The sequence below is a fragment of the Lygodium microphyllum genome, chromosome 7 (assembly GCF_053477565.2).
Source record: "Lygodium microphyllum isolate KBCC chromosome 7, Lygodium_microphyllum_v1.1.10, whole genome shotgun sequence".
Lineage (NCBI taxonomy): Eukaryota > Viridiplantae > Streptophyta > Polypodiopsida > Schizaeales > Lygodiaceae > Lygodium > Lygodium microphyllum.
In genome coordinates this window covers 110,298,100-110,527,050 of record NC_141141.1, presented here as the reverse complement: position 1 = coordinate 110,527,050, position 228,951 = coordinate 110,298,100, and the positions used below count along the sequence as shown (strand labels likewise).

The window sequence follows — 228,951 nt, the reverse complement described above, 5'->3', positions numbered from 1 at the left end:
GACCTCATGAATTGCATAGCAATGAGATGGCACAAAACTTAGGAGCTACAAATTAACAAGCAAGCGAGGCAAAATGTGAGCCTACTACCTAAAAGGTGTAAACCTCTTAAGAGACACCTTGAAAAGGCTAGGAGCTTGTGGGGATTGCTCATAAGGATAAAGATTATTTTTGGTCAAATGATTGCTTTCACACAAGCCAAAGAGATATGTGGACTAGGTGTGGTAATACGAGAATAGACAAAAAGACAATGGTTGGCAAGAGATCCATGTGTTAGCTGATTTAAGTGCCAGCCAAAAACAACAATTACTAAAGTAGTTGTTATCAAAAATAAAAATTCTTGAAGGTCAAAAGGTTAAAGAAGCTACCCAAGACACTAAGTTATTGAAAAGCACCATTTTCAAAAGCAACCAAAAATAGTGGCTATCACATAGTAATTACTAAAAATAATAACCGAAGATTGGCACTTAGAAATAGCAAGAAGGGAACAAAGCAGAAGTGATAAGAATAATATATTAATATGTGAATATGTTAAGGCCTCGTGTCCCTTTAAATTACATCTCTTTTCAAATTTTGTACTCATTGATTGGTCCATAGCATTTTTTAGTTAGTTTATAAACTACTCATAGCACATAAATAATGTTTATTGTAAAATCCAAGCATTAGGCTCACTTCTATGTTGCGGGTCAAACCACATTTATGGCAAGTTTGAGTGCATTGGACAATCCCACATGAAGGTACAATGCAAAGACATACTCGAAAGACCACCCATTGTAAGTAGACAAGAGAGGGAACATACCCACCCCAAATGAGTACCTACAACATAGATAATGTGTACAATTGAATAGAGATCTCATTCTTGTGTTTGCAAACTTGTGAGCATGCTTCTATCTTCTTCTCTTCTTACTTTTGCCATAGCTAAAGCTTAAGAGAGTGCAAGAGCTTTGTGTGTGTGTGTGTGTGTGTGTGTGTGTGTGTGTGTGTGTGTGTGTGTGTGTGTGTGTGTGTGTGTGTGTGAGCGAGCTTGGAAGAGGCTTCCCTTCTCCATTGTGATTGCCTTGAGATACCTTGTTGAGATTGAGATTGAGAGAGAGAGAGAGAGAGAGAGAGAGAGAGAGAGAGAGAGAGAGAGAGAGAGAGAGAGAGAGAGAGAGAGAGAGAATCAAGCACAATTATAGTAGAAAGATAACACTTTTATATTCAAAAAGAGAGTGAGACTTATACTTTGACAAAGCATGATATCTTAGTTAGAATAATTAATGGACATTGAAGTTAATATCCCTAACTTAGATAAAATAAGTAATGGACATTGATGTTAAAATAGCTCAATTTAATGCACCATTCCAAGCCCAAATCCCAATAATCCAAGGTTACGATTCAACCTAACGAAGATGAAGTGCATGGAGCAAATGAGATGCAGATGTCCTATGTCAAATTTTTTATTAACTACTCCACCCATCATCTCCACTTAGGGTGAACATCACCTTGACCACATTGCATCACTTCCACTCAAGGTGAACCACTCAAGTTGAACAACATCACCCTCTTGGTCATGCTTTTCATTAGCTTGAGTAGCTTATCTCTAGATTCTCATCACTATTCTCATCACTATGCACTCTAAAGTTTTGATCTTCTCATACTAGGCTTGTCACTATTCTTAGCACTATGCACTCAAAAGTTTCAATCTTCTCATACCTTAGGCTTGTCAAGGGCATGGATGTGAATCAAGTTTAAGAGACCTCTCTTTCTTCACATTCAATGAGTAGAGCCAACTATGACTTGGCAAGTCACTGCACAACTAGGGAACCATGTCGAGGTCGGTTTGCACAACCAGGGAACCAAGCTCGTATGCCAAGGTCGATTTGCACAACAAAACCTAACTTCATGACTTGCTAGACTGAAGCACTTGGGAATTTTCCAAGAGATTGGAAGTACTCTCAATTTTACAAGATAGTTGTTAATCATTGATCAAGCTTTGACAATCAAGGAACGAACAATTCATCCATGTACCATCAAGGTATTGGAAGAACCTCATCAACTCATTAAAGAGGCATTACAAGTCAAGATAAGAGTCTTACCTTGTCAAGGTGTTGAGTTGCCCAATGGTTTGAGAATTTGTCTTGACTTAAAGCTTTGAAGTAATTGTGAGGGTATTGATGATTAGTTTCCTTTCGATCCAATGTTGAGCAACTTTGTGATGGAGAGGTATTGCTTGTGTCTCATTAATCAAGGTATTAGTCAACTACACATTTTGGATTGATCATCAAGGAAAGGCACTAGTTTAATAGTCAACTACTTGTCAATGTTGAGATTATTGACTTTTGAGATAAAGAAACTTGCAAGAAAAAGGAGAACTTGAGAGATTGGCTAAAAATTCTAGCTTCTTGTCAATGCTAAGATGGTTGGCTTAATAGTTCATGTGTCCATGATTAATGTCAAATTATTAATGCCAATGTTGAGATGATTGACTTTTGAGGAAAAGCAACTCATCAAGAAAAAGGAGAACTTGAGAGATTGGCTAAAAATTCCAACTTCTTGTCAATGCTAAGATGGTTGACTTAATAGTTCATGTGTCCAAGATTAATGTCAAGTTATTGATAATTTTCCATAGTATTCAACAACTTAGCTAGATATTTCATGAGGTTGTGTTTGATTCACCAAGATATTGAGTGTCACACAAGGATTACCAATGAGAGTCAATGTATTTATTGTCGAGATGGTTAGCTTAAAGTTGAGTTTCATGTTGCCTAAACCCTATGTAATAAATATAAAAAGTGCCATTACCATGATTATATGAATTAAAAAATAGATGTTCAAATAAGAATTTTAGTAAAATATTTATATACTTTTAAAAGTGATTTTTTTATTTTTCATAATAAAAGTTTTGTTACAGAAGTTTTGCTCCTATTGGTCTAGAGCACACTCTCTCTACACACACACACACACACACACACACACACACACACACAATAGTACATCATATCCTCACTACAATACTCAATAATCACTCACAATAACCCTTCTTTGGTCATGAATACCCTCCCAAGAGGTATATCTAATATGAAAGGTCACCAGAGCCACTACAATGACTCTTCATAGCTCATCACTATCACTTCACTCCAATCTTCACTTAAGTCTTCAACAGCTACTTCTTCCACTTATTTGAGATCTTTTGAACTTGCATTCATCTCTTTCCAAGGCTAGAAAACTTTCCCATACTACATGCTCATCCAATAAATCACATATAGAGCCATATAGAGGATTTACAAAAGCTCTACAAAGGGTTATAAAAGGTCAGCAGAAAGCATCCATCTCAACTAAAACCAAACAAAACCATTCAATGAGCTTTCAAACAACCTCAAACTTTGTCAATTATCACTCCAACCTTCCATAAAAAAGAAAAACAGAACATAACAGAAGCTATCAGAACCAATTAGACACTAACAAGACATCAACCAAACATAACAAAACATCACAAAACCTTATATCTCTACTAAAAAACATCATAAGCTTATCAAAACCATTCCACCTATCCAAAACGCTCTCAAACCACTTTCAAACCAATCAATCATCATGTAAAATCAACCATTCAACCTACAAAAACAACAAAAATTAACCAAAAAATAGATAATTTCAACATTCAACATATCCCCACACTTAATTAAGGAGCGTCCTCTTGACCTAGGAAAAAGAGAATATAAGTTCATCAAAATGCTCAACTTGAACTTCAACAATAATCTTTAGAAAACACCATTCAATCTGGACCCCAACTTATAACCTGCATCTAATAAAGAATACAATGAAAGGAAAACCCTTTATCCATTAACACATCTTATGAACAACATAATGTCACGACAAACTCGTAAAGGATATAAGAGGTTCTGTATCTTTGCGTCTTGAGCTATCCATCCAGCATCACCATCATTGCAAATCTCCAAAAATATAGCTCTCAAACAAATCAAATATCCAACCACCACGACCCCATCACATATAATTAACACAACACAAATAGTAAATACAAAACAACCATCTGAATGGCACCTCCAAAAGAGAGATATATCATTATGAATCATGAAACATACATCCAGAGGTATCAATGAAGATGATCCCTCTTAAAAGCTTGGTGATTGTGAAAACAGTCCATGGATAAGGATTCATCCACAAAAGTCTTTGGAGGATTTTGGAAAAACTGAAGGCGACACATCCTCTCTAGCAAGACAAGATATCTGCTAGGCAAACAAAGGGTATGAAAGTACAATACATCCAGTTGTTAGAAATCAGTGTTCACATTCACATTCATGCACAACTTTGGAATGGATTTTTGATCATTATGTGAATTTTTGTGCATATACGCTAGGTACCAAGCAAAGTGAGCAATAAATCTCACTAAAGGATTTGTAGATTGAGAATGTTGTTGAACAAAATGTACATAATTCTAATATGCTTGACTAGTAGTCGTCCACTCCCCTATATAATCAATGGCCAATTAATCTGAGGTCCAGTAAGAGAATCAAGTGAACTCCACACTTGTCTTCTAGGAATCTTCAGATCAAAGCATGCATATCCACTAACCAATTGAGGGAGATGAGAAATAGAAGTGGTAGGAGATGGAAGAGAAACTAGTAAAACAGGATGAAGAAATGGGTAGGCAAAATCATTAAATGAAGAATGAGCTAAGGAGGGATTAGCTAAAAATCTAGGAGAATCTGTTAAGAAAGGTGTTAATAGATAGGTAGGAAAAGTGGAGAGAAACACGTAGATGGGGAAGGACAAGAAGGAGCAGGAAAAAATACACGATCTTCAATAAAAGAACAATGAGTAAAGATAGCAATTTGAGGAGCACCTTGGGGTTAAAAGAGAAGGGGTTAGATTGATAAAGGGAAAGATAAGTGTCATACCTATGGGCCATTTGTTGATAATGAGATAGATAAGGTACTAATGGACCTAAGGCGGATCTATGATGATAAGCTTCAAAGAAGGAGGAATCAAATGGGGGTTGTTTGGAAAGATGGGCTAAAAGATACACCCTTAGTTGGTTAATGTTTTGTGCACGAGCTAAAGCTTTGATTTGGCATTGATTCAAAATGAAAAAGTCAATCATTGTATGCCACAAAATCTCAGGACAATCAGCTACTTTGGAGGAGTAACACTAAAACATCTCATCTATTCACAACTCAAAATGTGTGATATACAAAGCAACTTGTAGTATCATATCCCCGACATACCAAGCCAAATCTTCATCGTTTGGAATCAACAAATCACCTCGCAAATACATATAAGATATAAGCATAGTATTTGAAGTCACAAAGTCCTCAAAAACCATTCTGACTACTTCAATCAACAAGTCAGAAAACCAAGCCCCACTCCAACCATCCTCTAGGAGAAGTAAATCAATCGTGGAAAGCTTAATGTAAAAGGATAATTTCTGTTGCTGATAATGCCCAAAAAAGGAGTCATTTGGAGGAATATATTCCTGGAACTGCTCAAATGAAGACTACAACAAATCCATTCGAGACTCAAGTCTTTTCACCTTAGCCTGGAAAAAAGGGCATAATGTGGCTTGTCTTTGAAGAACTACTAAGTCTGCAGGGGACAAAGAAGGAACTAGCTACACAGGACTCAGTCAAGAAGAGCGAGACTAAGCCAGCTGATCCTTAAGTTGCTGAATCTGAGCATTGCTCTGGTCTAGGATAGATGTAGTGGATGTAAGCTTCTCTATTTGGGCAGCTATCATAGCCTTCATCTCTTAAATCTCTTGCTGTAACTTATCCCTCTCCTATATTACAATAACAACTTGGGATTGAGTTTCTACCAACTGAGCTATCAAAATAGAGATTTCATCTTTCTGTGTATCCATGACCTTAGTTTGTTGCTCCATTTGTATACAGAGGTCAAAAAATTTCTCTTCAGCAGAAGCTAACTCATTATTCACTTTATTTATCTCCTCCTTAGATTGCTAAACTTCTTCATAAAAAGAAGAAGAAAGTTATTGTTATTGGATACATGCAATAACTAAAAGTTCAATTGAACTTTGGATATCCTTGCACAAAAAAGGAATGGCATCTCCTATTACTAGGCACATTGCACAAAGGAAAGGAAATATCCAACATACCATCTCTATGAGCTCTGAAAAGATTTGGCATTTGAAGAAATGCAAGTAGTGTGTTGCAAGATTGAGCAGGAATTGTAACTGGAATTGGAGGAGTAGGAAATGGCATTGATTCATCGGCTCGTTTCAGGTGCTTTCTCTCAATAACTAGAGGTGGGGGAGAATCATCATCCTCAATGATCACATCATCATCTTCATTAGGAGGAGGAGGAACCTCTAGAGGATCAATTGGAGGTAAAGGGACTTCCTTTGTTGGGGCAGCATGCATAAGGAATACATAAAGATAAGAACCAAATGTGATATTAGTCACATTTCCTCTAGTAGCTCTAATGAAATGCTGATCCATCTTTGCCAGGAGATAAGTACTCCAATCAATGGTAATACATTTCAAGACCATATGAGAAGCTGTGAACAACTCCTTGGAGAGGTAATGAGATGGGGTTTTGGCAGGCATAAACCTGTCTTGAAGAAATTTTCACAACTACTTCCATAAGGAATTGGAAATCATAGAGACACTAACCCTTGGCGTGGTAATAACCTTCTTTGGATCCAAAACATTTGGAGTTTGCTTCTATAATAGCTTCAAATTATCCTCGTTGGAGAATAGCTAACAGGAAGTAGGGAAGGACTCCCTATGATATGGCAAAGAAAGAGCTTTCCCCAAACTCTTAGGCATCATAATAATAGTTGTACCACAAACAAGACCAGACCTCTTACTGTAAGAGGTTGAAAATTGATCATAGATGTTAGGATCATCTGGAACTAGTGGTAAGGAAAGGCCCACAAACTTGGATAATCCCGCTTTAACAATGATGTTTGAATCTAGCAACAAGGAATAATCATGTGATACCAAAGGCACATACTGGATTGGGGGAGGGTTTCGAGGTACCATTTAGATGGTTTATACACACACACCACACACAGACAGTCACAATGAATGCCTGCAAAACAACAGGATAGGAACATATAAGATATCGATCATAATAAACTCACACAACTTGACCGATTAACGAACCACCCCAAGTAGTCCACATCCTAGGAAAAATCTAGCATGACCTCTACACACGTGCAATCTGAAAGCTTTATGTGATGCAAATAAACAGGCACCCTAAATTGTCGTATTAGGTAGAAAAGAAAAAGAAAAATACATACCATATCTTAACTTGTAAACATGAGTAAAACAAAAATATAGAATCACATAAGAACTGAGCATACTAACATGACACTCAAACTATTGACTGTCATTGACAAGAGGGATTAGACAAGATTCCACTGTTCCCATCCCCATGAAGCGCGTTTATTAAAAAGGAAAATGTGCAGAGTGTGGGAAAGAAATGTAATGAAGGATTCATTTTAATAAAATTATTATTAATGGGTGAACTTTTATTAGGTAATAAACCTTAAAAAGAAAATGACAGTTCCTTGCTATCATTTATTTAAAAATTATTAAGTTTGACATGATACTTTTAGCTTAACCCGAACTTCGAATCTCTAAATGCAAATTTATTTATTAAAAATTAATTGTGTGTTGGACACTTTTTTTTACCAGCATGTGCTTTTTTGTAACGATTAGTTCATTTTAATTAAAATTAAATGTGTCGTTAGCGCACAAAGTACGTGCTAAGTGAATAGCAGGTTGATTTTATTTTAAAAAATGTGTATGTGGTGCAGATGCACATGAAAAATGTGGTGATCATGATTTCTTTTAATAATTAGTTGTGGAATTTGGGATAGAAAAATAAAAAATGAAAGAAAAGGAATAGCTAGGAGGGGTGTATATGCAACTAAAAACTGAATGCGCACTCGTCCATTAACGTGATACAATCACTAAGGAAGCCAACAGGAAATCCAGTTGGCTGAAAATTTAGGACATAAGCGAAAAAGAACAACACACCATAGAAAAATTTTCGAGATGCTTTTAATGTGGTGTTGAAATTTTTGTATGCTTATCCATTTATGTTGTATGGAATGTATTGACTTAGATTTGATTTTTAAAAAAATAAAAAATAAAAGGAACATGTGTAAGGAGTATAAATGAGGTATACAATGTGAATAGGTATATAGTTTGTTGTTGTTTTTGTATTATATGTTTTTTTCTATTTTATAAAGGGGTTTTGAAGGTTTAGTATTATTGTTTTGAAGTTGATGTGGTGGAGTGGTGTTGTTTGTCGTGTTTTATGTATTTATGTTAAAGTTTGATTTTTGGTTCATTTTAATAAGCAAAACTGTGGCTAAAAATTGAGCAAGGAATCCACTTATGTTCCACAATTTTGAAGAATCGACCAACTATTTTTTTCGGGTTTATAAAAGATTTTTCAAAAAACAGGACTTGTTTAAGAGGTTTTCCTATGGAAATACTAAATTTTTAATGTGTGTGTAAAGTTGGAGTCTTGGGTGTTTTCTAGGATTTTGTTTATGTTTTTTATGATTTTTAAAGGATTTTAAGAAATTTTCATGAAATGTTAATTTCAAGAAATTTTATATGGGTGCTTTCAATTGAGAAAATTTCTATATTTTAAAAAAAAATTATCAAATTATTTTAGGAAAGTTTTTATATTTATTTGGTATTTTTAATGGAAATTGTATGGTTTTTTAATGGGTTTTTATAAGTTCTCATGTGTTATTTAAAGCGTTTTTCAATTTTGAAAGATTTAAAATTTCAAAAAAAGTACTCGAGAATGGGTTGTGTGTCAGCAAACATGCGTATTGAGGTGTAAAACCCCCACACACGAACAAGGCCTATGAAGAGGGACACATGCGCATGAGACGGGGGAAGGGGTGGGCACACATGAAAGACGAATTAAGAGAAAAAGGGAGGGGTGTGAAAAAATGTGTTTGTGTTGGTGGGTTGTTGATGGGTGGTGGGTTTGTTTATTGTTTTTTTTTTAAGAAAGAAAGAAAAAGGGGGTGGGGTGGGGTTGGGGGAGTTTAGCGGGTGGTTTTGTATTTTAGGTTTGTTTTTTTAAAAATAAAATAAAATGTGTGTAGTGTATTGGGTTATGGTAAAATGAAAGCGAAAATTTAAAGTGGTTGCGTTTTTATGTTTTTATAAAAATCAAAGGGGAGGAAAAAGGGGGGAAGGGGGTACCATAGGCAGGGCAACGGATAGAATGGGCCAGGGCGGTAGGAAGCTTGGCAGGAGGGCAGTAGGGAGCTTGGCAGGGCAATCGGACTGGGGTGGGGCAATGTGAAGGAGGGAGCCGATGGTGGTGACATCTACAACGCGTGATGCGACGGCGACGACGGCAGGTGCTAGGACTCATGGCCTATTTAAGGCGACGATGTCAAGCAATTTGAGGTAGCAACGACGGGCGATTCAAGGTAGTGACGGTGAGCAATTCAACGCAACGATGGTGGAAATGTCAGGGAGGCATCGGCATTAGTGGTCGAGGGTGTTAGCAGGAGAGCGAGGCAGTGTAGTCGAGGCACGGGGAGGGTGGAGAGAGGGAGGGGGCATGCAAGGAGGAGGGGATAGGGGAGGGCGATAACAGTTAGGGGGAAGGTAGGAGGGAGGGACGGCATGGGGGTGGGGGGGCATGGGAGGGGGGAGGTAGTAGGGAGGGATGGGCATTGTAGGGGGGTGGGCATCGTAGGGGGGCCACTTAAGAGGGGTGGGGGGGGGGGGGAGGTGGGCATGGTATGTGGGTGGTATGGGGTGTTTTGTTTTGATATTTTATGATTTTAGTTTGAGTTGTTTTGTTGGCTTTTTCTTTTATTTGTTATTTTTTGGTTGTTGGTGTTTTTTTGGGGGTTTTTTTTTTTGGTTTGGGTTGCTTTTGTTTTTGTTTTTTTTTGTTTTCCATTGTCCCCCTCGTCTCACACATGTGCATAGGGCGAGGTTTAAAAAATTGTATTCTCTGGATGGAGAGGGTATGTGGGCACATGCGTGGGTGGAGGATAGCATGACGGACGCGTCGACGCACTTGAGAAGCCATAATCAAGGATATTTATGTGCAAACACGTGGAATATCGGAACAAAAATTCATAGAAAAAATAATTTTGAAGAATTCGGTTGCCGAAATGAAACACAAAAAGAAGAAAAAGTGTGTAGAATAATGTGACGGACAAGTTTGTCAAATGACAACGTAGTTTCGACAGGGATAGGATGCAATCACATGGGAAAAATAGAAAAAGGGTACTCGAAACTGAAAATAAAAATTAATATAGAGAGATCCATCGTGCAAAACCTAGTGAGATGAAAATGAAAAATGTCTACAAGAAGATGTCAGATAGGATAGATGGGGTCAAATGTGGTTCCAGGGACAATAGAGCACGTTCACATGGAAAAAATGGTAAAAATACCAATGAAAACAAAGTCGGAATTAATACAGAAAAATACGTGCATTGAAACGGAGGGAAAGACAAACAAAAAATGACAGGGGAAGCTTGTGGGATAGGTTTGTTAGGTAAAAATGTAGTTCCGATGGTGTTAAGGGATGCTCACATGGGAAAAGAAGAAAAAGGAGCACGAAAACACACGAAAAAATTAATAAAATAAAATCGATAAAACGCATCAAGATGAGGGAAAAAGAAAAATCATGCAAGGGACCAATTCAAATATGGCTATTCAATCAAAATTAAAGTTCAAGGTGGTCAAGGTAGGTTCACATGGAAAAATGGTCAAAAACACACACGAGAATTTCCAAATTTACGAAAAATTTAATAATGGACAAACTGTACATTGGAATGATGGGAAGTAAAAAGAAAAAATATCCAAGGAAGGTGTAGGTTGGGGTTGTTACATCATATCACTATTCCAAAGTGAAAAAGGTGCATTCACATGGAAACACGTTAAATGGACAGAAAATTCTTCAAAAATTAATAACGCATGATCAATGGCTCGGAACATGGGGTTGTAAAAAGGAAAACTAGCTAGTTCAAAGGGACAAATAGGGCTGCAAGGTCATGTTGTAATTTTGGTGAATGTAGGGTGCATTCACATGGAAAAGTAACAAAACAAAGAAGAAAGGCAAACAGACAAGGAACAACCCCAAGACGGGTTGGAAAGAAAATGGGTGGGTGGGGAAGGGACCCCATTAGGGAAGACTAGGACATGGTATGCTTAAATCATCTGATAAGGATATATCCATGGGGGTATGTACAATAGGCATGCAGGGACACGTCCCCACACTTAAGACCTTAATCAATCAGATTGATGACGTGACTGGGTCCTAACATAGGATCATAACCCATACACGTACGTCCCCACACTTAAAACATGACTGACTTGTGAAATCAAAAGGGGTAGGGTTAGAAAAACTTAGCCCAATTTGTAGATGATCGAGGGAAACCATCGTTGTTACATGAAGGATTGTAGTCGTCAGCAGGAGGTACTAAGGCTTGCCACATCACACCCGTCTAGCATGGCATGGACCACATAGTGGCACCTAGGGAGGGAGCTTTGTTGATGAAGCGTTGGTTAGGTTGTCAATGGCGAGATATACAGTACTCAATCTCTACAGTCACTCATGTGGAAATGATAAATCAGTTGCTCACACCATGGCACACGTTGCTCGAAGAATAATGAGTGAAACCCATAGCTCACATCCGCTTTAGAAAGCGACAAAGGGAATGGTTCAAAGGGAGTATATCAATGTGCATAGTTGATGGTGCATCAGTGCGTCCCAACCCATTTGGCATAGGTGCAAGAAGGAAGGCCCGAGAGCCTTATCCTGCAGTGCACCAAAGAGAACGAGATGTAAAGTAATAGCGGAGGAGCCCTGTCTCGTGTGTGCATAGGGAAACAAGAACGTACCTGTCTCCAAGTGTTGAAATGTCCCTCAAGTTTCACCTCTTAGTTGATGAAAGGGAAATCAATCACACTCAACTCCCACCCCCCCCCTCCCCGGGTGTCTCACACTCTATTGATGAATAGGAGGGCAACTGAGTTCCTCACATCCCGTTCATTAAAGCCTGCCATGTGTGCAAAGGTTGTATGCCCGGTGTGCAATTGATGGTGCAATAGTGCATTCTACCCTGTGTCAGTATACAGTGTGAGAAGGAAGGCCAAGGAGGCCCATCTCGTGCGTGCGTGCAACTCTTCATTCACACATCTCACCTCCCTATTGGATATAAAGGGCAAGGACTGGTCACTCACCCCACCCTTTGTCTCATGCTCTGTTGATGATTATAGAGAGCAACCCATACTCACATCCCCATCTAGTTAGGACGAAAGCTCACATCACTCTAGGTTTGTTGATGAAGATCATCTTCGTTTGGTTGATGATGTCAACATGGATTGGTTCATGAAGAGGCGTACCCAGGGAGATAGCCAGCAAGTTTGGTACTTGGATTGCATATGAGAAATATCATTTTTTGGAGGAGTCAGAAGCACTGATGGGGTTACAGGATCCAGTGCACCAAGGGAGGTGGCTCGAAAACTTATTCTGAAAGAGTTCTGCTAGTATTTCGGCTGTCGTGGATTGTGGGGTGTTACCACATTTTCCACATCTAGCTTCTCGTCCAAGGGTGTGTGCCATCTTTTCTTGGAACGAGACCTATTATGACAGGGAATTTATTCCTTTTCTCCCATAACAATTTTGTTGTTATTTTTAATTTTTTTTCTTTTCTTTTCTTTTGCCCTACTCCTGAGGGTGTTTCCACCTTTTCTCAAAGAATAGGTTAGCATGACAGGGGCTGAAGTCCTTTCCTTCCATGATCGATATATATTCATTTTTATTTTTATTTTTCATTTCTGTTGAAAGAGGAGAATGGTAGGAACACTATGTATCAGAACTATCCTCACTGCCATTGCTACATCAGACAGAAAGGAAGCCAAGGAGGGGGGGAAGGTGGCTGTGAGAGGCTACCACAACATAGGCACATCATCAAGATTAGCAAGAGGGTTATTAGGAGCATTAGGTAAAGCCGTATCAATTGTCATGCAAGGAACGAGGGAGCTATCAATGGTGATTGTTGTCAGGATCCCTAGGGAGGCTAATACATCTTGAGGCAATAGCCATTAATCAAGAAGGGATCATCCGAAGCATCAACTGTCTGAGAGCCATTAGGGTTGATGGCAAGTACCTTATAGAGGCCCATCCATCGCTTTTGAAGCTTGCCTAGAAACTTGCTGAATCGGGGATCATAGGCTAGGACTAAGTCACCTTCTTTTTGAACTCCTTCTACTTGATGAAGTTGTCATGATAGGCCTTTCTACGAGCTTGCGTGGCTTCCATGTATTGTAAGGCCTTCTTGCGAGTCTCATCTAGACATTCCAAGTGCAAGAGATAGCATTGCAAGGACTCATCATCTCCCAAGTGTTGTTTGATAGCCAGTGTAGGGAGGGTAGCTCGACTTCAACAGGGAAGATGGCTTCTATACCATACACTAGTTGAAAAGGGGTTTGTCATGTAGCAGCTTTATGTAGTAACTTTGACTTGGACATTGGCTGTAGAGTAATAGGGTGTGGACTTACGATGGCGGATCTTGTATAGCTTTGTTAATTCTTGCATAATATTGTTGAGAATGTGAGTACATTTGTCACTTACCATTATCCCACTTTAGAGCTTTGGCTTTACACCACTTGGTCACATAGTCTGTATAGACCAAGATGTATTTGTTCTATTTCCTTCTAGTTGGCGGATCAATAGGGCCCACGAAGTTGATTCCTCACTTCTCGAATGACTTTAGGGGAAGGATGGGTTGTAGTGGCATGGCGCTGGATTTGGTAGGCTTTCCCACTCACTGACAAGCATCACAATGTTTGCAATAGTCATAGGCATCTTTATGGAGAGTTGGCCACCAAAATCCTGCAAGCAAGGTCTTTTTGTTTGTCGCTTCTCTTGCAAAGTGTCCACCATAGAGCTCGTCATGGCATGCTTTTAGCACGATTCCAATCTCTTCTCCTGCAACATATCTTTGCAATACTTTGTCCTTGCATTTCTTGTACAGAGCACCACCTAATAGGTGTAGGGGGTTGATTCCAACATAAGCTTCTTCTTCTTAGGGGCTTGAGATACCAAGGGAATACTGTTGGGTTTCCAATAGGTTGGCTATATCTGCATACCATGGATAATAATTTCAACTAGAAATAGGGAAGCATTAGGAAGGTCTGGATCATCCTGCTCTTTGTCATCGCTCTAAGGGATTCGTGACAGATGATCATGCAAGACATGAGAGTGACTAGGTTTGGTGGCCACTTCAAAGTCAAACTCCTGAAACAAAAGGAGCCATCTCATCATTCTTCCCTTCAGATCTACCTTATTCATCAGGAAGGACAGGGCTTCATGGTCCACGTAGAATTTGAAGTGCGTCGATAGCAAGTAGTGTCGGAATTTCTCCAAGGCAAACGAGGACACCTGGTTAGAATTCTCCTAGATCACTCCTTCTTCTTCCTTATTTGGAGTGATATTTGCTACCCAAAAACTGCGATCACACATTGTGTGAATTCGAAAACTCCTCTTTTTGCATGAGATCTCCCAAAACTGGTTGAAAATCCACTTGCTTTTTGCATGTCACTATATTCTAGAAGTTTTCTATACCTTTTGAGGATATTTATAAGAAATAATATCCAAAATATAAAAAATAGACTAAATTTTTATCCAAAAATCTCATATTTTGGAACTAACTGTACTATGGCACTAGCACTAATGACTAAGATGACATTGACTCTCTAGATTCATAACAAACCCAGATGATGATGCACTCTAGGGTTTTCACACTATGTCTGTGTAGCGGCATGACATCCACCACCCCTTTTGAACCTGCACATCCTCCGGTATGTGCCACCGATGCACCACCCGAGTCAAACACCCATAACATCAACTTGTTGCTCATCATGTACATAAGAAGGCATCCCTCTGGATCATAGACCAAAATACTCAATATTTGTACAACTCTTGAACCACACCTAAAACCCCTCTAAGGTCATAAGGCCATGGGTGTGCATCATACACTAGAGGCTATGGAATCTCCATATATAAGCTATCAATGCACCCATCAACAAAAACATAGCAACATGCATGCTCTTTCAGAGTCTAGCGCATTGAACTTTGCTTATACTGACAATTATGTACCACATCAAATATAAACTGATCCACACTTGCATCCAACACATGCTGACCATTACCAAAAATAGTGAAGTAGTCCATATCTTGAAGTATCTTTGAATTGCCTATCAAGGCCTTTGACAAAGAATCCAAAATAGTTTCCAATAAACACCATTGATAGGCACTCAAGCTTCGTCACTGTGTAGTTTCGTTCTCTGTTGGTTATTTTTCGACTTGTATAATAGATAGGTTGATATAACTTCGAGGGGCCCTTTTGGCATAAAACTGCACCTAGACCTTCGATTGATGCATCAATGTGCATATGGAACTCCTTCATCCAATCAAGAGGTTGTAGGATGGGTGCCTCAATCAGACACTGCTTTAGGGTGATAAATGCCTTGTCATAATCAATGGTCCAAGTTAACTTTGTATCTTTTCTCAAGAGCTTATGCAAAGGGGTTGCCTTTGCCGCAAAGTGCGCAATAAACCTTCTGTAATAGCCCACATGGCCAAGGAATCCTCTCAATTATTTAAGGTTGCTTGGCACTGTTAAGGTGGCAATCTTCTCAATCTTGGTAGGATATGTTGCTATCCCTTGTCCAGAGACAATGTGGCCCAAAAGAACTCCCAACGAGACTCCAAAGATGCATTTTTCAGGGTTGAGAGAAATCCCACACTCTTGACATATGTCAAAGCACTGCTCTAGGCGTCCCCAATGCTCACAGATTAGGCTATAGACATAGAAGTCATCTAGGTACACCTCAATGAAATCATGTAGATGGTTTTGGAATGCAGCCATCATCACTCGTTGGAAGGTAGTAGGAGTGTTACAGAGCCCAAACGACATCACTCTGTAAGCGTAGGTTCCCCATTCTGTTGTGAAGGTTGTTTTGGATTGATATTCTTATACGATGTGGACTTGGTTATATCCACTGAATCCATCCAAGAGGGAATAGAGCTCATGGCATGCCATTGTGTCCAACAGTTGGTTTGCGAAAGGGATAGGGAAATGCTCCTTCTTTGTCTTGGAATTTAGCTTTCAAAAGTCCACACATATTCATAACTTTCCATTCTTCTTGGGTACTACCACCATGGGTGAAACCCATTCACTATTGGCCACTGGATAGATAAACTTAGCTTCAAGGAGCTTCAGTAATTTGGCCTTCACTAAGGTAAAGTAATTCGGATTCATGTGCCTTTGTCTTTGCTCTATCTCTCTCCAAAAGTCACAGTAAAGAAGCAACATAAATTGTTGTATGCCAAGGAACCAAGTCTTCCTTGGATAGAAGATCAATGTGCTAGATGAGATTTTACTATCAGTGTAGAAGACTTTTTAGCTTAGCAATGTGTCTATGCACCCTAGATGTGGAATCAAAAGGAAAATCATTCTAAGCTATCCAATTATGCCCATAACCCCATAAACAAAGAAAGTGAAACATAATCTTCATATATGGTTGTGCTGGACTCAGTATCTTGGTTGACCAATAAAGGGGCATAGAGAGGTGCCATAACCACAGTCCTCCAAATGTCAGACAAGAGGGTCCAAATTTTTAGTACCAAGAGGTATGAAAGGAAATGGTGGTGAGAAGATTCCACATTAGTGAGACAAAAATTACATTTGCCAGTGGAATTCCATCATTTTGCAACCAACATTTTGTAGGTGCCATGACAAGAGAAAGTTTCCCAATTATGATACACCAAGGGAAGACTTTGCATTTGTATGGACTTTTCTTGACCCAACCCTCCACGATAATCATTTTCTACCAATCCCAAGAACATTAAGCTCAGTATTGGCACTTATAAGCTCACAAGTACTCCTGATACAAAGAAGATCAGCACTTCTAGCAGCATGTTTGTTCTAGATCACACAATGGGTCTTGTGATCAGTAGTGACACATACAAGGTTAGTACTACTAACATAAAGCAGTTCAGTACTCCTACATGCATGTCTCATGCAAAATCTTAGTACACTAAGTTTAATAGTGACAGTCATACTATCAGTGCTGACACAGCTCATTGCTGATGAGACTCCTCATGCATATTGGATCACTTGGCCAGATCCGGTAAGTGGAATCGATGACAACTATATTGATTCATTGAAGCGTTTTCTAAGTGGAATGGACTTGCAAGGTCCCAATCTTGCCATGGATGATCAAAATCTAGGGTAGGGAAGGGTTTCGGGCCATAGTGCGGTCCCACAAGTCCCTATATCCTTGAGCGATTTGATTAAACCTTGTGGCGATGGGGAAAGCCATCAACCCCCTTTGATTGACTAGAGTCGCATCACATATAGAAGATATGCTGTGTCATGCCACACATGATGGTCTATGCCACTTTAAGGTGGACATGGAGCAGCGAGACCAATGATTTCCTATAAAGAAATTTGGCTGCCAATCTCTGGGAAAACCATTGCAACAATTGCTTAGGTTGAACATCAATGCCTAGGCGATACCCTAGATGCCTTGCAACATTTCCACAAGAAATCACCATTCCTTGCCTTTGTAAAGACTACAAATCTTTTTTAGTACAACTAATGAGAGAGGATTTGGCTGCATTGATATGAAGACCATGCTTGCGCAAAAAGATTCCATATGTCCAATGGCTCGTAGAGGTTACCATGGTCTACTTTGAGAATCATGAAGGTATCATATGCTAATGATTGGCCTAGAAAGTGTTTGCTAAAGGTAAAAGAAAGACCATGAAGTTGTACCATGTCCATCAAATGAGATAGCATGGAGAGGATTGGATGGATTGCCAAGGCAAAGAATAAGGGCCTCAAAGGGTAGCCTTGTTTGACTGAATGAGTGAGGGTGAAGGGTGTAAGAGAGGGGGAAATAAAATAATGGGGATAAAATACCAGCTACATTGACCGGTATAAAAGGTGTAATGGACTTGATTTTTGGACCATCATTATTATAATACAAGTCTCCTTCATCTTCTCTCTTTCTTAACTTTCACGGTTGCCTTCTCTCTCTTTCTGTCTTTCTCTCTCCTTGTCACTCTCTTTCTCTCTCTTCTGCACCTCATCTTCTCTCTCTTCTATTGTCTTTCTCTTCTCTTTCTCCCTCTCCAATCCACTCCTTGATAAGTGCTATAAGAGCTTCTCAGGTTCTTGATCCAGTTAGTCATATTTCCATTAATTCCCCCTTTTTAGTCACACAAATCCAAGAACTTCAGGTACATAGGTACATGCATGGCAGGGAGCATTGGAGTGACTAGTGGACATTTCCAACAAGAAGACAAGCAGCATTGAAAATTTTTTAGAAGTTGGGGACATTTCCAAGAAGAAGACAGGCAGCATTGAAGACTGAAGAGTAGATAAACCATGGACCTTTGTACTCAAGGTTGGGAATACTAGGTGCAACATACAACAAGCCAATATGATTAGCAACTCTTGCTTGGGAATCATGTGCGGACTTGCTTGTGTTGTTGAACATAGACTTATTATTGCTATTCAAATGGCCTCTCTCTAGCACCTGACCTTGAGGCATCTTTCGGATTCTTGCTCCAATTGGGGTGTGCAAGCCAAGAGGCACTCTACCAAGTGCTAAAACATGGAGAAATTCTCCATCAATTCTTTAGCCTGCATGTCTTTGATCGCCTTGACCTTTGGAATTTTCTCCTCTCTCATACTGTGATCCTTGTACTCATGCTTGGATCCATACCCATCACGGCAATAATACAGACTATCACTATACTCATACATGGACTCGGGATAGCTAGATCTCATCTCTGGCTTGGGCTTGTGGCTACAAGCAATCCTAACAAGTAGACTAAGCACTCATCTAGTTGACTGAACTAAATCTTCCTCCTTGATTGGTGGTCATTGGGGGCTTAGACACTCTTCAAGATTGGTGACTCCATTATGTGGACTGTATACAATGAGCATGCAAAATATGTAGCTTATGTTCAGAATGCCACCATGGGCTTCTTCCTCTTGCCCAACTCTAACCTATTTTATTCCTTTGAGGGGAGACTTTGTGATTTCATAAGTCAACTATGATATGAATTTTGGCTTTTATTGGCATCAGGCTTGTACGAAGCTCAAGTCAGTAGAAGAATGCGATCACCCATGTTGGAGCTTCTGATGTGCTATCTGAGTGGGTTTGTAAACATTGGCCCAAAATGGGTGCTCCCAATTGTTTCTCCATGAGTGCCAAACAATATCTTGTATCCTTACCAACTGTCTAAAACAACAAGCTCACAAGCTCCAGCACATTGGTGGATTTTGCCAGTTTGAAGTATCTTAGCTATGAAACATACTGCACAAGTTACATGGCTAACAGAGGATCCATGTCATCAATTTTTGAGGCATAATCAGACTTAAAATCAACGGTATCTTCTTCGAGTTCAAAATGAGGATCAAACTACTCTACAATTCTATCCTCCCTCTTTAGGCTTTGCACTTGCGTGTTGAATTTTGGGACTCGTTTTTGAAGCACTTGAGCCCATTTTCGGAGGAGAAAAGTGGCTGGGAGGTGTCAAAGACCAAATTTTCATGCAAAAATTGAATGGTTGCGAATTGATGAGCTAGAGTTTTCCTAGATGGAGTTCGATGCCAAGAACCCAACGCAAGTCTCGGTTCGTCGATCGGAGTTCGTTTGACCCCCATTTAATCCCCACAAGGTTTCGAGTTATGAAGCAACTACATGATCCAGGAGCTGGAAAGTGGGTCATGGGGCCCAAGTTTATAGATTTTGACGTCACAAACCATCCGGCTAGATGGATCTCGAATTCGAGCTTGTTTGCCCCTCCAAAAGTGAAAAATCCACTTTGGTTGCAGTATGAACACAAAGAGATGAACTAGATATTTTAAACATTAAAACCTTAACCTTAATTAATGATAGAAAATCCAAAAATTGATTGTGAGGAGGGAGGGGCACCCCATTGTTCTTGAGATTTGTGCCTCTCTGATGCTGGGATTGATCAAGAATTGACTACACATTCTTGATCTACTCTCTGAGGGCTTTGTTTTGGTCATGAGCACTCTGATTTTCATGGAGGGAATCAAAATTCTGATTTTTAGTATTTCTCTCTCCTCTCTCCTCTCTCCTCTTGCTTCTTGTTCACATGCGTGAATCTATGAGAGAAGGGGATGGGTTTTGATGGACGTTTTTGATGGAATAATGGTATCAGATGGGGGAGATCGTAGATCAGGTTGTGAGGGTTCCTTGGATTCTCTAAATAAGGATCTTAATCCCAAGTCATATACAACTCTTGATTGCTCTCTTTGACGGGGAATACGAAACAAAGAACGTAATCCCAAATCTGTATGGTTCGGAGAGAACTCTATCCACAAGGGTTGTTTTGGTGCTTTAAATAAGTAATTTAACCCAAAAGTAGATTCTAAATCGCAACTAAATGTAGATTCGTTACTCCCTATCGTGGCATTAGATTCACTCTCTATGCTCTCACTTTGCGTACTCTTTACCTCAGTAAGACTATCAGTGCTTGAAACCACTCGGTCCCACTGGTACGAATCTACTTCGCTTTCCTTTGGTGATGTTCTATCGAATGATATGAGGGGCCTAAAAGGTTCTACGTTTGAGTTAGACACAATGTCTACCCCCAAGTTCAATAATGTGTTGACCCTCTCAAGCCTTTCTAATAACCAAGCCTCTTGTCACGCCGCTCGTTCTCGAGCTCACTGATCTCTAGCTTCATTTTGTTGTCTCCGTCTCTCCTCCGAATTCATCCACAAAAATAGATATTACCATCATACTCCAAAATTTCGCACATTTTTTATTTGAAGCTAAATAGTTAGGGTTTTGCTTGTATGCGCGCTTAAAAGGTTAAGAATGGTTGGCAACTCCAGATCTATTTCCCCATAAGGCAACTTTTCTTCTTGCTCAGGGATTAGGCCTAAAATTTCAGCGATCTCTCTAACGTTTTTTGTGTCGAAAGTAACTTTTACACCTTTGGATACACGTATCCAGGGCAACACATCATCCCATACTACTCTTCTAAAGGTTCGATAAGAGTTGCGATAATACCAATCAAAGTGGTACAATACACTAATTGTATTTATTTCTACTGCATTTATTAGCCCAAAGTGCATTGCTAATAAAACTATGCTTTGCGCACAATCCTTATAACCCCAGCTCTGTAAAATCAGATGTTGAAGGTTCTAGACTCTATTCTTGTGGATATATTTCAGTAGTTGTCTCATGCTCAAAAGGGCCAGAACACAGCACTCCATCTTCCTCTTGTACAAGAACTTCCTTGTACCGACATCTCCTGGCTAGACATGAAAGGACACGGTCTCCAAAAACAACAACAATGAACGCCACATCTGGATTGAATTAATGTAAAAAGTTGGTAATAATGTGCCAATTGTGTACAATTTTGCTAAAAAAATTTGCAATGTAGGCATTGTTTCTAGGTGTTTTCACTAGTGGCATAATGCGCTCTCACATCTTAGGATAGGAAACACCTTGAAGAAGAGGTCAATAGCTTGAAGCAACAACGAGAATAGCTATCCAAAGAACTACAAGGGGCAAAGGCACAAAGTGAACAAGAAGCAATGAGAAAGATGGCTAATCTTCATAATTAGCTTCATGTAGCACTCCATGAATAGGCCATCCTAAAGGAACATGTAGATAACTAGAATCGAGAAAAAAAAACAAATGAATACATTATGGCGTGAGCAAGAGTAAGTAATCACTACCCTCACACAATATCAAAACCAAGGATTGGAGCATGAAAGGGAAGGTAGAAGAATGGGCAGCTAAATATGATGATATGATTAAAGATCTAGCTTACCGCCTAGCACATTTAGAGAGCCAATGCATTATGGCAAAAAGAAAAGCTGAAGCCGTGGAGATAGAGATGATTGAGCAGCAAAAAGCCTTTTTGAACACGGTAGTGAATGTAATCCAAACAAGAGAGGAAGAGACAATTGATGAACTCAAAAGGAAATCAGAGTTGGCAAGGGAGAGTACTTAAACATGGACTTCATACTAAGGTGCCCAAACCAAGCACTAGCTTGGTTGTGGAGGAACAAAGAACTCATTTAATTATGGTTGGATTATCGATGCACAAACTTGAATTGCTAGGGTTTGGGGAGCAAGAGTAGCAAGCACAGCCTCCCCTTGAGGAGTTAAGAGATCCAATACACAAAGAGGGGCCAAACTTTGAGCAAAACCACAATGAGGAAGAGCAACCATAGGAACCAAGTCCCCCATTGCAAACACAAGCACAAACAGAAGGGCAAGGTGAGGAAACTGTACCCCCCCAAGAGAATGGTGGAAATGAGGCACAAGCAGAGAGAATATCTAGAGCTTGCATGAAAAAAACTCAAAGCCAAGCTGCAACAAGCTCATAATGTGGTCATTTCTCAAGGAGAGGAGTGTGATCTTGTGAACTGCAAACCAGGAACTTGCAGTATGGGAGCCTTCTTCTCTTCTCTTTTCTCATGCATGTGGCTATGGAGCTTGCTTGAAAGCGCATCTTGGATCGTGGAACTACCGATAGCGGATTCATGGGAGGAGGCAACTTGATCGGATTCAAAGTTAAGCTCACTACACTTGTGTGTGAGAGAGTGTGCATGGCTATGTGAGAGGTAGCCATAACTCTTTGCTTGAAATGCTTGAAGCAATAAGTGGTCCATGGGTCTTGGCTGTGTGCTCATGAGAGAATTGACACACCCCTAGAATCATAGCTTGCGTCTCCATAACCACTTGCATAATGATCAAACTGTGTCCTTTCATGACCTCTAGACATAGCATTTTGCTTATGATAGTATTTATTCTCAAAATGGCTAAACTATCCATAGTAAATGACAAGCAACATCTCTATGAGAACTAGATTGTCCTCTATCTCGAGAAAAAGATCCCCCTTTCTCTTGGCATAAAGTCTCTATGCCCAAAAGATCTAAGACTATGAGCAAAGCTATCTTCATGACCATATGAAGATTCTCTAGCTCCGGATGAGCTACCACGACCTCTTTGATGGTAGAATACACTATCCTCCTAGCTAGCATTTTTCAAATGTTAGATGCATTTAGGCTTAACTTTATTTATTCATCAGTAGAGGCTCAATGCAACCAACTCCTCAAAGTCAAGCATAGAGCTACCTTCACAGAAATAGAAGCTTCAAGGGACTTTTATGTAGGTGCAAGTCTATTCAAAGTAACATAAATCAAATCATCATCATCCATAGGTGCATTAATTGAGACAAGGTCCTTTGCAGTCTACTTTATCACTATAACATGACCACTAATACTTCAATTCCCATGCCATACACCATATCATTGAAAATTATTTTATATGTATCTTCTTATACACCCATATATCATCCCCCTATGTCATACATCAGCTATCCAGCAAAGGAACACAAAAAACGAGGCTCAGACGGTGCTCATATGGCCCGAAAAGTATCAAAATATAAGTCTAAAATCAACAAACTTCCTTGATATTTATTTGCATTTTTTGTGATAAGAATGAAGTCTAGGACAAGATAAAATCACAATAATTTTTTGGAATTAAAAAAATCCATTAATTGACACCCAAAATTTGCATAGAATCGAGCCTTTTGACCTTGAAATGACTAGTTCAATCTCACAATAGCATGGATACACAAAATGTGAACTAGTTTAATAAGTAACTAGTTCAAGGAGCTCCAATGCGAAAACAACTTTAAAAAATGTCTAGTTCAACTCTTCTAGTGTAGCTGTGAAAGTGGTTAAGTTGGGGGGGGGGTAAAACCTTTGTAAAAAGAATGTTTATAATAAAGGGAGCCTATTGTAGTAGTTGCCATGGCCTATTTTGGTGCCACCTATTTTTGTCAGCTCTCCTCCATGCATTCATAGCAATTGTTTTGCTCTAAAACACACTCATCTACTCCAAAACCAAGCTTAAGAGATAAAGCTCTCTCCAAAAAGCGATAACTATTCTCCTTCTCTTTTTTATCTTAGACATAACCCGCATGCTTATCGAATAAGTAGGCATGTGCTTTGAATCACAAGCTACCCCTATTCTTCTAGGCACAAGTAGCCCACTAGTTTAAGCAAGCCCTCAGCTTAAGTAGCAAACCATAACTATTCTCCTTCTCTTCTCTATCTCATACATAACTCACTTGCTTATCAACTAAGTAGGCCTATGCTTTGAATCATAGGCTACCCTATGCTTCTAGGCACAAGTAGTCCCTACCTTAAGCAAGCCCTAAGCTTAAGTAGCCCCTGAGCTTCCAACATTCGATACATGAGCTGATTTAAAACCAAAAGCAACCAAATCATTGATCTAATCCATTGTTTGCAGCCTTCAATGACTTTTCGAATGCATTTAAAGCAAGCATTAATGCCCCAAATCTGAGCTACAATGGCTCTTCGAATCCATGTATATGTTTTGGGTTGATTAGATGATAATTTTTTCGTGATGTAATGGTGGACAACAAGCTTTAGACATATACCTCAATTTTTTGTGCTTCTAAATTTAATTCTTGAATCCTCCACTTTGGCTCTGATACGAACTGAAAAGATTCAAGCTAGATGCACAGTGGAAGGGAGATGGCATAAGATATGGATGCTCAATCCATCTTCCTTTTTAAAATCTTCATTGTTTTCTTCTCTTACTGCACACAATTGAGTATCTCCCAAAGTGGATAGATACTTTGACTTTTGGACACTTTACACATAGTCTCTTTTTCACTTTAAAACAACCGTAGGATATGACTGACCTATGTTCTATTTCTCAATGGTTCTTATTTCTCCTTTGATCATGATAGTTATGCACTTAATATTGCTCTCTATGGATAGGAAGTTAGATGCTTCATTTATGTATGCCATACTAGACTCGATTGTTAGTATGCAATTTCCATTAGTGGTCATGGTTATCTCTTGGTTGTAAGTGTACATTGAGTTAAAGAAGACATTGGGCACTATCTTCAGGTCCAATTATTTTGTTCATTTTTCCCTTGGTCCTTACTTTTGGGGCCCTCCATCTTTTATTTATCTTGAAACATTTGGTTATTGTTTTAGACTATGCTTGCCTATTTTAGGCTCACCTTTTGGTTGATCACTTCCATCATTGACTTCTTCTATATGTTGCCTTCTCTATCTCCCAATACCCTCACTATAGCTATAGATTATAGCAAGTGCAAGGGATGAGACTTGTATCACCTTTCTCTCATAATTCAATTAAGTTTCTCTTCTTCTCAACCAAAATTTCCTCTAAGGTTTCATATTTTTTGGCATTTTCAGCTCATTAAAACAATCCCAAAAGTGCAATTTAGCCCTTTTGCATGACATTCTAGACACTCATAAATAATTGTAAACAAGCCTTCTAGCTCTAACATGTCCTATAAAAGAGACTCAAAGTGAGTACCACTCTTTATCCTTTGTGCCCACAATTATGACATCATCTTCTGCCCTCATCCACACCGTTTAGACATGCATTCCTTATTACTAGCATACCTACATTAGCACATGGCTATTGTTGGCCTATTTGAGGATACTCTCCATGCTATTGCAACCTAGCATGTGGCATCCATTTGTAGTGTTTTACTTTTGCAATTCTACATTATTGTTGTAGAACCAAAATCATTAAGGGATCAACTTACCATGGAATTCTCTCGTAGACCAAAAACAAGATGCAACTAATCCCAAAAGACTTACTATCTATTGAATAATACATCTCTTTGTATTCACCAACCTAAAATATTTCCTTTTGGAATGCAAATGCATTTTGCATATAGCCCATAAACTCCATGGGAATAAATTTTTAGTTGACTTGAGAAGTTGTTTCTTTTGACTTGTCCACTAGTCTATTCTCTATTTTATGATTGTTTGCTAGTCTAAAATTACTTTGAGACTTAGAAGCACTACTCTTGTACTCCCACTAGGCATGTTATTGCTACCATAGGTGTTTCCAACTTGGCTGTGATTTAAAACATTCTTTGGCTATCCATAAGTGGGCTAAAATATAGGCTCTCTTCTATACTTTCTTCCATACCTTTTCACAAGCTTTGTAGCATTGAAAAAGGGTAGTAAGGTTTTGAGCCACAACTTCCACCAACAAAGTACGCTCTAAGGCATACATATACTTATGGAACTTATACTAATGCTCTCCACATATATGGTGAGTTTAAGGATGTGATTGGTACTCGCATACCATGAGACCCCATTGCTCCAATTCATACCACCATCTAGCAAGCTTCTCTTTCTCTATTAGGGAGACAAAAACTTAACCCATTAGTATCATAAATGATTCCAATGAATTCACTAATTTATACTTGCATTTAATGTAATGCCACCATGTATGGAAAAAATTTTCCAAGTGTAAGGTGGAAAAATGAATTTTAGCGTTCCTAGGAAAGATATCAAAATAGGATTCCAACCTTGAAACCCACTCCTTAAGATTAGATGGAGATTATGGGTGCATATTGTACTTTGCCAAAACGATTTTGTCTCTTAGCTCTCTTTCATGAAAAGTTGTTGTCCATTTATACATTGATCATAATAATTTTCCATTTGACCTTCAATATTTGAAGAAACCTTTCAATAAGGTAGCTAAGAGCTTTGCTAAAACCTACCCGCAGGGCAGAGGACCTCTTGGTACTTTAGAATTCTGCCCATGTACTTAAGGGTTAATCCCGTTGGTATTAGTAATGTAATATTTATTCAACTTCAAATTGACTATTTGGAATGTCTCTTCATCCAACAATACCTTGGGAGCTCAAGTTGATGGGTTGAAATGGAGCTTTCATATCATTGCTTGGTTGATCCTTCTCTTTATTCTCCTTTTTTCCCATTTGAAACTACATCCATTGAGTAAATTGAGACATAATTTGAGAGTTGAACTCAACAAGGTTATCAATAGAAGCTTTGGTTTGATGATTTAATAGCTACTAGGAGTCATAATGAGCACATTGCACATGCTACATGGATGTTGAGCATGGAGTTTGAGATGACCGATCTTGGTCTACACTTTTTCCTTGGGTGAGGGTAGATGCTCACATGCATTCTCATCTAGAACAAAGATATATGGTTGAATTGTTGACAATTTGCATAACTACTTATAAGCTTACACAAAGGGTCCAAGTTGTCCCACAACACTTCACATGTAGTAACATGCATTACAATGGACTCTTTCTTATGTTATTTCTTGTATATAAGCTCATTCATTTTTCTCATTAAATTTTTAGCAATTTTTTACCATCAGCATCTTGAGTTCGTGTAGAGACCTCTTTAGCCTACTTGGGAAGTCACTTTGTGGGTTTTTTGTACTTTGAAGGCACCTTGACACATGCAACTTTGTATGGAGACAAGGTCTCTTTATTAAATTGGATAGATTCACGTTGGGAAAGTGACATAGATTTTCATAGATCCCCTGCATGTTAGTATTTTATCTTTAAAGTCACATGTCATTTCTTGGAGTAGTAAGCAATAACCCACTATTTCTCTACCATAAAAGCATAATATAGAGCTAGTTGCACATCTATCATGGATACTACTTCATTGATGTGGATGTTGGCTAAGATTGGATTTCCTCAACCATAGTATATTGTTGTTTGTGGTGGTATCAAATTTTGTTTGGCTATAACTACAAGTCCAATGTTTCATGCTCACACAAAGCACCTTGAGATCTAGTACCGCTATGTTTAGTATTGCATCCAAAATGGGGAGTTAGAGTTGTTTTATTATCCCACAATGGATAATGTGGCAAACATCTTTATGAAGGACATTCTATTACCTTTTTCTTCTTCATCATATGTGTCCCTTGGGAGCATGTGTTTTCAAAAAGTGAGACTTTCATTATGCCATTTTCAAAGACATGGTTGTAACAATACAACTACAACAAATTGTGAGTGCAACAATACCATCAATGAGGAGGTAATGTCAATATATTGAATCTAAGGGTGATGAAACAAAGCAAGAAAAGGCCAATAGATGCAATGACCCTAACATAGAAATCTAAGGACAACAAGCCAGTAAGCCTAATGTTCAAATGCAAAATGTCTAAGATTAAAGCAAAAAAATGGAACCATGCAGTTCCTAGTAATGGCCTATGGATATGTTGGAGTAATATCAATGAATCCCATGTAGAAGATGTAGAATTGGCAAAACATAGATTTATTGCTCATGATATCAAAAAACATAGCAAGTTTAGTAAAAAAACATATGTCAAAAGATGGTTTCCTAACTAGGAGCCGGGTCCCCAAGGGAGAAGACATGTCACCCACAAAATATAGAGGAGAGATGACATTGTAGACGTAGTTGTGAATATAGTTCCAACAAGCTGGAGAGACTTCAGACTATAGCAAATCATAGATGATAAACATGTTCAAGATGTTCCCATGTTGCATGCTATGTGGCATGTTGTCGACAAATGTGTTCCATGAAGAAATCCATTTTGTTAAGATGTTTGGGTTCAATGTCAAAATTTGGGATAGTCCCTCAAGTCTAACCGTCAATGTTATTCTGGGAAAATCAGGACAAGGCTCCTCATTTGGGAGGTGGAGTAGGAAGTGGATGCACGATATATCAAGAGAAGAGAAAAAGAAAATAGCTCTAGCTAAGTCTTTAAATGTAGCATTTATGGAGGAAAAGGTAGTGTGGCCTAATGCCATAATCTCCTTTTTGATTGAACGCTTGTATGAGGTGCAAATCAAGTATGAACCATCATTCTGTTACCCAGATTTTCAAAAGAGGGAGAGAGAGAACAAGCCATACCTTGTTTGCAAAGCATTTCTATTATGTCAGTCTAAAAGTGTTAGGTTAGATAAAAATCAACATTTGTTGATTCATCAACCCATGCTATCTCTAAGAGATATCCACCTTGTGCTTAGTTGATCTAGATGCATAAAACCCATAGCCATTGTGGATTAGAGTCCTCTATCATTGGATAGTGACATGTTTTGTGTTAGTAAATCTTTTGTGGAATCAAGTTGGAAACCTTTTTTGTAACTCGTGGGACAATTTGAATCGGTATTATGCCATCTTTGTAGGTTATAGACTATTTGTATTATGCAATTATTACTTGAATTAGTGCTTCTTGATGTTAATGGAGGATAATTTTAAAATCGATTATACAGTCTTTAAATATCCTTTGTTTGAATGTTCCTTTTAATCATATACACATAATTGCATTATGAAAAAATGATTTATTTATTTTTGGATGTCCACTATATTGTGATTAGGTCACATCCGTCTTAACAATTATATTTTATTCCTTCACTTTTTGAAGATATCTATGTTTTATTCCTTTACTTTTTGAAGAATCAATCTTATATCCATTAGTTTATCCCTTTACTTTTTGGATCACCTTAGTTGTCCATTATAAAATGTTGAATGTATAGGTAAATATTTTTCTTGTTACAAGCAAACCAACCTCTCTAAATGCAATGCTCTTTATATATTTGTACTAATACATTACTCTCTTTGAACACATAACTTGGACTCCTAGAGAAGTAGGCTTACTATCTTTCAATAACACTATCACGTACCACTATTGCCACCCATACCCATTACCTTTTCAAAGTGACTTTCTTTCAAAGTTGTTGAATACCATGTCTATCTTGTGTAAGAACTAGCTCTAACAATTGTACTATTCTAATTTGTGTGTAGTTGCCCTAGGCAAGATGGCACTTGCAACCCTCTAGGAGCTCTTTATGAAAAAAAAAACACTCAAAATGGCAATGGTGGCAATTTGCATCTCGTGCTAGACAAAGGTCAGTTATGTACAACATGCTTGTTGATGCGAGGCATGGGATAGCATAAGCAAGGTGGAAGCATTGTTCAGAACTTTTATGGAAAGCATAAATAGTTCTAATATGGCTCAACTAGATACATTGGAGATAACCATGCCCATTGCACTTGGGTATATACATACCTTCAGTGTGATAACCACATCTAATGAGAACGTGGTTAACGAGGTGACGGAGTCAACAATAATCCGTTGACCTACTTGGATGATAGTAGCCATTTGGGATACTAGTGAGATCGAGAAGATAAAGTATAGAATGAACACCTCCTCTATGGGTGATTGATTATTATACTAACATGCCTCTTTTTGTTAAAAAAACTTACTTTCACTTGTAGCATTTTTATATGATAAGGAATATATGTAAACTTTTTGGGTGGTGCTAACAATTTGAAGTGCAGTATAGAATAATCACGCCTTGTTTGGGTGGTTTTTTGTTATAATAATGAGGACTTATGTGTTAAATAGGTTGGCTACAACTCACTACAATTTTATATGATAAGAAAAATCTACATTGTTGGATCTTAAGAGCAATGAAAACCTTGGTGAGATTTCATTGTCATGCCAGCAAGTTTTATTGTTTTAACATACTAGTATATTTTGTGTACCCATTGTTTCACATACCCATCTCTAATAATTAATGTGATTTGAATGTATATCATTGCCCCTATAGTATAACAAGCAATGCTTGGTATAGTTTTGTCCAATAAATAGTGAAATCTAACAAGCTCCACATTACTATCAAACTTTTTAATTTGTCATGGAAAACCCAAAGATAGTCTCAAAAAATCCAAATGAAAGGCTTTCTTTTTAAAAACCCCAATACATCTCCAATTCTTCTTTCATCAACAATCCTTATATACTTTATTCCACATGTATTCTTCTTCCTTATAATGAAAGCCCAATACTATATCCTCATGCTCATTTAGGCTTTTGTTCACTCTATTCTTCTTCCTTATAATGAAAGCCTAATACTATATCCTCATACTAATTTAGGCTTTTGTTCCTTTCTCCATGTGTACATTAGACACTTCAACCCCTAGCTATACATGGTAAATTGTGTGACTAGGTTGCATAGTAACAAAATTTCCCTTAGCTACACCATTTTTTGGTTTGAACTCCTTCCTTGTGTAACAATATCATACAAAGGATTGTTTTGCAAAGCATACGATAAGAGCGATAATCATGCATCAAATCTCTAGAAATGTGGTTATCCATCCTCTCCAAACGTGTATAATATTTTTTGAATATCCAAGTGTGATATCACAATCAAGTGTCCATAATCTCCATGGGAAGCTTCATAAGCATTATGTCCATAACCATGAGCGAGTATTTGAGTAAAAGAAAGTAGAAGAGTGCAACTTGGTTCAACTATTTTGGATTCTAATTCACACATGATTTACATGCCTTTTTTGGAATCTTCTTGTTCATGAATAACATATGTTATCTTGATGGATACAATCCCAACTATGCTCTCCATGGATAATATACATTTTTGCAACTCACCTTGAGTAACATATGTTAGTTCTGCACGTTCCTCTTATACTTTTGTTGACTCCTGACTCCAACTTTAAGCCTTTTGGGATATTTGATGTCACACTTAAATAACGTGTCCTAGTTTTTGAAAGAGATCCTAATATAAATGTCACAATAATGTAGTTTGTGAAGACATGCATATATCATAGAATCTAGTTTTGTATTTTCTTTAGATAGTGTGCCTACTTGTGTTATATATAGTAGGCAACAAAAATCATGTTACAAGAGTGTTGTATATAAAATTTATTGACTTATGAGGCCTTGTCTCCACATTGTTATATAGAAATTATTGGATGATTATCTTACACACCTCCATACATAGTGCAGAATCCCATTCTTTGTATGTATCATCGAACTGCGATGACCCTACTTGAGGAGTTTGAGAGAGTGTCTTTTTAGCTGATTCCATGTTATTGGAATCAGTTTGCGGATTCACTGGCAAATCTTGCTTATGAAGAAGACATTTTCTTCAACCGTGGTCCTAGTTTAGATATTGCTATCAATAATGAGATAGGACCAGATGCTCTCTTGCTGGAGCTAGGAAGGTTTGTGAGAGAGGGGGGGAGCCCCAAAAGTTACAAAATAGGAGAAGAATAAAAGGTGTAAGGGATATGTATATAAGAGGATTCTATGCAACCAGCTATATGTCACAACAATTGTTAGTTTTGGAAAGAAGTGATGGCCAAGCTCATCATATTAGTAAGACAACCTTTCAACATGGGGATCCTATAGAGTAGTTCAACGATTCCTATAACTCTAACTCAAGGTTTTTGTGAAAATAGACAAGAGGGAAGAGAGGTGAAGTACCCAAGAGCACACACACACACACACACACACAAGCAATGAAAACTTGAGAATAGAGAGATAGGATTGAAATGTTCTTCTTCTTTCTTGTTCCTTACACAAACAAAGAAAAAAGTCTACAACATAATAAAAGATTGTGAACTCGCTAGGAAAGAAGAGCTGCCATAATAAATATACCATAACCAAGGATGGACTACATTAGTGTAGTCCAATTGTAGAATCACTTTTGTATCCTCATGTAGTTCACCTAACACGCCAATTAATAATATCGTGCCACATCACCAAAACACGTAGTGGATGCAAGCTCATGTAGAGCTCGACATCTCAACACTCCCCTCAAGCTTAGCATGAGCTTGTGAACTCCAAGAATAGTCCTAGAGCATTGAAGCTTCCTAGCTCCAAAAGCCTTGGTAAAAATATTAGCAGCCTGATCCTTTGTGTTGACATAAACCAAATCAATATCACCTGCTAGAATCCACTCTCGAATGAAATGGTAATGGACCTCTATGTGTTTAGTATGCACATGATACACTGGGTTCCTAGTAAGTTGCATGCTACTAAGATTATCACAATAGATGATAACTTTCTTATCCACATGTATCCTCAAATCACCAAGCCATATAGCTTGTATAACTAAGCTACCTCACATGCTGCAATTGTAGCACCTATGTACTCCACCTCTGTACTAGATAAAGGTAATTGTTAGTTGTTTCTTGCTGCTCCAAGTAACAACACTACTGCCAAACGAAAATATAAAACCACTAGTAGATCTCTTGTCTAAAATACTAGCAGCCTAATCTATATTTGTGTAACCATGCAAGTCCAACGATACACCTATAACATAGAATAAGGCATAGTCTAATGAGGGCTTGGCATAGCGTAATGTGTGCCACACTGCATCCAAATGTGGCTTCCATGAAAGTTACATAAACTAATTCTCCAAACCAACTATACAGTTTAGGTCTAGCCTAGTAATTGTCAAATAGATAAGGCTGTCCACAATCTTCTAATACACAGTGGCATCCTTAATCAAGTCACCCTCATGTGCACTAAGCTTAGCATTAACACCCAAAGGTATAGAAATAGGCTTGCAATCAACCTTACCATAATTCTTCAATATATCCAATGCATACTATCTCTATGACAACCATATACCCTTTGGAGTCTTGATTATCTTTATGCTGAGAAAATAGTGCAGCTCTTCTAAATCCTTCATCTCAAATTCAACCTTGAGAAAACTCTTTACATTGTCAATCTCTATCTATGTATTATTCACAATGATCAAATCATCCACATATATAGTAATGACCACAATACCTGCATCACTCTCACATACATAGAGTGAGTGATCACAGCTTGCGCTCTGCAAAATCCAATGCTAACAATGTATTTTGCAATCTTGTCATGCCATGCCCTAGGTGCTTGCTTCAACCCATACAAGGCTTTACGAAGCCTGCATACATAATCTAGATGGTTCTCATTCACATAACTAGGTGGCTGATGCACATTAAAAACTACCCATGCAAGAAAGCATTCTTAACTTCCATTTGATGCATGATCCAACCTTTTGATGCAACCATTGCTATGACATGCCTTGTAGTGGTGATTTTAGCCATTAGAGCAAAGATCTCCTCATAATCAATACCATGAGTATGCACATACCCTTTGGCAACCAATTGTGCCTTACAACACTCAATAGATCCATCTAATTTAGACCTTGTAAACCCATTTGCAACCAATAGCTTTCTTGCATTCACGTAAGGGCACTAACTCCCATGTGTCATTATCCATAAGTGCAACCATTTTTCATCCATAGCATGATCCCAATACTTGTTATCCACTGCATCCTCAAAACAAGTGGGTCGTTCCACATCCTACACAACCTTAGCCATGCATGCATAGTGATGAGCTACATAGCTGTCATATGTCAATCATTGTATTGGCTCTCTCACTCTACTTGACGTTGTATTGGCTCTCTCACTCTACTTGACCTCAGTGGACCTTGATCACTATTAGGTGCTTTAGCATCCTCTTATGCCTTCCACGCACCAAGTATTTTAATAGATGGAATCCCAAACTCCTCATCCAAGCTCTGCTCAGAGTCATCAGCATTAGCATCAACATGAGGGAAACCTGATGATACATCTGCCACAATAGGTGAGTGTCTAAGTTTCTATTTATCTGTTCTTGATATCTATGATGTACTTGGTTGAGTAACCTGTGACCTCAATCTACCACTCCAAGGTCTATTAAGAGAACCATGACTAGGAGACTATTGTGGTGTTTATGACTGGTGACCTATTTTCTGCATAGCCACACTCTCATGCTCATTAACCCCAACTGCATTCTGCACATTACAGTACTAGCTACTCATTTCATAAAAAACAACATCTCTGCTAACTCTCAACTCACGTATAACAGAGTTATAACATCTATATTCCTTTTTCTCAAGAGAATATCCAAAAAATACATATTATTTTTCTTTGGGATCCAATTTACTATGTAACTCATTAGGAAAATGTATATAAGAAATACATCCAAATACTTTCAAATGAGATAGATTTGACTTTCTTTTTTTAAACATTTCTTCAGGTGTCATACCATGTACAACAGCAGTGGGTGTCCTATTCATAATGTGCACAGTATTAGTAACTAGTTCAACCCAATATTAACGAGGCAAGTTTCTTTTTGACATCAATGCATGAGCCACCTCTTCTGCAATATGCCTATTTTTCACTCATTAATTCCATTTTGTTACATAACATTTTTACATGTATACTTCCTTTGTATACCATTTTTCTACCAAAAATTAGAAAACTCATTAGAGAGATATTCTCCCTCTCCATCTAATCTTAGACATTTAATATGCAACCCTATCTCCTTCTCAACTAAAGCCTTAAAGCTTTTAAAGTGAGTAAACATCTCACTTTTCTCACACATATAAAGTAAATCCATACTTTGCGAGTATGATCATCAATGAAGGAAACATAATACCCGCAACCACTTAAAGTTGTAGTCTTCATAGGATTCCACAGATCAAAATGTATCAATTCAAGTGGCTTCTTACATACATGCTTTTTATATGGAAACATATGCCTTGCTTGCTTTCCAAGTTCACATGCTTCACATACTTTATGTATTCCATCAACTCTAAACTTAGACAAGCCATCCACATTCTATTTTGATTATATGTCTTTCAACCGTTGCACATTCATATGACTAATTCTCTTACATCAAAATTCAATATCAGCCACAACACCTAAACCTTGTGCAAATATGGCAACATCCATTTCAAACCTACTTACATCAAAAGTAAACAATCTGCTAGTACATGTTCCTTTTGCAATCAACCTATAATCATTTTTTAGATTTTCAACAACAACCATCAGATGTGAACCAAACCTGTAATCCCTATTCTACAATCTTATAAACAAAAACTAAGTTTTTTGTAATATTTGGTACATACAGTACATCAACCAAGTACTTAGTTTTGCCATCCTACATACTCAATGGAACATTTCCAACATGAGTAATGGAGTGAATTGTATCATCCTCTATCTCCAGTTAGCCTGGAAACTATGGACTGTACATCTCTCTAAACCACTCTCCATGAGAAGTCATGTGGTTAGAGGTACTTGAATCTACATACCATACATCATTCTTTGATGCACCATCAACAGTTCATAGTATTCATAAAGTGGTGCATAAGAAATAACTGTTCACTTTTTTCATCATTGTTTCCGTTATTGGGTGCATAATTACCTTGGTTCCTTTTTCCATTTCTAGTTTCATCTTTCTTTTTTATATAATTTTTAGAAATGTGGCCTTTCTAGCCACAATGCCAATACTCTTTGCTATCACTATAATTTTGTTGCCTATTAGAATCTACAACTTATCCTCTTTGGCTCCCCCTTCCTTTGGACTATCCTCCTCTATTTTGATGTGCATCATAACCTTGGCCACAACCATCCCCTTGGCCTCTACCACAACCTCTACCTCTGCTAATAGAGTAAAACACCTGTCCAAACTTGGTTTTGCTTTGAAAGGAAAAGGAATCCAAGCCAAGGTTCTTCTCCTCAATGATCAACATAGAAATCAAGTTTGCAAAATTAGTGATATCATTCATAGATGACTTGAAGCTCTTGTATTCATCTCCAAGTCCATCTAAGCATGCACATACAACAACATCATCATCAACTACCACACTCATAGATCTAAGATCTTCCATAGTACTCTTGATCTTTAAGGAATAATCATTAATGGACATATTCTCTCTTTTCACTTGGTTCAACTTTGACTTGAGTTGCAACTTTCTAGCCTTTGTATTTACTTCGAATGGCCTTGCTATATTCTTCCATGCAATAGCGGGGGTTACAGATTCCTACAAATAGCCCATCATGCTCTCTATGACACTCAAAGACAACAAATACATGACTTTGCTCTATATATACTCCCAAATTTTCTTAGCCTTTAACTATTCTATAGTAGCATTTCGTGCATGAACTTTAGGTGCTACTACCATGTCTCCTTCAATATAATTCCAAACACCTTTGCCCTTTAAGAAATTTATCATCTTGAACTTCCACGCAGGATCAATGTTCTTATCAAGCTTCTCACTAATAATTTGGTTGAAGTTATCAATCATTTTGAAAAAATAGAAGACTATTGCAAAAACTTGAAATTTGCAAGCAATAGGTGCATCACAACTAAGCACGTAGCCTTTTTCACTGACTGCACAATAGTAATTGTAATCCACAATCTGTAAACAAATTCATTTTGTGTCTGTAAGTGAGCAAACAACTAAAATCTTAAAGACTCAAAATATATAACATATGCACCTATAAACGACAAACACAGGTGAAACTAAAATATATCCAAAAACTGTTGTCGAGACTACTTGTAGGTCAAGAACAGAGGTCTAAAGGACCTTAGATGCCAAAAATCACAACGAAAAAGCTCTAAAGGGTTTATCTATAGTACATATGTCATCTTTCAACTCACCAAGTTTCACTCTAATTGGAGATTGCAGCCAGCCAGCCTCAAGAGCCTCTTGTGGCTATAACCTAAGGCAAATCAAGCAAGATGTAAGAGCTTTTTACTCTTTGCTTGCTTTCATGCTCCAATGCCTTCACCTCATCCTTCAACCCAGCTTCACATAGCCATGGGATGACTTTGATAGCATGAAAACAAATAACAGAGAATAGAGGTGAAGCACCCAATAGCACACATGTGTACACAAAAGTAATGGAGACTTGAGAACATAGAGAGATAGGGCTAAAATCTTAAGTATGATAAAAGACTAATATGAAAGTACCACAATGTATGTACACGCAATCACTCAGTGTGAACTCGCTAGGAAAGGAGATGTGGCACAATAAATGTGCCATATGAACTACGTGGGCGTAGTCCAGCTATAGAATCATTGGTGTATCCTCACGTTAGTTGCCTAACATAACCTGTGAATAATTATGTTCCAAAGAACATAGTGGATCCCAAGTCATGTAGAGCTCGACATCTCAACATTTTGTACTAGTTAAACTTCAAGCAATTAATCTGATATGGAATTTTACTAATTTGAAATAGATCTTAAAAGTGAAAGGCTTCCTATCATTAAAGTGCATTGGATTATACAAATTTTCTTATTTTTGAGATAGTTTAGTGTTTGAATAGATGTGTGCATGTGTGTGCGCGCGCTAAGCTTGGCTTTTGTGCAAAATTTACTTAATTGAAGAGCCCATAATTATCAAGGACAAAGATGGGCCATTAATACTTATAGCCTATGATGCAAACCATTGCCTTGGTATGATACACTGTATTTTTTAAATAATAAAATTGGGGTTAAGTTTGGTGCTCGGAATTGGGAAGATTTCTTACCTTAACATGCAAATTATGAGAGGATATTTATAAACCTGTAGCTCATACTATGCTTTATTTGTAGCCTCTAGCCATTAAATCCAGTTACCAAGCCTATATATGAAGTTTTAAAGCTTGATGATTAGTTAAATTTGTTGTGATCTTCCTCCTCTCTTGCTCTCTTTCACTATACTATAATGTTTTCTCCCCAAGAAAAATACTATTCTAATCTACAATTGTTGGGGAGAAAAATATTCTTCTAATGTATACTTGTAACCATAAATTTTAGAAACTAGGACCTCTCTATTGTTCAACGAAAACATTTTCAAACTTGGAGCAAATTTATGTACATATCATAGCCCTTGGGATATGCCCATTGCTCATGCTTTTTTTGTGCAAAGACATCGGCCAACATCACCTTTACTTTGAACTTTCTAAGGGGTCAGGGAAAATGTTTGTTGAAGCTTGAGCAATGTGATATTAAAGTGTCTTGGATTAGAATAACATTAGATGCTATCTAATAATATAGCTTTTATCATGTACTATTATTTGTTGAAAAAATTCTAAACTACCTTTTAGAAAAGATGAGAATGGAAATTGAAAGCTTGAGGCTCTCTCCCTCTCTCTCTATCTCTCTCACATTCATCCAATTTTGTGGCAAATTGAGTAGTATTATTCTAATATGGCAAATTGAGATCCTATTATGTGGATTGTAGATTAGTTAACATGTCTAGAATCATTGTGAGACTCCTACTACTTATTTGACATGTGATCTAGCTTGCTTCAAGAGTTATCTAATTCATTTTGTTTTTGTGAAATATATGAATGATTCATTGTGAATATTGGCTTCCTAACAAGCTTTATATTCTTGTACTCTTATCACACACTTGTGCTTTAGGTATTGAAAGTAAGTTTTCTTGAAATAAACAAATGATGCTATTTCTATTGTTTCTTCTCGAAGAGAATGTTATGTGGATGTCAGCAGACATTAAGAAAAAAGCGTAATAATTTTCCTTTAAAAGGCATGCAATCTCTTAACCAAAATATTCTTCTATATACAATTTACATTTTCAACATTGTAAGGCACTACTAGCAAAAAACAAACCAAAAGGGCAATGCTCTTGGGTGCGATAATGCACCCTTGTTTACCATGAAAGCTAATCTACACCTTTTGTTCACATTTGAGAAAGAGAATGCCTAATCCATGGAGCATCATATACTAACTGTTTATTCATCAAATCATGAGAAGAAAGCTCATCTACACCTTTTGTTCACATTTCAAAAAGAGAATGTCTAACCTATGGAGCATCTATTCGACAAAATTTGAATCAACCCAAATTTGATGTCCTTGAAGATCCAACCTTGAGGAACTAGTTCCAATGTGATAGGTTTTCCATGATCAATTTAAGTTTTTTAATTAAAAATTATTTAAACTCAAACGTGATAATCTTAATCCACACTAGGCCCTCCACTTCATACATAACCACCTTGGGGGTCCTTGAACAACACATGCCACTAATAGCATAGTGCACATAGATTAATGCACAATAGGACTCATGCACTTGCACATACTAGGATATTCGGTGCACAAGGAATTGCACTATGACAATTTCAAGGTCTTCTATCTTATGCTTTGGGAACTGAGCCTGCCATAAATGTCCAAATAGATGTATTACAGCAAGCTGCTGGAACAACCATTGATTGATCATGGTATGCACCCCAAAGTGGAACATGCAGTTGAGCAAGAAAGGGCTGCTATAAATGCAAGCAAAATTATTTCTAGATGGCTGTTACAAGCTCTCTAGGAGAGTAAAATTGATGCTTCCTTACCTTAGTGCACTAGAAGGGTTGCTAGATAAGCATCACATGATGCACATGAGCAACATTTGGTTGATAATATGGAAGTAGAGGCTCCTTTTGATGAGCGTGTGTTTATGAATGAGCTCACTATTGGATGATGATTAGCCTACTTCTTTTGATGAAGCACATTGGTTTTACAAGCCATGCGAGAAGAGCTGGAATCTATTTCTAACCATACTTGGGTTCTTGTTGAGTTGCCTCATGGCAAGAAAGTTATTGGTGCCAAAGGGGTTTTTTAATTCAAGGGAAAATTTCATGTCACCATTGACAGGTATAAGGCACGTTTGATCGCAAAAGTCTATGCTTAGAAGAAAGGCACAGATTATGAGGAGACATTTGCTTCTACATCTTGCATGAGTATAGTGAGGTGTGGTATTCCTATGGCTACACATTATGGTTGGAAAGTGCATCAATTGGACATAAAGACAACATTCTTGAATGATGATCTTCTTCCAAGGTTTGTCGTGAAAGGAAAAGAGCACTCAATTTGCAAGTTGTATAACACTATTTATGGTTTAAATAGGCTCCTCATATATGATACTCAAAAATTGATGCTTATTTGGCTAGCATTGGGTTCAAAAATAGTCCACTTTCTCCCACTCTCTACATTAATAATGAAGGGGGGACTTTCAGGTTATCATTCTCTACGTAGATGATATACTGCTCACTAGACCTAGAGAGGATAAAATTATACATTTTATGGTTGATTTGAAACATGCTTTTGTTGTGTTAGATATGGGTTTCTTACACTATTATTTGGGGTTTCAATTCATCCAAAATGAACATGGTGTCATTATGTCACAGTCACTGTACATGGACAAGCTCTTGCAGAGGTTCAACATGTAAGACTGTAAGCCTATGAGTACTCTGATGAACCCAAGACTAAACTGTCCATGCATGTTGGTACTGAGATGTTTTATGTTGCAATTTGCAACTAGGTTATTGGTTTTCTTATTTATATTTGCAACACTTACCTTGACATACAAATGAGCCTCCATCTTCATCAATCTCCCTCTCTTGAGCTCAACTTTCAAGCCCCTATCCTTCTCCCCTTTCCTCTCTATCACTCTCCCTCTTTCTCACTTTCAAGTTTCATTTATACATATTACACCCTCGATCTATCTTTAAGTTGCACATTTTATATGTGTAGGTTGATTTTATATATAATTATATAATATGTAATTTTTAATGAATGTATGAAACAATACATTTTATTCTTAAAATTTTTATGTGCACTCCATACCATACATATTTACGTCTTGAACGTATCGTACTAAATGCACCAAACCACCCTATAGCACATGATTAGCACACTGAAGGCCCTCAAACCAAAATTTATGTGGCAGCCCCTTAGATTTTAGCATGCATCTACTCATCTCCATGAGTGTCTAATTTTTCCTTTGAGCCACGTCACTTTATTGAGGGATCATCCTCACAATGGCATGATGTGTGATACTATTGTCAAGCAAAAATGTCTTAGATGTGCAAGACATGTATTCCCCCCCTCTATCCATGCAAAGTGTTTGCATTTTTAAACCTATTTGAGCTTCTATCTTTGCAATCAAGCATTTAAAGTGTACAAATACATCAAATTTCACTGGAAGAACATACACCCATGTATATCAAGAGCAGTCATCTATGAAGGTGACAAAATATAGATGATCCCTAAGATTTCATGTTCGAATGAGACCACTTACATTAGAGTGTATAAGTTGCAACCTACCGACAAGATGCACTATATCATCCTTTTTTAAGGCAAAATGATGTATCTTTCTCAAAATACATCATGATCCCTCACATACATGGGGAGGTGGGGTCTCAACAAGAGGTAAGGCATCTACCATCTGAGAACACTCGAGTGTCATCAAACTACCAAAAATCATGTGACCACAGCGGGCATGCCATAACTTTGCATTTTGCATAGTGGGTGTGAGTGTGCTAACTGCCAAAGCATCATGAGGTCTCCTCTCATATGTATCCAACAAGAAAAGGCTTTTATACAAAGTGTTTGACAAGCAAAGAGCATAATCAAACTCTCTATCTCTCTCAATGCACTTGTCATCCTCACAAATAACCTGGAAACCTTGCTTCAAATATCCCTCTCCAGAAATGAGATGTGAAAAGGGAGTCTCGATCAATGATGTTCCTTTTGGGTAGACTATGGAGTCTGAATATATCCTTAATGAACAGTTTGTGAAGCCTTATAATTTGTCTTTATTGGGATGAGATGCACAACCTTGGTGAGCATATCTACTACAACCATAATTGAGTTGTACCCACCTAGAACTGGAGGTAACCCAACAACAAAGTCCATGCTGATAAATTCCCACTTCATCTGAGGGATGTCGAGGGGTTGTAGCTTTCCAGGCATCTTGATATGCTTTGCCTTGATGTGTTGGCAAGACAAACATTCCGTGACATATTTGAGTACATCTCTCTTAAGTCTTTCCCAATGATAGCTCTTCCTAACCATGTTGAGGGTCTTGGCATATCTTGAATGAGCAGAGAAAGGGGAATCATATGCTTCCCAAAGTATCCGTTGTTTAAGTCTTTGGCACAAAGGAATACACAATCTTGTCCTAAAGTAGGCTAGGCCTTCATCGATAGAGTACTCTTGGTATTTAACTCTAAGTTTGGGACTTTGGTCCTTTTCTAGGATCTCGTTTATCATTTTTTGATATTGTGGGTCATGTTTAAAGTTTTCCTTAGCCAATTCGAGGATATGATTTCTTGGCATTGACACCATGGTGGCTAGTGATCTGGTCATCGAAGGTTCCTCCATAATGAGAGAGTTGAGGAACGCTTTACGACTTAAGGCATCAGTGACCACATTTTCCTTGCCAGGTCTATATCTGATTTCAAACTCATACTCTTGTAGCACCTCAATCTAGTGGCATTGCCTCATGTTGAGGTCAGCCTAGATGAAGATCCATTTGCGGCTCTTGTGATCCGTGACCAAGGAGAATTTATTGCTGAGCAAGTAGTGCCTCCAGAGTTTGAGGGCATGAATGATAGCCAACAGTTCCAAGTCACGAGTAGCATAATTTTTCTCATGGGTTTTTAACTTCCTTGAGGAATATGCCACGAGATGACCTTCTTGCATTAGTACACAGCATAATGCAAGTGAGCTGGCATCTATAACAACTTCGAACTCCTTGTTCAAGTCTGGGAGCTTCAAAATTGGCGCTGTCACTAAGCTATGTTTGAGTTGGTCGAAGCTTGCTTAATCAGTGTTTATCCACACTATGGCAACCTGCTTCTTTAGTAGATCTATGAGAGGTGCCACAACTAAGACGTAGTCTTTGATGAAGATTCTATACCATCCTGTTAGACCAAGAAAGTTATGCATCTTGTGGTTGGCGCGGACCATTCTTGTACATCTTTAACCTTTGCAAGATCCACAAAGATTCCCTCTTCTGATACAATGAAACCTAAACACTCAATTTGTTGTTTGAGGAAGGCACACTTCTTCTTTTTGGCATAAAGCTTGTGCGTCCTCATGATTTCAAGGACAATGTGAAGTTGAGGCTCATGGTCTTCTTCTTCCTTGGAGTAGACCAAGTTGTCATCAAAGTAAACAAGTAAAAACTCGTCAAGGTATGGTCTAAAGATATACTACATTAGCCTATTGAATGTAGTAGGAGCATTGGTTAATCTAAAGGACATTATTGTGAACTCAAAATGACCATATCTGGTGTTGAAAACTGTCTTTGGAATATTCTCATCCTTGATGCGGATTTGGTAATACCCTGACCTTTAGTCAAATTTTGAGAAGATTTTTACCCCTTGTAGGTGATCGAGTAGCTCATCATCCTTGGGATAGGATATTTATTCTTGATGGTTACTTGATTCAGCCCTCTGTAGTTGATGCATAGCTGGAGCGTTCCATCCTTCTTCTTTTGAAACAACACAAGAGCTCCCCATGGCAAACTATTAGGCCGAATGAACCCCTGATCTAAAAGTTATTTGAGCTGCTCCTTTAATTTGATGGCTTTGGGAATAGACATTTTGTAGGGTCTTTTTGCAACTGGAGCAGTGCTTGGTGTGAGTTTTTGATCTTCAAGTCTTCGAGGAACACATCTGCGTACTCCTTTAGCCATGAAGGTTCTTCTTTAGACTCCTTGCTTTGCCCTAGCTTATTCAACTTGATCAAGTAGATGGGTAAACCCTTTTTGCATTCCCTTAACTATCCATGATGCCTTTGCTAATTGGATTTGGGGTTTACCAGCCTCCCCTTGAGTTGTGACTAGTTCCCCTTCAGAACTTTGGAAGGAAATTTGGCCCCTTCCATAGTGAATGTGGGCATCATTGGGTATTAACCAATCCATGCCAAGTAAGCATTCATGAGCCCCTAAGTTCATTACTCTGAATTTTACAATTGTTGGCTTTCCACTGAGTAGGAATCTCACTTTGGCAATTTGTCTAGTACAATTGATTACATGCCCATTTGCTAATTCCACAAGTAAAGTGGGTGCAACTATTGTGGTTATTCCTATCTTTTTTGCACAAGTAGGAGAAATAAAAGAATGCGTACTTCCATAATCAATCAAGGTTTTGACATTCTTACCTTGGTAGTGTAAAGGGGTTTGGATCATCGAGAATCAGTGATTCGGTCCCTTTTTATGGACAGCGGCATGGACTTTCGCCTTTTCAATCTCTGCTTTCGTAGTTGGTTCTTCCTCTTCATTTACTTCCTTGATGGTGATATTGGAAGTCCTTGCCCTCCCCATTGCTGCTTGACCTTGACCATGCATAGCTCTGGTTTTGCCCACTGAATCATCCTTGGCAGTGGTCCTCACCAAGTTTGGGACACTCTCTTTTGCAGTGCCCGAGTTCCTTGCGGTAGAAGCATTGCAGGTTTTGGTCATTTCTTTGTGTAGGAACAAAATCACTGACCATATTCGCCTTTAGTCTTTGTAAGACCAAGATCCATTATTCCTGGATTTGGGCTGAACTTCTTGGGCAATGGGACTTGCTCTTATCAATGTGTCTTGTAAATTTGTAGGACGCATAGATTCCAGTTGGGTATTCATTGGTGGATCTAACCCATCGCAAAATTTGGAAACCTGTTGGGATATGATCATAGTCGGGGCATACTTTAGCAAGAGACAAATTTTGAGTAGTATGCCTCCAGAGATAGACCAAACTACTTTAACTTAAAGAACTCATTCATCTTCTGAGTCCTATATGCCGGTGGCATATATCGCCCTTGCATTGCCTCTTTGAGTTTATCCCAAGTTATTGTTCTTTCAGCTACTGCTTGGACCTTGCACCACTACTTCCACTAGAGTCTAGCTTCGCCGATCAGCTTGAGCTTGGCAATCATGGCCTGGTTTGCAGGTGTTGTTTCTACTGCGCTGAAGTAATCCTCCATGGATTCAATCCATACTTCAGCATAAGCTTCAACAGTCTTCCCTTTCCCATCAAATTCTGGTGGTTTGATTTGTTTGAGAAGAAACTTCTTCTCTTGTGCCTCTGTGTTAGGTTTAGTGCTGAAACATGATCTTGATTCTGCGTTTGGGGTTGTGTCTGATTTGATTAAAATTTCAGTGTTAAGATTACATTTACACATCCCTGAGATGAATGCGATGAACAAAATTTTCCTAGTATCCTCATTATCTCAAAACATGCTCAATTAAGTTGTGATAATTAATGTAAACATTCTTTTCTCCCAATTTCTTTTCCCTAATACAATGGGGTGCACCTGATTCATAAGAGATGTGTTTCCCATAGTTGCAGTCCCTTGGTTCATGGTCCCGTTGGTTGTGGTGGGAGTTTTAGCGTTTGGAGAGATCTTTCGCTTGGGGGCCATTGTTCGCAAGTGGATTCGAGAGATAAAGAAGTAATGAATTTGAGATGGAAGAGCATAAGAGAAGATGGCTTACTTGAAGACCAAGATAGGGGGAATTGAGCTAAATCTCTCCCTTGCAGCCTCTCGGGGGAACTCCTCTCTCTCTCTCTCTCTCAAGCTCCTTCTCGCAATTTCTTGGAGGGGTGTCCTTCTACCTCCCTCTCTCTACCTCTCTCTCGTAGCCTCTCGGGGTCTCCTTGTGCTTCTCTAAATTGTTCCCCATGCCTCTTATTTATAGTGAATTAGAGAAGAAGGGTTGTGGCTAAGAAGAAGAGCTCTTTGTGGAGGGGATATTGGAAAAATCAGTTATTTAATGCTCAAATCATAAGCATGATGGTTCCATTGGCTCCGAAAGGGGAGTAAAACCCTTAGACACTTTGTTAGAAATCTTCTAGATCACTCCTTCTCCCTGTTCGAAGTGTTGTTTACTACTTGTAAAATGCGATCACGACATGCACAATTTTGCTAATCCTTCTTTTTTGTATTAAATCTCCAAAACAAGCTTGAAAAAACCACTTGGTTTTTTAACATGACATCGTGTTCTAGAAATCTCCATGGCTTTTTAGGATATTTACAATAAGTAATATCTAAAATGTGCTAGTTTTTGCCAAAAAATCTAATATTTTTGGACCATCCATACTATACACATTAACACTAGTGATTAGTATGGCTCATAACTCTGATTCATGTTGTAACTTCTGTGAAGGGTGGCTACGGTCCTTGTCAATATGAAAAAAATGTCGGATTATGACTATCGTTTTTTTAAAATTTTTAATTAAATAAAAATTGTTAGTTTTTACTTTAGTTAGTAACCTTACTAACTTATTAATTGACTAACTAACTTTCGAACTAACCAACTAAATTTTAATTGCATGGAAGTATTACAGTGTAGCTAATTTGAAGATGCACGTACCACAAGGACAGACTTTGTGTACCTGATTTGAAGATACTTTGAAGGTTAAGGATGCACACACACACACACACACACACACACACACACTCTCTCTCTCTCTCTCTCTCTCTCTCTCTCTCTCTCTCTCTCGTACTACGGTGCACTCCCTTGTTGTGAGCTCTCTCTCGCACTTACTCGCTCGCTTGCTCATGCACACAGCTTGCTCTCTCTCTCTTCCTCATTCACACTCAACTCTTGATTCTCTCACTTCCTTACTCATTCACAAAGCTCGCTCTCTCTTTTATTCACTCACTCACACATGGTCCCATGACTCTCTCACTCACTTACTCATTCACTCTTCGTGCATGATTCTCCTACCCTATAATTACCCTGAGCTTCTCACATTCTTGTCAACATGAAAAATTAAAGAAACATCTATATTTACATATGCAAAAAATGAAAATTAAATAGACCTAGATATGTACATATACATCTACACTAGCATTCTTTCACTCACATTGCCTAGGGTTAAGGACTCAATACTCCAACTCAATAACTATTATAATGTTGCTTTTTTAGTCTAATTTGACATGACTGCTTTTTTAAACACTATTGCATCAACTAGATAAAAGATATTTTTAATTGAATATTAACACTTGACATTTATTTTTAGGGGCATATAATGTGGTGTACATCATGAAAGACTGAATGTGAAAATGTGCCTTTTAAGTCATGTTTGTGCCATAGATTTAGGAGATGCTCCCACTCACCCAACCCTCAATAGTAATGGATAGCTCAAAAATGCAAGTGCCCTAATAGTTGCAATAGGACATTTGGAGCTAGTTGTTGTAGGGGTCCCAAACGTTGAGTAGCTCAACTTTGAACATCTTAAATGGCTACTCAATTAGCGACCTCATAAAGAGAATGAGGTTAATGCTATGGATGTATAGAATTTGAGGAGGTGATACAATTTGGAACACCTACTATAGATATGTAGCGTAGTTTATCAATAACGTTGTCTTATATAATAAGATACTCTTAATGGGTTGCTTTTTTGTTTTTCCAATTTTGAAAAGTTTACTAAATTTTTTGGATAGATTGGTAAATAAGTTATTTTATCAGTTAAAGATAGGATGGTTTGTTCAAACATCTATAATAGGTTAGTTTATTAGTTTCTTTGTGCATGCCTTTGAATAGTGAATATTTTGATTAAGTCAGTGAAGAGTCAATTGCATGCTTCCTACTAGTTAATATTAGGAGGATTTTTATTAAGTTTCATATAAATAAGTTATTGTATTAGTTTTAAATAGGTTAGTTTTATGGTTAGCTTTCACCTTTTCAACTTTGTTTGGAACAAAGTGCTTTGACATAAGCACTCAATGATGTCAGCTGATAAATGACATAGTAAACTCTCATTATGGCATACAAAATTGGTAGATTTCACTTCTTGGCCAAATCCTTCCACTGATCTCTTAAGAATTATAGCCTATCTAAATTGGTCATGTACCCAAATCTCTTTGGACTATGGTGTTGTGAAAGAAGTTAAGGTTTGTGCTAGGTAGAACGAGTTTACACTACCATCACTAGTCCAAAATCGATGTTATATCACTTGCATGTATAGTCCTCCTTAAAGTGAGACTAGAAGCAATCCAAGACCTCAGCTTTTATAGAAAAAATAATGATTTGTTTAGAGATTATAGGAGAAGGAAAAATGAGGTATGCCACCTTGAAAGAGTCCACCTACATGCCTTGAAATCAAATAGCATGGCCAAAGAAGATTATCCTCTTTCAAGCAAGATGGCGATTATGGATCACAAATAACAGTCTCTCTAAAAGCTTTTCCTCTTAAACACAAAAAATGTGCTATTAACCATCATTCATTGTGTCATTCTCCATAACTTTCGATAGGCTTTTTCTTGAATGCATTAATTATCAAATCGAGGCATTTTGATAATATAGCTACCAACATGGATCAAGCCATCAATTATAATGTTTGGTTTCCATTGAATTCTTTCCTCATTTCCAAAGCTTATCAAGCCTTCCATGGGAATAGAGGGATAACTATTTAAAATAACAAATATAATAAGCATTGTCAAGGCCTCTTCATCATTGCACCAATGTTACCAATATGACCAGGAGGCGTTGAGTCTCTTGATTTCTCTTGGTGATAGACTTTTGGATCTTAATAGATAATGGTACCTTCTTTATGCGATTCTAGATTTGATTTCTTTCGAATCCTTGGGCTCAAATTCTAGAAAAAACATTTGATGTGCTCCCATCTTTGCAGACATTTTCTAGTGCATCTCCAATTCTTCTTTCAACAATCCTTATATACTTCTATACCACTTGCATTCTTCTTCCTTATAATGAAAGCCCAATGCTAGATCTTCATGTGTATTTAGGCTTTTGTTCCTTTCTCCATGTGTACATTCGACACATCTACCACCCTTAGCTCTACATGGTACATCGTGTCACTAGGTTGCATAGTAATAGAAGTACCCTTAGCTACACCACTTTTTGGTTTGAACTCCTTCCTTGTGTTATTTCAAAGCTAGACCAAAGAAGCGACCTTTCTTTTTTCCTCCAACTTCAATTTCATCATCATCTTTGTTTACCTCATCAACTATCAAGTGGAGTTGGTGGTTACATGTTGTTGGGTCAAAAATCATGAAAACAAAAATCCATCTCTTGTATTTTCCACCATTGGAAGATGATTTGTACATTTGGAATTATTGCAACATCACAACTTTATTTGTAAATTTTTGCATAGTTGAACCCTTTTTGTGACATATATGTTGGTGAGCTTCTGCCTAAATATTCTCGTTTGTTTTGAATGCAAAATTCATGCACCTCATTTTTTAGATATTAGAATGATCCAAATCCATTGTAAATATCATACAATCAATTGTTTTGCAAAGCAAGCAATAAAAGCAATAATCATGCATCAAATCTCCAAAAATATGCTTGTCCATCCTCTCCAAATGCGTATAACATTTTGTTGAACATCCAATTGTGATATTGCAATCAAGTGTCCATGATCTCCATGGGAAGCTTCATAAGCATTATGTCCATAACCATGAGCAAGCATTCGAGTGAAAGAAAGTAGAAGAGTACGCAACTTAATCAGCTATTTTGGAATCCAATTCACATGTGATATACACATATTTTTTGGATTCTTCTTGTTCATGAATAACATATGTTATCTTGATGGATACAATCCCAATTATGTTCTCCATGGATAATATATATTTTTGCAACTCATCTTGAGTAACATATCTTAGTTATGCATGTTCCTCTTAAACTTTTATTGACTCCTCACTCTAACTTTAAGCCTTTTGAATATTTGATATCACACTTAAAATATGTGTTATATTTTTTGAAATGGATATTAATATAACTCTACATTGCTATATAGAAAGTCTTGGATGTTTATCTTACACACCTCCATATGGATGTGGACTTTCCAAATTTTTGTAGCATTTTCATGATTGACACCCCTTGATCCTTACTTTAAGTTTCTTCTAAACTTATGAAAAGTGGTTTTGTAATTCCATGTATGGTGTACTAAGTTGTGTTGCAAGTTGCCTTCCATTGAAGACCTATTTGAAATTATGAAATTATGACTAGTATTAAATGCTTTGTTTTTGTCACATATGCTAACTTGTGTTTATCCAACAAATCATGAGAAGAAAGCTCATCTACACCTTTTGTTCACATTTAAGAAAGAGAATGTATGATCTATGGAGCATCATATACTAACCATTTACTCATCAAGTCATGAGAAGAAAGTTCATCTTCAACTTTTGTTCACATTTAAGAAAGAGAACGTCTGATCTATGGAGCATTTGCTCGACAAATTTGAATTAGCCCAAATTTGATGTCATTGAAGCTCCAACCTTGAGGAACTAATTCCAACTTATGTGATAGGTTTTCCATGATCAATTTAAGATTTTTTATAAGAAATATTTAAACTCAAACGTGATAATATTAATCCACACTATGCCCTCCACTTCGTACATAACCACCTTAAGGGTCCTTGAACAACACATGACACTAATAGCATAGTGCACATAGATTAATGCACAATAGGACTCATCCACATGCACATAGTAGGGCACTCAATGCACAAGGAATTGCACTACCACAACTTCATAACATAGCACCCACTACTCTTGCACATAATGACCACAAGAGCAATTGAGCACACAATTTAAGTCATTAGTGGACACTTTCTCATACACATCTCTCATGCACATAACATAGAGGATACATTGGGTCAATAGCACACATGGCATCTATCCCCACATATAAAAACCCTTTCCTAGGGAAGTCACTATTAGAAACACCTAGCCCTAGTTCAAAAGCACACAATCACTTATAATACCACCCCATCTCTCACACACTTACAAAGAGTGAGTTCATCTCGATAGGTCATAGGAGACACACACTATTATGTCTCTTTCATCATGAGAATGATTAGTGATTCTCACCTCCTTGACTTACCCTTTTATCCCTAATTTACTAGGACTCCAGCAAGCCTTTGATAGTCTATTACAATAAGTCAACGTAATACTTTAAGTTTGATTAATCTTGAGTTACTTAGTATGCTTGTGCATGTAAGCTACATTTTGTTATTAATGTATTAACTAAATTCCTAGAAAAAAGAAACAATATAGTTGTTTTATTGCAATACTTTTGGCTCCCTCTTACTGGCTATTATGTCTCTTTTGTCACGAGAATGTTTAATGATTATCCCAACCCGAACTTGGTTGATCCATTGATCCCTAATTTTTTGGAACTTTGGTAAGACTTATTTGCTTCTTAATACATTGTTACACTAAGCTAAGGTAATACTTTAAGTTTGATTAATACTAAGTTCCTTAATATGCTTGTCTATATAAGTTACTTATAGCTCTAACCTAATTTTTGCGTTTCTTCATTTAGAAAAGTAATATTAAGTATTTAATGCCCTCTTAGTCATAACTACTTATAACATGCCTGTAATGAACATTCTTGTAGTTTGTTGTACTATGCTTATCTCTTTTAAATGATTATTTATCTATGCATTTTTGTATTTTGTGCTTAATTAATTATTGGAAAATTTTTATCCATTGTATTGTTACATAAATAATTTTTATTTATTAATAGCCTAGTCTAGCTCACTTACTTGGGCTAACACTAACTCACTTGTCTCAAACACACACTCTAATGGTCATAAGTTATTTTAATTAATTCCTTAGTCTCTTTCTAATATGGATTTAACTCCTTAGCCCTTGGCATTGGATTCATTATGCTTTACATTGCTTGGTGTAAAAGAGCCTTAATAGGTTAGGGTTTTGGAGAACCCTGCCTATGTAACTTTACTTATTACATTATGTCCCTCTCTCTTTTTTTCTCTGGCATCTTCCTTTGGATGATTTCTTTCATTGATTCTAATGGTAATTCTCTATATCTGATCTTGTCTACAATTGCATGCTTAGATTTTGATTGCTTCCTTCTTTCCATGTGTTATCCGATAGCCTTCAAACTACATTGCAACTAACAGACTGGCTGGCTATGGAAGAAAAGCCACGCATTTGTCTTTATATGCCTAGGTACAATTTGTGCTACATGCTTATTACCCTCCCCCCCCTTTTGTTCTCTCTCACGGTTTCCCTAGAACGATGGCTTTAGATGCCTTTGAACCACATTTTTCTTATGTAATTGATGGTAATTATTTGAAAAAAGAAATTCTAGTTGCATTCTTGGAATTTCATTACTTTGTTACTTCCTTGTGCTGTCATAAAACATTTGGTAGACTAGCTATGGAAGATATTTAAGCATTTGTCTTTATGGGCATGGGTATGATTTTTGTTGTGCGCTTCTTACTTGGCCTTTATTAGCTCTACATCTCTACTCTAGTACATAGATTCAATCTTTTTCTGCAAGTTTCTTCAACCATTAATGGCTTGTGAATTCAAAGGTGCTATTTGTAGAGCTGTTGGTTGGCTTTGTATGATGATGATTCCACATGTTGGGTAGATGATGCCCTATTTGTAATGACATTTTATGTAGACATGACTGTTGATGGTTCATATGGTGGTAAATAATTTTTTGGTTTAGCAAAACCTTATTTCCTCCTAAATATTGCATTGCTACTGTGGGTTTTTATGTTGAACTATGTGGAAGTTACCTATTTACTTGGTAAATTAATAATATATAGTCCTTTATGGTACTTTCCCTTCCTTTCCATTTAATAGTTATGAGATGCTAATTTAGTTTTGTATCCCATTAGAAAATTTTTATTATGGTTTGAATAATTTGTATTGTCTTTAATGGTTTCAATAATAAAGCATTGTTATCTTAGCTTAACCCTTAGTGGTAATCTCAAAGCCCTCCTTTTCTAGTGCAAATGGATTTTCCTAATTTGATTTTTGTTTTGATCCATTATCTTTCAGTCTCAATCTCATTTCAATTATGTCTTTGTTTTAGCAACTAATGCTTATAGGCAATGACGGTAGATTTCTTGCCTTTATGGCATTCTACCTAACCTATAATTGTCTTAAATAAAAGCAATTTTACTTTTAATACATATGATGTGGTAGCATCCATTATGCCATTTAAATTTGCAAACGTTTTTGCTTTACTATGACTAATATTAATATTTCTATTTTAGCTATTTCAAATAAATTCATTCTTAATAATCCTTTCTCTTTAAGCAACCTACCATTGCTTATGTGTATTGGCAATGTTGATAGATAGACTTGCTTATATGTCTCCCTATTGATAAAGGATTTTGTTTTTTATGATCTTATATAATATATATCTTATGTTCTCTGATCTAGCATTGGAACTTTATGGTGTTTTACTCCAACCCCCTTTCTTTCTAGATCCTAAACTATATGTTGTGTATCTTCTTTCTCTAAGTAATCTCTAGTTGAGAAGTAATCCTATTGTGGTAATTCCTCCTTTACCTAAATGCATTACCTACCCTTCATTAATACCTATTTAATGGCATGGTTTAACCCTTTAAGTTGAATTCTTTAATACTAATCTTTATTCTAAGTTTCACATCATCAAGCATTTATATTGACTTTTTCTCCTAGGCAAATCCCTTGATAAGATATGGGGTAATCAAGTCCATGTATCCACCCTTACATTTAAAAAAGGGGTGGTAGTATATGTATTACTTTGCAACTATAGCACATGCATTTAAAGGAAAAAAGTGAATGAAGAAGCTTATTCTTGCGTGTGGCCAAAACTAGCTCTCCTCTTCTCTTCTTCTTCTTGTTCTTGCTTGCTTGAGCTTGTGCTTGAGAGAGGGAGTGAGAGGGAGTGAGTATGTGAGGGTGAGGGACCGTGGTGGAGATGTTTGCCTATTGCATTGTCTTGCCATATGATCTTATTTCTAAGATCCCAACTGTTCGGTACATAGAACGTGTGCTAGTAGTACAAAAGCTCACCTTCAATCTGGTAATGTTTGTACTTGACCTTTTACTTTGGAATTTCCCTTTTTACATGTACCATGCACTTGACACTCGCACTTGCATGTGCGCAAGCTCTTGTAGTTGCACATAGCTCATGTTGCATCAAGAGTAGGAACACATAATTAGAACACTTCCAATGCATATATTGCACTTTTTGCACTATGCATGTACTCACACCCAGAGTGCACAGTACCATTCACCCATCATATGCCACAAGCATCACAAATAACTCTCATTTACCTTCCATTCTAGGTCATGTACACACACATTAAAAGAGAGGCACCATCCTTTTCTTATCATTGCCATCCTTTGGGAATGCACCCATGCAATCCCTTAGGGCAATATCTTAGTGTGCAGGTGTGCAACACAAGTATGCAACATCTAAGGCACATGCGCACTAGAGTAGCACAATAGTCCACTACATATGCCTTGTGCATTAACACACCAACCTCTCCTCTTGCATACGTCATATATAGACACACAATCTCGCACATGTAGGCAACTCTTTAGTGCACTATAATCACACATGGGAGTATAACCTAGCTTACACACTCTGACATTGGTAGTTGCACACACACATGCTAACCCATGCATCCATCCTAGGATCCACGTACCTAGACATTTATATGGCATCTCACATCCACACACATATAGGTATAGGGAACATAGGCTATATCGCACCATTCCATGTATAGACTTTGTTGTGTAGGTAAACTTTAAGGCGTGGAAACTAAACTGAAAGTGGGAATACAAGGATCTGAAAAGGAAAAGCTAAAATACAAGGAACTACAGAGATTGGAAGCTCAGAAGCTAAGAAAGTAAAAGGTACTTCAATTATTGGCATCATTGTTAACTTATGAATAGCTTATTTAAAGTGTGGCAAGTTGTTTTAAGCATTCACAAGTGTTTGCAAGGAAGGAAAGCTTGCTTGCACACTATGCATTAGCACGTAATTGAAATCACAAAAAGGGTGCAATTGTTGCTTATGATAGTCAATGTATGATCAAAACATAGGACTTCTAGCTCTCTTCTTCTATTCTGCTCCCCATCAAGAACAAAAACCCAAGTACTAGCAAAAAGTATTTGATGATTTCCTAGTGATCATGAATTCTTCTCAACATACTATGAAATCAAACCTCTCCACAATGACCTCAAAACTATGAAATCAAACCTCTCCACAATGACCCCAAAACTAGGAAATCAAACCTCTCCACAATGACCCCAAAACTTGTAAAGTAGAATAGCCACAATACAAGTTGGCTAGTCAATATTGTAGGAAGTGAGAGGATCAAGTGTGCTAATATTCCCATAGTTGAATCCACCAACACTCTTGACATAAGAACAAAGAACCCTTAATTCTTCAAATGACCAAAACTTGGAAAGGGAACACATGTTTAGAAATGCCAAACTTATTCTCCAACCCCACAAAAAGAAAACCAAGGACACAATACAAATAGAAGTTGCTATGTAATCATTTCATGACTTGGAAAGGGGGCACGTGTTTAGAAATGCCAAACTTATTCTCCAACACCACAAAAAGAAAACCAAGGACACAATACAAATAGAAGTTGCTATGGAATCATTTCACGACTTACCCCACAAATCACCCATCCCATCACTTTATAAGCCTAAATCTTGACAAAATTGCTATCAAATAGGTCATGAATGTCATTATTGCCCTAGTCTATGACCCACTACAAATGACCTTCTATGCATTGAATGTAGATCCACTCGTATGTGTCATAGTTTTGCTAAACACAAGCATAGAATAGAAATTCTCACATACATGCTAGGTTTTCCATCTCTACCTACATGATTGCTATCATAATTGACATGGAAGATGATTAGCTAATTCCACTTGCCTACCATAGGGTCAAATTAGTTGCAAGGTGAGAGCACATCATTGAAGCTCTCATTGATGAAGGACCCAATTACAATATCATCACCTATGATGCTTAAACTTACATAGGACAATCTCAACTTGTGCCTACTAATGCTACAACCAATCCTTATGGAGGATCACCATACTCTCTCTTAGGAAAATGCAAATTTATAACGACCCTCAAAAGTGAGAGTTTCCCAAATGTCTATGTGCTTCCCAACAGAGAGGACATAGGAAATGAAATTCTACTTGAAAGACTTTTCTAGTGTGCAACTGATGAAATGTGGACTATGAAGTATATCGAATACACTTGATTCTACTTGGTGTTAAGATAATCATGACTTCTAGCAGAAGTAACCTTATCTATGTACATATGAAGACTAAGCAACCTATTGCAGAGCTAGCACGAAACTCAAGCGGGCAAAGTCATGAAGTTCGTAGAGAACCACTAAAGGCATAAGACTGAAGGCAAGTACCCATTAGTGTGGAGTTCCCTACTCCTAGTGAGAGAATTCAAACATCTAACAACTCCAATACATTTCCTAATACTACCAAGACTAGACCTCCATGCAAAAAGAGGTGAAGATCTTGGGGATTCCACTACAAACGCAAACAAAGAGTTGGCACAACACTGTGATGGGTATACAAAGCATTGATATATGCTCAAGGATATTACTTAGAAAATTGATGGATTTGGTTACCCAAACCCCTTGCATCACCACCTCTATCAGCCAATGCCAAGATCTCAACCAATGCAAGGAAAAATTGGAGAAGGCCTAAACAAAGGTCTAGATCTAAACCATAAGAAAATTTGAGCCAACTAAGATAGAAACCAAGAAGCCAAAATTTACCTATCAAAAAAAGGAAACCCAGCTCAACATAACTGCAATACAATAGCTCAATGCCATTGCCCAATCTGAGGAGAGATTGATGATAGCTAGCAAGCCATCAGCTTCAAAAGAGGGAGCAAGGTGCCATTCACATTGTGCCACTCCAATTGAGAAGGAATGCTCAAAGAAGGAAAAACTAGAACCATCTAGGACAGGCAAGCAGCTACTAGAGGTCGTGACTAGCCCACTTAGGAGTCCAAAATCTCCAAAATCATCTTCAACCAAGTGAAAATAAGAAGCCTAGTACAACCTCATGGAATTGCTCAACCTAATCAAATAAACCCACAAAAGTTAACCAAGGACACTGCCACTCCCTACAAGACTAAAGATTTGACCAAGCAATCAACCTTGATTAATAAAAGTACCTAGCCTATTGACTCAACTGCTACTACTTCCAAATGGGCATCTCAACTGTCATAGCCTCTGGCCATGCATTGGTGGCCACATCCATAGAGAAACATGCCCTTGTCAAGCCACTCTCATGAATTATGTTTTAAAAAATAGTTTACATCACATCCATAACCTCCAAAGCACTTAAAGCCTACACACAAGAAGAAATCACTTAAGGAGATATTGAAGAGATAGCACAATAAAATAATGAGATAGAAATGAAATGTTTAGTCTTGCTAGATAATAATCTAACATCACTCACTTGTGCATATATTTACACCGACATTGGGAAACCAATGGAAGAGTATATACAACTCCTAGAAAAGCCATTCACATGGGATGAGCAACAATACATCTGCTCCATTATGCAACCATTGTTGAACAAGTCATGAAAGATATATCAAAAGCCATAGCTAGAGAGTTGTGTTTAATTCCATCTTTCTACACTATCCTTCATGACACGAATAAACAAAAACTAGAGGAAATAGAGCAGAAAGAGAAAGGACAAGGTACCTTTGAGCACAAATGGTATTCTAACTAGAATTTGGCAATGGCCGAGCAATGACAATGGCTGAGAAAAGGAAAGGTCTTTGGATCTCCGTGCATGCCCGCACATATATTGCCCCTATATCCCTACAAGTGCTATCAACTATCCATGGTGTCAAGTTTTCAGCCACTGTCCAACAACATCCCTTGTATGATAAACTCATGGTAGAAGAAGAGCTACATGTGGCTAGCAAGCTAGGAGTAGGAAGCATGGTACTTGATGTCAGTGCATATGTATTTTGGCTACTGACAATTCTATATGGCTATACCTCACTTCAATACAACCATAACTTCTTCAAGTGGTCTAATCCAGGGCTCTATGACATGAAACCTAAACTATCTTCTAATTTTGCCCTAGTGCAACATAGTCATTTATCTAAGGATGCTTGAAGATAGAGTGAAGTGCGCATGATCTTCCCTCATAATCTTAGAGAAGAAAAGAGCAATAAGCTTGAAAATCTAGGTCAAGAGTCCATGTCTCCTGAAAAAGCTCTTAAACTTCAAACTCTTCATTAACAATAGGTTCTTCACAACATCAAATCAAGGCTTAAGGATCGAACTCCTCTTACTTAATGTGTAATCCTTCTCAGTTTTCCAAATCTTCACCATCCCTCTGATTTCTCTTGTAAGGCTAAAAGTTTCATTGTACGACATTGTTGTATTATCTTTAAAAAAAATGAAAAAATCAAAATGAAAAATACATGCACGATCATTACACCACACTTACGGGTTCTCAAATTAGGTACATCTAGTGACCTTGGTCACGGTCAGCTCCATCCCTAATCCCTAGCCCTTTTTTTCATTTTCCCCACACTTATACAAGGTGGCACATTAAGAGTAGGACATACCTAGGGAGCATGCCTTACCTATGGTTAGACATGTCACCCTAAGTCACACATTTCCTTCTTTGTATCACATCGATGCCACCAACAAAGCAAGGTGCAAAAGCACTAGAAAATGAGACCATTCTCTTCAAACTCACCGAAAGCATCTACAACTAATGAAGCCCCTTATTCTCAGGCCATTCAACTACGATACATTTTATCTAAGGACAACACATGGCAGTTCCTAGCATCCACGTCTTTGGTGCAAACTAAAGCATGCCACTTACAATGTTAAAGAGTGGCATAAGTCTGGCACCTATCTAAGAGGGAGATAATGTTAACCACAAAAAGTAAGTAGCATGCAACGTGTAAGCAAGTGCAAAGGAGCCTAATTTTCAAATTTTTAGCTACAACATAATGTGCATGAAGCACTTGCATATTTGAATTGCCAAAAGCTTGCAACAATTGTATTAATTAATCATGCAAATTTGCAAGTAGGCTTGATCCTATATAATTTGTAATATTAGAGTAGGCTCTCAAGGAAAAATTTGCAAAGGTTCTATTTCATTCTCACCATAAAAAAGCATGTAATAAGAGATGATTGGTCTTTACACCCAAAAAGTGGAATGGATGCCTAAGAGGGATGGGAAAATCCTAACCTTAAAAAAGTATATAAAAAGGATGAGAATGAATAGAATAGGCCGTTAATGTGTGTGCAAAATTCTAGTACTTTCTTTTTTTATTTTCTCCTTGTGAAAGAGAGAGGGAGAGTATGAGATTGAGGGAAAGAGAGTGAGTGTGAGGTAAGGGACCAAGAGACTGAATCCTCTCTCATCCTCTCAAGTAGCCTATCATGCCTTATCCATGCTTACTCCTTGCATGACAAAGGTTGTGGAGGGTTGAGGAATGAAGTGGCACTCGCCTGAGTCATGGAGCTTATATGTGCAACCTTCGTGGTTGGAGGTATGCTTTACACAATGCTCGATACAATGAGTCTCAATCTACGTGCAAGTGGCTAGCTGGGAGCTAGTCCAAGGATTTTGTGCGTCAAAGCTCTTGAAATAATAGGATTGTGTCCTACAGTTGACATGGATACTTGTGAGAGCAATGATAATGATGGTTATGTAAAGGAAATGGAAACAAACAATACTCATGGAAAGTAGCACATTCAAGGTGTACTTGATCTGCATAATAATGCAAAAGGCAGTGGAAGTGTTAGCTCATGGAGTGGTAGGTTGAGGACCACACAAAAGAGGGATGAAATTACAAAAGAGAAAAGGCCACTTGGTGAAAGTTTAGAAGATGAGTCTATAGATAATGAGTTTGGGATGCCTCATGTTAAGACCCCATGCATAAAAAGTGTAGGGAAGTAGAACAAGTTTACCTTGTTCATGTCCATGGAACTATTCCAAGAGGGTTGAAGTAAGTTTGAGAAATGTAGAATTGCCACAACAACACCAACTGTAGAACAATATAGAAGTGCAATGGTATAAAGCCACGAGTAAGCTCGGTCACAACAAAAGAATGGCTTATGCCAAGAGTAGGCAAACAAGCAAAAAGGATCTATGCATTTATAAGCCACCAGCTAAGCTCTCATCAAAGTAGAGAAGCTTCAAGGGATTTGGTTACCATATATGATGGTGACTATCCCAATGGGGTATACATCGATTCCAAAGTAAACCAACATGTTGGTTACTGGAATAGTAAGGTAATCAGCACACAGTTATCAAAAAGGTATTAAAAGAAGCTATCCTTGGCTAGGAATGAAAATTGGATGAGCTAAGATATGTAACTCAATCCTTGAATTTTCCAGTAAGTCAAGGTTGAGAGAATCAAGTTGCCATGAGAGCTACAACCATTTGACATACCATAAATGAAGTGGGAATATATCAACATGGATTTTGTGGCTAGACTTCCAGCATTGCAAGGAGGATATGGCTCAATCTTAGTAGTGGTGGATATGTTAAGAAAGGTTGCACATGTCATTCTTGTAAAAACTATTTCAAAGTATCAGACATTGCTAGATTGTTTGTCAAATAAATCTTTCGATTGCATGGGTTACCAAAGAGGATTGGCATGATAGAGATTCATTATTCACCTCCAAATTGTGGGCATGCCTCTTTCAAGATATTGGTACACAACTATGTTGCAGTACAATCTATCATCCTCAAACTGATGGGAAGATTGAACATGTCATTCAACTCTTTGAAAATATTCTAAGAGCATATTGTAGTAGGAAGACCAAGAAATTGATTCAATACATGTCATTGGTGGAATTTGCCTATATTGCTTCATACCCAAAGTATTGGTACAACTCCTTTTTGGCATTGTATGAACAAGAGTGTCCGTCCCCTCTTAATTTTTTTGCTCCAACCCTAAGGGTCAAAGCATCCAAGAAAATGTTGGAAGAGATGGAGCAATAAACCAAAGCAATCTCCCATAACATCAAAGCAACACAAGACCATTAGAAGGCCAAAGGGATTTCCAAGACTTTCAAGAAAGAAGACATGGTTTCCTAAGAGTCTGCTGACCAAAGAAAAGTTCTTTATCTCTTGGAAAGTTCAAGAAGCTCAACCCATGATAATGTGGACCCTATAAGATTGACAAGTGTTTTGGTAAATATGCATGTAGGCTACAAATACCATCTCATCTCCAAAGGGAAGAGAATGTGATATACCAGTTCTTGATATTTGTATAGGCTTTCTCAAAAACCTTGCCATATGAAAATATTTGTTTTTCACATACACTCTAACTTTTAAAAAGCCATAAATATATGTATCAATCGCAAACCATGCTGTCAATGATTTTTATAAAACCAGAATCTATTATGAATTTGATCTTAACTATGTGTAAACTTGGAAAAATAACTCGAAGAAGAAGAAAACTCCATGTGTGTGGACTAGGTTTGAGAAAGGGAAAACTTTTAATGTTGAATAAAACCTTAGGAAAAGAAGATTGGAAAGAAGGACATGAAAAATAAGAAGGAAAAGAGGAGGGGGTGACCAAATAACTCATGCCCCCTCCCCCCATATATAATGGCTTTTAGAAACACTTTTCTCCCCCCCTCCCCCCCTTTTCTCACATAAAAAAATGCATGTTTCTCCCTCTCCTATTTCCCTAATTAAAATATCCATTTCCCCCTCCACTTTTCAAATCAACTTCTCCCCTTTCCTTTTCTTTTAAAAAAAGAGAAGATGACCTTTCTTTCTCTCTCCCTCCCCCCTCCCCCACCCCCTCCTTGCCCCCCAAATTTTCTAAATCGGACATATTTCCCTTCTCTTTGACAAAACATGGCATATTCTTTCCCCCCCCTCCATTTTCAAATTCCTTCCCCATCCATCACATCTCTCCCCCTATGTTTTCAAACAATATAACACAAAAAAATATTTCCTCCCCTCCATTTTTAAATTCCATACAAAAGCTAAATTACTTTGACATTGGCATCTCATTGCTTCCCCCTCCCAAAAAAAAATCTAGATAATTAGCAAACAAATGGACCCCTTGGGAAATTAGGAAGAATGAAAAAGGATCCATCCATCCCCGAGAACTATAAATAGAGGAAAATGCATGATGATTGGAAGCAAAAAAGGAGGGGTGAAGCCATGTGGCAAGAAATAAGACAATAGAGGAAAGACATTAAGAAAGAGAGAGGGTGAGAGCAATAGAGACGGATGGCAAACACGAAGGACCAAAGCTGTCACAACCACCTTAGGTGAATCTTTCTATAAAACTCTAATCCTTTTCTCTTTTCCCATTCTACAATGCCCTTGCATAAAATAACCAATGTAGTGAGCCCGACCAATGAAGCAAAGCCTTCCAATGTAGCAGGCCCATCATCAATGACTATCAATGCAAACATAGACGTGGCTAACAACATCAATGTTTCAAACATTTAGAACCAAGTACTTTCCTTTTTGTTTAGGGAAATAGAAATATGACTATCAAAAGTCTCACTATGGTGTGTAAGACCAACATGTTGCAAATATGTGCAAGAGCCACAAGCAAGGTTTTCAAGCAATCACAAGCTAATAAGTGCCAAGATTTATGGCAATAAATATCTATGGTTAACTCTTCAAAATCCAAGCCTATGTCAATATGATACTTAGATAGTTGTTAGGTTTTAAGCTTGACAAGTAGTCCATCAAGAATGGGATGACCCCTCAAATGGATTTACGATGTCAAGCATTGAATATTGGGGATCATTAAGTGGTAGAAAGGAATATCAAAATCATTAGAGATTATAGGATGAAGTAATTTATTACCTTGAGGTCTTGAAAGAAGTAAGTAAATGACCAAACTAGACAAGCATGTCATAAAAGTATTGTATGCCATGAATGCAAGTACTAAAAGATGAATTCACATTGATACCAAATGATGCTCCTTGATGTGAAATTTTTATGTCAAAGGTCGTTTTAGATTGTTATTGGTGCTTTTTGGATGCTCAAGATGTTGAGATATCGAGCTCCACTCGTGATATGCCAGGGTGACCGTTGTGCATTTATGTCACAGACTTGTCAGTTGCAGATGCGGTTGGTACACCGCCCATGAATAATAGCTAGATGACAGCTATCCTTATCTATTCTAGTTCGTGGTTCAGTTAGTATGCCATCTTAGTTAGTTGAGTTTGGTTTGAGACCCATATATAGGGTTCTTCTATTTCTATGTACTTGAGTTCTTTTTGGCTTACATAACTAAGAAGAGGAAAACTGTTTTCAGCCTCCATCTTTGTGTGTATTCCCCCATTGTGCAAGCAAGAAAGCTACAAGTGAGACTCCTTCCTTCTCTCCCACAATCTTGACATGGTATCAGAGCCTTGTTCGTGGTAAGGAGCTCAAGAAAGCAAGCCAAGTTCACGGTGTTCTGGTAAGAGGACCAGTGTTGCTTTCATTTTTCTGTTTTGGGAGCAAGTCTCTGCACAGCCGGAAAGTGCAAGAGTGCATTGTCTCAGATTGAGACGCCCTTCGCGATGTAGCAAGAGGGCAGTATATGCTGCGGGACATGGCTTTAGCCCTAGGTTGCTCTGTTTTTTTTATTTGAGGCCATTTCGGGGCCTGTTTTGGAGGCGTAGAAATTGCATCGTATGCTTGTGCGCAGAGACATTGGGAGTTACAGAATCATCCTTGTTGCTTGTTGATGCAAAATCGTCACTAGGAAGTGTCTATGTGGTCAAATACCACTTTCGTCAGTTTTGCATATTTGCCCTTGTGAGGTTGAAGCTGTGTTCTTTGCAGTGACAGAATTTTTTGCAGTGTTCTGTAATGGCGTCTGATTCTCTTTCACAGATTGTCACTGAAAAGCTTGACAAGAACAACTTCCAAGCATGGAAGTTCAGAATGACGAATTTCCTTATGGGAAAATGATATTGGGAATTCGTTGCAGGAAATGAAGAAGAACCAGTTCTTCCTGATGTTCCCAATCAACAGCAAATGCAGGCATTTAAAAAATGGCATGAGAGAGCCAGGAAAGTTATGTACTGGCTGTCTATCAGCATTTCAGACTCTATGATTGTGCATATTCAAGATGCAAGTACGCCAAAGGAGGCATGGGATACTTTGTCAAAAATGTATAGTACAAATACGCAAGCCAGGAAAATGCAGCTCAAGCAAGAGTTGCACAATGTGCAAAGAGAAAGTATGAGCATCAATGACTACCACATGAAGGTGAAGAAGATTGCAGATGCGCTTGCTTCCATTGGGTCGCCAGTCGAAGATGATGATTTAGTTTCTGTGACCTTGAATGGTCTAGGAAAGGATTATACACAGTTCCGAACATCCATTTCCGTCCGTGAAAGATTTCCTGATTTTGAGGAGTTGATTGCTCTTCTAATTTCTGAGGAGCAGAGAAATGGTGGTGCATCTTCTTCAGGAGGAACTTCAAAAGAAGCTGTCTTCTACTCAAATGCTGGAAGAGGTAGAGGTATAGGTAGAGGAGGCCGATCTGGAGGCCGTGGTAGAAATCAGAATATACAGCAAACTCAAGAAAACCAGTCCTATGGAGGAGGACGTGGTAACTCTAGAGGCAGGGGAAGCCAAAGAGGTCGTGGTGGATGGCAAAGAGGCCAAAATGCAAACAGCAATGTTGAATGCTACTACTGTGGCAAAATGGGTCATATGGCTAAAGACTGCTATAAAAAGCAGAATGACATCATGAATGGAAAATTGCAACAAGGGAATTATGCATCTTCTAGTAGATAGGGTGATGACAGAAATGAGCATTTGTTTATGGTGCAGCACATGACCAATTCTGTGACAAGTGCAGAAGAAAGAAATGATGTGTGGTATGTTGACTCAGGTGCATCAAACCACATGACAGGTCATGTAGAATGGATGCAGGATGAAAGGAAAATGGAAAAACCAGGATTTGTGGAGACTGGTGATGATACTGCACATCCTATTGTGCAGATTGGAAAAATTCATTTGTCTATGCAGGATGCGAAAAAGAAATACTTGTCGGATGTATTTCATGTCTCGAATATGACCAAGAACCTAGTTTCTGTTGGTCAAATGGTTGAGCAGGGCTTGCAGGCCAGATTTAATTCTCATGGATGCTTTGTTGAGGATATGAAAAATAAAGGTCGCTTGATAGCAAAAGGAAAGAAGAAGGACAGAATGTTTACATTGGATGCAGACATGCCTGAATTGAGTGCAGCAATGTTTGCACATGGGACCGGTGTAGTTGCAGATATTGATGTCTGGCATAAATGCATTGGTCATGTTAATGTACAACGACTTAAATCAAGGCAGGCCCAAAATATTGTTGCAGGATTGCCTAAATTCAAGGTTGCAGAAATGCATAAGGTATGTGAACCCTATCAGTTTGGAAAACAGGCAAGGAAACCATTTCCTAGACATGTTCAAGAGAGTAAGAAGCCATTGGAATTAATCCACTCTGATGTGTGGACTACTAAAGCTGCATCTCTTGGAGGCTGTCATTATTTTGTCACTTTTATGGATGACTATAGCAGAAAAGTTTGGGTGTATTTTATGAAAAAGAAAAGTGAAGTTTTTGGGCATTTCAAAACTCCTAAAGCTATGGTTGAAAAAGAAACATGCCTGCAAATAAAATGCCTAAGGTCAGATGGAGGGGGAGAGTACCTCTCAAATGAGTTTGCAAGGTTCCTGCAGGAGCATGGCATAAAGCAGCAATATTCATGCAGTCATGCCCCACAACAAAATGGAATTGCAGAAAGGAAAAACAGGCATATTGGAGAGGTATCTCGTGCCATGCTCAACGAAAAAGACTTGCCAGATTTTTACTCGGCTGAAGCAGTTGCTACAGTAGTCTACATAATGAATAGAACTCCCACTGCAGCAATACATGGGATGACTCCAAAGGAGAGGTATACTGGTAGGAAACCAGATATTTCTCATTTGAAAATTTTTGGTTGCATTGCCTATGTTCATGTGCCAGATGAGTTGAGATCCAAGTTGGATCCAAAAGCTGAGAAGTGCATCTTTATTGGCTACTCTCTACAGCAGAAAGGGTATAGATGCTATAACCCTTCTACTCGTAAGTTTACAGTGAGCAGAGATGTTGTTTTTGATGAGATGAGTAGCTGGTATAAACCAGTAAATGTGATTGATGATGTAGATGCACAAAATAGTAATGCTGCACAGATTTCACAGCAGCAGTCACAAAATATTAGTGGACCTCGAGTGTCCTCTAGCAGTGGTTCACATTCTTCGCCATGGACAGGGAGATTGAGATCAGGAGAATCTCCTCAAAACAATGCAGATAGTGGTATGCAGGTTTCACGAAAAGGAAAAGAGAAGGTAGATCAGCCCATGTTTGATGTGAATGCAGGTCACTCTTATGTGGATGGTGAATCCAGTGGCTCAGAACAGAGCATTGATGATGAGTCGGGTATTCCTTCTATTGTTACACCTGGAGTAAGGAAGACCAGGGATGTTTTGAGAGCACCTGGAAGTGAGCCTACTTTGCGTAGGTCTACTAGAGCTAGGTATCCTGTGTATAGGCTGAAATATGATGGATTTACAGCCATTCACTATGCCTATATGGTCAAAGTGATACAGAAACCAGAACCCACTTCTTTTGAGCAAGCCATGGGAAAAGAAAAATGGAAGAAAGCCATGGATGAAGAAATGGATGCCTTGGAAGCAAATGCTACATGGGAATTGGTACCTTTGCCTAAAAGTAAGAATGCAATTGGTTGTAAGTGGGTTTATAAGGTGAAGCACAATGCAGATGGTTCTGTGAACAGATACAAGGCAAGATTAGTAGTCAAGGGGTATGCACAAACATATAGCATTGATTATGAAGAAACATTTAGTCCGGTTGCAAGGATGGCAACCGTAAGAGCAGTCATTGCTATGGCTGCATCAAAGGGATGGTCTTTACATCAGATAGATGTAAAGAATGCCTTCTTGCATGGTGATTTGCAAGAAGAGGTCTATATGGAGCAGCCACCAGGTTATGTGCATGCTGTTCATCCTGAGTTTGTTTGCAGGTTGAAGAAAGCCTTGTATGGCTTGAAGCAAGCACCTAGAGCATGGTCTGACAAGATAGGACAGTATCTTGTCACTATTGGCTTTCAGATTTCCAAGGCAGATTTCTCACTTTATATGAGAAAAACAGAGAAAGATATTATGCTACTTGTCATTTATGTTGATGATTTGATTATGACAGGTGACAGTGATGAAGATATCCTTCATGTGAAAATGCTATTGAAGCAGAAGTTTGAGATGAAGGATTTGGGAGAGCTGCGTTATTTCTTGGGCATTGAGGTGATTAGATCACCAAGTGGGATACGGCTCTTGCAGAGGCAGTATGGATTGGACATGCTATCCAAATATGGGATGACAGGCTATAAGCCTATTTCAGTTCCTTTGGAGCAGAATGTGAAGCTGAGCGCAGATGCAGGTGAGTTTCTGGAAGACCCTACTATGTACAGATGCATGGTAAGTCAGTTTATGCAGGCTCCAAGGAAACCGCATTTGGATGCGGCTAGACGCATACTCAGGTATGTGAAGTCCACATTGCAGTATGGACTACTTTATGAGACTGGGGTTCAGATACAGTTGCATGGATACACTGATGCTGATTGGGCTGGTCGTATTTCTGATAGACGATCTACTAGTGGATATGTGTTCTCTTTTGGGAGTGCTGCAGTCACTTGGAGCAGCAAGAAACAGCCTACAGTTGCCTTGTCGAGCACAGAGGCTGAGTACAGGGGCGCAGCAATGGCTGCATGTGAGGTAGCTTGGTTGCATAAGCTACTTTATGATATGCATCAGCCTACAAATGGGCCAGTTGTCATTTATTGTGACAACATGAGCAGTATACACTTGGCAAATAACCCAGTCTATCATGCTAGAACAAAGCACATTGAGGTGCATTATCACTATGTGCAGGAGAGGGTTTTACTAGGTCTTATTGATCTAGTTTATGTCAGCATAGAGGATCAGGTAGCTGACATATTTATGAAGGCATTGGGCGCAGAGAAGCAGCGCAGGTTCAGAGACCTGCTTGGTGTGCAGGAATTGGGATTGAGCTCGAGGGGGAGTGTTGAGATATCGAGCTCCACTCGTGATATGCCTAGGTGACCGTTGTGCATTTATGTCACCGACTTGTCAGTTGTAGATGCGGTTGGTACACCGCCCATGAATAATAGCTAGATGATAGCTATCCTTATCTACTCTAGTTCGTGGTTCAGTTAGTATGCCACCTTAGTTAGTTGAGTTTGGTTTGAGACCCATATATAGGGTTCTTCTATTTCTATGTACTTGAGTTCTTTTTGGCTTACACAACTAAGAAGAGGAAAACTTTTTTCAGCCTCCACTTTTGTGTGTATTTCCCCATTGTGCAAGCAAGAAAGCTACAAGTGAGACTCCTTCCTTCTCTCCCACAATCTTGACACAGGATTCCCACTACTCATTTATGCATGCTATGCAATGTCTATACTTTACTATGCAATGTCCACACAAGCTTGGATGCAAGACATAATTCCCAAGAGTACCAATAAAGATCCCTTTCAGGTAACAAATCGAGTTCTTACCTAGAGGGCCCAATACAAGTGATTTTAGCCAAGAGGATCTTCCCAAATAAAGATTATGACAATAACAACTGCTAACAACAACTACATGCACTCATTTTAACCATGATAATTATTCAATTAAGCTCAAAATCCAAATTTATTTATTCACCTTCAAGGTAGGTTAAGAAGCATGCAAAAAGACATTCTAAACACGATAGAAAAGAAGTTTTGAATGTGATGCAAGCTACAATGAAGATAGATGTACACAGATATTGTGGATACATAAGGTTAGACGGTTTTTTGAAGTAATTTGTTGATACTTTTAAAGGAAAATGGAATATTGATCTAGTCTTAGTTTTTAAATGTCTTATTTGCTTACTCTTTTTCTCTCTTTTCTCATTCTAATCATATTGCAATTGTTATGGTCATAGACTAGTTATGCCTTTTGGCAAAGAGAGTGGCAAATGATTAGATCCCTCTCAAGGAATGATTGAATGTTATTCCACTAAGACTATGGGAATGCCAATACCAAGAGTACTTATCAGTCTTGGTCTCCACAATGAAACCAAAATGTCAGGCTTACACCTCAATCCGAAGACTATGTCACGATGCTTATTTCTTCAAGCATCATGCTCCATAATGGCTCAATCTAGCTCTCGCCTAGATAGCTTGACACTGATCTTCGAACCATATAGTGCTCTCTATATCCTCTATTGTGAAAGGAAGAAAGTGCAAGAGGCTCAAGAAGCATTTTTGTAGTGGACTTACAACTATACACCACACTCCTTATAGTGTAGCCTTCAAAAATAGCTTTGATAGTCCCGATATCATTGTACATGCTCATTTGGATCTCCAAGTCATTTCCTTCTCTCTTCAATTGCAATTGTGACTCTTGATGGAAGAAAGGCAGAAGACGAGGCATAAGGGGGAGAAGAGAGACAAGAGAGGGAAAGCCTCTCCCATGCTCTCACACACTCCCATTATCACTCTCACTCTCACTTTCTTCCTATCACTCTCTCACACAAAAAATGGTAGAAGCAAGATGAGAATAGAAAGGTCGAGTCTCAAAAGTATGCACACACAATAATGAGCTTTCTAGTGAATTTCCCACGTTCTATACATAGGATTTCTTTTCGATGGGCACTCTCAACTCTTTAATTTCTCTCTTGTCCATTAGAGTCTATGATGATCTTTGGCCTAGGCTTTCATCGCTTCTATATGAGATCCTAAGATGCAAACAATAAATGTCATAGCTTACTAAATTAAAAAGTGCACACACGACTTACAATATATTTTTACTAGTAGGTTTTTACCATGTACATGAAAGTGAGCATGACACTCAAATTTTTCAATAAACATGGTCTATGTATGGAGAGTTTTATAAAGGTAGCACCATATTTCATTAAATCATTTGATTAACAAATAGCCTTCTACCATGAAATCCATGTATACTCATAGGAGGGGTGTAAGCATTTTCCATACTCATATTACTTTTGCTTGGTTAAAATGTGCATATATTATGGTGGTGAGCTGTGAACACATTAAGAACTATTTTTTTTTTGTGCTCCTTATTAAGAGGTGTTTTCCCTCTAGTATGTACATTCTCTTTTCCCCCTTATGTACATTTCTACATTTGACAGTATACACCCCGCTTTTTGCTCATTTAGGGTTGTACACTTTTTTTTTTCTCATCCTTTCTCAACTGCAAAATCTGGAGCTTTATCTTGCCCCTCCATTTCTTGTGCTCCTATTTTGCTATCTTGTCATTTTCAAACAATGGGTATCATAGTGAATATTCCACCTCGCTCTATAGCTTTTTGTTATAAAAGTGCAAATGGCATCATATTGTTCCATGCTTGGAGGTGGAATTGACTCCCCTAATGTGTAGATGATGTTTTTGCAATATATTTTAGCAAAAATGCATTTTTGAGTTGATTTAAGGTGCGGCAAAGAAAATCTTTGATGGTTTTGAAAATCCCTGAAATAACTTGTATTTGCTACTTTTGAAAAGTTTTACCACATTTGATTAACCAACTCTTATACTACATTCAACAAACTCTTGTGTAATTTTCAACCTTTCATCATTTTTTACTAGAAGTACAAACAATATAATAACCATTCCCAAGTTACAAGTAAACATATTATTAGTATGACTTCGCGACATTTCCAAGCTAGAAGTATGGGCATTTTCTCTATGATTTATTGACCTTTTGCAATCTTATTTTGTGGAATTCATGGTGCATATAGCTAGCCAATTTTCAAGGAACATGGGGTGTTCAATATACTATCAACTTAGGATACGATCCATGGGAGCAACTATCTACCACTATCTGTGATCCATTTTTATTTACTATCCAAATGCGCCTTCACAGTTTTCATATCTAGTATTGTCACTAGCTAGTTGATATTTACATTATTATTCTTGCAAAATAATGTATATTGTCATATAGTATCAATGTTATCATGTGTTTCATTTGTGGCATGCTAACCCATTCAAAATTAGCTAAATAAAGTAACTCTTTGATGTATACTAATAAAAGGCATCGATGCATCCAACTTTATTAGATAAGGGTAGGGTACAAACATTTGAAATTAGTGACAATTGTACAAGTCACACTTTGTAAAAGCTTTTACCTTTTTTATGTAAAGGGCTACGATTGAGCAAAAAGAAAATCAATTGAATAAATCATATCAAATAGGAGATCCCACCTTTACAAGGGCGAAGCATTGATTCCATTTGAGCTATTCTATATTTGTCAAGGAACAAGAAAATAGAGAAAAATAGAGAGAGAAAGAAAAAAAGAAAGGTGCATTAATGTCCTTTTAGATGCCTCAAAGCCATATAGGACAAAGACACACACATTAAGGTCTAAATTACAACCTACTTTAAGGTTTCATCTCCAAAAAAGAATTGCTCCTCCCCCCCCACCCCCGCCCCCCCCCCCCCCCCCCACCACCACCACCCACACACACACAGAGAAAAAGGTGTCATTGGCACAAAAAGAAAATTAACTGCTAAAGCTATACAAATTATGCATCATGATCCATAAGCAACTTAATGTTTAGGCTTTCTAAACCCCTCTACTATAGGTTAGCAGCTCAATGAACTGCCCATTTGCAATGGTTTCTAATGTCCTTCATCTTGGTGATTCACCTAGTCTTACTAAGTCGTGCCACTATAAGCTCATTTGTGATTCATACTTTGGTTCATATTAAACATTTTGATTGATTTAATACTTTGACTTTATCTTGCATACTTCTAAACTCCAAAGTTACTTGGTTCTTTCCTCGATTATTTTTCATGTTATCATCCACTTGAACTTTTTTTCTTCTAGAACTAGTGTTAATTTGGCCTCTAGTCTTTGTGTCTCTAAACATGCTTGGTGGTCCTCATTACCGAGTTACTCTTCTATTTCTTCATGTCATCCAACAACAAGGCCTCCTATACTACATGGATTGTGATCTATTTTTGCAATGCAACTTCCTTGACTACTAAAAAGATAGTCTTTGTCATAGCTTGCTTATCTACCTCCTCCCTTGTTTCAAATTACCTTTAGTACATTTTATTGTACTTCAACCATTATTTCCTTCACTTCAACTTCAATCTTCTTGTCACTTGTACCCACATGTGACGCCAACTTTCCTTCTAGATCTACCAAGCATGTAAGCACTCACACAATAGTCTTTCAAAATCACACTTTTCTTTCAAGTTGCAAACTCATTGATGCAACTACTCCTACCATCTTAGCTCTTGATTTGAATTATACATTAACTTCACGACTACTAAGAAAGTATTTCAATACATCTTAATATCAACACAAGAGCTCAAGCCTAACCCTCAATTGCCCTTGCACCATGGGGTGTTGATTGGGGAGAAATGAAAGCTAAGGAAAGAAAATGTGAAAATGCACAAAACATAGCAAAAAAGATAGGAATATAACACTATTGACAACATGTGACTAGCAAGTAAAGTGTATTGCAAATTGGCTTGTGAACATGGGAGAGCAGTGGTGACAAAACTTTCTACAACAAACCTTCAACACATACACAAAATGTGTGTGCACACACCCGTGTGTAGAATTTGATATCTACTTGAACTCTACTTAATCGATCTTCATGATAATGTAAAGAAGCCGCACTCAATACATGAAAACACTTCTAAGGTCCATGAAGCCAACATTGCTAAATGGAAACTTATCAACAAGCCAAGTCAAAGATCTCCCATTTTGTTCATAAGCATGAAGGAGTCGAACAATAATCTAAGCTCCATCCTTATAACATACTACCCATATCCCCACTAGATCTCCTTTTCAAGGTACACATAAATGGTTACACTCAAAATTTTATTAAAAACCCCGGAGTGTTAATAAAGTCCTTAAGAATTATGGCACATTCCTCACATTTGAAAAATTTTGATTCCATGGAAGAGAGAGATTGAAGGATGAGATTGTAACATTGCTCTATGAATGAAAGAGGAGATTTGAACAATGGGATTGTGACATTTCTAGCATTTAGGAAATATTTAAATTGCATAAATGAGAACTAATTCAATCCCTTGCAAGAGGAAGGCATCACAAGCTCCAATGTTTAACAAAAGTTAAGGTTGTGTAAAGCAAATTCTTGATTTGAAAACAAATCATTAACATTTCTTAAGAGAAGGTTTATTACTTGAGAATCTAGGTCAATTTTGTTGTTATATAATTAAAAACCTGCATGCGTATGAAAATATGTTTAAAATCCCAATATCAAACGTTTGTGTTTGCTTCAAAAAATGCTTTCCACATACTTGCAAGGTGCATGGATAATTTTGTATAACATCCTTCACCTTGGTCAACATCAAAAGCAATCTCTTTAGAAAGAGATTCAATGAATTACTGGCTCACTTCGAATTTTCGAAATAGGAAATAACCTCTTCTCTTCTCCCATGCTAATAGCTCTATTAGATAGATTGCTTGGTTGGCTTCTATAAAGGCATTTAGTCTAACCATTCAAAACCTCACAACTATGTCTACTATTCATTTTGATCTTACGAGTTTGCACAAAGACTTTTGACTTGCCATATTAGTAGGCCTAGCCTATTGCTACCTTTCCTCACCTAAATCCAATGGTCTTCACCTTCCTATCTCCCTACCTCATGTCCAACACTTCCCAAAGAGGTCATGTCTAGCTTATATTCCACCTCTCTCACATGTTCACACACCAAATCATGAAAAACAAACCATGCCTTGCTCACTTGTGTTCTCTATGATTGATCTACATGCTACAATACGGCTTTTTCGAGTGTAATGGTCTAAGAACTTTCAAAGGGTTATGTTTGGGACCTTTGCAGATTAGGGGATATATTACTCTATAATTGTGCATCTAATTCTTCATATGCTTGAAAAACTCGATAAAACATATTCGAGGCCACGAATTCCTAGAGCATGGCAAGTTCATTCTACATTTTTCAATATATCTTATTTTTGGAAGACTACCAAAACAAATCTATAGTTTGCGGAAATTCCCAGATACCTTGAAAATTTCAAAACTTACCAAAATACCCCAACCCCATCTTTTAGCGCCTTAAGCAATCATTACTAGTGAATAAGCTCAAGAATAGTGTGTTTTCTCTCATTTATAATACCATCAAAACATCATTCTCTATCATCCCATATTTTATAAAACATGACAAGCTATCATCCCAAAATTATAAAACATGACATGCTTTGCTGCAGAGGAATTGGATATAGACATCTCTTTGGAACAAGATCTTCCAACCATAAATATCCTCATGTATACAAGTTGTCACTTTTCCCGTGAGTAGGCACAAGGGAGTCGGTCTCCCTCGCTCCCTCCCTCCAGAAGGCAAATGGGTGATTTTTCTTTCCCACGAAATTCCACCATTTCAAACCTCTGTTCTTTTACAAGCCTCACTCAGGCGACACACTCCCTGTGTTTTGCCATACTGAAAAGCTTGACCTTTGCACAACAAAATTCGGATATTTACAAATGACCCTGCTATGTTAAGTCTCTATTACTGGTTCAATGGGTAACTGCTGGAATATTTCTACCTTCAGTTGTATACTGTGGCACAACTCCACATGACCTCACACTTCTGGAACTGCAAATAGCAGTTGATTTTCATGACACGGTTGCCCTGCAATGCACATCTGCATAAATGCCCCCATGAAAGAACTTCAGAACATATTTCAAAAGTGAATCATACCTGCAGTAATCGGACAAAAGGAACATGTCAAGTGCGGTATTGAACAATGGAGAAGTTAGCATTCAACACTTTCATGCAAGATCCATGATCATCTGTATTTGTAGCCTGACCTTGACCAAAGGGTGCTGAATGCAAGCCATGAAAAAATCACTGATTGTGACCAAAGAGGACCGGTTTTTCACAAATCAGTTGCCATATTTTCTTAGGAAGGTCAATGCCTCCAAGAAAGATCACTAGCTCTGAAATTCATAATCTTGCCCCATGAAGTATAAATTAAGGTTCAGGTAGAGCTTGTCAGCCTCGACACTTGAGCAACCATGTGTGCAATCTTTACCGGTACTAATGCCCAAACTAGTATAATGAGTTGCTCAGGAAACTGAGAGTGCATTTCAGATTTTGGAACATGGAATCTAGTTTATGCCAAGTGGCAGATTCTGTTTTCAGTAAAATCCTTGCTTTATCCTGCAAAACAGGCTGGCGCAAAATCGTTTCTCCATGTATCTGTAGACAGGACACACAGATCACTAATGCAGTTAGAACTTGGAAATATTATATGTCTATCAACATGAAAAGAATGTGCACCATGGAGGTCAACCTAAAAAAGACCAAGGGTCTAACTTTGGCTTCCGAAAAATGAAATGTTTCATAAAGAACATACCAAAAACATTTAAATAAAGAAAAACGATCCACTAAAGTGGCAGATTCAATCCTTTTAGGCACAAATATTAGGAAAGAACAGACCATGACTGACATCTACTGTAAAACTCCACTGCTCTAGCTCCTGTTGTTCAATCTGAGAAATTCACCAGTCAATATATGCTGTCTATCAAACTCATAGCAAGACGTCATTAAGAAAAATGTCTAATGGCAAGCATAAGACACCTCGATCAAAAAAATAATAAGAGAAAAGGAAACAGAAAGAGGAAAAGACAGGGAGTAATGCCAGTAAGCTACACATACATGGACAAATTACAGCAAAACCTGAAAAAAGCAGACCCACCCCAGAAAGATGACTCAGCAAACCCTTTGCCAAGCCTCTAAGATTTGGACACAAGAAGGGGGAGGGCGGGACAAGAAACCAGGAGAACAGCAATCAAACAGAGGGCCATTCTATGACATGGATGACAGGTTGGGAATGCAAAGAACACACCTAAAAAACTATCCAAATTTTTGGCATTACCTTGAGAAAAAGCCGCATCAAGGCTTGTAAAAATTCAAAATCTCTATTGGACCCAATCTCCTTGACAAAGAAATCCAAAATCATTCCTATTTCTTTCAGCTGCTTGTTTAAAACTTGATCAAACACTTCATCATCAGCAAGCACTTTTAGCATTCTAAACTCCAAGTCTATCTCTGATGGTGATAAGCGCTTCATAAAATCAACAAGACCTCCAACTGCATTACGTGGTAGAAAAAGAGAGAATTAGAAAGGAGTTCCTGTTTAAGTGTCAAACAAATTTTAATCAGAACACTGAAAGGGTTTACGCACAATCGGAAGTCTCTGTACAGGAATAGAGGATGGTTAAAAACAAAGATTTGTGACTTTTTGCATCTCCAATCCTTTGCCTCTGTTTCACCTCTGGTGCATCTGTATTTGAGCCATCTTTAAGGTTTTTAAATGCAAGGTCCCCAGACAGAGTTGGTAAAGTGGGTAGAAAAAAGGGTGCTTTTTCTGGTCTCTTGGGTGGTTCTACTGGTTTATTTCGCATCTGCACAAATGGAGACATTCACTAGAGTGAACAACATTCATTCAATGGATTACTAGAATACCACACAAGTGATAAAAACCGGTAAACCAACTTCAACAAGGAGCAAGTAACATGTGAGCAAGAAAAATTTTGGATGAACATAAGCTAGTTCTATAGGTGATCCTGCAACATACAGTTGCAAGATAGCAAACAATCCCTGGAGTGCACAATTCCCATTTCAAGCAACTAGTAGCCTCACTGTGCAGTAGAGAACATATTTGAACTTGCATGCCATGTGTTTGCATAGAGAATATAATCCTCTCTTTTTCTTGGGTTGTTTCCTAGCTGGCTTTAGTTGATTGGCCAGAAAGCCCTTCGTACATTTCAATGACTTTTATTTCATCTCTCTCTCTCTCTCTCTCTCTCTCTCTCTCTCTCTCTCTATCTATCTATGTATCGAACTCCGAAAAGGTTACCGTATACATACATACATACGTGTGTGTGTGTGTGGAGAGAGAGAGAGAGAGAGAGAGAGAGAGAGAGAGAGAGAGAGAGAGAGAGAGAGAGAGAGAGAGAGAGAGAGAGACCTTGATAGTGTCCAGATTGACAAGGCTTTGCCACTGAGCTCTTGGAAGTAGAGAGAGAGTCACTAAGTGGGGTAGTATCTGAGATTTCCCATTAGACACATTATCCTTGTCATCTGCCTTTCCATCCACTGTCTTCAAACCTGGTAATTCGCAGCCATTGCTGCTTTCAAACTGTGTTTTCTCAAATGAGATGTTAGGTAATGATACTTTTTCAATATTTTGCCCGCTCCCATATACTTCAACGTTAAAAACCCCCGAGTAAATCAGCCGATTCGCCCTGCATCCAGTCATTAAAACTCAATGAACCTAGAACGAGCTACAGCAGAGTTCTATTGAGTTCTCTGCTTACTCCACAACCCATGTGTTAAGTACAATAAACAAAATTGTATGTTGGAACACTCTGCAGGGTGCAAACTCTATGCTGATCTGGAAAATAACCATGCTATGCTACAGCAAATTTCTGGACTTTGAAAGAGTCTGCAAGCTCTACACTGATACAGTGAATACCCATGGTAAAGCTTTCTTCAGATTTACAAACTTGTTAACATATCTATGTCTAGTTTGGAAGTGTACATACCACATGTAAATGCCATTATGGCCAACATGTGCTGTTGCCAGCATATCCATGCTCGGTGACAAGGATAGAGAAGTTACAGAATCATCCACATGCACTGCATCAAGCTGCTTGGCAGAAACAACATCCCAGATTCGGACTGTCCTGTCCATTGATGATGATATAATCCACTTTCCATCTTCACTGAAGCATAGATCTGTTATTCGATCACTATGCCCTTCAAATTTGCGGACAAGTCTTCCAGCAAATATGTCATACACACGCAACACCGTATCATCTGAAGCTATGACAACCAGGCCTGAGATAAAAAAGAGAGAAAATCCGCAATTATAATCTGCTGTTTTTGTTTAGAATGAACCAGGGCTGCTGTAAGCCTGAATGCACTTTGTAATTGGACAAAAGGAATTGATACATAATAGACAAAGTCTGGACATGACACAAGAATACCAGTTAGCTGAATTGCTTTCAATAACCAGACACTCTTGTTTTGTCACAATGCTCCATTTATAGATGTGTGCAATAACGAACAGAGGTTTCATTTTCTTAAATACTCTACATGGCTGTCTTTTCTAATTTCCTTCTCTCTTGCTCAAACCATGACATCTAGTGGAAATTGAACTGCTACTAGAGGGGACACAAAGGCAACATAAACCAATGAAAGCGGCAGGAGATGTTTAAAAATGTTACGTGAAGCCACATATCTACTAAAAGGACTGCAACAATGGATCTTACTATAATGTCCCCTAAAAACTAGAATGTTTGAACTAAATGACCCACACCCCTCCCGATGACTTATTTGAATACAGCATAATAAAAAAGACAAAGAAGCTGAAAGCACTTTCAAATATTCCAAACCTTCCTAGCCTCAAATCAATGAAACCCCTATCCCCCCAACCTTTCCCCCCTTTTCTCCCAAAATAAAACAGAAACCCCTAAAAAGCATGGTGTCTTTAGCCCTGCAGGCTCCCTATGCTCCTCTACCTCTCCTGTTACAATGTCGCTCCCCTGAGTTTGTTCATGACTGCTTACCATGTGAAATTCTGCAGTTGCTAAGGGAAAGTAAGTCAAAGACACAATGAAACATACCACTTCCACGATGAAACTCCATCTTGACTAGAGGTGAACCAACTGACCAAACTGATTTGACATTACCTTCTTTAAAATTCCAAACCTACATAAAAGACATAACCACACACATTAGTATCTCAAAGACTAGGTTTAAGACTGACCAAACAATACAGTGCATTGACTGCTGCCCTGTAGGCAACCCTTTCACTCTGGTTGGCCAGTAATAATCATGAACCCTTGAGTCTGGTTGAAACCAACAAAAAATGTAAACATCAACAGTGCAAGCAGTTCACCAAAATAAGTTTGATCATCAGCCTTATTTTGGTAAGTCCGATGATCAGACACACTCTGGATGTATCCTCATTAATTACAGCACAGAAATTTAGGCATTCACATATACCCCAAAAAAAAAGCCACTTGTTCTCTTTTTCAGGGGAAAGAGGCTTACAGTCTGTTTGATAATTTAGGAAAAACGACCAGCCTTTTTTCCCTCTCATTAAAAATAGGCAAGCACAGTTACAGCTTTGCAAAATAATCAGACATAAGTTTGACATAATGTACCTTTACATTGCAATCATATCCCCCACTTATAAGTAGAGTATTTGTTGCATCACAAGCGAGGCCAACAACAGCTCCGACATGAGCTCGGAAATGTTGTAGCTCATTATCATGATAGATTAGGCGACTCAGGCCTGACTGAATATTAAATCGTTCCATGCATCCTGATTCAGTCCCAAGCAATGCAAAGTTTCCACAGGAACTCAATGTGCAAGCCTGAACAAAGCTCACTCTTCAGTAGTATTCTCCAGATGTTACTACCAACTCAGCAATGGTTGCAGAAAACCGTGGAACTCTAAACTTACTGTAACTGGACCAGCATCTTTCACTGTGGGCTTCAAGACTTGTTCACCAATCACAAAATTTTGCAGGCGCCATGAATAAGCAGCAGTCTCATCCCTGTGGCATGTCACCACATTGCACCAATCCCGTTCACGAATCTCAGCTGAACAATTGAAAACAAAAGGCTTTAAGCCACTTGAGACAGTAATTCTTTTTGTAACTACAGGTTACCCTTAGACAAATATGTGCAAATCCCTTTAAGAGCTGTTGTTAAAAGCATTTTAACTAATGAAAGTTTTTAGAGGTCAAAGCAAAAGATGACAGGAGAAAATTTAGATGTGTCCATGTACTTGTATTGTAATAAGTAACGGTGCTGCTCTTTTGTCTACCCAATAAATCCCAGGACAAACTTTTCCTTTGTTGTCTTTTCTGCACCTGGTTCTTCTCTGCCTGACCATGGCTGTTATTTTCTGCCTCCATGCATTGATATTTACTCATCATCCTTCACAATCTGTATTTATTTGCCTTCTGTGCCTGTTCATGACTGTTTTGCGACCTGAATGCACCCTGTTTTTTCCTGTTTCTTCCACAGCTGATTCTCTTTCCTCATCAATCTTTAAATTAATAGAATCCCTCCACGGCAAACACTCCACATCCAGGCAGGTCATCTTCCTAAGGAGTAACCTTGGAGTGAGCCACAGCCCTATCCCAAGACGACGACCCCACCACCCCCCCCACCAACAGATTCAAGCCATTATCGCCCACAATAGGAGATGCCCATCAAGAAACTTCACCTTTTGTGGTGGAGAGATGATGGAGAGTTCTTAGTTACCTCAGACTTGCTGCTTATAGAGAGGCAAGTCCCTATCTCAACATGTGGCCTACATGAGCCGGAGGCTCCCATTTAGCCACTAACTGCAGTATAGACAACTATACCCACACCTTCATTTCCACCACTACCAGTGATCCGGACAGTTGCACCCACATCTCCATCTTCTCTCAACCACTTGTAGCCAAAAGAGAGGCACCTTTACCTCTATCTTCCACTTAGCTATCAATGACCAAGTTCGAAACCATGACTTCTATAGGCACATGTCTTTTAGCTAGCTCCACATACTCCTCGCACTCAATAGTGTGCGCCACCCCGCTACCCAGTACGGAGTGGGGATGCTCACCTTGCTAGGGAGAGAGGAGGAGCTAGCGGTTAATACTTTAAATGATTCCATTGACACTATTTTTTTCCCTACTCTTCATGAAGTTCTAGAGCTTATAGAGAGGATGTAGGATAGATTCCATATAAGGAAGTAGAGAGATAGGCATGGGCTTCAAACCTTCCCAAAACGATCCTAGACTCCCACACAATCTGCTACAATGGATATATCTAGTAAATCCATGGCATGAGTTTTATTATTGGTCCAAACTATCAGCTCTAATCTCTGACAAAGCCCCTCAATCCAACTCCAACTCCAAAAAAATTGGCATTGCTACCCTCCTCTAGAGCTGACCAACGATAAGATAGGAGCGACTTCCTTGAACATCCTCATAACCACAACATGGAACAATGTGCATGATCCAAGAAAGAATCTGAGTGCAGCAAATGTGAAAACATATGACTGGACTAAAAGAAAGAAGTGAACACGGAGAGAGAGAGAGAGAGAGAGAGAGAGAGAGAGAGAGAATATAGAATAGAATACTAAAGATTGCATAGTATGAATGCTAAATACTAAAGGCAAATATGCAACCACGAGGACATGAAATTTTGATGCTTTGTTTAGCATTTGATTAAAAGTTATTCAACTGTACAAATGTGACTTGCACATGTGAGGTGTAGGGTTGTTATTTCAAAATGTGGAACCTAGGACTTCAAGATATTAGTTGGTGCCAAAGACAAAAGTTGTAATAAGTTATGCTTGACAAGTACTAGGTGATACCCAGTGTCAAATTTTGGCTTGGACCAATTTATTGGCCATCTAATATCAATGGTGACATTAAAAACTAGACATTAATCAATTAATTAATTAATTAATGCTGGTCTAGGGACTAATAACTTTTCAAGGATACTTGGGAAACAAATTGGCCTAGTCAATTTAGTTATTGACTAATGGAATTAATTTTATGTATACCGAAATAATTATTAAATTGATTTTCAAAACTAATATTCTAAAAATTAATTTAATAAGCTTAATAATGCTAGAAAATGGGATTAGAAGGCTGCCACTTGGCAAACCTTCCCATGCAAGTGAGGAGGCTAGTTGAAGGCTACAAGAGAGGGGAGAAAGAGTCATTCAAAGGTGAGTCAACTCAAGGATAGGTTGGGAAAATAGGCCCCCCCCTCTTTAGAGGCATTTGCAACCACCAAAGACACGCAACAGCACATAGGAGGGGACAACAACATTTTGAAAGGTCCTACGCTGCATGTGACAGCTTCCATGACTATTTGGAATAGGGCAGCATCAGATTTCGGCCTGTTTTCAAGATCAAACTCTCAAATCTCTCTCACTCTACACATTCTCCCTTATCCGCTAACCATGTCACAAGTTTTCTCAACAAAATTTAGCCACTTGAGCCATCAAAGGTAAAGATCTTGATTAATCTCTATTGTAAACCCTAATTTACAACAAAAATTATGGTTTGACAACCGCCTCGGAAAGCATGCTTAGAATTGAGGACCTAGTACTTGAATTCCAACAACCGAAATTAAAGAATTTCATGGAGATCCAAGAGGCTAGCCAACCAATATCGAATTTGAGACTAAATCTATCTCTCAAGGAGCAAGGTGAAGGCCAATCCCCTGGCAAACCAAGGGGCAAATTGGTTTCAAGGCTTGCTGGTCATTTATGACAACAAGAGGCACTTGGATTAGCAAAGGATATTAAAGAATCACAAGCATACTCCATTCATTTGCAATTGAAGCTAAAGGAATACCATGAGGGACACCAATTCTAGGGCCAACATGTTGTCCATTATCCATGATTAAAGTGGTAAAGTGTGCATTTCAATTTATGTGATTTTTTCACTTGATGTAATTATTGATTAATCAGATTATTACCACCCTATTCGAGGAGCAAGACTGGCTTCATATATACAATGGGCTATGTGAGTATAACTGGCCAGAGTTCTCTCTCAATGTACAAAAATCTAAAGTGACTTAGACCTCAAGCAAGCTACCATAAATAGACAACAATAAATGCATCAAACTAATCAAGTCGACCAATTAAAAAACTGATCAATTACAAAATAAAATACAACAAAAAATGGCCTACCACATGATACGGCCTGTCATGAGGACATGTATTTTTGAAACCTCACTTAACATGTGGATTAATTTTTAATATCATGGTTAAGTAAATATTGCACATGTGGAACATAATTGGGATTAGAGAAGATTTATGAGCCCGAGATCCAAGAAAATCACAGGATGTCAAAGACAAAAGTTACTATAAGTTATGTTGTTGGCCTACGCATTCATTTGGCCATAAATGTCAGTTATGACACTAGAGAAGTGACGTTTAATTGTATCTAAAGTCAATCTGATGGTCAAAGATGGCACAGAGACATTCGGGAATGGAAGTTGCCTAACCAATTTAATTATTGATCGCTCAGATTTTTCTAGGCACCGAAATAACTATTAGATTAAATTTCAATATTTAAAGACTAAAAATCAATATTTAATTATGGATAATAATAGAAAAACCATTTGGAAAGATTGTCACTTGTCAAAAATGCCCATGCAAGTCTGAAAAACGTCTTTAGAGGCTGAAGAGAGGCATTTTAGTGGATTCAGCCTATGAGAGGGAGGGACGAGATGCTATTGGTCTGATTTGCAACCATGCAGCCACGAGCAAGAGAAGACCAATAAACAGCAACAAGTGACAGCCTCTATAGGCTATTGAGACAGGGCAATAGCAATAAACAACTAATTTTCTTCACGTCTTTGTATCTACAAGCTGTTGAGACAAGGGAGCAACAGTAAATGACAGATTCTTTCAGTTCTTCGCAAAGTCTGGATTTTCTCTCTCCTTAGCATTCTCTCTCATCTCCCAACCTTTCTACAACCTTGCTCCGAAGATTACAACATTGAGATCACCAAACGTTGAGAAATTTCAGATTTCTCTCTCCTCAGTATTCTCTCTCATCTCCCAACCTTGCTCCGAAGATTACAACATTGAGATCACCAGAGGCTAAGAAATTTCAAATTTCTCTACTGTAAACCCTAATCTACAGTAGAAATTAGGGTTTAGTAACAGCCTAAAAAAATATGCAAAATTTTGGAAGCTCCAAGACTTGGATTCAACCGGGCTGAAGCTGTGGTTTTCAATCAAATTCAAGTGTAGGGACCAGCAAATCAATGAACTTGGGGCATTTTTCATCTCCATCAAAGTGGGTGAAGGCCAATTGATTATCCAAATCAAGAGGCAAATTAGGTTGAAGACTTGCTGGTCATTTTGAACAGCAAGGGGAGTTGGAATACCGAAAGGGATTCGGAGAATCCATTGTACATCAACTTCTTCTTCAATTAAGTTAAAGAAATACTAAAAGGGGCGCCAGTTTTGGGGCCAACAAGGTGTCCATTGTCCAAGATTGTAAATTAATTTGCATTTCTCAATTTTGTAGTAAATGGTACTATTGTAACTAAGTTGTAATCAAGAAATTACCACCCACCCATGGAACAAAGGCTAGTTTCACAAACTGTTTGCCCAGTCACCTGCCTGATCTACCTAAAAGCATGTCCAAACTATTGGCAATTGCTGAGATACTATTAGACTTGCTCCTATACATTGTGAATTTGCCTAAAACTACCTAATCTATCATATCCATGCTTATGTCTGTCTTCGGGATGGCCAAATATCTAACACCCCCTCTTAGATCCTGGATGCGAGTCGCGACATGAAGCTAAGGGATCTAGAATACTGATGAAGAATGGCCTGAGGAAGTGCCTTGATAAACAAATCTGCCACATTATCTTGTACCTTGCAAATTGCAATGCTCCACATCACTAGTCTCATCCAAGAATTTCTCATAAATGTAGTGATACTCGATCTCTATGTGCTTCACCCTAGCATGAAACAAGGAATTCTATGCTAAGGTCATACGACTCTCATTGCCGCATAGAAGTGCTATAGCTCCTCTTTGTGAATAACCAAGCTCCTCCAACAACCTCCAAAGCCAAATGGTCTCACAAGTGGTTGAACAAGCCGCTAAGTACTCTACCACTGTAGATGAAAAGACAAGTGTAGGCTGCTTCTTGTTGCTCCAAGAAATCACATCTATACCTAGAAAAAGCAATAGCATGTCATTGATCGTCTATAATCAACATCACTAGTCTAATTTGGATATGTCTAGCCTCGTAACACCAAAGCCAAGCCACTAACACCTATTGGATAAAAGAAGCCTATACGAGGGTTCCCCTCAAAAACCACAATATCTATAAGGCAACCTACCAACGAGACCTCTTAAGGTTCGAGCACACCAAGTGGAAAGCACAAATCAATCCAAGTATTTAGAAGCCAAATCAACGCTCCAATCAATTGTCTATAGCGAGAAGCATCCATAAACAATGAATCTATATGAGCCATAGCCTTCCGATTTGGATCCATGGAGGTAGAAATGGTTTGACACTTCTATATTTGAAAGGTTGTCAAGAGCTCCTACACATCACTATCGGGGGAGAGAGATCCCCCTCTCAATCTACCATATCTCATGACCTAGGAAGAAATGAAGAAGCCCCATATCCATCATCTCAAACTTCTCATGGACCATCTTGACATGGTCACCTGAGTTGGTCTAAAGCAATAGAGGGCCTTCTTTAACCTGTATACCTTACCATCTAAGGTAGGAAAGCCCCATATCCATCATCTCAAACTTCTCATGGACCATCTTGACATGGTCACCTGAGTTGGTCTAAAGCAATAGAGGGCCTTCTTTAACCTGTATACCTTACCATCTAAGGTAGGAAAGCCATGAGGTTGCTCTACATAGATCTCCTACTTGAAGCCGTCGTTCAAGAACACGGACTTGATACCGAATTGGTAAACTGGCCATCTCATATTGCTAGCAAGAGCAAGGACTATCAGAATGGTGGTCATACGGGTTGTGGGGACCAAGTATGCCACCGCTAAGATACTTGGTCTTAAAGACCCACTTGACTCCAATTACCTTGCAACAATGAGCGAGCCAAGGCACAAGGTACTAAGTGTCATTCTACTTAATAGACTTGCTCTTGCTCCATGACCTTTTGCCAATGATCAAACTATATTGCCTCCTTCAACGATATCAACTCCCTATCATACATGGCACAGGTCATCAAACCATAGTTAGTGCAAATAAGCTCAATGGAATGCGCCTAGTTTCTTTGAGATCACCATGAGCCATCATGTGGCTGCTGCTCCTCGGGAAGCCCCTCAATCCCTACATCCTAGAATATCCCATGAGCCCAACAAAGAGAAGGCCTACACTTTCCTCACCACTCTGCCTCTACTGAAGTCTCTCAAGCATCCACCAGCAAGGAATCCAATGGAGAAGCAATCTCCTCATCTATAGGTGGAGCCTCAAGAGGCATAGGCTCCAGAGGCACCGATTCAAGTACCCAACTATCACCTGGATCTCTAAGAATAGGGTGCCCCCCCCTCCCCCGTAGCCCTCCCCTCCTCTGCAACTAGAAACTCAACCACACCCAATTACTCTGAAGTAGAAAACATCCGGTTTTAGTCCAAAATACACCTCAAAATGAGTCATAGCAACAGTAAATGTCAATGAATGATTTAGGATGTCAACTGCACTAATCACTACTTCGGCCCACAGACACTAGAGTGTTTACTAATGCTCCATAGTCCAAGCTATCTTGATCACACTCTTGGTCTTTCACTCCATATGTCATTATCTTGAGAATTGTCGGTGTTGATGAATCCTTAGATCAACGTAGAACCGAGCTACTTTCCTGGAGACAAACTTTGCACCCTTGTTAGATCTCACAATCTTAAGCTTTTGTCATGAACCACTAATTTATTGGAGAAAGCTTCCAATGTCAAAGCCAAAAAATATATCCATGTCATCCTGTTGTGATCATCCACAATCAACATAAAATAAAGACACCCCTTTAGAAACTCCATCCGCATCAGTCCACACAAATCTATAGAAACAAGCTCCAAGGGCTCCTTTGCCCATCTAGAAGCCTTGTTGGGAATCACATCTCTATGTTGTTTACCACTGATGTAATATACATATGGTAAATGCTCACTCCATCAGCTGGCAATCCACACACAAGTGGATCACGAGCTACCTTCCAAAGGTACTCATAGTTGAGGTGGCCAAACTAAGCATGACATAGTTTGATCTAAGACGGGGAAGTGAAAAGAAAAGATGTAAGGGTTGAAGAACTCCGCATCTTGTAGATACCGTTCTCCTCATGCCCCTAGCAAAGCGCTTGTCTAATCTTTCCATCAAGAACCCAAAAAAAAATCATGTTACACTCAACCATGAGGCCAAGACCACAAATCTTGCTCATCAAAAGAAGATGATGACCCAAGCCTAGAACATAGAGAACCTCCGACGTGTGAGCATCGATACACCCATCCTGAATCGATTGCATATCACCCTTGCCCTAAATCGAAATGGAAGAATTGTCACCAATCAAAATATACCCATGTATTAAACGCATATGAGCAATGTTATCTAGAGAAGGGGACACGTGACATGAAGCGCAACTATCCACAATCACTCCTGAGATTGTTGGTCCATCAACATTGCATCAAACAAATCCGGTGAAGAAGGCTCAATAACCTCTCAATGTAAAATGATGAGGAAGAAGCGACCAATTCACCCAAGTGCTTTGTAGTCTTCTCCTCCTTAGCATCCTTCTTATCCTTGTTAGGGCAACCTCTCTTCTAGCGACCTATCTTACCACAGATGATGTGAGTGGACTCCTTATCCTTTTTGTTTATCTTCCTTCTTCTATTTTTGATTCCCCGCCTTTAGGGAAGCTTGACTCCTAAGAGCCTCAGATTTTTGCAAATTTATACCATGCGATTGTTTCCCTTGGTCCAAGACCATAGGAACCAACTCCTGCCACTTAAGGGTCTATGTTCTCAGAGGTAGTCCCCTTGCTCACATTCTAAACATCCATCTATAACTATCAAAACTTGTTCGTGTGCTCACGCATGGAAGTAGACTTGCTTGGGCTCAAAGCTCATATATGCACCTCCAAAGAAACCCACTTCATTACAATCATCCTATTATAGAGTTGATCTAATTCTAGTCATATCTCCCAAGCATTAGACAAATACTCAATGTGACCAAGGAGCAAATGTGGGCATTTAGCTTGTCCTAGTGGACCTATATCTTCACCGACACTGCTTTCTCCGAAAAGGAAAGTTTGGAAAGATATTGGGCCAATGGACGATCAATGGCCTCAGTCACAAACTCTACCAAATCATAAAACTCCAAGATGGCAAGCATCATAACCTGCCAAATGTGAAAGTTCTCCCCATCCATCTTTTGATCCTATGGAAGAGTCAACACCACCAAGACCTTACTGTCCATAATAGCGTGGAACTCCACGTCGATTTCTAAAGACATAGTTACCTAAAGCACCTACACAAAACAATGGGTTGCCCCCTTTGACTCCAAAAAGCAGCCTGCTAGGGCTTTCTTCACTCCTCCCAAACATGCCTTTTCCATCGGAAGCAATTTAAAATAAAAATCTATTGTAAAAAGCTGAATATGCAATCTTTTCTCCTTCTTTGATAGCAAATCCTGCACAAAAACATTAAACTCACTTTCTTTCTTATGTGTCTCCACACGCTTCAGCCTTGTGTCAATTCACAGCCCTCATGCTCACCCTCAAACATTAAAAATGCAACCTTGGTGTGTGCTGAAATCTGCGCGCGAGAGAGAGAGAGAGAGAGAGAGAGAGAGAGTAGAATGCTCAAGCCTGTAGAGTATGAATGCTGAATACTGAAGGCAAATATGTTTACTGGGCTGTGTGAGTATAATCAGCCAGAGATATCTCTCAACCTGCAACAACTTGAAGGGACCACAATCTCACGAATCAACTTTTCTCCTTCATTTGACTGCTATGAGGTTTCTTGTTTCATGATTTTGTGAGGCTTGCTCAGCTTGTTCAATCCCCCTGGTGGGGGGGGGGGGGGGGGGGAAGGATCAAGGAGGAAAGGGCAAATGCCAAAGAAAGCACTTGAAAGAGGACTGCCCGGTGAGAGGATATGAGAAAAGGAGGAAGGCAGGAGGTTAAAAGTTGGAATCTGCCGGTGAGATACTAATGGCGGGATGGGGGGCAGCAAGCAAGAGGAATAGCCCAGGGATGCAACAAGGATAAGGAGAGGGGATGCTCATTGCAGGAGGGGCAGCATACATGCTGTGGGGAAGTCTGCAGGGCAGCCGGCAGATAGTATGGGTGCTGGTTACTTGAGGTGGCAGCGTGAAGACTGAGGGGCAGCATGAAGGAAGAGCTTGCCTGCAAGGCAATGAGGAGAGGTTGCATAGCAGGGTGGAAGGCTGGGCAGGAGGAAAAGGGGACAGTTAGAGAGCAGGAACTCAGCAGCCTCAAGGCAGGTCAGCTTAAGCTTCATGGTACAACAGACCAGATTTGTGTAAAATTGGTAACACCACATAGCAACTTCTAATCTATATATCAATAAATCAAGCACACATGCCATATGATGTTATATCCAAATCTTCAAACACCTAATCACAATTCTCTATTATAAAAAAGGAGCATCAAATCATTTCATTTAAGGAATTCTGCCAGGGAGGATGCTACCAGTAAACTTAAAAGGAAAGAGAGAAGGAAACCTGCAGCAAATGATATAGCTTAGGATGCTACAATAATCTTAAAGGAAAGAGAGAAAGAAACCTGCAGCAAATGATATAACTGGAGGTAGCTTTATTTCTTCTTCCTGTGTAAAACAATATCAAGTAAAGACCTGAAGAAGTAAGTGAATAAACATCAACAAGTCCATCAATAGGCATGAAAATCATTTCCACCCAAACTTGCTTTTTTCTGAAGTTTTTTTGCTCGCTTAGCCACATGCCCTTGAGATAGCTCTTTGCTTTGTTGATCCTGCACGAGTATAGATACAGCCATTTGCACAAATGACATCTGAAATATGCAGTGAACATACCCCACCCCCACCCCACCCCCCCGGGGCAAAAAAAAGGGGGGAAAAAAACCACCAAAACAAAAACCTCAAAAATATTCCTGCTGAAGGGGAGCCTCCACACACTTATCTTCCCCAAAAGGGGTAAAAGCCCACCAAAAAGTACAAAAGTAAATAGCTCTGCTTCATTCAGCCACCCGAGTTGCTTCTTGATATAGAACTTGATCTAATAAAAAACTGCTAAAAAAGTGAAACTTTTCCGAGATGAGAAGCTTCTGACATAATGACACCTTTAAGTTAGTGATAACTTGGAGCTCAAACACCTTACTTGCTGTTTTCGCCCTAATTACTGGCTGTGTATCAGAGCTTCCCTTCATTGTCAAGATTGTTTCCAGCCTGTGCAGTGCAGCTTGCATTTGGTCCCAGACCAGCAAGGCGACAGTTCCTACATACTCCAGCTACTTGCGTTTCGGGTCCCTTCCGTGAAGGAAACTACTAGGGTTTGCATTGAGGACACACACAGTGAACGACCACGACAAAAACACAAAGAGACAAACACAGAGGGTAAAACTCAAACCCTAAACGCAAAACTCAAAAACTCAAACCCTCAACACAAAACTCAAAACTCAAACACAAAAACTCAAACACAAACAGAAGAAAGGAGAGAGAGAACACAACTCTGAAGTGAATGAATGTTGTAAATGAATGTAAGAGTGTACAATGTGCTCAAGGGCAGAGCAATGTTAGAGTGTGACGTCCACCGAAGGCGGATCCCAAGTCTATGACCACCAGTCGGAGTGTAGGAGTGTTGAATAGTGAATGGCAGCAGGCTGGTCACCAAAACGCAATAGTCTGGAGGCTGAAAACCGGTAAACGTAGCAATGCACCACCGATCGGAGGCTGGAAACTGTGCATGATCTGCTGTAAACAGCAGGCTGAAACAGTGTCTAAGAGTGTCAAGGCCTGCAATGCTGAAAACGCAGGCTCGCTGACCCTGGAGATGATGGACAGCAAGCTGAACAGCACTTTGGGACAATCTGGAGCAGTCGCCAGCAGCTGAGATCTGTCGCCTACAGCAATGGACAGGCTGAAGATAATGTGGCTGCAGTCGATGATGGCTCGACAGCAGATGGAGACGGGCTGCAAGCTAGAAACTGGGTGCCAACAGCAGCAAAGGGTGTGTGGGCTAGTGTAACCTGCAAACAAGAATGTGGAAGGGCGCCCCAAAAATTAGGGTTTCCACTGAACTCTCTCTAACCACTCCCCGTTTTAGGGTTTCCACTGAACTCTCTCGAACCGCTCCCTGTTTTAGGGTTTTACTCTAAAAGAGCATTTTTAGTGTGTTTTGGGGCTGTTCAAGCAGCTAATCAACAAGTAATGCATATTTTAGCTCAACACTCCTCTCACGCCTAAAACTGAGCTGAAAGGTTAGCATAGTACAGGGTAGTTTCGGAAACGGGGGAAACAGAAACGGAAAAAAGTTCGACCAAATTTTGAAAACGGGGAAACGGCGTTTCGGATTGTACACTAAAAAAAATACAGTAATATATGGATATATAAATACATCAATGTCTACAACAACATGTATTCAAATTTCATAGTACATACAAAACTTTGAGTCTTCATGTCATATGATTAAAATCATGATTCATTACACATTTTACGAGCCACGAGTCAGGACTCACGAGTGAAGATTAAGGAGTCAAGACTAAGAACTCAATGGTTAAAACTTAAGACAGCTTAATACAATTAAGACTCAATTTTCAAAATATAAGATAACAAAATGAATTAGAATTTATGACTCATGAATAATCTGTGATCTAAACTTTAAAGAGCAGTGAAGACTGGCATTAAGAACAATGGAACAAGAATCAAGATGCATAATAAGTAAAATCAAGATACAATGATAGTAACTATGTCATGTGAATAATCTATTATCTGTCAAAACTCCAAAGTCCAGTGAGGCTATAAGTATCAACATCAATGAACAACCGACAACTCTAGTCTGGGCTCTGCACTGCTAAACTGACTCCTATATATCACGAGTCATCTAGACTCTGAGGATTTGTGCACCATCTCCTCGTCCAACTCCGAGGTCCCTGATCGAGAAGTTGATGAAGCAGCCTTAGCCTCATCCTCAAACTCTGGCTCTGACTCTGCCTATGATGCACGACTACGTGTGGCCCTTACTCTAATCCTCCTCTGTGCACGAGTCTCATGCACCAGTGTCGATAGCTCCTCATAGAGCATGGAGTAGAAATCCCGCTCCTCCTGTGGTATCTGCGGAATATCACACACCTTCTCTATATCAATCTTATCAACATTCACCTATAAAGGTGAACGAGACAAAGATATATCATATGAGAGGAGATTCAATATGTTCAATGTTCAAGCTTCATACATATCACAATTTACAATCGAACTTCCAAGCAAATTAGCAATGTCAAGTATCAAGAACTCAAGGTTAAAAAGCTAATTATATATAATACTAATCGTTACCAATTTACCTGTGAAGGCTCAGGGGACAGAGCGGTCCTCTCAAGAAGCTAGAGATTACAATGGCAAAACACTAAACGCTCTAACTGGGCAGTTGTGAGCTTGTTTCTCTTTTTGGTATGGAAGAGGGCCCATGTGCTCCAATTCCTCTCAGCAAGCCCTGAACTACAATCTTGCGAGAGAACCCGAATGGCAATGGGTTTCTATTCAAATTTAAAAGATTGAGGTTAAGTAATTGGCAATTGCTAACATGCATGCCGCAAAATCAACATTTGAGTGGGAAATAGATTACAGAACTTGTTACCTAGGTTGCATAATGCATTAGATAATCAAGATTCAAAATATAAAAGTCACGAGTCACATATCAAAGTAGGAGCACAATTATCGTATTTCTCCCACCAAGAAACAAGCTGAAGCTATGTCTCTTGAAGCCTAGCTGTGGGTCGGCCAAAATGAAGAGAATGATTACGGAATGCCAACAAATCATCTTCTACTCTTCTCATCATATCTATATCATCCCCTGTGAGGCGCCTCATGTACTCCATGAAGCTCTCCTCTAACTCCTTGCTAGTGTACTACTTCTCGCTACGCCAAAGGGGATGCAAGATATGTGCGACAGCATGGATTGGTTTATGGAACCAATCCCATCGTGCATTCCACTGCGCGAATCTCATCAACCCTATAGATAAAATATGTTAAAAACTTAGATATTAGAATAATGATCAATCATTTAGAAGTCGTTAATACCAAATAATTACCCGTGTAAAAGTTAAACAAAAACTTACTTATCTTGGAACAAAAAGCTATTGCGAAGCAAGGCCTTGCCAATTTTATCCATATACTCATATAGAAGCCCCAAAGTACTCCCTTCCATATCAGTGATGCGCAATACAATGTAAATAGGAGTGAGACTTTTCACCAATGCCTCTGCCTCAATCCACCAACTCTCATTTAAAATATTGCGTCTAAAAGCAAGAGCCTTTAAAGACTCTCTCTCACTCCATGTGAGTCATTTCTGGCATGCAATGGTCCGTATCAAATTTGGACGGACCCGTATCAACCTCTCCAATATAGTAAACATATAAGCAAACCGAGTGGTGGAGGGCTTGAATAGCTCAAGTGTGCTATTGGCTCGAAACATGCTTTTGACGGACGGCCTCTTCTTCACAAATCTTACCATGCTTATTGCCGTCTTGAAAATGTCATCCACCCAAGATATTTGCCCAACATCTTCAATAAGCAAGTCAAGGCAATGGGATGCACATGGAGTCCATACTATGCTAGGAAACTCCTCCTCAAGCATACATCCCATAGACACACAATTGCTTCCATTATCTGTCACCACCTGCACCACATTTTGGACTCCTATGTCCATGATGATTTATCGCATGTGCTCCCAAATAAAAGCTCCTGTGATGGTAAGACCTGAGGCAGAGGCATCGATGGCCTTAATGAACATGGTGCCTTTACATGAATACACCAAAACATTGTAAACATTCCTTCGACGCATATCTGACCATCCATCGCATAATATTGTGCATCCATATTTCACCCATGTCTCCTTTAAGGGCTCCAATTGAGCCTCTATGGGTGCTTTCTCGTTTCGAAGCTCCCGTGTGCGTAATACATCTGCGGATGGACCTTTCCACTCACACCCTATGCGGCTTACTGCCCTGATTGTTTTCTTTCATTGATGTGTAGTGGCCACATTGAAAGGGATAGCACACCGAATAAATAAGCGTGTGAGTTTCCTAGTTGCCTCTACAATTGCCTGCCTCTGAAGTCCTGCATGGACACTTGCACCATGCAAGGAGCCCTTTTGCCCATCAACACTAAAATATGGAAATGGGGTCCTTTTTGCACTTGGACCCGATATGGATATGGATGCACTTCTTTTTCATGGGCCACTGGCACCTCCAATTTAGCTAGCGCCACTAGGCCTACTAGCCTCTCTTTGCCCCACTTGTGCTTCATTAGCCCCATGTGGTGTTGATTCATCCTCTTCTAACTCAATACCCATACGCTTTTGACGCCAAAGATGGAGACTTACTGTTACTTCTGCCAGGACATTTACGCAAGGCCCGATGTCTTTGTTGGGAACGCAAGCCAAGTGGTCTTTCACGCGCGTTACACTCCCCAATTTCTCCAATCCACAATAGTTGCACCGCCACTTCTTTGATCCGCCAGAGCCCTCGTATCCCTTGATCGGAGTGACGTGCCTCCAATATGGGTCCAACGCCATGATATGATTAGCCTTTAGGAGTCAGGACCTAGGTAATGGATTAAAGGAGTGGGAGACGAAGAAATAAGAAGAAGAAGAGAAAAAAGAAGAAGAAGGAGAAGGAGAAGGAGAAGGAGAAGTCTGAAGAAGAAGGAGAAGAAGAAGAGCTTAGAGGAAGAGGAAGAGGAAGAGGAGGCGGAAGGTGGTTGTAGCAGGTCCGAGGTGGAAAAGGAGAATCATTGCTACAGGTCCGAGGTGGAGAAAAAGAACAGATGCGCGAGCGAGAGTCGAGACAAAGTGGGAAAGGAGAATCACGGCGCTGGACAACCACGCGAAACGAGGCCGGCGGGCCGCAGGATCACGAAACGGTGTGCTCTCGTTTTCGTCCCGGTCCGGACTCTCCGAAACGCCGTTTACGGGTACATAGAAGGTTAGGCCAGCCATTTTAATATTTATGTACCTTAAGGCGTTCCATCCCAAAGCAGCCAAGGCATCGGACAAAGAGTGCACGTCGGCTACCCAGTGGCCTACCAAGACTACAGAGGTGATGGTTATCTTACCAAGGGAATCCAAGTAGTCACCCTAGAGAGGACAGGGCATCGGACAAAGGGTGCATGTCGGCTGCCTAGTGGCCTATCAAGCCGTACAAAGGCGAATGAAACTACATGGATTTTTTTTTTCCTTTTTTTCAAAAAAGTGAAGTAAATTTGATGGGATGCGGCCGATTGAGTAAAAGTAACCTAGAATATGAGAGTAGGGAGGGTATACCCAACACATCACAAAACAGTACAAGCTAACCTATCCACTTAGGGTGTCGATGACGAGAAAAAATAGGTGATGAGGTATCCATGTGATGAAGAAGAAGGGTGATGTGGGAACAACAGCTGCCGATGGAAACAGCTTAGGATCCGCACAAGTGGTCCTTTGCACAATGAGATACAAAGTATGCTACATGCTGAATAATGCTCATGCAGCAGGTGCCACTTGGATAGTGTCCCTCGTGGGAAAATTGTTCACTTGTCTAAGCGCCCTAGTACAAGAATGACGTAATCATGCAATGCAAAGAGTAAGGTACAACAGGGGGAAGAAGCGGATGTTAAAGAGTAATCTGCAAACACAGAGGTTAGTAGTGAGATGCTCCAAAGAAAAACAGAATAGAAAGAAAATCTAATGCAAAATAAATGTGATGAATATATATGTGTGTGAGAAAATACAGTGAAAGATTAAAAAATGAAAAGAACTAGGGATAATGAATCCTATGGGCCCGACTCTAAGAGTGTGAAACATGAATGCTAGACTAACCTACGGTATCCGAAAGAACCTAGAGGCATGCGAGTCGAAGAAGGTGGCTACCATCGCATATGTCCAATAGCACAGCTCTGCCAACGGAACGCTTGACGAGGTGGAGAGAAAGGTGAGATGGATGCATGAAGTGCAACAAGATCGAAACCTGCAGACCACTTAGCCAATCCCTCAGGGGTAGTGAAAGAGATGGGCCGCTGAGGCTATACTCAAGCCACATGTCCAACAGCAACAACAACGGATGCTGAAGGAGCAGATGAAGCAGGAGCGGAGGACATAGCCCCACTGGACTGTGCAGTCGCAAGCGGTCTATTGAGGCTTTTTAGGTGGAAGACCTTGGGCCTTGGAGCAACACTCCTCGTCCACATGGCCTGCTCTCTGGCAATGTGTGCAAAACCAGTTTTTCTTAGGGAGTTGCTACCAGATAGATCTAGATTCTTTGTTTCCATCTATGGAAGAGGAGTTACCCTTTGATTGGCTTGCCTTCGCATCTAGCGAGTTCTTGCCACTAGTGATTGTCCCTCCCGAAGAAAAGACAACCAACCCCCTCTGCTCTGAATAAGGTAGTCATGAGGATTTTTTGTGGACTTAATCATACAGCCTCGTGTAACGCAAGAACTGGCACTCAAACTCGTAGAAGGTTGGCAATCTAGGTTGGGAGATGATGTGTTGAATGAAATTGAACTACTTGTCGGACAACTTATTCAAGAAGAATGTAACCTAATCATCATCTAACTTTGGAGAGCCAGTAGTAGCGAACTCGGCAAGTAACCGCCTATATTCATCCAGCTTGACTTTCAAATCATCCCCTTTCTTAATAGAGAACTCTTGAAGCTCAAAGTCGACATTGATACACCGAGTACAATCACGAGTCGCATAGCGGTCGAGAAGGTGACTCCAACGCTCTGACGCAAGGGGAAAGTACTGCAACTGAGAGTGAAACTCAAACAGTAATCCCTGCATCAGCTCAACATTGGCGGTGGCATTGCGGGCTCTCCATTGACGGATGTAATCAAGGTGAGCTAGTCGAGGGTCCGACATAGACTCTAGACCAATGACGAGGTCCCAAAGACCCTGAGACTCAAGCACTTGTTGCATGAAATTAGACTAAGTGGTGAAATTTGACCCGTTAAAACATGTCTTATCCATAAAGGCATTCTTAGCCATTGTAATAGGAGTGGTAGTGCTCAGAGATGGATAGTGTGAAGAAGTGTAGTGTGTGTAGGATGGGGGAGTGGAGTACACTTGGGAATGGGCCCCATAGTGACCACCAGGCATGCGTGTAGTGTGCAAGATGGATCCATAGGTAGAGATGGGTTGATTAGGCATAGGCATGGTAGCCACATAAGGAACCCAAGGAGGTGGAACGAGAACACAGTGAGCAGAAGATGGGAATCCCTACGTAGGTGTAACCCAAGGAGAGTGTGAAGACGCACCATAAGCTGAGGATGGAAACCCCTGCGTATGAGTGGTCATGGGAGATGTGAAGCTGGGGATAGTGAGGGGGATGCCCATCACAGTCGTCCCAGGAGTTATGGGTATGCTCATGTGCTGAAAGGTAAGAGGCACTGTGTTAAAGGGTGGCATTTTCCCTAACGAAGTTCCATGGTGCAAAGAAGTAGAGAATGGGATGGACAAGGAAAATGTGCTAAGAGCGGAGATGGAAGATCCAACCCCTAGGGTGTATGATGCAGATGTGGAGTGTAATTCAAGGTTTTGAAAAGATAATGAGGTGTGATATAGAAGAGGATGGGATGGGAGGGAAGTGAGAAGTATGTGATATGCTCAAATGAAACAAAAGCTGTGGATGTACCTGAATTTTGTCTGCTTCGTGAGCCCCCTCTATTGACGTTCACATATGCAAAGCCATCCAGCTCCTGTACCTCACAAGAAAAAACAGACAAGGGTTTTAATTCATGCAATACAAAAGAATTGTACAAACTTGATATTGGACCTAGCAGAGATTATGAAGATGGATCGCCAGACATTCCGAATGCCATATGTCCTCCATGATGGGAGAGGTGGCCAGCCTCACCAACCGGTCCGGATGTGGTAGCAAAACCAATACGAGAGGTGTAAACATCACCATACTTGTTGCGATACTACTCCTCAAAGTCCTCCTCTGTCATGTTAGTGAAATCTGGTGAAGGTGGAGTGTCGTCCTCCTCACCGAGTCCATAATGTCGTCTCAGGGCCTCCAATGATGAAGAAGCTTGATAAGACATCATAGGAACTGGAGAAGAAGGTGTCTGGGACATTGTGATTCGGTTACGAGTCGTATTATGTGCCTCGCACAAAGACTAGCTCTCCACAATATCTGCAGGATACTCTTTACAAGAGCACCGGCTCTGATATCATGTGAAGGAAACTGCTAAGGTTTGCACTGAGGACACACAAAGTATACGACCACGACAGAAACACAAAGAGACAGACACAGAGGGTAAAACTCAAACTCTAAACGCAAAACTCAAAAACTCAAACCCTAAATGCAAAACTCAAAACTCAAACACAAACAGAAGAAGGGAGAGAGAGAACACAACTCTGAAGTGAATGAATGCTGTAAATGAATGTAAGAGTATACAGTGTGCTCAAGGGCAGAGCAATGTCGGAGTGTAATGTGCACCGAAGATGGATCCCAAGTCTCTGACCACCAATTGGAGTGTAGGAGTGCTGAATAGTGAATGGCAACAGGCTGGTCACCAAAACGCAGTAGTCTAGAAGCTGGAAACCGGTAAACCCAGCAGTGTACCACCGATCGGAGGCTGGAAACTGTGCAAAGTCTGCTCTAAACAGCAGGCTGAAACAATGTCTGAGAGTGTCAAGGCCTGCAATGCTGAAAATGCAGGCTGGCTGACCCTGGAGATGATGGACAACAAGCTGAACAGCAATCTGGGAAAGTTTGGAGCAGTCGCCAGCAGCTGAGAGTTGTCGCCTACAGCAATGGAAAGGCTGAAGATAATGTGGCTGCAGTCGATGAAGGCTGGACAGCAGATGGAGGCGGGCTGCAGGCTGAAAACTGGGCGCCAATAATAGCAGAGGGTGTGTGGGCTGGTGTAACCTGCAAACAAAGATGATGGCTGAATGGGGGCAGCCTGTCTATTTATAGATGTGGAAGGGGGCCCCAAAAATTAGGGTTTCCACTAAACTTTCTCGAACCGCTCCCCGTTTTAGGGTTTCCACTGAACTCTCTCGAACTACTCCCCGTTTTAGGGTTTCTCTAAAAGAGCATTTTTAGTGTGTTTTGGGGCTGTTTAAGAGGCTAATCACCAAGTAATGCATATTTTAGCTCGACACCTTCCTCCAGGTGACAGGTGCAGGTGCTCCACCTCATCTAGGCGACATTCACAACTTACGTTTACACTCATGTGGGGACCACCTTCCATCTCCACAGCTTCTCTTGCTTGCGCTTGGTGCTAAAAGCCCTTCCGGTATCATCGTTTTTCAATTTTCTCTTCTCCCACACTCCAACTGGTGGTCACAAACTTGGAATCCGTCTCTGGTGGATGTCACTCTTTGACACTGCATTGCTCTACCCTTGGGCATTCTATACACTCTTACCTTCATTTACAGCATTCATTCACTTCAGAGTTTCTTCTTTCTATGTTTGTCTCTATGTTTGAGTTTTACTTGTCTCTGTCTCTGTCTTTGTGTTTAAGTCTTGGTCGTGCATGCTGTGTTTCCTCAATGCAAACCCGCTTCACATGATATTAGAGCCGATGCTCTTCTAAAGAGTATCTTGTAGTGATTGTGAAGAGTCTTTGTGCGAGACTCACACGTGACTCCATTCTGACTCATAATGTCTCATGCACCTTCTTCTTCAGTTCCTATGATGCCCTATCAAGCTTCTCCATCCTTGGAGGCTCTAAAAAGGCATTATGTTCTCAAGGAGGAAGTATACACACCTTCACCTTTACCATCTTCTTCTTCTTGTTTTGGTCATCTCACAGATGAAGAGTTTAAAGAGCACTTGCACATCACATATAGTTTGATTTACACTTCTCCAACGAGTGCTACTACTCCGTCTAGACCGATTGGTAAGACTAGTCAGATCTTGGAGGGACCACGACATTAGGCGCGTCTCGCGATCCATCTCCTTTATCTCAGCCAAGCATTATGTTAGGTTCATATAACCCTTTTGAGTCGTATGAGCCAAAACCTTCTCTTGTTTCTCCTTTTGATGTGCAAAAGTCATATGGTTTTTAGTATGTTAACTTTAATAGAGAAGGCTCTCGAAGCAAATATCCTTCATCATGTATGTCTCTACCATCTATTTCATTTGAGCAAGTAAACCACACTCCTCAACTCCTCTCATCCCGCCGCTATCTTCTTCACAATCTGACCTACTCGCATCTTCATTCCAAAATCTTCGATTACGTTCCACTTCTGCTCAAAGCACACTAGGGATTGGATCTTCCATCTCCGCTCCTAACACCTTCTCATTCTCCCTCCCACCACCAACCTACCCTCTATTCACTCCACCTCTTGGAGCATCATTAGGGGGAATGCCACCCTTTAACATTGTACCTTCCATCTACCCCCACTTTACCACATCCTTCTACTCTGGGAGACGACTGTGATGGGCATCCGCCTCACTACCCTCGAACACTCACAAACCCCCCACACGACCTTTCAAACGCAAGGATATCCATCCTCTGCTTATGGACTCTAGTCACGCATCCGTTGGGTCACTCCTACACTGGGATTTCTATCCATTGCTCCTTGTGTCCCTATCTCTCCACCTTGGGCTCCACAAGCAATTACCATGCCCATACCCAATCTGCCGTTGCTCACATTTGCATCTGCTATGCACACTTCTCGTATGCATGGTGGGCACTCTGGGATTACTTCCCAAGTGTATTCCACTTCATCTTCATATCCTCCCTATCCACCCTACCCCCATTACACACCTTGTCCATCTCCTAGCACTATCACTCGTGTTGCAATGGCCAAAAATGCCTTCATGGATAAGACTCATTTTAACAGGTTGAATTTCACTACTTAGTAGAACTTCATGCAACAAGTGCTCCAATCTTAGGCACTTTGGGACCTCATGATTAGTACCGAGTAGACCCTTGATTAGCTCACCTTGAACACATCTGTCAATGGAGAGCCCACAATGCTAGAGCCAATGCTGAGTTAATGCAAGGGCTGCTTCTTGAGTTCCACTCTCAATTACAGCATTTTCCCCTCGCACCTAAGTGTTGGAGTCATCTCATTGACCGCTATGCAGCTTGAGATTGCACTCAGCGTATTAATCTCAATTTTCAACTTCAAGAGTTTTGCATTAAGGAAGGGAATGATTTGAAAGTCAAGTTGGCCAAATATCGGTAATTACTTGCCGAGTTTGCTACTACTTGATCCCCAAAGTTGAACGACGATCAAGATATATTCTTCTTGAATAAGTTGTTCAAAAAATATTTCAACTTCATTCAGCACATCATCTCATAGCCTAGATTACCAACCTTCTATAAGTTTGAGTGCCAATTCTTGCATTACGCAAGTCTCCACGATCGAGTCCACAAGAAATCCTCATCACAGCCTTATTCAAAGCAGAGAGGGTTGCTTGCCTCTTCTTCGGAAAGAAAAACCAACAATGGCAAGCAAGAACTTGTGAGATATGAAGGGAAGCCAAAACAAGGGTGACACCACTTCCTCCGACGGAAACAAAGAAACATGACTCCTTTGGCAGCAAATTTCTAAGAAAAATAGGTTTTGCACACATTGCCAAAGGTCGGGCCATGTGGACAACAAGTGTCATACCAAGGCCCAAGATCTCCCTCCTAGAAAACTGCAACAAAGATTGCTGCAATTGCCTCCACTCCGTCTCGCCACTCCAGTGGAGCTACACCTCCCGCTGCTGCACTATCTACTCCTGGCTGCTAGATATATAGCACATGGATAGCCTTAATAGTCTATCTTCTTCACTACTCCTGAAGGATTAGCTGATTGGTCTACTAGTGGCTCACCTATTAAACATTACGCATCCATTCTTAGAGCCCCCACTGCACCTTTTAGGACCACTTTCCCGCCTCGCCGTATGCGATGGTGGCCACACACTTAGCCTTTCCCTTTTTTAGACTTTCATTGCATACTTATATACTCATTGCATTGCACTTAGCTTTGCTTTCCTTTATTTTCAGTTGTGTTTTTTTGGAGCATCTCAATACTCACCTCTGTGCTTGCAAATTTTGATCTCTTTTACAAGGTTTTGTATTTCATTGTAGGGCTATTGAACATTACACATCCATTCTTAGAGCCTCCACTGCACCTTCTAGGACCACTTTCCCACCTCGTCGTATACAATGGTGGCCACACACTTAGACTTTCCCTTTTTTAGACTTTCATTGCATACTTATATACTCATTGCACTGCACTTAGCTTTGCTTTCCTTTATTTTTAGTTTTGTTTTCTTTTTAGCATCTCAAAACTCACCTTTGTGCTTGCAGATTTTGATCTCTTTTACAGGGTTTTGTATTTCATTGTAGGGTTAACATGCAAGCTTGCACCAATCTTTTCTAAGCTAGAGACAGGAGATGCACGCCGTTCCTTTCATGATTCCATCTACTTGGAGTTTTACTCTTCTACCAGCACGGAGGCTTCCTCTCTCACAACAGATCATGCAACATCTCTCTTAATGCTATTAGGGTGGTGACTTCTATCCTTGCTCTTCCAACAAAGATGCTTCATCATTTTCATCCACATGGTTCTCGGCCCCACATGAAGACCGACATCCTTAGGCTCCTCTTCCTCCTTCAGCATTAACATCCATGTTGAGAGGGCGTTCCTACCCTTCTTGGTACTCTACAGATTGTACCTTCCCTGTTGTACCTTCCCCTATGCACTGCATGATTTCATCATCTTTGTACTAGGGCGCTTCGTCAAGTGAAAAATTTCTCATGAGGGACACACTGTCCAAGTGGCACCTACTACATGAGCATTCTTCAACATGTAGCATACTACATGTCCCATTGTGCAGAGCACCACTAGACGGATCATAAGTTGCTTCCATTGGCGGATTATACCACCATCCTTCTTCACACGATACTTCTTCACCTTTCCCATGTCATCGACATCTGCAAGGGGTTGGGTAAGCTTGTACTATTTTGTGATGTGTTGGGTATACCATCTCTACTCACGTCTTCTAGGTCACTGTTCCTTAATCAACCGCCATCCCTAAAATTAATCACCACAAAAAAAAAAGTTCAATGTGGTTCCATCCGCCTTTGTAGGGCTTGGTACACCACTTGGCAATCGACAAGCATTCTTTGTCCAATGCCCCATCCTCTCTGGGGTGACTACTTGGACTCCCTTAGTAAGATAGCCATCACCACTATAGTCTTGGTAGGCCACTGGGCAGCCGACGTGTACCCTTTGTTCGCTGCCCTAACTACTTTGGGGTGGGACGCCTTGGGTTAAACATTGCCAACCTTCCCTTTTAGGCTTAGTTTTGGACCTAAGAGAGGGTGTTGAGCTAAAACACACTTTACAATTGATTACCATTTTTAAATAGATCCAAAACATGCTTAATTAATGAAAAACACAAATTTAGTGCATGGTTCAAGATAGTTTCAATGGTCCCCCAAAACCCAAATTTTTTAGGGCACCCTTCAACATCTATAAATAGATCAGTTGCCCACCATTCAGCCTCATCCCTTTTTGCAAGTTTCTCACCCTTGTATGCAGATTTCAGCCATTAGTCTACCTCCACATGGCTATCTAGCCTTCGTGACTGCTGCCATTCCATCTCCTACTACTCCAATACCTAGTCTCTTCTTCCACAACTACCAACCCCACTAAGAGACACCCTTCCAAGCTGCCTTTCACATCCTCCAATCGTTGCCAACATCTTCATCGCCTTCTGCAACTTGTGTTTGGTCCCAGACCGGCGAACAAGCCTCTTCCTCCAAGCGTTTGGGATCTTTTCCTCCAAGCGATAGGTGCTGGTGCTCCACCTCATCTAGGCCACATCCATAGCTTGCATTTATACTCATCTCGGGACCGCCTTCCATCTCCACAGCTTCTCCTACTTGCATTTGGTGCACCAACCCCTTTTGGCATCATCATTCTGCAATTTCCTCTTTTTTCACACTCCGACTATTGGTCACAGACTTGAGATCCATCTCCAGTGGAACATCACCATAGTAACATGGAACGGGGAATGGAAACAGAGATGGGGAGGGGGTCGAGGACGGGGGACGGCTAAAAGCAAGGAATGGGGACAGGGGTGGGATGCGGGAGGGAACAACATACATAAATAGCATTTGAAAATGTATGCATGTGATGTGGTGGATGGATGTGTGGGCATAGTAATAGGGGATGCCCATTTTGTAGGTTCCTGCCGTCCCAGTCTCATCCCCATGTAAGAGCCCCCTCTCATGGCAACAGGGGATGTCAATTCATTATTCATGTCCCCGTCCCTATCCCCAAAACCGATCCCATGTTACTATGTGTGTGGGTGTATGTATACTACCAAAGAACATAAAAAAACCACCCCCTAAAAGGCATCCACTCCATCCAAAAAAAATCCTCTTTAAAACATCCCCTAACAGGGGACGGGGTACAGGACGGCCCGGACGGGGGGACGACTGTTGGAGATAGGACAGGGGACGTCCCCGTCCCATTTTGGCGTCCCCATTCGAGACGACATTCCCACATTCCGAGGCCTTGAGACAGCCATTCCCTATTACTATGGACATCACTCTCCAACAATGCATTACTCTACCCTTGGGCATTCTGTACACTACATTCATTTACAACATTCGTTCACTTCAAAGTTTCTTCCCTCTATATTTGTCTCTATGTTTGAGTTTTGAGTTTTTATATTTAGCGTTTTGCATTTGAGTTTTGCTTATCTCTATCTGAGTCTTTGTGTTTTAGTCTTGGTCGTGTATATTGTGTTTCCTCAGTGCAAACCCTAGCATATCTTCACACAGCCCTGTGCTTCTTGCACTATGCAGGCTGCCCTAATGCCTACTACCAATTTCAGCCAGTGTAGACTCTATTGTCTACATTTGAAACAATTGATCACTTATAGAGGTTGCCTGCTGCATTTTGGGATTCATTCAAAGTACAACACACTCTCCAAGATGTCAGAGATTCCTCTTCTAGCCCATCTCTACCCTACTGTATGTGGATTCTTATACATACCTAGGAGTCTTATTCACAGGGCCCACCTTTTTTATGCGTGAGGCAGCAGACACTAGACTGACTTGCGGATACACAGCACTAGGTGGTTTGGAGAGGATGTGCTCACAGGTGCAATTCCAAGAACCTTGCACCAAGCTATGGCTCTTCGATACATTGGTCACATCCACACTACTTTATGAAGTATAGATATGGGAGCCCAGTCTTGACCACCATAGCAGATCAGGGCGTACTTATGACATAGGGAGGTCGATGGAGAAACCCCTAGTGTCCATGATATCCAAGATAATCAGATGTAAGGCCTCAGTGCCCCATGAGATTATCAGAATCGAGCTAGCGGCTACACCGATTGTGGTAGAGGCCCTCACCCGATCGATCGCATACATACATAGCCTATGGGACTTACCCAGACACAGATATGCACGGTTGGCCCTAGAGTCCTCCATGCATCTTGTCAGAGAGGGTGATACTTCATGTTGGTATGCACAAATGTCGGCCTGGTTTGAGTTGCATGGCTTTAGCATGGACAAGTTACCCCCTTCCAGTACTTCCTTGATGCACCATCTCTTGATCTAAGCCGGTTAGAGATCTGCAAGATCATCAGGATGGATCTTACCCACTTGGATATCAGGCGGACATGGTTGATGCCAGGGCAAGAGCTAGGGACAAAGATGGCTTTCTACCAGGAGCATTTCCTTCATACTAAAGATGATGGATTTATTGTTCGCCCGAGATACATGGACACCCACCTTTCCCATGGGATCAAATGTACTATTGGCCAGTTGCGCACCTCCTCACATCAACTAGAGATTGAGACTAGCAGATATAGATCCATCCCACCAGAGGAGCGCATATGCCAAATATGCCAATTAGAGCCATAGACAGAGGAGCATTATATCTGCTGCTGCCCACCGTATTATGAGGTCCGTGGTCGTTTCCACTATCTCTTTAGAGACGGATTTGAACCACTATCCAAAGTCATGGATTTTACCAATCAGCGATGCCTTGACCTCTTTCTTCTTGAGATACGTCAGCTTCGTGACATGTGCCTCAAGAGTACAACTGCTCCAGGACATTGAGGCCCTTCACAGAGGCAGCTCACAAACTTATTTGCAAAGGAGACTCAAAAGACTTCAATACAGTTACAGCCACAGTCCACACGAGAGCCTCTCTCACCGCCACAGTCCACACACAGGAGTACTGATTGATCGAGCAGTTCAGCTTAGTCAATCCAAACATCCTAGGCCTCGACACAAACACCGGCAACACCTTCATAGGCAAATACAGGGGATTATTGCTCAAGCTAGAGCTAGGTCCTCCATACCCACATGAGATAGTACCATTTGGAGCTCATAGGTCATTTTGGCCTTTTGTAGACATTAATATTTCATTTCATTTCATTTCTCTCTCTCTTTTTTTTTTTTCGTAAAAGGTAATTATATTAATTACGAAAAAAATACAAGATTACTTGATTACAAGATACATGACGACAATCTAAGTCATCATGTGAAGAGATTCTAAATGCTACAAGTTACAATGTCATGGCAAAGATGCAGAGGAAATTGCCCTATGCCAGGGACGTAAGTCCTCCCTAGAGAGCAAATCAGAATGCCGGAGAAGATCCAACTGCCAATACAAGAGGCCCTTAAGCCTGGCAATATGCCGCTGAATATTATAGGCGGAGTCAAAAAGAAAAGCATTCCGGACGGTCCAGTTATGCCAGCAGCCCCAATATCGAAGAAAATGAAACACAAGCTTCATATGTGGCTGTGCAGGAGCGGGGTATTTGGGCTGCCCAAAAACCCAATCAAAGGGGCGCAGGGTGGGACCAACCACTCCTTGCCAAACAGCCGACATAAATAACCAGACTTTCTTTGCGAGGGGGCAAGAAATAAATCGGTGGCGGGCGGATTCCACAGCAGTGGTGCAAAAGAAACAGTGGCCATTGGAGATTCGTCGCTTGGAGAGAGCCGAAGCAAGCGGAAGACCACCAACCATCATTCTCCAAAGAAAGACTTTACATTTGAAAGGTGTCTTGTTCAACCAGCCCGCCATCACAGTTTCCCTCCACCATGACCGGGATTTACGTAATCCCCATAAAGCATTCACTTTGGTGACGAGCCATTGATGATCTTTAATCAGAATATGATACACTTGGTTAGCAGAAGCTTTGCTTACGGTCAGCCGGCCTTGTAGGTCCCAATCCTGCCAGGGATGATCCGAAGCAAGGGCAGGAAAGGGTTGTCTGCTCTGGAGCACCCTCAAAAGCTGTTCCCATAAAGGCCTGTAACCACGAGGGATCCGGAAAAGCCGCCTGGCTGTATGAAAAGATATAAGCACATTGCGACTGGCAAGGGTGGCATCCGCAACTGAAGACAAACCCAAACGGGCCATCCGGTTGAATTGTGGTCTGAGGTCCTGTTTACCGTCCCATGCAAGTAAACGGGAAACTGCCAGCAACTCCAATTGAAAAGAGTTAGCAGCTAGGCGATCCTCCGCTGGATGCCACTGGGCCTTCTGAAGGACGTGTTTCCAGGAACACACCAAATGAGTGAGCAGCAACGAAGAAGAGCTGGAGAACCGCGAATCAGCATTAAGAACATGCCACCAAGAACTCCGGATCTGGGTATTGCCATGTTGAAGCCCCTGGCCCTCAAGAAAATAACGGGCTATATCAACCCATGGATGATGATCCGAGCACATGGCGCGGAAAAGCGACCAACGGAGTGCCTGCATGTGAGTTTGGGCATCTAAAATAGCTCCGCCACCCATGCGTTTAGGAGTGCACGCATGCGACCAAGAGATCCAGGAAATACCTGCGTGCAATGAGTCTTTCTTCCATAGCATGAAACGAATGGACTGAGTAAGAGCATTGAGAGTCGTAGTAGTCCAGGGCAACAATGGTAAGAAATATGTGAGCATTGGCAACATAATAGCCTGGGCCACTTTGAGACGAACATGGAAAGGCCAGGCTTGAGATTTCCAATACATAAACTTAGCCACCATTTTCTGAGAAATCCACTGCAGCAGCTGCTTTGGGGGAACATCAACACCCAAAGGGTACCCAAGGTGCCTGACAATGGAGCCACGAGGAACAACCAGACCCTGCCAGTCCAAGGACTGCAAATCCGACTCCGTGCAGCTGAGAATGGCTGATTTGAGGGCGTTAATGCGAAGGCCGGATGCCTGACCAAAGAGGCCCCAAACATCCAATGCTCTTCGAAGGTTATCCCTGTCTGCACGCAAAATCATAAAAGTATCATCCGCCAGGGATTGGCCAATGAAGTGCTGTCCTGTAGGAAGCGACAGTCCTGCCAACTGAGAAGAGGCTGCCATATGAGATAACATCGAAAGAACTGGATGTGTGGCAAGGGCAAAAAATAGAGGGCTCAAAGGGCATCCTTGTCTGACAGAGCGGGCAAGGACAAATGGCTCAGTAACACCTCCGTTCAGCATGACCCGCGAAGACGCTGCAGCACTAATAGTGTATATGAGACTAGACATCCGTGGACCAAAGCCCATAGCAGACATAAGTTCAGCAACGAAAGACCAGTCTAGATAGTCAAAAGCCTTTTCCAGGTCCAGTTGAATCAGTACGACCTCCTGATTGGAATGCCTGGCATAATCAATTGCCAGTTGAGCATTCAATACATTGTGTAGGATATTTCTGCCCTGAATAAAACCATACTGTAAAGGGTGCACAATGGCCGGGAGATGCTTATGGAGCCGATTCGCCATTACCTTGGAAAAGATTTTGTACATTGAACCCATCAAAGAAATTGGGCGCCACTGTGTCAACTTAGATGGCGAAGGAGCTTTTGGAAGCAGTTTAATGAGACCTTCTTTCCATGAGGAAGGCATGATCCCCGTTTCCCACACCTGCTGGAACAAAGCCTGCAAAGGTTTCACCAGTTGGGTAGCAAAAGCTTCAAAGAACTCATTAGTGAGACCATCCCAACCCGGGCTTTTATCCTTAGGTAAGTGTAGCAATACGTCCATAACCTCGGTCTCAGAAATATCAGACTCCATAGTAGTTTGCATGTCCTGCGGAAGCTGATTGCGGACCAGGTCATAAAAAGCCGAACGGGCCTGAGTAATTTGGGCCGAAGGGGGAGAGGTGGAACCGAGAAGGTCATGGAAATAATTCCTACACATATGCACAATAGTCTGCGGATCCAGGATAAGGTGGCCTTCTGCATCCTCGAGTCTGGTCATATTTTCTCGAGCAGGAGAGGCATGGAGCGCTCGAAAGAACTTATGGGTCTGACATGCACTATCTTGCAAAGTTTCTGTCAGATGTTGCAGTTTTGCCTGCTGATATGATTTTAACTAGAATGCTTTAGTAAGATTGGCCAGCCGCATGTCTAGTGCAAGCAGAAATGCATCATCCGGAGTGTCGACCAGCAGAGAACGAACCAAAGCCAGCAGATCCTCTGCTGCCTTGCGACGCTGCCGACAAAGAGAGGCATGATAAATCCCATACTGCCAAGCAACCCGTTGCACATTAGAGAGCAATCTTTCAAAAGACGCAGTGCCCTGAGAAGAGAAGTCCAAGACAAATCTGTCAATCAATTGCTGCATATAGCCCTGAAAGAGTGCATGCTTCAGGTAAGATGAGTTGAAGCGCAAAGGGAGGCGGTCCAGAAATCGCTTGAAAGGTGCAATGGGTTGTGCAAGCAGCTCAAGCTGTAGAGGGAAATGGTCTGACAAAGCATATTGCTGCAACACCTTAATGTCGAGCATCTCGGGAAGAAAGTCATCATTCTGCATAATATACATACGATCCAGTCGCGACCATGTTGTTGCATACTGAGCCGAATGGAAAGTAAACCCTGTAGAAGACGGGTGTAGCCAGGACCAAAGATCTTGCTTAAGAACAGAAAGAGCCAACTTATGCCACATACGACTTTCAGGCGCGTCCATCACCGAATGCTCCGATGTGGACTGGGAAGAATCCACACACATATTAAAATCCCCCATGAAGAAGCCTCGTCTGCCAAGTGACAAGGAGGCCTGCAAAGTCTGCCAAAGCTCCCGACGAGATAACGAATCATTCGGAGCATAGAGGCCAAGTAGCCATAAGATTTCCCCTTCGAATAAAATTTCAATCACCAAAAAGCGGCCATGAACATCATTTTTAATAAGCACAGGCTGATATTTGTCATGTATAATCATGAGCACTCCCGAATAATGCATGGCCTGTGTCCCTGCATAGAATAGTCGAAAGCCATTGCGATCCACTACTTTTCCGGCTTCACCGTGACTCTTGTGCTCAACAGCGCACAGGACATTCCACTGATTTTCATGCAATACCGTCCACATGGCATGTTGCTTGTGGCGAGAGCAAATTCCTCGCACATTCCACGTGGCTATTTTCATGTGTAGTTAAAACCAAATCAGGTACGAGGCACAGCTTGCCTTGATTTGACCTTGTCAGCAAGAATGTCCAGGACTCCCTCGTCCAAGAAATCCGCCAACACAGCAAAAGAGTTCTGAGGACCAGATTTGGAAGTAGACGGCATATCTGCTGACTTGGGGTGGAAACGGGGGTAACGACGGTCCCATGGGGTAATGACATTACCTCTGGTATCAAATGCCAGCTTAGCAGGGGGACCCTTTGGACGATCTGAATACATTTTCCTGGCAGGTTGATGACGGGGGGCAGAGGAAACCATAGCAGGAGCAGCGTGCTCAGAAGACAACATTTCCTTCCTGCGCATATATGTACGCATGGAATCTTGTGAGGGAGTAGACACAGTATTTTCCATGCCAGCAACAACCCTGTTGCCTTTTTTTGCACGTACCTCCACCCAATCAGTGGCTCGAGAATCCAGACCCGAAACCGGTTGTTTACCTTTGGCCAGAACTTGGGGCTGGTGGATAGCATCCAGCGACGGGGCATCACACGCCATATCTTCCGTGGGCGGCACAGCATGGCCAACATCGGAGGTATGTTGCTGTTCCGGGCATTCAGCCATGAAATGCCCCAACTGGCCACAGGAAAAGCAGTGCCCTGCAAAATTGCCCCATTTCAATCTAAAGTGTAACGGATGCATGCCCGAGCAATTAAGGCGCAACCAAGCAGGCCTTTTTCTTGCAGTGTCCCATAGCATACACAAGCGGTTGCGATTCACTGTCCGAAGACTGGGAGGGACGAGAACAGTGCCCACCGCGGCCATAGCATCCTTCAACAGTGGCCAATAAACAGCCGGGCAATTTTCCACTTCCACCCATACAGGGCATTCACGTTGCAGCAGACGCTGAAAATCTGCCATTGGGCGCCATGGAACTACATGAACCAAGCGGCGTTCAAAAAATAAAGGCAGTTTAGACAGGAGAGCAGCACGATGCGTCTCTGATTTTAACAGAACCTCAAAAAACCCCCGGGAGCCAACAAAAATCTCTTCAACACATTCCCCTTGTAACAGACTGTGCAGCCACTGGCGAATACGGGAGAGCAGCGGGATTCGACCAGTGAAGAAGAGTATCACAGCGCGATCATAAAATACTGAAAAGGAGCGCAGGACAGTTTTTGGGTCAACGGTGGCGTCCAGAACATCGTCAGGCGCTGAGTCGGAAAAGGCTTCCTGATTATGTTGAACGTAGTCGCCAAGCAACGTGTTGGCAAATTCCAGTAAATGCTCCCAGTCAACATCCTGGGAGTCCGCAGGATCCGAAGCAACCTGAGCATAGGAACGATCCTGAGGAACACCTATCTCTTCCGGAGTATGCTTGGGACGTTTACCCGCAGGCTGAATGTCGGGACCAGGAAGCATCTCTTCGTTGCACGGAACCATATCCTCAGGTTCCTCGGCATCAGAATCCGGGCCAAGTGCCGCCACTGTTTGGTCTATGAAATCCAGATCCAAACCAGCCATCGTATGACAATTTGATCGTGAAAGAGGACCCTGTCTTTCTCCCGCTCTCTCTCTCGCCCGCTGGTCTGTACAGATGCGCTGTCCAGGGGTGTACTCTGCAAAGACAGCTAATAAAAGCTGAGCTGTACGAGGAAGAAGGCTAGCAGGCAACGGCAGGGCTGAACCGTCAGCCACAGACTTGCTGCGAAGCAGGGGCGACAAGAGATCGGGCACGCAGCCGAGGGCGACGGAGCCGGCAGACGGGGCCTGCAGACTAGGACGACGGGGCTCAGGCGGCGGGGCCTGCTGACGAGGGCGGAGGGCCTGCAGACGAGGGCGGGGCCTGCAGACGCAGGCGGAGGGCCTGCTGACGAGGGCGGGGCCTGCAGACGCAGGCGGCGGGCCTGCAGACGATAGCGGACGGGCGCAGAGCCTGCAGACGATAGCGGGACGGGCATGAACCAGGGTAGACAGGCACGAACTAGGGCGCACGGGCGCGAACGGGCGTGAACCAGGGCGGACGGCCGCAGAGCCCGCAGACGACAGTGGGAGGAGTCAGGCGACGGAGGCGATGGGCCAGACGGGCCAGACGTGCTAGACGACGGAGGACCTCTCATTTTTCTCTCTCTCTCTCTCTCTCTCTCTCTCTCTCTCTCTCTCTCTCTCTCTCTCTCTCCATTTCCAACATTTGGTATCAGAGCTAGATATGTGGGTTTTGTCTCTTCACCGCTCAATCAATGCCACCCACACAATCAGCTCAGTCGACAAAGGAAGAAAAGCTACTGTTTTGAAAGGAGGAGCTGTTTTTGCAAGAGGTGCTATTGTTGTTTTCAGCCTACACACAGTCTTGCACACAACCCTACACACACAGCCTCTCTCAACTCTGGTCGTGATATTCTCAGCGCTGCCTGTCATTTTCTCAATCTTCCTCGTCATTTTATCAACCTTGCTAGCTGTTTTCTACAGATCTAAAGAAAAGACACAGAAGCCCTAATTTTTTGAATTTGGAGGGGTTTTGAAAATTTCTGCAATTTATCATCCATCTATGGGGATTTTTTATACTCAACAGAGAACATACTATACTTCAGCATTGAAGTATTTGGCTGCTGATTTTTGTGCATCATTGATAGCATGGCACATCAAAGGCAAAAAGATCAAAGAAGCATCATTGTTATCCTCACTCAGGAGGACAAGCTTGATGGCACTAACTACCCATCGCAGAGTTTCATGGTGTGCAACCTTCTTGTGGCGAAGGACTTGTGAGACTATGTCACTAGTGATCTGCAACGACCAGGAGGTCTTGAACCTCAGGCACCTCAATGTAATGCTAGAAGACAAGTGGTTGGTGTTGTTGACATTGCTACCCCTCCTCCTCTTATCCACAATCAATAGAGGTGGGACTTGAAGAATGCACAAGCACTATCTTTGATTGCCTCGTCAATGAAAGGACTATTATTTTACACATTTGATCTTACAAGACCTCAAAAGCAGCTTGGGATGTACTTGAGTGCATGTTTCCAACACGTAATGAGGCCAAGATATCTTATCTCCGCAGAGGCCTAGCTAATGTGAACATGGATGAGAGTGATAATATGACGGATTACATTACACACATATAGGATTTGCATGAGCAGCTGCTTAATGTTGATGAGGTTATTCAAGATGCATGAATGGTAAACATCATATTGAACTCTCTTCCTAAGTCATATCATGCTTTCCACGCCTCTTTGATGTTGTCTTTGAGGGGGGGAGACATGACTATGCTCTAAAACTACAATGGTAAAGGGAAAGTCACCCAGAATGTGAAAAATCAGCAAAAGGCTGATGGTAGACAGCCATCAAATAAGGTTGCCCATGACACAGAAAAGTCCAACAAAAAGGGGAAATGTCATTATTGTAAGAAGCCCTTTTAACCAGAGCATTTGTTCTACTGCCAGTCAGACCAGTCACTCCTTGACAATGCCTTGTATGCAATAGAAGACATTTACCAAAAACAAAAAGATCATGACGAGATTGGGCTGCTCATAATGAAGATTTTGGGACACAAAGAGCCACAAATGGTCAACTGTAGCCTTCGTGCTTGCTGTATGAGGAGTTTTTAGGGTCTTGGGAGCAGATAGAGGAACAGTTAGCGATGTCACACCTTCATCATGTCACTGCCATGAGTTTGTACAGAGCAGCACCTTCAAGTCTCCTAGTTTCCCTTAAGAGGGTTTCTGATTCGGAGGTACTTGTGTCTCTCACATTTTTATGAAAAACATTAAGGGTGCCTCTTCCCATATTTAGACCTCCAATATCAAATGTTATCAATTGGTTTTTTAAATCCTAAACTTAAATGCGAATAAACGGACAGTGAAACACACTAGATACATCATTAAGGTAGCAAAGACTTGATCAAGACAAACTGTAGAGATATGAGCAAGATGATTGAGAAGCAGCCTATAGTTCTTTATTCATATGGTGTCCCTTATATGGACTTTGTACAAGGCTAAACGATTACAGAGCTTGCAAAAACTCTTTCTAAATCTGGAAAGAGGTTTTCCACACACTCCATGGGAGATGCGAGAGATTTCAGGTTGACTCTGAGCCTACAAGGAGGAGGAGAGAGGCTTTTATTTACACATGGGAGTCTAGCACGTGTTACACTTTAAGTCACATATGGTCTAGCATTACAGCCCACTGGATTGGTGATCTTACCACTATTGTATTTATGGTGCACTAAGCAATCCTTCACAAGGCTTGTTTGCACTCTCTATTTTACCTAGAGGGGTTTCCCGAGGCATTACCAATAGAAAATACTTTTCTGTGAAAGTTTAAAACAGGTATATATACACCTTGGTGAAGTCAAACAAACTAGAAAAAGTCATTAAGACATGCTCAAGGTAATAAAGACTTGTATCGAGATGAAATGTAGAGATGTCACATAAGATGATTGAGAAGCAACAAGTGAAATTTCTTTATTCATATGGCATCCCTTACATAGGCTTTGTGTAAGCCTGCCAAACAAGATTACACAACTAGAATATCTCAACCTCTCCTAGTTTCTCTCTACCTCTTTTGACCCTACTCGCCTGAAAATTCTCTCCCAACGAGTAGCAACAACCTGCATGTGGCATTTGAAGGTGTCTACCTGTGGAGAGTGCAATCATAACATCAAGGTCCCTAAATGGCATTCTATGAGCCATATGCCTAGAAATTCATGAAGAAAGCATCTTTGAGAAACGAATTTTCCTTGTGTCATCAGCATACTAGTCATTTTCTCAATGTTTGCTGATAGGTTCTCTCATTGTTGAAATGATGTGTCTTGTTTCAGATATGAACAGCTGTAAAATGAACATGTCCAAAGTCGGGTCTAGAGAGTTTAAAGCTAGGCCATGATGAAACAAAAACATGTCCAGCATTATTGGCATCCCAATGTAGAACCGAGGTAGTGATAGGAAAAAACAACCAACATATGACCTCCTATCATTCACAAGTGTTGACGCACTCAAGTTGTGGACAGCATGTGATTACATTAGACACTCCTCACATACGCATTCCATTCAAGATAATCAATCCATGAACAGCATCCAACCCTACAGGTAAGTGTAACATATCAAGCATCCTGGAATTGTCCATGCATTCCCCAGCTTCCCTATCACTATATCCTAATAATTTCAATGGCCCAGCTCTTTGCCTTCTCTGCAGGCATAAAACTACCACATCAGTAAAATACCTTCATGCTGGGTGATCGACGATATCTCTCAACACACTCAATTCAAGTTAAAAGTTGAAAAGTTAAAACATATGCAGGTAAAGCTCTCAAAAACAAAAATAAATAGATTATCGTCAACTAAAGAAGAAACTTTTGAGAATTGAAAGTTTGTTTCTTCAGCATCTCCTTTTAAAACATAGCACAAAAGATGCCAATGGGTTTGTAGCCCAAGATGTTTGTGTATGTGAGTGTGCACATGCATGCTTGAGTTCAAGCCTTGGATACCCTTGCGGCACATTCAAAGTTCACAACTCCTATTTAAAAAAACCTTAGCACAAGAGATTACCTGGATGGTTGAGAACACTCTAAAAGCCCTATCTTGACCAGCAGAAAGAAGATGTCGTCCAGACCCATAGTACCTTAAGATTCCCCCAAGAACAAGAAATTCATCAGTGGACATGCACAAGAAAGCATGGTGGCATATAAAAACTTCTGCAACGATATATGAACTGTTTTTCTTTATACAACTGGTGAGCCATGGCCCATGCAATATAATCACATTTTTAACTTCAAAAAGTATCAAACCATCCAGTGATCCATGTCTCAAGTATCATGGAAAAACTGAACAGAAACTAAGTAACTCTAGCTCCTCATGGCACAACCGGCATATCTTGCCATCCCTGACCACTCATGCTGCTCTAGAGGCCATGGACAATGAAACCGGTCTATGACTCACATAAAGCAGTAGTTCCTTCAATTAACACCTGGTCTTTTCACACACACACACACACGAACAGAGACCTCACTCCCTCGCTCAACACCAGATTGGCCCCGAAGACCGACGCCCCTCTCGGTATTCCTTTATCAATTAAAAGATAGAAAGTTACAAAAATGAAATGTTCCAAAATACATAACCTGTGAACAGTTGGTTTTCATCTTTTCTGAGTAAATCCCAACTGCATAAGGACAGTACAACATGACCAGATCAACATCCCTTTTAGCAAAAGCATTTTCTATAACCATAACTCAATGATTCATGTGCAGAATTGCAATCTGCACATCTCTGAATTCACTGTTCTTATTGTCCAGCATGTCCAAAACAACATCCCTTTTAGGAAAGCATTTTCTGTGACCAAAACTCAATGTTTCATGTGCAAAATTGCAGTCTCCAGATCTTTGAATTCACTGTTCTTACTGTCCAGTCCAGCATGTCCAGAACAACATCCCTTTTAGGAAAGCATTTTCTGTATTGGAGAAGCCAACAGCTGCTCCTGAACCTGGGCAATGAGGCTCTTGCCTCAACAGAAGTGCAAAGAAAACACAAAATTGTACATTCGATGGAATCAGCCCATCATGCGGAGCATTTCCTCTGAGAATAGAGAGAGAGTTGACCAGAGAGAACGAGCTCTACCTCTGTACATGAGTCAGAGTCGAAGAAGTACTCTCCATAGCTTATGAATTTGCAGCAATCTGCCCTCAGCTCCTCCAAACTTCATTCTCAGATCTGCCCCTTATGCCTATTACGTTTTTTTTTAAATGCTCTCTCTCTCTCTCTGGCATTCTATTCTTCAGTGCCCATTCAATATGGAACCGGTCCTAAGGCTCAGACAAACCATTGGTCCAATTTGTCCCAATGGCTGCCTCTTCTGGCCATGCAAAGATCCCGACTTAATCCAAGAGAACTCTAGGGGTAAAAAGCAACAACTAAAGAAAAGAAAAATAAAATATTTATATAAGTAAATAAGAAAAGCAACTGCAAAAAGTATCACCACCTCGTGACAAACAACAATACTATAATCTAGCCAATAGCAACCCTCATAGCATGGGACATATAAACATCCATACAGCATGTTCATTTCAAAAACCCATCATCTGTGAGTCTAAGGAAATGAGTTTTATAGCACTACATCTTAGTGGGAATGGGGCCCACCCGCCCATGGCTCTCAAGTATGCATTTATATTGGATCCTATCTCAAACATTGTTTCTCTCCTTTTAAAAGAACATGAAATAAGGGGAGCTCTTATCAAATTGGAAGGGTGGTGATCTGTCTATTGTCTAATCCATGCTCCAAAAAGCAATGCAGTATTGCAGTATACCATGAGAAGTGGTGCTCTTGTGTTGAAATACTTTGTCATGCCTCTTATGGCTCGATGTGGCAACATGTTTGGGCTCATGGATCTGATACATGTGATGTAAGTAATAGTCTGAAATAAAGCCTTCACTGGCAGGGTGCTGTAAGCTCTACCCTAATGATCTCATGAGGCACTAAGGGCTTACTATGAATCACCCTAGAGAATGCATGGTGATCAGCTAGACCTAAGTTCAATTCCTATATCCTTGTGTCCATCTAATCATACGGACAAACAATTATAAGATTTGGGCCCGCCGGTTCCACAGGTTAATAACCCAATGGTTTACACAGAAGCATACCATAAAGATCACAGGTAAAAGAAAAAGGAGAGAATTCTTCTACCCCAATAGAACTCCATTTTGAGCATTCCAAAAGAGAAGCAAATACAAGAGGGCAGCACCTAGAGAGAGAGAAACACATACAACCAAAAACAAAGCACAAAGCTGTATTAACATCGTTCAATAGCAAAGGCCTATGAAACTGAAAAGTACATCTCGTACCATAAGATACAATGGTTACATTGGGACCCCATGGAGCAGGTATGGACTCTGAAGAGATCCCTTTTTGGACAAGCCTTGTGATGGTTACATTGGGACCCCATGGAGCAGGTATGGACTCTGAAGAGATCCCCATGGAGCAGGTATGGACTCTGAAGAGATCCCTTTTTGGACAAGCCTTGTGATGTTTCATTTGTTGATATAGTACAAGGTTGGGGAGAACACTTCAGATGAGAAAGGCCAAAGAAGTGCCACCTGCTAGCCAGCATTAGCACAAACAAGGTATTTCATCAGCTGATTTTTTAAGTATGACACCTTCAAACTGAGGAACATTTCACTCTTCTTTTACTTAGGAGCACACAAAAGCCTGGCACTAGGCACATGACTTGCCTACAGTAGTTTCTCAATAGCATGTGTGAACTGTGAGTCCATGGAGAAAGACGGCTATTGTTTGTGGGACTGCCATAGATTCAAGGAAGTGTGGAGGAGAGACCTTAGGATAGTCGTTCATGGTATAGCTAAGACCATGACAGTGACTTGGGGAATTGTAGCCAAGGTTACGGTCAAAGGACCTGCATGCAGATCCCAGAATTTTCAGGGAATCTGATCCTTTCACATTTTTTGTCAGCATTTGAGCAAGATCCCCATATCAAACTTTCATAGACAGAGTGGACTCTGGACCATTCCTACGAATGGGAGTTCATTGCTAGCATTATTACTTGGTGTAGTCATGCCACAGACAAGATATAACTACTTTAGAGAGCCACTCCAGGCAAAGATTGTCCACACATTCCATGGAAGCAACAGGGACTACAGGGTGACAGTGAGCACATGCAGAGGAGGAGGATTTTCTTTAATCAGACTTTGGCACATTCTTCCAGAAGAGCCAAATATGGTTTGGTGCTACAGACCACTAGATCGGCTATTTACTTAGCCCTTGCATTACACTTCTTTCTACTTGATGTGTAGACAAGTCCTACACTGGCCTTACTTTGTCACTTCATCTCATAAAGGTTTTTTGAGGTGTTAAGTAATAAATTTATTTTCTTTTTGGAAAAGATGAATTGATCAGAATGCATTCTATTTATGAGGGAGTGCCCAACAATTGGAAGGCATACCTTGTATACTTTTGATGTTCTTGAAAGGAGATGTTGTCGACATGATATAACCATTAACAATCAAGACTCCTTTTCCTTCTCACGTGGAGAGGATGCCGGACTCACCAGGGAGAAGGTTGATTTGACAAACCATGCAAGATACACTCACCAAAGGTAAGGATGATAGCTCTCTGTGATAGAAAGCAGTGTATATTAACTGGATCTAGCCACTTGTGCAAAGGAGGGTTAGAGATTCTTCAATATGAAAGAAGACCCTTATTGATGCTTGATTGGAATCCAAAAGAGGATTTGGAGAGATATTGTCCTGTAGAGGTCTCAAATACTGCTCCACAATTCAGAAAATCTGAAAAATAAACTAAATCTAATCAAATGCACCCCATGCCTAGAGCATAAGAGGTTAAAAATGAGAGCTCTCAAACTAGTCTTTTGAGGCAATGATAAAGAGATGATGGTGGAGCACTTGCATAGGCTACAAACTGAGGTCTCACTTGTCACTAAGGATTTTCATGTGAGCATATTCTACCACATCATAGTCAACACATGAGCCTCATATATACTCCTAACTTCACTCAGACAAAATGGACTGAAAAACATTGCTGCAGTTGGGAGCCTATTTCTTGGATTGTTGCATGGTACGTCCAGACAGCAAGATACAAGAGGCTATAGAGTAGTAACATGCCCTGACCTCTAATTAACTCGCTCAGTCACAGGATTCTTTACGTGATTTGGCATTGAAAACCACCAAACCGATAATTCCAATAACCCTTGTACTAACATTATCCTGGAGAGCAGTCAACCTGGGGATGTTATTTTCGTATTCCATTTTTTTTATTTTTTAACTGTGTCACCCTTTCAAAAATAAAAAAGAAACTTCTTTTGTACTCAGCTGTCTGCTTGTCCATTTTAGATCTACTAGAATGTTTTCCCACCTCAAGGTGAACTTGGTGGAAAAGAGGAAATCCATCAAATGAGACATTGTCAAAATTTCCAAAGACAGTTGTGGGCATAGTAATACACATTGCAACTAACATTCAAGACCAAGGTTGCTTTTGCTGCACAAATTCTGACCAACAATGAAGCTTTCACAGGCATAATATGATCATGCATGTCCAAATATCAAGCCCACCATAAATTTTCAGAGAGCATATTTATCAACAGCCAAATAGTCTTAGACCTTTCTTGCACGTTTTCATTTTCAGGAAGACCTCAATCGCCATGGACATGAATGCAGCAATATCCACTTTTCTCTAAATAATAGGTGGCAAGAAGTATTAAAGATAAGCCATGATGATGGACTGATCTGTTTGAAGATAAACATGTGAAGGCCAAGCTGATAGTCAATTTAAAACGCAATCTTCCTAAAACCCATTCAGTCATCTCCTTTAGATGTATATTCCAAACCAAAGGATATCCCAAATGACATGGTCAAAAAGAGGATTTTCACCAGGCCAAGCCAACCGTAACATTCATGTTCAAATATTGTAAGCAGGCTAGATTTATGAAATTTACCTTTTAGAGCAGCAAGTAGATGTCACACAATAAATAATCAATGCAAATCAGCTCTAGCTGTCAGACGATCCAAAAATTCAAGAAATAGATGGATGGCTACTGCATACAATAAAGCACTCAAAGGACAGTCCTACCAAATTTCCCAAACACCACAGTTCCAATAAATATTGTCCTAGAATAGGACAGACATTCACGTCTACATACTTGCAAAAGCCAACATTATGCAGTCTAGAGCCAGAACCCAATTTACCCATAGTAAGTGCAGCATAGTCCCAACTAGCATAATTAAAAACTTTCTCAATATTGACATGCATAATCAATCATACAAGCGGGAAACGAGCTTGTACAGGACCCAAAATGCCAAAATGCGTCAAGGAGGACCCGAAACACGTTTCCTTGCCCAAAACATTTCCCCTTTGGGGAAACAGCTGCCACCTGGTGTTTTCCCTTGGGGAACCGTTTCAGTTCACCCCGTTTCCCAACAAGCCCAATACGTTTTTAGCAACAAAACTCATCACATTAAATATTCATTTAATATTTAATGTTTAAATGTTAAATGTTTCATGAATTAAACTTAAATCATTGAATATTTAACGTTTATTTATTTAAAATGATTAAGCTTAGAGTTGTTTCCGTCTGTTTCAACTTTCTTTGTTAATGAGGAGGATGATAATGAAGAGGATTTGCCTGCAGCAACTGACTATGTCATGGATGAGGAAGAGGAACTAGGAGATGACAATTAGTTATCACTCACTCTCTTGTATGTTTTTGCACTTATTTACAATTGTTCCTACTTTGCAATCAGCATATTAATTATCTGCCAAAAATGAAACCTCCTTTAAGCTTACGCCTTTTGTATAACTCTTTTAAAACTTGGAAATTGGAAAGCTTTGATTTTGAGTATGAAACTTGTATTCTAAGTTTTAGCTTCTAAGCACCTAGACTCTAAGCCAGCCCTGTCCCCCCTCCCCCGAAGGATGACGTGGCATTTCTATTTCCCCTCCTTGAAATTTGATGTTTCCGTTTCCGTTACCCCAGTTCCCTCAACTATGTAATCAAGATACCTTGATTTATATAAGTCGCAATTTCAATGCCACTACACACATTGATAATAGTGTTATTAATCTCTCTCTTTTCCCCAAAAGAAAGAAATTTCTATCAATAACAACTTGGAGAGATTTCCCTAACAGTAAGATAAAAGTACAAAGCACCCTACAAAAAGTCACTAACTACATAATTACAACGATTGTGTGAACAACCACTCTAGCAAGCAATCATGTCAAACCATCTGAGGGGCAATGAGAAAGGTGCCAGAGTCCCAAATCCACAAAAAGGCATCTCTCCTCCGCCTCATCCTCTCAAAGCCACATATAATCTCTCCCATCTCCTGCAAAGAGTATGATCAATCTCCGGAAAAATCCTCAAAAGAGTCTCTATAGTGGAGACATCCTAAAGATCTAAAGCATTGGTGCACCTTGCAATCCAAATATACTCAGCAATAATGCACTAGCAATAGGCTCCCATCAACTGACAATGTCCATAGGCCATTGTGCCTGCAAGTAAACTAGACTAGGGATCATGCTCAAATGTTAACCAATGATGAGAAAGGTGTTAGAGTGCAGCATATGTGGAACCATATCACCAGACTGAAAGAAAATGAACTCAGAGAGAAGAGGGAGAGAGAAAGAGAGAATAGAACACAGAAATCTGCAGTGAATGAACAGTGAAATGTGTGGGAGAAAATGCACTAGCTATGGAGGAGAGAGAAACAAGACAATGATAGTGAGTGAGCTAAAGCAAGAGAGTAGAATGTACTTGCTGAACTGAAAAGATAGAGTGAAGATACAACCTAAGTTAGGTCAAGGGTTGACCTAACTAGTCCTCCACCAACGGACTAGAGTTAATTTAACTAACTCTAGTCCCTAGTGTCACTACTTTAATATCAAGACACTAGGTACACACACAGACACTAAAGTGACACTTACTAAAGTGTCCACACCACACGAATTACATAGGCATTGCCCAGAACTGACAAGTTCTATCACCCCCCTGCAATGCCAATGTGATGAAGTACAAGGATAATCAATCACTAAAGGGTAGTAAGTTGGACTTTCGAAAAGCCTCAAACTTCTCACATGGTATTGCCTTGGTGAAAATGTGTACAACATTTTTCTATGTGGGCACATACATCAAGCTGATCTCTACTGCATAGCATCTCTCTAACATAATGGTAATGCACCTCAATGTGTTTTGTGCGAGCATGAAACACTAGATTTCGTACTACTGCAATAACACTCTTGTTGTCAGAAAAAATGCGTGTAGGACTCTCCAATGGTAAATGTAGATCAGCCAACAACATGCAAAGCCATACACATTCCATTGTTCCCATGAAGGCTACCCTATACTCAGCCTCACAAGACGAGGTAGCCACTATAGGCTATTTCTTGCTTAGCCATGAAATGCATGAACCGCTAAGCAAGAAACACTCTCCACTAGTAGAAGCCTAGTGTCTGCATCACCAGCCCAATTTGAATCACTATAAGCCTATAAGTACAAGTCTCCCCCCAATAAATAATAATGCATGTGACAGAGTACCTTGCAAATGTATGGTCCATGGGCTGTGCATACACCTACTCACCGAGATACTGCATACTGAATGTCACATCATGTGTTGCAAACGTAGGCTGTAAATTGCAATATCAAAAATCTCCGCATCATCATACATAGATAGCCTTGAGCTTGGCTCCATAGGAGTGCACATAGGTTTGCAACCTTGCATGTTAAACCTATGTAACAACTTATCCACATACTATGACCGTGACATGATGATGCTATGCTGATTTTGGGTAAACCGAATCCCCAAATAGTAGTGTAGGTAGCCCACATCTGACATAGCAAATGCATGTTTTAATTCAGCCTTGAAATCTGCAATTTTTCCCTCTATAGGTCCAGTGAGCAATATGTTATCCACATAAATAATGATAATCAGCAAGTCCCACCTTCCCCCCCTTCATTCTTAATGTATAAAGTGGGAGCAGTTTAACTATTTTTGAACCATTTGCTGGCCAAATAAGCATCAATTTTAGAGTACCGTGCATCAAAAGCCTGTTTGAGACCATCGGGCTTTATGCAACTTGCATACCATGTGCTCTTTCCCCTTGACCATAAACCTTAAAGATTGTGACACAAACATTCTCATGCAAATTCCATAGTTACTTGGAACAGCACGGGGATGGAAATAGGACCCCCTAGAAGGGACGAAATGTCCAAGGTTAAGGGATACGAACGGGAGGAATGGCACATGTCGTAAGTGCCCCAAATATGCCCTGCATGACCCAAATTGCCCCAATAGCTCCCCAACACTACAAATTGCCCAAATTGCCTTAAATGCCCCAAAATCACCTCAAATTGCTCTTAACACCCCAAAAATGCCACAAATTCCCAAATGCCCTGAATGTCCCTCTAATTGTCCCAAATACCCCTCAATGCTTCAAATTGACATGAATGCCTCCAAATTGACTCGATTACCCCCATAGCTCACAAATGCCCTAAATTGCCCCAAATGCCCCAATTATCCCAATTTCCCTTGAAATTAGACAACATAAATGGGTGATTGCCTTGGAATTGAAGATAGGGCTGAAATTTGATTGTAATTTGCAAGAGTTGAAAATGCATTAAATTTAAAGTTTACACGAACTCATGATTGGCTTGTGGCTTGTCTTGACACTTTGAATCTTCAATAAGAGAGAGAGAGAGAGAGAGAGAGAGAGAGAGATTAGTGCGTGCACATCAGGCAATGGAGATGGGTGAACATGTGGTAGAATAAGTATGACACAAGCAAGAAAAAAAATAGAAAAAACGTCAATTTTTTATTAGCGAGCTTGAAACGGCCATTCCAAACAAGGAACAGCAAGGGGAATGGCCTTAAGAACGGCAGGAAACATTCCGTGGCCATTTCAGCTCCTAGAAGGGGTTACAACGCGTTAGGCCATTCCCTATTTCTATGGCAAATCCCCATTCAAAAATGTTGTCTTAATATCCAATTGATATACTTTCTAGCCATAATTTGCAACCATAGCATCTCACCGTACTCATACAGGATGTAGAAGCAAAAGTTTCCTCATAGTCTATGGCCTTCTTCTACACATAGCCTTTTGCTACTAACCATCCTTTGTACCTATCAATAATGCCATCTAAAACCAATCTTCCTTCTGTCGTTGGGTGGCAATTCCCTGATTACAACTTAGTTACAGTGGTAACATTTATTACAAAATTGAGAAATGCAAAATAATTTACAATCTTGGACAATGGACACCCTATTGGCCCCAAAACTGGGGCCCCTTTCAGTATTTCTTTAACTTAATTGAAGAAGAAGTTAATGTGCAATGGGATTCTCCGAATCCCTTTTAGTATTCCAACTCCCCTTGCTATCCAAAATGGCCAACAAGTCTTCAATCTGATTTGCCCCTTGATTCGGACAACAAATTCGCCTTCACTCCCTTTAACGTAGATAGAAAATGCCCCAAATTCATTGATTTGCTAGTCCCTCTATCTAAATTTAGCTGAAAACTGTTGAATCCAAGTCTTGGAGCTTCCAATTTCTAGCATGCTTCGCGAGGCTACTACAAAACCCTAATTTTTGCTGCAGATTAGGGTTTACAACAAAGAAATCTAAAATTTCTCAACCTTCGGGGATCTCAATGATGTAAACTTCAGAGCAAGACTATAGACTGGGATGTGAGAGAGAATGCTAAGGAGAGAGAAAATTCAGACTTCTTCGCGAAGAACTAAAGAAAATCAGTCATTTAGTGTTGTTGCCTTGTCTCAACAACTTGTAGGTACAAAGAACTAAAGAAAATCAGTTATTTACAATTGTTCCCCTATCTCAACAGCATGTAGATATTGTCACTTACTATTGATTGGTCTTCTTCTATCCCTGGTTGCCTCAGAAGGTCCTCCAATGGCTGCAAATCAGACCAGCAACATCTACTTCCTCTCTCCTGGAGGTTGAATGCACTAAAATGCCTCTCTCTAGCATCTAAAGACGTTTTTCAGTCTTACATGGGCATTTTTAACAAGTGGCAACCTTCCCAAATGGTTTTTCCACCATTATTCATAATTGAATATTTATTTTGAATCTTTAAATACTGAAAATTAATCTAATAATTATTTTGGTAACCAAAAATAATAATCTAACTGACTAATAATTAAATTCGCTAAGCAACTTTTATTCCCGAGTGCCTCCATACCATCTTTGACCATCAAATTGACATTAGGTACCATTAAACGCCACTTCTCTAGAGTCACTAACTAACACTTATGGCCAAATGAATGACCTAAGGCAACAACTAGCACTAGATACCACCAAGTACCTATATGACATAACTTATAGCAACTTTTGCCTTTGACATCCCGTGATTTTCTGGAGTCTCAAACTCGTAAATTTACTCTAACCCCAGTTACACCTCACATGTGCAATAATTACTTTAACCATGTGATTAAAAATTAATCCACATGTTAAGTGAGGTTTCAAATATACATGACCTCATGACAGCCCTTCCCCTTAAAATCCTTGCAATTGTCCTCGAGTACATAGCCAATGCATCAAAAGCAAAATAGTAGACTAGAATTTTCATAGGCCATCATAGTTAACACAACATTACACACTACTGCTCAACCACTCCAAATGCCCAACACATGCTGAAAATTACCAGCCAATCATAACATAACATAGGACTCACAAAGAATCTCCAAAACATTGCCAAATTATCATCTGATATGTCTATTTCTCAAAAGCTTAACTCATTTGGCAAAACCAAACCATAGGATAGCATAACCAAGCATAAAACATGGCTAAAACATCAATGGCATCATAACATATGCTATTATCCATGAAACCAAATGTAAACTATTGAAAACTGAGCATAATCTAATCATAAACTAATCACTTGCTGATCTAAGAACTGATCACAAACTGATTGCCAAAACTGACCAGTAATCAATGCAATTGATGTCAAACTGATCCCAAAAGTGACCATAAATGGTTCTGAAGGTGATCAAAAAACTAACCTAAAACTGATTCTAAAATTGAGGCAAAATCCATGCCAAATTGATCATAACCTGATGCGAAAGTATAGTTCCAGTGAGTGAGTGAAACTCATACTCATCTGCATACATCTCACAATGACTAGTACACTAAGAAGCAACTCCATGGCAAACATATTGTCAACACAATACCTTGGATGCATGTTGAATACATCCGAGATCCACAACATACGAGAGTCATCCATAACTGAAGGAGTAGAAGTGCTACCTCGCCCTTAAGCATCAGGCAATACTCTGAAACCCTGCTGTACTAACTTCGACAGAGCCCGAACTAGGGCTCTGACTGAAAGACATCTAGGTAAAGTTGCAACAACTGAGGATAGTCAGTCAAGTCATCCTCTTTCACCCATTTGGCATCCATTGATAAATAATTCCAAAATTTCACCAAGTATCTCCTAGAAACTTTACCTTTGACATTTCTTTCTATATATGTCAAAATCTACTCGGATACCAAAATCTCATCCAGCTCCTTAACGTCAAGCTGAATTTCAACAAACATATCGACCGGCACATCATCATGAAAAGGCCTCAACAAGCTGACATGAAAGGCATTGTATATCTACCAATGTGGAGGTAATTTCAGCCGATATGCCACATCACTGATCTTCTCCAACACTTGAAAGGGCCTGTAGTATCTCATTTTAACTTCGGATACAATCTTTCTCTTCCTTTCATCTTTTTCAGCCTTGCCTTTTCAAAGTGCAACAATACATAATCACTCTCTGCAAATCAAAAGCACGTCTATGGCGATCAACTGCCCTCTTTTGATGTTCTTTTATCATCTCTGAAGTGCATATTTTATCTTTACATTGGCTATATCCAAGTTTTCCACATAACGATCAACCTCAAAGATCTTATCCTTAGTTTGTAGAATAGGTGGTACCTTCTTACCCCTCAACCACCTCAAATGCAACTTTTCCTGTGGAACTATACATTGTGTTGTTGTAAGCAAACTCAACCAAGGGCAAATACTTGCTCCCACTGTATCTTGTGGTTTGAAACATAGCACCTCAAAAGATCTAACACTGTGGCATTTGCTTCCTCAAATTGACCATTTGTCTACGGATGAAAGGATTATAAAAATTTCAGCACCCATATTCTCAAATAACCCCTTTCAAAATAAACTAGTCATCCGAGCATCTCGATCACTAATGATCCACTCTGACATACCATGATACTTAAAGATCTTCTGCAAAAACAATTATGCCATATGATCACCCTTCATTTTCTTCCTCACCGGAATAAAATGGGCTTGTTTGCTAAACCTGCAAATGATAGTCCACATCTTATCATTCCCGTAGGCATCTTAGGAAGCTCAAAAATAAAGTCCATTACAATGCTCTGCCAAGGCCTATCGGGAATAGGCAAGGGCTGCAACAAACCCAGCATCTTTTGCAAGTCATGCTTTAACTTTTGACATACAATGCATGTCTTAACAAACTGTTCTACATCATGAGCTCGCCAATTTTAAAAAAATGCTCCACTATCTTAATCATGGCATCAATACCTCTGTCTTGCATATGGAGGAGCATGACTTTCAACTGCTTTGTGACACACAGTCGTCCACACATCATCAAAAATTCATCTCTTAGCACAGAGTGTTCATGTCTTTGGCCATTACAAAGCTGATCATAAACATTAGCAAAGTCCGAATCAGCAACAGATTGTTCTTTCATGGCATCCAACTCAGTGTGATAAACCATATTGACAACTGAAATTTGTACCTTATGTGATAGTTCATCAACCACAACATTCTTTTTACCATCAATATGCACAATCTAAAGTGAAACATAGAGAGAAAATTTGCCCATCTCATATGCTTCTTTGACAACATTGTCTGCCTTAGAAAGTACCTCAAAGTTTGACGCGGTATGTCTGCACTGTAAAATCAGCCCCCAACAAATAATGTTTCCACATAGACAATACATGAATTAGAGCCAAGAGCTCTTTCTCAAAGACTTGCAACTTATTTTCTACACCATGGAGAATTCGGCTCTCATAAGCCACAACTTCACCGTCCTGGATGAGAATAGCCTCCACGTAGACAATACATGAATTAAAGCCAAGAGCTCTTTCTCATAGACTTGCAAATTATTTTCTACAACGTGGAGAATTCGGCTCTCGTAAGCCACAACTCGACCATCCTGGATGAGAACAGTCCCAATGTTGTTACAACATGCATCACATTGAACTATAAATAACTTCCTTGGATCAAGCAATACAAGCATAGGATCTAAAGTCATCTTTTCCTTCAACTTTTCAAATGCTGAAATTTTAATAGTTGTCCATCTAAATGGCACATCTTTCTTTTGCAAAGCACACAATGAAGATGCAATTTCAACAAACTTGCGTACATACTTTCTCTAGTAAGAACATAAACCCAAGAAGCTACAGATCTCATGCAAGTTCCTCAAAGGTGGCCATGATCGTATTGCCTCAACCTTTGCAAGGTCCATGCGAATACCATCAGCAGATACAATATGCCCCAAAAAGTGGATTTCATGCAAGAAGAATTCACTTTTCTTGTCATTGGTAACCAACCTATCCTCACGCAATTCATTGAACACAATGTCCAAGTGTCTTCTATGCTCTGCCTCATTCTTTGAATAGACAATCATGTCATCAAAGAAAGTGCCCACAAATCCTCTATGTGGCTTGAAGATGCGATCCACCATCTCATTAAAAGTGGCAAGAGCACTTGTAAGTTCAAAAGGCATAACAAGAAACTCATACAATCCAAAAGAAGTCCTAAAAGCTATCTTAGGCACATCTTCTAGTCTAATGTGTATCTGATGATACCCACTTTTCAAATCTATACTGCTAAATATGGCTGCCCCTTGCAATTTATACATAACATCACGGATCCAAGTTATCGGAAAGCGATTCTTTATCATGATCTTGTTCAAAGCACGATAATCAATGCACATACGCTATGCACCATCCTTTTTCTGCACCATAAGCATTGGAAAACAAAAAGAAGATGAGTTGAACTGAATCAACCCTTTTTCTAACAGCTCATTCAACTAACTCATCATCTCCTATTGGGCTGCACTTACTCTGTAGGGTGACTTATTAAATGAGCTACTGTTAGAAATAAGATCTATGCCATTATTTTCTAGCCTTTCAAATGGTAGTTGCCTTGTAAGTGACTGAGAGAAGCAATCAACATACATTTTTAGAAATGATATACAATCCTTCTCTAAATTAGACATATTTCCAACATTCTCACTATCATCTTTATCCTTAGTAAAAACCAAGTACATTGAAATATGATTTTTCATTACTTTAGAAATGGCAATTGCAGATACAACAAGGACAGATTCACCATTCAACTTTACATCAAGTGTGAGTATCTTTTCCTTATATTGAATAGTGATCTTTTTTGCATGAGAATCAATCACTACATGCATACAGTGACACCATGGCATACTAAGCAATACATCACAACACTCAAATGGAGCAATGAAGAACTCTTCACAATCCATATATCTTGTCAACCAATTCGATGCAAACATTTGCTTGAATTGTACCCGTGTTGATGGCGCTCTACCTTGCATCAAAAGAGTGGACCACCGTTGTAATGCATTTCCTTTCAAGAAAGTGGCTACCTTTCGAATCTTCGAGGACTCCGTGAAGTTTCCCCCTAAATAGGCTACATCAAATTGCTAAATGAAAGTCAAAGCTTTCAACCTATCTTGTGCACCACTGAAGGACTCAAACTTCACTACTTTTCCACCCTCATCATAGTCTTTTGCTGCCCCTTTGGGTGTCAAGTTGACATACACTAGCTACTGCAAAAAGAGTACATTTGCCGAGTTTACATCAAAACCAACGCCCAATGGAGTATTTGCACGACCAACATTTATTCGTCGAGTGCAAATGCAGTACCAAACATACTACTTTGTGCCCCAAGCATCAAACCAATGCTACCATACATAGGGTTTTGCATATTTCCAGCCATATCCGAATACATTCGGCCTTGCACACCATGCATTGGTTGCTACATACCATAGGGATTTGTGCCATACATTCCCGTATGCGGTCCTTGTCCAACCGTAGCATGAAAAATCATGCTTCCACCAAAATATCCTTGTTGCCCCATCATAGCATGCATTCCCAGCTGTCCAAAATCCATTGGATTGGCACTTTTGTAATGGCCTTGCATTTGCGTCCCTTGCCCCATAGGTACCAAATGTTTTGTTTCATTACCATCTTTGGGAGCTTCAAATGAAGGGTTTAGCGTTCTCTTCGGTGCACCTTGCTGTCCCAAAGGTGCAGAAGATGTCATCGTCTTCTTGCCTTTGTTGTCCTTCTTTGGAGCATTCAAAAATCGCAAATTGTGGATCCTTTGCCAATTCAGTAAAGAGATAGGTTGTTGTCCTCATCCGAGTCTTGAACTAGTCATCAAATTCCTCTTCACTTTGCTGGTCATCAATCGCCTTACACCCTAAAAGCCGTGCATCTTGCCCAACAGCAACATTTTCAGCTTGGCATCCACGGTCTGAGCCTTGTCCAAGGTCAGGCATTGCACTTCCTTTGTTCCCAAGTGAATGTTCATACTGAGAGACATCATCACTGCTTGAGTCCATCTCATCGTATGAAGATATATTGCTGTAATTTCTCACAGCTGAGAGTAAAAATCAACACAAGCACAAAGCTTTGGCTTGCAATCACGTGCCTTGAGCCCACCAAATCAAGGAATTGAATGGTATTTTCCTTCTAATCTCTATCTCTCTCCCTTTCCCTCTCCCTCTCCATATCCCTCTTCTTCTTCCTCTCCCTATCCCTTTCCCTCACCTTCTCTTCCTCTCCTCTCCCTCTTCCTCTTCCTCTCTCTTCATCTCCCTCTCAAACTTCCAAGTTTCATGCTTACATATTGCATCCTCTCTCTCTCCATCTCCCTTTCCTAGATCCCTCTTTCTCTCCCTCTCCTCCCTTCTCCTCATTCTTCCCCACAATGCCTAGGCCTCTTCATGACCCATCTTTAAGTTACACATTTTATGCATATAGGCTGATTTTATATATATTATATTTTTTTTTTAATGAAGTTATGAAACACGTATTTTATTCTTAAAATTTTTGTATACGTTCCATACCATATATATTCACGTACTAAACATATCAAACTAAACATAGGAAACCATCCTGCATGAACTCTGCAAGAAAACCTACATGAAAACACAAATCAATCCGAGTGTTGAGAAACCATATCAACCCAATGAACTACCTATAGCGAGTAGCATCTGCCACTAGTGTACATGGGTCTTAGCCTTCCAATTAAGATCCATGAGAGTAGAAATAGCCTTATATCCCTCCATCTCAAAAGTGCTCAAAAGCTCCTGCATATACCATTGTTGGGAGATAAAAATCCTCCTCGGAGTCTAGCAAATCTCATGACCTTGAAAGAAGTGGAGATAGCCCATATCCATCATCTCGAACATCTCATGGAGTGCCTCCTTTGTCTGCTTGACCTTCTAGGCATCACACCTGTCAAAGTGAGATCATCCACATAAAGCACGAACAACACGTGCCATCTAAGATGTGGACATTAACTAGGGATCAACACAGAGAAACACCAATATCCTAACTCCCTTGGAGGGACAAGTCCATCTTCTCATTCCAAGCACGCAAAGCCTATTTGAGGTTGTAAAGGGCCTTCTTCACCCTATAAACTTTGCCATCGGATGAGGAGAAGCCAAGAGACTGCTCAACCCATTAAGAAATGCAGACTTCACATCAAGATGATAAACTGACCATCTCCTATGGCTAGCTAAGACAAGAATAGCCCGAATGGTAGCCATCAAAGCTATAGGTGCAAAGGTGTCATGGAAATCCACTCCTAGCCATTACACAAATCCTTTCACAATGAGTAGCGACTAATGCTTATCCAGAGTGACATCACTATAGTACTTGGTCTCTTAAAGATGCACTTGACTCAAATCACCTTCCTATGAATAGACCATAGCACAAGATTTCAAGTGCCATTCCGCTCCATAACCTTCTTCCAATGTTGTGACTACAAAGCCTCCTTTACGAAGGTGGGCTCCCTATCCTATATGCTTGGTTTGTCCAAGATCGACGGGGGCCATCCTGCAGCTACTAATCCTCGAAAACTCCCTCAATCTCTTCATCACGAAGTGTATCACATCCCCAACAAGGAGGAGGCTGAAACACTCCTCGCCACTCTGCCTCCAATGAAGTCTTTGGAACATCCACCAATGCCAAGTCAATAGGTAACTCCGATGGTAAAGTAATCTCCTCCTCCGTTGATGGTGGAGCCTAAAGTGGCATAGGCTCCAAAGGCACTAGCTCGGGTACCCAACTATCACCCAAATCTCCAAGTATGGGATGCTCAACACCCCCTTCTACAACTGGAAACTCCACGAACCAAACATTGCGAGCCGTATAGACATCTCGTGAAATGGGATTATAAAGCCTATATTCCTATGAAGCAAGCTATAACCCACAAACACATGTCTTTTGGAAGTTGACTCAAACTTCCCTCTCTGTTTCTTCGAGATGTGAACATAAGCATCCCACCTGAACACCCCGAAATACGAGACATCCGATTTTTGACCAAGCTATGTCTCAAAAGGTGTCATACCAACCATGGCCAATCTAGGGCATCAATTAAAAATGTGGACAGCAATGGACACTGCTTCAGCTCATAGACACTAAGATGTCTACCAATGCTCCATCATAGTCCGTGTCATCTCAATCACACTGCCATTCTTTTGCTCTAAGGTGTCTTCGTGTTGGCAAACTCCTAATGAATGCCACGATCTACACAAAACCTAGATGGCATGTTGGAGACAAACTCCCTGTCTTTGTCAAAATGCAGGGTCTTGAGTTTCCTACTAGACACGTTCTCCTCAAAGATCAAACAATCCTTTAGTGTGAGAATGCTTCAAACTTCAACTCCAAGAAATACACCCATGTCATCCTTACTAAAATCATCAACAATTAGCATAAAGTATAAACTCTGCTTAAGGGATTCCATCCTCATTCATCCAGATAAGTCTGTCAAAACAAGCTCCAAGGGCTCCTTTGCCCTTCATGAAGCCTTGCTAGGAATCGCACCTCTATGTTGCTTGCCATGAATGCAAGACATACATGGCAAGTGGCTCCCCCCAATCTCGGACAATCCATACACAAGTTGACAATGAGCTACCTTCCTAAGATACTCATAATTGAGGTGGCCAAATGGAGTATGCCATAACTCAATCCGTGTGTGAGAAGAAAGAAGTAAAAAAGTAAAAAAGTAAAGGCTAATGAAGTCTGGCAAGCATCATTCCTTGCCAGATGCTATAATTCTCCCCATCGAGCTTTTAATCTTGAGAAAGAGCCGGTAACACGGGGCCCTTACGATACATAATGGCCTGAAACTCCATGTCAAGCTCAAAAGACATTGTCACTTAAATAACCCGCACAAAAACAAAGACAACAGCCTCTGACTCCAAAAAGCAGTCTGCTAGGGTTTCCTCCACTCATCCTGAACTTGTTTCAACCACTCAAGATGATGAAAACACAAAATCTGCACTAAAAGGCTGAAAACACAACCTCTTCACTTTCATAAATAGCAAAGACCTGCAAAAAATCAGCAACTTTGTCCTTTTCCACACTTCACCACTTGTCTCAGTCTTGTAAGTTGTATCGATGCACAACCCTCATGTTTGCCCTCAAACATGAAAATGCAAACTTTTGTTGCACTGAAATCTCCTCTTCAAGTCTTCCCACGATCAATCAGCCCTTCAATGCTGCTCTGATACCATGTTAGAGTGCAGCATATGTGGAAGCATATGACTGGACTAAAAGAAAATGAACACTAAGAGAAGAGGAAGAGAGAAAGAGACAGTAGAGCGCAGAAATCTGCAGTGAATGAATGCTGAAATGAAGGAGGCAGGTATGTAAAACAGATTGTCGAGTGTATCTCCACCGAAAGATCTCTCTTCACTTTTAAAAACGAGTGAGAATGACCAAGGCAGGTCAACCTATAAATAAGCAATAAAAGCTAGGATAAAATGACCAGGTCGGCCAGTTAAAAATTAGCCTACTTCTGCATAAACCAATTGCAGCAATAAAATGATGATAAAAATGCAGTGTAAATAATCTGCATGACATATGGCATCCTACCCAGCCTGCCTGGCTTGCCCGACTACCCGGAACTGCTGGAAATCACCTATAGACTGCATGGACCTGTTCAACCTTGATCTAGGAAATGCATAAATATGCCCGACAGTATTAATTGTACAATAGTACACTGTCTGTGCCCGCCATCCAAGTGATGACTGAACCTCTAACAAAAGGAGTGGCTCCCCGAAAATCCTCATATCCACATGTTGGGCCTCTATCCATGGCCCAAGCTACATCCCCCCAAGTTGCAATCACGGTCTCTCCTATGCCATGAAAGGCCATCCTAAGGGCTCTCCTCTGCACCTCCTAAGCTCTAGGACAATCGAGCTTTATTAATCTCTCTTCTCAACACAAACATGAATTGAACCATTATGAAGAAAACTTTTGATTCTATTTGACTATTGTTCTAGTTACCAGCTTGTATACGGCAAGCATGAACGCTATAGCCTTCTAGTAAGAGAAGCTTTCCCATGTTGGTTTTTTGGGGAAAATCTTAACTTGACCCTCCTTCCAAGGCATAGGCATTATCCATATTTGCCAAGCTTCCTTTATCATAGAAAGGACATTCTCATTTAAAAGTTTCCAATAAGCATGAAGGAACTCAATATTAAGGCCATCCCATCCAAGAAATTTCATTTACCCAAATTGAACAGCACCACCCAATTCAATCATTGTAAAAGGTTCTTCAAATGCAAGAGACCAGGTCCAGTTTATCATTACATGAACATGTTACATTAACACGTCTCTTGCTATAGCAACATGCATTGTAGAGCAAGGAGCAACCAAATTATCAAGTACTAGACACAATAATGCTCCATGTAGTGCATTGTTTGTGTACATTGCCCATCTTTTTCTTTCACCTTCTATTTGGAAGTATGCAAATTTTAAAAGAATTCTTCAGAAGAAGATTCCTTGAACAAACTTGATTTTTGTCATCCTCAAGTCTTTCATTTTTCCATAATTTCTAATTATGATGTAACTTCCATGCATGAGAACCTCTTGCCAAAGCACGAGATTGAATAACACTAATCAAATGACGATGCACTTGCATGGCTTCTTGCATGTTTTCCTTTTCTTTCGCAAAAATCAATGACCATAGTCCTGCATCACTGTTTGCACATGCTAAACAAAATGAAACAAAGCAATGTCTAAATTTTTATAAACCTAATCATACAAAAGAATCACCACTACTTATTTATTGATAAAAAAACATCTATGAGATAAAGGGGCATCATCCATTTCCATGCTAAAGTAGAGACCCACGCATAAAGGAGTGTGATCAAAGGGCAACTAAGCATGATCTGCAAATACCAACACCACACACACATATGCCCTCGCTTTTAAAAAACAATCCCCAAATACAATCTCTCCCTTGACCCCATGAAACATCTCCTTACAAGTACTCTAAGCATCCAATGAGTAGTGACCTTGTCAACCAACTGCAGCAAAAGATGGACTTGTGACGCCACATTCATGATCAAAGGTGGAGAATCTATCTCCACTAAATACACCACCACATGGACTCCTTTCACATTGTGAGCATGGTCACATGATCAATTTCCTCACAAGATAGCCACCCAAAAATATCAGCATCAACATCAACACCTAAAACCCCTTTTTGGAAGTTTTGAATTAAACGTTTACTTTTTAGAGTTGAGAATTAGGAACATCACATTCTAGTTCAGATTCGTGGACACTCTGCTACTCCAACTGAAAAAACCCTCATATTTTCTGATTTTTCCCATATACATGTAAACTTTTAGATAAGATCATGAGTTATTTAAGGGCATGTTTTCCTCTCATCATTTTGCTAAACACTTCTGGGTATTTGCTATTATCCACGCACACTTCAGCTGATACACTAGTTCTCTGCTTGGATGAGGCTTTGTAAATTTTGGACCATTTGGATATCTCACAGTCATATGGTCTTTTATGACACTATTATTGATACTTTTATTCGCTTTGGGAGATCTTTGCAGCAGTCCCTTAATGACTACCATAGACTCCACATATTAATAAGGACCAGTAACCTCTCTTTTTCCAATGTTTTTGACTTTAGCTGTGTTCACATTAAACATAGCCATCTTTCTACATTGGCTGCTACAACGTGTGTATAGAGAGTGTAAAGGAAAGTGGGGGGAAGGGGGATTTGGGGTGGCATTTGACAGATGGTATCCTCGCTATTAGCAAGACAAAGCCCTAAACCCTAGCTTTCTAACAAGATGGATGGTGTATGATGTGTGATGCCATCACTAGGTCTGATGATATCATACCTTTAATGGAACAATCACAGTAACTTTACCCTTGCATAAGTTTCACATAAATACATTTATACACATATGTTTACTCTTACAACTATGTACTTGAGAAATTGCTCCATTACCTGATACATGTTGGAGGAGCACCATGACCACTCCTAAAGCGAAGTAATCGAGCTTCCCCATCATTTGAATCAAATATCCACATCTACAGCCACAAAATAATTCTAATTAGTGAAATCCAGGATTTCTAATTCAAAAAAATGGCAGGCACATTTGCCAATACATCAAAATATAATGCCAGACTTCAGCAACCATCAACCCCATCATTCAATTTACACAACAAAGCTTTTGAAGATGGATGTCCAGTTCAAAAAAGCAACAAAAAGGCAAACAAAAAGTATCTTGCTTAACAAACAGAAGTGAGCAAAGTATGCAAATTAGCTCATTCAAGTACCCAGCACATTCAGCTAACATGTCAGAGTACCTAGCAGATTACAGTAAGCATATATCCATCCTTGAACAGCATACAACCTGCAGAACCTTAAGAATGTAAGATTTAAGGCTGAATAGTAATCAGCACAGAATCTGAGATGGATAAGTCCAAATGTGAGGTGGAAAAGGCACATCAAAGGTTCAGGCTTGCAGCCTCCAACCTGCTGCTCCCTTCCTTAAGTGCATATGCTCCATCAATCTGCCAATCCTTCCCTTTTCTGCCAGCACCTGCCAGACCACCCCGACATGCCAACTTGCTCTTCTTTTTTTGTCCTGGAAAGCATGCCCACCCATCAATCATCTTCCTGCCACCTCAAATCCATCTCCTCCCTCTTGTTTTCCTGTGGCCATCCTTCCTGCCAGCTCTTTCAGAGCTTACAGCTTGCCATCCACCTTCCTCTCTCACCCCTTCTATTGCTAATAGGATTGGTTTTGGGCAGGTGTCGGCCCTATTTGTCTCCCTTGAATGCTGCAGCAACTAGTCTTCCACCAATTAGCACTCCAGGTCAGCCTCTACGTCACTCTGGCCCCTCAGTGCACTTATGTAACTGTGGCACACAAGGAGTGCCAACCCCTGCAGAATTGTCAGCACAAAACTACAGAGATAACTTCTTTCAGATCCTGCAAGCCTAGAAGGTAATGACTAAAGGTTGTCTGTGGAGGCTACAACTAACTGGGATTAGGCTGAGAGAAATAACGAGGGACCAAAAAATAAGCAATAAAAGATCAAGTATAACACAACTAACTTACAAGAGTAAGGAAATAAAAGATCCTACATCTTGAGCTCTTGTCATTATCATTAAAATGAATGTATCACACAACTCAAGTTGTTCCTTAAGAGAGGCTAATTGCAAGGCTTAAGGTGATGAAAAGTAAATCACAATGAAAGTCCAGCAAACACACAAATGAAAAAATGAATCAGACATATGAATGCATGCTCAATAATGACTCGATAAGGATGGCATTTTTGTCATGCTTCCAGTCAGCTTTCTTATTCACATGATTGGCAAAGCCAACTCTTCTGGAACACACCTTTGTAAAGCTCATGCATGAGTAGACTAATAGCAAAAGTCATTGGCCTATCTCACAACCATGTCTCATAACACACGAGATCCAAACAAGTCATCACAACAGTTCCACGCGAGAACTTTCCTATGACATCATACATCCATCCCATCATATTGTGTCACTACACACCAAGGTTAAGGGTTTTTTGTTCACGTTCAAGATTTTTTTTAGTAGATGACATGTACAACAAACTCTAGCCCACATGCAATAACAACTGATGCATTCACCTTGCTCACAAATTATCATGCCCACACACCAGACCCTACTGAATTCACTATGTTCAAAGTGCTCACAATAAGCCTTGCACCATAGAACTAGGTTGGTTAAAGGGGTGCAGATTGGGCACAAGATGTGTTATTTGTCTTGTAACGGTATGGGCTCATGGCTGTTGAAAATGCAGTCCACACTTCTAGAGAAACAATCCCCTAGTGTTGAGATCAGGCTTGAATCCTAGTTCTATGAGACAAAAGAAGTATGTTGAACACCATCAACCTTAGGTGGTCTAGATGGGCAAGGAAACCTTCTGGTATGAGCAATGATGCAAACAAAAGTGAGATGATTGATCTCAAAATAATGAAAGTATGCCTTGTGCCATCTCAGTCTGATATGGTATCAGCGCTTGCACATGTAGATCCTTGAGGCTATCAGCTCTAAATACTCCTATTTCTTCTCATTTTTGTGCTCAGAGCTGTTGTTTGCTAAATTTCTATTTTAGTTTTTTGAAAAATCCAAGATTAAGCACTTCCAAGTTTTATTTAAGTCCGTAATAAAGAAAAATTGTGTTGTTCAATGTGCCTCAATAACTGGCAATCTATCTTAAGGGTATGTGTCATATCTCCACTTCCTCTACGACCTGCCCACGTTCATCTCAATCTGCAAATCTTGACAGCCAGGTACCTGTTGCCTTCATGATCAAACATCTGGAATGCAAATAATAGACCTTAGCATTACTTTCTTTCTCCTCTTCTTTCTTTGTCCCTCTCCCTCTCATCTTTTCATTTTCGCTTGTTTTGATTTATCACTTCCTCCTGTCCAACTTTGGCTTTAATTTATGCTTCCTGAGTCATTTTCATTTAAACTTTTTCAATCTTCTCCAGGCATTGCATTGTCATCATTTAGATCACAGCCATTTATTACATTTTTACTTTCCTTCCCTCTACCCCTCTACTGTCTTTACCTTCAGGGAATTATCAGCAGCTGCACTGAGTAACACAGGTTCATTGGCCAAGAAGTGCAAAGCTGATATTGCTGCTTCATGGGCACCCTTAATGACAGCCTGTAGTTTCTGTTTCTCCAGATTCCAGATGCTTATGACTCCACAAGAACCTCCCGCAGCAAGAATAGGTTGGCCATCTATGTACAGCACAGACAAACAATGTGTTTGCTAAAGATCCCATTGTTACAGTATCTTAAATTAGAGGCTCAATCAAAAACCATCTGTGCAGCCATTTCCAAGCCAAAGTAAAGTGTCTGACATTTGCACAGATGAATTGTGGAACACTAAGTGTCATATAAACAATAGACATGACTCAATGTTTCAGACAAACTCAGTTTAAGCTATGATCATCAAAACATGCTCTTCAGATCCATCACATGTAAAAAGGTATCAACAAGAAAAAGAAAATTCTTGAATGTATCAAATTTAAAGCTTGAATATTTTCAGAAATAAGGGTGGGAATATAGAGTTTAACTAACCACTGACTTGATCTAGTTGAACTGCAAAATGTGCATTGATACAAGAGAGAAATTAAAGCAAAAAGAGGGGGAAGAGTCACAAATGTGACCTCTAGGGCATCTAATTCCTGTCCCTTTATATCATTTTAGACTGAGAAACATCAAGCAAACGGTGACAAGAGGCAATTTAAAGATTTAGAACTAGAAATAGTAAAAGCAGACAACCATCCGGGGCCATTGGGACTGTTAGTTTGACATGTATCGTGAGTTATACGCACAACGTTTAGTCATTAGTTGGCCGCCTAATAGATGTATCTAGGTGGCCCATTTAGGGTTTCTTCAGTTGTCTCATGTCTCATCCTGAGGCTTCTATGTATGCTCCACTCTTCTCATTCTTGTATCATCACATCATGTCTCATCCTTAGAGAGAGGGAGACTGGAGGCACTGCTCGCTGGTGTTTAGTGATTAGTTGATGCAGCTGGGCAGCCCATTTAATGTTTCTTCATTTGCCTCGTATCACATCATCTCTCGTCCTTGGAGAGGAGGAGACTGGAAGCAGTGCTGCTGGTCATCATTGTGCCAGTACCCTGTTGGTATTGTACTGCACATCTCATGCTTCATCTTTTGGATTCGATTGCCCGTATCTTCTAAGTCTCATGGTCATGTGTTCTTTCTTTTTGTCAGTGTTCATTGCTTTCTCTTCCCCACTTTCGATCATCTGCGCATTTTCACATGGTATCAAAAGGCTAGTTGCTGGGTTTTGTTGTTGTGCATTGTTACTGACAATTCCCAGGTCTGCAACTCTTATGTTTTCTGCTGTTAGTGCCTTCTTGACTTCCGTTTCTAGTCCCTACCGCTTTCTCTCTGGCTGGCGACCTGTTCAGCAGCTGGGCAACCTCATAGCACCTGCAGGTGACCTGTTTTCTCACTCCCAATTCTGCTGTGGCCCATGTTTTGAGCTGCTGTGACATTCTTTGGGGTTGGACTGCTTCACCAAGGCTTGTTTTCTTGTCAGCTAATGCGCTGAAGACTCGACCATCTTGCATTCATGGGCTGACACTCATCCACCAGTGGCTGGCAGAACCTGCATTTTTGCTGATCTACACCCTGCACTTTTGTAGTTTTGTTTTCAGTCTTAGAGAGGGGCTCATGTGTCAGTGGTTGTGATTCTTCACTACATTCACTTCATTGCTGCTTCACTATCTCCTCTTGCATGCTTGTGTGTACAAACTGTTGAATTGTTAAACTCTTGTTTGATTGGGCTTTCTTGACCACAAAGAGCGCCATGCATCTCTCCCTAGCACCTCATATCTTCATTCACACGCATGGCACTGCTGTGTTTTATTGATGATCAACTCAAAGGCATGACTACTTTACTTAGAGTGTGGTTGTGAAGGCTTGATTTGTGCAAAAGCAGTTGTATATATAATCTCTGGTTCAACTCGATGTGCTCAACAACCATTCCCACTTCCATCTAGTTGGTATTGGGATCTTCCTCTCTTGGATCTTGATTCTTGAATGGACTTGTGATTTGTCATTCTTGAATCTCACCTCCCATCCCCTCTTTCCCACGCCCTATCGAAGCATATGCCATTCTCAATCTCATCTCCCATCCCCTCTACCTGCACCCTATAAAAGCATTTGCCATTCTCATCTCCCATTCCCTCTCTCTCACTCTTGCTCTTTCAACTTTACCCCAACCTTCGGGCCTCTCAAGTCTCCCTCCCTTTCAACTTTCAAGACAAAAGTTTCAAGAGTCGAGACTCTCTCTCTCTCTCGGGCCTCTTTATTCGTCATCGGCACCATGACTCGTGAGAAGCATGAGGCCTTCAATTTGCATGTGATCCATGTGGAGAGGGATACAAAGAAGTCCAACTCCCACCATTGGACATGCAAGTATTGCGAGAAGCGCTATACGAGTGGTGCAACTCAACTTCTCCAACATCTTTCCAAGATGGGGGGCAAGTTGCTCCATGCAAGGAAATCCCTCAAAACATTGCAGAGGAGATTCTCGCCAATATGAGAGGGGGATCCACAAGAGGAGGAGGAAGTGGTTTATCCGCACCAACTCCTATGCCTACTAACGAGGAAACATCCAATGTGGGCGTATCTTCAACCAATGCAGGAGAGGCCTCTACCATTGGTGGTGGGGGCTCCACATCCGCATCAGGCTCCAGTAAAAGACAAAGAGTGGAGGCTCATGCAGTGCCGAAGAGACAATCGTCTCTCTCTCAAGCTCCCGATCATGTGCGTGGATCGGTTGCCTTTCTTAGAGAAAGGCAACGACTTGCAGACATTGAAATTGCATGCACGGTGATTGAGTGCAATCTTGCATTCAATGTCCTAAAGCAAAAGCAATGAAAGAAGATGGTAAAAGCCATTGCCAATGTGGGTCCATATGAAGGATGAACCAGTGTCACATACAACGACATGAGGACAAGAAAGATTGATAAAGAGAAGGAGAGGATTGATAGAGCCCTTGATCCTATTCGGGCCGCATGGATAAAATATGGTTGCTCCATTCTCACCGACGGATGGAGTGATCGTAATAAACGGGGCATCATCAACGTACTCGTCTCATGCCCACTCGGTACTTACTTTTTGTAGGCCGTAGATACCAACAAGAGGGGGAGAAAAACGACGGGTGCATTCATCTACTGCCACATTCGACAAGCTATTATTGAGGTATACATTGCAATTTGTGTTTTAAATTTGTTTCACTTTCTTTCATTATGATAATATCATGATTCATAATTGAAATTTTATTTATACATAACTTGTAAATTGTAAATTGTGGTTGTAGGTGGGCCCCTCAAATGTGGTGCAAGTTGTTACCGACAATGCATTAAATTGTCGGCGCATGGGCCGTTTGCTTGAGGCCAAGTTCCCTACGATTGTGTGAACTCCATGTGCAAGTCATTGTTTGGACTTGCTCATGGAGGATATTGGGAAGCTCAAGTGGGTGAAGAGGATGGTCCGCAAAGCTACATCAATTGTCACATTCTTCACGGTAAAGGTAAAGGTGCTTGCGATGTATCGTGAGCATAGCACACTAGAGTTGAAGAAGCCTTCTTCAACTCGCTTTGCTTACATGTGGTTATTGCTGGAGCGCCTTTATGAGGTGCGGTCTACCTTGCGTTCAAACAGTGGTGTCCACTCTATGGAATGAGTAGGATGAGCATGAGACAGAGGAAGCCAAAGCCATGCAGCGCTTGTGCCTTAATGAGTAGTTTTGGCAAAAAGTCTCTGCTGTTGTCATTGTCGTGACTCCCTTTTATAGGGTGTTACGTATGAGTAATTGCGAGGGGTCCACCATGGGCCTTCTCGTTCACTTCTTTAGAGCAGCATTGGCGGAGGCACGTGCTTGTACAGTGATCATAGAGACGTAGCGTGCACATGTTTTAGAGATAGCAAAGAGGAGATGGACGTGGATGCATAAGCCCATCCATGGTTTTGCCGCATTGGTACATCCGGCCTTCAAGTCACCGGCGGCCATGGATGATAGAGAGTTCCATTCAGACCAACTTGCTTATTTGACTTGTGTTGTACATGTTGATAACCACAATGCAATGCTAGAGAAGCTAGGATGCTATGCAGATCAGAGAGGGCATGTGGCTTTTGCTTCTCCCACTTGTTGGAGGAGAGAGTCGCTTGTGAAGCCTTTATTTTGGTGGCAAAACTTTGGATACGCACTGGAGACCCTTCAACCCTTAGCCATGAGGGTCCTTGCCTAGGATTGCTCTTCGGGTGCATGTGAGAGAAACTGGAGTGCCTATTCTCTCATTCACATAAAGATTCGCAATTGGCTTAGCACACGACAGTTAGAGCGGCTAGTCTATTGCCGCACTAACTTACGCATGATGAGGGCTATGATGAGCATGGGTAGTCCAAATCAAATAAAGTTTAAACATTTAATCATAACATTTAAAATTTGTTGTTTTAACTTTTAAACTTTGAAGTTTGAAGTTTAAACTTTATACTTTACAATTTAGACTTTAGCATTTACAATGATCAATCTTACGTGCATCACTGCATTGTGTAGGTGAATGTTAATACATTCAAGTTGACGGGCGACACTCTTCTGAGTATAAATAAGGAGTTGGACAAGGAGGAGGAGATGATTTTTGCAAAGAGAGCTTTTAGCAACAAATACTCATGACACTCGCAGTCAGTGTGCTCGTGGGCGAGGAGTTCGAGTAGGTGGTAGCAAGGGCATGGTCATTCGACGCCCTCCATCATCGAGAAGGGGTGGTTCGAGTGGCTTGCAGACATATGTAAGGTGGGGCTCTAGTAGCTCACATCCTGTGCCTCATGATGACATCCCCCCCATCCTGGTCATCTTCAGACTCTCTTGACGAGTACTCAGATGGTTCTGATGATTATGATGATGATGATAGTGATGCATTATCATAGATTCATCATTCATATGACATAGGGCTCTCTCTTTTTTTTTAATCAGATATACTAGACTATAGTTGTATCGCATGTTTTGTGTAGTCCATGCAACCGCCGACCGCGATGGTCACTCTCATGTATTCATCTTATTCTATGATGAAATGGCTATTTCCACTTTAAACATGTATTCTATGATCTATCATTTAATGATTTATGGTTTTTGTTATTTAAAAATTCATCTTAATTTTTTTTCGTACTAATATCGTACCGTACCTTATAAAATCATAAGGTACCAATTGGTACCGTATTTTATTGTACCGTACCTTTCGTACCTGACAACTATGCGCAAGAGATATCAACCTTGTCTACTACTGTCCTACCACCAATAATGTGGCAAACATCTTCACCAAAGTTGTATTTGACCTTCTTTGGTGGATGATCCTTGTATATTGATCATCTTCACTCCAAGGAGATTCGTTGGGTTTGACACATGCCTATGCTCACAAAGAAGTGTCACTACCCCTCGATACGACACTAGGACACTTTTCACTCTCCTTACGAGAGGCTTTTTCCCCCAACTTTACTCACTTATATTTTATCTGCCTATGTTACACAGTTTGGGCACTTATCGTATTTTACACCTTTCAAGTGTGAAAACACATTAGCAACCCTAAGGTTTAAGGATTCTACTTTGTACTTGCACTATACACTCTTTTGACTGTTACATTGGGAGTCGTGTCTACACTCTAACACTTTATTCACTGTCAACTATACTCTCAACTGACCTTCGATCTCTGTGCATTCTCTCACCTCTCACAGTCGGGAAGAGGATAACTTCGAGGAGGTAGTCCTTGATTGGGACCAGGGTAGACGATTCATACGATACATTCAATACGCGAATATGTATAGTATGGAAAGTGCACAAAAATTTTAAAAATAAAATACGTTATTTCATACGTTCATTAAAAAATACATATAAAATTATGTATAAAATCATCTTACATAATTATAAAATATACAACATAAACATAGATCATGAAAAGTACAAAGTGCCAAGAATTTGAAAGTGAGAGAGAGGGAAAGAGGGAGTCGCGATGAACCTTGAAAGTGAGAGAGGGAGAGGGAGAGGGAGAGGGAGTATAGTTTAAAGTGGGAATAGGAAGAGGACGAGGGAGAGTAGGTCATATAACATGATCGATTGGTTGGATGCACTAAAATTGTACAAGACCATACAAAACAAATGTACAAAAAGTTCCATACGCACATGGAATGCAACCTGTCTAATGATGACATCGTATATTTGGCTCTTCTCCAATGCATCTCAAAGGAATTTCTATTGGTGGTTATCTCCTATGGGACTTCTTCCAAGGTGTGGGCAATGCTTCGCTTAATGTACAAGGTTCTATCACTCACACAAGCTGTCACCTTCTATGGACATCTTCAAACCCTCATGTGGAAGCTAATAGAGTCCTTCTACTATGAGTAAGGACTACTCAAGACCAGCTTTGTAGAATGCAAGTTGCTCTTAATGAAGCATGTATTGTGGGTCGATGCTTTGCATCTCCCATGTAAGATTCACAGTGTGGCTAATCCCTTGAGGGCCCAAAACTCAACGACTCTAGATTGTTTGCTCACATGCAATCTATGTTGCTAGAGCATAAGTCTACATTGAGGCTACAAGAGAGACTACTATCACAAGTTGGCATTCCACATGTTTGAGCTTTTGCAGTTGAAAATAGTTGTGATAAGAAGAAGAAGGTGAAATGCTTCTTCTATGGCAAGAAAGGGCATCTCTGGAAGGATTGCAAGAAGCCGAAGGCTTTTCGAAGGAAGCAGGGAAAAAAAGGCACGCACAACACAAGCTCTTCATCCTCCTGAACTCCCACTCCAATTCAAATCGTGTGGCTAAGGCTACACTCACCCTTTCTAGCCCTAGTGATGCTGTTATGCCGCACAAAGTCAAAGGAGGACCATAAGAGGTTGGTCATGGAGCTTGCCAACCTCACTGATTTCTTGATCCAATGGACCCTAAGTGAGGCTTGCCACATGTGTTAATTTTAGTCTCATAGCTCAAGTCCTAGAATTCGGAGACTTGCCACATTTGTCGATTTTAATCTTGTAGCTCAATCATAGAATCCGGTCAGCAAGCAATTGCAGAGAGCCATCACAAGAAAAAGGCAATGAAGTGCTTCTTCTATGGCAAGAAGGGGCATCTCCGGAAGGATTTCGAGAAGCTGGTGGCTTTTCGCAGTAAGAAGGGGAAAGAAAGGCAAGGGCGACTCAAGCTCTTCGATATTCTCGAACTCCAACTCCAATTCCAACTATGTGGCTAAGGCTACAATGATCCTTTCTAGCCCTGCATTGGACCCTAAGGGCAGCTTGCCACATGCACTAACCCTTTCTAGTCCTCGTGACGATGTCATCCCTCACAAGTTCCGAAGTTAGAGAAGAACCGTAAGAGGCTGGCTATGGAGCTTGCCGATCTCACCGATTTCTTGATGCATTGGACCCTAAGGGAGGCTTGCCACATGCATCAATTTTAGTCTCACAAGCTCAAATCCTAGAATTGGAAGGTTAGGACAGTGAGCATTATTTGCTTCTAATCTATTCTCAGATGTGTGTGTTGGGGGATGGCAGTGGGGGGGACACATTCTCAAAAAATTCCGCCTAAGGGATGCCAACATGGCACAAGGGATGTGCCCTATCCCATCCTCGACAATGTGGCTAAAGGAGGGGAATCCATGGTCACAATGTGCTTCTATAGTGAAAGGCATCGAGATTCGACTATTACCATTTTCTATGATCAGGGATCGAGTATGATCAACATCGATATTACTGCTTTTTCAATGCATATCTAGCATTTGGCAAATGCTAGAGTACCCATGGTGCATCCTTTGTCATTGTTTGTATGTATTATGATGTTACAAGTTTTTGAAAGACCTGCTGCTATGGTATGGAACATGGTGGGGTTTCCTAAAGGTTTGTATGCCTATATAATTATATACTTCAATGCACTAATCAAGTTTCAGCCCATGATCCGAAAGAGGGTGTTAGTTTAGTACATATTGTGGGTTTTAGGCACAATGTTTAGTCATTAGTTGGCCATTGATAGAGATAGCTAGGCAGCCCATTTAGTATTTTCAGTTGCCTCATGTCTCCTCTTGAGGCTTCTATATCTGCTCCATTCCTCTCATTCTTGTATCATTGCATCATCTTGCATCCTTGGAGAGAGGGAGATTGAAGGCACAAATACTGGTCAATATTGTGCCAGGACCTTGCTGGTATTGTACAGCACAACTCGTGCTTCATTGTATGATTCGATTGCACATATCTTCTAAGTTCTCATGCTCATGTCTTATTTCTTTCTGTTAATGTTCATGCTTTCTTTTTTGGACTTATGATGATCTATGCATTCTCACAAGGACATAGGCATGCTGTCGCAAATGGATCTGCCAAAGTGGATGCCAAAATGGGATGGAGAATGTGCCTTATCCCATCCCCAACAGCCGTCCCCCCATCCCCTTGTGAAAGGGATGGTTTTGGCAAGGGACGTTTTCCTTTTCTTCTTGGAGCTTTCAGCCTTCTTCAAGGCACTTTAATATGTTAGTTAACTATCTTGTTTCTTCCCCTTCTGTCACACGTGTGCACATACAAAATCAAAATGCTCACATGAAGTTGTACCAAATCAGCCCACATCACACACAGTTTTTCTTTAATGGAAAGCACACATATGCGTGCATGCAGATGCACATGTTTTGTAATAGTTTACATTCACCCACACCTCCACCCCTCAGATCAAATGCATATGTATCGTGATTATGAATTTAAAACGTTATTTATACATCTTTTCCCATCTCCATCTCACCCCCTATGTTGGCCCTTGCTTTTGGCCATCCCCTGCCCCTGACCTCATCCCCTCTCCACCTCCGTTCCCAATCCCATGTTACTATGCTCTAGAGGCATGTTCTTGGCATATGGAAAGAGCAGTCCCCCCACCTAGAAGCAATATCATGTACCATTTAGTTTGGTGGATAGAATTTGCATTAGTATGCACTAATGTGCATTAATATTGGATCATTGAGCCCACTATGTTCTCTTTCTATGATACATACACATCAGATCAAAATGTAAGTCACTTTCTAGCTAAGACTGGCAAGGAGATATTCCTTGGATGACAGAAATTCCTTGAAATGTGTGTTTGTATAGCACAATATCGAACAATAAAGGGCTAGCTCAAGCCAAAAAACTTGGACATTTGCAATTGCCACCCCCATTGGGAGGGTACAAGCAGCAATACACAGACAATATTAGATCTCCACGAAGTTGAAGTTAGCCTTGCCTTGGTGATTACATGACTCCAGATTTGAGGCCATTCACCACTTGGTGACCTAGGCGATTCTCTTTGCACAAGCTAATCTGAATGGACTTTTGAAGCTTCAAATTATTGATGTGGTGTGGCAAGGCACTTTGTAAATAGGCCACATCCAAAGGGTATGTACCAGTTGCACGAGCCAAAGATACAGATGACAAGTGTTTCAAATATTCATCTCATAATATTGTATTTTTGAGTATCTATAAATTATTCTATGTCAATATGTGCACTACGGATTTGATGCATGCAGGTTTTTTATTTTTAAAGTCAAACACAAGGGCATGACCACTTGAATTCAGGACAAAAAATGACAAGTCTATAAATACTAAGATTGAATGCAACAGTATAGCCTCTCATCTGCCCACATTCAATGTTCTTAGGACACTCTGGATCCGAAGTAGGAATACACATGTAAGACACAATTCTAACTTGCTCTCAACTAAGAAATTTCAAATGAGCAGAAGATGCCTTCTAATTGTAGCTTGAAATGAACTGCCAGCTAGAAGCAAAAGTTCCATATTGCCTTCACCTCTGGTTAAATGGAAAAGCTAAACACACGTGATTGCAGTAAAACACAAACTTAATACACCGTTATTGAAGTAAAACAATGGAGGTTGTGCTCCTTTTTCTGAAGGAAAATCTTGTAAACTATTTCAGCAAACTCTTACGCACTATTGCCCTAAAATAAGCTCCTTTTGCAATACGAAAGTGTAAGAACCTCTTTCTACAAACTCAACTTTTGATGTTCTCTATGTGATATGATAGCCGCATACGCTGAGCACTACACTTCCCTTATTTACTACTCAAAAGTTCCATTATACCAAGTTTCCTCCATATTCTGCTATCATGCTGAGCCTACCTATGATTTGAGTGAGAACTGCCCATGATTGCAACTTGTAAAACTTCAACTCTTTTTTAAAGTTCTTTGAAAAGAAACCCCTACCCCCCAAACAGGAAAAGAAGAAAAATATTCCCCACAACTATGCATGCCTGCTTGTTGATTGTAGCATCTGTGATCATAAGCGCAAAATCCAGCACTACCAATAATAGGTAACCTCATCACATACACTTGATGCCTGCAATGTTTAATTTGTCGAAAAAGATGAATCCTGATCACGTTCAGAGCAAAAGATCACCAACTCTCATAGCGTGAAATTGAGTGGAAATCTCCCAACTAAGAGATCCCCCTTTACAACAAGTTATCTTATGATCAAAGTCTGCAAGCAAAGTCCATTACTGCCTTTGCATCTGCTTAAATGGAAAGTCCTATATTTTCTATAGCAAAATGTGGTTACCTCTCTCTGCAAACACCACCTTGTCTGACATTCTCTAGGTGACATGATAGCAATGCATGCCCTAGCACTAACCCTTTCACAGGTCTTTCCTCCCCAATACATTTGTTACAGCAAGCTTGTGATTTTGGTGAACTCTCATGCTTACAACATGGAAAGGGGGCTTATGAGACTACAAAGGACCTAACTGAGCACTCAATCTAAGAAAGTGGCTCAACCACAACACATATGAGCAGGTTTTTTAACCTTCTGCACTATGACAGTTGATTACCAAAGACAAAGTCAAAAATTCAGTACCTGTTCTGAAGGACAATGCCGTGACAGCTCCCCTGGTTGTATGACTGAAAGTCACAACAGACTCATCGAAGCGAAGGTTATGTATGTGGATCTTTCCATCGGCACAACCAATACCTACAACGTCTAAGGCAGGAGATGACACACAACAGCGGACTGGAGAGCTCCAGCCTGCAAATTTATAGAGCAACTTTCCTGTATTGATATTCCAGAGGTACAGGGATCCATCTTCACTCCCAACAAGTACCTGTCAGCAAAAATCAAAAGGGATATGTTATCTGGTGAAATGAGAATTTGAAGAGTGTACAAACATTCAAAAGCTTGGCAGAACCATAACAGCTTGATGAAGCAACTTTAGCACACAAGTTGAGATCAGCCAATGAATATTTATGTAATCAAGAAATTGGGCAGCACACATACACACAAAAGCATTCATAGTTCTGTGCTTGCAATGTAGCCTTTAGTCTGCAGAAAACATGTCTTTACAATATCATAAGGTACAGAATTTTCTTTTAGCATAGGAGACTCGTAAGATTTGTCTGACCACATTAATATTCTCCACTAGCATGCATATGGCTCTTAGGTTCCAAGCAGCATCAAGATCTCTTAAATTAAGAGTGATTTTTGCATAAATCCATCAGGAGCTTTAACAAAAAGAACAAAGAAAAACACAGACTGGCACCAAGTTTACATGAATAGTCAAGGATATACAGTGAGACATGAAAGATTAAGAGTGCTGGAGCAGCAGGTCAACACTTACATGGAAGAACAAATTCTAGACAAGAACTAAGGTCATCATGATCCACAGTAGCAGGAACCAGTGCATAACCCAAATCAGTAAGTAGTTATTGCAAACAAACTAGCCTCACATGTTGCACACTTAACCAATATAACTATCAGGGTCAAAACAATTGAATCATTTTTCCAGGAAAAAGAAACACAATCACCTTGTTCAAATAAGTTTCTGGATGCATTATGCATGTTGGTGAAACTCTCTCTCCCAGATGGAGCTTCTGTATAGGAACTGCCCCAGTTTCCGCATCAAGCTCACTAGCTCCCCATAAAAAGAGCCACCCACTTGCATCGAGGCTGAGTACATGGTTAGCTATTGAAAGCAGACTTATGATTTTGCTTTCATGTGCAGACCATACTGTCAGCTGCAATTACCAAGACCACTACTCTTGTTATGACATGTTGTTTTGATAACATCAACAGCACAAAGTCTTCCATCAAACTCACTAAAGCATCCAATTTAGTCAAAACATACCAAAATAACTTCAAAAGCACAGCAGACATTCATTTGTTCATCACACAAACATATGTCAAGAAGCCTAACTTCAAATGTGTATCTTTCTTGTAGGAAGTAAAGATACGGAGCAGTGAAACACTAAGGCTATTATGGTATGTGCTATCAACTGTAGAGTGGAAATAACTTGACCTTCTCAAATTCTAAAGCACAAGTTTACTTAGTCTCATAAAAATGTCAAATTGAATAACAATGCCGATGATGTTAAATCCACAGGAAGAAATTCAATAACCACAGAGCAAGCCAAGGCACAAAAATGGTGAAGAAAACAAGCTTCCGCTATCAATGCATCAATGAGGTAACAAGGTCATTACATCGGCAATACCATAGATCAACCACTAACAAATCTGGATGTGTTCAAAAGAGCTACTCCAAACATGATGAGCTAACCATTTGCTTGAGGATACAATAGCCAACCTTTATAGTTACTTAGTGTTTGCCCTATACTCCTGCCAAGAGCAAGGCAGCCTAATCTCCACTCCATTTTGCGCATTTAGTGTACTAAACATCCCTTGAAGTCGCCAATGCAAAGAGAGCTGGCTTTTTATCTTAAGCTACATATCATAGCCTTTACCAGCTTTGCAAGTACATATCCCAATCCCTAGATACTTATATGTGCCTTAGCATAACATATGCAGCTGCATGCAAGGGAGAGTCATCCTTGTTCCATCTAGCCCACATATGCTTCCTTAACAAGCTCACACATATTTGAAGCTGGCTCTAGGATTTTCAACTTCTCAATCTTTCTATCAATTCCTCCTCCTATGCATGGATCCATATCATCTGCAAGCCTCATAATTCTAATAAAAGAATCACCTATTTGATTATCAACTGCACAACTTTCTAAAACTCTTCACTACATGTGATAGTTGCTGCAGAGGTAGCCCTTCAAATATTGCTCTAATTGCATCGTTGCAATATTGTTAATGGCCAAGCATGAGAAAACTTGGCATTGCATAGACCACACCTCGGGATACTTTAGGGCCCATCTTCAATTATTGCCTCGATCATCTCGTGCAATGGCAACCCTATGCATTCCCACAAATCTGATGATAAGGACATTGCTGATGGTCATCAGCAAAGATTTATCTAAGGTGCAGTCTTCCATGACTGATACTTGACCAGCAAAGATTCATCTAAGGTGTGGTCTTCCATGACTCAGGCTTGACCAGTAAAGCTCTTTTGCTACTTGTCTTCTCCAACGATGCGTTGCTCACAGATGGTGGACAACGACAAATAATGTTAGAAAAAGCTCCATGTATGACAAACAACTCATTGATATTGTTGCACAGTCACCAACAAAGAATCATCACCAGTGATTGATTAAGCATCATTGCCCAGCTTTCAAGAATTACAGTAAGCATGGGCAAGATAATTTGCCCGCTAAGAGATATATGCAATAACAATCAATCATGAAGGCTATCTACCATATATATTGAAGATGAAAGCCGTTGGGATTTAATGTACAAGCAGACCCTTTATGATTTATCCATTTTCAAGAACCCCTTTAGGATTTAACACATTTAAAAGCAGCTCTAGGATTTTAGAGCTGGTGGTTGCATGTAGAAATGCTATTTGGCTATTTACAGCTACTCTCTCCCCCATTCTGAATGGCCACCACGAGTTTGTTCTCAGTCTCTTTGCATCAGCTTGCTTCAGAATTTGCAGGTTTCAACCATGGAGAATGTGGTTACAGCATGTATGGAAGTCCAGGCAGCAGGAAATCTTCTCATCTTGGCATGGGGAATCAACTGGGCGGCTCCAGACCTCTATTACAAGCAGGTGGAGCTGCCCCTTTTTACCAAAATTTCTTCAGGACAGGTTATAACAGCACTATAACCTCAGATCTTCTCTTCTTCTTTGAGATTCCAGTCATTGTGCACTTTCTGGACAAAGTGACCCAAGAGGCAATACATGTTTAAGGTCTACACATTGCTTATCCAACAACATTGCTCCTTAATTCTAAAATCAAAGTGCATAGAAACTGACTTGGTATAAACTTAGCCACTCAATCGTTTTCCTCAAGGCTAACAAACAAGGAAAGAGCATTCGCACCTGCTGTGCTCTTCTGAAAACAAAAATGCAGTGACCAGAGACAACGTATGTAAAGTCCCTCCAACAAGCAAGAGCACGTACTTTTTTGTCAAGCTGGGGCCCTGCACATTCACAACAGTAAGTACATAAGATGTTTTGCTAACCATTTCACATGGATTAACACCTAACATTTTATTTTTGACAAAATTGGTGCCAGGTGGTGTTCTCAAGTTAGGTAATATGTACTGCACTCTTGAACATGGACTGAGGTGATCTCAATATTAACCAGATGATAGAAGAAAAGAACAAACAATGGTCCCAATTTAAAAGACAGCCTTTGCTTGCACTTTTAGGCAATCAAGCCTCAAATACATGTGTCACTCTAAGTACTCTACAGGTAGGGCCTACAAATGTGTGAATGTGATATGCTCCCTATGAACTTACAAAAGTGAGAAAGGATTGCTTGGGCTGGGTGTATCCAGAGCAAGAATATCCTACAAAGCCATACCGTCACTTAGGCTGAGTACATGCAGAGCAAGAGTCATCGTGCAAGAGCAATCTATTCATGCCATTGCTACCACGAAAGCTACATTTAACCCAAAAGAGCCGAAGTCCCAACAGCAAAATTTCCATCTCAATCGGCCAAATATTGACATAAAACATGACATAGCTCTTTTAGGTCATCCTCACACACACACTCGGCCAAATATTGACATAAAACATGGCATAGCTCTTTTAGGTCATCCTCACACACACACACACACACACACACACACACACACACACACAGTGCGCGCGCGCGCGGGGCATGCTGGTGCCCCATTCCATGACGATCTCAACGAGGACCAAGATGGCACTCATGCTCAAGATAAGTGTGAGGCTGTGCTTTTGCATTAGGCTTTAGGTGGTTGATCAATGATTGAGGCCTCAATAGCTACCACTCCAATGTTGCGGCAAACTGATGATCAGCAACCAAAGGCCTTGGACACATTAGTAAGCATTAAAACCTATGGTATGTAGAATTCTTAATGTTGATATCAATGTTAATTTTAATGTTGATGCTAATTCTATTACTAATATTGATGTTAATTTTAATGTATGTTAATATTGATGTTAACAATGAGTGGGTGAGTTTTTGGGGGTTGTTTTTTGGGTTTTTGGGTGGATTGTTTTCCCGTGGATGTGGGTGGGTGAGACAAAGATGAATTGAGAGAGAGAGAGAGAGAGAGAGAGAGAGAGAGAGCTATTGAGGAAAGCAAAGATGAAGGTAGTCAAAGAGACGGTAGGTTCAAGAAAAGGGCATTGTGACTGGGTGGCCCTCTTCATGGTGGACATGGGTCTTGACGGAGAGGTGGTTTGATGATGGGTGGTCATATATGTGGCAAACTTTGGACAAATGGCCCTAAGAATGCACAGGACTGGTCATACAAGTGGGGAGCTTGGGTATATAGTGATGATCCCAACCAGTATGTAGTCTTGATTGTAGTCCAACTGGCAAACAAGATGCTTCCTAATGGCACTAGTGAGGAAAATTAGCACTATGTGTGCAAAGGCAAACTAGAGCCTTCTAGCAGAACACATGCACAAGGTGATAGGACAACCCATTGGGGGGATGCATGTATGGCATGGCCATGCCTGGTGGCATATTTTGCCGAGGCAACTTGTGGCCGACAAGAAAAGATGGAATCAATATCTATGACAACCTGGCTTCGTGCATGATCTTTTTCTACCAGCCGTATAAATTTAACTTTTAGGTAAAATGTGGGTCTATCCTAACTAAAGGAAAAAAGTTTTAAAACAAATATTGCTACCCTCTTCAACTTTAAACACAACCATGGTTCCACCCATTGTGAGTACAGTCTGCCACAACAACTTTAAAAAACTTCTTTCTCCCCTACTCTCCAATGCACAACTACTCTCTATCGTGCCTCTTTCTTTGTTCTTGATTCTCTTATCACTCTTATCTCTCAACACCATTACGCTTTCTTATACCATGGCTTCTCATGGTGCACCATTTTCTCTTTGGCGATGGCTGTCTTCAAGCAGTCATTTCTCGTATTGATACCCATGATCTTCAAGTACCACCTAGATCGAGACCTTGGAGGTTCAACCGCAACTTTGTGATGAGGCCTTTGAATTCCTTCCAACATGGAGTTACAGAGCTAGTGGCTTCCCTCCCAAGGTGAAGTCGAGTTCTCCAACTCATCCTATCTACTGTTCTTTACGAGAAGTCACCTTTCAATTGGAAATCTTAGATCTCATGGATATGCTCTTCCTCGTTATCTCTCTTCACTCCTCTTTCGCCATCCCCTTTTGGACCTAAGAGGGAATGTTGAGAAACCACTTATTCGGCACAATCATTTCATTCAGGGTTTCGCACTAACAGCCCCAAAACGGGCTGAGCACCCATATTATGGGCACTTTTTCAATGGGACATCAACACAATGGGGAGCCACCTTGGACTATTTATAGGCCACCTCTCCACACATTCTGACACTTCTTCAATCACTCTTTCTCATTCTTCTTTTGACATTCTCTCACTCTCTTCCATATTCTTCTCTCCTCCATCCTCTCCATCGTCATTCACACCCCATGAGGAGGACATTACAATTCATGGCTTCTACATCCATCTCCACACGGCGTTTTACTACAGCATTCACAAAGAGTGTTATCCTTCTCTTGTGCTTACACAATCTTGGTCATTGAGCTTATTCATTCATACCTTTGTATCATCATTTATTTGCATCTTAATGATCCATTCTTGTAAAAGGGTACCTCATCAAGTGGACAATTCCACTATTAGGGCATTATTCAAGTGGTATCGCTGCATTATGCATAGCATTCTATTTTAGCATATAATACTTTGCATTACCCCTCGCATCACCCATGCACTGGAATTCTGTTAATGTAACATGGAGTTCTTTGGATGACATGAAAACTTGTATTTGCATGCACCAATCCAAGGATGAAAATTCCTTGCATTCTGTAGCATATTTTCCTTTCACCTCGTCAGAGGAAAATTACCTCATCAACTTGGATCCACCATATTCACATCATCTCACCTAAGGCAAATTACTATGGCAAACATTTATGGCAGCTATTGCGAGAATCCACAATAGAAGAGGAACACGAACCTGGTGAGAAAAGAAGAGAACGATCTGCACCAAAGTGGCCACTAGCTATATATAGCCAAAAAGGGCCAAAGCTGGCCAACCAGGAACCTAAGGCCTTAACAATGCAATCTGCCAAATAAAAACTGACCGACCAGCCCCCTCTGAAGCACAAAATGCTGCCACCCTATGGAGATAGACCACCTTGCTATAATCACACACATACGGACTACTGGCCACTAGGAAGGCTGAGAACTATCTACATGCACATTGTGCACATACCTAAACTAAATAAAAAAGAATCGCATGCTCTAGAAAGAGCTACCTCCTCCATCAAAACACATGACAAACATGTCAAAGTTCCTACCTAATGTCCCCATCTGACTCAGACCGAGGCTCGATGTAGGAATCGATTAGACACAGAGATCGAGGCAGACAGTCGTTACGCCCAGTGAGAGAGACAGAGAGAGTGCGAGAGAGCAGAGTAGAGAGTGAACACGTTTTTTGGTACAATAACGAGTGTACCACTTTAGGTTTTTAAATAGATATATGTATAAAAGTACAATGTGCTAAGGGTGTGTTCACACCCGTGCACATATAAAAGGCACGATGGCCCTTTATTCCCAACAACCTCCCACGTAAAGGCAATGTGCCTTAAGAGGAGAAAAGAATCAGCTAAGTCTAGGTATGTACAAAGCTGAAATAAATATATCTATCCAACTCCCATCATCTGTTGGCAATGAGCAAACCGCTCTGCTGGAAGACCCTTCGTGAGAAGGTCTGCAAGATTATTATTTGTATGCACTTTGACAAGCTCAATGCTCTTGCTATCAAGTACATCTCTAATGAAGTGGTACTTCACCTGTATGTGCTTTGTCTTTGCATGAAAGACAGGATTCCGTGCTAGCATGATAGCACTCTGACTATCACAATGGAGAACAAGTAACTCTAAGATGCCAAGTTCTCCCACCAGACGTGAAAGCCATAAAGCCTCCTTGCATGCCTCAGTGGCAGCCACATACTCTGCCTCTGTAGTAGACAATGCAACACACTTTTGTAGCCTGGAGATCCAAGAGCCTGCTCCTCCTGTGAAAGTAAACACATACCCAGAAGTGGACTTCCTACAGTCCGCATGACTAGCATAGTCTGCATCCGTAAAGCCAACAACAGATGCCTTCTGCTTTCCAAAGCAAATGGGCAATTCCTTTGTGCCTTTGAGCTATCTCATAATACCTTTCACTGCATCCCAATGCTTCTTGCCAGGGGTTGCCATGTATCTGCTAACCACTCCCACTGCAAAGGCAATATCAGGACGTGTAGCAACCATAGCATACATCAAACTGCCAACAGCTGAAGCATATGGTATCTTGGCCATTTCAGCCTTCTCATCATCAGATGTAGGGTTGTCCTTTGCACTGAGTTTCACATATGGAGGAAATGGAACCCTAATTGTTTTCTCCCCTTCCATATTGAAACGCTGCAAAACTTTGGAGATATACTCCTGCTAAGATGGATAGAGTAAGCCGTTCGATTTATCTCTGAGTATTCGCATGCCAAGAATGTGATTTGCATCACCCAGATCCTTCATGTCAAAGCTGCCATGAAGACTTTGCTTTAATGAATCCAAGGCATGAGTATCCCTGTCAACAATCAGCATGTCATCAACATACAAAACCAAGATAATCAAGCTGCCATCTGCTGCCTTCTTGGTATACAAGCAGTGATCCACTTGACTTCTATGAAAGCCTTGGGACTGCATGAATGTATCAAACTTATGATACCATTCTCTTGGTGCTTGTTTCAGCCCATACAAACTCCTTTTGAGTTTGCATACCATTTTTTCTTTCCCTTGTTCAACAAACCCTTCAAGCTGCTGCATATATATGTCTTCATGCAGATCACCATGTAAAATCACAGTCTTTACATCCATTTGTATGAGTTCCATACCTTCAACCGCAACCAAGCCCAAAATGGTTCTCAATGTAGTCATCTTGACTACATGAGAGAAAATCTCATCAATTTCAATTCCATACTCTTGCTTATACCCTTTTGCAACCAATCTTGCTTTGTACTTTGGTGAGAAACCAGAAGTGACCATCTTGTAAACCCATTTGCATGGAAGGGTTTTCTGCCCTTTAGGCAACTGCACCAAGTTCCAAGTGCCATTTGTTTCAAGAGATTCCATCTCTGACAGCATGGCTTTATACCATTTCTTGCTGTCCTATCTCTCCATTGCTTCTTTGAAGCAAGACAGCTCACCACAATCTGTCAACATGACATACTCAGCCACATTAATTGCACCAGGAACAAACCTGTCAGGTTGTCTAGTAGCCCTAGACAATCTCCTAACCCAATGGTCATTGTTTGCTGGCTGTTCCTGCAAATTTCCATTTTCAGCATGCTGTCCTGGCATTTCAGCCTGCAAATCAGCATTAACAGCTTGCGGTCCTGGCTGTTCCTGCCCAACATCATTTCTTGCATTTACAAGTTCATTTACAGCAGGTATTTGCTGCTATACAGCGGGCACATTTTGCTATCCAAAAGGTATTTCTTCCCAGAATACAACCCTACAAACCTCCTCAGTCTTTTCGAGCTGTTTGTGCATGCGATCTTCCTAGAAGATAACGTCATTGCTGCGTACTACTTTCCTTTTCTCGAGATCCCATAATTTATATCCCATTTCACCCTCGTCACCATATCCTAAGAAAATGCATTTACAGGACTTTAGCTCAAGTTTGCCGCGTTTTTCTTTACGAATGTGCACAAAAGCCTCGCAGCCAAACACTTTCAGAAGAGCATATGAAGGTGGCTTGCCTGACCGCGCTTCTTGGGGAACTCCCCCCCCCCCAAATACCTATTTGGTAACCGATTAATCAAGTGAACAGCTGTCACAACAGCCTCTGCCCAAAAACCATGGGGTAATGTAGCATAAGACAGCATCGTGCGGACCTTATCCTATATGGTCCGATTCATACGCTCTGCAACTCCATTTTGGGGTGGATTATAAGGGACAATGAGCTTCTTCTTTATCCCTTTGCTGTCACAAAATGCCTGAAAGGCTTTGGACACATATTTCCCACCATTGTCAAAGCGAAGACACTTAAGTGTCCTATCTGTCTGATTTTCAGCCAATGCCAAGAATTTTTTAAACTTGTCAAGCACTTCATCCTTGCTACGAATAGGGTAAACCCATACTTTTCATGTAGCATCATCAACAAAGGTGACAAAATATTTCTTTCCCCCTAAAGATAATCCTGGCATTTGACATACATCCGAATGTACTAACTCTAGAGAAGAAGATTTCAAAGAAAGAGACTTTTTGTGAGACGTCTGTGCATGTTTGCCATATATATAATGATCACAATGCTCAAAATCAGCATAACGAAGACAAGGCAAGTAACCCAAACAAGAAAGCACTTTCATTCCTATTTGACTCATGAGTCCCAACCGGCCATGCCACAAAGAAACGCTTGATTGCTCGGTCACGGCAACAACATGGTCACACACACTAGATACATGAAGTGGATACAAAGTATCACTCTTGCAACCTCTGGCAATAACCCTAGATCCCTTACAGATCTTCCATTTTCCATCACCAAAGGTGGTATGAAAACCATCATCATCTAGCTGCCCTGTGCTAATTAAGCTCTTCTTGAGTTGAGGTACATGACGTACATACTAAAGTGTAAAGACAGAGCCATGCTGAAACTGTAACTGCACATTGCCAATACCTGCAATCTCACATGCATAGTTATCGACCCCCTGTATAGGCAGAAAACCACTCACGATGAGGGGTGACATGAAAGTAAGCACCTGAATCAAGAATCCATGTATGCATGTCATCATTTGTATCTGCAAGTAAAGCATGTGCACCAAAATGTGAAGAGACAAAGAGTACATCACTCCCACTGTCATTGTCATGAGTGACTACATTCACCTCTTTAATTTTTACACTACTCTTCTTAGGCTGACTGTCCTTCTTCTCTTCCTTGCAATCATCTTCTTCTTGCCTTTTCCTTTCTCTTTCTTCCATTTGTAGCAGTCACGTTTAAAGTGACCCTTCTTGCCACAATGATGGCATTCAACATCTTTGCCACGTGATTTACTACGTCCCTTACCATCATATTTGCCCTTTTGCCATGATCTGCCCCTAGTATGCAAAGCACTGGAAGACTTACTGGATGCATTGTTTTGCCGATTCATCTCTTCCATAAGTAGAGCACTCTCTACATCAGCATACAAAAGGATCACATTAGAATTGCTCATAGCAGTCCTGAATGTATCCCAACTCTCTGGTAGAGTGCAAAGCAAGAAAGTGGCCTTAAATTCCTCATCAATCATGAACTTCAAGGCAACAAGCTGGCTGAAAATGGAGTTAAACTCACTCAAGTGAGTAGACATTGATGTACCTTCTTTCATACGCAAATCCATAAGCTTTTTCAGCCAATACACTTTGCTTGCAGCACTCTTCTGTGCATACAGTTCTTCCAGTCTAGTTCATATAGCATATGCACAATCCAAACCTTCAATGTTGAACAGCAAGGCATTAGAAATTGATAGCTCTATGGTTGAGCATGCAAGCTCATTCAACTCATCCCAATCATCATGATCCATGTCCGCGGGCTTTGCCCCTTTGGTTTTAATCGGCTTTGCCTGCTTCTTTTGTAACAAGATATTGTAGCACTGTTTTTGCCAAATTGCCAAATTATGTGCGCCTTCAAGCTTCTTTATGTGCATCAAATTACTGCTGTCATTGCTGCCAGCCATGATTTTCGGCCCAAATTTGACCAAAAAACCAGCAAATGCAAGCCCAAACTGTCACCCAAGTGACCAAGGTACAAACAAGTACCAATCTGCAATAAATGACCATGTAGAAGTACAGATTTCAGATCTGTAATTAAGTTTTCAGAAGCGCCAAAAAAAGTGCTACAGCATTATCCAACTGATTACAGCTGTTCCAAGGGCATGTGCATCACATTACATGAGAAATCCCAAAATTTCAGCTGCAATTTCTGTTGTACATGTACCTACGAGCATACAATCAAAAGCCCCAAAATTTTGTGCTCAAAAGCGTCAAACACACATCTGCATTTCCTCTGTCATGCATAGGACTGTCCAATTTTGCCAAAATAAAGCAATTTCAGCAAAACCCCCAAATTTTGCCAAGTGTTGATGTCTAGATTGCGCGGAATTCAACCTGCATGTACATAAAGTGACCAAATGCTGCACAAATTTTGCCCAAATCGCAAAAGCCCCAAATTGCACAGGGTCCAATGTGCCTCAATGTCGAGAAATTGGGTCAATTTCAACCCAATTTGTGCATGTACATGAAAAGCCCCAAATGTCGGGGACAAAATGTCACAAATTCCTGCAATTTCTGAGACAATTTTGCTTGTCCTGCATCAAATTTCCCAAATCTGGAAAAAGCCCCAAATTTTTGGGCCAAATGTTGAGAAATTTCACTCAAATGAGCAAAATTTCAACAATTTTGGCGAAATCCCCAATTCAAATGCGCACAATGTCTGCAATTCCAACGCAGATGCCTCAATTATTCACAAACAGTGCTCAGTTTGGTGAAGCCCCAACTTTCTAGGCCAGAATTGCACAAATTTGAGATTTTGTGCTTACACGCGCGAAACCATGTCAGTGGGTATAAGAAATTTTCAAAAATAGATTGAAAAAAAAAAATTTCTGACGTGTCCGTTGACCCGCCAGGCGTCGCCGTGCACCTGGAACCCTGCCGGCTGGTCGCGCTTATCAGCACCTGCTGTTGCTGTGCAGCTATCGCCCGTCACGTTACGCCTGCAGTCGCAATGGTCCACGCTGGACCCCCGACCAGCTGCAGTCCGTTACCTATCACGCAACCAGTCTATCACCTGTCCGACTGTTGCCCGCCAGCAATCTGCCAGCGACTCCTGCTCGCACCTGACTACCCATGATGCCTGCAGCTCACGACTAGCGCGACTATTTACTGACGTTCTTTACTTGCGACTGCAACTTGGAACTGCTACTCGTTTCCTCTCTGCCGACGGCCACACACTCAGCAACTGTACGCAAGCTGCCTTTGACCTCGAGAAGTGTCCATTCTGCGCTCTGATACCAGTTTGTAGGAATTGATTAGGCACGGAGATCGAGGCAGACAGTCGTTACGCCCAGTGAGAGAGACAGAGAGAGTGCGAGAGAGCATAGTAGAGAGTGAACACGTTTTTCGGCACAATGACGAGTGTACCACTTTAGGTTTTTAGATAGATATATGTATGAAAGTACAATGTGCTAAGGGTGTGTTCACACCCGTGCACATGTAAAAGGCACGATGGCCCTTTATTCCCAACACTCACACACCCTAGCCTTGCACGCATTTAGATTTTGTTTATGGAGAATGCTCATTCTTGGACTCAATGTCAAGGGGATTAAAAAAATTTGGATGCTTTGCTTTTGCTCGAAACATTTGATTAATTAAATAATCATATATGCAATGTTGTAATGCACGTCCGATGCACGTGCTAGTTATTTCATAATAACAAGCCAAGGACCCCAAGGAGGCAGTGGGTGTCAAAGGCAAAAGTTGTGACAAGTTATGCCAGGTGGATTTTGGGTGACAATTTTGAGCTAAGAAATGCATTCCATGCTGATTAGTCACTTAAACAGCCCCAAAACAAGCGTAATTTAATGAAAACCCTAAAACAAGGAGCGGTTCGAGAAAGTTCAATAAAACTGTGATTTGGGAGGGGCCATCCTCATCTATAAATAGACAAGCTATCCCCATTCAATCTAATCTCTTTCGTGCAAGTTTCTCACCCTTGTGTGCAGATCTCAGCCATCAATCTTCCACCACATGGCTGTCCAACCTTCACGACTACTGCCATCACCTCATTTTACTGTTGTGTTTTACAGCCGCGTTTTACTGCAACATTCTATTGCTACGTTTTGTTGCTTCACTCACATCATCAAGCATCATCCTCTGCAATCGCCTCAGTCTCCTCACACTCTGGCGATCAACGTTTGATGTTTCTCTCACTTCGTCACTCTAACCGGTGGTCACAACACTTGGGATCCATTTCTAGTGGACGTCACTCTCCGACACACTACTTTGCCCTTGGGCACACTATATACTCTTACATTCATTTACAACATTCATTCACTTCAGAGTTGTGTTTTTTCTACCCCTTCTTTGGTTTGTGTTTGAGTTTTGAGTTTTACATTTAGGGTTTGAGTTTTGCTTTTTGTGTCTATGTTTGTATCATTATGCTTCTATCGTGGTCGTACACTCTGTGTTTCCTTAGTACAACCCCTAGCAATGCCTCCACACTCTTCTTCACATGGTATCACGCCGGGACTCTTATAAAGAGTATCATGCGGATATTGTGGAGTGCTAGTCTTTGCACGAGGCAAACAATATGACTCGTAACCAAATCATAATGTCACAGACACCTTCTCGTGACCCCATGATGTTTTATGAGGCTTCTCCATCACTGGAGACCCTTAGGAGGCATTATGGACTTGGCGAGGAAAACAACACTCCACATTCAACCTCACCATCACCCTCTATGTTTACACCCATGCCAGATATTCCAGATTTCATTAACCTCATAGAGGAGGAGTTTGAGGAGTACCCACACAACAAATACGGACCTAAAGACATCCCTTCTTCCAGTTTTGCTACTCCTTCCGGACCAGTTGGTGATGTTAACCACCTTTCTAATCATGGAGGCAATACAACATTTGGGACGACTAGCAATCCATCTTCATTGTCTTGGCCAAGCCCTGTGTCAAGTACATACAATCCTTTTGAGTCGTTCGAATCAAAACCCTCTCTTGTTTTGCCCTTTGGTGTGCAGGATCTGGATAGTCAAATGTATGTAAATCTTAACAAAGGAGGCTCAAGATGCAAACATTCATCATCAGGTATAGCCACATCTTCTGTTTTATTTGAGCAAGTCAATTACTCTTCTTCTCTCCCTCCCATCTCACCCTCTTCTCTTAAAGCCATATCACACTCATTTCAAAACCTCTACTTACATTCCGCATCCACCTCTACCACACTAGGAGTTGGTGGACCTTCTATCTTCACTCCTAGCACATTCTCATTCTCTATTCCATATTCACATCACGATGCTTCATTCAAGGGCATTTCACCTCTTAACATTGTCACCTACCCTTTTCCACAAGCCATTCCCTCTACCTTTCCTCATGTAGGCACATATTTTCCACCTGGGACGGCTATGATGGGCGTCCCTCTCACTACCCCCAACAACACACACCCCATGACACCTCAGATGCAAGAATGTCCATCCTCTACTTATGGTGTGTCGTCACACTTTCCATGTTCACTCCTACGCAAGGATTTCCATCCTCTACTCCAGATGTCCCTATCCCTCCACCATGGGGTCCTCATGTGGCGACAATGCCCATGCTTGGTCATCCCATGCACACATTTGGATCCACTGTGCACATTTCACAAATGCCTTGTGGGCACTCCGGGATCCATATCCAAGTATATTCCTTTCCACCACAGTATCCACCCTATCCACCTTATTCGAGCACTACCACTCTTGTTGCATCGGCCAAGAATGCCTTCACAGACAAGACTCGTTTCAACGGGTCGATTTTTGCCACTTGGTCGAACTATATGCAACAAGTACTTGAGTCTCAGGGTCTTTGGGACCTCGTTGTTGGACTTAAGCCTATACCTGACCCTCACTTAGCCAACCTTGATCACATCTGTCAATGGAGAGCTCGCAATGCCACAGCCAATGTCGAGTTGATGCATGGTTTGCTTCCTCGATTTCACTCTCAATTACAGCACTTCCCTCTTGCATCGAAACGTTGAAGTCATCTCATCGACCACTATGCAACCAGAGATTGTACTCCGCGTATAAACATCAACTTTGAGCTTCAAGAATTTTCCATTAAGGGGATGATCTAAAAGTCAAGTTGACCGAATATCGAAGGTTACTAGCCACGTTTGCCACTAATAGCTCTCCAAAGTCAAACAATGATCAGATCACATTCTTCTTAAACAAGTTGCTTGAGAAATACATTCATTTTATCTAGCACATTATCTCACTGTCTAGATTGCCAACCTTCTTTGAGTTTGAGTTTCAATTTTTGTGTTACACGAGGCTGCGTGATCAGGTAAACAAGAAGTCCTCCACTTAAATCCATTCAGAGGGGCGCAGGTTGGCTGCCCCTTCTTCGAGAGGGAAAACCAACAATGGCAAAAACTCGCAAGATGCGAAGGCAAGACAAAACAAGGGTGACACCACTTCCTCTGACGGAAACAAAGAAACACGACCCCTTTGGCAGCAAATTCCTAAGAAAAATAGGTTTTACACACACTGACAAAGGTCGGGCCATGCGGACAAGAAGTGTCGTACCAAGGCCCGAGGTCTTCCTCCTAGAAAACCATAGCTAACTACTATGACTACACTAGTGGGGCTACACCTCCCCCTGTTGCCCCATCTGCTCCTTCAGCCCCCACGGCTGCTAGACATGTGGCACACGGATAGCCTCAGCGGCCATCCTACTGTACTCCTCCTGAGGGGTTGATTGATTGATCTGCTAGTACCAATCCTATTGCACTTTACGTATCCATTCCTAGGAACTCCACTGCACCTTCTAGGCATTCTTCCCCACCTTGCCGTATGAAATGGTGGCCACACGCTTAGCCTTTCATTTTCAAGTCTTCCGTTTCTTTTATATACACATACACACTTGCATTATTACACTTGTTCATTCAATTCATTTTTCATTTAAAGAGCATCTCACTATTGACCTCTATGACTATAGATCTTACTCTCTTTTACAAACTTTGTTTTCAGTGTAGGGCTAACATACAGGTTTGTCTCATCCGACCTGGGTTGGAGGCATGGGATGCGCATCGTTTCATTCGTGGTTTCATCTAGAGGCAAAACCTTTCCTTCACAGAGAATCAAAGCTAGGAGTTTTGCTCTTCTACCAGCATGAAGGCTTCCCCTCCTGAGGGAGACCGTACATCTCTTTTTATGCTATCATGGAAGTGACTTCTATCTCACTCTTCCAGTCGAGATACTTCTTCTCATCATGATTTTCGCCACCACATGAAGACCAACATTTGGCTCCTCTTCCTCCTTCATCGTCGCCATTCCAGGTTGAGAGGGGGTTCCTACCCTTCTTGGTATTCTACAGGTTTCAACACTTGTCTTCGACATTGGCCTTCCCTCCTCCTGTTGTACCTTTACCCTTTGCATTGCATGATTTCATCATCTTTGTACCAGGACACTTGGGCAAGTAAACAATTTCCCCAGGAGGGGCACTGTCCAAGTGGCACTTGCCGCATGAGCATTTCATAGCATGTACCATACTCATTGTGTAAAGCACCACTAGATGGATTCTAAGATGTTTCCACCAGCGGTTTTTCCACCACACCAACATTACTTCCTCACCATTCCCTCGACATCGACACACTCAAGTGGATGGGTAGCTTGTCTATTTTGTGATGGGTTGGACCTAACCGTCCCTTCTCATTCTCACGTCTTCTCCTCAATCAACCACAAACCATCTCTCACTTTTTTTTAAAAAACAAACCAAAATCAACATTCATTGTAGTTTTATCCCCCTTTGTGGGGCCTAGTAGGCCATTGAGCAACCAACATGTACCCTTTGTCCAATGCTATGTCCTCTCTAAGGTGACTACTTGGACTCCCTTGGTAAGATAACCATCACCTCTATAGTCTTCATAGGCCACTGGGCAACCATTGGGCACCCTTTGTCCGATAACCTCACTACGTTGGGATCGGACGCCTTGGACAAAATGGGTTGGCCTTCCTTTCTCACCCTGTTTTGGAACTGAGGAGCGTGTTGAACTAAGAAATGCATTCCATGCTGATTAGTCACTTAAACAACCTCAAAGCAAGCTTAATTTAATGAAAACCCTAAAACAGGGAGCGGTTCAAGAGAGTTCAGTGAAACTCTAATTTGCGAGGGCCCATCCTCATCTATAAATAGACAAGCTGCCCCCATTGAGTCTAATCTCTTCCATGCAAGTTCCCCACCCTTGTGTGCAGATCTCAACCATCAATCTCCCACCATGTGGCTGTCTAGCCTTCCCGACTGCTGCCATCACCTCGTATTACTGCTGCATTTTACCGCCCCATTTTATTGCAACATTCTACTACGGCCTTTTACTGCAACATTCTACTATTTTGTTTTGTTGCGTCGATCACATATTAGGCATCATCCTCTACAGTTGTCTCAATCTCCTCACACTCTGGTGATCAGCGTTTGGTGTTTCTCTTACTCCATCGCTCTGGCTCGTGGTCGCAATGTCACGAGGACGTGAAAATTTGATGCTTTGCTTATGTTTAATTAACATTTGATTAAAGGATTAATCAAATGTGCAATTAAAAGATGCACATATGTTGCACATGTGAGATGCAAGCTACTTTTTCACAGTTGAAGGCCGAAGGAACCTGTGAAAAAGATGGGTGTCAAAGGTAAAAGTTGTAACAAATTACTTTTGTTAGATTCTAGGTGAATTTTGGTGTCAGTTTGCCCCTAGGACCATTAATTGGCCATTAAGTGTCAGTGGTGACTCTAGGGACTAGGCATTAATTAATGGATTAATGCTTGTCCAAGGGTCAATTAATGCATGGGACCACTTTGGGTTGCAAATGGCCTAGCCAATTAATTTTTGGATGGGCAAGGTCAATTTTCTGGGCATGGATTAAGGGTTGAATTAATTTTCAGAATTAATTAATTCTGAAAATTAATTAAATGGCTGAAATTTGCTGAAAATGGATTAAGAAAGCTGCCACTTGGCAAAACTTCCCCATGCAAGTGGGGGAAAGGCTAAACAGGGCTGAAGGGATAGGGAAATCTCGTTTTTTCATTTTGGAGCTGTTGGGAAGACGTGTTGGACTATTACTGCCAGCTTTTGGGGCCATTTCCCAGCCATTGGAGACCATTTTGGTGATGGAGATTGCATATTCTTGACCTTGGGAAGCTGTGAATTGCTGCTGATGCACTTTCTCCTGAAGATCACAGTCTCTGATGCTCCTATTGTTGTTGGTGCATCCGTTTGGGGCTTGTACAGCAGGGCAGCAGCTGATTTTGATCAGTTCTTCGCGACAAATCTCAGAATTTTCTCTCTACAGCATTCTCTCATCTCCTTCAACCTATGCTCAGTCATTCTCAGCAATTCTTAGCCATTTGGAGGAGATTTCAGCCATTTTTGGTGGGCTGATCTGTAATTTATGTAGTAAACCCTAATTTACAGTAGAAATTAGGGTTTAGCAGCCACCTTGGGATCCGTGCCAAAGATTGAAGGCTCAAGGGACTGAAATCAGCAGCTGATAATTGAAGATTATCAAGGGATTTCAGGAGCCAGCCCATCCCGAATTGATTTGGGGCAGCATTTGGCCAGCCAAAGGTCAAATTGGAGAAGAAGTCATGGGTGAAACAAGGGGCAAATGACCCAAAAGGCTTGCTGGTCATTTTTGACAGCAAGAGCAATTGGTTAGTAGGAGAAGATTGAAGAATCTCGAGTTGTACTCCTTCCAATTGAATGAAAGCTAAAGAAATACCGCAAGGGGTGCCAATTTTGGGGCCAACAGGGTGTCTACTGTCCAAGAATGTTATAGTAAAGTGTGTATTTCATTTTATGTGCATTTATTTATTGCTGTAATTAACTCTTAAATCAGGTTATCACCACCCATTCCAAGAAGGAAGAAGACTGGTTGCACGCAACACTTGGGATCCATCTCCAATGGACCTCGCTCTCCAACACATTGCTCTGTCCTTGGGCACACTATATACTCTTACATTCATTTACAGCATTCATTCACTATAGAGTTGTGTTTTTTCTATCCCTTCTTCTGTTTGTGTTCGAATTTCTGTGATTGAGTTTTGCTTTCTATGTCTATGTTTGTCTCGTTGTGCTTCTATTGTGGTCATACACTCTGTGTTTCCTCAATGCAAACCCTAGCAATGCCTCCACACTCTTCTTCACAACAGTTGGTGTCAACTTGGCCCTAGGATAATTAATTGGCCAATAAGTGTCAATGGTGACACTAGGGACTAGGTATTAATTAATTCATTCATTCATTCATTCATTTATGTGCAAGGGTCAATTAAGGCTTGGGACCACTTGGGGTTGCAAATGGCGTAGCCAATTAAATTATGGATGGGCACATCTAATTTTGGATAGGGTCAAAAGGGCTAAAATTAATTTTTAAAAGTAATTAGTTTTGAAATTTGCTAAAAATGGAATTCGAAGGCTGCCACTTGGCAAAAATGCCCATACAATGGATTATGGGAGAGAAGGTTGTTTAGGGACCAGAGAGACTCATTCAGTATATGCAAGCAATGGGAGAGAGAGAAGAGAGGCTGCTCGTCTGATTTCCTGCTGTCGAAGATCCTCTGGAAGCTGGTGACAGCAGCAACCACCCATTTTGGAGCAAGTGTCAGCATATTTGGCCTTCCTAGGAGCACGCAACAACAACAAGGGCAAGCAACAGCATTTAGTGCACTCCTTGGTAGTAAGCAACAGCATCAGCTGACTCAAGTAGGGCAGCAGCCATTTTTGGGATTTTTTCGTGTGGAAACTCTGAAAATTCTCTCTCTACATCATTCTCTCACCTCCTCCAACCTATTCTCAGATAATCTCAGCAAATCTCAGCCATTTGGAGCAAATCTCAGCCAAATTTGGTGGACAACAAATGAATTTTTACTATAAACCCTAATTCATAGCAGAAATTAGAATTTATCAACCACATTGGAACCCGTGCCGGCAATTAAATGCATTGTAGACTGAAATCAACACCTGGAATTCAAGGAATTGCCAAAGATTTCAGATGCAAGCCCCATCCCATTTGATTCGGGGCAGCATTTGGCCAATCAAGGTCCAATTTGTACAAACCTCGGTGAACATCAAGGAGCCAATTGCTCAAAAGGCTTGCTGATATTTTATGAAAGCAAGGGGCTTTTGGATCAAAGGAGGAAATTAAGAAATTTCAATTATACTCCATCCAATTTGCAATACAAGGTAAAGAAATACCACAAAGGATGCCAATTTTGGGGCCAACAAGGTGTCCAATGTCCAAGATTGTATGGTAAAGTGTGCATTTCAGTTTTTGTGAATTTATTAATTGTTGTAATTAAGTGCTTAATCAAGTTTTCACCACCCTTACCAAGAAGGACGGCTGGTTTCATGGTTCCATTGCCAAGATTCCATCAAATCCCTTGACCTGGAGGGCGTGAGATACTTGATTGCAAGCCAGAAGCTTTGTGCTAGTGCTGAATTTGAGCTCAGCTGAGTAATTACAGCAAGGTGCCATCATACAACAAGATGGAATCAAGCAATGATGATGCCTATCAATACAAACATTCACATTGTTGTGGGGAAAGGGACCTGTGCCTAGTCGCCCATGTATTACTACATTGACAGTACCCACACTTACATGCTACTGACGAACGCCCATCATTGTCACTTCATTCTTTATTCTTTCAGTGACATTTGAATAAAGGGGAGGCTAGTCAGACATTGTGACTATTGGAGTTCCCACATCTTGAGTCTCTCTCTCTTGCACTCTTGCTCTATCCGCCATAGCTCACACCTCTCTTGCTTCTGCTTGCTCGTGCTTCCACTTGGGCTTCACCCTTCAACTGGTATCAAAGCCACGTTCTCCGTGAGCTTCAGCTCTCATTCGAGTTACCTACAGCAAGGTTTCACCAATGGCAACCGTAGCTCCACCTCTTGAGGTTCATATTGAGCTCACATTGCTCTAGGACTTCTCAAGAACCTATTGGGGCTATCTCAGGGCAATCTTGAGCCTACATTGAGCTTATTTCGGGGAGTATTCGTCTCAATATTCAGGGCTGAAAACATAAACACGTTTTTCAACTGTGGCCACTTTCAAGCACTTGTGCTTGCTCAACCACACCCTAGTACTAGACAAAGGCTTTGGCATTGTTTACCACTCCTCTCGACATTGACCATTAACATTGAGCATTGGTTTTGAGTCATTGAGCTTCAACCATTAACTGTGTAAACAACGCAGCATGCTATCATAAAACAAGGACAGTCATATCTTCAATGTTTGGAGCTCATATATGCTTCTCGAGATGCCCATATACCTATGTTTTGTTGCGGGATACTTGGGGGATCATATGTCATTGGTTTGAGATGCTATTGGGCTGATTTGAACACTCTTTTAGCTCGGTTTTCTCATAGATATCACTACTGTCATAACAAGGCTGAATCCTATTTATCTAGGAAATGTCATGCTCTTGGCTTATGTGATGCTCCCGGGATGCTCATTTGATGCTGGACACTTGGGGAATGTTTGTTGGCCAATGTATTGGAAAGCTTTTGGAGTGATTTGAGCCCATATTTGGCTCAATTTTACTGTCATTTCTACTGCCGTAATAAGCAGGGCGGAAGGTTATTTTATCAGTGAAAGCATATGCCTCTTGCTTGTTGATGCTTCCCGGCCACTTGGGACGATACATTGATATCTATGGTTAATGCCACATGCTTGGCCATGCTCCCAAAATGCTTTTGGGCTTTGATTGAGCACACTTTTGCTCAGTCTTGTGACTGTCATTTTACTGCTGTACATACAGTGGACAACAAGCTTTTAACAGGGGAATTCAATACCTAATGCTCTTTCATGCTATTCAAGCATTCTATCAGATGTATTAGTGCATGACATTGAAGCTCAATGCTTGGTTATGTTATTGAATGCATTTGAGCTTTGATTTGAGCTTAAGACATTTGACATTGGCTATCAGTTACTTCATTGGATGCTTCAAAGGTCTATGACCTTATGGGCTTGAAGCTTTTGTTGGGTCTTATGCTCCTGGCTATGTACTTGATGTATCTTGGAGCTTGGACGCCACTCACATGAGGATTTGAGCTTTGTTTGCTTATCTAGCATCTGATTTTTGTTCCGTGGTGGGAGCCGCTTACTTGACACTTCAATGTTACATTGAGCTTTGGATTTTAATTGCAATGAGCTTGAGTATGCTATACCTCATTTTCAGCATACTGTAATTGCAGACTCTTGCACTATTTATGAGAGCAGCCTCCTCCATTTGATGCTATTTTAGTCATAGTTTGTGGACAGCTAAATGTTTGGTCCGTACCTCTTGTTTTTAGCTTGTTTTGGCAATGGTTTTGGGGCTGTTTGCAGGTATTACAGAAATCTATTTGGTCTGTACTAAGCCTCTTTTTCCTGCCGTATGGCTGGTCATTCAAATGGCAATGCAATCTTCAACATTGAAAAGTTGGATGGCAGCAATTATGGCTACTCGAAGACCCAAATTTGGCAAGTTTTGGTGCAGAAATCTCAGATTAGGCCAATCAAATGTAAAAGCATTAAGCCTGAAGATCAAGATCAAGATGTATGGAATGACTTAGATGAGCTTTGCAGGTCCACGATTATCCTATCCCTCAACAAGCAGGTTTATTGTAATGTTGTCACAAATGGGTAGTCTGCATGGGATCTTTGGGAGAAAATCTGTAATCTCTATGATAAGCAGAGCCCTGCTTCTTAGATGTATTGGCTAAAGCAGCTTATGGACCTTCATATGAAGAAAGGTACCAATGTCTCTCAGCATTTGAGCAATTTTAATACTATCATTGGCCAACTGTCATCGCAGGGTATTGACTTTAAGGACAATCTTTCACCTTTGTTCTTGTTAGTCACACTGCCCGAGTCTTGGGACACATTCCGTACTGCTATACGTGCAAATATACCCAAGAATGGGCTGAAATTGTCTAATATAGAGGGTGCACTCCTAACAAAGGAGATCAATAGGAAGAATGTGAATGCTTCTCATACTTCTCATGCTTTGACTATTCAGGTCACCATGATGGTAAGAGCGGAAATGACTGTTGAGAAACCCTTCACCCGCAGTTTGCGTTTTTGCGTTTCTGCGTTTTGCGTTTAGGGTTTGTAGCCCCAAAAAGGGACACCATCCTAGACTAACTGTGCCTATTTATAGGCCACTCTCTCATTCATTCCTCACGACAGATTCATTCAGTCCGTCACCTCTTCTCTCCAGCCTCTCCACTACCCTCACACCCCTTTAGGAGGACATTGCGGTTCGTGGTTCGTGGCTGTCATCATCATCTTCCTTGTGCTACGGCACCCTTGTTCCCTTGTATCACATTCACTCCATGATTTAAATCTTCATCATTCCAGTCATCACAGTTTCTTCTCTCTTCTCTTCTCTTCTCCATGTTTGCCGAGTTTACTTCATGTTCCTCCCCGCAAACCCTACTGTCTCACCGGTGCGTCATCTTTTGACATGATATCAAAGCCAGATCTACTCAAACAGCAGCAAAGATCCTCCACTCCAATGAAGGCAAAGACCAGTGGCGAGTTCAGCATCCACTTCTCTTCTTCTTCCACTGCATCAATATCTCGTTTTTGCAGATTTCAGGTGTTTTCAGCTTGCTGCCCACACCCTTTTGCGGAGGACATTACAGCCTCAGCTGTCCCTTGCTGTCATCTACAGGCTAGCGCCTATTTCCAACCTTCCACCCGCAATTTGCAGCTATTTACAGCAAAGTGACTGTTGCTAATCACTCTCCATTCAGAAAACAATCTCATTTTTGCATATTTCAGCTTGCTGCCCACACCTCGGCCGCGGGGGACATCACGGTCCTCCAAGCTAGCCATTGCTGTCTACAACAGTTTGGCACCTGTTTTCAATCTATCACACACTGTTCGGAGCTGATTTCGGCATATTGGCTGCTGTTGCTGTTTTTTCTTGCGTTTTTAGTCTTTCTCTCTCCTGCAGCCTACGTTTTTAGTCTTTCTCTCTCCTCACCTGCGTTTTTAGTATTTCTCCTACAGCCTGCATTTTTAGTCTTTCTCTCTCCTCACCTACGTTTTTAGTCTTTCTCTCTCCTGCACTGTCGTCTGCATCAGATCCAACCTTCCTTGGCTGCATTTACCCATAAAGATCCTCCCCATCAAAGAAGACAAAGACTGGTGGCGAGTTCGACATCAACATTTGATTTCTCTATCATTTCCACTGTGCATTGGGAGATATCCTTTTTCTCCCTCCCACCCTCCCTTCTCCAGTTTACCACACCGGTACCATGGCGTCTCCCCCTACAGATTGCCCTTCTACTTAGTGTTCCTACTGCGGCACGAACAGTCACACCACTGATGCTTGCCAACTTCGACCTTTGCTCCCCACCCCCCGGAGTATATCCGTCTTTCACCAGGCATTGTGCCACCTCTCCTTTCTGGGCCACAGAGACCGTTCTGCATTGGCTATCACAGTACTATGTTGAAGGCAATAAGACGCATCTGATGCGCACTAAGTCCTTTCGAGCATATGGAGGATCGATTGGCGCTACGACCTCCTAGAGATCGTCGCAATGCCAGCGGCAGTCTTCTCCCACTTATTTTCAGGTACAGTGGCTTCCACAACCTACGGTTCTGCAGTCCACTCCACTGAGAGACAATGATTGTTTGATACCGTCTCCTCGTCAGTCCGCTCCTTCGAGAGACAGTGACTGCTCGACTCGTTCTTCTTCTTCGGCTACCCAGTCCGCTCCACTGAGAGACAGCGCATGTTGCCCACCTCTTGCTCATTCTAAGCCTTACCCTTCCCCACCCTCGACTACTCAGGTTCAAGAAGCTACCTCTGGGAGCTCTTCGACACCCCAGATACCTTCTTCGGCACGACCGGTGGTACTTCCTTTATCATCAGATATTTCAAAGTCCGTGATCCATGGATTCTCTATCTACTTCAAAGAGGGATGTTATTTCTTTGCCCTCAGAGGAGGCATCTACTTCTTCGACTTCAGCAGGGGCCCCTCCACCTCCCACCTCAGAGGGGGAACCTACTCCACATGAAGTTCTTCACCCATCCTCTACTTTCTTGGGGTGGCTGTCTTCGACTAGTCATCTCTTCTAGTGATACCAAGGATCATCAAGTATCACCTAGATCGGGACCTTGGAGATTCAGCCACGACTTGGTGACAAAGCCTTTGTATTCCTTCCAACATGGATGCACGGAGCTAGTAGCTTCTCTCCCAAGGTTGAGTTTTGGGTTCTCCAATTCACTCTGTCTACTGGTCTTTACTACAGGTTCCCTTTCCAATGGAAATCTTGGATCTTAGGGATCCTCTACATCTTCTTCCTCCTCTTCTCTTCTTGCCTTTGTCACTTGCTCAGCATGGAGCCACCTCCCGAGATCGAGTACGGGCATATCCTTATCGTTCTCAGCACCACACAAAGTCTGACATTCCTCCTATGCATTGCATGATTTCATCATCTATGTACTAGGACGCTTGGGCAAGTGAACAATTTTCCCACGAGGGACACTGTCTAAGTAGCACCTACTGCATAAGCATTGCATCTCCACCTCACTTTTCTCTTGTTCCCCTTTTTGGACCTGAGAGGGGGTGTTGAGAAACCCTTCACCTGCAATTTGCATGTTTGCATTTCTGTGTTTTGCGTTTAGGGTTTGCAGCCCCAAAAAGGGGCACCATCCTAGACTGACTATGCCTATTTATAGGCCACTCTCTCATTCATTCCTCACGGCTGATTCATTCAGTCCGTCACCTCTTCTCTCCAACCTCTCCACTACCCTCACACCCCTTCAGGAGGACACTGCAGTTCGTGGTTCATGGCTGTCATCATCATCTTCCTTGTACTACGACACCCTTGTTCCCTTGTATCACATTCACTCCATGATTCAGATCTTCATCATTCCATTCATCACAATTTCTTCTCTCTTCTCTTCTCTTCTCCATGTTTGCTAAGTTCACTCCATGTTCCTCCACGCAAACCCTACTGTCTCACTGATACGTCATCTTTTGACAATGACCGCCATGGTAGAGACTCGCAGAAGTCTCATTCTGAGTCCCGTGGACAATCTCGCAATAAGTCCCGTGGACGTAAGACTGATTTGGCATGCTAGTATTGTGGGAAAGCAGGACATATCACGCCACAGTGCCATAAAATGCGCAATGACAAGCACAAGGAAAAGCGCAAAGGGGAAGCACAAGACAAGTCTGATGATCACAGCATTGTCCCTGCTAAGTCCAGTGTTAAGATCGAAGAGATCAATGTAGTGCAGCAACCTGACTCTGATGATCATTACATACTTGCAGCTTCTTCTTTGGATGAGTCACAACTGTCTAATGCCTTTGCCTGGTTTTACTCAATGTTGATTGATGGATTCAAGGGCTTTCTTTCATATAACCCCTCGTAGAGAGTAGTTCCACTCCTATCGCAGTATGACTCGATCTGTCTGTTTGGGGAATGACTTGGCATTGAGGATAGTTAGTATTGGTGATATTCGACTGCAGTTTGGTTCAAGTAGTATGTTTACTTTGCATAATGTTCGACATGTACTAGCTTTCAGGAAGAGTCTAATATTTGCTAGCACACTGGATGATAAGGGTTACTTTGTTTCCTTTGGGGATTCTTCTTGGAAGATCACCCGTGGAAACCTTGTTCTAGCACGTGGTGCCAAGTCTGGCACTTTATATCCCTTGGTTGTATCTAGATCCGTAGATCATGTTTTGTATGTGGCTGCAATTCCACATGTATCTCTTTGGTATCGTTGCCTTGGGCACATGTTCTTAAAGGGAATGAAAATGCTTACTCGTTTGCAGTATCTTCCGCCCCTTGACTATAAGTGTTTTGAGTCATGTGATCATTGTTTGTATGACAGGCAAACACGTAGTACGCATAAGAAGTCTGGCACTCTACGCATGGGTGAGCCTTTGGCTCTTGTTCACACTAGTGTCTCTGGACATATGCCCTGTCAATCGTTAGGAGATGCCAAGTACTTTGTCACATCCATTAATGATTACTCACATAAGGTCTGGGCATATCCCATTAAGTTGAAATCTGATGTTTTGGCTACCTTTTATTGTTGGCTTACATTGGTTGAGAACCAATCTGGGTAGGCTGAAATGCTTATGTTCAGATAATGGGGATGAGTGTGTCTCTAAAGCCTTTGAGAAATTTTGCAATGAACGAGATATTCAGCGTCACTTGATCGCCCCGTACACCCCACCTCAAAATGGTATGGCCAAGCGCATGGACAGGACAATATAGGAAAGGGTCCATAGTATGCTTAGCCAGGCAAGCTTACCACAAAAATTTTAGACTGAGGCAATGACTATTGCAATTCTATTAACTTTAAGGTTGCAGAGAAGGTGTGGTCTAGAAAATCTCTCTTGTATGATCATTTGCATGTCTTTGGTTGTGAGGCTTTCTACCATGTACCCAAGGAGAAGCGCACAAAGCTGGATGCTAAGTCCGTGAAATGCATCTTTCTTGGTTACGGGGATGCAAGTGAGATGGGCTATTGCCTATGGGATCCATATACTCGAAAAGTCATCCGCAGCCATGATGTAGTTTTCCATGAGGAAAAGATGCATAAGCAACCTGAGCGGATAGTCGAGATACATAAGGTTATCTTTCAAGAGGAGCCTCTTGCTCCTGTACAACCAGCTAGACAGCCTGTAGTAGCAACTAATGCTCCAGTAGCCCATGATCATGATGTTAGACAGAATGTGCAGGCTCCTCAGCCTACCTTGAGATGCTCTACTAGAGCCAGATATCCTCTTAAGCAGTTTGAGCCCTCCATTGATTATGTGATGGTGACATACACAAGTGAGCCTCTCACTTATGATGAGGCCATGCGCCATGGTGGTAGGTACTCTTGGGAGAGGGCTATATAGTCAGAGTTTAACTCTTCACTGAAAAATCATACATGGGAGTTGGTTCCTTTGCTTGGTGGAAAGCATGCATTGCCATGCAAGTGGGTGTACAAGTTGAAGAGCACCCCTAGATGCCCCAAGCCTCCCTATAAGGCCAAATTGGTTGCTAAGGATTTTGAACAAGAGTATGGTGTTGACTTTTAGGAAGTCTTTTCTTCTGTAGTCAAGATAACTACCCTACGTCTGGTACTAACATTAGTTACTCAATTAGATCTGGACCTTTATCAAATCAATGTTAATACACCTTTTTTACATGGGGACTTGCATGAGGAGATTTATATGCAACAGCCTAAGGGCTTTGAGAAAAAAGGGAAGGAACACCTAGTGTGCAAATTGAGAAAGAGCCTTCATGACCTTAAGCAAGCACCTAGGGAATGATACCACAATCACAAGGCTATACACGCAGTGATATGGATCCGTGTTTTTACACGAAGAAGGCTCGTGATAGCAACCTTTTGATTTTGGCACTCTATGTGAATGACATGTTGATTGCTAGGAGAACTCTTGATGAGTTGAATGCTCTGAAAAGTCAACTCAAGAAGAGCTTTGAGATGAAAGACGTGGAACAAGCCTCATATATTCTTGGGATGCACATTATGTGTAACCGCTGTCCAAGGCTTCTTTACTTGTCGCAAAAGGAGTATATCCAAAAGGTTCTTGAGCGATTTCATATGCAGGATGTTAAGCCTATTGATTGTCCTTTGCCTTCTCATGTGAAGGTGAACCAAGCCAATCGTCCATAGTATGATGAGCAGAAGACCGAGATGGCCAAGATCCCTTATGCATCCACAGTGAGCAATTTAATGTATGCCATGATAGCTACTTGTCCTGAAATAGCTTTCGCAGTGGGAGTTGTGACACACTATATGGCTACACGTAGCAGGCAGCATTGGGATGCCCTTAAGGGTATCATGAGATACCTAAAGGACACAGTAGATATGTGCATATGTTATGGTGGCCAGGATATAGAAGTCACGGGATACACTGACTTTGATTATACAGGACATGCAGACAATGGAAAATCCACCTCTACCTATATGTTTACCTTTGCTGAGGGTGTTGTTTCTTGGATGTCCAGGGTGCAATACACGGCACTCTCTACTACAAAGGCTGAGTATGTTGCAGCCACTAAGGCTTACAAGGAGGCTCTCTGGTTTGGCCGTCTGGTAGCAGACCTTGGTATGATTGACGTGGTTCCTACACTGCATTCAGATTCTATGAGTGCTATCCAATTAGCCAAGAATCCGGTCTTCCATGCGAAGATAAAGCACATTGAGGTGCGGTACCATTTTATTAGAGAGGTCATTGAGAACAAGTCTATTGATCTTGTTAAGATCTCAATTGACCAAAATCTTACAGATCTACTCACGAAAAGTCTCTCAGCAGAGCATTTTACCTTCCTTAGAAAGTTGATGGGCGTTGGATGAGATGACCTCTATTCCTCATCCTATTGTACTCTATATATACATTATACTTTGTCACTTTTTTTTCTTATTTCCTCTTCACTCGAGGCACATTCGCCTTTAAGTGGAAGGTTGTTGGGGATAAAGGCACCTGTGCCTAGCCGCCCGTGTGTAGGCGACGAGCACCCATCACTGTCACTTCATTGTTTATTCTTTCAATGACACTTGAATAAAAGGAAGGCCAGTCACAGACTGTTGGAGTTCCCACATCTTGAGTCTCTCTCTCTTGCTCTGTTGCTCCATCCATCATAGCTCACATCTCTCTTGCTTCCACTTGCTCGTGCTTCCATTTGGGCTTCTCCCAAAGGAGATGCAATGCTGATCTCGAACAAGGCTCACAGTATGGATAACAAGCTGAAATTTTGTTGTTGGTCAAGATGCACGACCTTCAAGGCAAAATGATATTGATCATCAACAAGGGGAAGAGGAATTTGATTATCAGTTCAAAAATCAAATGAGGACAGTAACAAATCTCTTTACTGAATTAGCAAAGGATCCTCAATTCACTCAATTTTTGAAGAAAATGCCAAAGCCTTCTCGTGAAGAAAATGTATGTCGTTCTAGTAGTCATCCTGGTAGTTTCATACCTTCACGACAGCAAGATGCATTGAAGAAAATGCCAAAGCCTTCTCATGAAGTTTCCAATTATGCAAATAAAGAGAAGCAATTGGTACCAACAAGGCAAGGTGTGCAAATGCAAGGCCATCACGAAAGTGCCAATCCAATGGATTTTTGACAGCCGAGCATGCATACAATGATGGGGCAGCGATGATACTTTGGTGGTAGCACTATTTTTCTTGCAATGGTTGGCCAAGGACCATATACAGGAATGTATGGCACTACTTATGGTATACAATAACCGACGCATGGTGTGCAAGGCCCAATGTATTCAAGAATGGCTAGTAATGTGCATAACCCTATGTATGACACCATCGATTTGATACTTGGGGCACAAAGCAACATGTTTAGTAATGCATTTGCACCCCCAAATGCCTATGGGGCTCAAGGAATGAGTGTTGGTCATGCAAATGCTTCTTTCAATCTTGATCATAATGCAAATACAGCAAATGCACCCTTTTTCCAGCAACCAGTGTATGACAACTTGACTCCCAAAGGGGCAGCAAAAGATTATGATGAGGGTGTAAAATGGATGAGGTTTGAGTCCTTCAGTGGTTCACAAGATAGGCTAAAAACTTTGACTTTTATTCAACGGTTCAATGCAACCTATTCAAGGGGAAACTTCACCAAATCCTCTAAGATTCGAAAGGCAGTCACTTTCTTGAAGGGAAATGCATTGCAATGGTGGTCCGCACTCTTAATGCAAGGTAGAGTACTATCCACATGGATACAATTCAAGCAAATGTTTGCATCAAATTGGTTGACTAGTACATTCCAGGTGGACATCATGAAAACTTGGAATAAGCTAGATGCAAAAGAATGCAAAAACTTGGAGCAATATAATAAGAAGTCCAATTCCTCTTCATGTGCAAGTAAAAAGGGATGTATGTGGGCTGCCTAAAGAAATTAGGGATTTTTGCATTAAATCCACCCTGTCTAGCATGTCTCAGCTCATAGAGACTGCTACTACAACTAATGCATTGCTATGTAGAAAAGTTTCAGGCTTCCAAGAGAGTGGGGAGAAGCCGAATAACAAGTTGTCAAAGGTTGAAAAAAGGGGCAAATCTCAAAATCAGCCAGAAAAGAGACCAAAACAACAAAGAAAGGGCTGGAAATCACTTGCAAAACATAGAAAATTAATGGCTGCAAATAAATGCTTTGTTTGTGAACAAGAGTGTCACATTGCTAAGGACTATCCCAATAGGTAGAAAGCTGGAAAATCAGAAAATTGGGGAGGTAAGAGGCCCAAAACATCAATTGGCTTGGTGCCAAATATTATTAGTGATCAGCCCAATGATGATGCTACTAAGTTATGTAGAGCATGGGGCAAAATCAAATATTAGCATTCTTTGATTATCTTTGATAATGAAGCACGAGCCAACTTCATATCTACACATATGGCAATCTGTCTAGGCATCAGAGAGGATAAGATCGCGGACCCGTGGGAGACATCAATATGGCAACCTATCACACCGCTCATAAAAAGCTGTTGGGAATAAAGGGTCACCGTGCCTTTTACGATGTTCGGGTGTGCACACACCCTTACACATATACTTTATATACATTATCAAAAACCTAAAGCAGTACACTTGAGTGATTGTACCCACATCGACTCATGCTCACTATCTCCTTCACTCTCTACTCTACACTCACTCCCTCTCTATGTTGAGAAACAGCTTTTCTTGTCTCAATCCTCACACACTCTCTTCCTTAAAATTGATATCAAAGCAGAGGAGCACACGCTTCTCAAGATGGGCAATAGTCGACAAGTCAATCTTAATCAGACAGTCAGGCATGATGAGCAGGTTAGACAGATGAAGTGAGACAAGTAGCGTCAGCAAGTGATGCTTTTCAGCCCTGAGCTGCAACAACCAGTTGTAATGGCCTGGTGAGCAGGCGATGTTGGAGCCAGGTCGACAAGATCTAGCAAGCACAATCAGGAATGACAAGCAAGCGATAGGGCCACGGCTAGCAAGACGACGACAAGCTAGACAGGTCAGCCGTGACCAAGCAAGTTGCATGCAGCTGGTCAACGGCGTCATTTCGAGCTTCTTGCTCTTTGTCTTTTTTTTTTTTTTTTAATTTGGCAACTTGCTCCCCTCCCACTAATAGGCATTCGCATGCCCACACTGTGTGTAAATTTTGACAAGAAAATTTGGGGCTTTTCCTGGATTTGGGGATTTTGATGCAAAATAGGACAATCTGAATCACAAATTGCAGATTTGGTGCACACTTGCCTAACAAATTTAAGGCTTTTTACATTTTAGTGAAATTTTGTCAGTTTCACTAAAATTTGTGCACATCGAACTCGAGAAAATTGGGGCTTTTGCAGAATTTCATCAATCTATGCAAGAATTGCCTGCTATATGCACTTGGGTACCATGTATTGATGCAATTTGAGCGGATTTTCCTTTGAAAAATTAGGGCTATTAAGCACAATCGTCAAATTTGTGCTTGAGAATGCATTTGGAGCAAAAATTGCAGCAGAATTTTGGGGATTTCACATGTAATTAGTGCATTGGCCTATAAATGTGGTTGTAATTGATTGTGGAGTGCAGTAGCAAACATTCTGGAAATTGATTTGCAAGTCAGAAATTTCTGCAATTGCTTGATTTTCACTGCTGCTTGGTATTGCAGCATACCCTGGTCATTTGTGTGGCATTTGGGCTTGCATTTGCTGACATTTGAGTCAATTTAGTACTGCAAATCATGGTTGGAAACAATGACAACAGGAACCTTTTGCACATCAAGAAGCTTGAGGATGCACACAATTTTGCAATATGGCCAAAACAGTGCTACAATGTCTTGGTGCAAAAGAAACAGGTGAAGCCCATCAAAGTGAAGGGAATAAGACCAGCAAGTATGGAACAAGAAAAGTGGGATGATTTGGATGAGCTTGCACACTCTACCATAGAGCTCTCACTGTCAGACAACTTGCTCTTTAATTGAGAAGCTGAATTCTGGATATGAAATGTGTGGCAAAGACTTGAGGAATTGGAATTGTATGCTCAAAAGAGTGCAGCCAACAAGGTTTATTGGCTTGAAAAGTTGATGGACCTTCACATGAAGGAAGGTACAGCCATGTTTGTACACTTGAACGAGTTCAACTCAATCTTCAATCAGCTGATTGCTTTGGATTTCCACATTGATGATAAGTTCAAGGCTACTTTCTTGCTATGCACTTTGCCTGAAAGTTGGAATACTTTCAGGACAGCTTTGAGTAACTCAAATGCTCAGCTGTTACATTCTAATGTGGAGAGTTCTTTGCATATGGAAGAACTCAACAGGCAAAATAATTCATCAAACAAGTCTTCTAATGCACTAAACACTTGCGGCAGATTTCAATAAAAGGGCAGTTCTGAAAATAGAGCACGCAACAAGTCTCATGGCCAAAATGTGGAGTGTCATCACTGTGGCAAGAAAGGACACTACAAACAAGACTATTTTCAGTTGAAGAAAGAGAAAGGCAAAAGCAAAAACACTGAAAACAACAAGGCTGAAAAAACAAACAATCAACTTGCAAAGAAAATCAGTGTAAAGATAGAGGAGGTAAATATAGTTACTCATGAAAATGACAATGATGGTGATATACTTCTTGCTACTTCTTTGAGTACACATGCATTGACTGCAGATTCTAATGATGACATGCACACTTGGATACTTGATTTAGGTGTCTCTTTTCATGTTACACCACATCATGAGTGGTTTTCTGACTACTACGATGGTGCACGTGGTGTTGTCCACTTACTAGATAACTATGCATGTAAAATTAGAAGTATTGGTCTTCACTCTGCCAATGGTGGGAAATACATGTCCAAAGCTTTTCAAGACTATTGTGACAGCAAAAGGATTAAAAGGGAGCTCACCGTCCCTCATAATCCACCCCAAAATGGTGTTGCAGAGCGTTTGAACATAACCATTTAAGACAAGGTCCGTATAATGCTGTCACATGCTGCTTTACCTCATGGATTTTGAGCAGAGGCTATTATGACAGTCGTATACTTGATTAATCGGTCATCACCAAACAAGTCTTTTGCATTTTGGGGGGGGGGGGGGGGGGGTGGTCCCTCAAGAAGCATAATCGAGCAAGCCACCTTCGTATGCTCACTTTAGAGTGTTTGGCTGCAAGGCATTTTTGTACATTCGCAAGGAAGAAAAAGGCAAACTTGAGCAAAAGTCCTGTAAATGTATTTTCTTAGGATATGATGATGAGGGTGAAATAGTGTATAGGTTATAGGATCCTCAAAAAAGAAAATTTGTACACAACAATGATGTTATCTTGCGAGAAAATGGCAAGCACAAACAGCCCAAAAAGACTAAGGAAGTTAGAAGGGTTGTATTCTGGAAAGATGTACCGATAGAATAGCAAAGACTGCCTCCTAGATAGTAGCAAATACTTGCTATAAATGGCCCTGAAAATGCAAGGAATGATGCTGAAAATGATCTACAAGATATTGCCCATGATGTACCACAATTTCAGTAAAAATGGATGCCTTTGGAACAACTAGAAACAACTGTACAACATGCTGAACCTACAAAACAGCAAGTTGTAATGCAAATTTGCAAGCTAAACAACCAGCAAATCTTGCTCATTGGGTCCATAGGTCGACCAGAATGCAAAGACAGCCAAATAGGTTCCTAGTGTCAATTGTGTGGCTGATTATGTCGTGTTAACAAATTGTGGTGAGCCATCATGCTTCAAGGAAGCAATGGACTAAAAAGATGGCAAGAGATGGCATAAGGCTATGCTGTCTGAAATGGAATCTTTCATGAAAAATGACACTTGGAATTTGGTGCATTTGCCTAGAGGGCAAAAAGTTCTACCATGTAAATGGGTCTACAAAATGAAAGTCACTTCTGGTTCTTTGCCAAAGTACAAGGCGCAACTGATTGCTAAAGGGTACAAGCAAGAACATGGAATTGATTTTGATGAAATGTTTTCTCCTATAGTCAAAATGACTACTTTACGAACCATTTTGGGCTTGGTTGTATCTGAAGATATGGAACTCATATAGATGGATGTAAAAAGAGCTTTCTTGCAAGGTGATCTGCATAAGGAGATCTATATGCAATAGCCTAAGGGTTTTGTTGCAAAGGGGAAAAAGCACATGGTATGTAAACTCAACAAGAGTTTGTATGGGTTGAAACAAGCACCACGAGAATGGTATCATAAATTTGATACATTTATGCAATCTTGGGGATTCCGTAGATCTCAAGTTGATCACTACTTATACACCAAGAAGGTAGTAGATGGCAACCTTATTCTCTTGGTTTTGTATGTGAATGACATGCTGATTGCAAGCAAGGATGTTCATGCTTTGGACTCCTTGAAACAAAGCCTACACAGTAGCTTTGATATGAAGGATCTTGGTGAGGCCAATCATATTCTTCGCATACATATACTCAATGACAGATCGCAAGGTCTTCACGATCTATTACAGCAAGAGTATATTACTAAAGTTTTGCAGTGTTTCAATATGGAGGGGGGAGAAGCCATTGGTGTACCGTTGCCTCCTTGTGTGAAACTTAGTATAGATGACAACCCTACATTTGATAATAGAAAGGGTGAGATGGCCAAGATTCCTTATGCTTCAACTCTATTGGTAGCATGATGTATGCTATGGTTGCTACAAATCCTGACATTGCATTTGCGATGGGGGTGGTCTGCAGGTATGTGGCATATCCTGGTAAAAAGCATTGGGAAGCGGTGAAGGGTATCATGAGATATCTTAAGGGCTGATGGGCTGAAACCTACAAAACAAGGATTGGACTGAACGGTAGGCGGTGTCTATTTATAGACATGCAAGGATCCTCCCAAGACTTGTGTATCTACTTTGGGAAGCAAAAGTCACCAGTTGTTGGCTTCACGGATGCAAACTCCGTTGTTCACATCCTTAATCATTCCCCTACTTTCACTCCAGCATGGTACGGGCCATGCTCCTACCCTACTTCACAGTGCAGACTTCCGTTGATCGAGAATCGCACTGCAGTTCACATCCTTAATCGTTCCCCTACTTCCACTATTGTTGGTATGACTCCTTAGGAGGCCTACTTTGGGTCAAAGCCAGAAGTTTCTTATTTTAGGGTTTTTGGGTGTGACGCCTATGTTCACATCCCGAAGACACAACATGACAAATTTAAAGCAGGATGTCTACACGAGTCGTGACGTTCCGTTCGTGGAGGTTTTAGACCCAGAGGGGGGTGAGGACCACCCTCTTCTTGGAGATCCCGGTCATAGCTATGCCCCAACGACTGTTCCTCTGGAGGATGTCTCTCTTGAGGACTCTTATTCGAATGAGGAGCCTAGTTCCCAACCACTGGATTCACAGATAGCTCCTCCGCTATCAGTGGACCTTCCAAAAACTTCAACAGATAGGGAGCGACGATGGCCTCCTCCTTGTTGGGCCTGTGACACGCTTCGAGATTCAAGGATCGAGGGGGACCCTGAGGAGTGGTGAAAAACCGTAGGATGGACCGGGGAGGTCACGAAGGCACAAGGCACATTCTACAGAGCTTGTTTTTGGCAGAAAGTGATGGAAGTCAAGTTGGAGGCTATTGAGCGGAACAGTACTTGGTACCTTGTGTCTCGTCCCTCTCATAAGAAGGTGATTGGTGTTGAATGGGTCTTCAAGACCAAATACCATAGTGATGGCTCTTTGAACAAGCACAAGGTCCGCCTTGTTACTAAAGGTTTTGCTTAGTGCCCAAGCATTGATTTCCATGATACTTTTGCCCCCATTGCTCGTATGGCAACGATCCGTGATTTTCTTGCCTTGGCTGGTTGTACGACATGGCCTGTCTTTCAATTGGATGTGAAGTCAGCCTTCTTAAACGGTGATTTGAAGGAGGAGATCTATGTAGAGCAACCTTCTGGATTTGGATCCTTAGATGGGAAGGTTTACAGGTTGAAGAAAGCCTTGTATGGCCTAAAGCGGGCTTTGAATGCTTGGAACTAGAAGATTGGCTCGTTCCTCCAGGCAAAATTGGGCTATCAGCGCTCCAGGCCCGATCCAAAACTTTATGTGCACACTTCCAAGGGTGGTCATGTGTTGTTTGTTTTGTATGTTGATGACTTGATTATTACAGGTGACCATGCACAAAAGGTCAAAGAGATGAAGGCAGCCTTACATCAGAAGTTCGAGATGACGGATTTAGGACTTCTCCATTTCTTTTAGGGCCATGAGATTTATCAAACTCCGAGGGGGATTTTCATCTCTCAATGGAGATATCTACAGGAGCTCTTGGTGACTTTTTGAGATGGAGGATTGCTAATCCATTTGTACTCCTGTGGATCCGAACTGGAAGGCCACTTCACACTCAGATTCTCCTTTGGCGCGGTTCTCAGCAAGTGTATTGGCAAGCTGCTCAGAGGATACTACGCTTTCTAAGGGGGACCTCCAACCTAGGGATTTACTATCTAGCAGATACAGGGTCCCCTCTTCTACTACATTTGAGATTGTGTGGCTTTGGAGATTGTTGGAGGAGCTTGGCTGTCCCTAGACTTATCCTACTATTCTATGGTGCAACAATGAGAGTTGCATTGCCTTGGCACGAAATCTTGTATTCCATGCCCGAACAAAGCACAGAGAGATCCAGTACCACTTCATCAGGGAGAAGCTTCTGGATAAGACTATAGATGTGAAGTACTGTAAGACCGAGGACAATCTTGCAAATCTGTTTACGAAGGCGCTTCCCCAGGCTCTACTTCGACAACATTCCAAATCCCTCAGCCTTATGCCTCATCTAGGATCTGAGAGGGGGTGTTAGAGATTGTCATCCCCTAGACACGCACTTTTCTCAGTTAGCCTATGTACATATGCAGTTTTCCAGCCAAGTAGTCATTCAAGAGAGTTTTGGTATGCGGAGCAAGTTTGTTCATCTGTCAGTGCCACATCAGCAGCAGCCATGCACGACACAATTGGACTGTCGCATGGCAATCTAGTCAGACTGCTATACAGTCGGCCAGATTTGCAGCACAGTCAGCTGCATTTAATGCAACCAACCTGACAGTTTTTGGGGCATTTTCAATAGGCTATAAATAGCCTGACACCAGCACACACTCTCATTCATGTAGTTGCAGATTTCAGGACAGAGATCAGGCATATTGCAGCAGACTTTGAGGTGTCCAGCAAGGAGATATTGTCGAGGTCGAGATACGCAAACATACGGACTGCACCCGTGTACATATCTGCATTCCTTTGTATTTAGCATACTTTATACAGCAGATCTTCTTGTTGTTCTCTCTCTCTCTCTCTCTCTCTCTCTCTCTCTCTCTCTCTCTCTCTCTCTCTCTCTCTGTGTGTGTGTTCACCCTACTCTCAGTCTTGGTCCCACGCTTCCACACCGTTGCACTCTGACAGTTGGGAATAAATGGTCACTATGCATTTTACGGTATTCGGGTGTGCATGCACCCTTACACATGTACTTTATATATATTATCAAAAACCTAAAGTGGTACACCTAAGTGATTGTATCCACATCGAGTCGTGCTCACTCTCTACTCTACCCTCGCTCCCTCTCTCTGCTAAGAAACAGCTTTGCCTGTCTCGATTCCTCACACACTCTCTACCTTAACAAAAGCTTCGTTTGTACATTCAAGGATATATGAACAACGAAAATGTGACATTAAAAGTGATATTTAATGTCACATTAAGGTCATAAGTGTGGAATGTGACATTAAAAGGGATATTTAATGTCACATTAAGGTAAATTTAGGGGAACATGCACAAGAATGACCGTCCGGGCTCTTGGGTGCCCGAACGGGGTTAAGGGGAGCCTAGAGAGTAAGGGAGTCCAGGAATAGTAGGACTCCAGGAAGTTGACGGCTGGCAAAGAGATTAGCTTTGAGGGGCAGCACTTATCTAGGCGTGGCTGGGAGGATAAACACACTCGTGCTTTCCATCGTTTTGAGTTTTCGGACTCTCCATCATCTATCATTGGAATTGCCCTCAAAAGAAAAAGGGGGAAGACAAAGGAAAGGACAAGGGCAAGGGAAAAGAAAAACAAATCCATGTAGTGCAGACCTTAGAATTAAAGGGCCATGAAAAGTATAAATCTTTAGAGGTCTTGCACATGGATATACAACATAAGTGTTGTATGTCAACTTCTTTGTGGCAGCCTACTTTTGGGCCACATGATTTACTTAGAGTACATGGATTGATAGCTGGAAAACGGGTTAGAGTCATGATTGATGACTCTGCCACACATAATTTTATAAATTATGCACTTGTCAAAAAATTGAAACTTCCCCAACAAAACAGTGAGCATCAATATGTTGTTCGTATGATGCAAGGCCAAGACAATAAAATATGGGATACAATGGTATCCAATTTGGAAATCGAGATTCAAGGATATAAAGATAAGCTTGATTTCCAAATAATGAACATGGAAAGAGCTGATATTGCTCTAGGGAGGGAGTGGCTATGGGGATTGGAACCATCCTTAAAACGTAGCTATCACCATAATACACTGGAATTTGAAAGGGATGGTAAGACTTTTGTCATTCAAGGTGAACATGAAGTATCTGATAATCCTTTGCTGTGTTCTACTGAAGTTCAGAAGCTGATAAAGAAGGAAGTTTGTGAGGTATATATGCTATGGTCTCTTCCTATACAGAATACTTTTACTTTCTGTAATATAAAGCAACAATTTTCTTATGTTTGCGAATTGAATGTTAATAATGAATTGAACAGTTTGTTAGATGATTTACCAAGTGGCCTTCCACCTGATAGGGGTGAAATAAATCACCCAATTGATATAAATAAGGATACACACCCAATTTCAAAACCACCGTATAGGTTAAGCGAAACACAGCATCAAGAAGTTGAGAGACAAATTAAGGATTACCTGGATAAAGGATTTATTCAACCTAGTAATTCACCTTGGGCTTCACCAATTTTATTGGTAAAGAAAAAAGATGGTTCTATGCGACTTTGTGTTGACTATAGAGCACTTAATAAAATAACGGTGAAGAATAAATTTCCTATGCCCAGAATGGAAGATCTTTTTGATCAATTGCAAGGGGCAAAATTCTTCACAAAGATAGACTTAAGATCAGGTTATCACCAAATAAGAATTAAGGCACAAGATGTTTCCAAGACGGCATTTCGTACTAGATACGGGCATTATGATTTTTTGGTGATGCCTTTTGGCCTCACTAATGCACCAGCTACCTTTATGAAGCTGATGAATAGTGTTTTACGGCCCTATCTAGGACATTTTGTAGTAGTCTTTTTGGATGATATCTTGATCTTTAGTAAATCAAGAGAAGAACATTTGGAACACTTACAATTAGTATTCCAACTGTTAAGAATACATTCCCTTTATGCGAAGAAAACTAAATGTGAATTCTTTGTACAAGAGGTCAAATATTTAGGGCATATAATCTCGAAAGAGGGAATCAACATGGATCCAGAAAAAGTAAGGGCAATTATTGAATGGCCACCTCCACGGAACCTGGAAGAGCTGCAGATCTTCCTAGGTTTATTTGGATTTTATCGTAGATTCATTCGAGATTGTGCCAAAATAGCTATTCCAATAACAGACCAACCTCAAGAAAATATTAAAAAAGCTCAAAATCGAGCTAGAGCATATGCAGATCCTCACCGAAGAGACATCTCCTTTGAAGAAGGAGAATTGGTCTATCTTAAGGTGCCTGAACAAACTAAAACTATGAAAAAGGGACATTGTCCAAAGCTTTCACCAAGGTATTGTGGTCCTTTCATAATACTTAAAAGGGTGGGAGAATTGGCTTACAAGCTCCAACTACCTATTGGTAGTAAAATACATCCAGTTTTTCATGTAAGCAAACTAAGGAAGAAGCTGGGTGATTTGGACAATCTAATCTTAAATTATCATATTGAGGAGTTATTCTATGACCAATCTAATCCACATGAACCAGAAAAAATATTAAATGTTCGTAATAGACGAACGAGGAATACTATTTATCAAGAATGTTTGGTTAAGTGGAAAGATTGTTCAGAAGAAAGCTCAACATGGGAGCGAGTAAGTACTTTAAAGAAAAGGTTTCCCGATTTACAGTTAGACCTTCCAAATATCGTTTTCGAGGATGAAACCGATTCTTAAGGGGAAGGAAATGTGACATTAATGTGACATTAAAAGTGATATTTAATGTCACATTAAGGTCATAAGTGTGGAATGTGACATTAAAAGGGATATTTAATGTCACATTAAGGTAAATTTAGGGGAACATGCACGAGAATGACTGTCCGGGCTCTTGGGCGCCCGAACGGGGTTAAGGGGAGCCTAGAGAGTAAGGGAGTCCAGGAATAGTAGGACTCCAGGAAGTTGACGGCTGGCAAAGAGATTAGCTTTGAGGGCCAGCACTTATCTAGGCGTGGCTGGGAGGATAAACACACTCGTGCTTTCCATCGTTTTGAGTTTTCGGACTCTCCATCATCTATCAGAAAAGTTCTTTATTGCTCCACTTGAGGGTTGTGATGTCTTGCTTGGTATGCCATGGTGCCATCATATGCATGCAATGATTGATTCACATACTAAAGTGATCACTATTCAACATAAGGGCAAGACCCATACTTTAGATGTAAAGTTGAAAGGGGAATCCGTCCCTATTGTATCAGCTGCTACCATTTCTAAAGTAATGAAAAATCACCTTTCAACATACTTGGTTTTTACTAAGAATAAGATTGATAATGAAAATGTTGGGAACATGTCAAAGTTAGAGAAGGATCGCATTTCATTTCTAAAAATGTATGCTAATTGCTTTTCTCAATCACTTTCAAGACAGCTACTACTTGAAAGCCCAAGAGATCATGGCATAGATCTTATCCCTAGAAGTAGCCCACCTAATAAGCCACCCTACAGGATAAGTGCAGTCCAGTAGGAGGAGATTGTGAGTTCAGTGAATGATTCAACCCATCTCATCTTCCTTTTGCTCTCCAGTGCTTTTGGTACAGAAAAGGGATGGTTTATGTATGGCGTATGTGCATTGACTATCGTGCTTTGAGTAAAATCATAATAAAGAATCTGTTTTCGATCCCTCAGATCAATGATGTTATGGATAGATTGCAGGAGGCAATCATATTCAGCCGTATAGATTTGAATAGAAGATATCTTCAAATACGCATCGAAGGATGTGCCTAAGGTAACTTTCAGGATATCTTTTGGATTGTATGAGTTTCTTGTCATGCCATTTGGACTTATGGATACTCTTGCTACTTTAAATCAGACGATGGATCATATCTTCAAGCAACATAGGGGATTTGTGGACACCTTTAATGACATGATTATCTACTCAAAGAATAAGACATAGTTGTATTCAATAAGCTACATAAGCATAGGCTGGTCATTAATGATAAGAAAAGTGAATTCTTTTCATATGAAATCCACTTTTTGGGGCATATTATATCGGCTAATGCTATTTGTATAGATCCTACAAAGGTTGAGGCAATACATTCATGGCCGCATTTGAAGAATGTAGAGAGATCCGCAACTTTTTGAATCTATGCTCCTGTTATAGAAAGTATGTACGTAGTTTTGCTGAGATTGTATCTCCATTGCATGCTTTGTAGAAAAAGAATGTATGTTTAGATGGACAACGGTGGAAATTTTAGCATTTGATAAGCTAAAAGAAAAGTTGACTTCAAATTCTATGCTTGTGTTACTTGATCTAAGGAAGTCATTTGTGGTTTAGTGAGATGCATACAGGAACACAACAGCATTGGTGTTGTTTTAATGCAAGATGACCGAGTTGTAGCTTATGAGAGCCATCTTCTTCACGATGCAGAGAGGAATTTATAGGTCTATGAAAAAGAGCTCTTGGTTGTAATTTGTGCACTGTCTACGTGGAAACATTACTTGTTAGGGGCTAATTTCATAGTGCATATATATCCTTGAACATTGAGGTACTTTCTAACACAAACAAAGTTGTTAGAGAAGCATATGAGATAGGTAAAGTTTCCCTCTAGGTTTCATTTTCACCTTATACACATTGATGGTAAAAGGAATGTTATGACTGATACATTGTCACGTAAGCCTTAAATTTCAACTATCAATATGGTTTATCACACTGAGTTGGATGCCATGAAGGATCAATATGCTATTGATTCGGATTTTTCCAATGTGTATGATCACCTTTGCAATGGCTAGAGGCATGAGTACTTTGTGCTTAAAGATGGCTTTTTTATGACATATGAATGACTGTCTATCACAAAGCAATTGAGGCTTAGCAGTGGTCATTGAGAGTTGTGCTCCTCCTCAAAGTAGTGGAGCATTTCTTTTATTGGCCAGCTTTGAGACATGATGTAGAGTAATTTGTTAGGACATGCATCGTATGTCAAAAAGTGAAACATGATAGGCAAAAGATGTCAGGTTTGTTGCAGCCCTTGCCTCTTTCAAATAGGCCTTGGTAGAGCGTTGCTATGGATTTCATCTTTAAGTTTCCTAGGATACCTATAACAGGAATGGTGGGATATAGACTATCATTTGCAAGATCAGCAAACAAGCCCGTTTCATTCCACTGAGGAAGAAGATAAAGGTTGATCATATGGCACATTTATTCTTGCAATATATGTTTAAGTATCATGGTATACCAAAGTTGATTGTCAGTGCTTGAGATCCTCAGATGACCAGTTTATTTTGAAAGGGTTTGTTTGAAAATATAGATACCATGCTGAAATTCTCATCATCCTTCCATCCGTAGACAAATGGTCAGTTTGAAGAGGTAAATTCCATAGTGTTAGATCTTTTGAGATGTTATAAATCAAAGCATAAGACAGTGGAAGTAGTATTTGCCATTGGTAGAGTTTGCATACAACAATACGATGCATAGTTTCACTAGCAAGGCTCCATTTGAGGTTGTTGAGTACCACCTATCTTGCATACTAAAGATAAGATCTTTGAGGCTGATTGCTATGTGGAAAGCTTGGATGCAACTTATACAAAGATAAAATATGCACTTTGGAGATATCAGGAAAAGTAAAAGATAGCTGATCGCATAGATATGCTTTGCACTTTCCAAAGGATGATTATGTACTATTGCATTTTGAAAAGCTAAGGCTAAAAAGATGAAAGGAAGAGAGAGGTTGTATCCGAAGTTGAATACAAGATACTATGGGCCCTTCCAATTGTTGGAGAATATTAGTGATTTTGCTTATCAGCTGAAATTACCTCCACATTGGCAGATTCACAATGTCTTTCATGTCACTTTGTTGAGCCTTCTCATAGTGATGTACCAAAGGATGTATCTACTGAAATTCACCCTAAGGTTAAGAAGCTTGATGAGATATTGATACCTAAGCAAATTTTGGCACACAAGGAAAGAAATATCGAGGGTAAAGTTTCTAAATATATTCGGTAAAGTTTTAGAACTATTCACCGATAGATGCTAAATGGATGAAAGAGGATGACTTGGCAAACCATCCTTAGTTATTGCCGCTTTACCTTAATGCTTTTCAATTAGAGCCAACTTAGATTGAGCTTAGCAAAGCACGGGTCCAAAGCAAGCAAATGCGAGTGGAAGGGTTCTCTTTCTAATTTAAGTATGATTTCAAGAATATTTGTTAAGATTACGCCTCTCTTTCTAATTTAAGGTTCTCTTCAAGCTCAATGACACTTTGTTTGTGAAGGAAACTGCTAGGGTTTGCATTGAGGACACACAGAGTGTACAACCACAACAGAAACACAAAGAAACAGTCACAGACACAGAGGCCAAAACTCAAACCCTAAACACAAAACTCAAAAACTCAAACCCTAAACTCAAAACTCAAAACTCAAAACTCAAACACAAACAAAAGGAGGGAGAGAGAAAATGCAACTCTGAAGTGAATGAATGTTGTCTGGAGCAGTCGCCAGCAGCTGAGAGCTGTCACCTACAGCAATGGACAGGCTGAAGATAATGTGGCTGCGGTCAATGATGGCTGGACAGCAAATGGAGGCGGCGGGCTGTAGGCTAGAAACCGGGTGCCAACAGCAGCGGAGGGTATGCGGGCTGGTGTAACCTACAAACAAGGATGATGGCTGAATGGGGGCAGCCTGTCTATTTATAGATGTGAAAGGGTGCCCAAAAAATTAGGATTTCTACTAAACTCTCTCGAACCGCTCCTTGTTTTAGGGTTTCAACTGAACTCTCTCAAACCGCTCCCCGTTTTAGGGTTTTACTCTAAAAGAGCATTTTTAGTGTGTTTTGGGGTTGTTTAAGAGACTAATCAGCAAGTAATGCATATTTTAGCTCAACAGTTTTGTCTTCATTGTCCCACCCTTAGCTATCTCACATTATAGCGGTACCCATATCCCCTCTAATACAAAGATATTCTCTCCTATTCACTCCAACTCCAATGAAGCATATTCCTACTATAAATACTATTGTCCTTTTTACCTACACACACTCCACAGCTCTTATAAACACTTCAAGTTTAATGACACAAACTCCAATAGTACATATGTACACCTATCCACACTCCCACTATAAATCTCACTATCCCTTACGTCTGCACTCGCACTACAAATACCATTCTCCCTTACCCCTATACAATTTAACTCGAAAAGTAAATACACTCTTATCACGCCTATACACATCTATACACACTTCCACGCACCTATACACATCTATCCACATTCCCATTATAAATATCAGTCTGCCTGACGTCTACACACTCCCACTGTAAATACCATTCTCCCCTACGCCTAAACACAATGTAACTCCAACTAGATAGCACACTCACCTAACACTCTTCTATGTGGATGTCAGATTTACATATGCCCTTTTTCCATTGATTCTACCTTGGAGATTGGCTTCTCTACCTTGGTTTATTATTGGCATGGCATGGTTTACTTAGATTTTGCTAAGAAATTATTCATTTTGATGCTTCGTTTCTTTGTACACACTTTCAATCTATCTATATGATTATTATATATGGGTGCATAGGAGATATTTAGGAGTATTGGGAGAATTATGTGAGTGTTTAAGAGTCCTACCATTATGAACAACCGCGGCCCAAGTCATGTTTCATGGTCCCATGATCTCCTCCTGTTTTGAGTGGCCAACTCATCCACCACTGGCAGTCCCTAGCCCCATGCATTCTCTCTTATTGTCTCAATGGTGCATACTCTCAAGGTCTCCACGTATAGATTCATAGTTTTCTATTCATAATTAACATAAGAAAAAAGAGCTCATATCTAATAATTAATATCATCGTTTAAATTTTGCATAATAGGACCTTATTGAACTTTACATTTCTTAGCTTATAGAGTTATTTCATATGCAACATATTTATTTTGGATCTTTATTGCAACTTATGAAAGATTGTAGATAAGTAATGATTCATATCCCCTTCGTAGTGATCCAAAGGGTCAACGTCAAAGTCGTCAAAGACACTACAATAGTTCATATCTCACGATACCCATAAGTAAATATAGTTCGTAGTGCATAATAGCAAATAAAAAATTATTATACATAATAGCACTATGAAGAGGATGTGAATTATTACTTGTCTACAATCTTTCATACATGTGCATTGGAACTTTGCCTTGATGAATGTACCAGCCAAGAGTTCATAGGCCCTAAACCCTAAACCCTTCAAGGTGCAATGTGTAATTCATCGTGGATGGTCTATACCTCCTCTTTGCCATCACCTTATGAGCTAATCCTTAGAAATTAGAATTCAAGTCGATTGGTTTTGACATTCTTGATGTACATGATGTAAATTGAGAATCAATGAGCATTGGGCACAATGGAAGTGTGGATGCCATTGGTAAATCCCCTGGGACAAAGTATCCCAAGGTCCAATGCTTTTCCGCACAATTAAGCAGAGGGATCAGATAAAAAACAGAATTAGACAGCACCAAGAGATTTGCCCGGGGAAAAAAAATTTCTTAACTAAGACAGATGATCACAGTAGAGCTGAGCCATAGTACTGTAAACAATGGCCTAGGGAAATAGATTTTAGAGGTAGAAACTCGTACCTACAAATACAAGGGAGAGCTTGGAACACTGCAGGAGAAACAAAATAAGGAGGCGAACAAAAAACAATCAGCAGAGGATCGAAACAAGCAAATTGTGTGTGCGCGTGTTTATGAGAGAGAGAGAGAGAGAGAGAGAGAGAGAGTACATTGTATATTTGGAAAGCTTTGCCCACACTGACGGTGACGAAGGTCTCTAATCCTCTTCTTTGAACAGCGAAGGGGGTGTCGTCTGTGATGTAGCCGATGGCGCGGTAAGCTTCAAAGATACCCATAGCGCTCGCGCTCGCGCTCGCTCGCTCGCTTTCTGTCAGAGTCCTAGAAAGCTTTAGTCTCATCCAAGGGCATTGGCGCGCCAACTTAACAATCCCCCGTTTAGCGATGCTAACACATATTGTTTTATAAATAGAAGTTAAAAGGAACTAGGCTATGGATTCTAAAGTTATGATCATTAAAGCATATTGAAATGATAGGTATGAGAAGAAACAATGATTGAATTGTTGTAATCGTAGCAAAAGCAACTTACCTAGGCCATCGGCTTAAGCTTCTTATAAAACAATACGAAAATCCAATGCTTGGATTTCAAGTTCATCAAAAGAGATAGAGTTCTGATATGAGATCTTCAATAGAGTCAACAAGGGGTTTCCTTAGGCAGCTTCTGAAAACAAAGTCATTCCTTCTGGACCAGAGGAACATGATTGTGGCTACTAAAAACAAACTAATGAGCTTCTAAGACAACTTGTCCACAGCTATTGGTCACTAAAGAGGGCTACCATGAATCCAAAATCAAATCTACATTGTGCTTTCCCAATCTATTGCTTATCACACTACAGCAAAGTGGGGACATTCCCATAAAAGATGCTTCTCGTCTTCTTCTACTCTTCTACAAAATGGGCACATCCTAGCCCTAAGCGGGAGCTTCTTGGTGACAAGCCTCCATCGCAACAAGTTGAGGACTGAAGAAGAGGAAGGCTTTCCACAATCTCTTAAGTCTGTATTCCCGGGTAGAGGGTTTTGCCCTATGGCAATGCTTGCGCCATTTATCATAGAGGGACATTGGGATAGCTAAAGAGGGGGAATGAAAGTCCTTGCAAGTCCTTCAACCAAAAAGAGGTTTGCCAACAACACACTGACCAAAGATTCCAAGAGGGAATTGGGATGAGGGGCCACCGACATGGGCTAGACCTCTCTTAGGTTGGCAAGAACCTACTCAATCCATTGGGCCTCAAATGGAGAGAGGGAAAATTGAGCCACCATGGCATCTAACAGGAGCCATTGGTTAGAATGAAAGGATAGTATGGCATCTAGCAAGTCTCAAGAATGGATTTGAAAGGCCACCTTGGGATTGTTATGTAGGGAAAGGAATAAAGCCAGATATATGAGTTCGGAGAGTGATCTCCATGCCTGTTAGGGACTAGACTCTAAGTGGATTGGGTGATGGTTGACTACTAATACCTCACCAATCCATGTGCAATGCTAGAGTGTGGGAGCTTGATTAGGGAGTGGTAGGAGCATAGGATGTCCCACCAATTAACTTCCAGCCTAGGTGGCCATGAACTTGGGCTTCTTGGAGCCAGAGTGGAGGATGAGTGCCCAAGGTTGCACCCCATTAGCCCTCTTAAGAATCTAAAAGTTGAGCTTGCCAACTTTGTCCTCTAGAGGCTCAAGACCAACACCCACATTAGCTGTGTCCAAGCATAGAAGATCCCATCCAATTTGATGATATGAGGGAGCATTATTTCAAGTCCATAGGAACCAATGGAAGAGTTTCTCCACCTATAGCAAAGCAAAAGAGTGAGCCCATGTATACTATAGATGAGGTTAGAATACTCTTGATGATAGTAACCTTGTCTACAACACTCAAGGGGACAAAGGACCATTTGCTAAATTTAGGATGTGATTTCACTTTGAACCAATCAAATCTTTGCTTCATGGGTGAGGCCAACCCCTATAGGATCACTAAGCAAATTATCTCACATGCTCTTATGACCTTGACGCCATAGGCCACTAACCATTCCTTAGGCTCCTTCCATGAGATAAGGACTGAGCCTGTTTTAGAGCAAATAATCACTAATGTGGACAAGGCAACAAAGTCCAAGTGACCCCAAGAACCCATCCATTGATTACTTGTTAGTAATGACTATCAAAGCATTGTCATCAACAAAAAATTTGGCAATCATGGAGGTTCCATTAGGGAGTGGCAAGCCCCTAATAGTTCCATCCTAGAGCCTCTTATTGATCTTGTGTAAGAGGGATCCATGATCAAGGCAAACATGAGAGGTGAGAGGGGGCAACCCTAGCAAATAGATCTCCTAAGTCGGAAGGGTCTACAAAAGTTGCCATAGATATTTTAAGAAGTTGAGGCATTACTAAATAGGGCACTGACCATTCCAGAGAAGACATTGGTTCCTATTCTCCCCATGTTGTATATTCTCGGATCTATGGTTTGTTTTTTCGCCAAAAAGGGGTCGCCGACATCCCCTTATTAGGCGAAGAAAACCCATAAATCCAGTTGGGCAAAAACTTACTCTCGCAAGAAATGGATCACTAGAAAAAAAATTGTTCGGTAAGGGGCTATCGGCAACCCCTTTCTAGGGAGAAAAATTTACACACATGCCCTCTCTCTCTCCCCCCCCATTGTCTCAACTAATTAACAAATATTTACTTAATTAACTTTACGAGTGAAAGAGAGATATATAATTTATTTTAATAAACAATGTGCATATACATTCCAAAAATTTTGATTTATATTGCACATTTTTAAAAAACTAAGTCTAAGGGTGACCAAGACACCTTTGATGAACTGCTAGCTCACATGGTCGTACACTTTGTTGAGGTCCATGTTGACTAGCATGAAATTAGTATGGTGGGTGATGGCATAATCCATGGAAAATACAAGATTAAGAATCACATCCTGAATTTACAACCAAATATGAATCCATATTGTTTGGGGTGGATGATACTAGAAAGGAGGTGTTTGACTCACAAGGCTAGTGCCTTAGAACAAACTTTGTAGGAACAATTAAGCATTGCGTGAGGTCTCCAATTGGATACCTTGGTACACAAGGGAGACTTTAGAGCTAACTTGATTAGTCCTTGATTGAATGAGTTGAGCATCAAACCAGATGATTTGAGATGTTTAAGCATAGCCACTAGGTATTTGCTCGTAGTAGGCCCACATCTTGCCAACCTTCATGCTATAAATAAATAAAAATCCCTTATAAATAATGGATATTCTAGGAGGAGAGCTACCTTGTGGGGGATGGGGGTACTGAATTTTGCCTATAAAGAATGGATATTCCAGGAAGAGAGCTACCTTGTGGGGGATGGGGGTACTAGTATCCTCTAGGTATGACCAAAAGCAAGCATCAGAGTCTTCTAGGTCAAGGGGTTTAGAGCCCATGATTTCCGCCAAGTGTTGCTTGAAAATGCACGTGATAGATTATTTGTCAAAATGTAAGATGCCATTATGGTCCTCTATAGCCAAAATTATATTATTCTACTACTTTAGTTAAAGTGAATCAAAGAAGAACTTGTTTGGGACATCACCCATCATCTCCCACTACCCCTTCAACTACACCTTGGCTGCCTAGACAGAGTAGGATTTTTGTATCCTCGTGAATTGCCTCACTTTGAGGAGGACAACTTGGAGAGGAGGGTCATCGTGGGCTTCTTGGAGTGCACTTAGAATGCAATCGTGCATGTAAGCAATTGCTTCAGAGTCCCTCCTAAGTCAGGCACCTACTTTCCTTTCGAAGGCCTTGGCACAAGAAGTTAGTGCATCAAGACACCTCTACTGATGGAAGTCAGGGGTGATCAAAGAATCTCTGGGAGTGGTCCAAGCTCTTTTTAGCTTCCCCAAGAAATGCCTAGTTTCTTTGGAAGGAAGTATTGAATCGGAAGGGAGGGAGACCTTGCTTAGTTTTCCCTATCACAACAATTCTAAATGTGAGTAAAATTGCAAGATGATCATATGCTCTTACCTCTAAGAGGACACGGTAGATAGGATGGCTACCAACCCACCAACCCTCAAATGAGGCATAGAGTTAGTCAAGCTTACCACCTCTCTATGTGGAGCCCCTGTAGCAATTATGCTAAGTGAAAAATGTTGCCTTTTCATCAACAGTCATGATTGCTCCATCCCTAAGTTTGGATGCTTAGTAGGAGGCCCTCCCATGAGTATTACTCCATTGAGATCATGCATCCACCCCTATGGGATTGGTCAGCATCACTGCATATCATATTTCAAATGCTAGCCATGAGGTCTTGGTAGCCTTGGAGATGGGCCTTCAGAATTTTCCATTGCTTAGATTGGGTAGCAAAGACATTTGAAGTGTAAATTGAAACTAGAAAGAGTGGCTCCCCCTCTAACAGTCGATTTCCACCGCTATCAAGGCACCCTTTTTGAGACCCCATGCAAGTTTGGGTGATAGCTTATCTCTAACTAGCATATGAGTACTATCTCTTCCTCGACTAGCCAAGTCTAAGACAAGATGAAGCTAGGAAAATAGAGTTTATCACATATCTTATCCTCAAGCTTAACCTCCCAGAGAGCGATGGCATGCGTCTTGTATCTCTAGATGATTCCAAAATAGAATCTGCTTGCGATGGTCAAAGCAGAAGCCTCTCACATTCTAAAAAAGGAGCTTGATCTTTGGGGAGATCCTATGGAGTTCAACACATGACATCAGGAACATCTTGGAATTCATGATTTTCGATTGGGGTGTAGAAGTTCTCGTTGACCAATCGGGTCCTTGCATGTCGCTTAAGTAATGGTTTGATCGAGAACTTACTACTACCTTTCTTGATTGCACCACTTAGAGTTTGATTCTCTATATTATTGCAATCAATGAACTATTCGTTATTACGGGGTTGCATGCCAAAAGTCAAAGGTTTGTTTGTGCTTGCATGTAGATTTTGTGGGGGCTTGGGAAAGGGTCAAGACTTGGGGCAAAGGTCTTTGATGGTAGGCTTAGGGCCAGTAGTAGCTTCAACTTGTTGTGCTTACATCTATGGTAGGTCTTTGGGTTGGGGATCAGTAGTTAGAAGGAGGGGCTTTTGAAGTGGATTTGAGAGGGCAAGCACGAGCAAAGTGACAACTGCCCTTATAGTTATAACAAACATTGGGGAATGGAGAAAACTTGACATCGAGGAGGAGTTCAATACATGTTGCATCTTGTAGATGAAGGAACTCTTGTGGCTCATTTCAATAGTCCCATAAGATGCAAATTTGACATTCACTCTGAAGTAGGCCCCAAGAAGTAGACACATAAGGAGTGTATCGCACTTTGCCCATAGTGGAGGCAATGGAGAAGACTTCCACATCAAACCATGGTGGAACATCTGCAAATGTAATCCAAATTGGGCATTCATGGAGGACGACACTATGCAAGGAAAATGAAGAGGACCAAGGAAGGGCATAGACGAGGTTCCCTTTGTATCTTACTGACGAAGTGAGCATCCAATCACTCTTAGACTTTGAGCCTAGAACATTGAGATAGAAGCCCTTACCAATTAAGGGAAATTGGAGTAGAGAAGCCTTACCTTGGTAGGTAGCATTGAACCAATGAGAGAATTCATCCTCGAGGAGGCCTTCCAAGGGAGTACAGAAAGACGCCATAGATGATCAAATTGATTTAGCTCTATTTAACTTTGTCGAGGAAAGGGCAATGTCAACCTTGTGAATCCTTGCTTCCTACCCTACATTGGACTTATACTCCTAGTTGTGCATGACTTGATATCATTTGAGCACTTTCTCCATCTCAAACATGTTCACCTCATGAGCTCTCAAGGCTTTGTCTATAGTCAGGGAGACGAATGACATTCTCCTCTATCATCTACTTTGTTTACTACTGCTTGACTAATATCATCTACATGCAGGTCAAATCAACATGTAACATGCCCGCTTGTCCGCTTGCGGGACACATCTTAACAATCCATCGGGAGAAGGGTCTAGAAGGCTCCGCCTGGCACTCGCAGGGAATGATATAGGGTTTGCGATCTAGGTCTCCCCGAGGCTGCCCCGAGCGGAAGTGTCCAGCCATTCCCACTTGGGATCGACCTGAGGTCAGGGTTCCTTTCCTATCAGCAAAGTCTCTAAGAAGGAGCTAGCGTCGAGCTCCAATTGTACCACCTTTCGTAGGGACAACATAGACGAAGCAGTTTCAAGCTGCACTTGGTTCATGGAGAATGGGAAACGAGAGGGATGCGAAGCTCAACCTCTCTGCCATACGGCATAGTCCCATTCCTTTCCCCTAAAACAGAATAAACCGAAAATTCTACATCTACTAACGGGGAGTCTAGGTCTTCATTGGCTTATTATCTCATCATTTGAGAAAAGTTACCAGCTAACCGGGACCACCCTTCCGTAGGACGGACCTAAGTCACGTCCACCACACTTTCCTCAATTTGCTTTAGTTATCTAATTACCTAACACATTACGTTTTGACATGCAAAATCAGCCTCCTTAATTAAACAAATTAATCATGGGTTCCTTCACGTAACTTAAGCACTGACACAAAAACAATGTCAAGGAAGTTCCTTTTTCTCAAGTATCTGTTCTTTATTTATCATAATTCCGGATTACATCCAATATCATGCCCGAAGGCCATCCCAGCAATCTACAGGATCGTTGCTCCAAGTTCCACCCGTAGACTAGTACACGGGCCTCGAGATCCCATCTCGAGTCACGTCGGCCTCTTGCACGGGATTCAGAGGCAAGGGATTTACAACTAGAGCCTCCCCTGGCACCCAAGCATCCACCCGCTCCAAGCAGTACCCACGGAGAGACCTCGCGCAGTGGGTTAGGTCCATATACCCAGCGCGGTTAACAACCCTCTTAGATAGGGCCAGGCAGATAGTCGGAGGTAATTGTTCATGCCTCTCTTTCAACCTGAAGCATTAAGTGTTTTCCTCGAATCAGTTCCTTGAGCAGAGAGATCAAGTAATGTACCTAAGTACAAGCACGAACATTTCGGAGGTCGTTTGTACGACCAATTGCTAAGGTGTGACTCCTTTTTTTTCGGATGCTCCCAGCATCCGATCTTGGGTCTTTTCCACGTCTTGGCGAGATTCCAATAATTCCAAAACAAGATTTCGTAAGCAATTGGCCTTGGTAAGATTACTTAATTTTAACTTGCCCTTTTTCCTTTAGGTTTTACCTTAGGATATCTTAATCCCTAACTCATGCATTAGCTGGTCAGTCAAGGCAACGGACATGCCTTATTCGCAACCTAACCAAGGGTAGTCTCTAATTCCAACCAAGCTCAGTTAACACACACGGCAACACATGATTCTTTATTCAGACTTCCAAGATGCAGCCTAGATTCATGCGATCCTTTTAATTCTCTTGGTGCGGTTCTATGCAGGATTTCCCAATCAACCTTATCCATCATGCACATTGTGCGTTTAGTATAGTTGTACCTCCTAAACAACTTTTATCTTTCTTTATTCCTGGCAACGAGTACTTAGTTTCAATGCACTAGATCACATGTGATTTGAAAGTCAAGGGTTTTGTCTAACGATGCAAGTATATCTCATGGACAGAAAATAACATTTCATGTGTTTCTTTTAACCACGATTGCGAAACGTGAATTCTAAATGGCTATTCATGCACTGAACTGGTTAAAAAGCTATCATTTTATGTGAGGTAAGGCGATAACCTTATTATTTTATGCATAAAATCTTATGCGAATTCAACCTCTACCGTTTCACGCATGCAACTTAGTTCCTAGAGTAAACAAAACCCTATGCATGACATCAATCCTTTCATCCCTTCCACGAGAAATAATTCCTAAATTAATTTTTTAACCCTTAGAACCTGGGCTTGATTCGTGTGTGCTGCATTGGTCGTTCCGCTTGCCCCTCCAACATTACGAGTGCCCTGGACGCCTACGCTTCCTGCGACTTTCTTCTTGGGAGCCATTCATCTTGCGGAGATTGGGCAGTCCGGACCTTAACGGGTTCGGGTTGATACGTTTGGTTGGGAAAGACCACTGGATGGGGTTCGTTGCCGAGAGAGTGGTTTGGGTGACTTGTAGCGGTTACTCTCTTCCTCTCTCCTTTTCTCCTCTCCTCCTTTCTCTATCTCTCTCTTCTTCTTCTTCTTTTCTTACTCTCCTACTCTCTCTCCCTCTCCTTCTCTTCTTCTCCTTCTCTCTTATTCCTCTACTCTCTCTCACTCCTTCTCCCTCTCTCCTTTCCCTTCTTCATCTCCTCTCTTCCTTCTCTCCCTCTTCTTCCTCTTCCTCTACCTCTCTTCCTCCTCCTTCTCTTCTCCTACTTCTCTCTCTCTACTTCCTCTTCCTCTACCTCTCTCCTACTCCTTCTCTTCTTCTACTATTCTCCCTCTACTTCCCTCTCCCACACCTTCTTTTCCTCTCTCCTTCTCCTTCTCTTCCTCTTCTTTTCCCTTTTCTCCTCACTCCTTCTTTTCCTCTCCTCACTCCTCATTTCAACAGCAGCCGGCGGGTAACCGGAAGGGGTGGTGCCTAGAGTCGAAGGCCCAGGGCCGTTCAGCAGCACGGACAGGGAGGGAAGACGCCCAGTTGGAGACCCAACAGTGCCGCCAGCGGGGGGGGGGGGGGAACCCTTGACTGATGAGGGGGGAGGACCTCACTCAGATGGCTAGGGGGGTGACATGACAACGTATCTAGCCTCCTATTGTGCCAAATGCCGCATATGACTACGATTCATGGCTATGGTATTTATGTATTTGACATGTATTTTCTTGGTTTGAGTACTAATTTCTTTCAATTACAAGTTCCTCTCTTTCAGAAGAATGGCATAACAAGATGGGAGCCCACCTTATCAATATTTTTAGCATGATATCTCATCATTGCACATAGTTATAGGTGCAAAAGAGTCCTTGTTTAACCATAGCCATAGTAGAATTCATGTTGTACTACTTGAGAATAAGATCTATGGATATTTATTGATGACTCTTCATTTGTTGTCCATATTTACAAATGTGGTGGAGTATTGTTGTAGGCATAATGGGGGCATTATAAGAGTTAGAAAGTAGTTGGGGTGCCTATATAGTGGGCAAAAGAAATTTACCTCTACATGGTGGATGAAACAACATGATGAGATCTCATCTTACTATTTCATGTGCCATGGAGGGATCTCCCCTCCCCTCCAACCCCATAGGCCTATAACCAACATGCCAATCTCAACAAATGGGAGTTGAGTTCTAGTGAACAACTATGAGTATAGAGAGCACGTGTTCAATGACCTGGTTAATGAAGTTTGATCCTTGGTCACTCATAGTCTCTATGGGGTAGCTAAACCTACATATGACTTGCTTCCATAAGAACTTAATATTATGTAGACATTATTATTTCAAGTGGCTCTATTACCTACAAAGAGAAAAAATGCCCATAATTTTTTAAAAGAAAATGATTGTTGTAAGATTTAGTCAGGCATTTTATTGAGGGTGAGTTGGGGTCTTTCCCATGCCACAGCAATCTGATCAAGTAGCGCCATGCGATTACAACTTGTGATAGTTGATTTTTGGATAAGAATAGGGTCTAACTGCATGAGTTAGGGGGAAGGTCTAGTAATGAGGTCACAAAAAGGGGCTGGATCCCCAAAGGGGATGAGGAAACCCTAACCTTAGAATTTATGTATAAAAGAGAAGAAAACTAATGTAACAAGCTACCTAGGTGTGCACATACTTTTCCTTTCTTTCCTTCTTGCTAGTCTATTGTATTGAGAGTGAGAGTGAAGGAGAGGGAGCATGAGTGTATGTATCTGGAGTTAGGGATGTAGCAATGAGAAGTTCCTTGCTTCTTTTCCCTTATTCTCCATCCCATCTCTTTTGTAACTGCAAACATGATCAAGAATGTATAAGTTGAGAGTGTGAGGGAGTTCATCATTGGTATCTCCTCTCATTCATGGCAACAACAAAAGCAAGATAGAAAAAAACAAGATTAGAAGCAAAAGAGCGTATGCATGGATCAAGGATGTGGCTCATCGATGCAATGCTACAACATGATGAGTATTGGTAAGCACCTTTTGTCATTGTATCTAGTCATAGATCTATGTTGGCATATGAGTAGGCTATGTGACAGATAGTTGTGCACTTTATAGGTCGAAATCCTTGAAGGAATAAGGATGTGTCTGATGGTTCAAATGTCAAGCTTGTAGAGCAAGACATTTTGGTTTTGTTACTAGAGCAAGGACACATCAATCTCAAAGTCACTCACATGCACCTTCACATTATGAATTAGGAGGTGGTGCATGAATGCCAAATTCGAAACATGTGCGAGTGGTTAGGTTGTGACTCTTCATTTGATAGACATAATATTGTTGTGCATTTCAAGATGAAACTATTAGGATGTAGATAACTCGTTCTCACCACCCTCTTTTAATTATTATTAATGTGAATGTTCATCACAAAGGGAAAACATTTAAAAATGAAGGCCATCTTGCAAATGAGAAAAGAGAACGGAAATATATTTAGTGTATCGTGATGTTATAATGCACCATATGAACATGTATTATCTAAAAGAGAACAAAAGGTAAAGTGGAAGAGGAAAATTGTATTTGTTTTTGTTGCATTTTTTGGGAGTCACCTCCATCTCCAACATCACCCTCTCGCTATGATCATTCCTCTCCACCATCAGCTCCCTCTTTTCCTTAAGCATTGTCTCCATCACCTATGCCAAATGCCATTGATGTCATGCCAAAAGCTTGGGGCTAGATTGCTACCATTGATGTTGCCTTACTAGTGATAACTTGGAGCACAATTGTAGTCATGTAGCTTCACAAACAACGCCACCACCTAGGATTGGAGCACGTTGCCTTGAGCAAGCTGTTTCCTGATTGCCCCATCACCATCATCTCCAACATTGCCATCACCATTGAGACCACTACCCCAATAGTCACTTGGCCATCTGCCACCCCTAGTCTGCTTCCACCATTTTAGGCTACTTGGTTGTAGCTTGCCTCATCGCGAGACTGGCATTCTTGGCTATGAACCACCCATAGAGGTGACCACCTGGTGGCTTTGGAGTTTGCATTTGATACCTATGGGTAGTCACCTTGTTGGCTGCAAGAACCACCATGCTACTTACCCTATTTGCAAGGGGGGCCCAAGAGGAAGAAGGACGAAGGAAGGTGGTATCTTGTAGTGTCCAATAGTAGTGCACTCAATCTGTGCACACGCACACATGCATAATGCATAGTGCACACATATGCAACACTCCCACCCACTCTACCCCACACTAGTACACACCACCAATCGCACATAGTGCACTAGCCTTGCATTACACCTTACATTTTAGTGCATAAACACTCACATCTACTAGTAATTTCTTTGTTCTATCTCTTTTTCCTGACACCAACTCTATTTGTAAGGGGGGTCAAGCGAAGTGAGGAACAAGGAAGTGGATAGATTGTTGTGCATTAGCATATGGTTGCACAACTCATTCTATGACTACCATGCATCTAGCCACCCTACTCATAAACCACAATGCACATGCATCCTGCTCTAGGGCACACACCTTGTGCACTAGACACCATAACACATTCCATCTTGGTACATCTATGCACATGTGTCTTAACCACATGTACTAGTGCACCTTAGCATATGAATACCATACCCAGCTTAGCACACTAGATCTAGTTCATCACATCTAATGCCACATGATATTCATTGCATTTAGTACTTGGATGTAGCATAGGATACAAGGCCATAGTTGCACTATACCCCACCATTGCACCATACCTAACCATTCACCAAGTGCACTACATGGTGCACTAGTATACCCATTAGTGGGTACAGTACACAGTGCACATACTATAGCATACATATACACTTGGGCACCTACCTTTGCTCCATCTTTTGTACATTTCTTAATAGCACTTAATAGGGCATTCATATTGTATTGCAACTCTCATTCATCAGCCTTCATTCTTAGTCTCACCCTAGTGCATAGTGCATGATGCACAATGCATGGTATACATATGCAAATGTTCACATACCCCAAGGCACTCATACTTGCATATGGTTACCACACCTAGTGCACCCAATGTGAACCACACCCCATAATATAGCCCCTTTAGTAGCCTTAGCCTTGACCCCACACGCCACCGAGTGCACCCATTAGTGCACAAGTGCATAGTACATATGTGCACGGTGCACAATGCATTAGCACTAGCCCCTCTATTAGCCCAAACAATCAACTCACCCTACATATCATGCACTTGCAGCATCCCAATGCACTACATAGTGCACTAATGCATGGCCTAGTACATATTTCACAATGTGTAGTGCACAATGCACATGTATACAAAGTGCACATGTACCGTATCCCTAACCCACCAAGAGCATACCTCTTCTCTGTCACCCATCCACACTCACCTCGCTACACTAGGAATCTTGAGGTTGTTAGGTTTGCATTTGATAGTGTGTGGCACTCCATTTCTTCATCAAGTTTAGGTCCTCTTACTAGGTCTTTCCATCGCCATGTCCACAAGTATGTTTTCCACTAGTCTCCTTGCATGCTCTATTCTCATTGGTTAGTCATAGTGTGTGAGGAGTCATTGGATATCTAGGGAAAAGTTCATACCTAGATTCCTAAAGTTTGAGCTTGTCTCATGCATTGTGTTTGGCTCTTGTCTCACTGTCATGTCCTCAATCAAATTTATTAGGTGAAGAAATGGGATGAAAGTCATAATTCACTCTCTCAAGGAAGACACTTGTATTTGTTTTTTATCGGGATGGTGAGGACTTCAGCACTCTCAATGTTAAGAGATATTGTCTTGTTTGCCTTGATGGCTAGCTATATACATGCAGCTCTAAATGTTCTTGTGTGTTGGATTGGGTGCTTCCCATACCTCTCATGCTTTGATAGTCAAAGGTAATAATGGTAGGAGTGATAATGATAGCCGTGGGAGAGGCTCTCAGAAGTCTTATTCTTAGTAACATGGGCAGTCTTGCAGTAAGCCCTATGGTCGTAAGTCCACATTGACTTGTCACTATAATGGGAAGCAAGGTCATATCCGTCAATAGTGCCATAAAATGTGTGATGAAAAGCGCAAAGAAAAGGGAAGGGATAAAGTGCAAGAAAATAATGATAATTGCATCATTGTCCCTAGCAAGTCCAATGTCAAGATTGAAGAGATTAATGTCATGTAGATTAATTTTGATGATGACTATATATTTGCAACTTCTTCTCTTAATTCTTCATAATCGACCGATGCCTTGTCTACCTATGCTTAGTATTGGTTGCTTGATTCAGAGGCTTCATTTCATGTCACTCCTCATTGAGAGTGGTTCTACTCCTATGAAAGCATGAGAGGATCTCCTGACACAACATTGGAGAATATATGTCATCACATGAATCCTCAATCAAAATCAGTCAAGGTCAAAAAACCCATCCATAGGATCAAAGATTTCTTCATGGCTTTTCTCCTCATATTCATGTGGCTCATTATAGGTAGAAAAGGCCTTTACTTGTAGCATATCTCCATGTTAACCTCAATTCGAGATGGCGGAAAAATGAAGGAAAAAGTGACAAAAGGATGGAAAAAGAGCAAAGGCATAGAGGCGGCCCCTAAAGCTAAGATGAGGCAAAAAGCGCAATTTTAAATTAAAGGCGACTCAAAAAACTCTAAACACTCTTGTAAAAGAGCGCCAGGCTCCCTCCTGTGCCATTTGTAAAAGAATAGACAGGTATAGGCTTAGGGCATGAAGTAAGAAGAGGGAATTAGAAAAAGGGACCTTGCCACAATGGCCAGTCATGTAAAAAGGGATGGGTGCCCATGGGATTTTAGGGCTTGTATATAAAATTCAAAAAGTAAATGGAAGCTCATTCTTTGGTGTGTGGCTAACAAGAGTCCTCTCTTCTTCTCTTCTTCTCTTCACCTTGCTTGTGTGTATACTCTTGAGAGAGGGAGTGTGAGAGTGTAAGGGAGTGAGTGAGTGTGTGGGAGTGAGGGATCAAGAGGGTGAAGCTCTTCACCATCTCCTCTTCTCTCTTCTTCTCTCTTCTCTTCTCTTCTCTTTTCTCGTGCGCGCGGCTATGGTGGATGGAGCTTGGAGACGGAGGAGGCTTGAGGATGCTTGAGCTAGCATCTAGGATCGTGGAGCTACCAGCATGTGCAAGAGAGGGGGCAACTCATTTCGGCATCTATACCCCAAGAGGATCAACGGTGTGTTGGCTAGGTGAGAGATAGCCATGAGTTCTTGCAACAATAAGTGGTCCGTGGGTCTTGGCGATTGAGTGTGAGCTCCCACTACATTTTGGTTATGTTGCCGGGACCAACGGATTCAAGCTTGAGCACTTGTGTACCTTATATCGAGCATCGAAGTAAGGGATTCATCCCCGAAATGGAGCTTGAGATAGGTAGGAAGTTTGGGTTTTTTGATATTTGAAACAAGTAAGTATTTTGGGTTATTTTGTTGGTTTGATGATTGGAAAAGATGGAAAAATCATTTCAGTTTTTTGCCTTCAATCTTTGTTGCATTTAGCGTAGGTTAGGATTAGAAAATCGGATCAGAAAAGCGTAGGGCTTGCTGCTATAAAACAGGGCACAAATCATGCAAAAATGGAAAAAAAGAGTGCTTGTGATGTTTAATGTCGGCAAGTGAGTGATTGGGGACATCAAAACCTTACCCGGGAAGGGGTTTAAGAGCCAAGATGTCAAGGAAAGAGCTCATTTCATACCCTGACATTGAGAGAGAGAGAGAGAGAGAGAGAGAGAGAGAGAGAGAGAGAGAGAGAGAGAGAGAGAGAGCTCTTGGAGTTTCGATTCGATCTTGCTACCAGGAAGTCTACCGCGTGTGCCTTGGTACTGATCTGGAAGCTCTTGTGTGATATGATTACACGTGTTGCAAGATTTGAGCAAATTAGTGCCTTCGCTGCCGTCGTCGTGTGCCATTCAACTCGTTCGAGTAGCCGGTTCTTGGGCTGAGTCCCATAATCGACCCTCGGCCCAATTGTCAATTCGGCCCGTCCGAGCATATCATTTGGCCCACTCGTAACTCGACCCTTGGCCAATCTACCCCATTCGGCCCTTGGCTCGCCCGAACGAAACCAACTCGGTTAAAAGTTCACTCAGCCATATCGAAACTCGATGCTCAGCCCGCTTGCCTCGGCCCGTCTGAATAGACCCCCTCGACCTGTCTGAGTGAATCTCTTTGGCCTATCCGAATCACCCCGTTCGAGACACCCTGTCCGAGCTTCGCATTCAGCCCTTGGCCACGACAACTCGGCCCACAATTTCCATTCGGCACTCGGCCCGTTCGAATCCATCACTCGGCCCCTACAATTCGGACGAGTTGGGCAGTAGCAAAGAGGCCTACAACTTTCTGGACGGCTTCTCTGGATACAATCAGGTGCAAGTGCATCTTGCCGAAATGCATAAGATTGCCTTCGTCACTAAGTGGGGCATCTTTGCTTACATAGTCATGCCCTTCGAGTTGACTAATGCCCTAGCCACCTTTCAACACCTCATGTGCACCATATTCAAAGACATGCTTCGCAAGGAATTGGAAGTCTCCGTGGATGACTTGTGTGTTCACTCGACCTAGAGAGAACACTTAGACAAATTCCGAGCAATCTTTGAGTGGTGTCACCTATATCGTCTCTCCCTGAACCCCTTAAAGTGCCAGTTTTGGGTGAAACATGGACACATCCTAGGGCACATGGTGTCGAAGAACGGCATTGCCATTGACTTCTCGAAAGTCAGGGTTATTGTTGATCTTCCACCCCCAATCAACTATAAGGGAGTTCAATGCTTCTTAGGCCATGCAGGATACTATTGATGGTTTGTGCTGAACTATGCTTGATTGCCAGACATTTGTACAAGCTGTTGATCGTCTTCGAGTGGATCGAAGCATGCCAACAAGTGTATGAGGAATTGAAAAAGGCTCTGACTACTGCACCGATTCTACGAGCCCCAGATTGGACCATTACCTTCCACGTGTATATTGATGCTTTGAAATTCGATGTGGGAGTAGTGTTGTGCCAACTAGGCGAACACAACCTCGACTATCCAGTGAGCTTTGCTCACAGACAAGCATTATCTGTTGGCTACGCCTTTTACTTTCTTTGTGGACCATCAAGCCTTGCTATATTTAGTAAACAAACCCTATGCTATAGGATGCATAGCTCGATGGCTCCTTCTACTTTTAGAATTCGACTTCTCCATGGTTGTACGCAAGGGAAAATAGCACTGCATGGTTAACCACATGTCATGCATCCCCACGGGAGAGGCCACTGGGATAGGGCATTGCCGATGAATTGCCAAACGCCCATTTGTTTAACCTTTCTAGCGAGAGAGATTTATTCAAGTCTGATCTAATGCCGTATTGGGCAAATGGCATCATCCAAGTGCTGGAGCACGCACTACCTGAGCGACCGATAGAAAACCCTGACTTAACAACTTATCCTCAAAATCCAACCCTATTAGTTGATAGCAGGCCAACTATATAGACTAGGGCAAGACGGGTTGTTGCGTAGATACGTATGCGAGCATGAGATGCATGATGTGCTCGCAGAGACACACAACGGAATTGTTGGAGGGCACTTTAGCGGAGACACGACAGCCCGCAAGATGCTGCAGTCTCAAATGTGGTGGCCCACGCTTTTTTGTGATGTAGCACGATTTGTCAAGCATTGTGACGAGTGTCAGCAGACAAAGGTCCCAATTCGCAAGGATAAAATGGAGTTGACCCCAATCATTGCACGACAACCCTTCGAAAAATGGGGGATCAACTTCATAGGACCCATTAGTCCTGCATGATAGTATTCGCATGCTAAATATATCATTGTGGCCACAAACTACCTAATGAAATGGGCAGAAGCGAGAGCGACACGAAAGAATGACTGCCAAGTTCTTATGGGAGCAGGTGATCTCACGATTCGGCTGCCCCATCGAACTAGTCAGTGACCAGGTCACGGACTTCATCAATGAAGTGATAGCGCATCTTCTATCCACCTTTCCAATTATCCATCGAAAATCCTCTCCATACTACCCTCAGGCAAATGGGCAGGCAAAATCCACAAATAAGATCCTTATAAACGTTTTGACCAAAGTAGTATCTGCTTCGTGCAACAACTGGGATAACAAGCTGATGGCAGCCTTGTGGGCTTACCGTACAACTTATAAAACGACTATTGGCCAGACTCCCTTTAGGTTGACCTATGGGACTGAGGCAATTCTACTAGTAGAGTTCTTCATTCCTAACTTGAGAATAGTGCTTCAAGAACGATGGGAAGGGAAGGAGGCATGGACGCAATGCCTGGTTGAGCTTGAACGCCTCTCGAAAACTCATCTTCTAGCCACTCATGTGCTCATATACGAGAAGGCACGATGCAAGAGCTGGTTTGATAAGCATGTCAAGCAGCGCAACTTTGAATAGGGTGACTTAGTGCTGCTGTACTCCGTTAGGGGACACAAATAGAAAGTGAAGTTTAGAGGTATTAGACCTTTCAAAGTTTGTGCAATCAACTGAACTAGCAATGTTGAGCTTGAGACTCTAGATAGCGAGGGCATAGGCTTCTTCAATGGTAGTCTCATTAAGAAGTACTACCCTTCCACACATCCACTACATGAGCCACCAATGTTAGAACCCCTGTCAAAGTACGAGTCGCCACAATCACGGAAATTGATGATGAGGATGAGAAAGCCGTAGAACCCGCATACCTCCATATCACGGTCACTGCCAAGCAAACATGCGCTTTCAATGCCTTGATCGACGAGGGAGTAGACTTCAATGTCTTAACTCATGATCATTGGATCCAACTTGGTAAACCACTACTACAGCCCACTAATGTCAAATTAAGCCCATATGGGAGCCGCTCAAACGCACTTCTCGGCAAGTGCAGGGCCATTGTTGCTATCGAGTCTGAGACTGTACCAATGATCTTTTACGTGTTGTCAAACACTAAAGGCACAAGCACGGAGTCACTGCTAGGGCAAACCTTCAAGAAGCAAACTCACTGCAATGTTAATTATGAGTCGCAGTGCATCCACCTGGCCATAGGCAACGTCCGCATTGTTATAGCCTTCAGCAAAGGGCTACATGAACTCATCAAAGTCCGCAAGGCCACTGATAGAAATACTTGCAGCCAAGTCTACGGAGGGGGGTAGTGCTCGGCCACCATCCATTGAATCTCACGAGCCACCGCTCATAGCAACAAAAGCTAAGGCCCAACAGCCTAAGTTTCAATGGAGGCCAAAACAACCGCAACCGTCGCCTAAGAGTAGATACTCACGTCCTCGTAACACAAGAAACTCTAAATCTAGGAGGTCGAGATGCAATTACAAAAATCGAAGCATGATCAAGCCAAGATGGGTTCCTAAAGCCCTCTTGCACGTGCAAGGCTACTATGAGGGAAATGCTTGCATATGGATCCTTAAGGCCCGAATGGCCCAAGGCACTACTCACACACCGCCCTTAAGCTTGATCACCCCGAGCCCCATAGAACCTCAAAACTAGAAGCCGCAATGCTTCTAAGACTCGCCTCCTACAAGCTCACCCATGCATAAGCCCAGAAGAGTTGAGCAAGCCTATTGGCCCAAACCACAAACGCCTTTACACACTCCAACCCCTACTAGTGCCAATAAGACTTGCCAAACCTAATCCAAGTGAGCCTTCTAGCCCCATCAAACCCCAGCCACTTTGTAGGCCTTAAACCCTCCTACGAGCGGAAATCATTCTTAACTCTGGCCACAGACCTAGCTGAATACACAGGGGATGACACTATTGCTTGTCTTAGATGCTTAGATGCCACATTCATGTCACTGGCTCTAAGTTATGACTACTTGGACTTAGACTTGTTGCAAGAGCCTTTAGCAACTGAAATTCGCATGATGCCTTGTTCCTGGGAAACATTCGAATTCACATTTGTCAAAACAACCCACTTAGCTGCGCACTGAGATATCAAGAGAACAAGCCATCAAACAATGCCTCATTATGTCCTACGATAACCATGTGACTTCTTCCATCACTGATAAATAAGTCGAGGAGTTGAAAGCGTTAGCTGACACCGACTTCCCATTTTTACGAAACTGGTACACTTTGCAATTGCAGTGGAAACTCAAAGGATGTCAAATCATGACCAACGCTGAGCAGCGCCGCGCAATCAAGACATCAGAGTATGACCCAACCTATGTCGCACCCACCTCATATAGAGTGTTAACCACTCTTTGTAGCCGACCCATGGAAGATCACGTCAAAGGATATCCATATCTTGATCGTCTCCTGACTGAAGAAGAGCTACACATCGCTAGTCGTGTCGATTCCAGCGATTTCCTAACAGATGTCCTCACTTACATCACACACTTAAGCATTCGACCCTTTGATCTAGACCGCGAGGCTCAGCTGGAGTATAACCCAGAATTCTATACTTGGCTCATGCGCAAGTAACCCTTATATCTGAATGTTGAATGCCCTTAACCTCCTAACCTTCAATCCTAGGAAGGATTCTTCTCAATCTGGAAGGGGAGGGGATAAGGTGAATCAAATTAAAACCAATCAAGATCAAGCAAATGCATAAACACATAAGAAATTGGTGATGTAGGAGGAATGCCATAGAAGCTTTGAAATAAAAGGCAAAAAGCCTGAAGGGAAGAATCTATGTTGGATCTTGATGCTTTCATTCAATAAACATACAGTCTTTCTTTTCAGCAAATTATTATTTTTAAAAGCACTAATGGAAATTATGGTTCATGATAGGAATGAAAGATGTTGCAACAAGACCATGCCCACCGACTCCCCTTCACAGAAGAGGAGAGGACCCAGTACGTCATCTCCTTGGAAAGCCATTCCTACAACCAAGTAAAATTTCGAACCATCCATAACATCGAGGAAGAAGTGGCCAAGGAGGAAGCAGCCAAGAGGGTCATAGAGTAGTGCAACCTCGCTAAGTACCTCGAGAAGTTCGCACAAGAGCCTAACCACACAAAGTGTGTGGAACTCCTCAGAACTTACAACCCAGATTAGGAATATGGAACTATAACAATGGGAAGGGGGGAGAAGGCCAAACAGGTACAGGTACCCTTGAACATAGCCTTGGTGGAGAAGGCACTGGGGTTAGAGCCTAAGGTGGAGAAGAAGTAGAAAAGATACGTCTATGCCATGCTTAAGATAAAGAGGGAAGAGATGCTAACCAACAACTGCATCAGCATCCAAGATATCCTTGATGTTGAAGCCCACATGCAGGCAACTCACTATTCTCCAGCCAATGCTACAATTTCCTCATGCACCGGATTAGCATGCCAGTGCTGGATAACATGGCAGCTCGCACCCTAGATGAGGTTGATTGGAATGGCTATGTGCGCAAGACCATAGACCAGGTAGCAAAAGCACTAGCCTTGGGGAGCAAGCTAGCAGGCGGGGAGTCCCCAGCCTCCAAAAGCACTGAGAGGAAGAAAGCCTCATCCAAAGCCTCTTTTATCGGCTATGGAAGTGTTTTGACTGCTCTCATCCAGGAGGCAGTAAAAGAGGCATAGGATGCAGAGAAAGGAGAAGGAGAAAAACTCGACAGATCGCCCCCTCACCAAGACCGAAAGTGACAAAGAAGGGGGAGAACAGAAGGAACAGTTAAGCAAAAAAGCAAAGAAACCTAAGAAGAGGACGACACAAAAGAAAAAGCAAGATGAGGCCGCAAAAAGGAGAAGAATGACTTAGAGAGAGCAAAAAGGGAATCCCTCAAGAGAGGGAGAAAAAGAAGAAACATGAAGCAGAAAAGTCAAAGGAAGAAGCCAATAAGGTGTCAAAACAGGAGGCCAAAGAGAGGAAGAAGAAAGAAAAAGAAGAAGCAGATAAATTGGAGGAAGAATCTAGGAAAGCAAAAGAAAAGAGGGAGAGAAGGGCTATTGAGGAAGAGGAGGAGTTGAGAAGGAAGGAGGAGGAAGACATGGCCGAAGCCACACGTTAGTCTATAGAGCAACAAAGCATGGTAGATGCCCTAGGAGCTCTGAGCCCCACCCAGAGAGGAGGGGCCAAGCTCAAGCACTCAGGTGTCGGAGATCATACCACTAGCTGCCATCACTGAAGGCAAGGGTAAAGCCCCCATCCATCCTATCCTGACCCTCCTGGTGCCTACCATTGAAGCAGCCACCCTCACCCCAAGCATCTCCACTAGTGCCGACGTCTCAAACTTCGTGGCCTGAATGCAATATTTCATCAATAAAGAATTAGCCCAAGGAAAGAGCATGGAAACCATGGCCATGGGGCAGAAGAGGCCGGCCACAGAAGTCGAATCTAGACAAGATCCAAAACGCCAAAAAGTGGAGGCCTCAACCACATCCACATGACGATGACACCACTAGCTAACTATGACGAATACGTTGCTGAATTTCTCTCTCAAGTAAAGAAAGCTAAAGATGAGAGGAAGATAGCTATGGCTGAGTTAGTTGCAGAAAAAGAGTCTGTAGTTGCTTTTCAGCTTGAAAAGACTTGACAAATAGCCATGCAACAAAAGGAGATCTTTGATCTCAAATAAGAGCTGAAGGCTAAGGATGATAGGGAGAAAAGATGGAGGCGGCTGGAAGATGAGAATCAGGAGTTGGTAAAAATACAGAGGGAGTATAAACTCTTGATCCCATGCAACATGAAGAGCTAACCGCAAAGACTGATCAGATCGAACGAGGCATGGAGGAGTTTTTCGCCAAAGAAGAGGAAAGGAAGCAAGAGGAAGAACAACATCACAAGGAGATGGAGACCATGACTGAGAAGCTGAACTTAGAAAGAAAAGAGCAAGAGAGATGAGCAAAGAATTGAAAGACTAGGAGCAAAGACCATAGCTCTGGTGCAAAGGTAGGGGGAAGGCATGGAGGAAATGAAGAAGAGAGCCGAAGAATGGGTGGGACAGAATGAACGGAGGATGAACACCTTGGCGGGTCACCTGGCTCTCATGGAAAAAGAGAAAATCCTCGTAGAGAGCAGAGCAGAGGCTGCCCAAGTAGCCTTCAACACTTAACATAAAGCCTTCTTGAATACACTAATGGATACCACCCACTCAGAGGAAGGGGAGTCCCTTGAGGTGGCAAAGAAGAAACTAAGCATAGCCCGCAGGGCCCTGCAAGCAGGACTGCACATGCCACCCCAACCCGATGTTGTGGGGTTGAGCCTTGATGATCAACGAAAGTACTTATTGATGGCTGGCCTAACCCCCTAGGAGGTCGATGCACTAGACTTTGAAGAGGAAGCACAACAAGCAGACCAACAGAGGGATGAAGTTGAACTCCAATTTGATATGGGCAGATTTAAAGAAGAGGTGATCCCACAACCCCCCTCGCCACATTCCCAAGAGTAGCCATCAATTGACACATCTGTGGAAAGACAAGCCGCCCTCAGGGAAAGGAGAAAGAAACTGGTGGAAGAAACCAGGAAACAAATGAGAGCCAAGCCAGTTGTGCAACCATCCACACCCCTACCACCATGCCTAGATGACCTCCCAACAGGTTTCCACACTCAATAGTTTGGGAGCGACAAGAAAGGGACAAAAAACCCTTCTCCTTTAGCTTCCTTCTGCCCAATAGCCTGAGGAGAGTCATGCCACTTAAAGTAGTGCTGGAAGTGATTGCGATTGGAAGCCGACTAAGCCAACAATGGCTGGAAGAGGGAGAAAAGAATCCCACTCTCTGGGGGATCGAAGAGGCAGACTTTTGGCAGAATAAGGTCTTTGAAGTGCCACATTCTGTACAAGGCTATAACTACCAGCCCATGTGGAGGAGACGGGTGTGCGACATTAGCATGCTCTCCTGGATGGCCTTTTGCAACACCTTACCCTACGAGAGGAACAACCCTATATTTATGGCATATCCTCATAGGGTAGGAGTGGATTTTGATGCTACCCTCCATGGATGCTATGACTTCCCCATTAGCTATAATCCTAAATGTGCCTCTTTTGAACAAGCTCTCACCTTCACCTTTGGAAGCCTAGACGTTTCCATGACCCGCTTCCTCACCGACTTTTCCTCTTGCCCCGATCCAGCCTTCATAACCAAACTACCTTAGGCTTCTTAAACTCTTACTTAAGTAGGACCCTATCCACAAGAACATGGCCTCCCACCCCTCTTTTTTGATCCTAACGCCATCGATAGCTGCGCCATGACGCGCTTGATGATGAGAGCTAGTCTTCTACCTTCTTTTTGCCTAGCTCTTCTTGAAGATATGAAAGATAGCTAGTTCACCTGATGTAATCACCCCTTCCTCTCCACCACTTCACTCCATGCTCGCATGAATCTCAAGGGATACATGCAAAGTTAGCAGTTTTTGAGCAAATCTATCCGGCCTCCTTCTCCACCTCACTTTGACTATGAAAGTTAGAAACTGATTGTCATCCTGGCTTAATAAAAATTTTAAAAAAGAGAAAAATAAAAATAAAATAAAATAAAATAAAAATAAAAGAAAGGAAGGAAGGCAAAAAAACACATCACAAAAAGAAAAAGGCATGGAAAGAAAGACTCAAGGGAAGACACAACCAGGACCACACAGGACACGATCACTGCACCTAGGGGTCCTCAAGTTAGGCATGTCTGGTGGCTTCGATTGGCCGGCTCCACTCCTAACCCCCTAGCCCCTTTTTGACCCCCCACTTCATGCTTAGGGCACATCAAGGGCAGGACATACCTAGGGAGGTAACACTCGGTTAGACCTGTCACCCTACACTACACACACCGCACCTCCTTACCACACGAATGGGGTCCTCAAGTATGGGATGTCACTCAGGCATGCCTGTGGTTAGACCCAGCTTCTTGTTCCACCAGTATGAGCACAATGCACCACACAGTAAGGTAGACACTCCCCTTAGGTAGAGTACCACACCTTCTCCTTTCAGGTACTACAAAATGTGACAAACCACCAATTTCGGAGGTCCCATCATCCACTTGACATCTGATTGGCTTCTCTGTCAACCATCATTGCCAAAGCTTCCAAAGCATTTGAGTCCACATGTGGCCCTACCATCACCTGACTAACAACTTGCCAACTGCGTACCCTTTCCCAACAAACAGCTAGAAGTGCCATGGGACTGGCACCCGTCTCGGAGGGGGGTAATGTTTACCTCAATTCGAGATGGCAAAAAAATGAAGGAAAAAGAGAAAAAATGATGGAAAAAGAGCAAAGGCATAGAGACTGCCCCTAAAGCTAAGCTAAGGCAAAAAACACAATTTTAAATGAAATGTGCCTCAAAAAACTCTAAACACTCTTGTAAAAGAGCGCCAGGCTCCCTCCTGTGCTATTTGTAAAAGAATAGACGGGTATAGGCTTAGGGCATGAAGCAAGAAGAGGGAATTAGAAAAAGGGACCTTGCCACAATGGCCGGTCATGTAAAAAGGGATGGGTGCCCATGGGATTTTAGGGCTTGTATATAAAGTTCAAAAAGTAAATGGAAGCTCATTCTTTGGTGTGTGGCTAACAAGAGTCCTCTCTTCTTCTCTTCTTCTCTTCATCTTGCTTGTGTGTGTGCTCTTGAGAGAGGGAGTGTGAGAGTGTGAGGGAGTGAGTGAGTGTGTGGGAGTGAGGGATCAAGAGGGTGAAGCTCTTCACCATCTCCTCTTCTATCTTCTTCTATCTTCTCTTCCCTTCTCTTTTCTCGCACGTGCGGTTATGGTGGATGGAGCTTGGAGATGGAGGAGGCTTGAGGATGCTTGAGCTAGCATCTAGGATCGTGGAGCATCGGCTAGGTGAGAGATAGCCATGAGAGCTTGCTTGAAACGTTTGAAACAATAAGTGGTCTGTGGGTCTTGGAGGTTGAGCGTGAGCTCCCACCACACTCCCTCATGTGCTTCATTACATGAATCATCCTCAATAGCTTTAGCATTCTTTGCTTTGGATTTTGGCTTGTGATCTAGATCTCCACTTCTCTCCACATTTGAATTAACCCTTTAAATACATATTCTTCAACTTATCATTAGATAGATGCCCCCATTATGAGGAGAATCCATGTGCAAGCGCGGGTCGGATCTTGACTTGTATGTTAGATGAGGTCTATGTAACCGGATGGAAAAAAGGTGACCTTTGTGGATTTAGCCTTTGGATTACATAGAGTAGTTATGCTGATAGCAACTTCAAGCACAACGCATCGAGTTGTGGGGTGTGGAAGTTACCAAGGACCCCTATTTTGAGGTTCGGGGGCTATGGAAGTGGCCCTTGGTTGAAGGGTCATTAGAGGGGCCAACAATCACCTTAACAGGGGCCTAAGGGTAGTGCCCCAACCCGATGATAAAGGGAATATTCCTTGGAATATTCATTGGACGACTAGGGAAGGTTTATAATATAGTCAAATAGGTCAACTAGACTACCTTCCTGGGCTATAAAAGGAAAACCCTCCCAAAGTCATCGTTAATCTATCTTTCACCTAATTAGAATTCTTCTAACTACCCTTAAGCTCTTCACCTATTGTCTTTCTGGATTGCCATCTAAGATTCACAATGGAAGTGCACGAGTGGACATAGTTATCTTTGTATTAGTTCATTTGAGATTAATGCAATTTTTATTCTTCTCATATTTGTCATGTGTTCTCAACTCCTTGCTCAGATTCTATTCACTGTGCAGTGTAATTTTTACAACTTGCCTTGCACATTATTAAGTGAAGATTTTCTAGCAAAATCTATCTGCTTATACTTTGTTTCAACATTAGGCCTAGAGTTTGTGCCTTATTTTGTACCATAAACTATAGGAAATGTGTGACTTTATTTTAGGTATTTGGAAACCTTCCTTTATGCTTAAAACCTACTCTTTTCTGGTTAAATATTGACTTGATCTTAAGGACTAGTTTACTTGAGAGTTTTCCATTGTTTTTGGCTAAAAATTTGCCATATCTCTATGGTAGCTTTGGTTATACCACCCAACAAGTTGAATAGCGTCATGCACAGTGGTGGGCTACATAGCACCAACCACTAAGGAGAAATTTTGGTCCAGGCCCAATATGTACTTGTTCAACTTTGTCGAGTCTAAGATACCCTTAACATACATAGATAGGTTCAAAAACGTACTTGAATAGTCTCTTACTAACATGCCCCTTTATTGAAGTCCACAGCACTTCATTTCCAACTTTTTCTCTTCCATAAGAGAGACAAAAACATCAACCATGGCCTTCTTGAAAGATTCCCAATGCTAGAGTGATAAGGATCTATTTATATAGTGAATGGAGACAGAAGAGAGAGAGAGAAAGAGACAGTGAAATGCATAAAATCTACAGTGAAGAATGCTGTATAAGAATGCAGAATTATACACAGGTGCAGAGAGAATATCTGCATATGTCTCCGCCTTCAGGACCTCGATCTCTATTCACTCAAGTGCTGTCTCTATCACCAACGGGTTGTAATTTGTCAAATACAAGTGATTGACAAGTGCTGGAAGGGTTGCTATAAATAACAAAAGAAAATGCCAGATAATGACAAGGTCAACTACATTAAATGCAATTGACTAGTACAGATATGCCCGACTACACCTGCGTGGCTGTCGACTGTAGACTGCCACGTGACATCTACTCTGGCTACTGATGTGTCCTGCCTATTGCGTTGTCCTAGCTGTCGAGGGAATGACCTAGCTGTCGAGGGAATGACAATCTCTAACACCCCCTCTCAGATCGTGGACAGGGTATAAGACTGAGGAATGTGTCATATCTTTGAAGAAGAACCTGGGGAAGCACCTTCGTGAACAAATCTACAAGATTATCCTTTGTCTTGCAGTACTCCACATCAATAGTCACATCCAAAAGCTCCTCCCTGATGAAGTGATACTGGATCTCTATGAGCTTCGTCCAGGCATGGAATATAGGATTCCGTATCAAGGCAATGCAACTCTCGTTGTTGCATTGCAAAAGAGTAGGACGAGACTGGAGGCAACCAAGCTCCTCCAACAATCTCCAAAGCCACACAACCTCACATGTGGTGGAAGACGCGGCCGATACTCCACCTCAGTAGAAGATAGGGCTACCGTGGGCTGCTTCTTGCTACTCCAAGAGATAGCACCAACACCCAAGGTGAAACAATAACTTGTAGTAGACCGCCTTTGATCAACATTTCCAACCCAATCTGAATCACTCCAACCTGCAAGAACAAGATCAGTAGCACCTGTACTTGCTAGATAATGAATCCTTAAGCTGGAAGCCCCCCTCAAATACCATAGTATCCTTTGAGCAGCCTGCCAATGCACCTGTTGAGGCGCACTCATGAACCCAATCAAGAGACCTACAACAAAACATAGATCAACCCATGGGGTGAGGAGCCAAATCAATGATCCAATCAGTTGTTGACAATAGCATGTAGCATCCGCCAAGAAGAATTTGCGTGTGAAGTGGCCTTCCAGTTCGAATCCATAGGAGTAGAAATGGACCGACGAGCCTCCATCTCAAAAGTCACCAAGAGCTCCTATACATATCTCTGCTGAGAGATGAAAATCCCCCTATGAGACTGATAAACCTTATGGCCCAAAAAGAAGAAGTCCTAAATCCATCATCTCAAACTTCTAGTCTAGGGATACCTTCATCTCTTCAACCTTCTGGGTATGAGCACCTGCAATAATCAAGTCATCGACATACAAAACAAATAGCACACGACCTCTCTCGAAAGTGTGCACATAAAGCTGTGGATCGGCCCTAGAGCGCGCTGATATCCCAATGAGTCAATCTTCTTGTTCCAAGCACACAGAGCCTGCTTCAGGCCATACAAGGCCTTCTTTAACCTATAAACCTATCCATGTGAAGGACCAAATCCAGGAGGCTGCTCTACATAGATCTCCTCCTTCAAATCACCATTCAAGAAGGCTGACTTCACATCTAGCTAGAAAACATGCCATCCAAGGCAAAAACGACACGAATAGTCACCATGCAAGCTGTAGGGGCAAAAGTATCATGGAAGTCAACACCTAGGCATTATGCAAAACCTTTAGCAACAAGGCGAGCCTTGTGCTTGTCCAAAGAGCCATCACTATGGTACTTGGTCTTGAAGACCCATTTGACACCAATCATCTTCTTATGAGAGGGACAAGGCACAAGAAACCAAGTGCCTCTATCTATCCCTGCATTAATGTCAAAAAAGAGCGGCGAAAGATGGTACTCTGGTGGTGCGGGGGGTTGCCTAAGAAGAGTCCTAAGTAATCTAATATAATTACATGTTGTTACAAAGGTGGGTTTGGACAAGAGGAGAATTCCATCATGAAATGGGCCATGGAGTCCCATAGATCTTATTCCAAGAAGATGAGTGCTTCGTCTGGTTTTGTGGCATTGATGTTGTAGATCTTTGGGAAGTCATATTGGCCATGGATGTCGAGGTCAAAATCTACTCCCACCCTCTGAGTATGTGGTAGATAGGTCGGGTCATTTCATTCGAAGGGCAGGGAACCACAAAAGGACATCCACGTGTCCACGTTGCCGTTCCAAACTCTTCTCCTCCACTTAGGTTGGGATTCGTAGCCTTTCACCATGTGGAGCACCTCCTCAACCTTGTTTTCCCAGTGATTCGGGGATTCTATCTCCCAAGCCGTTGGATTTCTCTCTCTTTCAGTGAGCCATCAGTTGCCAAGCCTTCTTTCCATGGGGATTACTTTCATTACTGCTTTGATGGATAGTACTTTGCTCAAGGTCGTTGGGTATTAGAAGGTGAAATCAAAAGGTTGGTGGCGATTTTTCCACTGCTCCCAAACTAATAGCTCTGTATTCCAATTCAGGGTTGAGCAGTCCATTTTTAGTGGGATGGGAGGTTGTGGAACTACAGGAGGTTGTGCTTGTGCCCTTTTGCATGCTTGATCCAACATTCTGGCCCTCTTCTTTTTCGCTTCCACCATCCTTTCTACTGTGACATCTTGTTCTTGAGGGGGCTCTAGTTGTGGTGAGGAAGGTGATGGGATCCACTCCTCGTTTGTTGTGCTCCTTCATGGCTTGACCCTGCTCCTGCCTCCTATGGTTGTTCTTCTTCGAGGAGCTCGAGTGCATCCACTTCCTACAAGGTTAGGCATGCCAATAGGAGATAATGGCATTGCTCTTCTAGGCTTGGGCCAACTCCACTAGGTTGTGGCGGCATCTGCAATCCTACTTTTAGTGCTCTACGAGCCATTCCCAGTTTCCTTTTCATTGCCTCTATGGACTCTCCCTCCTCCACCTAGGTGACATCCAATAGAGTATCCAGGAAGGCGTGTTGCTAGGTTTGGAAGCTTACTTGGGCGGCGTCCACTCGACTTTCAGTAAGTATTCTTTATTTTTCGACTTTTGAGAGACGGTCGTGCCAAGGTTTTGACTCTTTTTTCATTGTGGGTTGCCCACTCTTCTGCTCTCTTCGTCATCTCCTCAGAGCTCTTCCCCTGCCTATGTGTTAGGGATGTTATTATTGATTCATGTTCCTTCTCCTTGTGGGTGAGCTCCTACTTTTCCTTTTCCAAGTATTCAATCTCTCTCTCCAGCCTCTCCTACTCATCGATTTCCAAGAATACTCTGATTACAAGATGTTCGACCTCTCGGTGATGCTCCTCCTGTTCGTATTTCCATTCTGCTTCTCAAAGATGGAGTTACATGAAAAGAAGCACCGTTGTCAATAATCCATGATTGTGACAAACCATCATGAGCTGACAACAAAGCATCTATCACATCTGTTTTAGTGATATACATGTCCTCCAATGTCATACCAAGCGGATCTAAAAATACAACCAACAAATCAGCATCTTTAACATCTTTTGTCTCCTCAATAACAACACTAGATACCACATTTACTTTTTCTATATCTTTAGGGGTAGAGCTGCCATCCTTATCATTCTTTTTGCCTTTTGCATTAGCTGCTTCTTACCTCTTATTCCTTTTTAAAGTACCTGTAATCAGGCTTTTTATGCCCTTTTGTGACCACATTGACCTGATTAGACTCTTTGTAGTTGAGCTTCCAAGTCCTGGTATTGTAGTATTAGGGTCTTACATTCGCGTTGTAGCATTGCCAGCTCTTGGTTTGCATCTTTGAGTTGCTGCCTCCAGGTTTTCTCCTTTTCCTCCTTAGCGCTGAGGTTGGCCTTTAGTTCACTAATCTCTTTTTGGTACGTGGCAACCTACTGAGTTTTTTCTAGTTGAAAGGCCCTCCTCCTTGGCTTTCTCTAGTTGAGAGAGAAGCTCCTTAACATATTCATCGTGTTCTATGGGTGGCCTCTCTGTTGTGGGGATGGAGGTGGTGGAGCTTGCCACTTTTTGCCTCTTCAGGTCCTACCTCAACTCGGCGTGTGTCATGGCCGGTCTTTTGGTCCCTACTAGGGGGGTTCCTTCTCCTGCTCCTTGGCCCATTTCTTTATTCACGAAATATTGGACCCACACCATTGAGTTGCTGGCATCCACCTAGGTCGTAGAGCTGGGTGTGGACATGGCGGTGGTGGTGACGGGCGTCATGAGTGGGGGACTGGGGGTGACTAGGGCCTTTCCCTTGCCTTCTTTTACTACAAGTGGCACGAACTCCAGCACACATGGGTACTCAAGCTCGACCCTTCGTCTTCGATTGGGCTTGCGGGTTCAGGCTCGTCCTGCCTGAACTGTTTCTCAATGGACATGTGCATTGGCGAGGGCCATGTCTTCCTCCTCTTTTTTCTTAACTCTTCCCCCTTCTCTTCCTGCTTCCTCTTTCTTTCCTCCTCAGCCTTTTTGGACTCGCTTTGAGCCTTTTGCAAGTCCGCTTTCTCTTTTTTCCTCCTCTCCTCTTCTTGTTGTTCTTGTACAATTTTCTTCTTCGTCTTCTTGGCATGTCCTCGACTAGTTCGCTCTTCTTGTTTCATGCTTTCTTCTTCCTCACTCAGCATCCTTTTGTTGGACTGTGCCTCTTATTCCTAGTGAGGTGGCAACTAGCTTGGTGTTTCATCCACTCCCTCTTCTATTTCCTCCTGCCCTTGCCCCAAGGCTTCCCTGATGATCGCAGTGAGGGCCCCGCCGAATCCAATGGTTGCAGCCTTTGAAGACGAAGCTTTCCTTTTAGCCTTGATGGTAGGAGATTCCCCCATGGTGGGCTATCCTCCCATTGCCAGAGCTTTTGCCGAGGTTTCAATGGTCTTCCTCACAAAACCATTGAGGTTCACCTCATCCAGCAACCTTGTTGCC

The 228,951-nt window shown here is 41.1% G+C and overlaps 1 protein-coding gene and 2 pseudogenes across 3 annotated transcripts; all 3 read right to left on the bottom strand.

The window, feature by feature from the left end:
• Positions 1-74,156: 74,156 nt before the first annotated feature.
• LOC148033822 (transducin family protein / WD-40 repeat family protein) lies at positions 74,157-198,290 on the bottom strand. 3 transcript variants are annotated; one of them, XM_087681830.1, is made up of 19 exons: positions 198,076-198,290; positions 197,930-197,957; positions 154,077-154,177; positions 151,663-151,872; positions 150,719-150,962; positions 139,865-140,040; positions 137,250-137,332; positions 115,719-115,791; positions 89,552-89,621; positions 89,415-89,453; positions 79,570-79,709; positions 79,268-79,480; positions 78,725-78,809; positions 77,642-77,936; positions 77,065-77,341; positions 76,279-76,498; positions 75,970-76,184; positions 74,790-75,290; positions 74,157-74,720 (listed from the first exon to the last, which is right to left on the bottom strand). In XM_087681830.1, exons 1-18 carry the CDS (start codon positions 198,262-198,264, stop codon positions 75,141-75,143), a joined length of 2,808 nt encoding a protein of 935 aa, XP_087537956.1. In that variant the 5' UTR covers positions 198,265-198,290; the 3' UTR covers positions 74,157-74,720; positions 74,790-75,140. The 3 variants fall into 3 exon arrangements, with proteins under 3 accessions (XP_087537956.1, XP_087537954.1, XP_087537955.1); XM_087681828.1 differs by having other exon boundaries at positions 74,157-74,789; positions 74,900-75,290; XM_087681829.1 differs by having other exon boundaries at positions 74,157-74,733; positions 74,900-75,290.
• On the bottom strand, positions 91,705-92,845 carry LOC148033824 (uncharacterized; annotated as a pseudogene).
• Positions 92,936-93,529, bottom strand: LOC148033823 (uncharacterized; annotated as a pseudogene).
• Positions 198,291-228,951: the final 30,661 nt, after the last annotated feature.

Coding starts and splice junctions, on each gene's coding strand:
- LOC148033822 (XM_087681830.1), bottom strand. CDS start 198,264: ATGAGACTAAAGCTTTCTAGGACTCTGACAGAAAGCGAGCGAGCGAGC. Junction 140,041..150,718: donor GGCATTGTCCTTCAGAACAG/GTACTGAATTTT, acceptor TGCTGTACATAG/ATGGCCAACCTATTCTTGCT. Junction 77,937..78,724: donor GGAGTTTCATCGTGGAAGTG/GTATGTTTCATT, acceptor TTTTTATCTCAG/GCCTGGTTGTCATAGCTTCA.